At 41.0% G+C, this 288358-nt stretch overlaps 2 protein-coding genes across 2 annotated transcripts; both read left to right on the forward strand.

Moving 5' to 3' along the window:
- Positions 1–116862: 116862 nt before the first annotated feature.
- LOC129399153 (C-type lectin domain family 2 member D11-like) lies at positions 116863–118943 on the forward strand. Its single transcript, XM_055118442.1, has 3 exons — positions 116863–117015; positions 117777–117883; positions 118817–118943. The coding sequence occupies exons 1-3, from the start codon at positions 116863–116865 to the stop codon at positions 118941–118943; spliced, it is 387 nt and encodes a 128-aa protein (XP_054974417.1).
- A 98563-nt stretch (positions 118944–217506) lies between these two features.
- Positions 217507–219696, forward strand: LOC129399154 (C-type lectin domain family 2 member D11-like). The gene is made up of 3 exons (XM_055118443.1): positions 217507–217632; positions 218552–218658; positions 219560–219696. The coding sequence occupies exons 1-3, from the start codon at positions 217507–217509 to the stop codon at positions 219684–219686; spliced, it is 360 nt and encodes a 119-aa protein (XP_054974418.1). The 3' UTR covers positions 219687–219696.
- Positions 219697–288358: the final 68662 nt, after the last annotated feature.

Below are 288358 nucleotides of genomic sequence, written 5' to 3' on the forward strand. Positions count from 1 at the left end.
GTTTATTTTCTCAAAGAAGGAGCTCTTGGTTTCATTGATCTTTTGGATTGTTATTTTGGTTTCCATCTCGTTAGTTTCTGCTCTGAGTTTTATTGTTTCCTTCCTCCTGTTCGGATTGGGCTCCTTTTGTTGGTCATTCTCCAAGCTCTTCAGCTCTGAGGTTAGGCTACTTATGTGGGCTCGCTCCTCCTTCCTGAGAAATGCTTGTAGAGCTATATACTTTCCTCTTAACACAGCTTTTGCTGTGTCCCATAAGTTTTGGTAACTCGTGTCCTCATTTTCGTTCATTTCCAGGAATCTTTTGATTTCCTCTTTGGTTTCCTTTCTAAGCCACTCATTGTCCAATAATGAGCTATTTAACTTCCAGGTGTTTGATTTTGTTTTCTATTTGTGTGTGTGATTTATTTCTAATTTCAGTGCATCGTGGTCTGAGAAGATCATTGATACAATCTCTATCTTCTTAATTTTATGAAGGTATTTTTTGTGGCTCAGCATGTGATCTATCTTGGAGAATGTTCCATGCACATGTGAGAAGAATGTATATTCAGATTTTTGGGGATGAAGTGTCCTGTATATATCTACTAAGTCCCTTTCTTCCATTTCTTCCCTCAGATGTAGCATGTCCTTGCTAAGCTTGAGTCTGGTTGATCTATTAAGAGGTGATAAAGCGGTGTTGAAGTCTCCCACTAGTATTGTGTTGCTACCGATGTCTTTCTTCAAGTCTATGAGTAGTTGTTTTAAGTACTTTGTTGGTCCCTCATTAGGTACATATATGTTTAGTATTGTTAGTTCTTCCCGTGGCACAGATCCCTTTATCAATAAGAAATGACCTTCAAGGTCTCTTGTGACCTTCTTCAGTTTGAAATCAATGTGGTTTGATACTAGGTGGCTACCCCCGCTTTTTTTATGGGAGTTGTTTCCTTGTAGGATTGTTTTCCAGCCTTTGACTTTGAGCCTGTGTTTGCTTTGACTGTTGAAATGTGTTTCTTGCAGACAACAGAATGTTGGGTTCAATTTTCTAATCCATCCTGCCACTCTGTGTCTTTTAATTGGTGCGTTTAACCCATTGACGTTGAGAGAGATTATTGTTGTGGGGTTTTGTTCCATTTTTATGCTGAAATTTGGTGTATTTGAGGGTCCTGTCTTGTCTTAGAGTAGTCCATTCAGTTGTTATTGCAACCATGGTTTTGAGTCTATGAAGTTTCTGACCTGTTGTTTATCTGTGAAACTGTGTGTTTTTCCTTCTGTAATGAATGAGAGTCTAGCTGAGTAAAGTATTTTTGGTGAGGTGTTTATTTCATTGAGTTTTTTCACTATATCCCACCATTGTTTTTGGGCTGTGAGCGTTTCATCAGACAGGTCAGCTGTGAATCTTAGGGATGCTCCTTTATAGGCAATTTCTTTCTTTGATCTTGCTGCTTTCAGGATTTTGTCTCTATCTGAGGTTTTGGTCATTTTAATTAGGATGTGTCTTGGGATATTTTTATTTGGATTTTTTCTAGCTGGTACCCCTTGGGCCTCCAGAATGTGTTTGCATGTTTTCTTCAGGTCTGGAAACATCATAGCAATGATGTCTTTGACAGTTTCTTCTTCATCAGGGTTTTCTTCCTGTCCCTCAGGGACTCCAATAATTCTTATATTACTCCTCTTGGCTTCATCATGATCTTCTCTTGTCATCTGTTCCCGGATTGTCAGTCTTTTTTTCATTTTCTGTTCTCTTCTAGAGAGTCTCTGGACTTCATCTTCGAGCTCACTGATTCTGTCCTTAGCGGCTGTTACTCTGCTGCTGAGGTCATCCAGTGAGTTTTTTAATTTGCCTACCAGGGTTTTCAGGTCTGACATTTCTGTTTGTAATTTTGTTTGCATTTTCCACATTTCTGCCTTCAAATCCTCTTATATTTTATTGGCATTGCTTTCCATTGTTTCTTTTCACTCCTTAAGCATCCTCAATAGCTCCCTTCTAAATTCCTTGTCAGAGAGTTATATAGCACTTCATTGCTGTTGGAGTCTTCTGGGCTAGCCTCTTCAACAAGTAAGCTTGGTGGGGATCTGCGTTGCTTTACCATTGTGACCTATGTGGCTCAGCCCTTCACGCTCACTGTTATTATTCTGCTTTTTATTCTCCTGGAAGGAACCCTGACACGGGCTGGAACCTGGATGAGGAGGCAGAGGATGTGAGGAATGTTTCAGCTTGGGATTTGAGCTCGGTAACCCTTAATTCCTGTCCCCCACAGACCAAAGCTGAAAACCGGCTTTCCTGGAGACTGGCTAAAAACGTGTCTCTGGGAAGGAGCCCTCACCCGGGCTGGTACCGGGTGGCAGAGGATCTGGTTGTTGAAGTTTGCATCTCATGGATGTCGACTCTGTTACTTGGATATCTAGCTGTTTCACTCTATACCAGCAATGTAGGTCCTCTTGACCCCATTGCTTCCACTCTGTCATCTCTTATTTTCCCCTAAATTTATTTCCTTCTCTGTTCTTCTTTTCCCTAGACTCTGGGCCCCCTAAAAGTGTTCTAGGCATCCCCCTTTAATACATTGCATTGCATTCCCTCATTCAGTTATTCTATGTATCACATAGAAGTGAGATCACCCATTCCCCGGCTATTCTACAAATACAGAACTCCAAGCCTCTTCCTCAGGCAGCAAGCCCTTCAATTTTCCTTCAGGAGGAATCTCTGGACTCTGAAGTGGTGCACAAAGGTTTGATGTCTGCCAGTCTACAAAGAATTGCATCATCAATAGATCATGATAAGGACCAGTTCCTTTCACATCAAGCTCCTATTGTGCTTCTCAAGGTTGTCAGCAACATTCACATCTCCATTTGAAGGGGTACAGGGTTCATCCACTGGGTACAAGACCCAAAGAAGCAAACTGCTGAAGGGCAAAGTACCTCCTAGCCACAAAATGTGACTTTTAATTGTTATCTTATTTCTTCTTTTTTTTTAAATATTTCTAGTCTAGTGTGGAATTTACCAAAATGGAGGTTTAGAATGGTCTTTTAAACACTTTCAAAAGGACTCAATTTGAGACTCCTCTAGAAATCACTCTGCTCTACACTCATCATTCTCAGAGAGTCTATTCTTCCCTCTTTTCCCTCCATCTGTGACTGAACCTGGTTTAACATCAAATACAATATTTGAAGATTGGAGAGATAGTGCTGTAGGTGGGGAATTTACCTTGCTTGTCACAAGTTCAATTCCTGGCATAGCATATAATCTCCCCAGGATCACCTGGTGTGATTCCTAAGAGCTGAGGTAGGAGTGACCTTTGTGCATCACCGAGTGTGCCATCCCAACACCTCCCACTATACAATGTTGGAGAGAACATCTTTTAAGATTAGGAGGTAAGGCATGAGCCAAGGAGGATTTAATGAATACATTATGAGAAACAGGATGGCACCCCTGTGCTCATTTAGATAGTAATGACATGTTCTATGTGATTTTTCTCATCTAAAGAACAGAATGTGATGAGGACAGTGCAGCTATCATGACAAGTGTGCTCAAACCCATCGAAAGTCTCTGAACTCGGACACATCGGGAAGAGTCCGTTGAGAATGAGTCCAATTTTTATTTGGTTGGCCTCAGTTAAATATAGGAATTAGGATATGTAGATAGATGGAGCGTATGTTCCCATTAGCAAATTCACTGTGGGGAACTTAAGAAACTGGATTTTGAGCTGTAAGGGTCACTAGAAAAGCCACTTTGAGTGTGTCTACAGGAAAGAAACCCTTTAACTAAAATCCCAAAGTTGTGATAATGCCCTGAGAAAAACAGCTTATGTCATGGGGTATAGTAGGTTGCATGGGCTGGAGCAATAGTACAGCGAGTAAGGTACTTGTCTTGCACACCGCTGACCTGCATTCAATCCCCAGTATCCCGTATGGATCCCAAGCATCATCAGTAGTAATATCTGAATGCAGAGTCAGGAATAACCTCTGAGAACAGCCAGGTGTGACCCCAAAACAATAGCAAAACAAAAGAAAAATGAATATAGTGGATGCAAATGTGCACCCAGGAAAGAATAGAATAACAGGGAAGAGCAAAGTACAAAAATAGAATAAAATAGCAGGGAAGATCAATGTACAAAAAATGAACATATGAAAGCTGCAAATGTGCAGCCTGGGAATGGTAGATTAAAACAGTTTGGGGTCTTTTAGATGTAGAGTGCAATGAGGGTGGAAAATAGAATAGGAAACTCTCAGGACTTTATGGTTAATGGTTTCTGCTGATTGACTATGTGAAATACCCCACCCACCCTCTGCTCTTCATATGTATATTGAGTGTTACTATGCTTTCCAACTGTCCTTAATTTCTCTGGCAATTTAAACAGTGACCCACATGTCAGGAACCCTGGTGGGGGAGTTATATTGTATTGAAAAAAAGGTTGCTTATGAGACCACTGATGGCTGCCAGGTGACCCTAAAACCTGGGCAGTCCTTGATTGCTTATTTATCTCCTAATGCGTTTGTCTCTTTCTCTGCAACTAGCCCTGCTGGCTTGGGCTGAAGAGCCAGTTTGGCAGAATTCACATGTCAGGGGAAGGATCTGGAAGCTTGAGTTATGGCTGCTGAAAGAAGCCTGTGGGGGAAGCCAAGAGGCCCTGGAGGCAGATCCTTAACTTGGGAGAGGGGTCCCACCTAACATTCACATGGAGGGAGATGGTTTGGGGATGGTCAGTACAACAATGGATCATTGAGGAGATCTCTAGGACAATGAGGGAAATCTTCCAGGCCCACATCACAGGTTTTCAGAGGCCTGGGTTTTCACTAAGAGCCATAAAGTCTTGAATATTCAGGACAGCAGACTATTTCTCTGTACTGGTGATAAAGATATAGTTGAAGAATGAAATTGGTGGCTGAGTTCCAGTAAAGGACTATGTAACCTTGTCTCCAAGTTTATTGTTGAGTCATTTGACATCGCTTTCTTTTTTTTTTTTTGAAAGCTTCTGCATCACATTTAGTCCAGGTGTTAAGGAGTCAGTCCAGAGGGATTGGACTGTTAATCTTATAGATTGGACTTGACTTATTCCAGAGCACTTGGAATATTGCGTGTCAGAGAGCATTAACAGCCAAGATCATGCACACCTGGATACAGATTATCAATACACCAATAGGAATAAACGTTAATACTAATAATAAACCTGTTATATGATGTATACTGAAATGAGGGTTCAAAAAACAACCCTCATAGCTATAGTGATCATCAGATGTCTGGCATGGGAATACTTGTCTAAGGGATAAGAGAGGAGACTAGGAAATGGAAACATCTTTTGCTCATGGATAGGGAGAATTAACATGACAAAAATGGCAATACTCCCCAAAGCATTATACAGATTTAATGTGGTCCCTATAAAGATACCCATGACGTTCTACAAAGAAATAGACAAAACACTCCTGAAATTCATATGGAAAAATAAACTCACAGGAATAACTAAAACAATCTTTGGGAAAAAGAAGATGGGTGGTGTCACGTTCCCCAACTTCAAACTGTACTACTTAGCAGGAGTAATAAGAACAACATTGTTTTGATTATAAATAGACCCGCAGAGCAATGGAACAGAGTTGAATATTCTGTCACAGGCTCTCAAAAGTATGGTTACTTCATCTTTGATAAAGGAGTAAGAACTGTGAAGTGGAAAAAGGAAAGCCTCTTCAATAACTGGTACTGGGAAAACTGGACATCTACCTGCAAATAAATAAGTTCTAACCAGGCACAAAATTCAGGCCAGGCACAAAATTCAGGCCAATGTGGATTAAAGAATTCAATATCATACCTGAATCCATAAGGTACATGAAGGGAAATGTAGCAGAACCCTCCATGACATTGAAGCCAAAGGCATCTTTAAGGATGAAGCACCAATGACCAAGCAAGTGGAAACAAATATAAACAAATGGGACTACATTAAGCTACGAAGCATCTACATCTCAAAGGAAACAGTGACCAAAATATAGAGAGAGCCCACAGAATAGGAAAAAATATTTCCCCAATACCCATCAGATAAGGAGTTAGTATCCAGGATATACAAGACATTAGTAGAATTGTACAAGAAACAAACTTCCAACCCCATCAAAAAATGGGGAGAAGAAATGAACAGAAGCTTTCTCAAAAAAGAAATACAAATGGTCAAAAGGCATATGAAAAAATGCCTATAATGCTAATCATCAGGGAGGTGCAAATCAAAACAATGAGATATCATCTCACACCACAGATACTGGCACACACCAAAAAGAATGAGAACAACCAGTGCTGGTGCAGATGAGGGGAGAAAGGAACTCTTTCATTGTTGGTGGGAATGCTGACTAGTCCAGACTTTTTTGGAAAACAATATGGGCGTTCCTTAAAACACTAGGAATTGAGTTTCCATATGACCCTGCAATACCACTTCTGGCAATATATCCTGGGGGTGCAAAAGAGCACAGTAGAAATGATATCTGAACCTGTATGTTCATTGCAGCATTGTTCATAATAGCCAGAATCTGGAAAAACCTGAGTGCCCAAGAACAGACAACTGGTTAACAAAACCTTTGATACATCTACACAATGGAATACTATGCAGCTGTCAGGAAAGACAAAGTCATGAAATTTGCATATAAGTGGATGGTCATGGAGAGTATCATGCTAAGTGAAATGAGTCAGAAAGAGAAGGACATAAAATGATTGCACTCAGTTGTGGAATATAAAATATCATAATATAAGACTAACACCCAAGGATAGTAGAGACCAGGACCGTGAAGATTGCTCTATATTTGGAAGCCTGCCTTATGAGCTGTGGGAGAAGGCAGCTGGGATAGAGAAGGGATCACTAAGTCAATGATGATTGGAGGGATTTCTCAGGATGGGAGATGTGTGCTGAAAGTAGATGAAGGATCAAACATGATGATTTCTCATTATCTGTATTGCAAATCATAATGCCCAAGAATAGAGACAAAGGGAAATTGCCTGCCATATAGGCAGGGGGAAAGGTGGGATGGGAGGAGAGGAATACTGGGGAGATTGGTGGTGGAAAATGTGCACTGGTGGAGGGATGGTGTTCAATCATTGTATGAAATGAAGACATTTAAACTTTGTAACTGTATCTCATGGTGATTCATTAAAAACAATCCTGCCTATATGTAATAACACAGAAGTACTCAGACTAAATAACTCACTGATCTGTTTGTTCCTTGAAATGATTGATAAATTTTCATAGTAATTTATTGAAACCAGGAAGGAATGAGTAACCAGAGGCAGCAGAGACCAAAGGTCACAAATATGAGTGAGTCTCACCGTACTGCAGTAGAGCATGGCTCAACAACACAGAAGTCAGTTAATCCTCAAGAAAGCCACACACCCTATTCCGAAGTAAGTGACTTTGAACCTGCAATGGTTCTTTGTCCCCTTTGATGCACAATCAAGGGAGAGAAACTGCAGAGGGAGGGAGTAAGTGGAGTATCTCCATGAGAAACCAAGTTCAGTGAGTGGAAGGATTGGACAGTTTCTCAAAGATAAAATAATTTACCCAATGCTGGAGTAAAAGCAAGTAAGAAACATTTGTTGAGTATAGTGGAAGGAGCAATCTGTGCTGGGTAGGGATTGGGGGCCTTATATCTCCCTAGACAGGCCAATGTTGCTTGATGCTTGTGTTGTGGAAATTATCACTGAAAGCCCGGGAAAGACGGAGAGCTCACTGAGAGTTGGGAAAACTCAAGTTTATACCAGCATGAGCTGAGCTCCTGTTAGACAGACTGGGCTTGAACATGAGTGAAAATTTCATTTTATAGACTCTATGAGAGACGGGGAGAGGGCATCTGCAGGCAGCTGGAGGGAGAGCACAGAAGCAGAAATTCTCAAACATGTCATCTGGTAGGCCAGCATAAGACTATCCCACAGAAGCACATCTGGAGTACAAGGTGAGACTGACCAACTCAAGAATGTGCCAAATACATTCCAGGGTCATATCGCCCAGACTCTCCTGTGTGAGCTGTGGGTAGGGTCAGTTTTCCTTATCATTTACAGGTGGTGATGTTTATGCAGCTTGTGCTCAGAGTTGGCAGTGTTTAATATCCTGCCAACTCTGGAACAGGAACAATAATGGGAAAAGGATGTTTTTCACTAGGGTAGATGGTTTCACTCCAGGCATATTTTTCAAGAACAGAACAACTGTGGTCAGCTAGTCTTCACAATTGTGCAGAAACTATATTGCAGCCACCAGCACTCTGAATGTTTCTGAATGTTTGGATTCAAGCCATTTTTACTAGTGTGATTGCCACTTGGATTTGCATTTTTCTGATAACAAGTGATGGAAACTCTTCCTGAGATCCCCATTGGTCATCTGTATGCTTTCTCTGAAGAAGTGTCTGTTAATTTCCTCTCCACACTTTCGATGGGTTTGCTTGACATTTTTTTAATTAAGTTTTGTAAGCATTTTGTGTATTTCATTGATTATATCCTTATCAGATATGTAGTGGGAATATTTTCTCTGATTCAAAGTTATTTTTCTAATTTTTTCCTAGTTTCTTTCACCATCAAAATTGTTGTACTCTGATGTAGTTCTAATTACATATTTATAATGGAATTGATTCATTGAAGACACCATAGACTTCAATAACTTGGAGAATTTTGCAGAGCTAGGAGTAATCCCTAAGCATCCCTGGGTACAGAAAGAAAGGAAAAAAATAGAGGGATATGAAGAGAAAGGAGCAAGGGAGAGAGGAAAGGAGAGAATGATGGAGGGAAGAAAGGAGAGAGGAAGGAAGGGAGGAAAGGAGGGAAGGAAGGAAGGAAGGAAGGAAGGAAGGAAGGAAGGAAGGAAGGACGGAAGGAAGGAAGGAAGGAAGGAAGGAAGGAAGGAAGGAAAAGAAGCTTAATATGACAGTCATGATCCAGCCAAATTCTTACTTGACATTTATATAGATATTTATATAAATACATTGGAAATGTATTTCCATGCAGAGCTTGCATAAAAAAAATATTTACCTGGAATTAGTTAAGATCACAGTCAATGAGTAAATGAATAAGCATCTTGTATAGTGTTCATGTTCTCATCTACAGAATGAGGTGCATAAGGGTTTCCTTTCTTCCTAGTTGCTTATAAGGATGAAGGTCTATTGCATGTACATGCTTGCCTACTGACTCATTGCCATGGGAACACTCTCAACATCCTTCCCTTAGAGTACTCTCCCGGAAATGAAAACGACTGCCTATCTGGGAAAATAAATATATTCTGGGGAAAAAATCATGCAGGATGAGTAAAACAAATACTGATTTTGTTTTTCCTGTTACCCATATGACTCAAGGGTAAGGAAGACTGTGTAAATTTTATTTTATCTTAATTTCTTTTCTTTTAATTTCATTTTGATGGTGTCAAAGAATGAACCCAGGGACTCCCAAAGCAATTGCTCTATTGTTAGTCTTGTCCCTCACCCTGTGCATGAAATTTAGGAATAGTATGCTGTTCAAATTTTCAAGCTGGTTAAAATATTAAACTGATTTAACATTAGTCTGATGACTAACTTAATGAGTAGATCATATGAATGGCAATGACATAATGCCTATGCCCAGGCGGCATTAAGATATTTACGAGTGTCTGTTAATTAACTTTACGTGACTGATACACTAGTACCAAAATGGTGCTAGGAAGTCAATGTTGTTAAAACCCTTTCTGGCTCCAGCTACCACACTCAACTGCTACACACCTTGCAATAATTCAGTCGAAATACCTCCATTGCTATAGAAAACAAACAAACAAACAAATCAGATCAAAGAAGAGGATTTTTGTCTTAGAGTCTCGTCTCTTAAACTGTGTAACATGACTCCAAATGGAGTCTGTCCAGATGACCTCGGTAACACAAACTTGATATTTGGGTTACAGAATCTAAGAGCTGATGGATAGCATTTGATTTTCCAATCTCTCTTCCCCTCGCAAGTGACTCAGGTGCATCAATCATGAATGTAGGGGAGGTATCATGGAAAAACATTTTTCTAATTAGGTTTAAATTAAATTTCTTTATGAATGAAAAATACTAACCATGGGCCAAACAAATGGAAGTAGAGATAAACAAATGAAAATGCACCAAATTCTCTTTTTAAAAGACATTTTTTTCACTCCTGTGTTCATTGCAGCACCGTTCACAATAGCCCACAGGTGGAAACAAACCAAGTATTCAAGAATAGATGACGAGCTAAAAAAAAAATAGTGGCACATATTCACGATGCTATCAACTATAAGAAAAGGTAAAATCTTGCAATTTGTGGCTATGTGGATGGATGTGGAGAGTATCATGGTGAGTGAAGTAGTGAAGTTACTCATATAAAATGGTCTCCCTCATTTGTAGTATATAATGCAACAGTAAAGAATCAAAAATTCTCAAAGGCAACAGAAACGGAGAACTGGTCTTTGATAGGATGCATATCACTGTGGGTAGGATGGGGGTAAGACTAGGGGACACTGGGACATGTTGGAAAGAAAGTGACACTCTTTAGAGTGATGTGCTGTCAGGATGCTTTTGCATGAAACCCTGTCATTATCAATATTGTAAAACAGGGTTCCTAAAACAACTTTGTAATACAAAAATACATAAGTCAATTTAAATGTGTATAAAAAATTCCTAACCAAAGATCATTGGTTACCCCTTCAACACAAATCTAAAGAAGGTATTTCAGAAGCCGCTTGAAACTATTATACACCAGTAGAAGTATAAAGTCACAGAGAAAACAGAGTGATGGTGGTAAATCCATTTCTTGTTCTAATGTGACGAGAGTAACTTTTAAAAAAAATTATATCCATATATTTTCTCTAGCTGTAGTGCAAGTATTTAAAGATGTTTATTTCCCAGCACATTTATTGCAGACAATATATCATTCCCAAGCCTATTTCTCAGAATGACAGGTCATCCTGGTATTTTACCCACAATTTCTGGGAAAAACCAAGGAGAGCACAAACAAGGCCGTGAGAACAATGAACACAATGAATGTGTAGGAGGTGGGAGTGGAATGAACAAATCATGAGCAAGAGAATTGACACCTTTTATTTTCCTACATTCTTTTGCTTCTGTTTTCTGTTTCAACTTCCTCATCTATACTGGTCTGGTCTTCAGGTTCTACTATGCTGTTCTCCCCTCGTGAGATTCTCCAACTGTGGTTTGCTAGTGCGTTCTTTGACTCCTTCACTTCCATTTGTATGGAATCTCTCATCTTCTGAAAAAGTCTTGGAGATGGTTGAATTGCTTATCTAGTGATTGCTTAATTTCACTGGCAAGTACTTGCTTGATTTCTGATGCCAGTGTGATGAATGTTTCTTTTAGGTCCTCATTTACAGAAACATTTTGATGTCCTTGGCAGCAAGACTGAGTTTCTATTCCTATCTACGCTGACGTCCTTCATTTTCCCATTGTTCTTCAAGGTTTGTGTGTGTTCATGGATTCCCAGTTACTTGAAAACCAGTCTATTGGGTTATTTTTTTAGGGTTTTTTTTTTTTTTTTGCTTTTTGGTTCACACCTTGCGATGCACAGAGGTCACTCCTGGCTCTGCACTCAGGAATCACCCCTGGTGGTGCTCAGGGAACCATATGGGTTGCTGGGAATCAAACCTGGGTCAGCCGCGTGCAAGGCAAACGCCCTAGTCGCTGTGCTATCGCTCCAGCCCCCTCTATTGGGTTATTTTTATGCTACTTTTGCTGTTCAGAATTTTTCCTTAACATGCGGTGCTATTTGAGTCAGCTCCAAAAATTGTCTACTAGTTACTGATTAGAGGTAACTGAGATTTAAAGGTTGTATACTGTCTGGGTAAAAATATCATAACTCCCCAAATATGAAAGTTAAATGTAGGTGGCAGTGGGCATGGCCTCCAGGATGCGTGCCCAGAAAATCGACCCAGGGAACTGCAAGACAACCTGCCCATCTCAGCCAAGGTGCGCCCCCACCCCCCAGGCCACCTGAGCACCCAGTCTAGAAGGATTCTCCAACACGTTTTAGGACCACATCAGAAGTGGGACTTTATTTCTGCTCAGGCATCAACAAAGCCGACTCCCCCAAAGGTACAATAGTGGTGGTGGGCATGGCCTGGTGGTGGGCATGGCCTTTGGGGTGGCTACCACTCATAAAACTGCAGTTATTTTCCCCTTTCTCAGTGCTTTTCACTCACATCTCAACCTCCATTACCTAATTCTGAGGAATACAGCCTGGCTGTCACAAACACATTACATCAATAGTCCACTAACCTATTCCCATTTCACCCAAATGAGTGTGAACACAAGAAACTTAACAAGCCTAACATTAAAGAACACATCCTCTGAAGCTGTACTAGAGGACTCACATAAGTCACAGAAGAGCACCAAAGAGGAAGTTAGTATTCTAAAAGGGGAAAAAAGGTGACCACCATCGACCGAGCTCATCCAGACTCCTTTCTCGCAGTGAGAGGGGAACACTGATAGTGCATTGGAGGTTCCCACCTCCATCCTACCATAGCAACTCGAAGAAACAATGCAAAATCCCACCAAAAGGAGTGGATGAAGAAAAGAGCCCAGAAGCCTCAACAGGGCTTAGCCACAAATACGATCTCTCCGATAAACAATTCAGAGATGAAATGTTGAAGATATTTAATGAACTCAAAGAAATGATGGAACAGCCATCCAGTAAATTAAAGGAGGACATGAAGGAAACCGTGGAATGGACAGTCAATAAAATGCAGGAAGAAAAGAGAGCAGAAATAAAAAGCCACTAGCAGAAGTGTCACTAATAATGGATTCAGTAGGTGAAATTAAAAATGCAGTGAGCACTCTCAACAGTAGAATGACAACAGCAGAAGACAGAATCAGTGAGCTTGAAGATGAGCTTAGAAAGCATATAGGGAACAACATACAATGGGGAAAGACATCAAAATAACTCTAGGGAGAATCAGAGACCTAGGGGATGAACTCAAGAGGAACAACATACGAATCATTGGAATACAAGAAAGACAGGCAACCCCGATGAAGTAGCAACAGTTAAAGATATCATTACTGAGAAGTTCCCAGAGCTGAAAAATGAAGGCCTCCAGGTCCAAGAGTCTAAGGATGCCAGATAAAAGAGACCTAAAACAAAAACTCCAAGACATATCATAATCAGAATAACGGATATCACAGATGGAGACATAATACTGAAGCAGCAAGGTCAAAGAAGAAATTCACATACAAAGGAGCACTCTTAGATTTACAGCAGACTTATCAGAGGAAACTGTTCGAGCCCGAAGACAATGGTGGGATATAGTGAAAAAACTCAATGAAATAAAGGTCTCACCAAGAATATTCTATCTGACTAAACTCTCACTCAAACTTGAAGGAACGACATACCATTTCCTGGATAAACAACAACTCAGGAATTTCATAGACTCAAAGCCAACCTAAAAGAAGGACTAGGGGACTGGAGCAATAGCACAGCAAGTAGGGCATTTGCCTTGCATGCGGCCGACCCAAGTTTGATTCTCAGCGTCCCATATGGTTCCCTGAGCACTGCCAGGAGTAATTCCTGAGTGCAAAGCCAGGAGTAACCCCGGTGCGATGCTGGGTGTGACCCAAAAAGCAAAAAAATAAAATGACTATAGGGAATAATGTAACACAAGACCAACCCCTAAAAGCACAACAACAACAACAACAAAATAAATAAGTAAAAGCACAACAAACCTCTACAGAAAGATGGCACAAAATCCCATGACAATAATCTCTCTCAAGGGCAATGGTATAAATGCACTAATTAAGAGACACAGAGAGGCAAAATGGATTGAGAAACTAAACCCAACATTCTGCAGCCTACAAGAAACACATCTGAACAATCAGAGCAAACACAGATTCAAAACGAAAGGATGGAAAACAATCCTTCAATCGAACAACTCTCTCAAAAAGGCAGGGGTGGCCATACTAGTATCCAACAACATGTTTGTAGGAAACGTCTATTGAGGCATCTGGATTCCTTTCATTGTCCTCTCCTTGAGTTAGGGATTTGCGCTGTTTCTTCATGTTGTTGTGGTGGTGTGGAAGAGGGACCTTCAAGATCCTTATCCCTGTTGCCTCTTGTTGTGAGAAAGGATTGTGGATGGGCTCAATCAATGGTGCTTGCCTTTTTATTTTCCCCTTCTAGAACAAGGCTTCACACTCAGATGTTCCTTTAATCCGTATGTGTAGTCTTGTGTTTTATTGTCCTACTTTTTACGGATAGCTAGGATATTACTCTTGGACATGATATAGGTAATGAAGGCTGAGACAAAACAATATATTGATGGGTTTTAGGAGAATATCTGTGGCTGCCTTAGCGGCCGCCAGCCTGAAAAGGGGCCATGCCCACTTTTGCTTAGGCCACGCCACCTGACGATTAGGCCACAGCCCTATCCTCACAATAGCACACACCTGTGCCAGAAGAGACAACAGAGGGATGGCTGGGGTGCTCGGGGTCTAAGGTGAAGGCTGGGTTGCGGGTAGGGCGGGTCGAGGGACTTTACACAGCTATGCTGGAAGAGATAACAGCTGTAGCACTTGGGGCCAGCGTGTCGGCAACTAGAACAGCAGTCCGAAGTCCGGGAGCGACCGCTGGGGTGCTCAGGGTCCAAAGTGCAGGCTGGACACAGGTAGGGTGGGTCGAGGGACGTCACACACCTGTGCCGGAAGAGACAGCGGCTGTGGTGGTTGGGGCCAGCGTACTGGACACTCTAAACGAAATTCTTAAATGCAAAACTCTAAGATAAAGATTATTTTAAAAGCTTTCATGAGGGGCTGGAGCGATCGTACAGCAGGTACGTGTTTGCCTTGCATGCGGCCTACCGGGTTCAGTTCCCAGCATCCCATATGGTCCTCTGAGCACCACAAGAAGTAATTCCTCAGTGCAGAGCCAGGAGTAACCCCTCTGTGTTGCCTGTTGTGACACAAAAGGCAAAAAAAAAAAAGCTTTTATGAGCTAGAACAAATTTTAAAAGACAAATATACACATTTTATCGAGCAAAAGTGAACCTGATATTGAATGCTTTCTGGGGATTCTTGTTTGTACTTTACTTCCTTATCACTTAAACTCTGGTATAACTTACTTTTATGTTTTCCTATGTAGTCAAGATTAATTTGGATCTATTAGATTTAATATCTGCAGGTAGATTTTTATTATTTGTTTTTTATAGATGTTTATCTTATTTACTTTCTAAATAAGATTGGTTCCCTATATAATGTCAATGAGCTCCAATATTGGTAAAGCAGATCTGAGAGGTTCAATTTGACTTTCCATTTATTCTGAGGATTAAAAGGATATTTTGAGGTCCTGTGGAAAACTGTTCAATGGCTAAAGCGTATGGAATGCTCCCTGACCCCCATTTTATCCCAAAGTCACATACCACCACCCCACACTTAAAGCTCCCATCGAGTGGTCCTTGCTGAGGACCTGGTGATTCCTAGCACTGTAGATTTGAACAGCACCATACTTGCAAGGAGAAATGGTGTTTTGATAAAGATGGCAGTTATCAGATGGTTATAGTAAGAAGAGTGTCAGTTGAACTCTGCTTTTACTATTTACACATTCAGCCATGGGGTTCAGTTAACAAAAACACAGAAGATGAAGCCGGAGTTTTCTCAACATTGCTTTGGGGAGTGAATGAGATGCAGCCAAGAAGCAGTCAGAAGTCCTTTCAGGGAGGCCTGGAGCCATGAAGGGTTCCTGGAACGGCAGTCATGGCTTCAGTGCAATGAGCACTAGAAAGTTACCTTGAAAATGGAAGAAAGGCTCAGGGAATGGAGAGATCACAAATAGGGAGCCTGGTGATGGCCCAGTGAAGACAAGCTCTTTATGAGACTGTGAAAGTTCATCATGCGTCTGTTTGACACCAAAAATGAGTCTGACACTAATCCCACCCCCACACCAAACTCTAAACCTGCCTCTTTATTATTGTCTGTTCTCTCCTCTCACGCTACCTGCAGTGAGACACCAGACCAGTGCTTGACTGGGACTAATGAAATACTGAAGCAGACACCAGCCATGAGTGGAGGAAAAGGAAGCTCTGAGGACACAGCATAGAAATAGAACTTCTCTTGCTACCTGAATCTCAACTCTCTAGAACTGCATATCCACCCCCCTGAGGTACTTGTTCCATCACCAAAGACACTTTCTCTGACTATGCCACTCACACATGCATGCTCTCCATCATCCCTGGTTTTCTCTCTTCATTTGCAAAAACTGAGGCCGCTGAATTTAATGACATTTTACAAGTCAGGTTATAACAGAATAAGGATGTTCAGTTCCTAAGTTTCTTTTTTAAGTTTCTTACTATAGTGAAATTTTCCCACAACGATGAACTTGCAAATTCCATAAAATGACATAACCGGTGCAGGAAAAGCTTGTCCCTTAGTAGTTGTGAATCTGCACTTAGTTATGCTTGGATAGTTAGTATCCCATGTTTCCTGAAAGTTGTCAGAGATACTGTCTAGATGAGGAGAATTGTTTAAGGAAACAACAAACACTTTTTTTGAGAAAAGTGAAAATTTTCTTGACTTTTCTTGTCTTCCACAGCCTGAAGATTTTTGGTGATTCTAGAGAAAACAGGTGTGCTACCATTACAAACAACAAAATTATATCTGAGAACTGCGATGCAGAAATTAAGTTTATCTGCCGAAAGGAATTATATCCTGTCAGCAATAAAGTGGTCTCTAATTCTGAGCTCTGCACCCTAGACTCTACATTCAATTGGAGTTGTCACAATGTATATGGTCAACATTATGGATCTACCTTGTGGTGCTGTAGGAGAGCATTGATTTGTCCTTTCTCCCATGCCACAGGGAGCCAAGTCTTATTGGGTTACACCCATTACAGCATTCTCCAGTCACTTCCTTTCCTTTGCTTATCTACTTTGTGCTCTTATCTTTCTTTGTGCTCTGTTTGCCAACTGGTCTGTCACCTTTATCCCCTAATCAGACTGTTAACTTATAAGGACACATCCTTCTAAGGTCACTGAACTTGTATTGTCAATAAAAGGTTGCTTTTCTCCTCTTATGTCCTTTGCATAGTTTACTCTAAAGCAATGTACTTTTCATATAAACACATGAAGACAGTTAATATTATGCTTTTGTAACTTGGGAATTAAAAGATAATATTCACTCCTGGGCGTCTGCTTTCTCAACTTAAGCCTCAGTTGCCCTTAGTTCCTAGCACCCCCAAAGCAGGGTCTCAATGAAGGACTGGATGGACCCAGGTTTAGCTGTGAGTTACCCTGGCATTAAAAAAGGCCAGACCAAAGTGCCACAATACTTAACTATAAGTTAAGAGCTTGGTCATGGACAGATTCTGTCATGATCCAAAAAGTTACTACTGATTTAGGATCCTGATAGTGTTTGTAAAGACTTATCTGGTCTGAGCACCATAGTCTGAGATCTATAGCAAAATAGCCCCAGAAGAGTAATCCTATAAGCTTAATGTATCTCTTACTGTGTCCATACAAAGTGACTAATATTATGAATGTTTATATGTCTGTTGGACTGAGGAAAGGAGAAATACACATAGATGGAATTTCATTCTTGGGTGGGTTGCCTTACAGAATGAGAATCTGTCCTAGAGGCTTCCCCTGAGGGAAGCTTCTGCTGATTGCATGACCACACCTACATGAAGTTATTATTCAACCCCTCATGATTTGGGATTTAACTAATGCTGTAAGATTGGGCAGGGGTAAAGATCCCAGGGAAAATCAAGGGGAACCTGCGGAATTCGGAAGAATTGGGAGATCCCATCCAGAAGGAGGATGGAGAAGAATGAGGGGGGAAGATCCAGAGGAGAACCAGGGGAGAATGGAGATTAGATTGTAATAAACTGCTATTGATACCAACCACGTGGCCCTCGTTCGTTCGTTCCCTGCTTTGAGTATCGCTATCTGCTGCTCTGGTGTGGGGGAAGGAGCCCCACATCACCAAACGCAGGCAGCAGGAGAGAGAGTGTGAGAAAGAGGGAGAGAAAGTGAGAGAGAGTGAGCTTCCTCGGCTTCGCAATTTGTTTTTTGAATACACCTGGTGCCAAGTGGACATAGACTGAGAGTACTACAACTATGTGAATCTTGCCCAATTGCACATCTGACCTACAAATTAGTACCAGAACTCAGATACCCAGAAGAAACATGTATATCTCTCTCAACATCCAATGATGTATTCAGAGAGAATTGGACTAATTGGGAAAGGGGCTTTGCAATAAGTGTGAAGTCAGAGCTACTGACATGCAAGTTTCTCTGGAACTCTCACACAAAACTCAGAGTAACTAGTTAGAAGTAAAAAAAAAATGGTTGGTTAGTTTCACATGAAGGAAGAGAAGAACACTCATCTGCAGTGTTCAGAGAACTTTCTAGGGACAGGGAGGATGGGTGGTCAGTTAGAAAGTCTCACCCACAGACTGCAACAGAGGGAAAGGGAAGCAACATAGAACCCTATCAAGCTAAGTACATGAAAAGAGTAGTCCTGGAGACTCAATCACTACTAAATAGCTCTATAATCTTTCAGAGAAGGAACCTGCCTTCATATTAGAGATATTATGTTGAGGATGCTCCATAGATCTTAAGAAACAATGGCAGGGATACAGGACAGAATGCACTCAGAAATGAGTAAGCTACAATCAGAGGTGACAGAAATAAAGCATTTAGTAGGAGAAAGAAATACTGAATAATAGACCATGGGTGCAAAGTAACAGTAGCTCAGCAGCTGAGGGTTCAGGATAAAAGTCAGTCACACACACACACACACACACACACAAACACCCACATATACACACACAAACAAAGAGAGAGAGAGACAGAGAGAGAACTATACAAATACATCCCTGATGAATATAGGTACACATAGGTATAAACAACCTCACCAAATTGTTAGACAACTGAATCCCAATTGGGGGCAACAAGATAAGCAAACTTGGGGCAGACTGATAATCAGCAAATATGACACTTGTTGGGGAAGCCTTGTATGCAGTGATCCAGAGTTTGATCTCTGGTACCCCAAATAGTCTACCACCCCCTTCAAGGACTGATATCTTACCACAGATTCAGGAGTAGCACTGTAACACTGTCACTGTCATCCCGTTGTTCATCAACTTGCTCAAGCAGGCACCAGTAACGTCTCCATTGTGAGATTTGTTGTTACTGTCTTTGGCATATTGAGTACACCACGAGTAGCTTACCAGGCTCTCGTGTGCGGGCAGGATACAATTGGTAGCTGCCAGGCTCTCCAAGAGGGACGGAGGAATCGAACACAGGTTAGCCTTGTGCAAGGCATACACCCTACCCGCTATGCTATCACTCCAGTTGTAAAGATTCAGGATAAACCCTTAGCAATTGCTGTGTGACCCCCCAAAAAACATAAACAAAACCAAAACACAAAAAGAATACATCAAAATGATCAAAATACATCCATCATGACCAAGTATGAGCAGTAGGGCATGCGAGAATGATTGAGTGTACACAAGTCAGTCAACATACCAAACCATATCAAGAAAAGAAAAATTAAGTCATTTGGTGGTATCAAAACATTCAGAGAAAGTTTTTGACAAGATCCAACACCCGTTCATCATGAAAAATACTCAGTAAAATGGGACTTGAAGGAACTTTACTCAACATAAGTAAAGTCATTAAACAAATCATAGCAAACATCATACTCCGTGATGGAAACTGAAAGCCTTCCCTGTAGGATCAGGCACAGACAGGATAAGGTTGCCCAAACTCACCCCAGCTATTCAGTGTAGCTGTGGAATAGCAATTAGGGAGGAAAGAAATACTAAGTGCTTCCAGACTGGCAGAGAAGACAAACTCTCACTATTTGAAGACTACATAAATCTATACATGTAATTGGGAACAACTCCTCAAATGCACACAGTTATAAGAGACTTTCATATTAAAACAAGTCCCCCACCCCAAAGTTAGGTGCTGTTGTTATCATTTGCCATTGTAGTATTGGAATGCTCAAATAGACTTCTGGTTCGGTAGAATTCTGCTTAGGTCATCTTCAAAACTTAAAATATAAAGATGTAATTCTATGAGAAATACATGTTTAACCATATTCTGGGTGGATTTTAAAAATGGGTTCTAGTGGAACATTTTCTTAGAGTGTTTGAGTTTCTGCGTATTGACAATGAGCTAACTGTAAATCAGAGTCATGCCACGTGAAATTCTCACATACTGCTTCATCCCAGCTCACCATCCACATCTCCTTGTGCAGCTAAGCTCCAGAGTTTCCTCAGAATTTTCCAAACACAGGGCCTAGTGTGTGGATTTAGCTTGGGCTCTGTAACACAGATGGAATGAGGTGGTCTTGGGACTGGCTTTACTTCAAAATCTTCCTTCTTCACGTGTGTGCCCCTAGATTGTCTGCAAGCTCGGCATGGCAGCTGGTATGGTGTGGTTGTCCTCCAAATATCTTTATTTTCAGATATTAAAAGAAGTAGCATAGTATGTAAGCATTTAGGAGTGATCCAGAAGTCAATGATGAGTCACAAAGCTTCTATTCCACTGCTGCTCAAGGACCTTCAAATGAGAGTCCAAGTGACAGAGTCCAGGGAAATCAACTTACAGCAGCAAGCAGGCAGATGAAAGATGGTGGATTTACTTCCCCAGAACAACCCATTTCAACTGCAGCATCAGAGAAGAGTTTTGTTTGCTTACGTGTTTTTCATAGAAAAAAAGCAAGGAAGAAAGTTTGGATTGCAGATTAGTGGGCTCCGGAAAAAAAATATCTTTCTGGGGTCTTCTCCAGAGGCATATCTCTTTTTATCAATGATCAGATGTCCGTACCCAGACAAAGTAAGAACAAAAACGAAGAACAGTGTCCTTTCTTTAGACTTCTGGGGGGAAGAAGAGTGGGAAAATGTCCTCATCTAGAGTTCTCATTTCTTTGGACATATTTCTATTTAAAATCTGTTTTCAGGAAAATGATGGCTGGAGGACTCAGTCGGGATGGGAGATGTGTGCCAAAAGTAGATAATAGACCAAACACGATGACCTCTCAGTGTCTGTCTTGCAAATCATAATGTCCAAAAGTACAGAGAGAGTATGGGGAATATTGTCTGCCATGGAGGCAGGGAGGGTGGGAAAGGGGGGTATACCGGGGATATTGGTGGTGGGGAATGTACACTGGTGGAGGGATGGGTGTTTGATCATTGTGTGACTGTAACCCAAACATGAAAGCTTGTAACTATCTCATGATGATTCAGTAATTTTTTTTCAAATCTGTTTTCAGGGTTTAGGGAACCCATTGCATTCTTATCTCAGTTTCATCTATTAAAACACCTTCAAAATACATAAGAATAATGGGTGCTCAATATGTGTACTGGGTTTATCCTTTCCTTCTAAGACAATTTTCATTGTTCTACCTTAGGAAATAGATTACTCTGACCTGGCTTACAATTTCCAGGCAAAGGCATGCAATAGGCATTATTGAAACATGCTATTGAGATTTCAACTAAGATTTCTCTCCAACAAGGTTGTTACCTTCTCAAAGTTTAATTTCAGTGTGAAGCGTGAAAATAAACACTTTCCCACTCATGTATAATTCATTATTTGGTGCCAAAATGAAAATCAGATTATTGAATTTAATGATGAACATAGAAATGAAATATTGCTGCTATGGAGGGCGGGGTCAGAACGGAAGCTTTGCAAACAAAATCACATCTGTCTATTTCTCCATGAATGGATTCCAGAAAAATATCTGGTTTTGTAGGCACTGGTCTCTTTCTCTGTAAAATCCCTCCCTGTGATCATCAAACTAGATGGTTTCTCAGTGGGGGAAAGGGGTAGAGGGTGTAGATAAGAGTGTTCTGGAGAATTCAGAGGTTACTAGCCCAAATAAACTTATTTTTCTCACATCAATTCTTGTCCCTTGTGTACTTACCTTAAAAATTTAGCACCCCACCTTGTGTTGGTAACATTTAAGGAGAGATCTTCCATTTATTCAGATTCTGGTGCTTGGTGGATACACAGTTACTTTAAAAACTCATCAATTCTGTGATTTTCTCTACAAAAAGTACAAGGATCAGGAGTGAAAAGGAATCTTTCAATTAATAAAATCTCATTTACTTTGAGCAAATATTATTTTCTTAAGAAAGGGCTTTAGTCTTAAAATGAGAAAATAGCTTGAAATAGTCTTATAGCCATGTTAATGGTAAAACTTGGGGATTTTATACCTGGGGAAAAGCCAGACGATAATAACAGGACTTGAGACTCTGAAACTTGGAAGGGGGGCAAGTTCTAGGGGGTTCTGAACACATCTGGTTATGTTGTACTCTAAAACAAACAAACACATAAACAGAACCCCACAAAATCCAAAAACCCAAAACAAAATAAAGCAAAACAACAACAAAAACATCTTAGGGAGATCTTGAATAAGATGAATTCGCATGGTATACAAAAAATAAGGCTCACAGGATAATTTATTTACAATTAAAGGAGGTAGTCCCAGTTTATACTTGCCACTGAGAGAGGAAGCCAGTTTTCTTTGTCCAGATGCTTCAACTCCCCTCCCCCACAAGCATCACATATACTTCATCCCAAAAGTCCAATCTTACTATCCCAGCAATTCCCCAGGATGATAAAATTTTCCCCTGAAATTTGGACTCTCAGGAATCTCACAATGTCTGAGGCAATTGGCTAGAAAGACAAGCCAGTAACTTTCTTACATCCTAAGTAACATTTGTCAATTGATGAGAAATGTAAAGATCCCAATTTCCACCTAAAAGCATCTTCAGGAAGAGACTTTACCTGTAACTTCTTTGCATCCTCTGGAATATTTGTCAATTGATAAGAAATTCAGTAGATCAGCGAACCTTTAAAAGACTTAAAGGTAAACAAAAAACCCTTACTTTTAACATGGGCATATACTAAGCCACTTTTCAGTACGGGAGCTCCTTTGTTATTCTTTTCAACTTTCCAATAACCTTTTCTACATTTCAACTCTGGACTGGAGCCTCAGCACAGGGGGTAGAGTGTGTGCCTTGCACGTGGCTGAACTGAATTTGATTCTTCTGTCCTTCTTGGTTAGCCTGGCAAGCTACTCCTGGTGTATTCAATATGCCAAAATCAGTAACAAGAAGTCTCACAATGGAGACATTACTGGTGCCCACTCGGGCCAATCGATGAACAACAGGACCACAGTTCTTCAGTGCTACATTCTAACTCTGAGTCTCAGCATCTTTATTATTAAATATCTTCATTCTTGAAAATATTGATGAACCTGAGAACCACCAGCAGAGACTTGTCACTGCTCCTGCATCACCTGCACCAGAATCCGCTCTATTTCTTTTTCCCATCTGAGACTGACATGTAGTCACCCTCCTGTGTCTCAAAGCCACTGTTTCCTCATCGCTTACTGCTTTTTTGAGGTCTTTCTCTGTTCTCTTGTTTACTTATGGGTGACAGCAGAGAGGAGCTGGAAGATGAGACACCTACCCTGCCCTGCCCCCCAACCACCTGCTGCCAGCAATACTTTGGGGAGAACAGGAGGGATGGGGACAGGAATCCTATAGAAACTAACTTAGCAGAGCATGAGGCACTCATTTCTCCATACAGTTTAGGGACTCACATCGTTTCTGATTGGAATGTGAACCCTCAGTGTAATCCCCAAGTTCAGGGGTGCTCAGCTTGGCATGAGTACTCTCCACCCTGAAGTCTGTTCTCTCTTGAGCGTATAACACTCTGTCTGTCTGTCTGTCTCTGTCTCTTTGTCTCTCTGTCTCTCTTTCTGTCTCTCTGTCTCTGTCTCCTCTCTCTCTTTCTTACTCTCTCTCTCTATTCATATTTCTCAAACTTCTTCATTATTTGTTTCCTTCATAAAGTTATTTTTTTCTCGCATAGGGCAGGTGACAGACCTGAGAAAAACCTGGGCATAGGTCAGGACTGGCTTCTTTCCTTGCTGAAAAGTCCCTGATCCAGCCTGAAGTTCATGGTTCCCTGAAGAAATCAAATGGCGGGATTATTTCCTGCACCATGAAGATCAAGTAGAACCTATGTGCAGGCTGACCTCTGCTGGGTGGAGCTGGTAAGGCCCAAGTGTCTATGCCAGGTAGTTGTTTGTGACAGATCTTAGAAGTCCTGGCCCTCCCAGGCACTTTTCTGTTTGACAAAGGTGGGTGAATGCTGTTAACTTGTCTCTTGAAGCTACCGCCTCTCTTCTACCTACTTCACCTGACTCGTCTGCAACAACTGGAACCTATTCACAGCAAAACAGAGTCAATGGTATTTATTAGAGATTTATTTCTAGTGCCAATGTCCCTGAGAACCAAGGCATAATATTATACCAAGGTATAATATTAAACAGGAACCACATTCAAATTGAATCAAAATATGCCAGTGGCCCTTTAAAACATAGAAAGAAGCCCAGAGATTCCTGAGTTGAATACTGCATTTTCCATGTGAGAGCTTCTCAGGGCTGACTTGAGCCAAGTCACAGAACCAAGTGTTGATGGAACCAGTAATATGACCTTGGTTTCTCCCAAACCATCCGTGCCCACTTACTGCTCTTTCAGTGATCCTTCCACTTTCTGGCAATTCTTTCTCAATATAAAATATTCTCAACTGTAGTGTGAATTTTAGCATTAGGTTTAGATAAGGTTTTTAGCACACCTCTCCACCTAGGAAACTAAGAAAGATCCTTTATTTTCCCTGAATGCTTGTCATAGACAGATATTTACTGTACTTAAGGCATGTCAGTGTCAAGCCAGGGAGGTTCCTTATTCAATGTACTACATCTGTGGCCCCACGTATACTTTTACTTGAATTTCAAGAATAGTTTACTGCCACCTTGTGAGTACTACATACAACTGCAACTGTAGAAGTATGGTTGTCAGGCTTTAATAAGTTCCACATTTACAAAAAAAGTCCAGTAATAGTTCACTCTGACGTCTTTCCCAGGCAGCCATGAAAACTCAAAAATAATTAACTTTTTTGTTATTCGATGTACAAAAATTATACATTTTTACTTGACAGTTTTGTCAGTCCTCAAAACTGTAACAGCTATTAAATTGATTGGAGTGCTCTCACTCTATTGAAGGTTATGGGTTAATTTGTTTTCTTTTTTAATTTTTAAAAATTTTATTGAATTACTGTGAGATAGTTACAAGCTTTCATGTTTGGATTACAATCTCACAATGACAAAATACCCATCTCTCTAACAGTGCACATTCCCCACCACCAATATCCTGGGTATACCCCCCTTTCGCATCCTCCCCTTGCCTCCATGGCAGACAATAATCCCCATACTCTCTCTCTACTTTTGGGCATTATAACTTTCAACACAGACACTGAGAGATAATGTTTGGTCCATTATCTACTTTCGGCATGCATCTCCCATCACAACTGGTTCCTCCAGCCATCATTTTCTTAGTGATCCCTTCTCTATTCCATCTGCCATCTCCCCTCAGCTCATGAAGCAGTCTTCCAGCTATGGGGCAATCCCCCTAGCCCTTTTATTTACTGTCCTTGGGTGTCAGTCTCATGTGATGTCATTCTATACTCCACAAATGAGTGCAGTCCCTCTATGTCTGTCCCTCTCTTTCTGACTCATTTCACTTAGCATGATACTCTTCATGTTTATCCATTTATAAGCAAATTTAATGACTACATCTCTCCTAACAGCTTCATAGTATTCCATTGTGTAGATGTGCCAAAGTTTCTTTAACAAGTCATCTGTTTTAGGGCACTCAGGTTGTTTCCATATTTTGGCTATTGTGAACAGTGTTGCAATGAAAATATAAGTACAGATGTCATTTCTACTGTGCTCTTTTGCATCCTTGGGGTATATTCCCAGAAGTGGTATTGTGGGGTCATATGGAAGCTCAATTTCTAGTTTTTGCAGGACTGTTCATATTGTTTTCCAGAAAGGCTGGACCAGTTGGCATTCCCACCAACAGTGAAGGAGCTTCCCTTTTTCCCCACATCCACCCCAACACTCATTGCTTTTGTTCTTTTGAATGCGTGCCAGTCTCTGTGGTGTGAGATGATATCTCATTGTTGTTTTGATTTACATCTCCCTGATGACTAGGGATGTGGAGCATTTTTTCATGTGCCTTTTGGTCATTTGTATTTCTTTTTTGAGGAAACTTCTGTTCATTTCTTCTCCCCATTTTTTGATGAGGTTGGAGGATTTTTCTTTTAGAATTCTACAAGTATCTTGTATATCCTGGATATTAATTCCTTATCAGATGGGTATTGGGTAAATATTCTTTCCTATTCTGTGGGCTGTTTCTGTATTTTGGTCACTGTTTCTTTTGAAGTGCAGAAGTTTCTTAGTTTGATGTCTTCCCATTTGTTTATGTTTGCTTCCACTTTCATGGTCAGTGCTGTTTCGTCCTTGAAGATGCTTTTAGCTTCAATGTCATGGAGAGTTCTGCCTACATTTTCTTCTATGAACCTTATAGATTCATGTCTGATATTGAGGTCTTTAATCCACTTTGATCTGACTTTTGTGCCTGCATTAGACAAAGGTCAGAGTTCATTTTTTTGCAACTAGATATCCAGTTCTCCCAGCACCACTTGTTGAAGAAACTTTCCTTCTTCCACTTTGCATTTCTTGCTCCTTTGTCAAAGATTAAGTGGCTTTATATTTGGGGGTCTGTGACAAGATATTTAACTCTGTTCCATTGATCTGCATGTCTGTTTAAGCTTTTCCAGGAAATTGAAGTATCAAAAACACTTCCAAACAGTTTCTATGAAGCAAATATCACTCTGATACTAAAAACAAATATACCACAAAGAAATAGATAAAACACTCCTGAAATTTATATGGAACAATAAACCCCCACAAATAGCTAAAGCAATCCTTGGGAAAAAGAAGATGGGTGGCGTCACCTTCCCCAACTTCAATATTCCTGATGAACACAGACGCGAAGATCCTCAACAAAATATTGGCAAATAGAATCCAACGACTCATCAAAAAGATCATACACCATGACCAAGTAGGATTTATCCCGGGGATGCAAGGATGGTTTAACATTCACAAGTCAATCAAAGTAATTCACATTCCAATCAGAAATGATGTGAGTCCCTAAACTGTTTGGAGAAATGAGTGCCTCATGCTCTGCTAAGTTAGTTTCTATAGGATTCCTGTCCCCATCCCTCCTGTTCTCCCCAAAGTATTGCTGGCAGCAGGTGTGGGAGGGGAGCAGGGCAGGGTAGGTGTCTCATCTTCCAGCTCCTCTCTGCTGTCACCCATAAGTAAACAAGGAGGGCAGAGAAAGACCTCAAAAAAGCAATAAGCTGTGAGGAAACAGTGGCTTTGAGACACATGAGGGTGACTACATGTCAGTCTCAGATGTGAAAAAGAAATAGAGCGGATTCTGGTGCAGGTGATGCAGGAGCAGTGACAAGTCTCTGCTGGTGGTTCTCAGGTTCATCAATATTTTCAAGAATGAAGACATTTAATAATAAAGATGCTGAGACTCAGAGTTGGAATGTAGCACTGTAGAACTGTGGTTCTGTTGTTCATCGATTGGCCCGAGTGGGCACCAGTAATGTCTCCATTGTGAGACTTCTTGTTACTGATTTTGGCATATTGAATACACCAGGAGTAGCTTGCCAGGCTAACCAAGAAGGACAGAAGAATCAAATCCAGGTCGGCCACGTGCAAGGCAAACACTCTACCCCCTGTGCTGAGGCTCCAGTCCAGAGTTGAAATGTAGAAAAGGTTATTGGAAAGTTGAAAAGAATAACAAAGGAGCTCCCCTACTGAAAAGTGGCTTAGTATATGCCCATGTTAAAAGTAAGGGTTTTTTGTTTACCTTTAAGTCTTTTAAAGGTTCGCTGATCGACTGAATTTCTTATCAATTGACAAATATTCCAGAGGATGCAAAGAAGTTACAGGTAAAGTCTCTTCCTGAAGATGCTTTTAGGTGGAAATTGGGATCTTTACATTTCTCATCAATTGACAAATGTTACATAGGATGTCAGGAAGTTACTGGCTTGTCTTTCTAGCCAATTGCCTCAGACATTGTGAGATTACTGAGAGTCCAAATTTCAGGGGAAAATTTTATCATCCTTGGGAATTGCTGGGATAGTAAGATTGGACCTTGGGGATGAAGTATATGTTATGCTTGGGGGCGGTGGGGAGTTGAAGCATCTGGACAAAGAAAACTGGCTTCCCCTCTCAGTGGCAAGTATAAACTGGGACTGCATCCTTTGATTCTAAATAAATTATCCTGTGAGCCTTATTTTTTGTATACCATGCGAATTCATCTTATTCAAGATCTCCCTAAGATGTTTTTGTTGTTGTTTTGCTTTATTTTGTTTTGGGTTTTTGAATTTTGTGGGGTTCTGTTTATGTGTTTGTTTGTTTTAGAGTACAACATAACCAGATGTGTTCAGAACCCCCTAGAACTTGCCCCCCTTCCAAGTTTCAGAGTCTCAAGTCCTGTTATTATTGTCTGGCTTTTCCCCAGGTATAAAATCCCCAAGTTTTACCATTAACATGGCTATAAGACTATTTCAAGCTATTTTCTCATTTTAAGACTAAAGCCCTTTCTTAAGAAAATAATATTTGCTCAAACTAAATGAGATTTTATTAGTTGAAAGATTCCTTTTCACTCCTGATCCTTGTACTTTTTGTAGAGAAAATCACAGAATTGATGAGTTTTTAAAGTCACTGTGTATCCACCAAGCACCGGAATCTGAATGAATGGAAGATCTCTCCTTAAATGTTACCAACACAAGGTGGGGTGCTAAATTTTTAAGGTAAGTACACAAGGGACAAGAATTGATGTGAGAAAAATAAGTTTATTCGGGCTAGTAACCTCTGAATTCTTCAGAACACTCTTATCTACCCCCCTACCCCTTTCCCCCACTGAGAAACCATCTAGTTTGATGATCACAGGGAGGGATTTTACAGAGAAAGAGACCAGTGCCTACAAAACCAGATATTTTTCTGGAATCCATTCATGGAGAAATAGACAGATATGATTTTTATTGCAAAGCTTCTGTTCTGACCCCGCCCTCCATAGCAGCACTATTTCATTTCTATATTCATCATTAAATTCAATAATCTGATTTTCATTTTGGCACCAAATAATGAATTATACATGAGTGGGAAACTGTTTATTTTCACGCTTCACACTGAAATTAAACTTTGAAAAGGTAACAACCTTGTTGGAGAGAAATCTCAGTTGAAATCTCAATAGCATGTTTCAATAATGCCTATTGCATGCCTTTGCCTGGAAATTGTAAGCCAGGTCAGAGTAATCTATTTCCTAAGGTAGAACAATGAAAATTGTCTTAGAAAAAAAGAATAAACCCAGTACACATCTTGAGCACCCATTATTCTTATGTATTTTGAAGGTGTCTTAATAGATGAAACTGAGATAAGAATGCAATGGGTTCCCTAAACCCTGAAAACAGATTTGAAAAAAAAGTATTGAATCATCGTGATATAGTTACAAGCTTTCATGTTTGGGTTACAGTCACACAATGATCAAACACCCATCCCTCCACCAGTGCACATTCCCCACCACCAATATCCCCGGTATACCCCCCTTTCCCACCCTCCCCCTACCTCCATGGCAGACAATATTCACCATACTCTCTCTGTACTTTTGGACATTATGATTTGCAAGACAGACACTGAGAGGTCATCGTGTTTGGTCTATTATCTACTTTTGGCACACATCTCCCATCCCGACTGAGTCCTCCAGCCATCATTTTCCTGAAAACAGATTTTAAATAGAAATATGTCCAAAGAAATGAGAACTCTAGATGAGGACATTTCCCCACTCTTCTTCCCTCCAGAAGTCTAAAGAAAGGAAACTGTTCTTCGTTTTTGTTCTTACTTTGTCTGGGTACGGACATCTGATCATTGATAAAAAGAGATTTGCCTCTGGAGAAGACCCCAGAAAGATATTCTTATTTTTTTCCGGAGCCCACTAATCTGCAATCCAACCATTCTTCCTTGCTTTTTTTGCATGAAAAACATGTAAGCAAACAAAACTCTTCTCTGATGCTGCAGTTGAAATGGGTTGTTCTGGGGAAGTAAATCCACCATCTTTCATCTGCCTGCTTGCTGCTGTAAGTTGATTTCCCTGGACTCTGTCACTTGGACTCTCATTTGAAGGTCCTTGAGCAGCAGTAGAATAGAACATTTGTGACTCATCATTGACTTCTGGGTCACTTCTAAATGTTTACATACTATGCTACTTCTTTTAATATCTGAAAATAAAGATATTTGGAGGACAACCACACCATACCAGCTGCCATGCCAAGCTTCCAGGCGATCTATGGGTACACACGTGAAGAAGGAAGATTTTGAAGTAAAGCCAGTCCCAAGACCACCTCATTCCATCTGTGTTACAGAGCCCAAGCTAAATCCACCTACTAGGCCCTGTGTTTGGAAAATGCTGAAGAAACTCTGGAGCTTGGCTGCACAAGGAGATGTGGATGGTGAGCTGGGATGAAGCAGTATGTGAGAATTTCAGGTGGCATGACTCTGATTTGCAGTTAACTCATTGTCAATACACAGTAACTCAAACACTCTAAGCAAAATGTTCCATTAGAACCCATTTTTAAAATCCACCTCTGATTGTAGCTTACTCATTTCTGAGTGCATTCTGTCCTGTATCCCTGCCATTGTTTCTTAAGATCTATGGAGCATCCTCAACATATTATCTCTAATATGAAGGCAGGTTCCTTCTCTGAAAGATTATAGAGCTATTTAGTAGTGATTGAGTCTCCTGGACTACTCCTTTCATGTACTCAGCTTGATAGGGTTCTATGTTGCTTCCCTTTCCCTCTGTTGCAGTCTGTGGGTGAGACTTTCTAACTGACCACCCATCCTCCCTGTCCCTAGAAAGTTCTCTGAACACCTCAGATGAGGGTTCTTCTCTTCCCTCATGCTGAGACTAACCTTTTTTTTTTTACTTCTAACTAGTTACTCTGAGTTTTGTGTGAGAGTTCCAGAGAAACTTGCATGTCAGTAGCTCTGACTTCTCTGGCTATAATTTAGGTTTCCATGATTTCTGACTACTATGTTCATCTTTATGAGTTTTTGTGGGAATAGCTGAATGGAACTGGGACCATGTTATTATTAACATAATGTCATTGGAGGAAGTAAAGACACTCCAGTGTACTTGAGTTTACTCTTAAGTTTATTCACTGAGAGATATGAAGTAGGTGTTAAACTTGTGTTGAGCAATGCTAGAGATGATTCTGTTGCTCTGGGAAGAAGCTGGGGACAGCCTCCAATTGGCAGGTTCCTTCTTAGGAACTCCTAATACTTTGAAGAGTTTCAGGGGAGAAAAAGTGAAGGTGGCAAGGTTTTCTACTGCTTTATTTTATTAATTTCAAAAGTCATAAATAATCCTGAATCAAAATAGAAATATTATTTTGTTCATTATAATAGAAAGTTGAATAGAGATATGATTTATAGCAAATAAAAGGAGTAATTAAACATATTTTCCATTTCCTATTAAGTCTGATGTGTAATACTATTATGTATTTGATATCTATAGAAAGGTAGTATATTTTTAAGTAGTTAACATTAAAGAGAACATATCGAATAATCAATCTCATTTATTACTTGAGTTTCCTCAATTGCAGAGCTGAAGAAAGGTCACATATTATCAATTAGAATAGCAGCTTTGATTGCACATTTTCTCCTGCTTGTCCAAGACACAGGGGGAAAGACATCCAATGAAAACATTGTAGTGAGAAAATAAAAGAACAGTATGATGAGAAAGGTTGAGTCCCTTCTTAAGTCATTGTCACTGTGCTGGTACAACCCAGTTAATGATGGCATAAAATAATCATCCATTATGAGAAATGTAATAAACATCATAAATCATTTCTTCTTTACTGGAGATGAACTGGAGGCTCTAAGGTGTAGGATGACATTACTTTGCCCTTTCCCTCCTTGCCACAAGTAGCTTGTCCCGGTTTTACCCAGAGTTTAGGCTTACCCTAGTCTCACCCATCAAGGTGTTCCCGAATCTCTCCCATCCCTTTGTTTAGCTATAATCACTTCTCCCGCTCTCCTGGGTCTCTCCCCGTGGATCTGCCCCGTGGATCTGGCTCGAGAAAATATGAAAGATCTTGGGAAGGCCCAGAATCTGTCCCATCTTAGTGGGGAATTGCTGTGAGGATTCTAATCCCCAGCACACTAAAAAATCCTGTTCTCCCACTCACTTTCTGGAGTGGGGGTGCACCGAACGCTATTCTTACCTTTAGTTGGTAGTTAGGGCCCACCCAGGGACGCCAGCTGTAAAAAACTAAAGAGCGCCGAGGGGGCGCGTGCACTCGCGGGCTCTCCGGGCGGCTCTGTCTCACCGCCCGCGTCCGGTGCCCCAGAACCGCTGTGTGTGCCGTCGGTCGAGGGCAGGCGACGGAAGGAAGAAGGAAGAAGGCCAAACTGGTTGCTCGATCCGTTTATTTCATTCTCTCCCTCCGCTTCTCTCCCGCTCTCCTGGGTCTCTCCCCGTGGATCTGCCCCGTGGATCTGGCTCGTGGATCTGGCTCGTGGATCTGGTCCGTGGATCTGGCTCGTGGATCTGGCCCCCCAACCCACTCTTACAGCCTAGTTAAATCTCCACAGCATCAGGGGGTTGGGGCATACACGTAGGTGTGGTCACCATCAATAGGGTAAGGTTCCTTTCCCTTAGGGGATGCTTCTCCTAGGACTTAATTCTCTTTCAGCAGGAGGATCCACCCAAGGGCGGAGTCCCATGAATGTGTTTCTCTTCTCCTCAGCCAGCAAACATATAAGAATTCATAATATTAATTATTTTGTATGGACACAATAAGAGATGCATTAAAGCTTATAGAATTGCTCTCCTGGGGCCATCTCAATCTCAGACTACAGTGCTCAGGCCAGATCAGTCTTTCCTATCCCTGGCAGGGTCCCAGTCTCATAATTACTATTGGATCATGACAGCATTTGTCTATGATCAAGCTCTTAACTTATAGTTAAGAATTAGGCACTTTGGCCAGGCCCATCTCGATGCCAGGGTAGCACATAACTCACCGCTTGCCCTGGATCCTTCCGGTCCCACGTCGGGGACCCTACTTTGGGGTGCTAGGAACTGAGGGCAACTGAGGCTTAAGTGGAGAAAGCAGAGGCCCGGGAGGGAATATTCGAGGCCAATTAATTCCCAAGTTATAAAAACATAATATTGTCTTCTTGTGTCTATACAAAACAGTCATAGTTTTAAAGTAAATTATTCAAAAGGCACAAGAAGAAGAGAAAGGCAATATTAACTTATATAATATAAATTCAGTATCCTAGGAAGGTCTGACCTTGCAAATTAGCAGAGTCGGATTAAGGGAAAGCCTCGGATTAACTCTTTTGGGGAAGAGAGCATGGAGAAGTGATTATAGCTAAACAAAGGGATGGGAGAGATTCGGGAACAGGGATCAATGATGCTGCTGCAGATGCCACACTTACTGCAAAGCCCCTTTACAATTAATCCGATTCTCTTTGAATACATCATTGGATGTTGAGAGAGATACATGTTTCTTCTGGGTATCTGAGTTCTGGTACTAATATGTAGGTCAGATGTACAATTGGGCAAGATTCACATAGTTGTGGTACTCTCAGTCTGTGTCCATTTGGCACATGTGTATTCAAAAAAGAAATTGCGAAGCCAAGGAAGCTCTCTCTCTCCCTCTATCTCTCTCCCTCTCTCTCTCTCTCTCTCTCTCTCTCTCTCTCTCTCTCTCTCTCTCTCTCTTTCTCACTCTCTCGTGCTGCCTGCATTTGGTGATCTGGGGCCACTTCCCCCACGCCAGGGCCGCAGATGGCGATAGTCGAAGGAAGGAGGGAACCAGGGCCAGGCTGGTTGGTATCAATAGCAGTTTATTGCAATCTAATCTCCATTCTCCCCTGGTTCTCCTCTGGATCTTCCCCCCTCATTCTTCTCCATCTTCCTTCTTAATGGGATCCCCGATTCTTCCGAATTATTCTGCAGGTTCCCCTTGATTTTCCCTGGGATCTTTACCCCTGCCCACTCTTAAAGCATTAGTTAAATCCCAAATCATGGGGGGTTGAGTAATAACTTCATGTAGGTGTGCTCATACAATGAACAGAAGCTTCCCTCAGGGGAAGCCTCTAGGACAGATTCTCTTTCTGTAGGGCAACCCACCCAAGAATGAAATTCCATCTATGTGTATTTCTCCTTTCCTCAGTCCAACAGACATATAAACATTCATAATATTAGTCACTTTGTATGGACACAGTAAGAGATACATTAAGCTTATAGGATTACTCTTCTGGGGCTATTTCGCTATAGATCTCAGACTACAGTGCTCAGACCAGATCCTAAATCAGTAGTTATTTTTTGGATCATGACAGAATCTGTCCATGACCAAGCTCTTAACTTATAGTTAAGTATTGTGGCACTTCGGTCTGGCCTATTTTAATGCCAGAGTAACTCACAGCTAACCCTGGGTCCATCCAGTCCCTCATTGAGACCCTGCTTTGGGGGTGCTAGGAACTAAGGGCAACTGAGTTTTAAGTTGAGAAAGCAGATGCCCAGGACTGAATATTGTCTTTTAATTCCCAAGTTACAAAAGCATAATATTAACTGTCTTCGTGTGTTTATATGGAAAGGACATTGCTTTAGAGTAAACTATGCAAAGGACATAAGAGGAGAAAAGCAACCTTTTACTGACAATACAAGTTCAGAGTCCTTAGAAGGATCTGTCCTTACAAGTTAACAGAGTCTGATTAGGGGATAAAGGTGACAGACCAGTTGGGGAGGCAGAGCACAAAGAAAGAGGTTGTAGATAAGCAAAGGAATGGGAGTGACTGGAGAATGCTGTGATGGGTGTAACCCAATAAAACTAGGCTCCCTGTGGCATGGGAGAAAGGACAAATCAATGCTCTCCTACAGCACCACAAGGTAGATCCATAATGTTGACCATATACATTGTGACAACTCCAGTTGACTGTAGAGACTACGGTGCAGAACTAAGAATTAGAGACCATTATATTGCTGACAGGATATAATTTCTTTTGGCAGATAAACTTAATTTCTACATTGCAGTTCTCCGATATAATTTTGTTGTTTGCAATGGTAGCACACCTGTTTTCTCTAGCATCACCAAAAATCTTCAGACTGTGGAAGACAAGAAAAGTCAAGAAAAGTTTCACTTTTCCCAACAAAAGTGTTTCTTGTTTCCTTAAACAATTCTCCTCATCCGTATAATATCTCTGACAAATTTCAGAAAACATGGAATGCTAACTATCCAAGCATAACTAAGTGCAGATTCACAACTACTATGGGACAAGTTTTTCCTATACTGGTTATGTCATTTTATGGAATTTGCAAGCTCAATTTTGTGGGAAAGTTTCACTGTAGTAAGAAACTTAAAAAAGAAACTTAGGAACTGAACATCCTTATTCTGCTATAACCTGACTTGTAAAATGTCATTAAATTCAGCGGCCTCAGTTTTTGCAAATGAAAAGAGAAAACCAGGGATGATGGAGAGCATGCATGTGTGAGTGGCATAGTCAGAGAAAGTGTCTTTGGTGATGGAACAAGTACCTCAGGGGGGTGGATATGCAGTTCTAGAGAGTTGGGATTCAGCTAGCAAGAGAAGTTCTGTTTCTATGCTGTGTCCTCAGAGCTTCCTTTTCCTCCTGTCATGGTTGGTGTCTGCTTCAGTATTTCTTTAGTCCCAGTCAAGCACTGGTCTGGTGTCTCACTGCAGGTAGCGTGAGAGGAGAGAACAGACAATAATAAAGAGGCAGGTTTAGAGTTTGGTGTGGGGGTGGGATGAGTGTCAGACTCATTTATAGTGTCAAACAGACGCATGATGAACTTTCACAGTCTCATAAAGAGCTTGTCTTCACTGGGCCATCACCAGGCTCCCTATTTGTGATCTCTCCATGCCCTGAGCCTTTCTTCCATTTTCAAGGTAACTTCCTAGTGCTCACTGCACTGAAGCCATGACTGCCATTCCAGGAACCCTTCATGGCTCCAGGCCTCCCTGAAAAGGCCTCTGACTGCTTCTTGGCTGCATCTCATTCACTCCCCAAAGCAATGTTGAGAAAACTCTGTCTTCATCTTCTATGTTTTTGTTAACCGAACCCCTCGGCTCACTGCCTAAATAGTAAAAGCAGAGTTCAACTGATAGTCATCTTACTATAACCATCTGATAACTGCCATGTTTATCAAAACACCATTTCTGCCTGCAAGTATGGTGCTGTTCAAATCTACAGTGCTAGGAATCACCAGTTCCGCAGCAAGGACCACTTGATGGAAGCTTTAAGTGTGGGGTGGTGGTATGTGACTTTGGGATAAAATGGGGGTCAGAGAGCATTCCATACGCTTTAGCCATTGAACAGTTTTCCACAGGATCTCAAAATATCCTTTTAATCCTCAGAATAAATGGAAAGTCAAATTGAACCTCTCAGATCTGCTTTACCAATATTCGAGCTCATTGACACTATATAGGCAACCAATCTTATTTAGAAAGTAAATAAGATAAACATCTATAAAAACAAATGATAAAAATCTACTGCAGATATTAAATCTAATAGATCCAAATTAATCTTGACTATATAGGAAAACATAAAAGTATGTTATACCAGAGTTTAATTGATAAGGAAGTAAAGTACAAACAAGAATCCCCAGAAAGCATTCAATATCAGGTTCACTTTTGCTCGATAAAATGTGTATATTTTTCTTTTAAAATTTGTTCTAGCTCATAAAAGCTTTTTTTTTTTGCCTTTTGTGTCACAACAGGCAACACAGAGGGGTTACTCCTGGCTCTGCACTGAGGAATTACTTCTTGTGGTGCTCAGAGGACCATAAGAGATGCTGGGAACTGAACCCGGTAGGCCGCATGCAAGGCAAACATGTACCTGCTGTGCGATCGCTCCAGCCCCTCATGAAAGCTTTTAAAATAATCTTTATCTTAGAGTTTTGCATTTCAGAATTTCGTTTAGAGTGTCCAGTACGCTGGCCCCAAGCACCACAGCCGCTGTCTCTTCCGGCACAGGTGTGTGACGTCCCTCGACCCACCCTACCTGTGTCCAGCCTGCACTTTAGACCCTGAGCACCCCAGCTATCGCTCCCGGACTTCGGACTGCTGCTCTAGTTGCCGACACGCTCGCCCCAAGTGCCACAGCTGTTATCTCTTCCAGCATAGGTGTGTAAAGTCCCTCGACCCGCCCTATCCGCATCCCAGCCTTCACCTTAGACCCCGAGCACCCCAGCCATCCCTCTGTTGTCTCTTCTGGCACAGGTGTGTGCTATTGTGAGGATAGGGGTGTGGCCTAATCATCAGGTGGCGTGGCCTAAGCAAAAGTGGGCGTGGCCCTTTTTTAGGCTGGCGGCCGCTAAGGCAGCCACAGATATTCTCCTAAAACCCATCAATATATTGTTGTCTCAGCCTTCATTACCTATGTCATGTCCAAGAGTAACATCCTAGCTATCCGTAAAAAGTAGGACAATAAAACACAAGACTACACATAAGGATTAAAGGAACATCTGAGTGTGAAGCCTTGTTCTAGAAGGGGAAAATAAAAAGGCAAGCACCATTGATTGAGCCCATCCACAATCCTTCCTCACAACAAGAGGCAACAGGGATAAGGATCTTGAAGGTCCCTCTTCCACACCACCACAACAACATGAAGAAACAGCGCAAATCCCTAACTCAAGGAGAGGACAATGAAAGGAATCCAGATGCCTCAATAGACGTTTCCTACAAACATGTTGTTGGATACTAGTATGGCCACCCCTGCCTTTTTGAGAGAGTTGTTCGATTGAAGGATTGTTTTCCATCCTTTCGTTTTGAATCTGTGTTTGTTCTGATTGTTCAGATGTGTTTCTTGTAGGCTGCAGAATGTTGGGTTTAGTTTCTCAATCCATTTTGCCTCTCTGTGTCTCTTAATTAGTGCATTTAGACCATTGTCATTGAGAGAGGTTATTGTCATAGGATTTTGTGCCATCTTTCTGTAGAGGTTTGTTGTGCTTTTATTTATTTATTTTGTTGTTGTTGTTGTTGTGCTTTTAGGGGTTGGTCTTGTGTTACATTATTCCCTATAGTCATTTTATTTTTTTGCTTTTTGGGTCACACCCGGCATTGCACCGGGGTTACTCCTGGCTTTGCACTCAGGAATTACTCCTGGCAGTGCTCAGGGAACCATATGGGACGCTGGGAATCAAACTTGGGTCGGCTGCATGCAAGGCAAACGCCCTACCTGCTGTGCTATTGCTCCAGTCCCCTAGTCCTTCTTTTAAGGTTGGCTTTGAGTCTATATGAAATTCCTGAGTTGTTGTTTATCCAGGAAATGGTATGTCGTTCCTTCAAGTTTGAGTGAGAGTTTAGTCAGATAGAATATTCTTGGTGAGACCTTTATTTCATTGAGTTTTTTCACTATATCCCACCATTGTCTTCGGGCTCGAACAGTTTCCTCTGATAAGTCTGCTGTAAATCTAAGAGTGCTCCTTTGTATGTGAGTTTCTTCTTTGACCTTGCTGCTTCAGTATTATGTCTCCATCTGTGATATCCATTATTCTGATTATGATATGTCTTGGAGTTTTTGTTTTAGGTCTCTTTTATCTGGCATCCTTAGACTCCTTGGACCTGGAGGCCTTCATTTTTCAGCTCTGGGAACTTCTCAGTAATGATATCTTTAACTGTTGCTACTTCATCGGGGTTGCCTGTCTTTCTTGTATTCCAATGATTCGTATGTTGTTCCTCTTGAGTTCATCCCCTAGGTCTCTGATTCTCCCTAGAGTTTATTTTGAGGTCTTTCCCCATTGCATGTTGTTCCCCATATGCTTTCTGCAGCTCATCTTCATGCTCACTGATTCTGTCTTCTGCTGTTGTCATTCTACTGTTGAGAGTGCTCACTGCATTTTTAATTTCACCTACTGAATCCATTATTAGTGACACTTCTGCTAGTGGCTTTTTATTTCTGCTCTCTTTTCTTCCTGCATTTTATTGACTGTCCATTCCACGGTTTCCTTCATGTCCTCCTTTAATTTACTGGATGGCTGTTCCATCATTTCTTTGAGTTCATTAAATATCTTCAACATTTCATCTCTGAATTGTTTATCGGAGAGATCGTATTTGTGGCTAAGCCCTGTTGAGGCTTCTGGGCTCTTTTCTTCATCCACTCCTTTTGGTGGGATTTTGCGTTGTTTCTTCAAGTTGCTATGGTAGGATGGATGTGGGAACCTCCAGTTCACTATCAGTGTTCCCCTCTCACTGCGAGAAAGGAGTCTGGATGAGCTCGGTTGATGGTGGTCACCTTTTTTCCCCTTTTAGAATACTAACTTCCTCTTTGGTGCTCTTCTGTGACTTATGTGAGTCCTCTAGTACAGCTTCAGAGGATGTGTTCTTTAATGTTAGGCTTGTTAAGTTTCTTGTGTTCACACTCATTTGGGTGAAATGGGAATAGGCTAGTGGACTATTGACGTAATGTGTTTGTGACAGCCAGGCTGTATTCCTCAGAATTAGGTAATGGAGGTTGAGATGTGAGTGAAAAGCACTGAGAAAGGGGAAAATAACTGCAGTTTTATGAGTGGTAGCCACCCCAAAGGCCATGCCCACCACCAGGCCATGCCCACCACCACTATTGTACCTTTGGGGGAGTCGGCTCTGTTGATGCCTGAGCAGAAATAAAGTCCCACTTCTGATGTGGTCCTAAAACGTGTTGGAGAATCCTTCTAGACTGGGTGCTCAGGTGGCCTGGGGGTTGGGGGCGCACCTTGGCTGAGATGGGCAGGTTGTCTTGCAGTTCCCTGGGTCGATTTTCTGGGCACGCATCCTGGAGGCCATGCCCACTGCCACCTACACTTAACTTTCATATTTGGGGAGTTATGATATTTTTACCCAGACAGTATACAACCTTTAAATCTCAGTTACCTCTAATCAGTATATAGTAGACAATTTTTGGAGCTGACTCAAATAGCACTGCATGTTAAGGAAAAATTCTGAACAGCAAAAGTAGCATAAAAATAACCCAATAGAGGGGGCTGGAGCGATAGCACAGCTACTAAGGCGTTTGCCTTGCACGCGGCTGACCCAGGTTTGATTCCCAGCAACCCATATGGTTCCCTGAGCACCACCAGGGGTGATTCCTGAGTGCAGAGCCAGGAGTGACCTCTGTGCATCGCAAGGTGTGAACCAAAAAGCAAAAAAAACCCTAAAAAAATAACCCAATAGACTGGTTTTCAAGGAACTGGGAATCCATGAACACGCACAAACCTTGAAGAACAATGGGGAAATGAAGGATGTCAGCGTAGATAGGAATAGAAACTCAGTCTTGCTGCCAAGGACATCAAAATATTTCTGTAAATGAGGACCTAAAGTAAACATTCATCACACTGGCATCAGAAATCAAGCAAGAACTTGCCAGTGAAATTAAGCAATCACTAGATAAGCAATTCAACCAGCTCCAAGACTTTTTCAGAAGATGAGAGATTCCATACAAATGGAAGTAAAGGAGTCAAAGAACACACTAGCAAACCACAGTTGCAGAATCTCACAAGGGGAGAACAGCATAGTAGAACCTGAAGACCAGACCAGTATTGATGAGGAAGTTGAAACAGAAAACAGAAGCAAAAGAATGTAGGAAAATGTAAGGTATCAATTCTCTTGCTCATGATTTGTTTATTCCACTCCCACCTTCTTCACATTCATTGTGTTCACTGTTCTCAGGGCCTTGTTAGTGCTCTCCTTGGTTTTTCCCAGAGATTTTGGGTAAAAGTCCAGGATTACCTGTCATTCTGAGAAATAGGCTTGGGAATGATATATTGTCTTCAATAATTGTGCTGGGAAATAAACATCTTTAAGTACTTGCCCTACAGCCAGAGAATATGTATGGATATAACTTTTTTAAAAAGTTACTCTCATCACATTAGAACAAGAAATGGATTTACCAGCCTCTCTCTGATTTCTCTGTGACTTGGTACTTCTACTGGTGTATAATAGTCTCAAGCAGCTTCCAAAATTCCTTCTTTAGATGTGTGTTGAAGGGGTAACCATTGATCTTTGGTTAGGAATTTTTTATACACATTTAAATTGACTTATGTATTTTTATATTACGAAATTGTTTTAGGCACCCTGGTTTATAATATTGATAATGACAGGGTTTCATGCCACAAGCATCCCAACAGCACACCCCCCTCCAGAGTGTCACTTTCTTTCCAACATGTCCCAGTGTCCCCTAGTCTTACCCCCATCCTACCCACAGTGATATGCATCCTAGCAAAGACTAGTTCTCTGTTGTCTTTGAGCATTTTTTTATTTTTTACTGTTGCTTTATATACTACAAATGAGGGAGACCATTTTGTAGGAGTAACTTCACTACTTCATTCAGCATGATACTTTCCACATCCATCCACATAGCCACAAATTGCAAGATTTTACCTTTTCTTATAGCTGATAGCATTATGAATATGTGCCACTGTTTTTTTAGCTCATAATCTATTCTTGAACACTTGGTGTGCTTCTACATGTGGGATATTGTGAACAATGCTGCAATGAACACAGGAGCAAAAAAAATGTCTTTTATAAAGAGAATTTGATGTATTTTTATTTGTTTATCTTTACTTCCATTTGTTTGGCCAATGGTTAGGATGTTTTTTAATCATAAAGAAATTTAATTTAAACCTAATTAGAAAAATGTTTTTCCATGATATCTTCCCACATTCAGTTACTGATGCACATAAGTCACTCGTGAGGGGAAGAGGTTGGAAAACTCAGTGGTGTTCATCAGCTCTTAAGTTCTGCAACCCAAATGTCAAGTTTGTCATCCGGACAGCCTCCATTTTGAGTTATGTTGCACAGTTTAAGAGACTAGGCTATAAGATGAAAATCCTCTCCTTTGAGCTAATTTTTTTTCTATAGCAAAGGTGGAATTTCAACTGAATTATTGCAAGATGGGTAGCAGTTCAGTGTGGTTGCTGGAGCCAGAAAGGGTTTTAACAACATTGACTTCCTAATGCCATTTTGGTACTAGCATATGAGTCATCTGAACTTAATTAACAGACACAAATATCTTTTTTTTTTTTTTTTTGCTTTTTGGGTCACACCCAGCGATGCTCAGGGGTTACTCCTGGCTTTGCACTCAGGAATTACTCCTGGGGGTGCTTGGGGGACCATATGGGATGCCGGGGATCGAACCCAGGTCGGCCACGTGCAAGGCGAATGCCCTACCCGCTGCAGACACAAATATCTTAATGGTGACTTGGCATAGACATTATGTCACAGCCTTTCATATGATCTACTCATTCATCTAGTCATCAGACTAGTGTTAAATCAGTTTATTATTTTAACCAGCTTGAAAATTTGAACAGCATACCTTTTATTCCTGGGCTGGAGCGATAGTGATAGCACATGGGTAGGGCATTCGCCTTGCACACAGCCGACCCAGGTTTGATTCTTCTGCCCTTCTTGGAGAGCCCGGCAAGCTACAGAGAGTATCTTGCCCACACAGCAGAACCTGGCAAGCTACCTGTGGTGTATTCTATATGCCAAAAACAGTAACAATAATTCTCACAATGAAACATTACTTGTTCCTGCTGAAGCAAATTGATGAATAACAGGATGACCACGACTGTGACTATGACCTTCTATTCCTAAAATTCATGCACAGAGTGAGGGCAGAGATTTAACAGTAGAGCAACTGCTTTGTGAGACACTGGGTTCATTCCCTGACACCATAAAAATGAAAAGGAAAAACAAAGAAAAAAATTAAGATAAAATAAAGCTTACACAGTTTCCTTACCCTTGAATCGTATGGGTAAGACAATATGAAAAAGACAAAATCACGCCTTGGCTCGGGGCTTCTCCTGAAGCCCCTGCCTGGCACCTTTCCGCCGCCGCTGTCGGATCCTGACCAATCTCCATCCTGCAGGTAAACAGGCAATCCCTTGGAGAGCCTGCCTCAGCGCGGAGAAGCCCCCTCCCCGCCCCCTGCCCGCCTCGACTCGGGGCTTCTCCTGAAGCCCCTGCCTGGCACCTTTCCGCTGCCGCCTTCGGATACTGACCAATCCCCACTCCACTGCGTAGGGGCGTGTCCTCATCTTAGGGGGCGTGGCGTAAAAGTGGGCGTGGCCTCTTTCCAGAGCACAGGCCGCTAATGCGGCCGCAGTTATTTTTTTTTTACCATTCCATGCATTGTCCTTTGGCCACAATTGATAGAATTCATTCCTCCGAAGAACTCCCTGATCATCTTAGTTACTATATGTTAATGCTTAACTAACCCACCCTATCCTAACTTCACGAAAACTGTCAATAAACACATCAACTTGCACACAAAAGTCCTTTGTCAAAGGAGCATAGCCAAAAATCTTCAACTGAAGTTCCTCCCAAGCTAACAAGAGCTCCAGACAGTAAAGCCCATAACAACATGAAGAAACAGAGAAAATCCCCACCACCAGGAGAGAACCAAGAAAACATCTCACTAACCTCAGAAGCGACCTCCCAGAAATACATCCTCCTCTCAGATAAAGAATTCAGAGAGGAAATTGTGAGGATGGTTCACGAACTCAACACAACTATGGAACGAACATCCAATAAATTAAGGGAGGATATAGATCCAGCATTGGAACGCTCCACCAAGATAATCCAGGAAGAAATGAGAGCAGAAATTTCAAAGCTACGAACAGAAGTCACACAACTAAAAGAATCAGTAGATGAAATTAAAAACTCCGTAGGAGCCCTCAGTAGTAGAATGACTACAGCCGAAGACAGAATCAGTGAGCTTGAAGATGAGCTGCACAAAGCATATAGGCAACAACAAATAATGGCAAAAGACCTCAAAATGGCTCTAGAGCGAGTTAGAGTCCTAGGGGATGACCTCAGGAGAAACAACATAAGAATCGTGGGAGTGCCGGAACCACACGGAACCAATCCCAATGAAAAAAACAGCATTAAAGACATCATTGCTAAAAAATTCCCAGAGCTAGAGAATGTGGACATCCAGATACAAGGAGTCCGAAGGGTGCCAGCTAAAAGGGACCCAAATAGAAAATCCCCAAGGCATATCATAGTCAGAATGATGGATGCCGTGGATAGAGACACAATACTGCAAGCAGCAAGATCAAAGAAGGAGATCATATACAAAGGCGCACCCTTTAGATTCACAGCAGACCTATCAGAAGAAACCCTCCAAGCCCGAAGAAAATGGTGGGATATAGTGAAAAAACTTCATGAAATGAATGCCTCACCAAGAATACTCTACCCGGCTAAACTCTCAGTTAAACTTGAAGGAACCATACACTATTTCATGGACAAGCAACAGCTCAGGAACTTCATAGACTCAAGACCAAATTTAAAAGAAGGACTCAAAGGGCTACTATAAGACAAGGAAAAAGATCTATAAGAACAACAAACACTACAGAAAAATGACACAAAATCCCATGACAATAATTTCTCTTAATGTTAACGGGCTAAATGCACCAATCAAGAGGCACAGAGTGGCAAAATGGATTCGGAAACTAAACCCAACTTTCTGCTGCCTACAAGAAACACATCTGAATAGTCAGAACAAACACAGACTCAAAATCAAAGGATGGAAAACAATCCTGCAAGCAAACAGCCCCCTCAAAAAAAAAGGCGGGGGTGGCCATACTAGTATCTGATAGCATAGATTTCAGGCTGAAAAAGATCAGAAGGGACAGCAAAGGTCATTTTATATTCACCAAGGGATATATACAACAGGAAGAAATCACACTCCTAAACGTATACGCACCTAATGAACGACCAGCTAAATACTTAAAAGAACTCCTAACAGAATTTAAGGAGGACATAACTAGCACCACTATAGTAGTTGGAGATTTCAACACTGCCTTATCACCTCTGGATAGATCGACAAGAACAACACTCAGCAAGGAAACGATGGCCCTGAAGGAAGAAATGGAGGAGACAGCGCTAATAGACCTATACAGGGCTATATACCCCAAAAAGAAAGAATACACATTCTTTTCCAGCGCACACGGAACATTTTCCAAAATAGACCATGTTCTGGGCCACAAGTTATACCTTAATAGAATTGGGAAGATAGAAATTGTACCAACTATCTTTTCAGACCATGATGCGCTGAAGATGGAAGTTAATCATGCACAGACGCGGAGAACCAAATCAAACACTTGGAAGTTAAACAATTCACTATTGAACAATGAGTGGGTCACGGAGGAAATCAAGAAAGAAATTAAGAGATACCTCGAAACAAATGAGAATGAAGACACAAGCTATCAGAACCTATGGGACGCGGCTAAAGCTGTGCTAAGGGGAAAATTTATAGCTCTGCAAGCCTTCCTCAGAAAGGAAGAGAGGGCCTATATAGATAGCTTGACTTCGCAGCTCAAGATCTTAGAAGAGGACCAGCAAAAGGAACCCAAACCAGATCGAAGGAAAGAAATAATAAAACTTAGAGCAGAAATTAACGAGATGGAAACCCGAAAAACAATCCGTAAGATCAATGAAACAAAGAGCTGGTTTTTCGAGAAAATAAATAAGATTGATAAACCGCTAGCAAGACTCACAAAGAAAGAAAGAGAGAAAACCCTAATAAACAGAATCAGAAATGAAAAGGGGGACATCACAACAGAAGCCAAGGAGATTCAAAGGATCATCAGAGACTACTTTGAAAGTCTGTATGCCACGAAGCAAGAGAACCTAAAAGAAATGGACGAATTCCTTGACTCCTACAATCTCCCAAGACTGAGCCAAGAAGACGTGAAATACCTCAATAGGCCCATAAATATCAAGGAAATCGAAACTGTAATCAAAAGTCTCCCCAAAAACAAAAGCCCAGGTCCAGACGGATTCACTGGCGAATTCTTCCAAACATTTAAAGAAGACTTGTTGCCAGTTCTCCTCAAGCTTTTCCAGGAAATTGAAAAGACAGGAACCCTTCCGAACAGTTTCTATGAGGCACATATCTCCCTAATACCAAAAGCAAACAAAGACACCACTAACAAAGAAAACTATAGACCAATATCCTTGATGAACACCGATGCGAAGATCCTCAACAAAATACTAGCAAATAGAATCCAACAACTCATCAAAAAGATCATACACCATGACCAAGTGGGATTCATCCCGGGGATGCAAGGATGGTTTAACATTCAGAAATCAATCAACATAATCCATCACATCAACAAAAGTAAAGATAAAAACCATATGATCATATCAATAGATGCAGAGAAAGCATTTGACAAGATCCAACACCCATTCATGATAAAAACTCTCACCAAAATGGGTTTTGGAGGAACTTTTCTCAAGATAGTCAAAGCCATCTACCACGAACCTAGGGCAAGCATTATCATCAATGGAGAAAAACTAAGGGCTTTTCCTCTAAGATCGGGGACAAGACAAGGATGCCCACTCTCACCACTTCTCTTTAATATAGTATTGGAAGTATTAGCAATAGCCATCAGGCAAGAAAAAGATATTAAGGGGATTCAGATCGGAAAGGAAGAAATCAAGCTCTCACTATTCGCAGACGATATGATGCTATACCTAGAGAAACCTAAAAGCTCTAGTAAGAAACTCTTAGAAACAATTGACCTGTACAGTAAAGTCGCAGGCTATAAAATCAATACCCAAAAATCCATGGTCTTCCTATATGCAAACAATGAGACAGAGGAAAGGGACATGAAAAAAGCAATCCCATTCACAATTGTGCCCCAGAAAATCAAATATCTTGGAATCAGCTTAACTAAAGAAGTAAAGGACCTCTACAAAGAAAACTATATAACTCTATTCCATGAAATAAAAGAGGACATGATGATATGGAAACATATCCCCTGCTCATGGATAGGGAGAATAAACATTGTCAAAATGGCAATACTCCCAAAAGCATTATACAGATTTAATGCGATCCCTATAGGGATACCCATGGCATTCTTCAAAGAAGCGGAGCAAGCAATCCTGAAATTTATATGGAACAATAAACGCCCACGGATAGCTAAAACAATTCTTGGGAAAAAGATGATGGGAGGCATCACCCTCCCCAACCTTAAACTCTACTACAAAGCGGTAACAATTAAAACAGCATGGTACTGGAGCAAAGGCAGAGCTGCAGACCAATGGAACAGGGTGGAATATCCCCACACACAACCTCAAATGTATGATCATCTAATCTTTGATAAAGGAGCAAGAGATGTGAAGTGGAGCAAGGAAAGTCTCTTTAACAAATGGTGCTGGCACAACTGGACAACCACGTGCAAAAAAATGGGCTTAGAACTCGACCTGACACCATGCACAAAAGTCAGATCAAAATGGATTAAAGACCTCAACATCAGACCACAAACCATAAGGTACATTGAAGACAAGGTCGGCAAAACCCTCTACGATATTGAAGATAAAGGAAGGTATCTTCAAAGATGACACAGAACTAATCAATCTAGTAAAAATAGAAATCAATAAATGGGACTACATTAAATTAAAAAGCTTCTGCACCGCAAAAGAAACAGTGACCAGAATACAAAGACTATCTACAGAATGGGAAAGGATATTTACACAATACCCATCAGATAAGGGGTTGATATCAAGGGTATATAAAGCACTGGTTGAACCCTACAAGAAGAAAATATCCAACCCCATCAAAAAATGGGGCGAAGAAATGAACAGAAACTTTACCAAGGAAGAGATACGAATGGCCAAAAGGCACATGAAAAAGTGCTCTACATCACTAATCGTCAGAGAGATGCAGATCAAAACAACCATGAGATACCATCTCACACCACAGAGACTAGCACACATCCAAAAGAACAAAAGCAACCGCTGTTGGAGAGGATGTGGGGAGAAAGGGACCCTTCTACACTGCTGGTGGGAATGCCGGCTAGTTCAGCCCTTTTGGAAAACAGTATGGACGATTCTCAAAAAATTAGAGGTTGAGCTCCCATTTGACCCAGCAATACCACTGCTGGGAATATATCTCAGAAAAGCCAAAAAGTATAGTCGAAGTGACATATGCACTTATATGTTCACCGCAGCACTGTTTACAATAGCCAGAATCTGGAAGAAACCCGAGTGCCCTAGAACAGATGACTGGTTGAAGAAACTCTGGTACATCTATACAATGGAATACTATGCAGCTGTTAGAAAAAATGAGGTCATGACGTTTGCATATAAGTGGATCAACATGGAAAGTATCATGCTAAGTGAAATGAGTCAGAAAGAGAGAGACAGACATAGAAAGATTGCACTCATCTGTGGAATATAGAATAATAGACTATAAGACTAACGCCCAAGAATAGTAGAAATAAGTACCAGGAGATTGTTTCCATGGCTTGGAGGCTGGTCTCTCATTCTGGGTAACTCAGGGAAGGGACCACCAAGTAAAATGTGGTTGGAGGTCATGTGGGGGAAGGGTGATGCAGGCCGAATACAGACTAGAGACTGAACACAATGGCCACTCAACACCTTTATTGCAAACCACAACACCTAATCAGAGAGAGAGAACAAAAGGGAATTCCCTGCCATAGTGGCAGGGTGGGGTGGGGGGAGACGGGACTGGGGAGGGGGGGAGGGATGTTGGGTTTACTGGTGGTGGAGAATGGGCACTGGTGAAGGGATGGGTTCTCGAACTTTGTATGGGGGAAACATGAGCACAAAGATGTATGGATCAGTAACTGTACCCTCACGATGACTCTCTAATTAAAAATAAACTAATAAAAAAATTTAAAAAAAGACAAAATCAATATCTGTTCTACTAATCTTGCATGATATTTTTTTCCAGAAAATATTTGTTTTTCCAGACAAGTGGCAGTTCTCAGAATTGAGTCAACTTACATGATAATGCCACCACCGGGTATGTTGTGGCCCTGGAAGGTTCTCCGTCTCCTGAGTTAGGTAACAAGATCCAGGAGGTTACCCCAAGGGAGGGATTTTCAGAGTGTGCACACAGCAATGAATCAGAAGACTAGCTAGTGTATGCAACAGCCCTTCATTATCATAAGCAACCAGGAAGAAAGGAAACCCTTATCCACCTCATTCTGTAGATAAGATCATGAACAGGGGCTCTGAAAATTAACTTTTTTTCTTAAAATGTTTTATTCTTGGACTGTAGAGATGGATCAATGGGCTGCATGTATCCTTTGCATAGAGAACTTGGGTTCAATTCCTGGCAACCTCATGCTCCCCTGAGCACCTCCAGGAGCAATCCCTGTGCAAGTGTTGGGAGCAGTACATGAGCACTATTCAGTGCGACCCCCTGGTTAGTTTTTTAACTCGTGTTACACCACTAGAGCACATTTGATGGTACTTGTACAGGCAACATCTACTATATCTGGTACTAGGTTAAAAATGTAGTTTTCTGTGTCACTGAAAGAAATACTATTGCAACACTGACTAAAAGCCAATGCTCTAAAAAATAATATACTTTATTTTAGAATTTTTATATTTATAGGGAAAATGTGCAGAAAATACAGGGAAATATTGTTATTTCTCCCAAAAAATTTCCCTTGTAGCATTGTGAATTATTGTGACAAATTTATTACAGTTGATCACCAAATGTTGATACATTATTATTAAGTGAACCACTTTAGGATCTTTATTCATGATTAAAGTTTCAAAAGATTGTCTTCTTTACCTTAAAAAGTTACCTTGGCTTCAGGTTATTACCTGGAATTATTATTATTACCTGATAATTCAGGTTATTAGCCCCCACTACTACCTGTCTCAGCCAAGGAAACTACAGATCTTTTCAATGTCCACAGCTTGCCGTTTCCAGATTCTCAAGTAGTTGGTAATTTACGATCCCCATCTTTCCATGTTTCCTTTTATCATTTGGCAATGTGCATGGAAATTTCCATGTATGGAAATGTCTTCATTTGAATGTCATTTGCTGTGCCATGGGTCATATTCTCTTGTTTGAACACTACACAAGGTACTTATCCATTTACTCATTGACTGTAATCTCAACTACTTCCAACTTTAGATATATTTTTTATGCAAGTTTGCATGGAAATATATTTCCAATGTATTTATATAAAAGTCTATATAAATGTCAAGTAAGAATTTGGCTGGATCATATGAGTGTCATATTAAGTTCTTTTCCTTCCTTCCTTGCTTCTCTTCCTTCCTTCCTTCCTTCCTTCCTTCCTTCCTTCCTTCCTTCCTTCCTTCCTTCCTTTCCTTCCTTCCTTCCTTCCTTCCTTCCTTCCTTCCTTCCTTCCTTCCTTCCTTCCTTCCTTCCTTCCTTCCTTCCTCCCTTCCTTCCTTCCTTCCTTCCTCCCTTCCTTCCTTCTTTCCTTCCTTCTTTCCTCCCTTCCTCCCTCCCTCCCTTCCTCCATCCCTCCCTCCCTTCCTCCCTCCCTCCCTTCCTTCCTTCCTTCCTCCCTCCCACCCTCCCTCCCTCCCTTCATTCCTCCCTCCCTCCCTCCGTCGCTTCCTTCCCTCCCTCCCTCCTTTCCTTCCTCCCTCCCACCCTCCCTCCCTCCCTTCATTCCTCCCTCCCTCCCTCCGTCCCTTCCTTCCCTCCCTCCCTCCCTCCTTTCCTTCCTTCCTTCCCTACTTTCTTCCCTTTCTCACTTTATCCTTTCCTTTCTCCCTCACTTCTTTTTCTCTTAATCTCCCTCTCTTTTCTTCTCTTTCTTTCTATACCCAGGAATGCTTAGGAATTACTCCTAGCTCTGCAAAATTTTCCAAGTCATTGAAATCTGTGGTGTGTTCAATGAATCAATTCCTTGTAAATATAACAAATGCAAAGATATGTAATTCGAACTACATCAAAGTACAAGAATTGTGTATGGTGTAAGAAACTAGGGAAAAATTTAGAAAAAGAACTTTGAATGGGAAAAATATTCCCACTACATACTTGATAAGGGGATAATATATGAAATATACAAGCTTACAAAACTTGATTAAAAAAGAAAAGACAAGCAACACCATCCAAAGTGTGGGGAGGAAATTAATAGACAGTTCTTCAAAGAAATCTTATAGACAACCAATAGGGATCTAAGAAAGTATTTCCATCACTTATTATCAGGGAAATGCAAATTCAAGTGGCAATTACACTAGTGAAAATAGTCTGAATCCAAACATTCAAAAACATTTAGCGTGCTGGTGGCTGCAAAATAATATTTTCCTGCGCAATTGTGAAGACTAACTGAGCACATTGTTCTTGTTAGAACCCACTTGGCCAGAGAACTGCCATGACAGGCTTTGGGCCTCTGAGTGACTTAGGCCTCTTTTGGGAACAAGAGAAGCAGAAAAACCAGATGCTTCTGTCAAAGATTACGTCCCTGGAATGAGATTAGGTCTCCGGAATGTAACTGTCAGGAAGTGGGCCGGCTTTTGCGGGCCAAAACAACAACAACAAAAATATATGCATTCTTGCAGAGTAATGCTTACTTGGTAAAATAGAAGTATAAGAACTTGCTGAATCTAGTGCTCGGGGTCCTTGTTGAAACCCGCTGCACCGGGTGTATACTTGAACCCCAGCTAGCTGGAACAATAAACCTCACTGTGTGATTTGCATTATTGGCTCTGTTTTCTATCCAGACTCTAACAGTTCTGTGCATGAGAAATATGCCTGCGGTGAAAACCATCTACCCCAGTGAAAAACATCCTTTTCCTGTTCCTGTTCCTTCAGGACAAAATTAAACACTGCCAACTCCGAACACAAACTGCATAAACATCACCACCTACAAATGATAAGGAAAATTGACCCTACCCTTGGATCACACAGGCTCACACAGGAGAGCAGGAGCTGCCAAAGGGCAGCTGAGTCTGGGCAACATGACCCTGGAATGTATTTGGCACATCCTTGAGAAGGTCAGAATCTCACTTTGTACTCCAGATATGCTTTTGTGCCTATAGTCTTGCCCTGGCCTTGCAAATGACATGTTTGGGAATTTCTGTTTCTGTGTTCTCCCTCCAGATGTCTGCAAATGACCTCTCACAGTCTCTCATAGTGACCATAAAATGAAATTCCCGCTCTTATTGAAGCCTCGGCTGGAGCGATAGCACAGCGGTTGGGCATTAGCCTTTCACGCAGCCAACCCGAGTTCAATTCCTCTGACCCTCTCGGAGAGCCCGGCAAGCTACTGAGAGTATGGAGCCCGCACGACAGAGCCTGGTAAGCTACTTGTGCGTACTGGATATGCCAAAAACAGTAACAATAAGTCTCTCAATGAGAGACATTACTGGTGCCCGCTTGAACAAATTGATGAGCAACGGGATGACCGTGATCTACAGCGATTGAAGCCCAGTCTGTCTAGCAGAAGCTCAGTTCATACTGGTATCATAAGCCTGAGTTTTCCGAACTCCCAGTGAGCTCTTAGTTTTTCACTGTCTCCCAATGTAATTTCCACAACAACACAAACATCAAGCTACATTGGTCTGTATAGAGAAGTCTAACGTCCCCAGTTCCTACCCAGCACAGATTGCTCTCTTCCACTATACTCAACAAATGTTTTGTACTTGCTTTTGCTCCAGCATTGGGTAAATTATTTTATCTTTGAGAAACTGTCCAAACCCTCCACTCATTGAATTTAGTGTTTCTCATGGGGATATGACTCTTTCTCCCTCTCTCTGTCCTCCATTGTGCATCACAGGAGTCAAAGAATCACTGCCGGTTCAAACTTCAGTTTGAACTTCAGGATAGGGTGTGGGACTTTCTTGAGCTTTGGCTGACTTCCTTTATGTAGAGCAGTTCTACAGCAGTGTAATGAGACTCACCAACATTTGTTGTCTGTGCTGACTCTGTTTACTCATTCCTTCCTGGTGGTTTAATTATATCAATATGGGAGTTTAAGTCATTCCAAGCAACCAGCAGATCAGCCTTGGTCTTTCTGTGTTATGATACATGGACAAGTACTCTTGAGCTTTTATCATCATACTCAGATGAGTACAACAATCCTGTTGGTTTTGCTGACTAACTGGATCCTTGTGTGCATGATCCTGGGTGTTAATGCTCAGACACGTGATATTCAGATACTCTGGAACAAAACAACTCCAATCACTAAAATTATCAGTCCTATCTCTCTGAATTGATTCCTTAATAACTGGACTAAATTTGATACCTACGCAGTCAAATACAGCAATGCCAAATGACCCCAGTAAAAAAAATGGGGACAAGGTTACATACATAATGCTTTACTGGAACTCTGGCCACCAGTTTCATTCTCTAACTTTATCACCAGCAGAAGGAAAGTAGTCTGAGGTCTTGAATATTCAACACTTTATGGCTCAGTGAAAACCCAGACCTTTGTAAACCTGTGATGGGGGCCTGGATAATTTCCCTCATTATACTAGAGATCTTCTCAAAGATCCTTTATTCTACCAATACCATTCCAAACCATCTCTCTCCACCTGAATATTAGGTGGGATCCCTCTTCCAATTTAAGGATCTGCCTCCAGGCCCGCTCAGCTTCCCCCACAGTCCTCATTCAGCAGCCATAACTCAAACTTCCAGATACTTCTCCTGACATATGAATTCTGCCAAACTGACTCTACAACTTAGGCCAGCAGGGCAAGTTACAAAGAAAGAGACAAACACATTAGGAGACAAATAAGCAACCAGGGACTTCCCAGGTTTCAGGGTCACCTGGCAGCCACCAGTGATCTTATAAACAACCATTCTTTCAATACAATATCGCTTTACTACCGGATTTAAACATGTGAGTCACTGCTTAATGTGACAGACATTAAGAACAGTTGGTAAACATAGTAACATTCAGTATACATATGAAGAGCAGAGGGTGGCTGGGGTATTTCACATAGTCAATCAGAAGGAGCCATTAACCATAAAGTCCTGAGAGTTTCTTACTCTGTTTTTACCCACATTGCTCTCTACATCTAAAAGGCCCTAAACTGTTTTAATCTACATGCTCTCAGGCTTTTACATTTGCAGCTTTCATCATCATCATATACTTTGCTCTTTTCTATTATTCTATTCTTTCCTGGGTGCACATTTGCATGCACTATATTCTTTTTTTGTTTTGTTTTGCTATTGTTTTGAGTCACACCTGACAGTGCTCAGGAATTATTCCTGACTCTGCATTAAGAAATTACTACTAATGGTGCTTGTAAACCATATGGGACACCATATAGGACAAAGAACAAATGAGATAACAATTAGAAAGGGATTCAATCCAGATCAGCTGTGTTCAAGACAAGTGCCCTACCCACTATACTATTGCTCCAGCCCATGCAACCCACTACATTCTATGACATAAACTGTATTTCTCAGGGCACTAACTACTTGACTTAGGCTTCAGTTTCTGTAGTTCCTAACACCTCAAAAGGGAGGCCCAACCATGGGACTGGGATGGACCCAGGGTGAGTGACAAAACTACCCGGCATCGAAATGGGGCATTCTAGAAAGCATAAATGCGTGGTCTTGATGCAAACTGTTATAACCTAAGAGACAGGACCCCCATGGGGAAGGACTAGCTGAACTGTCCTGAGGACTTTGTCTGGGATTTATGGTAAAAGCCTTGCTTGCTCTCAGTCCAGAGAACTAAGTATTGGGATCTTTTTCTCTTACTGTGTTTATCCAAACAAATGCAAGTATTGATAATTAATACAACTAGAGGGAAAGATAAAAGCAATGTAGATGTCCCTGGGAGACAAAGTGTCTTCTTGAGTTCATCTCTCCAAGAGAATTTCCTTAGCCAAATGTTTATCCATGGAAATGACCAATCAACCTGGCCTTTCATCAAGACCCTTCAGATGTTCTATAAGTAACCTGCAGCTCTGCATTAAATGGGTCATTTTCACCATCAGACTGTGTTCCCCAGATTCCCTGTCTCCCTGTCTCTCTGTATCTCAGTTGGGGAGCCCTGGGGAGGCAGGGAGGCAGCTCAGGGCCACCAAACCCACATACGTGTCCAGCAGCAAGAGCGGCCCCGAGGATTACTTTGTGAATTTACTCTCTAACATTGTAGAGTGGGAGGGGTTGGGAGTGGGCACACTTGGTGATACACAAGGGAGACTCCTAGCTCGGCTCTCAGGAATCACTTCAGATGGTGCTGGGGGGACTATATGGGATCTTCAGCTGAAATCTCATTGTCCAAAGAAAACACAAGAAAATCTAATTAAAATAAGCAGAACCTTATAGAGATAAGACCCTGTCTACCTTATCAGACCCCTAAGTCAGAGATCCTTCAGCTGAACTCCCCCAATTCTTCTGAAAATGGATCAATTTTCTGACCTGATTTTCTGGCCCAGTTCCAGCAATGTCTCCCCACTCCCACCTCACCCCTCCTCTCAGTTTCCTTTTCTGGGAAGTGAAGCGTTTCTGAGAGCAACTGGAAAGGGAAAGATCTGCTGTCCTAGTTAGAGGGATTCAGTTTTCTGTTCTGAGAAATGAATCTCATCAGGCAAGCAGGAAGCAAGTCTGAGTAGTGAGTTGGCCTGTCAGGCTGGAGGGTGGATGGACTTTGCACCCTTCACCTAGACAGAAGTCTAGGCACTGGGCCAGCTGGGTGAGGGCAGGAACAGTTGCAAAATGCTGTGGTGTCTCTACAGGCTGCCTGGTGGGTGGTGGCAGGGGAAAGGCTGAGGGTCCTGCAGCCCTGAGACCTGCTGTCTGGACCCTTCCTGCTCATCAGAGCAGCTAGTAATTGTGAAAGAGGAACCGGCAAACCAAGAAAGGGAAAATTCTTGTCAGGTTCACCCAGAGGGTTACTCCCTGCCCAAGATCTTCCAGCTCGTGTCTGACCGCACTCCACTCCATTCCCTTAATCTGACAATATGTCCACAGACTCTGGACTTGGAATTTTCCCTGACCATGGTTTTCTGCTTGTTTTCCTGATGAGTACGTGGTTGGAAGGATCTCAGAAAGGGAAAGTTCAGGACTCATGGTACTTGCCTCGTACATGCCACTCATAGACTCCCAAGAAAGAACTAGGAGCAGCCCTAGAGGGAAGGGAGTGTGGCTTCCTTCCCTCAACCCTCACACACACACACACACACACACACACACACAGAAAAAAACCCAAATGCCGATTTCTCCATGCCCGCACCCCCAGAATGACTGACGAAGAGGAGGAAGCTGCTTGGGACACCAGCAGCCCACCAGCAACCTGCAGTATGTGACTTGAGAGTTTCCGCCAGGTCCCCCGAGTGGGGGACCGGCGTTTCTCTTTTTTTTTTTCTTTAATCTCTCTCTCTTTCCCTCAACTTCTGGGCACAGCACAGCATCTACCCCACTTCTCTGAGCACAAAATGGAGAGACGCACCCAAACGCGCGGCGCGGCTGGTGGGGGATCGAGGGCGGGGAAGTACCGGTCTCCGCCCACATCGGACACTTAAAGAGAGTGCAGCCACGTGGGCTTTCCCATTTCTCCGCGCCCGCACCCCCAGAATGACTGACGAAGAGGAGGAAGCTGCTTGGGACACCAGCAGCCCACCAGCAACCTGCAGTATGTGACTTGAGAGTTTCCGCCAGGTCCCCCGTGCGGAAATCTCTCTCTCTCTCCTTCAACTTTTTCCCTGGACTTTAGACAGAAACCCAAAACCGCGCGGCCGCTGCCGCGGCCGCACGACCTAATGTCATCTTAGTATTAGCATTATGTAATGGTTCCTTCTTAATGGGTCGGACTTTTGTGGGTGATCCTAACAAGAATAGTAAGTATTTTGTTGAAATATTGAAGGCAATCAAAATAGTAGCCATCTCTCTAGACTGAACTAAGCTATATCCCCACGCCGGCTGAGAAAAAATATCCTTCTTTCTCGGGAAGAAACGTGGTGTGGTGTCAAACATAGTGTGATGTCCATTAAGCAAACAGACCTGGTGGCGTGGGAATGGGAAATAAGGGGAAAAATTAGGTACATGGACCAGCGGGACGCTGGTGGTATCTCGAGCCGGAGCCGATATCAGCGCAAGACCTTTGGTTCCAGAAACTGCTTGCAGACACTCTACTAGACTATCAACTAAGCCAGAGCCCCTCGCCGGCTGATGACGGGAAATAACCATCCTCTTCGGTTTTTTCCCTTTGTCAGACAGCGTGGCGATTACTAAACAGGCGTGAACTCGGTGGCGCGGGGCAAGGGGGAAAAAGAAAAGTTATGTAACAAACAGCAGGACTTAATATCTCTATATTCTTAGTAATGGAGAACTATCAAATGCCTCATTGGCAATAGGACTGTCTTTTTCTTTTTGGGGGGAAACCCCAGCAACGGTAGACCTTGAGCATGGCTGTAGCTAGGTTCTGGTGGTATTCGGTCACCGGGAGCTCTGCTCGGGGTGGGGAGGGAAGCTGGAGCCCATCCCCCCTGAAGGGCCCCGGGGAAGACAGCCAGGCGTGCGGGCAAGGGATTCTCTTATAATTAAAAAGATATAAATTATACAATGCCATTTTCTACTTAAAACCCATTGGTGATTTACTGTATCATAGAATGAAAATCTTATGTCCCATGGCAGTCTAGAGTATCATATTTTTCTTAATCCCTATCATTCTGTGCCTGTCATCTCAGCTCTCAATATTCTGCTTTTCACTTGTACAGTCCTGCCACGAGGAAACAGCTCTGCTTCCAACTGACTAGGGATACTCTCTTTATAAGCAGAACCTTTGGACTTGGAATTACCACTACCTGTAATCATCTTTTGCCTTGGCTTTCCTGGACATAGTTTTGATTTCACTTGTTTGCTTTCTGAATGTGTGTATCTCCCCATCATAATATAAATTTCATGAAGGCAAAATAAATAAATAAATAAATAAAAGGTACCTCATGGTCAGGCTTGAGGGCTGGGTGTAAGTGGAAAGTAGGGTGGGGCCCGTTTATTAGCTGTACATTCCTAGATCAGGTTATTCATAGGTGGGACCATTTGTAGGTGGGGCCACTCCAAGGTAGGTTTCTTATGTTGTTCTTAGGATACAGGCACCTCTTAATCGTCTGAAACAGGGAAGGAACAGCAGAGAGACAGTCCTTAGCGGTTTCTAGAAGAAAAGAAGTTTTTCTTACCTGTGGTGTTCCACTCTATTAGAGAAAGTGGGGATCACAGTTTAGAGAAGCCGGTTAGACCTTTCATCTGCCTTAAGAACTGCCAAGTGGAGCTTGCGACCTTCTAAAAGGTAGGTGGATGCCTGTTTTTTTTTTTTTTTTTCTGATAGGGCTTTAGGACTAGGGGTATGAAAACAAAGAAACAGGTAAGAAGAGACCTGTTTCTGGCAACACCTCCTGCTCTTGTGCTGTGTGTATTATCCCAGAGCCCCCAAATGCTGCAGGAGTGGGGACAGCGGGTCTCCGTGCTGGTCCACGGTTCCCAGGTTCTTCAATATTTTCAAGAATGAAATAAAATGCTCAGACTCAGAATTAGAAAGTAGAAAAGTTTATTGGAAAGTAGAACAGAGAGGAAAAGTAACTCCCCATAGGGGAGGATCTTTTATAGGACTAAGTTAACTGTGACTCTTTTCATGGGGGCTTGTCTGTGTTACAGAGAATGTAGGGAAGTTAAAGATAAGGGTTTGTTGTGAAGGCCTTTTTTTTTAATCCATATCAATATCTTATTTATTTATTTATTTTTAATTTTTTATTATTTTTTTGTAGTGAGTCACAGTGAGGGTACAGTTACAGATTCACACCTTTTCGTGCTTGTTTTTCCCTCATGCAATGTTAGAGAGCCCATCCCTCCACCAGTGTCCATTCTCAACCACCAATGAACCCAGTATCCCTCCCACTCCCCCATCCCCCCGCCCCACCCCACCTCTGTGGCGGAGCATTCCAATTTGTTCTCTCTCTCTCCTTTTGGGTGTTGTGGTTTACAGTAGGAACACTGAGTGGCCATCGTGTTCAGTCTCTAGTCTACTTTCAACACGCATCTCCCTCCCCGCTCAGGATCTCCAATCACATTTTACTTGTTGTTCCCTTCTTTATCTGGGATGACTTTCCCCCAGCGTGTGAGGCCAGCCAGCTTCCAAGCTATGGAGCCAACCTCCTGGTATTATATACTACTATTCTTGGGTATTAGTCTCCTATTCTGTTGTTTTACATTCCACAGATGGAAATTGGGCTGAAAATTGGGCTCTCTGCATTTTTTATCAGTGGATAAGAATGCTAGAGAGAATGCAAGGATCCAGTAGATCCTTACCTGGCCTTTGCCTTGGGTATTGCCCTTCATCTTAGCCTCCAGGTCAGCCTAACTCTGGAGCATTATTTTATATTTTACAATTGTTAACTCCCTGTTTATCAGAAAAAGGCCAGACGTTTGCAGGAAGTCAAATATGTAGGATGGGGCAATCAAAACTGGGACTGCGGGTAGGGCATTTGCCTTGCATGTGGCTGACCCGGGTTTGATTCCCAGCATCCCATATGGTCCCCTGAGCACCGACAGGGGTGATTCCTGAGTGCAGAGCCAGGAGTAACCCTTATGCATCGCAAGGTGTGACTTAAAAAGAAAAAAAAAATGGGACTGCTTCCAGCAACTGACAAGGGTAAACTGAGGCTTCCTCTCTCATTAGAAGGGGATGACTTCCTCTGGGTAGTCTTCATTCTTTAAGGTTGTGTCACAGTTTCTCCTGAAGCCCATAATGTCTCTATCATCTTCAGCTCCAGCTACCTAGTGACATGGAAAATTGGAGAAGGCCTGAACTGGGCATTTTCCAGGAGGCTGATGTAGAAAGTGTCTGCTTTACCTCTGAGCTAAACTTTATAACTTTTAGAATTCCCTTGGCTTCTCCCTTTTAAGTTGTGTACAAAACTCGAGGGATAGTGAATAGGGCCCATTCTTATTACACACCTGCTCACAAGGAATTACTGCTCCTTGCACTGCACAGTGCCCAAGATCTTTAAAAGCATTTTTTAATACATTTTTTAATGTGTGTGTGTGTTTGTGTTTAGTTGATTCAGAAAGGAAAGTAAATATTGTCTCTCTTTTCCATTCTGACAAGGGACAGTAAACTGAGGACTTGGTCTTGGTCTTTATAACATAAAAGCACTTTACATTTTAAAACTATTAAATGTTCATCAGCTTTATTTTGTTTCCAAACTGCCTGCTTAATTTGGTACTATCATCCCTTTCTTTTCTGGGTCTGAATATATATATATATACACACATATATATATGCAGTGATATATACATATATATATCACTGTATCACTATATCACTGCCATCCCATTTCTCATCGATTTGCTCAAGCGGGGACCAGTAACATCTCCACTGTGAGACTTGTTGCTACTGTTTTTGCCATATTGAATACGCCACGGGCAGCTTGCCAGGCTCTGCCATGCGGAAGAGATACTCTCGGTAGCTTGCAGGGCTCTCTGAGAGGGGCAGAGGAATCAAACCTGGGCCCGCTAAGTGCAAGGCAAACACCCTACCTGCTGTGCTGTCGCTCTGGCCCTTCAAATATAATCACGATCACGATCACGAAATCCCGTTGATGGTCGAGTGACTCGAGCAGTCTCAGTAACCTCTACATTCGTCCTATCCCCGTGATTTTAGAAGCCTCTCTTTTCTCAACCTTCCCAATGATGCCAAATTGGAGGTTCTTTCAAGGTCAGGGGAATGAGATTCAGCTGGTTATTGGCTTTGGCATATAGATACACCATGGAAAGCTTGGGAGGCTGTCCCATGTGGGTAGGAAGCTCTCAGTAGCTTTTGAGTTACTCCCAGAGGGAAAAGTAGGTTATAAGATATTACTTCTGGGATCTAGCTTTTAAGTCTCTGGATGTTGGCCGTTGATGGGATTATACACACCTGTGTTTCTCTGTGGTACCTTCATGTGTGAGGCCTATCTGAATGTGTGGAGAGGGACCTTGAGCATGGCTGTGGCTAGGTTCAAATATAATAGAAACAGAAATTTAATAGAAACAGAAATTTAATAGAAACAAATTTAATAGAAACAGAAATTTAGTGGTAAATTCCTAAAACCATTCTGCTCGTTCTCCATGTCATAACATAGATTAATGTTAAATGCTCAATAAAAACCTAGGGTTGCCACATCAAAACTCACACAGTATCCCCTCCCTGTGAGAATTTGAACTATTTTCATGACCCCAGTAGATGAGCAATTGCTAAGCACTGAAAGAAGGCCAAGGAAAGATCTCTTTAAACTTCTGACTTTTTGGAGCCAGAGAGATAGTACAGCAGGTAAGGCACTTGCATTGCACGCGTCTGACCTGGGTATGCTTGGTAGCCCAGACAGACCCCTAGCCAGGAGTGATCGCTGAATGCTAAGCTAGGAGTAAGCACCCCCTCCAATTTTTTTTTTTCATTTCAGGCTTTTTATGATATCTGCCAAGTATCTTTTTGAGTAAAACTCACCAACTGCTTACTTTCAAGTAGCAGAGGACCAGAGCAGGTAGGTGCATGTACTGCCTACTGAGCTTCATCCCAGCACTAAGTAAAGTCCCTCAGTCCCAGCAGGAATAAGCAAAGTGTGATCCCAAAACAGAAGCAAAGTATCCCTGATTTTTAAAGAACAATTTCACTTACCCTGGTACCTCAGCAGAATAAAAGGCCTTTTAGGAAATTAATCAGCAGACTGTACTCCATGAATTTTTCATCAAGGTACCCCATGAACCAAGAAAAAAGCTAATACCTGATTTTCATCCCCAAAAGTTTATGAAATTTCAAAAAATGACTACAAGATAGTAATTGCCATATAGAACATTTAATGGACAAAGACATTTCACAATTCAATAATTTTACCAAGTCTGATTAAGTGCAAACTGCCAAGGGTGTTTTGAAACTCTCTTGTTCAAAATTAAGAGGCAAATTCCAGGAGCTCGACTCATTGTAAAAATGAAGTACGTAAGTATCTAAGGACCTATAAATGTGTGCGTATACATGTAGGTATATTCATAAGGGTTATGTATACACATATATGTGTACAGACTTATAACTCTCAGATGCCAATAAGATTGTACCCACAATTTCTTTATCAGAACAACTTGCATAGGAACATTTGCTAGAAGCCAGGAAGTCAGACAAGTTATCTCTCTTACACAGGTGACTTAGTTTAATCTTGAATTTTTTTTCCCTCTAAATTTTAAATATAATCCATAAAAGAAGATTTGAACAGGTCCTGTTCAAATCCTCAAAAACACCAAATCCTAAAAGACTGCAAAAATTCTTCTTAGTCTTAGACTATTTGTTCTAAACAACAGGAACTAAGTTAGTGACCATCTCTATTTCAGAGTAAGCTTCAGAGACTCTCAACAGGGTTACAATGTACTGCAAGATACTCATTTGAAAAAAATGATACAAAGAAAACTGAAAGGGGGGGGGGGATGACATCTAAATTACCCTGAGTAAGGGCCTATGAAGTCAACAATTTTCTCTTAGGATTGGATGCCCCCTAGTCAGTTCCAAGGCCACCAGAAACTACAACAAACATATGTTCCTCTTTTGTCATTATGTGCATAACCTTATATGTGTGTGTTCTTTTTACTGGAAATTTCAGCCAAAGCATTTAAACGTACTTGAGAACAAATTGCAGATCTCTGGGTGGGCAAGGAGAGAATCCAGTGTGATGGTCCTCGCCCCATCCTAGATTCCTGCCCGCCCGCCGGAAGCTCCCGGAGCTCGCCTCCCCGCGCGGGACCCCTAGCCCCGCGCCCGGCTCCAGCCTCCTGGTGCCCGGGGGGGAGGGAAGCAGCCAGGCGAGAGCGCCCACCCCGCAGCCCGGGAAGTTGAACAGCTGCGGCAAAGCCAAGAAGGGAGAGCAAGGCGAGGGAGGCCAGCCTACAGGAGGAGGAGGTGAGTGCCCGCCCCCCCCCCCCCGCCCCAGCTTTGTTTCTGCCCGAGGAGGCCCGGTGACCCCAGATTAGCTGGACCCCTTTGATTACCGGCTTTCTTCGTTTATTTATTTCCCAAATGTTCTCGTGTTTGCAGCTGGGAGTTGTGGGGTGCGTTTGCGCGGTTCCAAGAGGAAACTCGGGGAAAGTTCTCTTAAAAGACACCTTCTGTTCCCCGCCGCCGCCCCCCCCTCCCCCCCCCCCCCGTGGGGCAGCAGCGTCGGGATTTTAAACTCTGAGATTCACCAAAAGATAGGCGAGGCTGCCTTAATAGTGCTTCGACTTCTGAGCCTAAGTTTTATTTGGTGCCTCCGTAATAACGATAAAAATGATGCAGCTGCGAAGCGTTCCCTTGATAGAAACAAGAAACAATCCAGTAAGTACATGGAAGAGAAAACTCCTGAACAGACGTTCCGGAATGGTGTAGTGAGGATATTTGTGCTATCCTCTTCCTTCAGGTACATTATTTGCAGTCCAAGAAACAATTTTCTCCGCCTACTTTGTAAGGCCCGCGCATAGCTGACCAGAGCTTAATTATTATAAAAAGTTTAGAGGGTGTACGTAGGTGCAAGACGATTACACATCTGGATAGGTCCTTTATGCATGGCTAATGTCTCCTGGAATATAAGGTGAATACATACGGTAAACCGATTTCTAAAGCAATAGGATGCTGATTTTTTTACGGTGTTGTGTGCAAACTAATATTCAGATTGTAGAAGATTTAATTAATACACATAAGCCCTCAGGACATTGTTCACTTGGGAAATGGGACCCATTTGCCAGGAGGAGAGTAAGGACCTAAAAACAATGCAAAATAACTACAAGATTTTACTCTTGGCATAGTTGTTGGTTAACCAAGGAAGGGTATGGCCACTAAGATAGCAGTAAGCTTAAGTTGCTTTCTCATCTGAGAAGGAAATTGCCTATTTCAACACAAGCTACTTTGAAAAGTGTTTATATGCTTGTTTCTGAGCCATTGAAGGGATTCTAGTAACACTTTCAAAGAATTGGAAATTTGAATGGCAAGAGCCACTTTTTCCTTGAAACTGGCTGACTGCTTTGCTGTCTTTCTTAGCACAGAAATAAAAATTTACAAGTGACAAGTTTGCTTTTTAAGAACTGGCTGTGTTTAACTAGCGCACCTAACTCACCAAGAAAATAATAGCTTGGGAAGTCTTACATTGGCAGTCTGTTTACTTCTAAGGTTAAAGATTTTACTGTATGTAACCATCTTTCTCCACTTACCCAATTGAGAGAAGTTGTAGTGGGAAAAGCTAATCTAGGAAATTAAAGATTCACTTTTATTGACTTCTGCTTTGCTTTTGTAGAAGAAAAAAGTTCAGTGTTCCCAGTCTAAAACCTAGCTCAAATTAGAATCCCAGTTTTCCATCTCCAGTGCCCTGCCTCCCTGTCTGACCTGTTGCCTGCCTTGTTCCTGGACACTTGCCTTATTGTTTGAGGTTTTGTGTACAGCATAAATCTCAGGCCGCTATTGCCTCTTACCTCTCCCGTTGTCCCAACAGTGTTCTTTTGCAAATTGCAATGGTGTGTGACTCTAAGAAGTTTCAGTGGGTTTTGCAAAACCCTGTTTCAAAAAGAAAGGGACAAGTAGGAAGCTTGCAGAACTTGAGCTGTATGAAAGGAAGGTACACAGCAGACACCCTGAAGGTTTAAAATGTAAGAAAAGAAAACAAGATGGCCTGAAAGATTCAGGGAATTTTGCCCTCATGATGTTTTGGATTTTTTATTTTGGGAGAGGTGTGGGGAGTCAAATTTTTTGTTTTGTTTTTGGGTCACAGTCGGTGGAGCTCAGGGTTTGTTTACTCCTGGCTCTGCCCTCGGGGGTTATTCCTGGCTGGCTCCGGGAAACCATGTGGGCTGCCAGGAATGGGGTCCTGGCAAGGGCCTAACCCAGTGTACTACCTTTCCGGCCCCATAGTCAAACTTTCTAACCCTGTGAGCCCCAAGTGAAATAAATATGGGATTTGGTGAGTCCTATTAATGCACATGACATTATATATATATATATATATATATATTTGACATTGTATATATATTTATATATGTATGTATATATATTTTTCAGGCAAAGCTCAGAAAGAATTAATAATCTAATATTATTCTAGTTTCCAGGGAGTACAAAACAGAATTCCACTTAAAATAAAAATAGACTGTCTTAGGGCCAGAGTGATAGTGTACAGTGGGTTGGGAATTGGTCTTGTAGGTAGCTGACTCTAGTTCAATCCCTGGCATCTCATATGGTCCCCTGAGCACCTCCAGTACTAATTCCTGAGTGAAGAGCCAAGATAACCCCTGATTATTGCCAATGTGACCCAAAAACCAAAAGAAAGAGAGAGAGATAGAGACAGAGAGAGACAGAGAGAGAGACAGAGAGAGAAAGAGGAAGAGAATGAAAAAGAAAATAAACTTTTATTTTTATATAAATGCCTGGGTAGTATAAAGCAAAACTTAACTTTATTTCAGGGCAGCATAAAAGCAAAACTTCCCTTGACCTCAGACTCAGCCAATGAACAGCTGCTGCATCTACTGCCAGTTTCTCCCCCAGTTTATAAAGAACTTGCTGCAGCCCTCGGGGTACCCTGTTCCTCCCAGATTTAGTCCATTTTCTTCAGGATGGTTGGAATTTTAGTCTCCAGATCTCCTTTTAGCAAGTCTATTCTTTTTCTTTAAAACAGATGCCTGTACAGGGACTGCAGCCTCATTTGAAACAGAACCTGACCTCCAACCCCTGCATTCAAGTTCCAGCCTCTCATAATGCAGCTTCTGTCAACAAAGAGGAGACAATGGCCCTGGGCTCAGAGAAAGAAATGCTGGGAGAGACTTACATCCCGGAACATCATAGATCCTTGAAGTTGTTGCGGAGAGCAAAAATTTGGGGTGGGTGTGGAGAGGACAAGGAGAGAGAGGGAGAGGGAGAGAGAGAGAGAGAGAGAGAGAGAGAGAGAGAGAGAGAGAGAGAGAGAGAGAGAAATGTTAGCTTCACAGAAGAGGAGCCTTTGAGAGCATGGGAAAGAGAGAGAACAGATGTGTATTTGTTCATCAATACTTGCAGTACTGCCTATGTGACCTAAGGATTTCTGGGGCAGGGGAAATAAAGAGTAAATTCCATTGCAATCTGACAGGGGATGCAAATTTATTTATTTATTTATTTATTTTGCTTTTGGGGCCACACCTGGCGATGCACAGGGGTTACTCTTGGCTCTGCAATCAGGAATTTCTGCATCCTGCCAGTGCTTGGGGGACCATATGGGACACTGGGAATCAAACCTGGGTTGGCCACATGCACGGCAAACGCCCTACCCTCTGTGCTATTGCTCCAGCTCCTCTTTGCCTTTATATTGTCAATCCTCCAAATTGAGAAACAGATACAAGGCCCACACTCTACTACTGAGCTACTTATTTACTTATCACTCTACTCTACTACCCCTTATCTGTTTAGGGTTCGAACAAATTTGACTTGAAAGATGAAGAACATAATGATGTGTGCTTATTTTTCAGTCTGAAAGGAAGGGTATCTTTTACTGAAATTCTAGCAGTTGAAAAACACATTTTTTCTTTATTCCTTCTCCCCTCTCACTAAGTTTTATTTTTTCTTCGAAATGATATGCCATTGTATTCCCACAAAATAAAGTTTGTATTTAATAACAACTTAATAAAGAATGCTAAATATTTATGAACCAAGATAAGGTTTCACTAACTAAAGCTATTTGACAAATCAGGATGTCATACTTGTTCAACTAAACTGGCCAGGAAGAATGTTTCACATAAAAAAACAAACTTTGAGGTGGTTTTGGATTATGAAACTAAAGTTTATGTTAGAAAAACTTCTGGTTCATTTCTTTGTTCTTTTGAGAAGTAGTGACTGATGCCATATTCCCAACTAGAAATCCAGTGGTTATGGTGGCAGAGTGCAATATAGGTGGCATGTGGCTTTGAAGGAGATTGGGAGAGGACAGTCCAGGTGGGAGAAGAGAAATAAGAGAGGAATGGAGCATGATGCTAGGGAGGACAGTAGATTCAGGGAAATAAAGGGGAAAAGAAAGGGAGTTTGGGGGACACTAGTAAGAGTGGCAGATAGATTTTGAAGGGATCAAAGGGAAATTTACTTTTTACTCTTTTCACAGTCAAAAATTATGAAATACACTGAATTTTTAGGACACATATATATTTTTTGATGCAGGACCTGAAAGGATGAGAGATGAGATTTTTGTCTGAAGACATCTCCCAAAATGTCACCAGTAATGATTTTAGGCCATCTATTCCACATTTCTTCTTCTCTGGCTACACAGAAGTCAAAACTTCTGTGATACTGGGAAACACTTGTGAAATGTAGTAGTTGAAGGAAAGTGAGCAGGAACTTTATTTTAAGTATGATTTTAATTTCACTACTGTGACTTGGAATCACAAAGAGAAGAGAGCATGAGGGGACCCTAGGGGGGTTATTCCAGCAACAAACTACTTTTTGCTGATCCTCAAAATGAGCTATTAAAGGCAGATATGCTCAGTAGCAGTGCTTTAATGCTCTTTGAAACTTGGGGATAACCCAGGGTTTAGGGGTCTGTAGGGAAGAGAGAAGGCTGATTGTTGTCCTTGGTCAGGCTAAAGTCCAATAAGGAACAAACAGTTGTGACAAAGAGTTCATTCTTTCTTTTCTTGGTGTACGGAGATATTTTCTTTTTTATCCACCAGAATTTAGACTGTTGCCAGACTTTAGTGCTAAAGAATAAAGGTGTTATGTTTCTATGCAGATTTTTGAGTAAAGTTAAGCTTTATTTCTCCTGTATAAATACCAAACATAGGGTTGTTTTGGATATCAAAATATGATACCGTGCTAAAGTTAGCACATGCAAGTTTGTATTTACTGCACCAAACTGCAAAGCTGCCTTTACAGAGTGGCTGTGCCATCTTATATTTCAAACATCAGTGCATGAGAATTTCAATTCTCCACTTGGTTCTTAATTTTGTTTTACTTTACACTATCCTGCCCGCACGGCAGAGCCTGGCAAGCTACTATGGCATATTCGAGATGCCAAAAACAGTAAAAACAAATCTCAGAATGGAGATGTTACAAGTGCCCACTCTAGCAAATCGATAAATGATGGGAAGACAGTGCTACTTTACACTCTCAATAGGCAGAGAGAGGAAAATAATTTTTATTAGTATTCCTTTTATTAGCATTTTATTAGTATTTCTTTAATTCAGACTATCTTGAGTACATTTTTATGTGCTAATTTATTATCTATGTATCTTCTTTAGTCAATATTATATTAATTCAGCAATTTTACATTAAGATATGCAAACTGAGTGGTTCAAAACACATTTTCAAATCGTGTATATCTTATATCTCTTATTTTGAGTTTTAAGGTTTTAATATAGTCTAGATAGAGGTTTTCACCACATCTTTATCAACAGTGTGCTTCTTCTGCAGACTAGCAGCTCTAAACCATGTGAGGTGACACCTGCTTGTGACTTTTGATTTGAACCTTCCTGTTAATGAGTGACAGGAAGCATTTCATGTACCTACTGCCCATCTGCATGTCTTTGAGACTCTGGTCTGTTACATGGGAGGCCTCAGCAGTATGCCTCACACCTGACCTCTCTACCTTTTGCTATTTTTTTTATTTTCTGAACTCCTTTGCTTATAGCTGCAGGATTTCCTATGGCTGGAGATTCTATTATATTTCTTTTATTTCAGACCCTCTTTGACCCATGATAATAGCTTATAGGTCATGTCCTTTTGTGAAAGGGATTGGAAATAGGGCAATTGTGATACAGCCAATCTAGGAAGTAGATTTTTGTGATAAAATTGTTTTTCCATAAAGCTTTCAGAAAAATGAGACTATGATATTTTACTTTAAAGGTGCACATAACCAAGAAAAGTATAGAACAACTCGACCTTCTGAAACTCTTCACAGACATGCTTTCTGTCTTGTCACCATTTTCATCATGGTTATATCTATGATTATGCATTCTGTTATGTTGACAGGTAAGTTACTTGTTTTACAAACTCTATAATTTCCTCCATATATTTTTATGATCAAAAGTATCCCTTTGAGTCCTTTTTTATGCAGAAACTGTGCAAAGTGACTGAGGCATATTGGTGAATGGAACATAGAAATTCCTTCTTCCCGTATTCCATAAGGAGTGTAGCTGTCATAATAGATTAAGATAGGGGGTTGGGAAACAAGCTGCAATGCACATAGCAGTGACACATACTCTTCAGTGAGAATCTCTTCCTTTCAGCAAACTTTTTTTTTCATCTGTACTTTATTGATCTAATAAAATTACATTAAGAATTGAAATGAATTATACATTATTGTGCTCATGTTTCCCCCATACAAAGTTCGAGAATCCATCCCTTCACCAGTGCCCATTCTCTACCACCAGTAAACCCAGCATCTCTCCCACCCTCCCCAGTCCCGTCTCCCCCCCCACCCCACACTGCCACTATGGCAGGGAATTCCCTTTTGTTCTCTCTCACTGATTAGGTGTTGTGGTTTGCAATAAAGGTGTTGAGTGGCCACTGTGCTCAGTCTCTAGTCTACATTCAACACACATCATTCTTCCCCCGCATGACCTCTGACCACATTTTACTTGGTGTTCCCTTCTCTGAGTTGCCCAGAATGAGAGACCAGCCTCCAAGCCATGGAGTCAAACTCCTGGTACTTATTTCTACTATTTTTGGGTGTTAGTCTCCTAGTCTATTATTCTATATTCCACAGATGAGTGCAATCTTTCTATGTCTGTCTCTCTCTTTCTGACTCATTTCACTTAGCATGATACTTTCCATGCTGATCCACTTATATGCAAATTTCATGACCTCATTTTTTCTAACAGCTGCATAGTATTCCATTGTATAGATGTACCAAAGTTTCTTCAACCAGTCATCTGTTCTAGGGCACTCAGGTCTTTTCCAGATTCTGGCTATTGTAAACAGTGCTGCGATGAACATATAAGTGCAGATGTCATTTCGACTATACTTTTTTGCTTCTCTGGGATATATTCCCAGCAGTTGTATTGCTGGGTCAAATGGGAGTTCAACCTCTAGTTTATTGAGAATCGTCCATATTGTTTTCCAAAAGGGCTGAACTAGTTGGCATTCCCACCAGCAGTGTAGAAGGGTCCCTTTCTCCCCACATCCTCTTCAACAGTGGTTGCTTTTGTTCTTTTGGATGTGTGCTAGTTAGTCTCTGTGGTGTGAGGTGGTATCTCATGGTTGTTTTGATCTGCATCTCCCTGATGATTAGTGATGTAGAGCACTTTTTCATGTGCCTTATCTCTTCCTTGGGAAAGTTTCTGTTCATTTCTTCGCCCCATTTTTTGATGGGGTTGGATGTTTTCTTCTTGTAGAGTTCAACCAGTGCTTTATATACCATTGATATCAACCCCTTATCTGATGGGTATTGTGTAAATATCCTTTCCCATTCTGTAGATAGTCTTTGTATTCTGGTCTTTTGCCGTGCAGAAGCTTTTTAGTTTATTGTAGTCCCATTTGTTGATCTCTGTTTTTACTAGATTGCTTAGTTCTGTGTCATCTTTGAAGATACCTTTATCTTCAATATCGTGGAGGGTTTTGCCGACCTTGTCTTCAATGTACCTTATGGTTTGTGGTCTGATGTTGAGGTCTTTAATCCATTTTGATCTGACTTTTGTGCATGGTGTCAAGTCGAAGTCTAAGCCCATTCTTTTGCATGTGGTTGTCCAGTTGTGCCAGCACCATTTGTTAAACAGGCTTTCCTTGCTCCACTTCACATCTCTTGCTCCCTTATCAAAGATTAGATGATCATACATTTGAGGTTGTGTGTAGGGATATTCCACCCTGTTCCATTGGTCTTCGGCTCTGCCTTTGTGCCAGTACCATGCTGTTTTAATTGTTACCGCTTTGTAGTAGAGTTTAAGGTTAGGGAGGGTGATGCCTCCCATCATTTTTTTCCCCAAGAATTGTTTTAGCTATCCGTGGGCATTTATTGCACCATATAAATTTCAGGATTGCTTGATCCGTTTCTTTGAAGAATGACATGGGTATCCTTATAGGGATCACGTTGAATCTGTATAATGCTTTGGGGAGTATTGCCATTTTGACAATGTTTATTCTCCCTATCCATGAGCAGGGGATATGTTTCCATTTCCTCATGTCCTCTTTTATTTCATGGAGTTACGTTTTATAGTTTTCTTTGTAAAGGTCCCTTACTTCTTTAGTTAAGCTGATTCCAAGGTATTTGATTTTCTGGGGCACGATTGTGAACGAGATTGCTTTTTTCATGTCCCTTTACTCTGTCTCATTGTTTGCATATAGGAATGCCATGGATTTTGGGTATTGATTTTATAGCCTGCGACTTTACTGTACAGGCCAATTATTTCTAAGAGTTTCTTACTAGAGCTTTTAGGCTTCTCTAGGTATAGTCTGCAAATAGTGAGAGCTTGACTTCTTCCTTTCCAATCTAAATCCCCTTAATATCTTTTTCTTGCCTGATGGCTATTGCTAATACTTCCAGTACTATATTAAAGAGAAGTGGTGAGAGTGGGCATCCTTGTCTTGTCCCCAATCTTAGAGGAAAGGCCCCTAGTTTTTCTCCAGTGATGATAATGCTTGCCATAGGTTCGTGGTAGATGGCTTTGACTATCTTGAGGAAAGTTCCTCCAAAAACAATTTTGGTGAGAGTTTTTATCATGAATGGGTGTTGGATCTTGTCAAATGCTTTCTCTGCATCTATTGATATGATCATATGGTTTTTATCTTTACTTTTGTTGATATGATGGATTATGTTGATTGATTTCCGAATGTTAAACCATCCTTGCATCCCCGGGATGAATCCCACTTGGTCATGGTGTATGATCTTTTTGATGAGATGTTGGATTGTATTTGCTAGTATTTTGTTGAGGATCTTCGCATCGGTGTTCATCAAGGATATTGGTCTATAGTTTTCTTTGTTAGTGGTGTCTTTGTTTACTTTTGGTATTAGGGAGATATGTGCCTCATAGAAACTGTTCGGAAGGGTTCCTGTCTTTTCAATTTCCTGGAAAAGCTTGAGGAGAACTGGCAACAAGTTTTCTTTGAATGTTTGGAAGAATTCGCCAGTGAATCCGTCTGGACCTGGGCTTTTGTTTTTGGGGAGACTTTTGATTACAGTTTCGATTTCCTTGATATTTATGGGCCTATTCAGGTAATTCAAGTCTTCTTGGTTCAGTCTTGGGAGATTGTAGGAATCAAGGAATTCATCCATTTCTTTTAGGTTCTCTTGTTTCGTGGCATACAGACTTTCAAAGTAGTCTCTGATGATATTTTGAATCTCCTTGGTTTCTGTTGTGATGTCCCCCTTTTCATTCCTGATTCGGTTTATTAGGGTTTTCTCTCTTTCTTTCTTTCTGAGTCTTGCTAGCGGTTTATCAATCTTATTTATTTTCTCAAAGAACCAGCTCTTTGTCTCATTGATCTTTTGGATTGTTTTTCAGGTTTCCATCTCGTTAATTTCTGCTCTAAGTTTTATTATTTCTTTCCTTTGATCTGGTTTGGGTTCCTTTTGCTGGTCCTCTTCTAAGATCTTGAGCTGCGAAGTCAAGCTATCTATATAGGCCCTTTCTTCCTTTCTGAGGAAAGCTTGCAGAGCTATAAATTTTCCCCTTAATACAGCTTTAGCTGTGTCCCATAGGTTCTGGTAGCTTGTGTCTTCATTCTCATTTGTTTCAAGGTATTTTTTGATTTCTTCCTTGATTTCCTTCATGACCCACTCATTGTTCAATAGTGAGTTGTTTAATTTCCAAGTGTTTGATTTGGTTCTCCGCATCTGTGCGTGATTAATTTCCATCTTAAGTGCATCATGGTCTGAGAAGATAGTTGATACAATTTCTCTCTTCCCGATTCTATTAAGGTATAATTTGTGACCCAGAACATGGTCTATTTTGGAGAATGACCCATGTGCGCTAGAAAAGAATGTGTATTCTTTCTTTTTGAGGTATATAGCCCTGTATAGGTCTGTTCCAATGCTGCATCCATATCCTTCCTTAATTTATTGGATGTTCGCTCCATAGTTGCTTTGAGTTCTTCAACCATCTTCACGATTTCATCTCTGAATTCTTTATCAGAGAGGAAACTGTATTTCTGGGGAGTCATTGCTGGGGTTGCAGAGATCCTCCCTTCCATCTCTGCTGGTGGTGGGGATTTTCACTGTTTCTTCATGTTGATATGGGTTTTACTATTAGGCGCTCTCCTTAGCTTGAGAGGGGTCTCAAGAGAAAGCGTGGGGCTATGATCTTTTTACAAAGGACTCTATGTGCGGCTCGATGAGTTCATTAACAGCTTTTGTGAAATGAGGATAGGCTAGGTCAGTTGACTCTTAACATATAGTGACTAAGATGACCTGGGTATTCTTCAGAGGGATAGATTCTATCGATTATGGCCAGAGCACAATGCATTGAGTGGGAAAAATATCTTTGGCCTCATAAGCGGCTGCCGCTCCAGAAGGAGGCCACGCCCCCTTTGAGGCCACGCCCCCTTTGAGGTCATGCCCCTTACAACCTGATAGAGATGGGAGGGGTCGGGCCCGCCGCAGGGAGACTGAGAGGCGCGAGTCGGTCGGGTCTGGGGTCTCCAGGGTCCCAGGGCGTGGCCGCGGGAGATCCTAGTGCTCTTCTACAGGGGGCAGCGTCCGACAGGGAGAGTGCCAATTGCCTGGAAGAGATGGGAGGGGTCAGGCCCGCCACAGGGAGACTGAAAGGTGAGAGAGGAACGGGTCTGGGGTCTCTGGGGCCCCAGGCCGTGGCCGCACCTTTCAGCAAACTTTTGAAGGAGATGAAGGGAGCATGCTGATGCTTGGATAAAACTCTTCAGGCACAGAACATAATAGAGTAAATTCCCAAAGAAGGAATATCCCTAGTGCTCTGAATAAGAGCAAGGAGATTGCTGGGGCTAGAACAAGGTGAGACCAAGGAAGAATCATAGGATGGATCCAAGAGGCAATACCCTTGGGAGTGACTTCAAGATTTTGGGTTAATCTTTGATTAGAGCAGAGACGGTCAGGAAAAGGAGAGTTGTAAATAAGAATGTCATGGCTCCGAGACATGCATTGGAAAACGATCATTTTTGCTATTGAGAAGTAATTGTTACAAGAGAAGGGGAGAATCAAGGAGACCTACTCGGGTGATCTTGTAGAAATCTAGGTGAGACATGGTGACAGCTTAGACCTGATGAGTGCAGTGGGGGTGTGGTAGAGTAGACGGTTTGGATACTTTGAATGTTGGAGTCACAGTATTTTATAACAGATTGCCTATGAAGATTTGCAAAAAGAGACTCCTATGAAACTCTAAGGATTTTCTACTGAGCAAGAAATGAGTTGTCACCCTGATAAGAGAAAGCCTTATCATGGGATTTTATCTTTGGATCTGTTTCTTGCACGGAGAATGTTCAAAAGTACAATAGTGTATGCCTTAGCCAAAAATTCTTTGTATGTGGAATTGGTCAGAAATTAAAGACATCAGTATTAATGAGTAATTATTTCATCTGTTCTGATTTTATTATTTCTAATAAGGTCTTTTCCCAACAACTTCTAATGTAACTCAGACTTTCTTTTTTAATTTTTTATTTTGCCTGGGGTGAGGAACAAGGGAAGGGGAGATGCATGCTGGGGATTGAAGTGGGTGTCTCTATAGACAAGGCATGTACTGAGCCCATCTTGAAGCATTTCTGAAATCTAATAACAACTAACAATTTTTACTGAAGATTAAATTGTTGTATATTATATAGTTCCCAGAACATTTGTAAATGTCATTTAAAATGGTCTTATAATATCATTCTTTTTTAAATTTCTCTATTAGAATCTACCCATGGTGTATTCGATATGCCAAAACCAGTAACAAGTCTCATGATGGAGATGTTACTGGTGCCCGATTGAGCAAATCAATGAGCAACAGGATGACAGTGACAGTGACAGATTAGAATCTGAATTCTCTTTATATCTACCACTGTTCATTTGAAATAAAACAAGCACAAGATGTGTATATATATATATACATAACTATGTATATATATATATATATTTATATATCGGTTTTTGGTTCACACCTGGTGATGCTGGGGTTACTCCGGGCTCTGCACTCAGAAATCACTCCTGCGGTGCTCAGGGGACCATATGGGATGCTGGGAATCGAACCCGAGTCAGCTGCGTGCTAGGCAAATGTCCTACCTGCTGTGGTATCGCTCTAGCCCCCTTAATTTTATATTTCTACTTGAGTTTTATCACAGTGTAATATGTAAAATCTCCAATCCCAGGTTTACCAATGTGTATTATTCAGCCTAAGTATCAAATGGTTCTCCCTAATAACTTAGGGGGATATGTTTTGTTTGGGGGCGGCACATCTGGTTGTGGCTAGGGTGTAGTCCTGGCTCTTTGCACATGGGTACCTCTTGATTGGGCTTGTGGACTTTTTGAGGTTCCAGAGAACTCTGGTTTGTGTATGTAAAGTAAGCACCTTATCCACTATACTATTGCTCCAGGGCCCTTGATTAATTCTTTTCAAAGAAACAGTGATACTAATCTTGACACACATGTGCTCTCTGCTCTCCAATCTAAACTCTCTAGGAATAAAGATTGAGAGAAATGTGAAGGATTGTTTTTCTTTAAAAGTGAGGAAATTAAAACCATCTTTGGTGTTCAGTATTTTGATACTATTTTTTTCTTTCACTGGCCCTTAAAGAACAACATTGTCTTAGCATCTAAAGGAGAGCAAAAAATTTAGACAAAATGTGAAATGAGAATAGTTGATTCTTCCTACACCTTATTCCAAAATATTGATTATTTCAGAACATTTAAGAAGAGCCAAAAATGTTTCCTTCATTTTTTTTAAAAAAGTACATATAAAACAAAAATGTGAAAATTAGAAAGCCCTACATTGCATTTTTGTTACAAGAATAATAATAAAAAATACATTGTATTTTTGTTACAATAATAATATTTGTTTTGTCCAGAGAAAGTTTTTATAGTTCTTGAGTATGTACCATAGTAAAATTCAAGATATTAAAGATGTCAAGAGGAAGAGGAGGTTATATTAAGGGAAATATAGGAAAGGAAAATCATATGATATACTAGGGACATCTTGTACTTACTCTTTGCAGAAATTAGCATTATCTATAAGAAGTACCATGGACTTTATGCTTTATAAATTTATTGTCCCTAAAGCCATTAATGCCCATGTACCCCATGTAAAATGAGATGCACAAGTACCCCCGACCAGGAGATTGTTGACTACTGTACTTAGGATGTCATTCTGATGAGTTAGGAAATTAACAATTACCAGTCTATAGCTTTAGCGTGACCTTAGGATGGTAAGTGGGAAAATAGATGAAAAGAATAAGGAAATATATTTATTATGTTTTATTGTGATTATCCAAATTTTAGTAAGAAAGGAAAGAGCAGTCTCAGAGGAAATAGCAGTCTCAGAAGTGCATGTGCAACCCGCCTGCCCACCACCGTGGATTGTATTTGGAAACAAGTGCTTTTATTTCTCTGAAGACACGGGGAACTGGACATTCAGCCAGAATTTCTGTGACTCACTAGATGCTCATCTCGTTCAGATTGACACCTCAGAGGAACTGGTAAGAATTAATCTAGGGCACCAGGGAGAGAGTACAAGTGTGAGAGAACGTGTCCGTCACATGCAGGCACTGAGTTTGGCCACCAACACCGCATGTCCAGCTCCCCAGGGCCACGTGTCACCCTGCTTGCCCTGGCAGTACCTGTGCACACTGGGCTGAGCTTTGCAGGGAGTGGCCCCGCCCAATTTCTCCCAATGCCCCAGGGTCTGGTCCATATTTTTAAAAGAAGAACTATTTGGGGAGCATATTTTCTGTTGCACAAGGAGCTCCCCCAAAGAGGGTTGGGCGTGCACATGGCTAACGCTGAAAGAGAATGATGGTGTCAGTCTGGTAGCACAGGGCACAGACAAGCTTCTGACATGTGTTGAATTCTCTGCCTAGAACCCAGTGAGACATGTCAGATAATCCCTTGTAATCCTCATAGTCAACCTAGAAGATTAGATATACTGTTCCCTGTGTGCAGAGAATTATTGTATTCACATAATTTTTTATTTAAATTGTGGGAGTGACAGTGTTCACAGTATACTAAAATAGTAGGCACAGAGTGAGACTTTGCTAGTCACACCGGGAAATATGATTCTTTTAAACAAAGAGGTTTAGGAGCAGAGACTGAGAATAATGACTCAGGATTAGAAATGGGGTAGAGAATAACTTTTTCATTTATACCCTACTGTCATCCCCAGTATAAGACTGTAGGAAAGATCAACTTGGGAGTGGTAAGTGAGAAAGATGCATGTTTTCACTTTTTGTTCTTTATAATAGATATTTCTAAAAAGGTACAAAGGCCCCTATGACCATTGGATAGGCCTTAGCAGAGAATCGCCAAGTCACTCTTGGAAATGGACAAATTATACTGGAGGCAAAATTGAGTATGTATTGCCACTTATTTTCCTTTTGCTATGATGACTTAGGATGTTTATAAGATAATAACTTTAGTATAGAAAACCTATAGCATTGTATAAGAAACAAATTCTTTCTATGCCTTTCCATTTACTAGCCAGTTCCTTGAAAATTCAATTCATTGTAATTTTAGTTGAAATATTTAATATGATATAGATATATGTATACATTCTTATACTTTGATACCATGATTCATATGTTTTTCTGATGGAATATTGATTTAGAACGTAGAAAGAATTACTGGTATGCAGGGAGAAAGGGGTGGGGGGAGTTTTCTAAAATCTTAGAAAGTCACTGATGATTTGATCCCCACATAACCTTTAAAAATCCATTTTCAGCTGCTACATCTATTGACCAAAGTAAGGAATAATGGTTCAAAGAGAACCTGTGGTAATCTCTCTGAGAGATTTAGCAGCAGAAACCGTAGCTCCCTGTGTTGTGGACAGTTCAATAAGGTCATTAGAAATGTATCAAATATAAAGGCCCAATCACTTTCATTAAAATAAAGCTCTTTAGCACATTGCTAATAAGTATTTTTATTTCATGTGTTTATGAAGCAGTTCGTGAGAGGACTGAGAATGATTTTCACAGATACAACTTATGGCAAAATATATAAAGTATATAAAGACTAGATCAACAATATAACTAGATTTTAATTGGATGAATGATACTGTTGGTGGTGTTCAAGTATGTGTCTTGAAATTGTAAAAAGAGCTAAATATAAAAACGGTGTTTATTACTAAGAAGTCACATAAGCGACAGACTTTTTTTTTACTTTTTTTGAAAAAAGTGGAACAGTGGTATTACAGATTACATCAGAGGAATGAATGCAAGATGTCAGTGTATGAATAATTGTTTTGTTTTGGTTTAGATTTCAGGTCAGAGGAACTGGGGAATGTGCCTACTTGAACGATGAAGGCGTGAGCAGTGCCAGAATTTCTTCAGGCAAAAAATGGATTTGTAGCAAACCCAATGTCTGCACTTATCAAATTACTTGAAACTCATGAGCAGAAGAGCTGCATTGTGCTTGTTATCTACAGTTGCTGAATGCTTTTTCTCAAAGTTTTGACCTAAAAATGTGCAATATCAGTTGACAGCAAAGATGAAAACTGAGTCAGAAAGAATCGCAGGGAGACATCCCCCACCAAAATGAAACAGAGATTTGGGATAACATGATTCTAAATTAAATAAACCTTTAGGTAGCAGTTAGTATTTTCAACTTGAACCCAGAGAAAAATTCAGTATCACGAACTCCACTTCTATATTAGAAATAAAACTTTCCCTGCATAGACTGCTATTTTCCTTACAACACTGGGCATAAAAATGACTATTTTCAAAACAGAAAAAATCTTTTGAACAGCTCATAAGAAAAACCTAAGTGATTTTATAATTTAAAATATGTTGATTCCCTGAGAATTCTTTTGCTGTCTGTTACACATGTAGGGATATACTGTTAAAGTAATTTTGTTTTTTTGCTTTTTCGGTCATGCCTGACAATGTTCAGGGATTACTCCTGGCTAAGCTCTCAAGAAATACTCCCGGAGGTGCTCAGGGGACTATATAGGATGCTGGGAATAGAACCTGGGTCAGTCACGTGCAAGGCAAACATTCTACCCGCTGTGCTATCACTCCTACCCCTAAAGTATTATTCTTAAGCAATTTTCTTTTTCTCTGCATTTTAAAGAATTCTACTTACTAACAAAGTAATTTTTATACTTTAGAGTTTTCACTTTGAGAAACATACAGAGGATCACCATTCTTGGGCTGAAGAGCTGCTTGGAGCAGTAGAGCACATGCCTAGAATGCTGGAGGCCCTGAGTTTGATGCTCTCCCTCCCCCTTGGCCACCCACAGCTCAGCCCTGGTAGACCTCAGTGCAGCTCATGATCCCTTGGCTCAGCCTAGCACCAAATTGTGAGACCCAAATTCAAGACTGAGAGTAACTTGGAGTGTCTATATAATATATTATGTTATATTTATATAGTATATAAATATAATATATTTGTATGTTATGTATAGTATATATAAATACATGATTAAAATATTAGGAAATAAAAAATCTAGCATGTTTGATTTAAACTCCCATTTTAATGACAGATTGAAGTGGTGAGAGTCTTTTAGGCAATTGGTATCCAAGCAGTCATGTTTATATGCTTTTGGGTTTATAAACAATAATGCTTTGGATAATGGGTTCTTCAGATACACTGTACTGATGAGTCCCAAATAGCATAAAATAAAATATACAATGTGTCCTGTATCTAAGCATGTACAAAAAATGAAAAATCAAAAAATGAAATCTAAATTATTTATAAGTATTATTGCCTATTTTTAAAATATAAAACCATTATTTTTAGTTTTTGTGCATATAGATGTATTAAATAAAATAATTAAATATTATCAGTAATGACCTTATTTATTTAGGGTGGGTCATCTGGGTTTGATCCTTGGGGTGGAGCGCTGGAGATTGTAGGAGTTTCTGGGTCCCATTGAGCCTGGAGTACAAGGTCTCAAAGCTCTGCTTTACCTGGTACTGTGGGCTTCACTCATGCGTGAGGTTGACCCAACTGACCCTCGAAAGCGTCCTGAAGCCTGGTGGTGGCTGGATAGTGGAGGCCCACCCTACCTGAGCCAGATAAATACCTCGCTGGCAGACCTATACTACCTCCACTAGCACAGGACACTTAATACCCATTTTCATAATTTTGCACGATATTTGATGAGCTTCAAATATGGTCGGAACCATGGGAACACCAGTAAGGGTAATTGGAGGCCACCCCAAAAGCCTCCATTCCTCTCTGAGAGCCCTGCAAGCTATTGAGAATACCCCGCCCGCATTGCAGAGCCTTGCAAGCTACCCGTGGCATATTTGATATGCCAAAAACAGTAACAACAATGGGCCTCATTTGCCTGACACTGAAAGAGTGCCCAATACTGCAGCGTTAAGAAGGATGAGCAGGGGCTGGAGAGATAGCACAGCGGGTAGGGCATTTGCCTTGCACGCGGCCGACCCGGGTTCAAATCCCAGCATCCCATATGGTCCCCTGAGCACCGCCAGAGATAATTCCTGAGTGCAGAGCCAGGAGTAACCCCTGTGCATCGCCAGGTGTGACCCAAAAAGCAAAAAAAAAAAAAAAAAAAAAAAAAAAGAAGGATGAGCAAAGAGAGGCTGATAAAATCTCAGGGAGAACTAGACTGCCCAAGAAGAAAGACTAAAATGACTGTCTGTGCTTTCAATGCACGTACGCTGGCAACAGAAGCATCCATCAAGGACCTGATGACACAAGCTCAGAAGATCATTGGTCTGACCAAAACTAGAAGGCATCAATCACATCATGCCATTTTTGACACTAGAGAAGAACTGTTCCTCGGAACATGCGACAACAGAGGAGTTGGTGGCATCGGTGTCCTTGTCAACACAAACTTGGACATGAACATTGATTCATTCGAATGCCTAACAACACGAATTGGACAATTATGCTTGAATATGTGTGGCTCACTGCTGGCAGATTTTATCTTCGTCGTCTACACACCAACATCCAACTACGATGAAGAAGAAATCAAGAAGTTCTATATGGAGCTGGAGAAGTTCTATAAAGAAGACCACCCCTTCTACAAGATCATTGTTGGTGATTTTAATGCCAAGATAAGACCGAGAAGGTCGCCCAAAGAACTCCACATTGGGTCCCATGGGCTAAACTGGAACAAACAGGGTGAGAGACTGTCTGAGTTCATCATGTCAACAAAGAGCATCCATAGTAACTCACAGTTCCAGAAGGCCGAATCTAAACTTTGGACATGGGAGTCTCCCGGTGGACAGTTCCACAACAAAATTGACCACATAATATTCAATCAAAGGTTTTCCCTGACTGATGTGGAACACTGTTGTCCCAAAATTCCAAATGGGATCGGACCACCATGTCCTTTGTGCAAAATTCTACTTCACAGAGAAGGGAGAAAGGACTGCAAAGTTTAAATTTAAGAAGAGAACTCTCAGAGTGACCACCAACTAGGAGCTCTTTGGCACTATTGTGTCAATGTGGGAAGATGCCATCATTGACAATATTCATGAGTGGTTCAGCACCTCTACGCTTGCACAAAAAATGTTGATGTGGGAAAGCCACAAACAGACTCGTGTCTTCGGAAACTCTCGAGGTCATTCACCAACGTGATTTGGCGTGAGCCTCAGGCAACCACAAGCTAATAACTGAACTCACAAAGCTGTGCAGAGAAGTGATAAAGGAAGACCTCAAAGAGAGAAGTGAAGCAGTGTTGGCTGATGTGGCAGAAGCCGGGAAAAGTGTTTACAATGCTTGCCTGTCCTTTGCCAACTACAAGACCAAGATGACTGCCCTCCTATGTCCCGATGGATCTATCACATCTTCCAGAAGGGCAATGGAGAGGATTATTCACGACTTCTACTCGAATCTCTTCGACAGCCACATCCACCTACCCACATACCAAATTCTGCAGGATGGGTATGTCCTTCCCAACATCCTCCCTTCTGAAATCTGACAGCCATTTCATTGGTAAAGATTCATACAGCACCCAGTCCAGACAAGGTCAGACCCGAACACCTGAAGAATCTGCTGCCAGTACTGGACAATACACTGGCTCGGCTCTTCACATGCTACCTGTCCAAATGCAAGGTTCTGTCCCAATGAAAACCCAGCAGGACCGTTCTGTTGTACAAGAAGAGAGACATCCACGACATCGGCAACTATCGTCCAATCTGCCTGTTAACCGTCGTCTACAAGTTGTTCACTCAAATCATCCTGAATAGAATAGGCAGAACACTAGAAGAAGGACAACCATGCAAGCAAGCCGGGTTCCAAAAAGGATTCAGCATGATCGACCATAACCACACGGTGACCAAACTCATGGAAGTGTCATGAGAATTCAAGATGCCGCTCTGTCTAACGTTCATCAATTTAAAGAAGGCCTTCGATTCTGTTGAGACTGAAGCTGTCATTGAAGCCCTAGCCAAACAGGGTGTTCAAACTCAGTACATCAAGATCCTCCAAGAGTTGTATTATGGATTCACCACCAGGATCTCACCATTCTACAAGGAAGTGATCATTGATGTAAAGAGAGGGGTGCGGCAGGGTGATACCATTTCACCAAAAATCTTCAGTGCCACTCTGGAGAACATCATGAGACAAGTGGAATGGGAAGGAATGGGAGTGCAGATAGACAGTCGGCAACTACACCACTTCCGCTTTGCTGACGGCATCATTCTAATAACAACCAACATTAGCCAAGTGGCACAAATGCTGGCCGACTTCGACCACAAGTGTGGAAAGGTCGGACTGCAGGTGAATCTCACCAAAACAATGCTCATGAAAAACAAACTAGTCCCTGAGGTTCCATTTTCTCTCAATGGAATGAACATCTGCGAATGCAGCAGCTATGTGTACCTGGGTCGAGAACTCAACATGAGGAATGATTTGGCGCCAGAACTGCACAGGAGGAAGAGAGCAGCGTGGAATGCTTTCAAGGGGGTCATAGTTAAGAGAAAAAGAACCTCTGGCTCTGGACACATATTTTCGAATCCACCGTTCTTTCTGCACTAGCATATGGTTCAGAGACCTGGGCCCTACGAAAACAGGATGAGAATGCTATTTTGGTATCCCAAAGAGGAATGGAAAGAGCTACTTTTGGAGTATCAGGTTTCACTCAAGAGAGAGAAGGAATCCAGAGTTCAGACCTCCGTTGAAGATCAAGAATCAGGGACGCTGTCTCATTTGCCAAGGCATCAAAAATTAGATGGGCTAGACATGTAATGTGATTCAGAGAGGACCACTGGACTAGAGCTGTCACCGACTAGATTCCACAGGACATCAAAAGACCATGTGGCCGCCCACCAACAAGATGGTCAGACTTCTTCATCAAAACCCTGAATGAACAATTTGAGGCTCTTCCTGTTCCTGGAGCGAGCGGATATCATTAGGCTTCACTAGCATGAGACAGGGACAAATGGAGATGTTACTGGCACCCGCTTAAGCTAATCGAGCATCAATGGGATGACAAGTGATACAAGTGATAACATTATTTACTCCAACCTCTTTGGGCTGGAGAGACAGCACAGCAGCAGGGCATTTCCCTTGCATGCAGCCAACCCGGGTTCAATTCCTCCTCCCCTTTCAAATAGCCCAGCAAGCTACTGAGAGTATCTCGCCTGCATGTCAGAGCCTGGCACACTACCCAGGGCATATTTGATATGCCAAAAACAGTAATAAGTCTCACAATGGAGACGTTACTGGTGCTCACTGGAGCAAATTGATGAGCAACGGGATGACAGTGACCGTGACAGTGATACTCCTATCTCTTTATAATATTTTTGCATTATCATCCATATTACCTCAGAATTTCTAAGAGGGGGAGCATCTGCTTTACAGTGTGTCGCAAGAAAGATTAAGTATGTCTTAAACACGGGCATGAAGCTGATGGCCCAGAAAACCAGAGGGAAAAGCTGTCCTTGTTCTTCAGAGCAGATAGAGGCAGGAACAAAACCTGAAATCTACCTTTCCTCGATCTCGTCCCTCCTTAAATACCCCACAGCTCAGTCATCCCCTTGACTCAGGTCTGGCAACAAGTTGTGAGACCCAAAGTCAGGGCTGAGAGTAACTAGCAGGGTCCAGTGACCGGAAGGGACTGTTTGGAGGCAGGAAGATTTTCAGGGATGGGAGTTATATGATATAATGCCCAAAAGTAGAGAGAGAGAGAGTATGGGGAATATTGTCTGCCATGGAGGCAGAAGGAGGATGGGAAAGGGAGGTATGCCCGGGATATTCATGGTGGGGAATGTGCACTGGTGGAAGGATGGGTGTTTTGTCATTGTGAGATTGTAACCCAAACAAAGATTGAACGCTTGTAACAATCTCATAGTGATTCAATAAAATTTAAAAAATTTTTTAAAAACCAAATTAACCCATCACCTTCAACAGAGTGAGAGCACTCCAATCAATTTAACAGCTGTTACAGTTTTGAGGACTAACAAAACTATCAAGTAAAAATGTATTATTTTTGTACATCGAATAACAAAAAAATTTAATTATTTTTGAGTTTTCATGGCTGCCTGGGAAAGATGTCAGAGTGAACTATTACTGGACTTTTTTTTGTAAATGCAGAACTTACTGAAACCTGACAATACTTCTACAGTTGCAGTTGTATGTAGTACTCACAAGGTGGCAGTAAACTATTCTTGAAATTCAAGTAAAAGTAAGTATCTTGACACTGACATGCCATAAGTACAATAAATATCTGTCTATGACAAAGAAAGCAAAGGATAAAATAAAAAATAAAGGATATTTCTTAGTTTCCTAGGTGGAGAGGTGTGCTAAAAACCTTGGAAGGCACATACTAAAATTCACACTACAATTTAGAATATTTTATATTGAGAAAGAATTGCTGGAAAGTGAAGGATCACTGAAAGAGCAATAAGTGGGCACGGAAGGTTTTGGAGAAACCAACTTCATATTACTGGTTCCATCAATACTTGATTCTGTGACTTGGCTCAAGTCAGCCCTGAGAAGCTCTCACATGGAAAATGCGTATTCAACTCAGGAATCTCTGGGCTTCTTTCTATTTTTAAAGGGCCACTGCCATGTTTTGATTCAATTTGAATGTGGTACCTGTTTAATATTAGACCTCTTGAGTCTTGGTCCTAAGGGACATTGACACGAGAAATAAATCTCTAATAAATACCATTGATTTTATTTTGCTGTGAATAGGTTCCAGTTGTTGCAGATGAGTCGGGTGAAGTAGGTAGAAGAGAGGCAGTAGCTTCAAGAGACAAGTTAACAGCATTCACCCACCTTTGTCAAACAGAAAAGTGCCTGGGAGGGCCAGGACTTCTAAGATCTGTCACAAGCAACTATATGGCATAGACACGTGGGTCTCACTAGCCGCACCCAGCAGGGTGCATGTAGGTTCCACTTGATCTTCATGGTGCAGGAAATAATCCCACCATTTGATTTCTTGGGGGAACCATGAACTTCAGGCTGGATCAGGGAATTTTCAGCAAGGAAAGAAGCCAGTCCTGACCTATGCCCAGGTTTTTCTCAGGTCTGTCACCTGCCCTATGCAAGAAAAAACTAACTTTATGAAGGAAACAAATAATGAAGAAGTTTGAGAAATATGAATAGAGAGAGAGAGTAAGAAAGAGAGAGAGGAGACAGAGAGACAGAAAGAGAGACAGAGAGACAAAGAGACAGAGACAGACAGACAGAGTGTTGTATGCTCAAGAGAGAACAGACTTCAGGGTGGAGAGTACTCATGCCAAGCTGAGCACCCCTGAACTTGGGGATTACACTGAGGGTTCACATTCCAATCAGAAACGATGTGAGTCCCTAAACTGTATGGAGAAATGAGTGCCTCGTGCTCTGCTAAGTTAGTTTCTATAGGATTCCTGTCCCCATCCCTCCTGTTCTCCCCAAAGTATTGCTGGCAGCAGGTGGTTGGGGGGGCAGGGCAGGGTAGGTGTCTCATCTTCCAGCTCCTCTCTGCTGTCACCCATAAGGAAACAAGAGAACAGAGAAAGACCTCAAAAAAGCAGTAAGCGATGAGGAAACAGTGGCTTTGAGACACAGGAGGGTGACTACATGTCAGTCTCAGATGGGAAAAAGAAATAGAGCGGATTCTGGTGCAGGTGATGCAGGAGCAGTGACAACAGTCTCTGCTGGTGGTTCTCAGGTTCATCAATATTTTCAAGAATGAAGACATTTAATAATAAAGATGCTGAGACTCAGAGTTGGAATGTAGCACTGTAGAACTGTGGTCCTGTTGTTCATCGATTGGCCCGAGTGGGCACCAGTAATGTCTCCATTGTGAGACTTCTTGTTACTGATTTTGGCATATTGAATACACCAGGAGTAGCTTGCCAGGCTAAGCAAGGACAGAAGAATCAAATCCAGGTCGGCCACGTGCAAGGCAAACACTCTACCCCCTGTGCTGAGGCTCCAGTCAGAGTTGAAATGTAGAAAAGATTATTGGAAAGTTGAAAAGAATAACAAAGGAGCTCCCCTACTGAAAAGTGGCTTAGTATATGCCCATGTTAAAAGTAAGGGTTTTTTGTTTACCTTTAAGTCTTTTAAAGGTTCGCTGATCAACTGAATTTCTTATCAATTGACAAATATTCCAGAGGATGCAAAGAAGTTAAAGGTAAAGTCTCTTCCTGAAGATGCTTTTAGGTGGAAATTGGGATCTTTACATTTCTCATCAATTGACAAATGTTACTTAGGATGTAAGAAAGTTACTGGCTTGTCTTTCTAGCCAATTGCCTCAGACATTGTGAGATTCATGAGAGTCCAAATTTCAGGGAAAAATTTTATCATCCTTGGGAATTGCTGGGATAGTAAGATTGGACCTTTGGGATGAAGTATATGTGATGCTTGTGGGGGAGGGGAGTTGAAGCATCTGGACAAAGAAAACTGGCTTCCTCTCTCAGTGGCAAGTATAAACTGGGACTACCTCCTTTAATTCTAAATAAATTATCCTGTGAGCCTTATTTTTTGTATTCCATGCGAATTCATCTTATTCAAGATCTCCCTAAGATGTTTTTGTTGTTGTTTTGCTTTATTTTGTTTTGGGTTTTTGGATTTTGTGGGGTTTTGTTTATGTGTTTGTTTTAGAGTACAACATAACCATATGTGTTCAGAACCCCTAGAACTTTCCCCCCTTCCAAGTTTCAGAGTCTCAAGTCCTGTTATTGTCGTCTTGTTTTTCCCCAGGTGTAAAATCCCCAAGTTTCACCATTAGCATGGCTATAAGACTATTTAAAGTTATTTTCTCATTTTAAGACTAAAACCCTTTCTTAAGAAAAAAATATTTGCTCAAACTAAATGAGATTTTATTAATCGAAAGGTTCCTTTTCCCTCCTGATCCTTGTACTTTTTGTAGAGAAAATCACAGAATCGATGAGTTTTTAAAGTAACTGTGTATCCACCAAGCACCAGAATCTGAATGAATGGAAGATCTCTCCTTAAATGTTACCAACACAAGGTGGGGTGCTAAATTTTTAAGGTAAGTACTCAAGGGACAAGAGTTGATGTGAGAAAAATAAGTTTATTCGGGCTAGTAACCTCTGAATTCTCCAGAACACTCTTATCTACACCCCCTACCCCTTTCCCCCACTGAGAAACCATCTACTTTGATGATCACAGAAAGGGATTTTATAGAGAAAGAGACCAGTGCGTACAAAACCAGATATTTTTCTGGAATCCATTCATGGAGAAACAGACAGATGTGATTTTTATTGCAAAGCTTCCGTTCTGACCCCGCCCTCCATAGCAGCACTATTTCATTTCTATATTCATCATTAAATTCAATAATTTGATTTTCATTTTGGCACCAAATAATGAATTATACATGAGTGGGAAACTGTTTATTTTCATGCTTCACACTGAAATTAAACTTTGAGAAGGTAACAACCTTGTTGGAGAGAAATCTTAGTTGAAATCTCAATAGCATGTTTCAGTAATGCCTATTGCATGCCTTTGCCTGGAAACTGTAAGCCAGGTCAGAGTAATCTATTTCCTAAGGTAGAACAATGAAAATTGTCTTAGAAGGAAAGGATAAACCCAGTACACATCTTGAGCACCCATTATACTTATGTATTTTGAAGGTGTCTTAATAGATGAAACTGAGATAAGAATGCAATGGGTTCCCTAAACCCTGAAAAAAGATTTGAAAAAAAATTATTGAATCATTGTGAGATAGTTACAAGCTTTCATGTTTGGGTTACAGTCACACAATGATCAAACACCCATCCCTCCACCAGTGCACATTCCCCACCACCAATATCCCCGGTATACCCCCCCTTTCCCACCCTCCCCCTGCCTCCATGGCAGACAATATTCCCCATACTCTCTCTGTACTTTTGGACATTATGATTTGCAAGACAGACACTGAGAGGTCATCGTGTTTGGTCTATTATCTACTTTCGACACACATCTCCCATCCCGACTGAGTCCTCCAGCCATCATTTTCCTGAAAACAGATTTTAAATAGAAATAAGTCCAAAGAAATGAGAACTCTAGATGAGGACACTGATCCTTTTCCTACTCTTCTTCCCCCCAGAAGTCTAAAGAAAGGACACTGTTCTTCATTTTTGTTCTTACTTTGTCTGGGTAAGGACATCTGATCATTGATAAGAAAGAGATATGCCTCTGCAGAAGACCCCAGAAAGATATTCTTATTTTTTTCCGGAGCCCACTAATCTGCAATTCAACCTTTCTTCCTTGCTTTTTTTCTATGAAAAACACGTAAGCAAACAAAACTCTTCTCTGATGCTGCAGTTGAAATGGGTTGTTCTGGGGAAGTAAATCCACCATCTTTCATCTGCCTGCTTGCTGCTATAAGTTGATTTCCCTGGACTCTGTCACTTGGACTCTCATTTGAAGGTCCTTGAGCAGCAGTAGAATAGAACCTTTGTGACTCATCATTGACTTCTGGGTCACTCCTAAATGCTTACATACTATGCTACTTCTTTTAATATCTGAAAATAAAGATATTTGGAGGACAACCAGCTGCCATGCCAAGCTTCCAGGCAATCTACAGGCACACATGTGAAGAAGGAAGATTTTGAAGTAAAGCCAGTCCCAAGACCACCTCATTCCATCTGTGTTACAGAGCCCAAGCTAAATCCACCTACTAGGCCCTGTGTTTGGAAAATGCTGAGGAAACTCTGGAGCTTGGCTGCACAAGGAGATGTGGATGGTGAGCTGGGATGAAGCAGTATGTGAGAATTTCAGGTGGCATGACTTTGATTTGCAGTTAACTCATTGTCAATACACAGAAACTCAAACACTCTAAGCAAAATGTTCCATTAGAACCCATTTTTAAAATCCACCTCTGATTGTAGCTTACTCATTTCTGAGTGCATTCTGTCCTGTATCCCTGCCATTGTTTCTTAAGATCTATGGAGCATCCTCAACATATTTTCTCTAATATGAAGGCAGGTTCCTGCTCTGAAAGATTATAGAGATATTTAGTAGTGATTGAGTCTCCAGGACTACTCCTTTCATGTACTCGGCTTGATAGGGTTCTATGTTGTTTCCCTTTCCCTCTGTTGCAGTCTGTGGGTGAGACTTTCTAACTGACCACCCACCCTCCCTGTCCCTAGAAAGTTCTCTGAACACCTCAGATGAGGGTTCTTCTCTTCCCTCATGCTGAGACTAACCATTTTTTTTTTACTTCTATCTAGTTACTCTGAGTTTTGTGTGAGAGTTCCAGAGAAACTTGCATGTCAGTAGCTCTGACTTCTCTGGCTATAATTTAGGTTTCCATGATTTCTGACTACTATGTTCATCTTTGTGAGTTTTTGTGGGAATAGCTTAATGGAACTGGGACCATGTTATTATTAACATAATGTCATTGGAGGAAGTAAAGACACTCCAGTGTACTTGAGTTTACTCTTAAGTTTATTCACTGAGAGTTATGAAGTAGGTGTTAAACTTGTGTCTGAGCAATGCTAGAGATGATTCTGTTGCTCTGGGAAGAAGCTGGGGACAGCCTCCAATTGGCAGGTTCCTTCTTAGGAACTCCTAATACTTTGAAGAGTTTCAGGGGAGAAAAAAATGAAGGTGGCAAGGTTTTCTACTGCTTTATTTTATTAATTTCAAAAGTCATAAATAATCCTGAATCAAAATAGAAATATTATTTTGTTCATTATAATAGAAAGTTGAATAGAGATATGATTTATAGCAAATAAAAGGAGTAATTAAACATATTTTCCATTTCCTATTAAGTCTGATGTGTAATACTATTATGCATTTGATATCTATAGAAAGGTAGTATATTTTTAAGTAGTTAACATTAAAGACAACATATCGAATAATCAATCTCATTTATTACTTGAGTTTCCTCAATTGCAGAGCTGAAGAAAGGTCACATATTATCAATTAGAATAGCAGCTTTGATTGCACATTTTCTCCTGCTTGTCCAAGACACAGGGGGAAAGACATCCAATGAAAACATTGTAGTGAGAAAATAAAAGAACAGTATGATGAGAAAGGTTGAGTCCCTTCTTAAGTCATTGTCACTGTGCTGGTACAACCCAGTTAATGATGGCATAAAAAATCACCCCATTATGAGAAATGTAATAAACATAATAAATCATTTCTTCTTTACTGGAGATGAACTGGAGGCTCTAAGGGATCAATGATGCTGCTGCAGATGTCACACTTACTGCAAAGCCCCTTTCCCAGTTAGTCCGATTCTCTTTGAATACATCATTCTCTTTGAATACATCATTGGATGTTGAGAGAGATACATGTTTCTTCTGGGTATCTGAGTTCTGGTACTAATATGTAGGTCAGATGTGCAATTGGGCAAGATTCACATAGTTGTGGTACTCTCAGTCTGTGTCCATTTGGCACCATTTGTATTCAAAAAACAAATTGCGAAGCCGAGGAAGCTCACTCTCTCTCACTTTCTCTCTCTCTCTCTCTCTCTCTCTCTCTCTCTCTCTCTCTCTCTCTCTCTCTCTCTCTCTCTCTCTCTCTCTCTCTCTCTCTCTCTCTCTCTCTCTCTCTCTCTCTCTCTCCTCTCTCTCTCTCTCTCTCTCTCTCTCTCTCTCTCTCTCTCTCTCTCTCTCTCTCTCTCTCTCCTGCCTACATTTGGTGATCTGGGGACGCTTCCCCCACGCCAGGACAGCAGATGGCGATAGTCAAACGAAGGAGGGAACCAGGGCCAGGCTGGTTGGTATCAATAGCAGTTTATTACAATCTAATCTCCATTCTCCCCTGGTTCTCCTCTGGATCTTCCCCCCTCATTCTTCTCCATCCTCCTTCTGGATCGGATCCCCCAATTCTTCCAAATTCCACAGGTTCCCCTTGATTTTCCCTGGGATCTTTACCCCTGCCCTATCTTACAGCATTAGTTAAATCCCAAATCATGAGGGGTTGAATAATAACTTCATGTAGGTGTGGTCATGCAATCAACAGAAACTTCCCTCAGTGGAAGCCTCTAGGACAGATTCTCTTTCTGTAGGGCAACCCACCCAAGAATGAAATTCCATCTATGTGTATTTCTCCTTTCCTCAGTCCAACAGACATATAAACATTCATAATATTAGTCACTTTGTATGGACACAGTAAGAGATACATTAAGCTTATAGGATTGCTCTTCTGGGGCTATTTTTCTATAGATCTCTGACTACAGTGCTCAGACCAGATTAGTCTTTCCTAACACTAAGAGGATCCTAATTCAGTAGTTATTTTTTGGATCATTACAGAATTTGTCCATGACCAAGCTCATAACTTATAGTTAAGTATTGTGGCGCTTTGGTCTGGCCCATTTTGATGCCAGGGTAACTCACAGCTTGCCCTGGGTCTATCCAGTCCCTCATTGGGACCCTGCTTTGCGGGTGCTAGGAACTTAGGGCAATTGAGGCTTAAGTTGAGAAAGCAGATGCCCAAGAGTGAATATTATTTTTTAATTCCCAAGTTACAAAAGCATAATATTAACTGTCTTCATGTGTTTATATGAAAAGTACATTGCTTTAGAGTAAACTATGCAAAGGACATAAGAGCAGAAAAGCAACCTTTTATTGACAATACAAGTTCAGTGACGTTAGAAGGATCTGTCCTTACAAGTTAACAGTCTGATTAGGGGATGAAGGTGACAGACCAGTTGGCAAGCAGAGCACAAAGAAAGATAAGAGCACAAAGTAGATAAGCAAAGGAAAGGGAGTGACTGGAGAATGCTGTGATGGGTGTAACCCAATAAAACTTGGCTCCCTGTGGCATGGGAGAAAGGACAAATCATTGCTCTCCTACAGCACCACAAGGTAGATCCATAATGTTGACCATATACATTGTGACAACTCCAATTGACTGTAGAGTCTAGGGTGCAGAGCTCAGAATTAGAGACCACTTTATTGCTGACAGGATATAATTCCTTTCGGCAGATAAACTTAATTTCTGCATCGCAGTTCTCAGATATAATTTTGTTGTTTGTAATGGAAGCACACCTGTTTTCTCTAGAATCACCAAAAATCTTCAGGCTGTGGAAGACAAGAAAAGTCAAGAAAATTTTTACTTTTCTCAAAAAAAAGTGTTTGTTTTTTCCTTAAACAATTCTCCTCATCTAGACAGTATCTCTGACAAATTTCAGAAAACATGGAATGCTAACTATCCAAGCATAACTAAGTGCAGATTCACAACTACTAAGGGACAAGTTTTTCCTATACTGGTTATGTCATTTTATGGAATTTGCAAGTTCATCTTTGTGGGAAAGTTTCACTATAGTAAGAAACTTAAAAAAGAAACTTAGGAACTGAACATCCTTATTCTGCTATAACCTGACTTGTAAAATGTCATTAAATTCAGCGGCCTCAGTTTTTGCAAATGAAAAGAGAAAACCAGGGATGATGGAGAGCATGCATGTGTGAGTGGCATAGTCAGAGAAAGTGTCTTTGGTGATGGAGCAAGTACCTCAGGGGGTGGATATGCAGTTCTAGAGAGTTGGGATTCAGCTAGCAAGAGAAGTTCTGTTTCTATGCTGTGTCCTCAGAACTTCCTTTTCCACCAACTCATGGTTGGTGTCTGCTTCAGTATTTCATTAGTCCCAGTCAAGCACTGGTCTGGTGTTTTACTGCAGGCAGTGTGAGAGGAGAGGACAGACAATAATTAAGAGGCAGGTTTAGAGTTTATTGTGGGGATGGGATGAGTGTCAGACTCATTTATAGTGTCAAACAGATGCATGATGAACTGTCACAGTCTCATAAAGAGCTTGTCTTCACTGAGCCATCACCAGGCTCCCTATTTGTGATCTCTCCACGCCCTGAGCCTTTCTTCCATTTTTTTTAGTTTATTTTTAATTAGAGAGTCATCGTGAGGGTACAGTTGCAGATCCATACATCTTTGTGCTCATGTTTCCCCCATACAAAGTTTGATAACCCATCCCTTTACCAGTGCCCATTCTCCACCAATAGTAAACCCAACATCCCTCCCCCCCTCCCCAGTCCCGTCTCCCCCCACCCCACCCTGCCACTATGGCAGGGAATTCCCTTTTGTTCTCTCTCTCTGATTAGGTGTTGTGGTTTGCAATAAAGGTGTTGAGTGGCCATTGTGTTCAGTCTCTAGTCTGTATTCAGCCCGCATCACCCTTCCCCCACATGACCTCCAACCACATTTTACTTGGTGGTCCCTTCCCTGAGTTACCCAGAATGAGAGACCAGCCTCCAAGCCATGGAAACAATCTCCTGGTACTTATTTCTACTATTCTTGGGCGTTAGTCTTATAGTCTATTATTCTATATTCCACAGATGAGTGCAATCTTTCTATGTCTGTCTCTCTCTTTCTGACTCATTTCACTTAGCATGATACTTTCCATGTTGATCCACTTATATGCAAACGTCATGACCTCATTTTTTCTAACAGCTGCATAGTATTCCATTGTATAGATATACCAGAGTTTAGTTTCTTGTGTTCACACTCATTTTGGTGAAATGGGAATAGGCTAGTGGACTATTGACGTAATGTGTTTGTGACAGCCAGGCCGTATTCCTCAGAATTAGGTAATGGAGGTTGAGATGTGAGTGAAAAGCACTGAGAAAGGGGAAAATAACTGTAGTTTTATGAGTGGTAGCCACCCCAAAGGCCATGCCCACCACCAGGCCATGCCCACCAACACTATTGTACCTTTAGGGGAGTCGGCTCTGTTGATGCCTGAGCAGAAATAAAGTCCCACTTCTGATGTGGTCCTAAAACGTGTTGGAGAATCCTTCTAGACTGGGTACTCAGGTGGCTTGGGGGAGGGGGGGGCGCACCTTGGCTGAGATGGGCAGGTTGTCTTGCAGTTCCCTGGGTCGATTTTCTGGGCACACATCCTGGAGGCCATGCCCACTGCCCCCTACAATTAACTTTCATATTTGGGGAGTTATGATATTTTTACCCAGACAGTATACAACCTTTAAATCTGTTACCTCTAATCAGTAACTAGTAGACAATTTTTGGAGCTGACTCAAATAGCACTGCATGTTAAGGAAAAATTCTGAACAGCAAAAGTAGCATAAAAATAACCCAATAGAGGGGGCTGGAGCGATAGCACAGCGACTAGGGCGTTTGCCTTGCACGCGGCTGACCCAGGTTCGATTCCCCGCAACCCATATGGTTCCCTGAGCACCACCAGGGGTGATTCCTGAGTGCAGAGCCAGGAGTGACCTCTGTGCATCGCAAGGTGTGAACCAAAAAGCAAAAACAAAACCCTAAAAAAATAACCCAATAGACTGGTTTTCAAGTAACTGGGAATCCATGAACACGCACAAACCTTGAAGAACAATGGGGAAATGAAGGACGTCAGCATAGATAGGAATAGAAACTCAGTCTTGCTGCCAAGGACATCAAAATGTTTCTGTAAATGAGGACCTAAAAGAAACATTCATCACACTGGGATCAGAAATCAAGCAAGAACTTGCCAGTGAAATTAAGCAATCACTAGATAAGCAATTCAACCAGCTCCAAGACTTTTTCAGAAGATGAGAGATTCCATACAAATGGAAGTGAAGGAGTCAAAGAACATACTAGCAAACCACAGTTGCAGAATCTCACAAGGGGAGAACAGCATAGTAGAACCTGAAGACCAGACCAGTATAGATGAGGAAGTTGAAACAGAAAACAGAAGCAAAAGAATGTAGGAAAATAAAAGGTGTCAATTCTCTTGCTCATGATTTGCTCATTCCACTCCCACCTCCTTCACATTCATTGTATTCATTGTTCTCAGGGCCTTGTTTGTGCTCTCCTTGGTTTTTCCCAGAAATTGTGGGTAAAAGACCAGGATGACCTGTCATTCTGAGAAATAGGCTTGGGAATGATATATTGTCTGCAATAAATGTGCTGGGAAATAAACATCTTTAAATACTTGCCCTACAGCCAGAGAATATGTATGGATATAACTTTTTTAAAAAGTTACTCTCGTCACATTAGAACAAGAAATGGATTTACCACCATCACTCTGTTTTCTCTGTGACTTTATACTTCTACTGGTGTATAATAGTTTCAAGCGGCTTCTGAAATACCTTCTTTAGATTTGTGTTGAAGGGGTAACCGATGATCTTTGGTTAGGAATTTTTTATACACATTTAAATTGACTTATGTATTTTTGTATTACAAAGTTGTTTTAGGAACCCTGTTTTACAATATTGATAATGACAGGGTTTCATGCAAAAGCATCCTGACAGCACATCACTCTAAAGAGTGTCACTTTCTTTCCAACATGTCCCAGTGTCCCCTAGTCTTACCCCCATCCTACCCACAGTGATATGCATCCTATCAAAGACCAGTTCTCCGTTTCTGTTGCCTTTGAGAATTTTTGATTCTTTACTGTTGCATTATATACTACAAATGAGGGAGACCATTTTGTAGGAGTAACTTCACTACTTCACTCACCATGATACTCTCCACATCCATCCACATAGCCACAAATTGCAAGATTTTACCTTTTCTTATAGTTGATAGCATCGTGAATATGTGCCACTATTTTTTTTTTAGCTCGTCATCTATTCTTGAGTACTTGGTTTGTTTCCACCTGTGGGCTATTGTGAACGGTGCTGCAATGAACACAGGAGTGAAAAAATGTCTTTTTAAAAGAGAATTTGGTGCATTTTCATTTGTTTATCTCTACTTCCATTTGTTTGGCCCATGGTTAGTATTTTTCATTCATAAAGAAATTTAATTTAAACCTAATTAGAAAAATGTTTTTCCATGATACCTCCCCTACATTCATGATTGATGCACCTGAGTCACTTGCGAGGGGAAGAGAGATTGGAAAATCAAATGCTATTCATCAGCTCTTAGATTCTGTAACCCAAATATCAAGTTTGTGTTACCGAGGTCATCTGGACAGACTCCATTTGGAGTCATGTTACACAGTTTAAGAGACGAGGCTCTAAGACAAACATCCTCTTCTTTGATCTGATTTGTTTGTTTGTTTGTTTTCTATAGCAATGGAGGTATTTCGACTGAATTATTGCAAGGTGGGTAGCAGTTGAGTGTGGTAGCTGGAGCCAGAAAGGGTTTTAACAACATTGACTTCCTAGCACCATTTTGGTACTAGTGTATCAGTCACGTAAAGTTAATTAATAGACACTCGTAAATATCTTAATGCCGCCTGGGCATAGGCATTATGTCATTGCCATTCATATGATCTACTCATTAAGTTAGTCATCAGACTAATGTTAATCAGTTTAATATTTTAACCAGCTTGAAAATTTGAACAGCATACTATTCCTAAAATTCATGCACAGGGTGAGGGACAAGACTAACAATAGATAGAGCAATTGCTTTGGGAGTCCCTGGGTTCATTCTTTGACACCATAAAAATGAAATTAAAAGAAAAGAAATTAAGATAAAATAAAATTTACACAGTCTTCCTTACCCTTGAGTCATATGGGTAACAGGAAAAACAAAATCAGTATTTGTTTTACTCATCCTGCATGATTTTTTCCCCAGAATATATTTATTTTCCCAGATAGGCAGTCGTTTTCATAATTAAGTCAACTTACATGGGAACAGAAGAGGTTCCCTGGAAAGTTCTCCATCTTCTGACTTAGGTAACATGATCCGGGAGAGTACTCTAAGGGAAGGATGTTGAGAGTGTTCCCATGGCAATGAGTCAGTAGGCAAGCATGTACATGCAATAGACCTTCATCCTTATAAGCAACTAGGAAGAAAGGAAACCCTTATCCACCTCATTCTGTAGATGAGAACATGAACACTATACAAGATGCTTATTCATTTACTCATTGACTGTGATCTTAACTAATTCCAGGTTTGGGTAAATATTTTTTATGCAAGCTCTGCATGGGAATACATTTCCAATGTATTTATATAAATGTCTATTTAAAAGTCAAGTAAGAATTTGGCTGGATCATATGACTGTCATATTAAGCTTCTTTTCCTTCCTTCCTTCCTTCCTTCCTTCCTTCCTTCCTTCCTTCCTTCCTTCCTTCCTTCCTTCCTTCCTTCCTTCCTTCCTTCCTTCCTTCCTTCCTTCCTTCCTTGCTTACTTCCCCTCTCCCTCTCTGTCTTCTTCCCTCCTTCCTTCCCTCGGTCCTTCCTTCCCTTCTTTCCTCCCTTCCTTCCTCTCTCCTTTCTTCCCTCCCTTATTCTCTCCTTTCCTCCCTCCCTCGCTCCTTTCTCTTCATCTCCCTCTATTTTTTTTCCCTTTCTTTCTGTACCCAGGGATGCTTAGGGATTACTCCTAGCTCTGCAAAATTCTCCAAGTTATTGAAGTCTATGGTGTCTTTAATGAATCAATTCTATTATAAATATGTAATTAGAACTACATCAGAGTACAACAATTTTGATTGTGAAAGAAACTAGGAAAAAATTTAGAAAAATAACTTTGAATCGGAGAAAATATTCCCACTACATATCTGATAAGGATATAATAAATGAAATACACAGAATGCTTACAAAATTTGATTTAAAAAAGTCAAGCAACCCCATCCAAAGTGTGGAGAGGAAATTAACAGACACTTCTTCAAAGAAAGCATACAGATGACCAATGGGGATCTCAGGAAGAGTTTCCATCACTTGTTATCAGGGAAATGCAAATCCAAGTGGCAATCACACTAGTGAAAATGGCTTGAATCCAAACATTCAGAAACATTCAGAGTGCTGGTGGCTGCAAAATAGTTTCTGCACAATTGTGAAGACTAGCTGACCACAGTTGTTCTGTTCTTGAAAAATATGCCTGGAGTGAAACCATCTACCCTAGTGAAAAACATCCTTTTCCCATTATTGTTTCTGTTCCAGAGTTGGCAGAAAATTAAACACTGCCAACTCTGAACACAAGCTGCATAAACATCACCACCTGCAAATGATAAGGAAAAATGACCCGACCCACAGCTCATATAGGAGAGTCTGGGCGATATGACCCTGGAATGCATTTGGCACATCCTTGAGATGGTCAGTCTCACTTTGTACTCTAGATGTGATCCTGTGCGTGGGGTAGTCTCACTCTGGCCTTGCTGATGACATGTTTGAGAATTTCTGCTTCTGTGCTCTCCCTCCAGCTGCCTGCAGATGCCCTCTCCCTCTCTCTCATAGAGACTATAAAATTAAATTCTCACTCTTGTTCAAGCCCAGTTTGTGTAGCAGGAGCTCAGCTCATGCTGGTATAAACCTAAGTTTTTCCAACTCTCAGTGAGCTCTCCGTCTTTCCCGGGCTTCCAGTGATAATTTCCACAACACAAGCATCAAACGACATTGGCCTGTCTAGGGAGATATAAGGCCCCCAATTCCTACCCAGCTCAGATTGTTCCTTCCACTATACTCAACAAATGTTTCATACTTGCTTTTACTCCAGCATTGGGTAAATTATTTTATCTTTGAGAGACTGTCCAAACCTCCCACCCACTGAACTTGGTTTCTCATGGAGATACTCCACCTACTCCTTCCCTCTGCAGTTTCTCTCCCTTGATTGTGCATCAAAGGAGACAAAGAACCATTGCAGATTCAAAGTCAGTTACTCCGGAATAGCTTGCGTGGCTTTCTTGAGGATTAACTGACTTCTGTGTTGTTGAACCAGGCTCTACTTCAGTACGGTGAGACTCACTCATATTTATGACTTTTGGTCTCTGCTGCCTCTTGTTACTCATTCCTTCCTGGTTTCAATAGATCAATATGAAAGTTGATCAATCATTTCAAGGAACCAACAGATCAGTGAGTTATTTAGTCTGAGTACTTCTGTGTCATTACATATAGGCAGGATTTTTTTTAATGAATCACGATGAGATACAGTTACAAAGTTTAAATGTCTTCATTTCATACAATTATTGAACACCCAACCCTCCACCAGTGCACATTTTCCACCACCAATGTCCCCAGTATTCCTCTACCCCCATCCCACCGCTCCCCTGCTTATATGGCAGGCAATTTCCCTCTTTCTCTCTATTCTTGGGCATTATGATTTGCAATACAGATAATGAGAAATCATAATGTTTGGTCCTTCATCTACTTTCAGCACACATTTCCCATCCCCAGCAATCCCTCCAATCATCATTGACTTAGTGATCCCTTCTCTATCCCAGCTGCCTTCTCCCAGAGTTCATAAGGCAGGCTTCCAAATATGGAGCAATCTTCACGGCCCTGGTCTCTACTGTCCTTGGGTGTTAGTTTCATATTATGATATTTTATATTCCATAAGTGAGTACAATAATTTTATGACTCTCCCTTTCTGACTCATTTCACTTAGCATGATACTCTCCATCACCATCTACTTATATGCAAATTTCATGACTTAGTTTTTCCTAACAGCTGCATAGTATTCCACTGTGTATATGTACCAAAGTTTTTTTAACCAATTGTCTGTTCTTGGGTACTCAGGTTTTTCCAGATTCTGGCTATTATGAACAATGCTGCAATGAACATCAGGTGCAGATGTCATCTCTACTGTGCTCTTTTGCACCCTCAGGATATATTGCCAGAAGTGGTATTGCAGGGTCATATGGAAACTCAATTCCTAGTGTTTTAAGGAACGCCCATGCTGTTCTCCAAAAGAGTCGGACTAGTCAGCATTCCCACCAACAATGAAAGAGTCCCTTTCTCCTCTCATCTGCACCAGCACTGGTTGTTCTCATTCTTTTTGGTGTGTGCCAGTATCTGTGGTGTGAGATAATATGTCATTGTTTTGATTTGCACCTCCCTGATGATTAGCATTGTAGGCATTTTTTCATGTGCCTTTTGACCATTTGTATTTCTTTTTTGAGAAAGCTTCTGTTCATTTCTTCTCCCCATTTTTTGATGGGGCTGGAGGAGTCTCAAATTGAGTCCTTTTGAAAGTGTTTTTAAACCATTCTAAACCTCCATTTTGGTAAGTTCTATACGAGACTTAGAAATAAGAAAAAAAGGAAGAAATAAGATAACAATTAAAAGTCACATTTTTTGGATAGGAGGTACTTTGCCTTCAGCAGTTTGCTTCTTTGGGTCTTGTACCCAGTGGGTGAACCCTGTACCCCTTCAACTGGAGATATGAGTGTTGCTGACACTGGAGAAGCACAATAAGAGCTCGATGTGAAATGAATTGGTCCTTATCATGTGCTATTGTTAATGCAATTCTTTGTAGACTGGCAGGCATCAAACCATGTGTGCATCACTTCAGAGTCCAGAGATCCCTCCTGAAGGAAAATTGAAGGGCTTGCTGCCTAAGGAAGAGACTTGGAGTTCTGTATTTGTAGAATAGCTGGGGAATGGGTGATCTCACTTCTATATCATAGAATAACTGAATAAGGGAATGCAATGCAACGTATTAAAGGGGGATGACTAGAACACTCTTAGGGACACAGAGTCTAGGGAGGAGAAGAACAGAGAAGGAAAGAAATTTAGGGTAAAATAAGAGAAGACAGATAGGAAACAATGGTGGAGAGGGGTCAAGAGGACATACATTGCTGGTATAGAAAAGTGAAACAGCTAAATATCCAAACAACAGAGTCGACACACATGAGATCCAAACTTCAACAACCAAACTTAAAAATGTGCTTGCTGAGGAGGCCAAGTGGGGTGGTAGGGTGGGAAGGAATCTGGAAACACTGATAGAAGAAGTTTACACTGGTGGTGGGATTGGGGCTGGAATATGTGTCTAAAATTCAAGTGTGAATAGTTTTGTAATACATTGTTACTTATGTATTTGACTTTACTTAAACGCCACAGTTTTCAAGGCTGTTTATATCTCAACTTTTTCCAGCATTCAATGTTTCAACATCAATTCCACGACCAATGGGATCTTCCCTCCACCATTCCCAGTTTTCCATCCAAACCCTCAGCAGGCACAAAATGGTTTGTTTTTATATTGCTTGTTACAACAAAATGGTCAAGTGAAATGATAAAAAATGTCTCAGTTAAGGAAAACATCACACAATGGAGTCATTTATGACCCCCATGTTTTGTTGAACCTAGGAAAAGATCAGTCTCAATTAAAGAATTGAAAATGAAGAAGCTGTCTCATGGATCCATCTTCAGTGGAACTTACTATGAAGAAATAATGAAATACTATAAGCATACAATTGCTCATAAAATGCCACAGACATAGGTCAATGTTTACTGGCATCTTAATAATTCCTTTTCTCTTAACCCTGCACATGAAACAAGATCTTGGACTAGCTGCCTACAACTATTCACCATCATAAATCATGATTTACCAGATGTAAATGAATATTTCTTTTGGGTAGGCTTTATTTCCTTGGAGGCAAGTAGAAATGCATCTATACGTAGTTAGGAATTTGTCTGAAACCCATTCACTTACTATTACTGAAATTGCCATGTCTCTTGTTAACCTACAGAAATCCTTAGACTCACTAGCTCAAGTAGTCCTGGTTAACAGATGGCCTTAGAATTGATCTTACAAAACAAGGAGGGGTTTGTGTAACTAGTAACTCCTCATTCTGTCCCAATATAAACAGTTCCATATACACAGTTGCTCTTAGTCTGAAGCCAATGTCAATATGTTAATCAGGTTAGTTAATAAGCCAGATAGTTGCAATGAATCATGCTTGAACACCACCTCTTAGGGCAGGACTTCCATGGACGAGTCCAAAGACAATGAAAACTGCATATTTTCCACTCAGGCCTCTGCTATCTGCTTGCTCCAAGAGGAATGTGCGGGCTCCTGAGCTACCACAATATAAGGGTGTAATCTAAACAGATAGCCTTTCTGGCTCGGGCTCAGCCCTCGGACCCATGTAGGCGCTTATGCAATTGTGGCCTGTAAATCTATAGGCTGGACAAGCAGATGGGCCTAATGGGATTGGAGGAAGAGGCATGTCGAATTATGAACTTAATGGTTAGGGAATGCGCGGGCTTTCGCCGTAACGGCCGACATGGACCTAGATAAGTAACCCCTGCACCTTGAGTCGGGGCCTTGCCTCGCACATTGGACCTGCATGTCACTGTGTGCATGTGCACGACCTGGCTAGCTAGCGTAATAAACTACCTACTTGCTGATTGCATTCCTGCGTGGTTCTTGTTGGAGGTCAGAGATCCAGAACTGTGCTCTAACACACCCTTGTCAGATGGAGAGGGCAGGTTATCAAACTTAACATCCTGGATACCAGCTGGGGCTGGATTCACACTAGAAAACATTTTGAATTGAGCTTCTCCCTTTTGATAGTGGGGACCTTAACATATCTAGTTTTCTGAGTGGGTCTAGTCTCATATTTGCAAAGAATAAAGTATGAAAGACAATGAAATCTCCTGGAAAAGAGCTTCCCCTTCTGCAGGATTCCCCACAGGAAGGTGCAAGTTCTTTCTCCCACCATGTTAACTTCTTCCACTCCAAGTTCCCACGCTGACCCTGTCCAGCAAGAAGCAGCCTGACTGAATTTCACACCCCAATTTCCATAGCAAAGAAAGGAGATATGACAGTGGGGAGCTGTAAGTGCACAAGCACTAAAGACTTTGTCCTCTTCCACACAAATAAAATGGAAATTTTTTGTTTGCCTTTTTGGTTGTACTTTTCAGTGCCTGGGGCTTACTCCTGGCTCTGTACTCAGTAATCACTCCTGGCTGTGCTTGGGGTTGTTGGGGGTTGAATCTGGGTTGGCTTTATGAACCTGAGTGGGAAAGCGACCTGACCACTGAACAAATGTTGTGAGAGCCCACACATTTGTGAACACACACAGCACGATTTACAAGAGCCAGGATATGGAAACAACTCAAATGCCCAACAACAGATGAATGGATGAAGAATTTTCAGCACCTATCCACAATGGAATATTATGGGCTATAGAAAAAACATGAACTTTTGCCTTTTGATACAACTGGTTGGAGCTAGAACAGGTCACATTAAGCAAAGCATCCAGAAGTAGAAGATAAACACCAGATGGTCTTATTTATATGCAACATGGAAAGAAACAAATGGAAGTGATAGACACTACAAAAAGACAACAACCCTTTGAACTTTTCATTTAGAATGGGGTAGGGCCTAGGGAGAGGAGGAAGAGGAGGACTAAAAATGGCATTAGGCCATGAGGAAGGTCCAGGGAACTGGTGGTGCTGGAGCAGAGATAATTCTGTACACCACCAGTGTGATTTAAATACCATGGCGCCTCAACTAAAAACGAAACACTAAAAAAACATTTTATTGTCTTCTAAAATGTCATCTGCTTTGCATTATCACCATCTCTTAAAATTTTTCCAGAGGTTAAAAGAATCCACCAACACACCCTGCACCCCAATCCCGAAGTCCACTGATCTGAGACCAATGTCTGTAGCTCCTGTGTTGATGATATATACTAAAGCTGAATTCTATGCCTAGTAGACAAATGTCTTTGTAAGCAGATCTTCAGCTGAAATCCCATTGTCCAAAGAAAACACAAGAAAATCTCATAGAAATAAGCAGACCCCTATAGAGATAAGACTGTCTACCTTATCAGACCAGAGATCCTTCAGCTGAACTCCCCCTATTCTTCTGTAAATGGATCAATTCTCTGACCTGATTTTCTGGCCCAGTTCCAGCAATATCTCCCCACCCCCACCCCAACCTCAAGCCTCCTCTCAGTTTCCCCTTATGGGAGGCAAAGCATTTCTGAGAGCAACTGGAAAGGGAAAGATCTGCTGTCCTAGTTAGAGGGATTCAGTTTTCTGTTCTGAGAAATGAAGTCTCAGAAGGCACACAGGAGATAAACTCTGAGTAGTGAGTTGGCCTGTCAGCCTAGAGGATGGATGGATGTTGCACCCTCCACCTAGACAGAAGTCTATGCACTGGGCCAGCAGGGGAAGGGCAGGCACAGTTGCAAAATGCTGTGGTGTTTCTGCTGCCTGGAGGGCGGTGGCAGGTGAAAGGCTGAGAGTCCTGCAGTGCTGAGCACTGCTTCTGGACCCCTCCTGTTCATCAGAGCAGCTAGTAATTGTGAAAGAGGAACTGGAAAACCAGGAAGGGGAAAATTGTCAGGTTCACGCAGAAGGTTAAGCCCTACCCAAGACCTTCAAGCTCATATATGACTCCAGCCCATTCCCTTAATCTGACAATATGTCCACAGACTCTGGACTTGGATTTTGCCCTGACCATAGGTTTCTGCTTGTTTTCCTGAGAGTAAGTGGTTGGAAGGACCTCAGAGAGGAAAAGTTCAGGACTCAAGATACTTGCCTTGCACATTCCACTCATAGACTTCCTTAGTGATGCCCAAGAAAAAACTAGGAGCAGCCCCAGAGTCAAGGGCACCTGGAGTGTGGCTTCCTTCCCGCAATACACGCGCGCGCACACACACACACACACACACACACACACACACACACAGGATAACATGAGGTTTGTCCTTTTAGAATTGCCTCAGGGAACTTAGCTTACCTTAGAGCAATGGCCTTTCTGTATGGACACAGGAAGACAGTTAATAATATGCTTTGTAACATGGAAGCTGATTGACTCCAATAATATTTACTCCCAGGCATCTGCTTTCTCAACTCATTTGCCCTTAGTTCCTAGCACCCCAAGAGCAGGGTCATTACAAGGGACGGAATGGACCCAGGGCAAGCTGTGAGCTCCCCTGGCATCAAAATGGGCCAGGCCAAGGCGCCACAATACTCAACTATAAGTTGAGAGCATGGTCATAGACAAATGCTGTCATGATCCAAAGGTAAGGACGAGACTAGGACCCTGCTGAGGTTAGGACGATTAACCTGGCCTGAGGACTGTGGTCTGGAATGTACAGTAAGATGTCCTCAGGAAGAACCAAACTTTATATCTCTTACTGTGCTCACACAGAATGACATTGCTAGAAATATGAGAAGTAGATTTACTATAACTATAAAAGAAGATTACTAGCTCACACCCTGACACACCCTTGTTTGGAATCACACCCTTGAGTGGATCTCCTTAGATGAGATTTCCTTAGGTGAGATTTTGTTAATCTCCTCAAGAAATGGTCTTGGGGCTGGAGTGATAGCACAGTGGGTAGGGCATTTGCCTTGCACGTGACCAACCCGGGTTCGAATCCCACCATCCCATATGGTCCCCTGAGCACCGCCAGGAGTAATTCCTGAGTGCATGAGCCAGGAGTGACCCCTGTGCACTGTGCATCACCAGGTGTGACCCAAAAAGCAAAAAAAAAAAATGGTCTTACCCTTCTTTGTTGATTTGTTGATGTTAAACCCACCTTTGTGCTACTGCCCTATGTAATTTGCTATATAAACTAAGACTGTGGGGCAGAGAGGAAGAGAGAAGAAGAAGACAGGAGAGACAGAAGAAGATAGAAAAAGATCCAGAGAGAGATCCAGAACCGGGAGAGAAGCAGAGAGAGAGAACAAAATAAACTAATTTAGCAATCAGTTTGGCCTTCTCCTTCTCTTGCCTGCCCTTGACCAACAGCCATACACAGAGCACCGAATGCAAGCATGAGACAGAGCCGCCCGGAGAGCCCATGAGTGCACCCTCGGCATGCTTTAGTTTTTTACACACACACACACACACACACACACACACACACACACACACACACACACACACACACACAGAAGAAACTCCCAAACAGGTAAAGAGGCCATCTCAGAGAACAGGACTCTGCTCTTTTAAAACACCATTGTCTCCCTGTCTTCTCACCCCTGTGCCCCCCCCTCAAACCATTGGCCTTCCCTGTGGGATGGGAATCTATGATCTCCATAAAGCTCTAAACAGCATTTCCCAAAACTTGCAGGGTACAGTTGGAGCAGGTGTTCTGTGTTTGTTCAGTTAAGGAAGACAGATTTTTCAGGGGCCAGAGAGATATTACAGTGAGATAAAACTTTTGTATCAAGCTGGCACAGGTTTGATATCACATAGGATCCCAAGGCCCACCAGGAATTATCGCTGAGCATAGCCAGGTGTTCACAGAAACAAAAACAAAAATTCTCTGTGAGATCAGAACCATTTGGTGGTCTGAATGATAGTAAGTGATAGTATAGCAAGTAAGACACCTCTTACTTGCAGGGGTGTGACCGTGGCAACTCATATGGCTCTTAAATCTGCCAGGAGTGAACCTTGTTTCACTCCTGGAGTGAAAATAAGAGTGCATAGAACCTGGAGTAAGCCCTGAGCATAGTTGGTTATGGAGGAAGGAAGGAAGGAAGGAAGGAAGGAAGGAAGGAAGGAAGGAAGGAAGGAAGGAAGGAAGGAAGGAAGGAAGGAAGGAAGGAAGGAAGGAAGGAAGGAAGGAAGGAAGGAATGCTTTGAAAAGAAGATCTGTGAGTGGCCTCAGGAGAGAGAAGGAGATTAAGTTGGCTGAAGAAGAGTGACCTAGAGCTGAGAGTGACTTGGAGGTTGGATCACTCTCTTACTAGCCGCAGAATCTGCAGTTCTCGTGATAACCCACCCAGTCTGATATGGCAGCTTGCCTGGGTACTGGCTGCCCTGCTCATGGCTCGGGGAGTCAATAGGACTAATGCAGGCGGAGATGAAAGGCCCAGGAGAACCTGCCTTTCGCCTGTCTTCCATGGTTCAATTCAAAAGAAAGTGTCATTGCATGTAGACTGCGGATGAGTAGCCAAGGAGAAGAAAGGGCGTCTTTTAAAAGATATCTCAGGAGAAGGGATCACCAAGTAGAGGATGTTGGGAGGAACCATGCGTGCTGAATATAGACTATAGACGGAACATGATGGCCACTAATACCTCTATTGCAAACTACAACACCCAAAAGGAAAGAGAACAAAAGGGAATTCCCTGCCACAGAGGCAGGGTGGGGTGGTCGGGGATGGAGTGGGGCTGGTGGGAGGGATACTCGGAACATTGGTGGAGGAGAATGGGCATTGGTGGAGGGATGGGCAAACGATCACTGTATGACTGAAATGCAAACACGAAAGCTAATAAGTTTGTAAATCTACCTCATGGTGATTCACTGATAAAAACATTTTTTTAAAAGATATAAATTGTATAATACCACTTTCTACTTAAAACCCATTGGTGATTTACTGTATCATAGAATGAAAATCTTATGTCTCACAGTGATCTACAGTATCATATTTTTCTTAATCCCTATAATTCTGTGCCTGTCCTCTCACTCTTAACATTCTGCTTTTCACTTGTATAGTCCTGCCACAAGGAAACAGCTTTGCCTTCAACTGACTAGGGATACTCTCTTTATATGCAGAATTTTTGGACTTGGCATTGCCACTATCTGTAATCATCTTTTGCCTTGGCCCTCCTGGATATAGTTTTGATTTCACTTGTTTGCTTTCTGAATGTGTATATTTCCCCATCATAATATAAATTTCATGAAGGCAAAAATAAAAAATAAAATAAATAAAAGATATCTCAGAGTCTAGGCTTGAGGGCTGGGTGCTTGCCAATAAATAGGGTGGGGCCTTTTTACTAATTGTACACTCCTAGGTGAGTCATTCATAGGTGGAGCCATTTGTAGGTGGGGCCACTCCAAGGTAGGATTCTTATGTTGTCCTTTGGATACAGGCACCTCTTAACCTTCTGGAAGAGGGAAGCAACAGCAGAGAGGCAGCCCTTAGGGGTTGCTAGAAGAAAAGAAATCTTTCTTAACTGTGATCTTCCACTGTGAAGTGGGGATCACAGTTAAGAGAGGCCAGCTAGACCTTTCATCTGCCTTAAGAACTACCATGTGAAGCTTGCCACTTTCTAAATGGTAGGTGGATGCCTGCTTTTTTCTGATAGGGCTATAGAACTCGAGTCTGAAAACAAAAAAACAGGTAAGAAGAGACCCCGAGTCTCGCAACACCTACTGCTCTTGTGCTGTGTGTATTACCTTAGGGCCCCCAAATGCTGCAGGAGTGGGGTCGGCGGGTCTTTGTGCTGGTCCATGCTTCTCTGGATCTTAAATATTTCATGAATGAAAATATTGAGTAATAAAATGCTCATACTCAGAATTAGAGATTAGGAGAGAGAGGAAAAGTAATGCCCCATGGGGGGAGGATCTTAGTACAGGACTAAGTTAACTGTGGCTCTTTTTGTGGGAGATTGCTTTACAGAGAATGCAGGGAAATTAAAGATAAGGGTTTGTTGTGAAGGCCTTTTTAATAGAAATGGGCTCAATAAAAATTGGGATCTCTGCATTTCCTATCAATAGATAAGAATGCTAGAGAGAATGCAAGGATCCAGCAGATCCTTACCTGGCCTTTGCCCTGCATGTTGCCCATCATCTTCCCCTCCAGGTGAGCCTAAGATCAGGGGCATTATTTTATGTTTTACAGTTGTTAACTGCATGTTTATCAGAAAAAGGCCAGGAATTTGCAGGAAGTCAAAAATGTAGGATGGGGAGATCAAAAATGGGACTGCTCATAGCAACTGACAAGGGTAAACTGAGGCTTCCTCTCTCATTAGAAGGGGATGGCTTCCTCTGGGTAGTCTTCATTCTCTAAGGTTGTGTTGCAGTTTTCCCTGAAGCCTATAATGTCTATCATCTTCAGCTCTAGCTAATTAGTGACATGGAAATTTGGAGAAGTCCTGTACTGGGCATTTCCAGGAGGCTGATGTCGCAAGTGTCTGCTTTATCTCTAAGCTGGATCTTTACAACTCCTAGAATTCCCTTGGCTTCTTTCTTTTACGTTGTATACAAAACTCGAGGGATAGTGAATAGGGCCCATTCCTGTTACACACCTGCTCACAAGGAATCACTGCCCCTTGCACTGCACAAGATCTTTAAAAGGATTTTTTAAGCACATTTTTTAATGTGTGTGTGTGTGTGTGTGTGTGTGTGTGTGTGTTTGTGTTTAGTTGATTCAGACAGGAAAGTAAATATTGTCTCTCTTTTCCATTCTGTCAAGGAAAGTAAACTGAGAACTTGGTCTCTTTAACGTAAAAACACTTTAGTTTTAAAACTATTAAATGTTCATCAGCTCTATTTTGCTTCCAGACTGCCTGCTTAATTTGGTACTATCATCCCTTTCTCTTCTGGGTCTGAATACATATGTATTCATATGTATTCGTATGTGTATATACACATATGTATATACACACACATATATAAATATACATATATATATAACTTGTATCACTTGCTCTCCCGTTGGTCTTCGATTTGCTCAAGCGGGTGCCAATAATGTCGCCATTTGTCCCTGTTGCATGCTAGTGTAGCCCAATGATATCTGCTCACTCCAGGAACAGGAAGAGCCTCAAACCATTCATTCAGGGTTTTGACAAAGAAGTCTGACCATCTTGGTGGGTGTCCACGTGGTCTTTTAACGTCCCGTGGAATCCAGTCGGTAACTGCTCTAGTCTAGTGGTTGTCTCTGAATTGCATTACATGTCCGGCCCATCTGATTTTTGATATCTTGGAAAACAAGACAGCATTCCTGATTCTTGACCATCAACGGAGGTCAGAACGCCGGATTCCTTCTCTCACTTGAGTGAGACGTGATACTCCTAGCATAGCTTTTTGATTCCTCTTTGGGATACACGAATAGCGTTCTCATCCTGTTTGCATAGGGCCCAGGTCTCTGGGGCGTACGTTAGTGCAGGAAGAATGGTGGAAACGAAAAGATGTGCTCAGATCCGGAGGTCCTTCATCTTCTTAACCACTTCTTTGATGCTCTTGAAGGTGTTCCACGATGTTCTCTTCCTCCTGTGCAGTTCTGGCACCAAGTATTTCCTCATGTTGAGTTCTCGACCCATGTACACATAGATGCTGCATTCGGAGGTGTTTGTTCCATTGAGAGCAAATAGAGTTGTTTACTCATGTCATCCTGAATAGAATAGGTAGAACACTAGATGAAGGACAACCATGCGAACAAGCCGGGTTCCAAAAAGGATTCGGCACGATTGACCATATCCACAGTGTGACCAAAATCATTGAAGTTTCGCGAGAGTTCAAGATTCTGTCTAACGTTCATCAACTTAAAGAAGGCCAGTTTCTCTCCCTGTTTGTAAAGAACTTGCTGCAGCCCTCAGGGGGGTACCTTGTTCTTCCCAGACTAGTCAATTTTCTTCAGGAAAATTGGAATTGTAGTCTCCAGATCTCGTTTCAGCAAGTCTATTCTTTTTCTTTAAAACAGATGCCTGTACAGGGTCTACAGCCTCATTTGACACAGAACCTGACATTCAACCCCTGCATTCAAGTTCCAGCCCTGAATAACGCAGCTTCTGTCAACAAAGAGGAGACAATGGCCCTGGGCTCAGAGAAAGAAATGCTGGGAGAGACTTACTTCCTGGAACATCACAGATCCTTGCCTTTCAGTGCAAAGAAAGAATTTGGTAATATAAAGTTCTTGTAAAGAGCAAAAGTGTGGGGTGGGGGTGGAGCTGACAGAGAGAAAGGGAGAGAGAGTGAGAGAGAGAGAGGAGAGATAGATAGGTATGTATCTATATCTATATCTATCTATCTATCTATCTATCTATCTATCTATCTATCTATATATATATATATAGAGAGAGAGAGAGAGAGAGAAACTGCCTCTCAGAAATGTTAGCTTCACAGAAGAGGAGCCTTTGAGAGCATGGGAAAGAGAGAGAACAGATATGTATTTGTGCATAAATATTTGCAGTACTGCCTATGTGACCAAAGGATTTCTGGGGCAGGGTAAATAATCAGTAAATTCCATTGTAATCTGACAAGGGATGCAAGTTCTTTGCCTTTATTTATTTATTTATTTATTTATTTATTTATTTATTTTGCTTTCTGGGTCACACCTGGCGATGCACAGGGGTTACTCTTGGCTCTGCAATCAGGAATTACTCCTGCATCCTGCCGGTGCGTGGGGGACCATATGGGACACTGGGAATCAAACCTGGGTTGGCAACAAGCAAGGCAAATGCCCTACCCGCTGTGCTATTGCTCCAGCCCCTCTTTGCCTTTATATTGTCAATCCTCCAAATTGAGAAACAGATACAAGGCCCACACTCTACTACTGAGCTATGTTCTCCTTAACTGTTTAGGGTTAGAGTAAATTTGACTTGAAAGATACAGAACATCTTGATGTGTGCTTGTTTTTCAGTTTGAAAGAAAGGGTATCTTTTTCTGAAATTCTAGCTCTTGAAAAACACATTTCTTTCCTTTTCCTTTCTCCCCTATCCCTGAATTTTATTTTTCCTTTGGGATGATATGCCATTGTATTCCCAAAAAATCACTGTATCACAGTATCACTGTCATCCCATTGTTCGTCGATTTACTCGAGCGGGCACCGGTAACCTCTCTATTCCTCTCAGCACTGAGATTTTAGCTGCCTTTCCTTACTTGTCTTTCCCAATGATTGGAGGCTCTTTTCAGTAATGAGACCTATCATTACTGCATTTGGCATATTGAATACGCCACGGGTAGCTTGTCAGGCTCTGCCCATGCAGGTCCCATAAAATAGAGTTTGTATTTAATAAAAAACTTAATAAAGGATGCTAATATTTGTGAACCAAGGTAAGGTTTCATTAACTAAAGCTACTTGACCAATCAGGATGTCATACTTGTTACACTAAACTGGCCAGGAAGAATGTTTCACATGAAAAAAGCAAATTTTGAACTGTTTTTGGATTATGAAACTAACATTTATATTAGAAGAAAATCTGGTTCGTTTCTTTATTCTTTTTCCCAAGTAGAAATCCAGTGGTTATTGCATCAGAGTGCAATATAGGTGGCATATGGCTTTGAAGGAGATTGGGAGAGGACAGTCCTGGTGGAAGAAGAGAAATAAGAGAGGAATGGAGCATGATGCTGGGGGAAGACATTAGATTCAGGGAAATAAAGGAGAAAAGAAAGGGAGGTCTGGGGACACCAGTAAGAGTGGCAAATAAATTTGGGGGGGGATTGGAGGGAAATTTACTTCTTACCCTTGTCACAGTCAAAAATTATAAAATACACTAATTTTAAGGATATATATGTATATATATGTATATATACATATATATATATATATATATATATATATATATATATATTTGATGCAGGACCAGAAAGAAAGAATGAGAGATGAGTTTTTTTGTTTTTTTTTTGTTTTTTTTTGTTTTTTTTTTTTTTTGCTTTTTAGGTCATACCCGGCGATGCACAGGGGTCACTCCTGGCTCTGCACTCAGGAATTACCCCTCGTGGTGCTCAGGGGACCATATGGAATGCTGGGAATCAAACCCAGCTTCGTGCAAGGCAAACGCCTTACCTGCTGTGCTATCACTCCAGTCCGAGATGAGATTTTTGTCTGAAGACATCTCCCAAAATGTCACCAATGATGGTTTTAGGCCATCTATTCCACGTTTCTTCTTCTCTGGCTACAACTTAGGTCAAAAGTTCTGTGATACTGGGAGACCCATGCGAAATGCAGTAGTTAAAGGAGAGTGAGTAGGAAATTTATTTTAAGTATGATTTTAATTTCACTACTGTGACTTGGAATCACAAAGAGGAGAGAGCATGAAGGGGTCCTATAGAGGTTATTCCAGCAACAAACTACTTTTTGCTGATTCTAAAAAATGAGCTATTAAAAGCAGATATGCCCGGTATCTGTGCTTTAATGAGTTTTGAAATTTGGGGGTAGCACAGAGTTCAGGGGTCTGTAGGGAAGAGAGAAGGCTGATTGTTGACCTTGGTCAGGCCAAAGTCCAATAAGGAACAAACAATTGTGACCAAGAGTTCATTCTTTCTTTTTCTTGGTTCAGGGAGGTATTTTCTTTTCCCCCCACCAGAATTTAGACTGTTGCCACACTTTAGTGCTAAAGAATAAAGGTGTTCGTTTCTAAGCAGATTTTTGAGTAAAGTTAAGCTTTATTTCTCCTGTATAAATACCAAACATAGGGTTGTTTTTGATATCAAAATATGATACCGTGCTAAAGTTAGTACGTGCAAGTTTGTATTTACTGCACCAAACTGCAAAGCTGCCTCTACAGAGTGACTGTACCATCTTATATTTCCAACATCAGTGCATGAAAATTTCAATTCTCCACTTGGTTCTTAATTTTGTTTTACTTTACACAAGCCCACCCTCACAGCATAGCCTGGCAAGCTTCCATGGCATATTTGAGATGCCAAAAACAGTAACAACAAGTCTCACAATGGAGACGTTACTGGTGCCCGCTCTAGCAAATCAACGAACAACAGGAAGACAGTGCTACTTTATACTCTCAATAGGCAGAGAGAGGTAACTACTTTTTCTTAGTATTTCTTTTATTGGAATTTCTTTAGTTAAGACTATCTTGAGTACATTTTTAAGTGCTAATTTAACATCTATGTATTTTCTTCAGTCAATATTATATTAATTCAGCAATTTTATATTAAGATCTGCAAACTGGGTGGTTCAAAATACATTTTCAAATTGTGTGTTTCTCTTATTTTGAGTTTTAAGGTTTTAATATAGTCTAGATATAGGTTTTTACCACATCTTTATCAACAGTTTGCTTCTTCTCCAGACTAGCAGCTCTAAAACCTGTGAGGTGACACTTGCTTGTGACTTTTGATGTGAATCTTCCTGTTAATGAGTGACAGGAAGCATTTCATGTACTTTTTGACCATCAGCATGTCTTTGAGACTCTGACCTGACACAGGGGAGGCATATGCCTCACTGCTAATGCTCACACCTGACCTTTCTACCTTTTACTATTTATTTCCATTTTCTGAACTCCTTTGCCTATAGCTGTAGAATGTCCTGTGGCTGGAGATTCTATTATATTTCTTTTATTTCAGACCCTCTTTGACTCATGATATAGCTTATAGGTCATGACCTTTTGTGAAAGGGATTGGAAATAGGGAAATTGTGATACAGCCAATCTAGGAAGTAGATTTTTGTGATAAAATTGTTTTTCCATAAAAGTTTCAGAAAAATGAGACTATGATATTTTACTTTAAAGGTGCACATAACCAAGAAAAGTATAGAACAACTCGGCCTTCTGAAACTCTTCACAGACATGCTTTCTGTCTTGTCACCATTTTACTCATGGTTACATCTATGGTTATTCTTTCTGTTATGTTGACAGGTAAGTTAGTTGTTTTACAAACCCTATGGTTTCCTCCATATATTTTTATCATCATAAATATCCCTTTGAGTCCTTTTTTTATGCCAGAAACTGTGCAAAGTGCCTGAGGTGTATTGTATTGGTGAATGGAACAAAAAAATTCCTTCTTCCAATATTCTAGAAGGAAGTGTAGCTCTCATAATAGATTAAGATAGGGGGTAGGGAAACAAGCTGCAATGCACATAGCAGTGACATATATTCTTCAGTGGGAATCGCTCCCTCTTTGTTAACTTTTGAAGGAGATGAAGGGAGCATGCTGATGCTTGGGGAAAATTCTTCAGGCACAGAAAACAATAGAGCAAATTCTCAAAGTAGGAATATCCCTCGTGGTTTGAATAAAAGCAAGGAGATTCCTGGGACTAGAACAAGGTGAGACCAAGGAAAAATCATGGGATAAATCCAGGAGGCAATAACCCTGGGAGTGACTTCAAGACTTTGGTTTAAACTTTGATTAGAGCAGGGAAGGTCAGGACAAGGAGAGTTGTCAAGAAGAATGTCATAGCTCTGAGAATTGTATTGGAAAATGATTATTTTTGCTATTAAGAAGTAACTGTTACAAGAGAAGGGGAGAATCAAGGAGGCCTACTCGGTGATCTTGTAGAAATCTAGGTGAGAGATGGTGATAGCTTAGAACTGATGAGTGCAGTGGGAGTGTGGTAGGGAGGTCAGTTCTGGATACTTTGAATGTTGGAGCCACAGTATTTTATAACAGATTGCCTATGAAGATTTGCAAAAAGAGACTCCTATGTAACTCTAAGGATTTTCTGCTGAGCCATGGCAAGAAATAAGTTATCATCCTTTTAAGAGAGAGCCTTATCGTGGGGTTTTATCTTTGGATCTGTTTCTTGCACAGAGAATGTTCAAAAGTACAATCCTATATGCCTTACAAAAATTTTTTGTATGTTGAATTGGTTAGAAATAAAAGATGTATCAGTATTAATGAGTAATTATTTCATCTATACTGATTTTATTATTTCTAATAAGGTCTTTTTCCAACAACCCCTAATGTAACCCTCATAATTTTTAAATTTTTTTGGCTGTGGTGAGGAGCAAGGGAAGGGGAGAGGCATGCTGGGGATTCAAGTGAAGGTCTCATATAGACAAGGCATATACTGAGTCTATCTTGAAGCATTTCTGAAATCTAATAACAACTGACAATTTTTACAGAAGTTTAAATTGTTACAAATAATATAGTTCCTAGAACATTTGTAAATGTCATTTAAAAATGGTCTTATTGGGGCTGGAGCAATAGCACAGCGGGTAGGGCGCTTGCCTTGCACGCGGCCAAGCCAGGCTGATCCAGGTTCGATTCCCAGCATCCCATATGGTCCCCTAAGCACCACCAGGGGTAATTCCTGAGTGTAGAAGCAGGAGTAACCCCTGTGCATCGCCAGATGTGACCCAAGAAGCAAAAAATAAAAAAAATAAAAATAAATAAAAATGGTCTTATTATACCGCTCTTTTAAAATTTCTATATTAGAATCTGAATTCTCTTGATAACAACCACTGTTCATTTGAGATAACACAAGCACAAAATGTCTTTAATTTTATATTTCTTTTTGTTTATTTATTTTTTGCTTTTGGGGTCACACCTGGTGATTCTCAGGGGTTACTCCTGGCTCTGCACTCAGGAATCACTCCTGGAAGTGCTCAGGGGACCATCTGGGATGCTGGGAATCACCCTACCGGCTGTGCTATCACTCCAGCCCCTTTAATTTTATATTTCTACTTGAGTTTTATCACAGTCTAATATGTAAAATCCCCAATTCTAGGTTTACCAATGTGTATTATTCAGCCTAATTTAAAGTATCAAGTGGTTCTCCCTAATAATTTAGGGGGGTATATTTTGTATGGGGGTGCAGCACACAGGGTTGTGGCTAGGGCTTACTCCTTGCTCTTTGCACACGGGAACCTCTTGGTTGGGCTTGTGGACCTTATGAGGTTCCAGAGACCGAGCCCTGATCTGTGTATGTAAAGTCAGCACCTTACCCATCCACTCTGCTATTGCTCCAGGGCCCTTGATGCACTTTTGTTAAAGAAACAGTGATACTGATCTCGACACACATGTGCTCTCTGCTCTCCAATCTAAACTTTCTAGGGATAAAGATTGAGAAAAATGTGAAGGATTCTTTTTCTTTAAATGTGAGGAAATTAAAACTATCGTTGGTGTTCAGTATTTTGATACTATTTTTTTTTATTTCACTGATCCTTAATGAACAACGTTGTCTTAGCTTCTAAAAGAGAGCAAAGAATTCGGACAAAGTGTGAAATGAGAATAGTTAATTCTTCCTACACCTTACTCCAAAATATTGATTATTTCAGAATATTTAAGAAGAGCCAAAAATATTTTATTCATTTTTTAAAAGTACATATAAACAAAAACGTAAAAATGTAGAAAACCCTACATTGTATTTTTGTTACCAGAGTAATATTTGGATTGTTATATTTTGTCCAGAGAAAGTTTTTACAGCTCCTGAGTATGTGCCATAGTAAAATTCAGGATATGAAAGATGCCAAGAGGAAGAGGAGCTTATATTAAGAGAAATATAGGAAAGGGGAATCTATATGATATACTAGGAATATCTTGTACTTACTCTTTGCAGAAATTACCATTATCTATAAGAATTACCATGGACTTGATGCTTTATAAATTTATCCTAAGTCATTAATGCCCATGTACCCCCATGTAAAATGAGTGCACTGGTACCCTCGACCAGGGAATTGTTGACTATTGTACTTAGAATAAGACATTCTGATGAGTTAAAAAATGAACAATTACCAGTCTATAGCATTAGCAGTGACCTTAGAATGATAAGTGGGAAAATAGATTAAAAGAATAAGAAAATATATTTATTATGTTTTGTGGTGATTATCCAAATTTTAGTAAGAAAGGAAAGAGCGGTCTCAGAGGACATACCAGTCTCAAAAATGCATGAGCATTTCGCCTGCCCACACATGTGGATTGGATTTGGAAACAAGTGCTTTTATTTTTCTGAAGACACAAGGAACTGGACATTCAGCCAGGTTTTTTGTGAATCAAGAGAAGCTCATCTCGTTCAGATTGACACCTCAGAGGAACTGGTGAGAATTGTTCTAGGGCACCAGGGAGACAGTACAAGTGTGAGAGAACATGTCCGTCACATGCAGGACCTGAGTTCAGCCACCAACACCGCATGTCCAGCTCCCCAGGGCCACGTGTCACCCTGCTTGCCCTGGAACTGCCTGTGCACACCGGGCTGAGCTTTGCAGGGAGTGGCCCTGTCCAATTTCTCCCAATGCCACAGAGTCTGGTCCATATTTTTAAAAGAAGAACTATCTGGGGAGCATATTTTCTGTTGCATAAGGAGCTCCCCCAAAGAGGGTTGGGCACTGTGCAGGGCTAACGCTGAAAGAGAACGATGGAGTCAGTCTGGACGCACGGGGCACAGACAAGCTTCTGACATGTGTTGAATTCTCTGCCTAGAACCCAGTGAGACATGTGACATAATCCCTTGTAATCCTCATAGTCAACCTAGAAGCTTAGATGGACTGTTCCCTGTGTGCAGAGAGTTATTGTATTCACATAATTTTTTATTCAAATTGTGGGAGTAATGGTGTTCGAAGTATACTAACACAGTAGGCACAAAGTGAGACTTTGCTAGTCATACTGGGAAATATGATTCTTTTAAACAAAGAGGTTTAGGAGCAGAGACTGAGAATAATAACAGGATTAGAAATGAGTTAGAGAATAACTTTTTCATTTATATCCTGCTGTCATGTCCAATATAAGACTGTAGGAAAGATCAACTTGGGAGTGGTAAGTGAGAAGGATGCATGTTTTCACTTTTTGTTCTTTATAATAGACATTTCTAAAAAGGTACAAAGGCCCCTACGACCATTGGATAGGCCTTAGCAGAGAATCGCCAAGTCACTCTTGGAAATGGACAAATAACACTGGAGACAACATTGTGTATGTACTGCTACTTATTTTCCCTTTTGCTATGATGACTTAGGGTGTTTATAAAACAATAACTTTAATATAGAAAGCCTTATAGCACTGTATAAGAAACAGAAATTCTTTCTATGCCTTTCCATTTACTAGCCAGTTCCTTGAAAATTCAATTCATTGTAATATTAGTTGAAATTTTTAATATAATGATGACATATGTCTACGTTCTTGTACTTTGATACCATGATTCACATGTTTTTCTGATGGACTATTGATTTAGAAGGTAGAAAGAACTTCTGGTATGCAGTGAGAAAGGGGTGGGGGGAGTGTTCTAAAATCCTAGAAAGTCACTGATGATTTGATCCCCACATACTTAAAAATCCATTTTCCAGCTGCTACATCTTTTCACAAAGTAAGGAATAACGGTTCAAAGAAGACCTGTGGAAATCTCTCAGAGATTTACTGGAAGAAACTGTGGCTCCTTGTGTTGTAGACAGTTCAATGAGGTCATTGGAGATGTATCAAATATAAGGGCCTGATCACTTTATCAAAATAAAGTTCATTAGCACATTGCTAATGACTATTTTTATTTCAAGAATTTATGAAGTAGTTTGTGAGAGGACTGAGTGATTTTCACTGATACAACTTACGGCAAAATATAGATCAACAACAGAACTAGATTTGGATTGGATGAATGATACAGTGGCGGTGTTCAAGCATGTGTCTTGAAATTGTAAAAAGAGCTAAATATAAAAATGGTGTTTATTATTAAGAAGTCACAAAAGCAACAGATTTTTTTACATCTATTGAAAAAAGAGGCTTGAGCAAATCGATCATCAACAGGATGACAGTGATACAGTGATTAAAAAAAGTGGAGTAGAAATATTACAGATGACATCAGAGGAATGAATGGAAGATGCTCAGTGTATGAATAACTGTTTTGTTTTGTTTTAGGTTTCCGGTCAGAGGAACTGGGGAATGTGCCTACTTAAATGACAATGGCGTGAGCAGTGCCAGGATTTACTCAGACAAAAAATGGATTTGTAGCAAACCCAATGTCTCCACCTGTCAAATTGCTTGAAACTCATCAGCAGAAAAGTTGCATTGTTATTTACAGTTGCTGAATACTTTTCTAAAAGTATTGACCTAAACATGTGTAATACCAGTTGGCAGCAAAGATAAAAACTAAGTCCGAGAGAATCACAGGGAGTCTTCCCCCACCAAAATGAAACAAAGATTTGGAATAACATGAGTCTAAATCAAATAAACCTTTAGGTAGCAGTTAATACTTGTAACTTCGACCCAGAGAAAAATTTAGTATCAAGAACTCCACTTGTATATTATACATAAAACTTTCCCTGCATACAGTGTTATTTTCCTTACAAACACTGGACATTATAAAACTATTTGCAAAACAGAAAAAAATCTTTTTAACAGCTCATAAGAAAAACCTAAGTAATTTTGTAATTTAAAATATGTTGATTCACCAAGAGTTCTTTTGCTGTCTATTACACATGTAGGGATATACTTTAATAATAATATTCTTTTATATATATATATTTTTTGGGGACATGCCTGGCAATGTTCAGGAGTTACTCCTGGCTTTACACTCAGAAATCACTCCTGGCAGTGCCTTGGGGACCGTACAGGATGCTGGGAATAGAACCCAGGTCTGCCACGTGCAAGGCAAATGCTCTGCCTACTGTGCTATCGCTCCTGGCCCTAAAATAATATTCTTAGGCAATACTCTAATTCTCTGCATTGTAGAGAATTCTATTTACTAATAATGTAATTTTTACACTTTAGCATTCTCACTTTGAGAGGCCTACAAAGTATCACCATTCTTGGGCTGAAGAGCTGCTTGGAGCAGTAGAGCACATGCCTAGAATGCTGGAGACCCTGGGTTTGATGCCCTCCCTCCCCCATGGACACCCACAGCTCAGCCCTGGTAGACCTCAGTACAGCTGATGATCCCTTGGCTCAGCGTAGCACCAAACTATGAGACCCAAATTCAGGGCTGAGTGTAACTGGGAGTGTCTACCTCACATCAAAAGAACTTCTGGAGGGGGCTGGAGTGATAGCACAGCGGGTAGGGCATTTGCCTTGCATGCGGCCGACCCGGGTTCGAATCCCAGCGTCCCATCTGGTCCCCTGAGCACCGCCAGGGGTGATTCCTGAGTGCATGAACCAGGACTGACCCCTGTGCATCGCCGGGTGTGACCCAAAAAACAAACAAACAAAAAGAACTTCTGGAATATAATATAATTATAATATATAATTATATATACTATAATTATAATATATAATTATATATCATATAAATATATTATACATAAGGTGCATTAAGTATAAATATATTTATATGCTATGAATAGTAACATATAAATAAATGATTAAAATGTTAGGAAATAAAAAATCTAGCATGTTTCATTTAAGCTCCCACTTTAAAGACAGATTGGAGTGGTGAGATTCTTTTAGGCAATTGGCATCCAAGGAGACATGTTTATGTGGTTAGTGAACAATAATGCTTTGGATTATGGGTTCTTCAGCTACACTGTACTGACGAGTCCCAAATAGGACGAAATGACAATGTACAATGTGTCCTGACTCCTATTCGTGTACAAAAATTGAAAAATAAAAAAATGAAATTTGTAAATTGTTTATAAATATAATTGTCTATATATTTTAAATATAACACCATTATTTTTAGTTTTTGTGAATATAGATGTATTAAATAAAATAATTAAATATTATCAGTAATAATCTTATTTACTCCTACCTCTTTGCAATATTTTTGCCTTACAATCAATATTATCTCAGGTTTTCTAAGAGGCGGAGCACCTGCTTTACAGTGTGTCTCAAGAAAGATTAAGTGTGTCTTAACAGGGGCATGAAGCCGATGGCCCAGAAAACCAGAGGGAAAAGCTGTCCTTGTTCTTCAGAGCAGATAGAGGCAGGAACAAAAACTGAAATCTACCTTTCCTCTATCTCCTCCCCCTTAAATACCCCACAGCTCAGCCCTGGTGGTCCTCACCACAGCTGATGATCCCCTTGACTCAGGTCTGGCAACAAGTTGTGAGACCCAAAGTCAGGGCTGAGAGTAACTGGCAGGGCCCAGTGACCGGAAGGGACTGAATGGAGAGAAGAAGAGTTTCAGGCATTGGGAGTTACCCAGTTGGTTTGACTGGTTAAAGGAAAAGAAAAGATAAAGCCCAGACTGCACTTGTACAATTTCTGTGGTCAGTATGCAGTCTCAGGGATGAAGGGTGATGTTGGATATCATTGGTTTGTCCTGCTCCCCTTGCCACTAGAAGCTTAGGTATATCAGTCACGCCCATCAAAGTGCTCCCGAATCACTCCCATTCCTTTGTTTATCTGTAACCACTTCTACCAGTTTATCTGCTCTTCCTCTAATCAAACTGTTAATTTGTAAGGTCAGCCCTTGTTAAGACAGTGAACTTGTATTGTAAGTTAATATTGTCTTTCTCCTCTCTTATGTCTTTTGAATAGTTTACCTTAAAACAATATCCTTTTTGTATGGACAAAGAAAGACATTTATTAATATGCTTTGGTAACATGGGATTTAATTGGCTTCAAATATTATTCATTCCTGGGCATCTGCTTTCTCGACTTAAGCCTCAGCTGCCTTTGCTCCCTAGCACCCTCAAAAGCAGGGTCCCAACGAGGGACAGAATGGACCCAGGGCAAGCGGTGAGTTATGTGCTACCCTGGCATCAAGATGGGCCTGGCCAAAGCACCTAATGCTTAACTATATGTTAAGAGCTTGGTCATGGGCTTGTCATGTCATGATCCAAAAGCAATGATGAGAATAGGCCCTGCTAGGGCTAGGAAAGACTAATCTGGACTGAGGGCTGTAGTCTGAGATCAAGGTGACCCCTAGAGAACAATTCTATAAGCTTAATGCGTCTCTTGCTATGTCAATACAAAATGATTTATAATAAGAACACTTATACATTAGTTGGACAAAGAGAGGAGAAACACACCCATGGAATTCCACTCTTGGGCATATGTCCTGCTGAAAGAGATTCTGTCCTAGTGAAAGCACCCCCTAAGGGATGGAACTTTACCCCCTATTGACTGTAACCACACCTATTGTGTAAGTCCCGCCCCGGAGGTGGAGGGATTTAATGAGGCTGATGAGGGGGCTGGGGGCGAGTTCCAGTGGAAGCAGAGAGAGAGAATGAAGTAGCATGGGGGAGGAAGAAGCAGGAGGAGAATCAGAGGAGAATAGAGAAAGGAGTTTGGAATAAACTGCGGTGAGACCAACCATCTTGGTTCTGTTCCTTCCTTCATCTGCCTCATCATCGCCTTCAACCTCCCTGGTGTGGCGCCCCTTTCTTTTCTTTTTTTGTGTTTTTACACAGGGTCAGAGAGTGGAGGGTGGGGGATCAGAGGGTGGAGGGGAAGGGAGGTTTTTAGCTCTCGATGTCGGAAAGTCAAATAACCTTGTTTTCTTCTCTGTGTGGGTGGCAGCTTGAAAAGAAAGCACATCTTGTTCCTTTGAGTGTGTGTTGAGTGGAGGAGCGGGGGTTTAGGTACCCTTTCTGGGGTAGGGGATGTGGCTTGCATTGAAGAATGATCATTTTTATTTTGCTATTAAGAGGTGATTGTTGGAAGAGAAGGAAAGAGTCAAAGAGATCTACTCGGGTGATCTTGTAGAAATCTAGGTGAGAGATGGTGATAGCTTAGACCTGATGAGCGCAGTCGGGGTGTGGTAGGTGGTCAAGTTATGGATACTTTGAACGTTGGAGCCACAGTACTTTATAACAGATTGCATATGAAGATTTGCAAAAAGAGACTCCTATATAACTCTAAGGATTTTCTGCTGAGCCATGGAAAGAAATCGGTTATCATTCTTGATAAGGGAGAGCCTTATCAAGGGATTTTATCATTGGATCTGTTTCTTGCACAGAGAATGTTCGAAAATACAATACTATATGCCTTATCAAAAATTTTTCTGTATATATAATTGGTCAGAAATGAATGACTTGCCAGAATTAATAAATAATTATTTTATCTATTCTGATTTTATTATTGTCTGTCTACCCAGGCCTTTTCTCAAACAACTACTAATGTGACCCAGTTGTTTTTTTTATTTTTTACTTTGGCTGGGTGAGGAGCAAGGAAAGGGGAGATGCAAGCTGGGGATTCAAGTGAGGGTCTCATGTAGACAAGGCATGTACTGACCCCTCTTGAAGCATTTCTGAAATCTAATAACAACTAACAATTTTTACTGAAGATTAAATTGCTGCAAATTATATAGTTCCTACAATACTGTAAATTTCATTTTAAAATGGTATTGTGTGGTGGGATGACTAAAATCATATCATCACTATCAACCCGTTGTTCACTGATTGCTCAAGCGGGCACCAGTAAACTCTTTGTTCGTCCCTGTCATGTGCCAGTGCAGCCCAGCAGCATCTGCTCGCTCCAGGAGCACAAAGAGCATGTTATTGTTACTGTTACTATTTTTGGCATATTCAATACGTCACGGTTAGTTTGCCAGGCTCTGCCATGCAGGTGATAAATCCTGGGTAGCATGCCAATCACTCTGAGAGGGACGGAGGCTTTCAGGGCAGCCTCTAATCGACTGTATGGGTGTTCCCAGTCTGCCAAAAGCAGGCTTTTGGTTGGGTGGGATCCACACCCTGACAAACACGCACTGCTTGCATCTCTGGGCAGCACCTGGGACATTTGCTGCCTTGATTGATCTCCTTGAGATTGATGGAGTACCCCAAGGACATCTGCATTCTCAGGTTGATCTCCGTGAGACTGAAGGAATACACCAGAGGTTGTTGAACAGCTGGCAGAGCAGAACCCCGTGGCGGAGGGTCTGTGCCAGGTCAAACACCCAGGTCCAGAGGTCAACCAGAGGCCAGTGGACTTTACACCTCCCACCCCCCCAAAAAATAAACATTCTTTTCCAGTGTACATGGAGCATTTTCCAGAATAAACCACGTGCTAGGCCAAAGAACAAGCTCAGCAGAGTCAGGAAGACAAAAATTGAATCAACTATCTTTTCATATCATGATGCACTGAAGATAGAAGTTAATCATGCACAGACGCAAAGAATCATATCAAACACCTGGAAATTAAACAACTTAATGTTGAACAAAGAGTGGGTCATGGAGGAAACCAAGGAAGAAATCGACAGATACCTGGAAACAAATGAGAATGTAGATATGAGCTACCAGAACCTGTGGAATGCAACTAACGCCGTGTTTAGGGGAAACTTTATAGCTCTGCAAGCATTTCTCAAGGAAGGAAGAAAGGGACCACATAAATAACTTGACTTCACAGTTCAAGATATTTGAAAAGGACCAACAAAAGGAATCCAAACCAGGCAGAAAGAAAGAAATAATGAATCTTAGAGCAGAAATCAATGACATGGAAAACTGAATACAATTCCAAATATAGTGAAATCAAGAGCTGGTTCTTTGAGAAAATAAACAAGATTGATAAACCTCTAGCAAGACTCACAAAGAAAGAGAGAAAACCTAATAAACCAAATCAGAAATGAAAAGGGGGCTATCACAACAGAAACCAAAGAAATTCAAAACATCATCAGAGACTACTTTGAAAGTCTGTATGCCATGAAACAAGAAAACCTAGAAGAAATGAACAAATTTTTGGATTAACATAATCTCCCAAGATTGAACCAAGAAGATCTGGAATGCCTGAATAGATCTATTACTATCAAGGAAATTGAAACAGTAATCAAAAGTCTTCCCCCAAACAAAAGCTCAGGTCCAGATGGATTGACTAGCAAATTCTTTCAAACAATACGCAGCAATACCATTTCTGGGAATATATCCTGGAGATGCAAAATAATATAGTAGAAATGACGCCTGCACTTGCATGTTCATTGCAGCACTCTTTACAATAGTCAGTATCTGGAAAAATTCCCAAGTGCCCAAGAACAGATGACTGGTTAAAGAAACTTTGGTACGGCTACACAATGGAATACTATGCAGCTGTTAGAAAAGATGATGTCATGAAATTTGCATATAAGTGAATCGACATGGAAAATATCATGTTAACTGAAATGAGTCAGAAAGAGAGGGACAGACATAGGAAGAGTGCACTCATTTGTGGAATATAAAGTAACAGAATGGGAGACTAACACTCAAGAATAGTAGAAATAAGTACCAGGAGGTTGGCCCCACAGCTTGGAAATTGGCTTCACATACCAGGGGGAAAGGCAGCTCAGATAGAGAAGGGACCACGAAGTAACGGGTGTTTGGAGGGCCCACTTGGGATGGGAGATGTGTGCCAAATATAGATTGTAGACTACACATGATGGCCACCCAATACTTGCATTGCATATCACAACATCTTAAAGGAGAGAGAGAGTTAAAGGGAATGTGCCTGCCATAGAGGCATAGTGGGAGTGTGTAGGGGTAGGGGCATGAGAGGATGGGAGAGATAATGGGAAATTTGGTGGTGGAGAATGGGCACTGGTGGAGGGATAGGTACTCAATCATTGAATGACTGAAATGTAAGCACGATAGTTTGTACCTCATGATGATTCATTAAAAAAATAAATAAATAAAATAAAATGATATTGTGATATTGTTATTTTTAAATTTATTTATTAGAAACTAAATTCTCTTCATACCTACCACTGTTAAATTTCTTAGGATTTTCTTTTTATTTTATAAAGTAGTACAGGTAGGGCGTGTCCTATGAAGTAAAGCAGTCCAAATAAATGTTCACTTGTGGGTGAGGCTCGCCCAAGTGTGTGGAGAGCAGCTGTGAGCAGGGCAGCAATTCTGTTCTGGAGGTGTCTGACTGCAGGGGCTGGGTCTCTTGCAGCAGGGAGGGGTCTCACCCGCCCCTGTCTGTGGTGCTCAGAGTGAAACAGCCTGATGCAGGGTCCTGCGGCATGGTTATGCGAGCGCCATGCCGCCCCCTTCTGGGAAACAAGGCTATGTGACCTGGGTGGTGGCCAATAATGAAATTAGATGATGAGATTATCTGGCGCCACCTAGGGGTTGCTTATGGCATGACTGCTGAGTTGGCAGACACAGGGGCGGGATATCTCTTGACATCTTTCTTTTGTATCCCGGATTTTACTATGGTACATACTCAGGAGTTTTAAAACCTTTCTGTGGACAAAATATAGCAACCCAAATATTATTCTGGTAACAAAATTACAATATATTGCTTTTTACATTTTTACATTTTTGTTTTATGTGTACTTCTTTTAAAAATAAATTAAACATTGTTGACTCTTCTTAAATGTTCTGAAATATCCAATATTTTGGAGTAAGGTGTAGGAAGAATCAGATATTCTCATTTCACATTTTGTCTAATTTTATTTTATTTTATTTTTTTGCTGTCCTTTAGATACTAAGCCTACATTATTCTTTAGGGACCAGTGGAATTTATTACCAAAACAACACATGGGAAACATTTGTTCATATTAACAAGCCTGCAGGAGCTTTATTTTGTATTTATATTTGTAAATTTATAACAGGAAAACATCTGCATAATTTTGGAAATACTCTTGTCTTAAATTGATTCTGGTTCATTTTTAATGATGCCATCAGACAGATCATTCTAGTGAAAATATGAACAGATCACTCTTTTGCATTTAATCTTCTAAATAACCCTTCTGTACTGTCTAATTATGTAACTCTAAGTCCTTTAGGTCTTTCAGGGTGCACAATATAATTATTTTGGTTTCCTCTCCATCTTCTCTCACTCATTCTCTTCTGAACACCGAGGGGAAAAATTGACAGCACCCTCCCCCGCCTCACACACACACATACACACCACCACCACCACCAAATAAACAAACATTTCTTGCTAGTCTACAGCATTTTAGCTTGTAGGAAGTTTCTACAACTTCTTAAGCCACAGCTAACAGAGAACTCCACAGTGATGTAGGCAAGTAGACAGGGAAGGGCCCACCTAGTCAAAGGCCATCATGGCCCGCCTTGTGAGCACAGGAACTAAGGCCTGATAAGACTTTCATCTGGCACCAGTAACAGACACAGAAGACACAGGGCAGGCTGGACCGCCTCTGAAAGAAGCTCCAGCAGAAACAAAGGTGCAAAAATGGAATTTCAAAGAAGACCATAGACCACTTCCAAATTTACCCCTTTTGCAATCTACCTAGCAATGGATATTTACCTAGAAAGAAGCCTCATGTGGCTGCCAGAGCCCACATGCTGCTTGAGCCAACATGGCCAAGCACAGGTGTGTCCTACCTCTCCCCACTTGAGCTGTGTACTTTTGTACTTCCATATCTGTCACTGTATCACTGTCATCACTGTCATCCTGTTGCTCATCAATTTGCTTGAGCGGGCACCAGTAACGTCTCCATTGTGAGACTTGTTGTTACTGTTTTTGATATATCAAATACACCACTGGTAGCTTGCCAGGTTCTGCCAGGCGGGAGGGAATACTCTCAGTAGCTTGCCAGGCTCTCCGAGAGGGGCAGAAGAATCAAAGCCGGGTCGGCCATGTGCAAGGCAAACTCTCTACCCGCTGTGCTGTATGTAATGGCTCTCTCCACCTTTGGAGAAGCCCGCATTCTCTCCTAAACATGCTACTCGCTCTTACGTTCTCTCCCTTCTTTCATTTCCTAAAAACCTCCAAATAAAATCTGTTTTACTTCATTGCTAGCCTGCTCCTAAAGTCTGTAAAGTGAGGCGAGACAAGAACCTGGTAACCCTGTGTCCTGTGATGCGGGCAGAGGTGGATTGGGAAAAAGTGACTGTCTCCCTCCGCCCCATCTCACATCAGTCACCCGTGGGGCCCCCTGACTTCAATACTTCTCATGTCTATTGGTCATACATTGCTTTGTTAGCAATTCAAAAAGTTATCAGGGTGTAGCCATCGGAGTAATTGGCATCATGAGCACCTAGACAGTAACAGTTCCAAAGTCCTCAAGTCCTTGCAGAGAGGCTGAAGACTGGTGACGCTGATCAGTGTTGGGTGCAGAGAATAAGCATAGAGAGTTTCAGTGGACAGCACCTCTGAGTCTGACACCATGCAGAGAGAGGGGAGGGGAGGAGATGGGAGGAGACGAAAGAGGAGGGGAGGAGAGGGCTTCTATTTCCATAGAAGATAGTCCAGGTTGTCTCTGTTAATTGGACTGAAGGCTTCCTACTGGTAATACCAGTTGAGTGCAGCAGCATCAGCAAAGGAGATTCATTGGGACCCTAGCTGAGCTGAGAGGCATAGGAAACATCCTGCTGGACCTGGGCTCTCTCCCACCCATGATGTCATACAACAGTGAGGCCTTTACCATCAGCACACATGCCAGCCAGCTTCTACCCCTCTGTGGCTGGAGACTCCCTACTTCACTTAGATGTGCCAAGGAGAGTAGCTCAGGAAACTGCATTCTGCTCCCATTCCACCAGCACCAGCAAGAATGAGGGGGGCTCAGGCTGAGACACATGAACCAGGAAGACCAGAATAAGCATGCAAGGCTTTGAAATCAGTGTTTGGAACCAGAGATGGCAGAAGTAGTCCAAAAGATACTCACCAATATAAACAGGTGTTTTTCAGGGAAAATTCTGAAGAAAATACCAAAATGAGGTACACTCTATAGGGCATTTTAAATTTTCTGGTACAAGAGAGTAAAAACTACAAAGACAGACTCATGCATGGAGATTATTGGCTACTTCTATATCTAGTTTGAGAGAAATTGTCATAATAAGATCATGTTTCTCATGTGTAAGATGACATTAGTTTGTCCTTTCTCCATTGACACAGGGAGTTTAGGATTATTGGGTTACACCCATCACAGTGCTCCCAGGGCACTTCCATTCCTCTGTGTTTATCTTTAACTTCTCCCCCTATCTGTTTTAATCACCTAAATCCCCAAATTAGACCAGTGACTTGTAAGATAAGATCCTTCTAAGGACTCTTGATTTTTTATTTATAAGTGAAATATTGCTTACTCTTTCTTTTATGTCTTCTGCATAGTCTACTTTAGAGCACTTTTCTTTTTGCATAGATGTTTTATACTTTCATAACTTGAGAGTTAATTGACTCCAAATAATATTTACTCCTGGGCATCTGTCATATTTACTCAACTTAAGCCTCAGTTGCCCTGAGTTCCTAGCACCCCAAAGGCAGGGTGCCTAAGAGGGGACTGGATGGACCCAGGGAAAGCTATAAGCCACCTGGGTATTGAAACAGGACAGGTCAAGTGTCATAAAACTTAAAATAAATAAAGGGCATTGTTGTGGACAAATTCTGTCATAACCCAAAGAGAAGTGACTGGACAAGGACCCTGCTAGGGTTAGGAAGCACTACTATGACCTGAGCACTGTAGTCTAGGATCTATAGCAAGATGTCCCCAGGAGAGCCACCCTATAAGCTTAATGTATTTTTTACTGTGTCCATAGAAAATGACTAGAAAGGTAATTAAGAAGTAAATCTAAGATGATAGTTTGTGGACTAAGGAAAAGAGAAGTAAAAGAAAAGTATGTCCTTAGATGAAATTCCTCTCTTGAGTGGATTTCCTAGCAGGAGGAGATCTTTGTCTTAGAAGAGCTTCCCTGGAAGGAAGGGCTTTACATATGTTTATTATTCTGTCTGACCTAGGAGTAGCTGCTACCCCCAATGCTTGGTGTTTGTGCTCTGACTAAGGCAGTGAGACTGGGTGTGGGGAGAGTAGCAGGGGGAAAGTAGGAGATGGGAATAAGGAGCAGAGTGAGAGTGGAATGGGGCACTTCAGTGAGATTGGAACAGGTGTGTGGGGAGAATGGATTAAACAACAGGAGGGAGATCAGAATAAACAGCAACTGATCGATCACCAACCAGCTTGTTGGCCCTCTTCCCTCCCTCATATGTCTGTTGGTGGTAGGGGTGTGGTAGTGGTCACTGAATGCACGTGGTGAGAAAAGGAGCACACACAGTTATTTTGAAAACACATCATGAACCTCCCAGTGTATTCTCTCTCTCTCTCACACACACACACACACACACACACACACATACACACACATATTTCTACTGCAATAGCCATATTTAGCAAAAGCAGGTGAAGACTAAAAGGAATAATCTCAACAAGCAAAAACAACGACCATCCATGTTCTCTTATAACACTCACATTGAATAATTGGACTCATGTTTGTGGCCTCCAATTAAAAACCCACAAAAACTGTTTCAAAATCAGAAGTTTTTAATATGGGTGTGTTATTGGTAGGAGGTGTTGCAGGAAGGATTGTGTGAATATAGACATGATAAAGTCTTCCTTAATGAGTTGGTATGAATTGAATGCAAGAAGAAACATCTATCACTTAGTGGTTCAGAGACATTTTTCTTCAAATTATCAAAATATAAATCTAACTTCTGCATTGAGTTTAGATATATTTAAGTGGCTTTAGATGGCCTGTCAAATTTTGATAAGTGTCTTGCTGTACATTTTGAACACTGGTTAAAAAATCCTAAATGGGGTAATTAAACAGTTCCCAGAATGTCTAAACAAAAGAGCGAAAACAATCTAGTTAGAAAAAAAATCACCCATAAAAGGCATCTATAAAAACATACAGATAACTTTATACTTAAGGATGAAACACCAAAGGATTTCTTTTCTGTATTTAGGGAAAAATATCATCATGTTCTTCCTCACTACCAGTGTTTAAAACATCGTAAAAGAATATCACTGCCGTGTATTACGAAACTGGTAAAACATCGTAAAAGAATATCACTGCTGTGTATTACAAAACTGGAAAATTAGAAAGGAGGAAATGAAAGTACATATATTTGTAGGTCACAGGATTGTCTATTTAAATACACATAAAGCAAAACAAAATCTTTCTTATACTATATGTCACACTTATCAATTAGTGAAACAAATGAAAATCACAGTCATGTATAATTATTCAAAAAGAGTGAAATAATCACGTATAAAATTAAAGAACATTCAGGACTCGAATGTAGAAATTATAAAACGCTAATAAGAATGAAAGAAAGTGAAGATTCTGTTGTTCCTCTAAATCAATTTTTACACGATGAACTGAGATTCATTGCAAATTCTATCAAAATTTCATCAGGTTCCTTTGCATTCTCTGTGCCCTTCTTCCCTCCACCTGGGACCAGACCACTTGATCTGTGGCACACGTGGAGTCTGCGCCTTCATGCTTGCTCCTTTGAGCACTGCAGCTATTTCCCTGCTGCCTGCCTCCTGACCCCTGACCGGGAAGAAATACAGTTTTTTTCTTTGACTTTGCCTGTATCCCTGTTGATTCTTACCTTGCGTTTCCCAGAACCACAGGGTCGATAATGTGGTTACCTACCTCACAGCTGACTGGGTACACACTTATGACTCCTGGAGCTAGTTAATAATGTTCTATTATTGGTTTCATTCACTTATCTCACATTAAGACTTCCAAAAAGGTAGAGGTGGTAGAAAGAAAGTATAAAACCCTTAATTACAGACTGGAGAGGCAAGGCCAATGACGTTGAAAATTACACTGGAACCCTCACGCTGAACTCAAAGAAACAACAAAATCTTTTTGGGATATCTTTTTGGCAGGAAAGGAAGACAGCAACACTCATCTGAATCTCTCAGAGATCTCCCTGGGAGTGTGGGTTTTATATACAAATTCATCTTAGTAACAGACTCAAGAGAGAAGAAGTTAGACACATACAAAGTTTAGTGAGTATAGACAGTATTGCAGAGAACTCAAACAGTTCTAACAGCTCTAAATCTCTCAGAGAAGGGCGTTAGATGTTGCAGTTTAATGATCTCAAAGAAACAATGGCACCAATACAAGAAAACCTGAGGTTGGAAATGAGAGAGCTACAATCAGAAGTAACAAGTGAAGAGTATAATAAATGAGTTAAAAAAAATTTAGTTGAGGGCTGAAGCAATACTATGTCTGGCATAGTGGTTGTTTTGCATGAGGCCAGAGTTCACTCCCTCTCACCCATATAATCCCCTGAGCCCACCAGTATTGCTGCCTGTACATGGTGCCTGGAGTAATCTCTGAGAAGAACCAGATGTGGCCCCACAAATCAAAGCAACAACAAAAAGTCAATAGTAGGCTTTGGCAGCAGAGTAAGAGCTGCTGTGGATAAAAATCAATGAGCTCCTAGATAAAATTTTGAAAGTCTCTAGAAAATAGCCAAAGATGGGGAAATATTTCAATATAAATGAACAACACCAAAGAGATCTACAGAATGAGGTCATGAGAGAAAACATAAGAATCATCAGAGTAATGGAGGAAAACGAAGGAGAATTGCATGAAGAATTGCGTGACAATTGCATTAGTCAGAAATCATAGTTCAGTTGTTCTCAGAGTTGATGACTATGTGCATTGAGATTCTAGAGGTTTGAGCATCTGGAGGCTCAGACACCAGTGTTCTGTCAGCCTCATGAGGCAGCTGTCAAGCCAAAGTTCTCTTGTTGTGCACCAAATGGGAGTTGGATCACTCCCTGAGTTCATGTGGATTCATGGACTCAGGCTAGAACAAGGGATTGCTCTTTGTGGCAAAGGAAAGTCATTCAGTCCTCAACTGGACATAGGCATCCACCCATGGTCCATCACTTGGCTTCACAGAATAGAATTTCAGGAGAATAGAAAATAGTGGAGCAAACAAAATTTTGATTGAAGTCGAGACAGAGAAAGGAGAGAGAGAGAGAGAGAGAGAGAGAGAGAATGCGAACTTCTCCCGAGTGGGAAGAACAGAGATAAGCTTTGGGGAGAAGGTTAAAGAAAATCTCTCCCAATTGTCTTTTTTCCCTTTATTTTTATTGAATCACCATGATATATAGTTACAAAACTTTTATGATTGAATTTCAATCATACAATTGATGGAGAACCCATCCCTCCACCAGTGCGCATTTTCCACCAACAAATATTCCCAGTATCCTTCCCTCTCCCAATTGTCTTGGACCGGAGTTCTCTGCATGTATAGGTGTTCATTTGCCTGCTGTCACAGGGAAAGCCTTGAACTCCTGATGGTTCTTTCATTATTTTTTTGGTTCACTTTGGGGTTTCACCCAAAGGTACTCAGGTTTTACTATGAGATCATTCCTGGAGGTGTTTGGGGGATCTTGTATGGGGACAGGGTCCAGCTCCGTGTGCCCTGCCCACTGAAGCATCTCTACAGTCTCCCTTTCACATTCTTGTCATTTCTTTTAGAGTCTCCTGCAGCTTCTCCTTTTCTGAGGGAATCCATCTTTCTCTGGCTACTTCAATTTCTTTTTTTTTATTAGTTTATTTTTAATTAGAGAGTCATCGTGAGGGTACAGTTACAGATCCATACATCTTTGTGCTCATGTTTCCCCCATACAAAGTTCGATAACCCATCCCTTCACCAGTGCCCATTCTCCACCACCAGTAAACACAACATCCCTCCCCCCTCCCCAGTCCCGTCTCCCCCCACCCCACCCTGCCACTATGGCAGGGTATTCCCTTTTGTTCTCTCTCTGATTAGGTGTTGTGGTTTGCAATAAAGGTGTTGAGTGGCCATTGTGTTCAGTCTCTAGTCTGTATTTGGCCCACATCACCCTTCCCCCACATGTCTCTCATTCTGGCTACTTCAATTTCTTTTTCTCTGAAGAGTTCCGTGTTTGCATATCGAATGGTAGTGTTTCTCAGGCCTTTGGGCTACTTCAGGACTGGGAAATTATTTCTTTTCTTTTTTGTTTTATTTTTGGGCCATACCAGCCTGTTCTCGGGTGGTTACTCCTGGCTCTACACTCAGAAATCACTCTTGCAGTACTCAGGGGTCCATATGAGATGCTGGGGATTGAACCCAGTTGGCTGTGTGCAAGACAAATGCCCTCTTCACTACTATTACTCTGACCCCAGAATTTATTTCTTAAGCTTTACTATCTCTCACTAGCTCACTACCAGAGCCCCGCTATCTGCCTGCAATATTGATTTTCCTCTGCTCCCTTCCTCTTCAGTTCCCTATCCTCCCTCCCACCCTCCTCTGCTGTCTTCTCCTCTGCTCCTCTCTTCTCCCTTCCTTTTTCTTTCGGGCTACACTTGTAGTGCTCAGATGCCACCCCTGACTTCAATCACAGGTATTGCTCCAGGAGATGTCCTGGAGATGAATGAAAACAAAAGCCAGACCAAGCCAAAAGAAAACAAAATCAAAACAACTAAAACAAAAATGAAATACAGACAAACCAAAAAAAATCAACCAACCAAACAAAACCCCACAAGATTCTACCCCTCATGGAGATTACATAATAACTTAAAAAAAAGAGATAAATCATTTTTTTTTTTAGTTCTATCTTATTTCCCCCATGAAAATCAATTTCTGTTCTCAGACACATGACAAAACAAAAGCTATATTGAAAACAGTGTCCCCAAATTGAAGAGAAGAGACACAGGTTAAGGAAAAGAACACCAACATGCTGGAGCAGAATACGAGCAGAAAATACTATAGAAGCCAGTTTGGTGTCCCCTCTAGTTATATATCTTTTATCATTTTTTTATTTTATAAATAAGTTCACAATGTTTAATTACACTTGATAGTCAAACACCAATCTCACCACCATTCACCTTCCCACCAGCAAATTTGGGATGTTTCCATCGAGGCCCCAAACCCTGTCCCAAAGCACAACTGAAATCATATATTTTGTATAGTCTGTTATGAAAAACCACTGGAAATGATGCATGAAAAGCATCTATAGAGGGAACATTGTGAAGATTGTTCTATTTTGGCAGGAGTCATTAAGACATTTAGGATATCACTAACATGTTGTTAAAGGTTGAGTAATGACTGGGAACATTGGTTGTGGAGAATGGACACTGGTGGAGGGATGGGTCCTCAGTCATTGTATGACTGAAATGTGAGTACAAAAGTTTGAAAGTCTGTAACTGTACCTCACGGTGATTCATTAAAAAATTATAAGAAAAAGTGTTGAGTGATATAAGTTTTTGTATATATATCTGAAATTAAGTATATATGCATATATATGTGTATATATGTATATTTCCCTGTATTATTTGTTGCCTACTATTTGAACCCCATCAATTGTGGTGTTATACTTATGGAGAAAGTGTAGGGAGTGTCTTATGATGTGCCACGTGGCCGATAATGCTGCTGCGTGGTCCAGCAGCCTTGAGCATGGCGGTGGTTAGGTTCTGGAGGTTTTCAGCTGCCAGGGCTGGGTCCCTTGGGGTGGGGAGGGTTCTCACCCGCCCCCGCTCTGGGGCACCTGGAGTGAAACAGCCTAGCACGGAGTCCAGTGGCATGGCTATGATGGGTGTCGTGTTGCTCCCTCCTGGGAGAAAAAGCCCTGTGATCTGGATGGTGGCCGATGTCGTGATTATCTGGAGCTGGCAGGAGGTGGTTTATGGCTGTGACCTGTGGATCACCAGGAGACTGGGGAAAATGGGCAGAGGATCTCCACTCCTGGTCCCGTTGAGCCCAGAGTTCAAGGTCACAAAGTTCTGCATTACCTGGGTTTTGTTGGATTCTACTCATGCGTGAGGCTCCGCCCGAGTGTGTGGAGAGTAGCTTTGCTCTAGGTATATATCTTATCTGGGCTTTTGTTCTGACACTAATTGTAGTTCACATCAGATGACATAGATTAAAGAAGAGAGTCCCAGTCAGTCTGCCCTTGCTTTAGACCCCAGTTATAAGTGAGACACTCGTGCTTCCCACACTGTAGCAGGCAGAGCAGACATTTGAGGCCTCCCCCAGTGGGCCTGCTGTCACTAGAGTGACTCACAGAACTCTTTCAGAGCACTACACATGTTTGCACTTATTAACAAGGATAAAACTGAAGAAGTGCCAAATCAGAGAGACATATTGGGCAAGTCAGTGGGAATTTGAGGGGTGAGAACACAAGACTCCACGTGCTCCCCTGGAGAATCCAGACGCATCACAAACCCAACACAGGAATCTCTTCAGTGGCACTCAGGAGTCTGTGTTAGGAGCTTTCATCCATGATTATTACATAGGCCAGATCAACTAAATTATCCATGCACATGATTCAACTAAAAATTCAGCCTCACTCTTTCCCTGGAGTTCACAGGTCAGGTGGTTGTAATTCTCTAAGTATAGGATGGTCTGTTTTTTCCATAATTGTACGTGATCCAGGAACTCTGTAGCATTTTTCTTTAATAATAAGACTCTCCTGTCACTGGGAACTGCAGAGATATTAAAGGTCCTTGCCAGGTCTTCCTTAGGAAAGAGACTGGACATACTGGGGTTACGGGGAAATAACTCAAGAGGTAGAGCACATGCCTAGCAGTAGGAAGCCCTGTGTTTTACTCCTAGCACTTCCAGACCCCACAAATACTGCTGGATGTGGTTCTGGTGATCCCTAACCCCACTGAGTATTGATTCTAGTGTCCTCAAGGACTTCTGGGCTCAAGCCCCAGAGAGTTAGATGCATACTAATTTCTCAACTCATACTGCCTAGCAGGGCATTTCTGGAAATTTAAAACTTAAAAAAAATGAATTTAATGAAGAAAGTCAATTTACAGTGGTAAACATCTATGAAAATTTTGCTGCATGAAAATTTAGAGGGAGAGTAATTAAAAAAAAAAAACCTGTTGGATAAGATTGAACCTTGAATTCAAGAAATGAGTTAGAAGAGAGTTCCAAGAAAAATATTTTTAAGAGATTTCAGATCATGTCTGATGTTCTGAGGTACAATACAAATGTAGGACATTGTTTGAAATAAATATACAACATCGTTTTATTTTAACACGAATGGCCTCTCTAACTGCACTTGTTCGAGAAGAAGCTTGCTACTCAGTTTGGAAGCCTTTTATGGTCTACCATTAGCTAAGTTCTTTCCTCCCAAGTGGAGTCATTGACTTGACATTCATATCTTATTAACACATCTAATAATAATTAACATTGTTTACTTAACAGTTAACACTAAACTTTTTTTGTTCTTATTTTTTCTTTAACACTGCCCTTTGAATAAAGATTTGTCCAGGTCACTTTTCAAAATTTATTTTAAAGAATTAAGATAATTTCTTTTAAAGAATCAAGATAACTTAATCTGTGCAATTTCCAAGAGTTTGGCTATGTCTATTGATTTTATTCTTGACATGACTCTCTCATATTTCTAACGGGACCGGGAGGTTTAGTCAGGCATTTATTTCTTTTCAGAGGGAGAGTTTCAAGGCCACTTCCTGTGTGTTCAAAATGAATTTGAAGTTCTCTGATCAATAAACTTTAAGAGACGAAAACTGTGACTTCGTAAAATTACATGCAAATTACCCCCTCTAGTGGATAAGAAACTAGCAGAAGAAAACTATCAGAAGAAACTATATGATGGTTACTATTTCTAGTGTTCTGGTATCTCTATTCAGTGCAAAAAAGACTTCAATAGTTGTTCCAAGGGATGTGACTTCAAAGAGTCATTCTCATATAGTTATCCTGAATACACTCGTGGTTTTACTCATAATCACGTATTTGACAATCATACTGTGCATTGATAATTGTTAGGTAAGTGAGTGATATGCAAACTTTGTTCATCTAGAGAATTCCATTTTCCAAAGGCGACTTTTTATTTGACAGGTATTCTTCTTTTTTTTTTTTTTCTTTTTAGGTCACACCCAGCGATGCACAGGGGTCACTCCTGGCTCATGCACTCAGGAATTACCCTTGGTGCTAGGGGACCATATGGAATGCTGGGACTTGAACCTGGGTTGGCCGCGTGCAAGGCAAACTCCCTACCCGCTGTGCTATCTCTCCAGCCCCATGACAGGTATTATTCTTTAGATTTTTGTAGTCTGATTTTTTTAAATAATGAATTTCTGTACGATAAATATGGATACAAACATCATTCTTGTTAATATATGCTTAATACCCTATTATAAGAGTGTTCCAAAAAAAAAAGTTCTTGAAAATATTCTGGTCATTACAGGTTTGGATGTTATTTCATATATTTTTAGTTTCTTTCACAATGGAAATAAGCCATTAATTTGTATAAAACAGTGGTCATATTACTACAGAAATTTATGGCATGATCACTCTGTAGAAGAGAGAAAAGAATAGCTTGCATGGGTTTTAATTTACATGATTGCTAGTCTTTCAGCATGTGGTTTAACTATATATATTTTTTCTCTCATAGTAATTATAGTCTCAATTAATATGTTTAAAAGACAATTTTTTTAGTTCCTGCTGAGAACTGCGTAGTGTATGAAACAAACCTCAGTATCATATTTAGTATTTCACAGGACTGTTGGGGAATGTGTTAGAAAGTATTTGTACTATATGCAAGCAAAAATTTTTTTTCTTTTTTTTTTACGAACAAGACTTAAATTCCATCAAAGTTCAGGCATAGAAATTGCCCAACTTCCCAACTATTCTCAAAAAGAATGCCAAGATGCTGAATCTCCCAAGTAGATTGTCAGGCTGAGAACTCTGTGGACTTTTTGGAATGAGGAAGGGCAGATTCTTCCCCACACCTACCTGCCAAAGTCCCAACCGTCACCCCCCACTCAATAGTTTTCAGCATAGAAATGGCCCAGTTCCATGACTGAACACCATTAAGCAACACGTCCAAATTTTGTAGTACTAAGAGTCTGGTGGGAATAGGGCAAGTTTGCTGGAAAAGTTGCCTAGAACACTGTTGGAAAGCATTGGTTTATCTTTTCTCCTTCTGCAGGGAGTTTAGTTTTATTGAGTTGCACCCATCACATTGCTTTGGAGACATGCCCAATTTCATCAGGCACTCCTAATCCTGCATTGCTTTTCTCTTTCATTCATGTCCTTTGCATGGTTTAACAATGTCTTTTTTGTATAGACACAGGAAGACAGTTGGTGATATGCTTTTGTAACATGGGAGTTAATTGACTCCAATTAATACTTAGTCCTGGGCATACGTCAAATTTACTTGTGTTAAGCTCAGCGGCCCTTACTTCCTAATTCCCCCAAAAGGAGAGTCCCAGCAAAGGACTTGGATTGACCCAGGGCAAGCTGTATGCTACCTAGGCATCTAAAAGGGACAGGCTAAGCACCATTAGAAGTGTAAGTGAAGAGCACAGTCATGGAACAAACTCTGTCATCATAATTATCATTATCCTGTTGATCATCCAATTTCTCAAACAGTCTCAGTAACGTCTCCATTCGTCCTAATCCTGAGATTTTAGAAACCTCCCTTTACTCGTCCTTCCTGATGATGCCACATTGGAGGCTTTTTCAGGATCAGGGGAATGAGACCCAGCAGTGTTACTGGTTTTGGCATATGAATACACCATGGGAGTTTTCGAGGCTCTCCCATGTGGGCAGGAAACTCTCGGTAGCTTGTCAGGTTCAACCAGAAGGAGTAGTAGGCTCTAAGATGTTCCATGGACTCAGAGGAGCTGCACACTTCTGGGAGCTTGGTTTTAAGTCTTTGGATGTTGGCCGTTGGTGGGATTATATGGTGCCGGGGGCAGTTTCTGGGTGTGACCACCTAGCTACTGAGAAATGGGAAATCTGGGCAAAAGAGACCCAGTGCTGATCCAAGCAGGCTTGGGAGTCTCAGCCCAACTCAACCTGAACTCTAAGACTCAACCCTTCAAGTCTCAGCCCCGGGTCCCACACACCTGGGTTCCTCTGCTGGTTCCTTCATGTGTGAGGCTCATCCGAACGTGTGGAGAGGGGCCCTGAACATAGCTGTGGCTAGGCTCCAGAGGTCTTCGGCCACGGGAGCTCTGCTTGGGACAGGGAGGGAAGCTGGAGCTCACCTCCTCTGAGGGGTCATGGGGAAGACAGCCATATGCGCAAGCAACAAACTCTGACATTAACAAAAAAAAAAAGAAATTGAATAAGGATCCTGCTGGGGTTAGGGAAGACTAAGGTAGGCTGAAGACTCTAATGTCCCTGGGAAGTCAACATTTAAGCTTAATATATCTCTTACTGTGTTCCTACAAAATGACAAGAAATAAATATATTACTAACTAAGGAAAGGAGAAAGCAATATAACCTCAGATGGAATCTCAGCATTCAGCGAATCTCCTAGTAACTTAGATGCTTGGAAATAGAAATTAAGAAAGCACTGGGGACAGTGCAGTTAAGCAATCATGCGGTGAGAAATTTGACCTATTTAGAGAACTGATTGAGAGGATGACAGATTCCACATGAAATGAAGCGAAGGAACCAAAGAATAGAATGGCAAGCCAGAGCAGCAGAATTATACAGGGAGAGAACGATGTAGACCATCTTGAAGATAAAATGCAAGCTAACACTGATATGGAAGAGAGCAAAGAAAAGAGAAATATTAGAGTGTAAGAGAATGTAAGATAACAGCAAGAGAAATAATCTGTGAATTATAGGAATACTGAAGGAGAAGAAAATGGAAATGGAAGAACAAGTAATTGGAGAGATTATAGCTGAGAACTTCCTCTGATTATAGCTGAAAACAGCTTCTGCAGGGAGGCTGATGTACAGTTTCAAGAGGTCCAAAGAGTACCAAGCAAAATAGATCCAAACAAAACAATGCCAAGACACATCGTACAGTAATTAAAACGACAAAATCCAGAGAGAGAGACAGGGAAAGACAGAGAGAGACAGAGAGCCAAAGTCAGAGGGAGAGATAGAGACAGAGAAACAGAGAGGCAGAGAGAAACTTCTTGAAGCATCAATGGAGAAGAAAAACCTAAAGATAAGGGAAATAACAGAAGAATCACAACAGATCTGTCATGAAATGGTACAGAAGAGAAAAAAGTGGAATGCATATTCAAATTATGCACCCCCAAACACTGTCAACCTAGAATTCACTACCTTGAAAATCTCTCATTTAGATGCAAGGATCAAAAATTCTCAGACAAACAAGAGCTGACAACATTTGCTATAACTAAACCAGGCCTGAATGGAATACTGAGAGACCATTTATATAAACCTAACAGGCAACTGTAAAAGTACTGGATCCTGACCAGAGTCACGAGGAAGTTCCTGGAATGCTGCCTTGCAAATAAGACTGTGTCAGAGCTGCAAACAGCCAGGAACTGTGACTGAATTGGGTGGCGGTCAGCATACTTCTACAGCTGCAGTTGTATGTAGTAGTCACAAGGTGGCAGTAAACTATTCTTGAAATTCAAGTAAAACTAAGTATTTATGTTGGACCACAGATGTAGTACATTGAATAAAGAGCTTCCCTGGCTTGACACTGACATGCCTTAAGTACAATAAATATGTGTTTATGACAAGCATTCAGGAAAAATAAAGAATCTTTCTTAGTTTCCTAGGTGGAGAGGTGTGCTAAAAACCTTATCTAAACCTAATGCTAAAATTCACATTATAATTGAGAGTATTTTATATTAAGAAAGAATTGCCGGAAAGTGGAAGGATCACTGAAAGAGCAAGAAGTGAGCACGGATGGTTTGGGAGAAACCAACTTCATATTCCTGGTTCCATCAACACTTGGTTCTGTGACTTGGCTCAAGTCAGCCCTGAGAAGCTCTCACATGGAAAATGCAGTATTCAACTCCGGAATCTCTGGGCTTCTTTCTATTTTTAAAGGGCCACTGCCATATTTTGATTCAATTTGAATGTGGTGCCTGTTTACTATTATACCTCTTCAGCCTTGGTTCTCAGGGACATTGACACTAGAAATAAATCTCTAATAAATACCATTGACTCTGTTTTGCTGTGAATAGGTTCCAGTTGTTGCAGATGAGTCGGGTGAAGTAGGTAGAAGAGAGGCAGTAGCTTCAAGAGACAAGTTAACAGCATTCACCCACCTTTGTCAAACAGAAAAGTGCCTGGGAGGGCCAGGACTTCTAAGATCTGTCACAAACAACTACGTGGCATAGACACTTGGGCCTCACCAGATCCACCCAGCAGGGGTCAGCCTGCACATAGGTTCTACTTGATCTTATGGTGCAGGAAATAATCCCACCATTTGATTTCTTCAGGGAACCATGAACTTCAGGCTGGATCAGGGACTTTTCAGCAAGGAAAGAAGCCAGTCCTGACCTATGCCCAGGTTTTTCTCAGGTCTGTCACCTGCCCTCTGCAAGAAAAAATAACTTTATGAAAGAGACAAATAATAAAGAAGTTTGAGAAATATGAATAGAGAGAGAGTAAGAGAGAGGAGACAGAGACAGAAAGAGAGACAGAAAGACAAAGAGACAGAGACAGACAGACAGACAGACAGACAGAGTGTTATATGATCAAGAGAGAACAGACTTCAGGGTGGAGAGTACTCATGCCAAGCTGAGCACCCCTGAACTTGGGGATTACACTGAGGGTTCACATTCCAATCAGAAACGATGTGAGTCCCTAAACTGTATGGAGAAATGAGTGCCTCGTGCTCTGCTAAGTTAGTTTCTATAGGATTCCTGTCCCCATCCCTCCTGTTCTCCCCAAAGTATTGCTGGCAGCAGGTGGTTGGGGGGCAGGGCAGGGTAGGTGTCTCATCTTCCAGCTCCTCTCTGCTGTCACCCCTAAGTAAACAAAGAGGGCAGAGAAAGACCCCAAAAAAGCAGTAAGCGATGAGGAAACAGTGGCTTTGAGACACATGAGGGTGACTACATGTCAGTCTCAGATGGGAAAAAGAAATAGAGCGGGTTCTGGTGCAGGTGATGCAGGAGCAGTGACAACAAGTCTCTGCTGGTGGTTCTCAGGTTCATCAATATTTTCAAGAATGAAGACATTTAATAATAAAGATGCTGAGACTCAGAGTTGGAATGTAGCACTGTAGCACTGTGGTCCTGTTGTTCATCGATTGGCCCGAGTGGGCACCAGTAATGTCTCCATTGTGAGACTTCTTGTTACTGATTTTGGCATATTGAATACACCAGGAGTAGCTTGCCAGGCTAAGCAAGGACAGAAGAATCAAATCCAGGTCGGCCACGTGCAAGGCAAACACTCTACCCCCTGTGCTGAGGCTCCAGTCCAGAGTTGAAATGTAGAAAAGGTTATTGGAAAGTTGAAAAGAATAACAAAGGAGCTCCCCTACTGAAAAGTGGCTTAGTATATGCCCATGTTAAAAGTAAGGGTTTTTTGTTTACCTTTAAGTCTTTTAAAGGTTCGCTGATCTACTGAATTTCTTATCAATTGACAAATATTCCAGAGGATGCAAAGAAGTTAAAGGTAAAGTCTCTTCCTGAAGATGCTTTTAGGTGGAAATTGGGATCTTTACATTTCTCATCAATTGGCAAATGTTACTTAGGATGTAAGAAAGTTACTGGCTTGTCTTTCTAGCCATTTGCCTCAGACATTGTGAGATTCCTGAGAATCCAAATTTCAGGGAAAAATTTTATCATCCTTGGGAATTGCTGGGATAGTAAGATTGGACCTTGGGGATGAAGTATATGTTATGCTTGTGGGGGAGGGGAGTTGAAGCATCTGGACAAAGAAAACTGGCTTCCTCTCTCAGTGGCAAGTATAAACTGGGACTACCTCCTTTAATTCTAAATAAATTGTCCTGTGAGCCTTATTTTTTGTGTTCCATGCGAATTCATCTTATTCAAGATCTCCCTAAGATGTTTTTGTTGTTGTTTTGCTTTATTTTGTTTTGGGTTTTTGGATTTTGTGGGGTTCTGTTTATGTGTTTGTTTGTTTTAGAGTACAACATAACCAGATGTGTTCAGAACCCCCTAGAACTTGCCCCCCTTCCAAGTTTCATAGTCTCAAGTCCTGTTATTATCGTCTGGCTTTTCCCCAGGTATAAAATCCCCAAGTTTTACCATTAACATGGCTAGAAAACTATGTAAAGCTATTTTCTCATTTTAAGACTAAAGCCCTTTCTTAAGAAAATAATATTTGCTCAAACTAAATGAGATTTTATTAGTTGAAAGATTCCTTTTCACTCCTGATCCTTTACTTTTTGTAGAGAAAATCACAGAATTGATGAGTTTTTAAAGTAACTGTGTATCCACCAAGCACCAGAATCTGAATGAATGGAAGATCTCTCCTTAAATGTTACCAACACAAGGTGGGGTGCTAAATTTTTAAGGTAAGTACACAAGGGACAAGAATTGATGTGAGAAAAATAAGTTTATTCGGGCTAGTAACCTCTGAATTCTCCAGAACACTCTTATCTACACCCCCTACCCCTTTCCCCCACTGAGAAACCATCTAGTTTGATGATCACAGGGAGGGATTTTACAGAGAAAGAGACCAGTGCCTATAAAACCAGATATTTTTCTGGAATCCATTCATGGAGAAATAGACAGATATGACTTTGATTGCAAAGCTTCCGTTCTGACCCCGCCCTCCATAGCAGCAGTATTTCATTTCTATATTCATCATTAAATTCAATAATCTGATTTTCATTTTGGCACCAAATAATGAATTATACATGAGTGGGAAACTGTTTATTTTCACGCTTCACACTGAAATTAAACTTTGAGAAGGTAACAACCTTGTTGGAGAGAAATCTTAGTTGAAATCTCAATAGCATGTTTCAATAATGCCTATTGCATGCCTTTGCCTGGAAATTGTAAGCCAGGTCAGAGTAATCTATTTCCTAAGGTAGAACAATGAAAATTACCTAAGAAGGAAAGGATAAACCCAGTACACATCTTGAGCACCCATTATTCTTATGTATTTTGAAGGTGTTTTAATAGATGAAACTGAGATAAGAATGCAATGGGTTTCCTAAACCCTGAAAACAGATTTTAAAAAAAAGTATTGAATCATCATGAGATAGTTACAAGCTTTCATGTTTGGGTTACAGTCACACAATGATCAAACACCCATCCCTCCACCAGTGCACATTCCCCACCACCAATATCCCCGATATACCCCCCTTTCCCACCCTCCCCCTGCCTCCATGGCAAACAATATTCCCCATACTCTCTCTGTACTTTTGGACATTATGATTTGCAAGACAGACACTGAGAGGTCATCGTGTTTGGTCTATTATCTACTTTTGGCACACATCTCCCATCCCGACTGAGTCTTCCAGCCATCATTTTCCTGAAAACAGATTTTAAATAGAAATAAGTCCAAAGAAATGAGAACTCTATATGAGGATATTTTCCCACTCTTCTTCCCCCCAGAAGTCTAAAGTAAGGACACTGTTCTTCGTTTTTGTTCTTACTTTGTCTGGGTACGGACATCTGATCATTGATAAGAAAGAGATATGCCTCTGGAGAAGACCCCAGAAAGATATTCTTATTTTTTTCCGGAGCCCACTAATCTGCAATCCAACCTTTCTTCCTTGCTTTTTTTCTGTGAAAAACACATAAGCAAACAAAACTCTTCTCTGATGCTGCAGTTGAAATGGGTTGTTCTGGGGAAGTAAATCCACCATCTTTCATCTGCCTGCTTGCTGCTGTAAGTTGATTTCCCTGGACTCTGTCACTTGGACTCTCATTTGAATGTCCTTGAGTAGCAGTAGAATAGAACCTTTGTGACTCATCATTGACTTCTGGGTCACTCCTAAATGCTTACATACTATGCTACTTCTTTTAATATCTGAAAATAAAGATATTTGGAGGACAACCAGACCATACCAGCTGCCATGCCGAGCTGCCAGACAATCTAGGGGCACACACGTGAAGAAGGAAGATTTTGAAGTAAAGCCAGTCCCAAGATCACCTCATTCCATCTGTGTTACAGAGCCCAAGCTAAATCTACCTACTAGGCCCTGTGTTTGGAAAACGCTGAGGAAACTCTGGAGCTTAGCTGCACAAGGAGATGTGGATGGTGAGCTGGGATGAAGCAGCATGTGAGAATTTCAGGTGGCATGACTCTGATTTGCAGTTAGCTCATTGTCAATACACAGTAACTCAAACACTCTAAGCAAAGTGTTCCATTAGAACCCAATTTTAAAATCCACCCAGAATATGGTTAAACATGTATTTCTCATAGAATTACATCTTTGTATTTTAAGTTTTGAAGATGACCTAAGCAGAATTCTACCGAACCAGAAGTTTATCTGAGCATTCCAATACTACAATGGCAAATGATAACAACAGCACCTAGCTTTGGGGTGGGGGACTTGTTTTATTATGAAAGTCTCTTATAACTGTGTGCATTTGAGGAGCTGTTCCCGATTACATGTATAGTTTTATGTAGTCTTCAAATAGTGAGAGTTTGTCTTCTCTGCCATTCTGGAAGCACTTAGTATTTCTTTCCTCCCTAATTGCTATTCCACAGCTACACTGAATAGCTGGGGTGAGTTTGGGCAACCTTATCCTGTCTGTGCCTGATCCTACAGGGAAGGCTTTCAGTTTCCATCACGGAGTATGATGTTTGCTATGATTGTGTTTGATGACTTTACTTATGTTGAGTAAAGTTCCTTCAAGTCCCATTTTACTGAGTATTTTTCATCATGAACGGGTGTTGGATCTTGTCAAAAACTTTCTCTGAATGTTTTGATACCACCAAATGACTTAATTTTTCTTTTCTTGATATGGTTTGGTATGTTGACTGACTTGTGTACACTCAATCATTCTCGCATGCCCTACTGCTCATACTTGGTCATGATGGATGTATTTTGATCATTTTGATGTATTCTTTTTGTGTTTTGGTTTTGTTTATGTTTTTTGGGGGGTCACACAGCAATTGCTAAGGGTTTATCCTGAATCTTTACAACTGGAGTGATAGCATAGCAGGTAGGGTGTATGCCTTGCACAAGGCTAACCTGTGTTCGATTCCTCCGTCCCTCTTGGAGAGCCTGGCAGCTACCGATTGTATCCTGCCCGCACACGAGAGCCTGGTAAGCTACTCGTGGTGTACTCAATATGCCAAAGACAGTAACAACAAATCTCACAATGGAGACGTTACTGGTGCCTGCTTGAGCAAGTTGATGAACAACGGGATGACAGTGACAGTGTTACAGTGCTACTCCTGAATCTGTGGTAAGATATCAGTCCTTGAAGGGGGTGGTAGACTATTTGGGGTACCAGAGATCAAACTCTGGATCACTGCATACAAGGCTTCCCCAACAAGTGTCATATTTGCTGATTATCAGGCTGCCCCAAGTTTGCTTATCTTGTTGCCCCCAATTGGGATTCAGTTGTCTAACAATTTGGTGAGGTTGTTTATACCTATGTGTACCTATATTCATCAGGGATGTATTTGTATAGTTCTCTCTCTGTCTCTCTCTCTTTGTTTGTGTGTGTATATGTGGGTGTTTGTGTGTGTGTGTGTGACTGACTTTTATCCTGAACCCTCAGCTGCTGAGCTACTGTTACTTTGCACCCATGGTCTATTATTCAGTATTTCTTTCTCCTACTAAATGCTTTATTTCTGTCACCTCTGATTGTAGCTTACTCATTTCTGAGTGCATTCTGTCCTGTATCCCTGCCATTGTTTCTTAAGATCTATGGAGCATCCTCAACATAATATCTCTAATATGAAGGCAGGTTCCTTCTCTGAAAGATTATAGAGCTATTTAGTAGTGATTGAGTCTCCAGGACTACTCTTTTCATGTACTCGGCTTGATAGGGTTCTATGTTGCTTCCCTTTCCCTCTGTTGCAGTCTGTGGGTGAGACTTTCAAACTGACCACCCATCCTCCCTGTCCCTAGAAAGTTCTCTGAACACTGCAGATGAGGGTTCTTCTCTTCCTTCATGTGAAACTAACCAACCATTTTTTTTTTTACTTCTAACTAGTTGCTCTGGGTTTTGTGTGAGAGTTCCAGAGAAACTTGCATGTCAGTAGCTCTGACTTCACACTTATTGCAAAGCCCCTTTCCCAATTAGTCCAATTCTCTTTGAATACATCATTGGATGTTGAGAGAGATATACATGTTTCTTCTGGGTATCTGAGTTCTGGTACTAATTTGTAGGTCAGATGTGCAATTGGGCAAGATTCACATAGTTGTAGTACTCTCAGTCTATGTCCACTTGGCACCAGGTGTATTCAAAAAACAAATTGCGAAGCCGAGGAAGCTCTCTCTCTCTCACTTTCTCTCCCTCTTTCTCACACTCTCTCTCCTGCTGCCTGCGTTTGGTGATGTGGGGCCGCTTCCCCCACACCAGGGCAGCAGATAGCGATACTCAAAACAGGGAACGAACGAACGAGGGCCACGTGGTTGGTATCAATAGCAGTTTATTACAATCTAATCTCCATTCTCCCCTGGTTCTCCTCTGGATCTTCCCCCCTCATTCTTCTCCATCCTCCTTCTGGATTGGATCTCCCAATTCTTCCGAATTCCGCAGGTTCCCCTTGATTTTCCCTGGGATCTTTACCCCTGCCCAATCTTACAGCATTAGTTAAATCCCAAATCATGAGGGGTTGAATAATAACTTCATGTAGGTGTGGTCATGCAATCAACAGAAGCTTCCCTCAGGGGAAGCCTCTAGGACAGATTCTCATTCTGTAAGGCAACCCACCCAAGAATGAAATTCCATCTATGTGTATTTCTCCTTTCCTCAGTCCAACAGACATATAAACATTCATAATATTAGTCACTTTGTATGGACACAGTAAGAGATACATTAAGCTTATAGGATTACTCTTCTGGGGCTATTTTGCTATAGATCTCAGACTATGATGCTCAGACCAGATTAGTCTTTACAAACACTATCAGGATCCTAAATCAGTAGTTACTTTTTGGATCATGACAGAATCTGTCCATGACCAAGCTCTTAACTTATAGTTAAGTATTGTGGCACTTTGGTCTGGCCTTTTTTAATGCCAGGGTAACTCACAGCTAAACCTGGGTCCATCCAGTCCCTCATTGAGACCCTGCTTTGGGGGTGCTAGGAACTAAGGGCTATTGAGGCTTAAGTTGAGAAAGCAGATGCCCAAGAGTGAATATTATTTTTTAATTCCCAAGTTACAAAAGCATAATATTAACTGTCTTCGTGTGTTTATATGGAAAGGACATTGCTTTAGAGTAAACTATGCAAAGGACATAAGAGGAGAAAAACAACCCTTTACTGACAATACAAGTTCAGTGACCTTAGAAGGATGTGTCCTTCTAAGTTAACAGTCTGATTAGGGGATAAAGGTGACAGACCAGTTGGCAAGCAGAGCACAAAGAAAGATAAGAGCACAAAGTAGATCAGCAAAGGAAAGGAAGTGACTGGAGAATGCTGTGATGGGTGTAACCCAATAAAACGTGGCTCCCTGTGGCATGGGAGAAAGGACAAATCATTGCTCTCCTACAGCACCACAAGGTAGATCCATAATGTTGACCATATACATTGTGACAACTCCAATTGAATGTAGAGACTACGGTGCAGAGCTCAGAATTAGAGACCACTTTATTGCTGACAGGATATAATTTCTTTCAGCAGATTAACTTAATTTCTGCATCGCAGTTCTCAGATATAATTTTGTTGTTTGTAATGGTAGCACACCTGTTTTCTCTAGAATCACCAAAAATCTTCAAGCTGTGGAAGACAAGAAAAGTCAATAAAAGTTTCACTTTTCTCAAAAAAAGTGTTTGTTGTTTCCTTAAACAATTCTCCTCATCTAGACAGTATCTCTGACAACTTTCAGTAAACATGGGATGCTAACTATTCAAGCATAACTAAGCGCAGATTCACAACTACAAAGGGACAAGTTTTTCCTGCACCGGTTATGTCATTTTATGGAATTTGCAAGTTCATCTTTGTGGGAAAATTTCACTATAGTAAGAAACTTAAAAAAGAAACTTAGGAACTGAACATCCTTATTCTGTTATAACCTGACTTGTAAAATGTCATTAAATTCAGCGGCCTCAGTTTTTGCAAATGAAGAGAGAAAACCAGGGATGATGGAGAGCATGCATGTGTGAGTGGCATAGTCAGAGAAAGTGTCTTTGGTGATGGAACAAGTACCTCAGGGGGTGGATATGCAGTTCTAGAGAGTTGAGATTCAGGTAGCAAGAGAAGTTCTGTTTCTATGCTGTGTCCTCAGAGCTTCCTTTTCTTCCTCTCATGGTTGGTGTCTGCTTTGGTATTTCATTAGTCCCAGTCAAGCACTGGTCTGGTGTCTCACTGCAGGTAGCGTGAGAGGAGAGAACAGACAATAATAAAGAGGCAGGTTTAGAGTTTGGTGTGGGGGTGGGATTAGTGTCAGACTCATTTTTGGTGTCAAACAGACGCATGATGAACTTTCACAGTCTCATAAAGAGCTTGTCTTCACTGGGCCATCACCAGGCTCCCTATTTGTGATCTCTCCACGCCCTGAGCCTTTCTTCCATTTTCAAGGTAACTTCCTAGTGCTCACTGCACTGAAGCCATGACTACCGTTCCAGGAACCCTTCATGGCTCCAGACCTCCCTGAAAGGACTTCTGACTGCTTCTTGGCTGCATCTCATTCACTCCCCAAAGCAATGTTGAGAAAACTCTGGCTTTATCTTCTGTGTTTTTGTTAACTGAACCCCATGGCTGAATGTGTAAATAGTAAAAGCAGAGTTCAATGATACTCTTCTTACTATAACCAACTGATAACTGCCTTCTTTATCAAAACACCATTTCTCCTTGCAAGTATGGTGCTGTTCAAATCTACAGTGCTAGGAATCACCAGTTCCGCAGCAAGGACCACTCGATGGAAGTTTTAAGTGTGGGGTGGCAGGTATGTGACTTTGGGATAAAATGGGGGTCAGAGAGCATTCCATACACTTTAGCCATTGAACAGTTTTCCACAGGAACTCAAAATATTCTTTTAATCCTCAGAATAAATGGAACGTCAAATTGAACCTCTCAGATCTGCTTTACCAATATTGGAGCTCATTGACACTATATTGGCAACCAATTTTATTTGGAAAGTAAATAAGATAAAATCTATAAAAAACAAATAATAAAAATCTACGTGCAGATAATAAATCTAATAGATCCAAATTAATCTTAACTATATAGGAAAACATAAAAGTAAGTTATAATAGAGTTTAATTGGTAAGAAAATAAAGTACAGGGGCCGGAGCGATAGCACAGCGGGTAGGGCGTTTGCCTTGCACGCGGCCGACCCAGGTTCGATCCCCGGCATCCCATATGGTCCCACAAGCACCGCCAGGAGTAATTCCTGAGTGCAAAGCCAGGAGTAACCCCTGAGCATCGCTGGGTGTGACCCAAAAAGCAAAAATAAATAAATAAATAAAAAAATAAAAAATAAAGTACAAACAAGAATCCCCAGAAAGCATTCAATATCAGGTTCACTTTTGCTTGATAAAATGTGTATATTTGTCTTTTAAAATAAATTTGTTCTTGCTCATAAAAGCTTTTTTTTTTTGCCTTTTGTGTCACAACAGGCAACACAGAGGGGTTACTCCTGGCTCTGCACTGAGGAATTACTTCTTGTGGTGCTCAGAGGACCATATGGGATGCTGGGAATTAAACCCGGGTAGGCCGCATGCAAGGCAAACACCTACCTAAAAAGCTTTTAAAATAATATTTATCTTAGAGTTTTGCATTTAAGAATTTCGTTTAGAGTGCCCAGTACGCTGGCCCCAAGCACCGCAGCCACTGTCTCTTCCGGCACAGGTGTGTGACGTCCCTCGACCCACCCTACCTGTGTCCAGCCTGCACCTTGGACCCCAAACACCCCAGCCGTCCCTCCCCCACCCCAGACTGCAGCTCTAGTGGCCGGCACGCTGGCCCCAAGTGCCACAGCTGTTATCTCTTCCAGCATAGGTGTGTGAAGTCCCTCGACCCGCCCTACCCACATCCCAGCCTGCACCTTGGACCCTGAGCCCCCCAGCCATCCCTCCCCACCCCAGACTGCCTCTCTCGTGGCCGGCATGCCAGCCCCAAGTGCCGCAGCTACTGACTCTTCTGGCACAGGTGTGTGAGGTCCCTCGACCCACCCTACCTGCGTCCCAGCTTGCACCTTGGACCCCGAGCACCTCAGCCCTCCCTCTATTGTCTCTTCTGGCACAGGTGTGTGCTATTGTGAGGATAGGGGTGTGGCCTAATCGCCAGGTGGCGTGGCCTAAGCAAAAGTGGGCATGGCCTCTTTCAGGCCGGCGGTCGCTAATGCAGCCACAGATATTCTCCTAAAACCCATCAATATATTGTTTCATCCAGCCTTCATTACCTATGTCATGTCCAAGAGTAACATCCTAGCTATCCGTAAAAAGTAGGACAATAAAACACAAGACTACACATAAGGATTAAAGGAACATCTGAGTGCGAAGCCTTGTTCTAGAAGGAGAAAATAAAAAGGCAAGCACCATTGATTGAGCCCATCCACATTCCTTTCTCACAACAAGAGGCAACAGGGATAAGGATCTTGAAGGTCCCTCTTCCACACCACCACAACAACATGAAGAAACAGCGCAAATCCCTAACTCAAGGAGAGGATGACAAAAGGAGTCCAGATGCCTCAATAGATGTTTCCTACAAACTTGAGCTCTTCGAAAAAGAATTCAGAGGTGAAATCCTGAAGCTGTTCAGTGAACTCAATGGAAAGTTTGACAAGTTAAAGGAGGATCTGACAGAAACGATACAACAGACAGCTGAGAAATTACAGGAAGAAATGAGAGCAAAAATAAAAAAACCTACAAAAGTAAATGTCACAAATAAAGGACTCAGTAGATGAATTAAAAAACTCAGTAGGTTCCCTCAACAATAGAATGACTACAGCAGAAAACAGAATCAGTGAGCTTGAAGATGAGCTGCAGGCAGCCTACAGGCAACAAAAATCAATGGGGAGAGACCTCAAAATAGCTCTAGGGAGAATTAGAGTCCTAGGGGATGATTTCAAGATGAACAACATTAGAATCATCGGAGTACCAGATGGACAGGGAACCAACCCCAATGAAAAAGCCACAGTCAAAAAAATCATTGCTGAAAAGTTCCCAGAGCTGGACAATGCAGACATCCAGATTCAAGGAACCAGAAGGGTGCCAGCTAAAAGAGACCCTAACAGAAAAACTCCAAGACATATCATAGTTAGGATGATGGACGTAATGGATAGAGACACAATACTGCAAACAGCAAGGTCAAGGAAGGAAATCACATACAAAGGAGCACCCCTTAGATTCACAGCAGACACATCAGAGGAAACCTTTCAAGCCCAAAGGCAGTGGTGGGATATAGTGAAAAAACTCAATGAAATGAATGCTTCACCAAGAATACTTTATCCAGCCAAACTCTCATTCAAACTCGAAGGAACGATACACTATTTTGTAGATAAACAACAACTCAGGAACTTCATAGACTCTAAACCAAACCTAAAAGAAGGACTAAAGGGGCTACTGTAAGACAAGACAAATCTTTAGAAGCACAACAAACACAACAAAACCCTTACAGAAAGATGGCACAAAACCCCATGACAATAATCTCTCTTAATGTCAATGGTCTAAATTCACCAATTAAGAGACACAGACTGGCAAAATGGATTCAGAGACTCAACCCAACATTCTACTGCCTGAAAGAAACACATCTGCATAGCCAGAACAAACACAAACTCAAAGTCAAAGGATGGAAAACAATCCTGCAAGCAAACAACTCTCTCAAAAAGGCTGGGGTGGCTTGACTAGTATCGGACAACATAGACTTCAGGTTGAAAAAGATTAGAAGGGATAGTGAAGGCCATTTTTTATTAATCAAGGGATATGTACATCAGAAAGAAATAACACTCCTAAAAATGCATGCACCCAATGTGGGACCAGCTAAATACCTACAACAGCTGCTAGCAGACTTAAAGAAGGACATTGTGAGCAACACAATAGTAGTTGGAGACTTCAACACTTCCCTATCACCTCTGGACAGATCAAGAAGATTAAAACTCACCAAGGAAATACTAGCGTTGTAGGAAGAAATGGAAGAGAGAGGGTTAATAGATCTATACAGGGCTTTATATCCCAAGGTAAAAGAATACACATTCTTTTCCAGTGCACATGGAACATTTTCCAGAATAGACCATGTGCTGAGCCACACAACATACCTCAATAGAATAAAAAAGATAGACATTGTACCAGCTATCTTTTCAGACCATGATGCACCGAAGATAGAAGTTAACCATGGACAGATGCAGAAAACCCAATCAAACACCTGGAAATTAAATGGCTTGATGTTGAACAATGAGTGGGTCAGGAAGGAAATCAAGCAAGAAATCAAAAGGTATCTGGAAACAAATGAGAATGAAGGCACGAGCTACCAGAACCTGTGGGACACAGCTAAAGGGAAAATTTATAGCTCTGCAAGCATATCTCAGGAAGGAAGAAAGGGCCCATATAAATAACTTGACTTCACAGCTCAAGACCTTAGAAAATGACCAATAAAAGGAGCCCAAATCAGGCATAGGGAAAGAGATAATAAAACTTAGAGCAGAAATTAATGACATGAAAACCCAAACGGCAATCTGAAAGATCAATGAAACCAAGAGCTGGTTCTTCGAGAAAATAAACAAGATTGATAAACCAGTAGCAAGACTCACAAAGAAAGAGAGAGAGAGAACCCTTATATGCCGAATCAGAAATGAAAAGGGGGACATCACAACAGAAACCAAAGAAATTCAAAAGATCATCAGAGACTATTGTGAAAAGCTGTATGCCACGAAACAAGAGAACTTAGAAGAAATGGATAAATTCCTGGATTCCTATAATCTCCCAAGTCTGAACCAAGAAGATCTGGAGTTCCTGAATAGTCCTATTAATATCAAGGAAATTGAAACGGTAATCAAAAGTTTTCCCAAAAACAAAAGCCCAGGTCCAGACGGATTCACTAGCGATTTCTTCCAAACATTTAAAGAAGATCTATTGCCAGTTCTTCTCAAGCTTTTCCAGAAAATTGAAGAAACAGAAAGCCTCCCAAACAGTTTCTATGAGGCTCATATCTCCCTAATACCAAACGCAAACAAAGACACCAAAAAAAAGAAAACTACAGGCCAATATCCCTGATTTACGCAGATGCAAAGATTCTCCACAAACTATTAGCAAATAGAATTCAACAACTCATCAAAAAGATCATACACCACGACCAAGTGGGATTCATTCCGGGCATGCAAGGATGGTTCAACATCCGAAATCAATCAACATAATCCATCATACCAACAAAAGAAAAGATAAAAATCATATAATCATATCAATAGATGCAGAGAAAGCATTTGACAAGATCCAGCACCCGTTTATGATGAAAACGCTCACCAAAATCGGTATAGAAGGGGCCTTCCTCAATATAGTCAAAGCCGTTTATCACAAGCCTACAGCGAACATCATCCTCAATGGGGAAAAACTAAGAGCCTTCCCTCTGAGAACAGGGACGAGACAAGGATGCCCACTCTCTCCACTTCTGTTCAATATAGTACTGGAAGTACTTGCAATAGCGATTAGGCAAGAAAAAGATATTAAGGGCATTCTGGTAGGAAAGGAAGAAATCAAGATCTCACTATTCGCTGATAATATGATATTATACTTAGAGAACCCTAAAATCTCTACCAAGAAACTCCTAGAAACAATAGACTTGTATAGTAAAGTTGCAGGCTATAAAATCAATACCCAAAGAGTCCATGGATTTCCTATATGCAAATAATGAGAGAGAAGAAAGCGACATGACCAAAGCAATCCTGTTCACAACTGTGCCTCAAAAAATCAAGTACCTCAGAATCAGCCTAACTAAGGAGGTAAAGGACTTGTATAATGAAAACTACAAAACGCTACCTCAGGAAATAAAAGAAGACACGAGGAAATGGAAAGACATCCCATGCTCATGGATTGGAAGAATTAATATTGTCAAAATGGCAATACTCCCCAAAACATTATACAAATTCAATGCGATCCCTATAAGGATACCCTTGACATTCTTCCAAGAAATGGAGCAAGTGCTCCTGAAATTCATATGGAACAATAAGCCCCCACGAATAGCTAAAGCAATTCTTGGGAAAAAGAAAATGGGAAGAATCAACCTCCCCAACTTCAAACTCTACTACAAAGCAGTAGTAATTAAAACAGCATGGTACTGGAATAAAGGCAGAGCTGCAGACCAATGGAACAGGGTTGAATACTCTGACATGCACCCCCAAATATATAATCATCTAATCTTTGATAAGGGAGCAAGAAATGTGAAGTGGTACAAGGAAAGCATGTTTAACAAACTGTGCTGGCAAAACTGGACAGCTACATGCAAAACAATGGGCTTAGACCTCCACCTATCACCATGTACAAAAGTCAGATCAAAATGGATTAAAGACCGCAACATTAGACCAGAATCCCTAAGGTACTTTGAAGACAAGGTCGGCAAAATCCTCCATGAAATTGAAGCCAATGGTATCTTCAAAGCTGACACGCCACTGGCCAACCAAGTGAAAACAGAGGTAAATAAATGGGACTATCTCAAACTAAGAAGCTTCTGCACCTCAAAAGAAACAGTGACCAAAATACAAAGCGAATATACAGAATGGGAAAGGATATTTACGCAATACCCATCTGATAAAGGGTTGATATCAAGGATATACAATGCACTGGTTGAACTCCACAAGAAAAAAACTGCCAACCTAATCAAAAAATGAGGTGATGAAATGAACAGAAACTTTCCCAAAGAAGAAATCTGAATGGCTTAGAGGCACATGAGAAAATGTTTAACATCACTAATCATCAGGGAGATGCAGATCAAAACAACAATGAGATATCATCTCACACCAGAGACTGGACTACATCCCCAAAAACAAAAGCGACCGGTGTTGGCGTGGATGTGGGGAGAAAGGGACTCTTCTTCACTGCTGGTGGGAATGCTGACTGGTTCAGCCCTTTTGGAAAACAATATGGATGATTCTCAAAAGATTAGAAATTGAGCTTCCATTTGACTCCACAATACCACTCCTGGGAATATATCCTGAAGAGGCAAAAAGGTATAGTAGAAATGACATCTGCATTTCTATGTTCATTGCAGCACTGTTAACAATAGCCACAATCTGGAAAAAAACAGAGTGCCCCAAAACAGATGACTGGTTAAAGTAACTCTGGTACATCTACACAATGGAATACTATGTAGCTGTCAGAAAACATGAAGTCATGAAATTTGCATATAAGTGGATCAACATGGAGACTGTCATTTTGAGTGAAATGAGTCAGAAAGAAAGAGACAGACATAGAAAGGTTGCACTCATATGTGGAATATAAAGTAGCTAAGAGGTACAAGCTTGCAATGATGCAATTTCTGGCAAATATTTCTCTAGACTTAATTATTAAAATACTAAAATACAGAAATCCAAAACCGCACGGATGCTAGTGTGGCCGCTTGACCTCATATCTCTTCATTCTCAGCAATGGAAAACAAATTATCAAATGCTTCCTTTTCAGCAGGTTCGACTTTAGGGGGGAGAAACTCCAAATAATAATAGTGAATTTTTATTTTGTTGAAATATTGAATGTAATCAAAGTAAAAAAATCAAAGAAGCTGCTATTTGGAGAGTTAACGTCCTGAGGTCTGGAGACACACTGAGTCTCCAACTACTTCTCAATGGGGGAAGCTATTGATTGAGTTCCAAATGGTGCCTAGAAAGTGCTGGAAAAGTTATGGTGCTTGTCTTGCATTTGGCCAATTCTATTTTGATCCTTGGCACTACATTTGGTATCCCAAGGACAGTCAGGAGTGCTACCTGAATGTAGAGAGCAAGGAGTAGGTCCTGAACACATCTGGGTATGGCCCACATTCACACAAAAATTACCAGATGCTATGTAGCAAGCTGGAGAGTGAGAAAAGGGCTACTGATCACTTGGCTTATTTTCCATAGAGACTCTATATAGAGAGAATTCCTTTCTATTCTCTTTCTGCTTGCCCAGTTCAATACCCACAACGCATTGAATGAAAATAGACCCTTAAGGTGCTAGGAGGGCCCGTTCAGGATGGGAGATGAGGGCTGAAAGTAGACTGTAGACCGAACATGATGGCCAGTTAATACCTCTACTACAAACCACAGCACCCAAAAGGAGAGAGAGAGCAAAAGGGAATGCCCTGCCACAGAGGCGGGGTGGGGTGGGGGGAGGACGGGGTGGGGTCATGGGAGGGATGCTGGGACCATTGGTGGGGGAAAATGGGCACTGGTGGTGGAGCGATGGGCACTCACCACTGTTAAACTGAAATGCAAGCACGAAAGTTTGTAAGTCTATAACTGTACCTCACGGTGATTCACTAATAAAAATTTTTAAAAAAAGAAATTAGTTTAGTATAAGATTCAAAGAATGTCAGAGAAAATAGTATATTGTACAAATATGTCAGAACTGACTCATTAACTCAACATTTATTTCTATATTTAATACTTTTCAATATTTCATATGTTGGTGCATGCTACATAAATTTGAATATGCTCCTGAGATTTTCTTTCTTTTCATTTTTCTTTTATTATTATTTTTTAAAATTTTTGTATTGAATCAGTGTATGATAGACCCTTACAAATATGTCCATGATTGGGTTTCAGTCATACAGTATTCCAACACCCGTCCCTCCACCAGTGTACATTTCCCAGCACCAGTGTCCTCAGGTTCCCTCCTATCACCCGCCCAGCCTCTCTCTATGGCAGGCAATTTCTTCCTGTTTCTCTCTCTTTTGGTCTTGCTCTTGCCCTCCTGATATTTAATTTTTGAACTTTTATTGTTAACGTGTTTAAAACTTATAAACATTTATATACTATTATATAAACTGTAATTTATATTATTATATTAAATCATTCATATATGTCAATGCTTTACCATCAACTTTTAACCCTGGCTTTCCAATGCTGGTGATAATCAATAAAAACCATGATTGATGGTTTAAAAAATGTTACTGAAGAAATTCTAAGTAGAATTTTTTAGAATTTTTTAAATAGAATGTATTTTCTTCTTTTCAAAGAAATTAGATTATCTCTTTAAACAACACTGTAAACATAAATAAATTTCTGCAAATATAAATAAATGCTATTACAATGGGAAAATAGTTTAATTGGTGGAACATGAGTACAGTGTGTTCAAAGGCCCCGAGTTTGATCCCTGGCACTGCACGCCCTCCCACAGCCCAGCACTGCCAGGTGTCACCCAGTGGTCAGGGCTCTGCAGTGTCCATCACTGGGCCTGAGCATGACACCCTTAGGGCTGCACCACTGGGCCAAGCAGAGCTGGGAGTAGTCCCAGGTCCCCAGTGCTACTGGGTTTGGATCCTCTAAATAGTTAAAACAAACACATGTGGAGAGAGAGAGAGAGAGAGAGAGAGAGAGAGAGAGAGAGAGAGAGAGAGAGAAAGAGAGAGAGAGAGGGAGGGAGGGAGGGAGGGAGGGAGGGAGGGAGGGAGGGAGGGAGGGAGAAAGATACGCAGACAGACAAACAGACAGACAAAAAGTGCCTGCTATAGAGGCAGGCAGGGTATGGGGGTTAATGGATGGAACTTGGGGACACTGGTGCTGGGAAATGTCACTGGTAGAGGGACGGGTATTGTAACACTGTATGACTAACACCCAGTCATGAACAGCTTTGTAAGTGTCTATCTCACAGTGATTCAATTAAAATAAAGAGTCTGGCAAGCTATTATGGCGTATTCGATATGCCAAAAACCGTAACAACAAGTCTCACAATGGAGACATTACTGGTGCCTGCTCGAGCAAATTGATGAACAATAGGAAATATATAAATAAAACAAATGAAAGAGTATTGTTATAAAGGACTTATTTTTTCCATATGAAATATTTAATGAACACAAGAAACATTCATCTGCTCAGTCTATTCTAAACCTCTAGAAAATTTCTAAGCTTAATTCATTAAAAAACTCAACCTTCAATAACAATGTTGCCATCTTTCCATGTAAAGCTGTTCTAAGTGGAATATTTGTATAGCTCCTCTAGTACTCACCCAGTAGGTTTTAAAAAAGAATCATTAATCCATTTCTACTTCTTCTCTGGTGATGAAAATGTTAATCCAATTCAAAATTCTTTTTTTGTCTTATTTATAGTCATTTGTATCTCATTCTAAATTAAGTAAGAGATTTAGAACTATTGAATCTTTCTACCTATTTATAGTGTGCATATCTGCTTAATTACCTGAAAACTCATCCAGACATCTCTTCTCTATAAAACCTTTCTAAGGTCACCATAAGAATTATTTCTCCTTTGTGAAATTTCTTTATCTTTCTGTATCTTGATGTTTATATTCATAAAATTACATCATTATTTGCTTACTCCTTTATTTAGTATCTTAGAGTGAGGAATTCATGACCTCAAAGTCCCACTGTCTTTAGGCAAGGTCTGAAGGTGTTGATGTAGTTAGGAGAAAGAACTAATTCTAGGGGCCGGAACAATAGCACAGTGGAGATGGCATTTGCCTTGCATGCCGGAGGTGACCCAAAAAGCAACAAAACAAAACAAAACCCCAAGAACTAATTCTATTCCAGTCTTTCATTTTATTATTTACAAGTTCCTTCTTGTCCTGAATAAGCAGTAGCGTGGATCCCTTTCTGGAACAGTGGGATTCACTGGCATTCCAAGAGTCTGGTGTGGATGAAAAAGTCAAGCATTTCTGTCCTAGTTATTTCCACGGTTCTTTGCAAGTTAACAGAGTGGGCCTCTCTTAAATTAGAGAAGAAATAAATATACTAAGAGTATGTTACACTTGTATTCTGTCTCTTCCACCATAATTAATCAGACATGCACAGGTTTGTTTTGATTATTTTTCTTCCAGCCAGGAATAAAACTCAGGACCTCAGACCAGAGTGATAGTGCCATGGTTAGGGCACTTGCCTTGCATGCAACCCACCTGGATTCCATCCCTGGCATCCCAAACTATCCCTCGAGCCTGCAAGGAGTGATCCTTGAGCACACAGTTAGGAGTAAGTTCTCAAGCACTGCTGAGTGTGACCCTAAAGCAAACTAACAAACAAAGAAACAAAAGTCAATTCAGAACCTCGTATATGCAAGGTCTAGCTCGCTAAGCAAGTCCTGTCTGCAGGCCCTGTGCAGCCACTAGTGACACGCCACACTCAGTTTTCACCTTGGACATTTCTTAGAAAACTAAGAACTTATCATAATTTTTAGGGTTTGAGATCTACTCTTAATTTGTATCAAAGTTATAAATTACTGGTCATTTACATAGAACATAATTGAAACTGTAGGATATCAGAATAAGAAAGATGAGAGAGAAGCGGCAGGCATTCTGGTGAGCAACGCGGCCCGGACAATGCTCCGGACCCGAATCGGGGCCAGCAACACCGGGGGGGCCGGAGGGAGGAGGTGCCGCCAGCACACCTTCTCCAGATGGAACCCTGGCGACACTGAGCAGCAACTAACACGGCTCCAGGATTCGGGACTGAGACACATCCGAGCCGCGCGGCCGCTAATGCGGCAGCGCCACGTTTTCTAAAACTTGAAAACATACAATCTTTTAATGAAAACTAATTATCAAATGCCTCCTTATTAGGGTTATCTTGTTTGGGGATATAACTCCCACAACAATAGTGAGTTTTGTGTTGAAATATGGAACGTAATCAAGGTGAAGAGAAAATAAAGTGAAATTCATCAGTTATACAGTTGGGTTGGGGGGCGGGGAGTATACCCGGGATTTTGGTGGTGGAGTATGGGCACTGGTGAAGGGATGGTGTTTGAATACGGTATAACTGAGACATAAACCTGAGAACTCTGTAACTTTCCACATGGTGATAAAATTTTTTAAAAAATAAAAATTTAAAAAATAAAAATAAAAAAAAGAATAAGAAAGATGAACAGTAATGGGAGCAGCCACATCTTCCATTGAAGACGCCGACAGAGCAGAGGGTTGGTTCTGGTGGGGGGAGTCACACCTGCCGTGTTTCCTTAAACTCACCGATCACACTCCTATGATGTGGGCATCTGCAGGAAAACCACTCAAAAATGTTCAGTTAGAACATCTGCTGAAGCCGAGGCAGTGTGGGAATCCACCTCAGGGAGCAAGAAGGACTGGCTGGGGCTAACCAGGAGCAACCCAGCGGCAGTTGGTGGTTTCACCTTCCCGACAGAGAGCCAGCTGCTGGGACAGACTCAGTGAGGAGATCCCCGAGCCTGTTTCTCCTCTCTCCTCATTAATCTCCAGATATGGGTGAACTCACGTATTGCCCCTCCGTGGATGCATAATTACATGCTAATGATGCATGCAACACATGAAAAAGCATGTAGCCTTTACATAAATTTGAAACTTTAGCACCTCCCCAGTCATGCTTCTCTTGGTTAACTGCGTTTGCATATTCTTCTCCTTAGCTCACTCCTTAAAACTTCTTGACCCCCAAATCTGGTAACTCCTCCTTGAGTGCCTCCATCCTCACATCAGTTGTGTGCTATCTCTTTAATAAATCTCTCTCCTATTACTTACACTGTCTTGTCCTTGAGTTCCTTCTGCAAGAAAGACAAAAAGCTGAGGACTAACCCTACATCCACTTTTCAAAGTACCATTATTTTTTGTTTTGTGTTAGTTTGGGGGCACACATGGCAATGCTTAGGGGGCATTTCTAGCTTTAAACTTGGGAATTATGGTTATTCGCCTGCTCCATGAGCTGGAAGCTCATGTGGGAGAAGGCAGCTGGGACAGAGAAGGGGGTCACAAAGTCAATGATGGTTGGAGGGATCCCTCTGGAAGGGAGATGTGTGCAGAAAGGAGACTCAGGACCAAACATGATGGCCTCTCAGTATCTGTATTGTAAACTCTAGTGATCCAAAGTAAAGAGAAAGTATACAGGAAATTGTCTGCCATAGAGGCAGGGGAAGTTGTGGGATGTATGTGTGGGGGGGACACTGGGGACATTGGCGGTGGAAAATGTGCACTGGTGGAGGGATGGGTGTTGGATCTTTGTATGACTGAAACTCAAACATGAAAGCTTCGTAACTGTATCTCATGATGATTCAATAAAAAATTAAATAAAAGAAAATACAGCGACAATAAAAACATTGGTAATTATTCTTGTTTGTGATTGGAGAAACATATATGGTGCACTGGATTGCACATGGTTGGCCACATGCAAGGTAAGTGCTCTACCTGCTGTGCAGTCTCTCCAGCCCCAAAGATACCACTCTTTAGTGAAGCAAGAACCTCAGATTGCAACTTTTCCTCCTCACTGAATCTTCCCTCCAAGAACACAACAAACCTGTTTCTTTCAGCAGAGGCAACTTTAACATCTTTTTCTAGATCCAGCAGAATTTTATTTGTTCATTCTAAAACCAAGAGTTCCCCTGCATTCATAACGACGGGCTAACACAGACACTGGGCAGATCAATTGGGATTAGGATGTTGTCCTGCTGGTGGCCGCTGTGGCCAACCTGTAAGGGAACTTTCCACTCCAAGCAAGAACTCAGTGGATCCTTCCTTGTTTTCCTTGAGGTTCAGAGATGAGCTGGTACCCAGGACCTCCTCTACTTCTATGAACAAACTGAGTCAGCTCTCTGCTAACACATTCAAAATGAAAAACAACTCAACCATGGATGACTTTGTTATTGTATGACTAAATAAAATAAATTAAACTGAATGAAAAATGAAACTAAATGTAAAAATAATATGGTACTAAAATAAAATGATCGTATTAACTGTTATAAAAAGCAAACTAAAAAATAAAAACATTTCATTTCCTTAAATTAATGATATATATCATGGAGGGAAAATATAATAAATACTCCAATTGTCCTATTATACCATATATATTTATTTTTATGTGATCTATTGGACAATCTTTTCTTTTTTGTAATTTTTGTTTTTATGTATGTATGTATATATGTATGCATATATGTGTGTGTGTGTATGAGAGAGATGTATGTGTCTGTATGTGAGATGTGTGTGTGTTTGTGTGTGTAACATTTCCTGAAAGGTTTTCTAGGTTTATTAAAATTTTTCCTCAGTAATAATGAGCACACAAATGATACATTCTCATAGAGTCATTCAACATAGTGTCTATACAAACAGACACTGCTGGCTGGGACAAAATTAATGTCTCAACAATGTGCAATCAGATTACAGAATTAATTTTGTTTGACTTCTATTCATTAATCCAGACAAACTTTAACTATATTCATGATGTTTATTAAAATCATCAAGTATCCCAATTTATACCTAATTTATTTTTCAACTAGATTCTTGAATTCATATTAGCTATTGAATATGCTGGCAGCTGCTTCTCATTCGATATCAAACAATGCTGGTTAAGATCACAGGTTCATTGAGTTTCAGGCCAAGTATTGCTGAATCTTTCCCTCAAGCTCTGTAAGCACTACCTGGAAGTGTCCCCTTGACCCCACACCACCCTTTTGACCAAAAAATATCATAGACTGTGGAGTCACACAGTTTATGTACAATTCACAGTTTCACTATTGTACTTACAAAAACCCATGAAATGTCATACATGCTTTGCATGTCCCAGTTTTATCAAACAGGAAATCACAGATTTGGTACCATTTTAACTATGTACTTTTATGACCCTAATTTAAAGAAGTACATGATATGCACCAAGTGCCAGTTGCTTTTCTTAAGATACACAAGTCACAGAATTAACTGTTGTGTTGTTCCTGCTCTTTGGAACATGTTTTTCTGTTGATGATTTTTGTCTTAGTGTGACTAAGAAAAAAGGAAAAATGATTATGATTAAATTCTGGGTGAAATGAATATATGCTATATTTATTATTTAAGGAAAATAAGTGATCTTAAGCTTGAATATGAAGAAAAATAACAGTAATAGCACCGTAGTTAAGAAGATCTAGTTAGAAGATAGCATAAAGAACAAGAAAAAATCATGGGCCAATGAACTCATGCAGACATAGAATTCTTCATATTCCCAATATTCTGCTTAATAAAAGAAATTTGAATCATCAGTTACACTTTTAAACTGCTTATAGTAGTTTAACATGTGAGACTATATATAATGCCTAACCCACCCACAGGAAAGATTTCTTGGTGCAGTTTGGAACTAAAAATATTTTTAAAACCTGTACACATGGAACTGTTTTTTTTTCTTTCTTTTTTTTTTTTGAGTTTTTGTCCTGCTTTTCTTGTGGGATAGGAGTGGGGATGTGGGAAACATCCCTAGTGGGGCTTAGGGTTACTCCTGGTTCTGCACACAGAGGTCACTCCTAAAGGGCTGAAAGGGCCTTATGTGGTGTCAGGGATCAAACGTGAGTTGGCTGTGCTCAAGTCAAGCCCCCTGACTATTGTACTAACTCCATAGTGATGTTGTAAGTCCTTGGAATATATGTGAACTATGAAGAACATCAAAACTATCAGGAAGAAAAATGAAAGACTGAAGTTTGCAAACTGATGGGCTCTCAGTATCACTAATTCATCATCTTCTAGCTTTATCTCATTGATCATTCACTAAGTTTAAAGTGACCAAATTATATTCTGACTCAGTTTGTGACAAAGGTAGAGTAAATATTCTTTAAAAAAAAATGAGAGGGGCTGGAGCGATAGCATAGTGGGTAGGGCTCATTTGCCTTGCACGCAGCCTACCCGGGTTTGACTCCCAGCATCCCATATGGTCCCCTGAGCACCGCCAGGGGTGATTCCTGAGTGCAGAGCCAGGAGTAACCCCTGTGCATTGCTGGGTGTGACCCAAAAAGCAAAAAACAAACAAACAAAAAAAGAGAACCTTGAATCACTTACCTGGTAAACTAAACCTGACTGCAGACAGGGTAATAAAAATAGTAATCAAACCAAAGCCAAAAGTCCATGGAAACTGGTGCTTGCACAAACCTTGGCAGATATCTGAGAAGTTAAGAAAATGTCATTGGTTAACTCACTTGTGTTCATCTGGTTCAAAAAGAGGATTGTTTGGATTACAATAAACAACTGGTCACAGTCTACATTTATCAGTCTCCTTTTGTGGCTCATGAGATGATTTTTAGACCTAATGAAAACTTTCTCCATGATTTAATCAAATATTCATGCTTTTTATGCATGAACAACTGATCCAAGAACAAGTAGCATAGAAAGAAGGTATTTTTAAGTTGTACACAGAAATGAAGCACATGAATTTTTGTAGGAAATAAGTCAAAGAAAATTCTCTTAAAAATGAAGGCCTTTAGAAGCGGGAAGGACAGTACAGGGATTAAGGTGTCTGTCTAGCTCCCGTCCTTGGTGCTGTCCATATACTATAGGGTTTCCAGAGCAAGGCTAGCTCTGGAATCTCCTTGAACACTGCCAGGGTTACCCACAGCATCACAGGGTTGCCCGCAACATCACAGGGCCCAGAGGTACTACCCTCTTGGTGCCTTTTTATTGAATAGCAGCCTTTCGAGCTGAGAATCTTGAAAGAGTGGGGCCCTGGATCTCCTGAAAAAACCCTCACCTCAAAAGCAAGATCTTTCTTCATTCTAGATATGCTTTTGAAGTTTTATTCTTTGCCAAGAATTACTTTATGTTTTTGTGATCTATATAATTCTATTCTTCAACATGAATTCTTCTGTTTTATTGTCTTCTAGAACCATCATTTCCAACGCGAACCAAAACTATGAAAGATCTGGAAGAGTGTTTCTTATGTGGTCATGGGGAGACAGCTCAAAAGATTAAAGCATTTTGGAGATCAATCCTGAAAGTCACTTGTTTCCTCAAAAACAGCTGAGTGTTATCTCTGAGCACAGCCTGATGTGAATCAAAAGTCAGGTCAAAAACAAAGATTTTTATTATATATGTATGTAATTTTCAGTAGTTCAGTGAGCAATATAATCTCTGAACTAATGAATGCAATGAAGAACTATCTAAAAATTGAAATACTTTTGCTTTTCTCAGAAATTATATAGCAAACAGTACAGCCTATATTCACGAAGAGACTATATTAATAATATAAGAGGGGCTGGAGAGATAGCACAGCGGGTAGGGCGTTTGCCTTGCACGCGGCCGACCCGGGTTCAAATCCCAGCATCCCATATGGTCCCCTGAGCACAGCCAGGGGTAATTCCTGAGTGCAGAGCCAGGAGTAACCCCTGTGCATCGCCAGGTGTGACCCAAAAAGCAAAAAAAATATATATATATAAGATCATTGATGAAATGATTAAATAATATACTTAAAATGAGTATATTAATGAAAATAAATAAATCACATGTATGATTATTTTATGAATTTATCAATCAATATTTTGATTCTTTGCTTCTAGATATCTTTTAAAACCTGAATTTTAGAGAGGAAATAAAAAAAGAGAAGATATTAATAAAATTTTTGAATAACAGTGGACCACAATTTCCAAAGCTACATTAGCACTGATGGGAATTATTCTGATAAAGTACACTTCCATTTTTCTACTTGAGGTTGTGCTTGACTAGCTCCTGTACCTATCATATAAAACTAATGCCCCCTGTGTTCCCATTTGGTTTATAGTATGTTGTATCTATTATAATTATCATTTTAAAACTATTATTAGTGTCAAAGCTGTTTATAAGCAGAAGTTCTCTATTGTCAGATTACTTATATGTAACACATAAGTATTTTGTTGATAGTATTTTTCTTTCTATATTTTTCTAGTTTTTCTCAAAATAAATGATCACTTGCTTTTAATCACTGGTTAAATTTTTAGTATCAGGCATCAAAGTGTTGTCCTTGATTTTCTTCCTTGCTCCAGAACGTTTTTCTATTGCCTCCAGTAGTTCAGAGTGCAGCCCAGCTTATAACAGCCGCTAGTGGTCTCTTCCATTAGTATATTCAGGTAAAAATTTTCATTTTCCAAAATTATTCTATAGAGATGTAATTTAGGATAGCTAAGTGGGAATAAAACTTATGGCAAAGAAACAGATCATCCATTAGTTTCACGGTCATGACATTCAGACAGTCACTGGGAGGTGGGAGATAGAAAAAGATACCCACAGGAGAGTCCAACGCCTATGTGAAAAACAAACTATTAGAAGACGCTTATTATTATAGAAAGGTACCATTTTTCCCTAAAAGTTATGTCTAAAGCATTACTCTTTTCATGCATATAAAATATTTTTTTCACGATATTCTATCCAGGGTTCATCAATAGAAGCGGTTTACTTTCAACAGTGATACCAATACAAAACCTATCTGAAAGTTCTTTTATGCACATTTTATCTAGAGACATTTATTTGCTAGACTTACATAATATTAATATAAGGCTGCTGATCATCTTTATTTCTATTTATTATTTTGGAGCCATACCACATTCAGCTGAGTCATACTATATATATGTGAGCAATATTATTTTAAATCTCTTGTCTGATTTTTTGTGCTAGTGCTCAAATATGTATGATAGAAACTTTATTTTATATTGTTTTATTAATTTTGGGCCAAAAGCACTTGGGCTACAACTGTGCTTGGCTTTGAAAGGGTATAATCAGGGTTGAATGCACACAAGGTCACAAACTGCCTCTAATATTATCTCTCTAGCCCTTATAATTGTTGAAAAATTTGTCATTAGATGATTAGGCTTTTGAGTGTTTCCATGACTTGGTTGTTGTGAACTTGTTTCCGGGGAACAGGGAGGACCAGGCATCTCTCTTGAAAAGAGTCATTTTGACTCAATTCTTCATTTTATTCACTGATTGTTTTCAAGTCAGAATATTCATTTGGTTCCTTTTTTTATGCTTTATTTATTATTTTTGGTTTGGGGGTCACACCTAGTGGTGCTCAGGGCTTACTTCTTTGATGCTCAGGGATCATCTTGGCAGGCTCAGGAGACATATGGGCTGCCAAGGATTGAACCCAGGTCGGTTACGTGCAAGGTAAGCACCCTACCCATCCTATCACGCAGGCCTCACCACTGGGTTACTTAAATGATTTTTATAGAACACAAATAAATGTAGTCAGCGAGATGCATATCAAAACAATGAGATATACTGCCACAGGTAACCGACCTGGGTTCAATCCTTGGTAGCCCATAGGATTGGTGCACCAACATTCCAGGCCAGAGACACAGCAGCAGTGAGTCCTGGAGGGCACCACAGCACCGGAGATTTCTCCAGGCCTCATACTCACGACAATTTCACTGGGGCACACCAGATGGAGCAGGTAGTCTCCCCGCCTTCTCCAGATGGAATCCTGGCGAGCATGAGTTTACACAAGCAAGGCCCACGTATGTGGGTTTCAAAACTAAGTCTCCAAACCCTATGGTGGCAGCAGAGCTGGGTAGTCTCACCCCAGCTCCCTGTCTGCTCCTGATGCTGTATGTCATGCCCACAACCCGCCTCTGGGAGCCATCTTGGCGCACCAACAGGCCATTCCCAGAAACTGTCGATTGAATCCCAAAACGGATTATCTCCCTACAGAGATGTTTCTGTAACTCAATCATTTCCAATCTTAGAATTTCAGTATCATGCATCTTCGTAAGCTGCAGTGCAACCTTATCATGGTATGCAAATTGAGCAATAGAAAATAAATGATCTAGCATCTGCCCCGGAAGGCAGGCTTGAATGGTGGTGGGAAAATTCAAGCAAAATATAATGTCCAAAAGTAGAGAGAGAGTATCTGAGAGATTCTCTGCCATGGAGGCAGGGTGAGGACTAGTATAGGGTGGAGGTGGGAAGATAATGGTGGTAGAAAGTTTGCACTGGTGGAGGGATGGGTGTTCAATCATTGTATGGCTCAATCTCAAACATGAAAACTTTGCTACTGTATCACACAGTGGTTCAATAAAAATAAATAAATAAGTGAAACAAAATTTAAAGAGATAGCAAATGGAATTATAAGAAAATAAATAAATGAAATTTAAAAAAAATACCAATGAGATATCTCACACCACAGAGACTGGAACACATCCAAAAGATCAAAAGCAATGAGTGTTGGCATGAATGTGGAGAGAAAGGGAATGCAATTGTTGGTGGGAATGCAAGTGGTCCAGCCTTTTTGGGAAACAATATGACCACTACTCAAAAAACTAAAATTGAATTCCCATTTGACCCAGCAATACCACTTCTGGGAATATATCCTGGGACCCAAAAACACACAGCAGAAACACCATCTGCACTCCTATGTTCATTGCACCTCTTCACCATAGCCAGAATCTGGAATCTGCAAAAATATTTTTTCACTATTATTTTGATTCCAGATATTAGCACAGAATTAAACTGAATCACTGCATCACCATTGTCATCCCATTGTTCATTGATTTACTCAAGCAGGCATTAGTAACGCCTCCATTTGTTCCAGTCCTGAGATTTTAGCAGCCTATCCTTACTCTGAATAACTAGGCAGAAAAAGAATATTTCCTCTTTCATTTGAGTCTTCTCTTTGTTTCATTATCTTATTATAGTTGAGTTAATTTTGCTGTAATAGTGTTAGTTCTTATTAGTATCCTTGTACATGGTTATATCATTTCCACTGTCACCAAGGTGCCCAAGATCCTCTACCTGGTCCCAGTGTCACTTTCAGTTCACACATCAGACACTCCAGCCCACCTACTCCCTCTGCCTGGTGTGCTTCCTCCTATAATTCATGACCTAGGGTTTAGTAATATTTACACTGTCTGGTCCTTCCTTGTAGTTCTCCATGTAGGACAGATGAGTTCACGTGGTTGCCCTTTGAAAGCGTCTAACCAGGCTTGGTTGCATACAAGGCCACAATCTGCCTCTTTATTATCACTCGAGCCTTCATAATGTTGAAAAATTTGCCATTGGATGATTAGGCTTTTGAGTGTTTCCATGTCTTGGTTGTTGTGAATTTATTTGCAGGGGTTGAGGAGGAACAGGCACCTCTCTTGAAAAGAGTCATTTTGACTGAATTCTTCATTTTTTTCACCAATTTTTTTGAACTCAGAATATTTGTTTGGTTCCTTTTTTGATTATTTTCTATTTATTTATTTATTTATTTGGGTCACACCTGGCGATGCACAGGGGTCACTCCTGGCTCATGTACTCAGGAATTACCCCTGGCGGTGCTCAGGGGACCATATGGGATGCTCAGATTCAAACCCGGCTGGCCGAGTGCAAGGCAAACTCTCTACCCGCTGTGCTATCGCTCCAGCCCCCGTTTATTTCTTAATTTTGATTTTGGAGTCACGCCTGGTGGTGCTCAGGGTTGCTTCTTTGATGCTCTAGGATCTTTGTTGGCAGGTGCAGGAGACCATATGGGCTGCCAAGGATTCAACCCTGACTGGTTGTGTGAAAGGCAAGAACCCTACCCATCCTATCACTCTGGCCCCGTCATTGAGTTCCTTTTAAATGGTTTTCATTCTTTGTTAAATTTCTTGTTGTGTAGGCCTTGCACGTGGCCGATTTGGGTTCATTTCCTATGTCCCTCTCAGAGAGTCCGGCAAGCTACCGAGAGTATCCCTGTCCCCAGAGCAAAGCCTGGCAAGCTACCCGTGGCATATTCGATATGTCAAAAAACAGTAACAAGTTTCACAATGGAGATGTTACTGGTGCCCGCTGGAGCAAATCGATGAACAACAGGAAAACAGTGCTACAGAGCTACAGTTTGACAATTCAGCTGCTGCTTTTCTGCTGAAATTGATTTGTCTGTTTCTCTGTGAAAGTCTCTTCAGAACAGCAGTTTTGCCTTTTCAGGGAACTTACAGAATTTTATGATGGGGATTGGGTGTTGGAGGATTACTATGGTCTTTGACTACTGCCATAGTGCCTTGATTCCTCTGGATTCCTCGTGAATCCTGAAGCTCCTTGCAACTGTTTTCACCCTTGACACCCAGCCACTCCGTCAATGAGCTGCCTCAGAGTGAGCCCAGCTCATGCTGGCCCTGGAGGGTTCAGGGCCTTTCTCTGCTCATATTCACTTCACCGCTGCTTCTTTCCACTTCAGACAGAATTCCTAGCCTGTGTATCTCCACCTCTGACCCCGCACTGGGCTGCTTTGGCAAACAGGTCAGTCCACAAAGCTGTTCAATAGCCCCTTTGTGGTTTCTCTCTCCTCCCCAGTCCTTGGCTTGTTTTCTTCTCACAAGCTCTCTCGGTTCACACCTACTTTTGTTGCCACGCCCTGCAAATGCACACAAAGAGCCGGTCACAGAGAGGCGGAAAATGTGGGTTTGGTGCTTGAGGCATTGGCAATGTCTGTGGAGACAGGTGGAAGAAATTGCTTTAGGTGACATGTTTCTCAGAAGCACTTGGGTGCACTTCCTGCTGGAGCTGGGACACGGTCAGCAGGCCTGCACCCCTTTAATGCCCTGGGGTTGCCTCTGCCTGTCTCTGGAACTCTCCCTCTCTGAACCAAGGCTCTGACGCTTCACCTGATGAGGTGGGACTGAGAATGGCTTCTTCAGCAGCATCCTGCAGTTGGGAAGGTAGATGTTCACTCACTGACTCCCCTTTCTCCACACAGCAGATAACCTGGTCCTCACGTGCCTAAACTCTGTCACTTCGAGGGAGGAGGGTGCTCCGCACTTGCCTCTGCTTCATGTGGCCTGACTTATATCTATTAGTTGGATATGGCGGCAGTGGGCAGTGGTGCTCTGGAACTCCCTAAAAACAAGAACTAATGTAAAAAATTTTTTGTTTGAGGTACCTGGCCAAGTCCACATCATTTGGGTTCCAAGGCCAACAGCAACTCACAACTCCTGAGAATTTCCTAGGTCTGTCTGCATCAAATGGACTGATTCTCAGAGAACTCTTCAGGGCCCCAGGAACATGGTGTTGGATACCACAGCTCCTGTGATATGGATAGAAACTGAAATTTAGGTGAAAATTTGGGTTAATCCCAGATCATGATTTTATTCAGAAAGAACCTATCAGGAAATTCTGCTCAATGGTAAATATGTAATCTCACAGTTTTGTTACCTGAGTCACACAACCTCTTCATCAAGTGAGATTACACTCATCAGCTGAGTTTATGTGTCAATGTTGTTAAGAGGATTTTGGAAATGTGGACCATGGCAGGCCCAGAGTATGTGGCTTAACTGTCAATACTAGGTCATTATGAATTTTATAAACAAAGCATGCAAAGTACACATAAGGTTCTATGTGTCATCTGCCGTTATTGCGTACCCGGTGGTGTTCTGGAGCTCCACCCACCTCTGTGCATGACTGTCTTCCAGCAATGCTCAGGGCACGCCCACTGAGGCTGGGACAGAATCTGGAACTCCTTCCTGCAATGCAGGTGCCCTGATCTGTTGAAGAGCGTTCCTGGTTCCTCTTTAACTAATAAAAAAAGTGTTACTGCAGGGAATCAGCTCAAGAAGCAGACACATACCTTGCATGACACAACCATGCAGGTGCCTGGCCCTGCATGGCCCTGAGCACCATGGCTGTGGCTGATAATTAATGCCAGCAATGCAGGCAGAGCACCTATTTTTCAAAAAGATAATCGAGAATGTTTTGTTATTTTACATAACATATGAAGTAGTGAGGAAAACCACTATTCATGTGTGAGAGTTTTTTACTTACTTGTGCTTTATTTTAAATGAACACTAAACTTCACAGGATATAAAGCCTGAACTACACAGCCAACACCTAAAGTAGTAATGTTGAGCTTTTTATTGTTAGGGCACAGTTCTGGATCTCCGACCACAGACAAGAACCACACAGGAATGCAATCAGCAAGTATGTAGTTTATTAAGCTGGCTAGCCAGGGTTTTACACATGCACACAGAGACATGCAGGTCCTGTGTGAGAGGCAAGACCTCAACCCAGGGTACAGGGGTTACTTATATAGGCCCATGTCGGCCATTACGGCAAAAAGCCCGCACATTCCACAGCCAATAAGTTCATAATTCGACATACTTCTCCCTCCTATCTCACTAGACTCATCTGCTGGTCCAGCCTATCGATTTAGAGGTCACAATGGTCACAATTTACGTAAGTGCCTGCAACTGGCTTCAAGTGATATCTGGGTCTGAGGGCTGAGTCCGGACCTGGGATAGCCATTTGTTTCCTTAGTCAACCACAAGGTCATTTGTGAAGTTAGATTATACCCTTATATGGTCATAGCTCAGGGGCCCATACATTCCTCCTGGAACAAGTAGAGAGTAGAGGCCTGAGTGAAAAATTTACTATCTTCACTGTTTTTGGTCCAGTCCGAGGCTGTCCTGTCCTAACAGTTATAACTTCCCCATTTACTCCTTCCCCATTCCCCTGGTCAAGAAGATCTAAAATATGTAGAACTCTCTGGAGTTAGACAAAGCTGAAACAGACTAGCCTGAGCCTTACAGTGTAGGGACGTTTCTCTCTGGACCTATTGCATTCTATTGCCCTGACTGGACCAAAGCAGAGCTATAGAACGCTTTGCCTGATAGGATTCAAGACCTCCAGTGGAGTCTCCACAGCTAAGACCTTCTTGAGCTCTCATTTTCTTCATCTACATTATCCCATTGAAACACACAACACCACAATGTTCTCTGCTATAATCTGTACATGAAATGTTTGAAGTTTTCCTCAACTGCATGTGCTCACTGGTCTCACAAGTTAAAATATATGTTTCCTGAAAAGCTTCAGAATATCTCTAAAAAGTCATGTCACTTCATTAAACCAGAACTGCTACTCCTTCTCTTTGACCCTAAACTCCACCTGGTGCTGGTGTATATCTCCCCCCTCCACCCCCCAACCCCCAAGTGAATGTACTACCAATAAAGCTCCTCTTTTCAATTCAGTTATCCCTGTGCTTTCCCACCAAGACCACGTTAGGGGTGGCTTGTGGGCTACAGTGGCTTGCGGGAATGATGAGTCATAAAATCAATATACCAGCTGAAAGGAATTCCTACTTCCAGCCTTCAGATCCAGACTGAAGACTCCAGTCCCAACTCAAAGAAGTGTTTATCCTTCAGGAGAGGATTCAGTGGAATATAAAGACTGAATGGAGACCTCAGTGTCTTTTTCTTAATAATATCTTTGCTAAAATGCAGTGTCACCCAAACCCTGCATCACAGCAGCTCGGAAATGCCTGTGTAATCATTCTGCAATAACAGCCCCTGCACACAACTTTCCAGATGGCCACACTCTTCTTAACTTCAGTTTCCAGGACTCATCTCTTCCTACATACCCTAAAGAAAGCTATTGACTTCACTCTTTGTCGTCTCCTGAAATTCCTTTTGTCCTGGAGAACTGTCAATGAACCAAAAACCCTGGGTGGATAGCAGGACTCACTCATTTTCTTGGAAAAAAAAATCAATAACCTCTCCCCATCCTGAGAACTGTGCTCCCCCAAACTCAGGGGTAGCGAATAGCTCTGGTGTCGTGCAGATCAAGCAGATCAAGCAGGTCTTAGGTCCAAATCTTCAGTCAGCCTGGGAAGACTTTAATGTCTACACATACAGAAGCTTGTTCAGAAAACCATCACTCTTCACCTGATTCTTTTTTCTAAAAAACAAAACAAAAACAAAATCAAGAACATGCTTGACCTGTCAAGATCAGGAAGTCTGTTTGGTCACTTTCAGAGTTGCTCTGGTGCTTCTTCTGCCTATTTCCAATTCTAAGCACAGAATAATTGGGCTTTTAGGGTGCATTGTCCTTTGAGTTTGGAAGAATTTTGAGTAATTTTTCTGTTAGAGGTGAATGGTCCACATCCTTTCCTGTCCCTGCATTCCTCAACTAGGTGAAGGCTGGCATGGGGGGAAGGTATGTGTTCCGGAGGATGAAAAATGGGGGGTGGGGACAACACAAGAAAATATGCTGCAGAGCAGGTTCTTTATTAATATCCCCATTCTCACCCAAAACAAATCTCCCCACCCCCACTTTTGGGCCAGGACCCCTGAGGGATTGTGGGATCTGTCCCTTTCACTACCCTGCAGGCATAGCAGCTGGAAGCTGCCAAAAACTCTACCACCAGCAACCTGCCTGGGACTTGTTAGAAATGCAGAACTTCTAGAAATAGCCCAGACCCAGTGATTTCAAATCAAGTGTCATAAGATGTAATGCACAACTTCTAGAAACAGCCCAGACCCAGTGAATCAAATTGTCACAGAATGTCTAGGCAACTGTGACATTTGCCTAGACAAAAATAAAAGCTTTCCAGGGGGCTGGAGCCATAGCACAGTGGGTAGGGCCTTTGCCTTGCACGCGGCCGACCTGGGTTCGATTCCCAGCATCCTATATGGTCCCCTGAGTACCGCCAGAAGTAATTCCTGAATGCAGAGCCAGGACTGACCCTTGTGCATTGCCAGGTGTGACCCAAAAGGCAAAAAACAAACAAATAAATAAATAAATAAATAAATAAATAAATAAATAAATAAATAAAAAATAAAAGCTTTTCAATTGCAATCATGAGAGTCCGACTCCATGGTTGGACAAGGCACACAGGTGGTAGAGAGAACAGAATTTTTGTTTTGTTTTATTTTGGGGTCACACCCAGCTATGCTCAGGACTCATTCCCGTCTCAGCACTCAAGGATCATTGCTGGTGCTCGAAGGTCCATAGGGTGCCAGGAGTCTAACTCAGGTTCCAGGCATCAAACCCAGGTTTGTAGAGTTCAAGGTGAGAACTACCTGCTGTGCTATTCCTCAGATCCTAAAAAAGTACTTTCCTGGCAACACTCCAGGATTTAGAAACTGAAAAACTATGTCCTCAAGCAAATTGGCTTGTCTGCAGAATCCCAAGAAAGGGTTTTCAAAAAAAAAAATGTGTTTTGAACTTGAACAGCGGGACACTTGGGAAGTCGCGGGCTGGGGCTGGCACCGGCTCCGGCCCGCGCTCCGCTAGGATTCGAACCGGGTGGCCATGCGTTCGCACGGCCGCTCTGCTGCTGTACGCCCAACATCCGGAGCCAGATGGATGACTTCTGAACCCAGCAAGTGCTCCCAACCATGTCCCCAGAACAGCAATGCACTGGGACTGTGAGCTGGGCTATGCAATTTCTGGCAGAATTTCCCCTGGACTTTATACAGAAATCCAAAACATTTAACATTTATAATTGTCAGCAATGTGAAATGGTTCCTTTTGAACAGATCTGACTTGGGGGGGGAAACTCCAAATAATAACAGTAAGTTTTTGTTGAAATATTGAAGGTTTTTAATGTAGCAGCCACCTCTCTGGACTGTGAACTAAGCAAAAGCCCCATGCTGGCCGACGCAGCGTGGCATACACCATACTATGAGGCGCGGGAAGGGGGATGATGGGAAAAACAAAAAAAGGGAAAAGGAAAAAGAAAAAAAAAAGAAGAGTTATGTACTTGTAGCAGTGGGGCTACATATTTCTTCATTTCCAGCAATGGAAAACTAATTATCAAATGCTTCCTTGGTAGTAGGTCTGTCTCATTTGGGTGGAAACTCCAACAACTATAGTGAGTTTTGTAGTGAAATATGGAATGTAATCAAAGTAAAGAGAAAATGAAGTGAAATTCATTAGTAATATAGTAGGGGGTAGGGGGTGGGGCGGGAGGTATAGTGGGGTTTTGGTGGTGGAATATGGGCACTGGTGAAGGGATGGGTGTTTGAATATTGTATAACTGAGACATAAACCTGAGAACTTTGTAACTTTCCACATGGTGATTTAATAAAAGGTTAAATTAAAAAAAAAAACAAAATGAAAATGAGAACAGGTAGAGTGCTGACCTGGGATGGGCACAATCTTATCTGAAAATGTATACAAAGTAATAGAATAAAGATTAGATTAGGGGATGGGGTGGAGTGGGGAAGGGAACTATCTTTACCTTTAGACTTTGCATTAAATTAATCTATCTTATCTATTGTTGTGTGCTTGCCATGTGCACTAGGTCATCAGGCCCATCAAAGAGAGAGCTGTGTTTGCACAGAAAAGAATGGAGTGGGGAGACTTACAGAGAAACATCTTTTCTAGCTGCTCCCAAAACCCATGAGATGTTTAAAAATCCATCCAAGGGGATTTCCTAACATTTCCTAACAGAGGGTGCTTTAATGTTCTTTTATTCTGTTCTAGTAACTTCTACATATAAAAGTCAGAAAGTTCAAGTTTTCAGTGAAATGCTTGAACCAATGGGTTTTTCACTTGTTGTACCAATACTTATGTTATCCAGAGCTACCATTTTAAATAATATACATATTTAAAATGAGAAAAAAAAATATGTGCTTTGAACTTGAAACAGCCGCGGGATACAGGGCCAGCCGCAGCCGGGGCCGGTGCTCGGCTCCGGCCGGTCGGGTTTTCGGCCCGGGTGCCCATGCCTCTGCAGAGCCGGTGGATGTGGAATGAGCGGGAACCAGAGACAGCTTTAGGAATTGGGGTTCCAGCAAGTGCTTGCACCCATGTATGGAGACTGTGAACTAACTTTGGCTACATGCTGTTCCAGGAAGGGAAATGATTCATTTTCAAACTTAAATCTTCGCGGACTTAATTACTATAATACAGAAATTGTAAACCGACATTTTATCTCTTCATTCTCATCAGTGGAAAACTTATTATCAAATATTTCCCTGTTAATAGAGCTGTATTCTTAGGGGATAAATTCCAACAAAAATAGTGAGTCTGTTTTGAAACTCTAACAACAATAGTGAGTTATGTGTTGAAATCTGGAATGTAATCAAGGTAAAGAGAAAAGGAAGTGAAATTATCACTCACGTACGGGGTGGGTTGGGGGGGTGAGGGGTGGGATGTATACTGTTTTCTTTTTTTGTTTGTTTGTTTGTTCTGTTTTTGCTTTTGTTTTTGTTTTTATTGGTGGTGGAATATGGGCACTGGTGAAGGGATGAGTGTTTGAACATTGTGTAACTGAGATATAAGCCAGAGAACTTTGTAACTTTCCACTTGGTGATTCAATAAAATAAATAAAAAATGGTAGCTCTGCTACTAATTAAGTAGTTTGGTTATATTCAAATGAACTAAAACTGTAGGATAACATAGCCCCAGGTAGTTTAGTGTTAGGGTTGAGCAGATCTCTGCCCAGGGGAGGCGTGGAGGAACAAAACCGAGAGTGCTCTTTCTGCAACTGCAAGGGGATTTATTCAGGCCAGCATGCTGGGGCTCTCACTTGGATCTCACTCCTACACAGAGGAGGGTTAGAGATAGAGAAAGAGAGCCCCGTGTACACAGTCCAGGTCCTTTTTATACACCTTAGTAAACAAAGTTACTTTGATCAACATTCTTATTTTTCGTGATTAAGGAGGGTCAGTGACATTCTGTTTTGCTAGAATAAATTTCACCAGATGTCCATGCGTTTCCTGGAACATTACCAGATGTCCGGGCAGTTTCATTTCTTGAAACAGGTCTTTGTTGTGTAGCTTAGGTACAGAAAGCAACTAAGCAAGTTAGAAAAACATTAACCCTATATTTTGTTGCTACACGGCCCAAACCGCTTATTAGGTTTATTGGGTTACTCCTGTCACAGTGCTCCCATTCCTCTGTGTTTATTTGTAGCTTCTTTCTTAGTGTTCTGTTGACTTGTGAATAATGTTTTTCTCTTCTCCTTGAGTCCTTTGCATAGTTTATTCAGAGCAATGTCCTTTTTGTATAAACACAGGAAGACTTAGCAAGTGCTATGCTTTTGTAACCTGGGAGTCATTTGAATCTACATGATACTTTCCTCCTGGGCATCTGTTCTCTCAGCTAAGCCTCAGGTGCCCTTACTTCCTAGCACCCCCAAAAGCAGGGTCCCTATGAGGGAGGGGACAGACCCAGGGCAAGAGGTGAGTTGTGTGCTACTCTGGCATCGAGATGGGCCTGGCCAAAGTGCCTAATGCTTAACTATAAGTTAAGAGCTTGATCATGGACAAATGCTGTCATGATCCAAACAGTGATAACTAGATTCAGACCCTGCTAGGGTTATGAATGACTAATCTGGTCTGAGTGCTGTAGTCTGAGTGTGGCAAGATGTTCCCAGGAGAGCTTCCTTACAAGCCTCAACATATCTCTTGCTATGTCCATACAAAAATAACTAGTATTCAGATGTGAATAAGTTCTTGGACTAAGGAAAGGAGAAAAACCTTAAGAGGTATTTTGCCTGCTGGCAGTCAGGAAGGGCCTTGGAATGCCCAGCCCTCAGGAAGGGCTTTCTTATGTTGATTTTGCTACCTGGCTGTGTGTAGCCAAGAGGGCAAGGTGAAGAGAGACAAGGAGGGGGAGAGATGAGTGAAGGAGAATCCACACTGCAGTAGATCCAGAGAGAGGATGGAGCCAGGAGTGCGGAAGGATGGAGGATTGAATAAACGGTAACTAATCAGCAACCAGCTTGGCCTTCTTTCTTCCTCCGTCGCCTGCCCTTGAGCAACAGCCACACACAGCTGTTCCAGAGCACTGAATGCGGGCGATGAGACAGAGCCTCCCAGAGAGCCCGTGAGTGCACATGGCCGTTGGCGTGCCTTAGTTTTTTACATAAAACAATATTAACTCAGTTGCTTTATGAAGTCTTTTAATTCACTTGTATCACTTGTAGTCCCGTTGATCTTCGATTTGCTCGATTGGGTGCCAGTAACATCTCCATTTGTCCCTGTTGCGTGCTAGTGCAGCCCAATGATATCTGCTTGCTCCAGGAACAGGAAGACCCTCAAATCGTTCATTCAGGGATTTGACAAAGAAATCTGACCATCTAGTTGGTGGGCAGCCACGAGGTCTTCTGACGTCTCATGGAATCCAGCTCTAGTCCAGCGGTCGTCTCTGAATCGCATTACATGACCGGCCCATCTGATTTTTGATGCCTTGGCAAACGAGACAGCATCCCTGATTTTTGACCATCAACAGAGGTCAGAACTTGGGATTCCTTCTCTCACTTGAGTGAGACATGATATTCCTTTTAATTACTTGGGCACAAAATGAAATCCTTACTATTTAGACTTTGCAATTAAATATAGCTGCTCCCCACTCCCACCATCCCTCCAAATTTCACATAAAATTGGTAGTAATTAAAACAGCATGGTACTGGAACAAAGGCAGAGCTGCAGACCAATGGAACAGGGTTGAATACTCTGACCCCCCCCCCCCCCCAAATACATGATCATCTAATCTTTGATAAGAGAGCAAGAAATGTGAAGTGGAGCAAGGAAAGCATGTTTAACAAATTGTGCTGGCAAAACTGGACAGCTATATGCAAAAAAAAATGGGCTTAGATATCCACCTATCACCATGTACAAAAGTCAGATCAAAATGGATTAAAGACCTCAACATCAGACCAGAATCCCTAAGGTACATTGAAGACAAGGTTTGAAAAACCCTCCACGACATTGAAGTCAACGGTATCTTCAAAGATGACATGCCACTGACCAAGCAAGTGAAAACAGAGATAAATAAATGGGACTATCTCAAACTAAGAAGCTTCTGCACCTCAAAAGAAACAGTGACCAAAATGCAAAGACAATCTACAGAATGGGAAAGGATATTTACGCAGTACCCATCTGATAAAGGGTTGATATCAAGAATATACAATGCACTGGTTGAACTCCACAAGAAGAAAACTGCCAACCCGATCAAAAAATGGGGTGATGAAATGAACAGAAACTTCCCCAAAGAAGAAATCCGAATGGCTGAGAGGCACATGAGAAAATGCTCTACATCACTAATCATTAGGGAGATGTAGATCAAAACAACAATGAGATACCATCTCACTCCACAGACACCGGCCCACATCCCAAAAAACAAAAGAAACCGGTGTTGCATGGATGTGGGGAGAAAGGGACTCTCCTTCACTGCTGGTGGGAATGCCAATTGGTTCAGCCCTTTTGGAAAACTATATGGACGATTCTCAAAAAATTAGAAATTGAACTTCCATTTGACCCAGCAACACCACTCCTGGGAATATATCCCGGAGAGGCAAAAAGGTATAGTAGAAATGACATCTGCATTTCTATGTTCATTGCAGCACTGTTTATAATAGCCAAAATCTGGAAAAAACAAGAGTGCCCAAAACCAGATGACTGGTTAAAGAAATTTTGGTACATCTACAATGGAATAGTATGTAGCTGTCAGAAAAGATGAAGTCATGAAATTTGCATATAAGTGGATCAACATGGAAAGTATCATGTTGAGTGAAATGAGTCAGAAAGAAAGAGACAGACATAGAAAGATTGAACTCATATGTGGAATATAAAGTAGCAGAGAGGTACAAGCTTGCAATGATGCAATTTCTGGCAGAAATTCCTCTGGACTTAGTTACTAAAATACTAGAATACAGAAATCCAAAACCGTGCAGTCACTATTGCGGCCGCTCAACCTATATCTCTTCTTTCTCAGCAATGGAAAACAAATTATCAAATGCTTCCTTTTCAGCAGGTCTGACTTTGGGGGGAGAAATTCCAAACAATAATAGTGAGTTTTTTGTTGAAATATTGAATGTAATAAAAGTAAAGTGAAAGTAAAGTGAAATTTATCAGCTACACAGGTGGGGTGGGGGGCTGGGGAGGTGTGGGGGGTTGGGGGGAGGTATACTGTGATTCTTGGTGGTGGAATAGGTGCACTGGTGAAGGGATGGGTGTTCAAGCATTGTATAACTGAGACTTAAACCTGAAAGTTTTGTAACTTTCCACATGGTGATTCAATTAAAAAAAAATTTTAAAAAAAGCCTCTCTAATGAGTCCAGACAGACTTTTTCCAAGATGCACTTCTTTGTAAAGCACAGGCTGTCTCATACTGGTAACTGGATTGTGTAGAAAACCACAATCCTTTCATTTTCTGTTTTGCAGAAACTCCTGAAATATCATTATGTAGTTCCTTCTTGCCTATTTATCTTCCAAATAGTTAAGAAGACATGTTACAACTTACGTTTCACGGAGAATTGCACAGAATATTCAGCATATTCTGTGAAGCTGAGGGACGGGGAGGTAGACTGGAGCTTTAGTTCTACCTCCTGGGTGCTCTGGACTGCAAAGCAAATCAAAAGCTCAAAGGACAGTGTCTGGGTCTGTGAGGTACATGGGAACATCTCCTCCTTCAATTTTAAAGTCTGAGCTAATGAGAGTCTCAGATATTCAAGAGAATCTATTGGTATGGCTTTCACTGCCTGGGAGAATGAAGATTTCTAAGTCTTAAAGTCTGCACAGAGCAGAAACATGCCAGGAACACCAGGGACCCAATCCTCTCTGTCCTGTTCTATAGGAGGATACCCGTATGCCAGGAATTGGTCCCACCTGATGTCAGTTTGTCCTTGAAACCCTAAACCACAAGGACACACTAGCATCAGTGTGAAGACATTACTACGTTCATATCTATTTTTTAATTTTTTAAATTCTTTAATGAATTACCAGGATATACAGTTACAGACTTACAAACTTTTATAAGTCACAAAATGAGTCACAAAATGAGTATCCATCACTCCAGCAGTGCCCATTCTCCACCACCAATGTTCCTAGTCTCCCTCCTGCTACCACCAAACTATCCCCTTTCCACCTGCCTTTGTGGCATGCACATTTCCTTTTACTCTCTCTCTCTCTCTCTCTCTCTCTCTCTCTCTCTCTCTCTCTCTCTCTCTCTCTCTCCCCTTTTGGGTGCTATGGTTGGCAATGCAGGGTGTAAGTGGCCATCATGTTTGGTCATAGTCTACTTTCAGGAGGCATCTCCCATCCCGGGTGAGCCCTCCAAGCATCATTCACTTAGTGGTCTCTTCTCTATCCAGGCTGCCTTTTCTCTCAGCATGTGAGGCCAGCTTCCAAGCCATGGAGCAATCCCTCTGAGTCATATCTTTATTATCCTTGGGTGTTAGTCTCCCTTGATATTACTTTATATTTCACAAATGAGTGCAGTCATTCTATGTCTGTCTCTTTCTCTCTATGATTCATTTCACTTGGCATGATATTCTCCATGTTGATCCACTTGCACGCAAATTTCATGACTTCAACTTTTCTAACAGCTGCATAGTATTCCATTGTGTATATGTGCCAAAATTTCTTTAACCAGTCATCTGTTCTGCGGCACTTGGTTTTTTTCCCAGATTTTCACTATTGTCAAAGTGCTGCAATGAACATACAAGTGCAGATGTCATTTCTACTGTACTTTTTTGCATCTCCAGGATATATTCTCAGAAGTGATATTGCTAGGTCAAATGGGAGCTCAATTTCTAGTTTTTTGAGAAAAGTCCAAATTGTTTTCCAAAAAGGCTGAACCAGTCGGCATTCCCACCAGCAGTGAGGGAGAATCCCCTTTTCCCCACATCCATGGCAAACCACTGATTTGTTCTTTTTAGTACCAGTCTCTGTGGTGTGAGATGATATCTCATTGTTTTGATCTGCATCTCACTGATGATTAGTGATGAAGAGCATTTTATCATGTGCCTTTTGGTCATTCAGATTTTTTCTTTGAGAAAGTTTCTGTTCATTTCATCACCCATTTTTGATGAGGTTAGATGTTTTCTTCTTGTAGAGTTTAACCACTGCCTTGTATATCCTTGATATTAACCCCTTATCAGATGGGTATTGAGTGAATATCCTTTCCCATTCTGGAGACTGCCTTTGTATACTGGTCACTGTTTCTTTTGAGGTACAGAAACTTCTTAGTCAAAGATAGTTCCATTTGTTTATCTCTGTTTCCACTGGTCAGTGACGTTTTGGCTTTGAAGATATCTTTAGCTTCAACGTCGTGGAGGGTTTTGCCGACCTTTTCTTCAGTGCACTTTATGGATTCTGGCCTTATGTGGAGGTCTTTATTCAATTTTGATCTGACTTTTGTGCATGGAGTTAGGTAGAGGTCTGAGCCCACTTTTTTAAACATAGCTGTCCAGTTTTGCCAGCACCAGCACCATTTGTTAAAGAGGATTTCCTTGCTCCACTTTATATTTCTTGCTCCCTTATCAAGGATTAGATGATTAAGTATTTGAGGGTCTGTGTTAGGATATTCAATCCATTGGTCTGTCGATCTGTCTTTTTTCCAATACCATGCATTATTAATTATTACTGCTTTGTAGTACAGTTTGAGGTTGGGGAAGGTGATGCCCTCTTTTTTTGCCCAAGAATTGCTTTAGCTCTTCGTGGGAGTTTGTTGTTCCATCTGAATTTTAGGAGTGTTCGATCCATTTCTTTGAAGAACGTCATGGGTACCCTAATAGATATCACATTGAATCTGCATAATGCTTTGGGGAGTATGGCCATTTTGCAAGGTTAGTTCTCCCAATCCATGAGTAGGGGATGTATTTCCACTTCCTCGTGTCCTCTTTAATTTCCTGAAGTAACATTTTGTAGTTTTTTTGGTACAGGCGCTTAACCTCTTAAGTTAAGCTGATTCCAACGTACTTGATTTTCTGAGGCATGATTGTGAACAGGATTGAATTTTCATATCTCTTTCTTCTCTCTCATTATTTGCATATAGAAAAGTAATGGACTTTTGGATATTGAGTTTTCAGCCTGCAACTTTACTATACAAGTCTATTTCTTGGAGCTTCTTGGTAGAATCTTTAGGGTTCTCTAAGTGTATTATTATGTCATCTGCAAATGAGAGCTTTATTTCTTCCTTTACTATCTGGGTGCCCTTAATATATCTTTTTCTTGCCTAACTGCTATGGCAAGTACTTCCAGTACTATATTGAATAGAAGTGGTCATCCTTGTCTTGACCCTGATCTTAGGGGAAGGCTTTTAGTTTTTTTCCCCATTGCTAGCCTTGGGCTTGTGATACATGGCTTTGACTATATTGAGTAAAGTTACTTCAATACCCATTTTGGTGAGAGTTGTCATCATAAAAGGGTATTGGAAATTGGCAGATGCTTTATCTGCATCCATTGATATGATCCTATGGGTTTTATCTGTTTTTATTGATCACGAAATCCCTGTTAATCGTCGATTTCTCGAGCGGGTTCAGTAACCTCACCATTCGTCCTTTCCCAGAGATCCTAGAAGTTTCTCTTGGCTTGGCCCTCCCAATGATGTCGCACTGGAGGCTCTTTCAGGGTCAGGGGAATGAGATCCAGCTTGTTACTAGATTTAGCATATGAATACACTATGGGAAGCTTGCAAGGCTGTCCCTGTGGGCAGAAAACTCTTAGAAGATTGCCAGTTTCTCCCAGAGGGAGAAGTAGGCTACAAGATATCAAGCTTCTGAGAGCTTGCTTTTAAGTCTCTGGATGTTGGGATTACACACACCTGGGTTCCTCTGCCAGTACCTTCATGTGTGAGGCCTGTCCGAAAGTGTGGAGAGGGACCGCAAGCATGGCTGTGGCTAAGTTCTTGTAGTCTTCGGCCACCGGTAGCTCTGCTCGGGGCTGGGATGGAAGCTGGAGCCCATCCCCTCCAAGGGGCCCTGGGGAAGACAGCCAGGCATGTGGGCAAGAGACTCTCTGCCACTTTATTGATATGATGGATTATGTTGATTGATTTGAGAATAATAAACCATCCTTGCATCCCTGGCATGAATCCCACTTGGGCATGGTATATGATCCTTTTGATGAGTTGTTAGATTCTATTTTCTAATATTTTGTTCAGGATCTTCACATTCACATTCATCAGGGATATCGGCCTGTAATTTTCTTTTTTTGTGGTGTCTCTATTTGCTTTTGATATTAGGGTGATATATGCTCATAGAAACTGTTTGAGAGTGTTTTGGTTTCAATTTCCTGGAAAACCTTCAGAAGTACTGGCAAAAGTATTTCCAAACACTTCTTTAAGTGTTTGGAAGAATTCGCTAGTGAATCCATTTGGATGTGGGCTTTTGTTTTGGGGAAGACTTTTGATTACTGTTTCAACTTGATAGTGATTGGTCAATTCAGGTATTCCAAACCTTCTTGACTCAGCCTTGGTTGTTTATAGGAATCTTGTAATTTATCCATTTCTTCTAGGTTCTCTTTTTACATGGCATATGTAATTTCAAAGTAGTCTCTGATGATCTTTTAAATTTCTTTGGTTTCTGCAGTGATGTCCCATTTTTCATTTCTGATTCAGTTTATTAGGGTTCTCTCTATTTTCCTTTTATAAGTCTTGCTAGTGGTTTATCAATCTTGTTTATTTTTTCAAAGAACCAGCTCTTCGTTTCATTGATCTTTTGGATTTTTTTGGGTTTCCGTGTCATTAATTTCTGCTCTAAGTTGTATTATTTCTTTCCTCCTGCCTGGTTTGGGCTCCTTTTGTTGGTCCTTTTCTAAGATTTTGAGCTGTAAGTTCAAGTTATTTATGTGGGCCCTTTCTTCCTTCCTGATAAATGCTAGCACAACTATAAATTTTCCCCATAACACAGCTTTAGCTGTGTTTCACAAGTTCTGTTAGCTCGTATCTTCATTCTTTATTTGTTTCCAGGTATCTTTTGATTTCTTCCTTGATTTCCTTCATGACCCACTTTTTGTTCAACATTGAGTTGTTTAATTTCCAGTTGTTTGTTTAATTTCCATGCATCTGTGCATGATTGACTTCTATCTTCAGTGCATCGTGATCTGAGAAGACAGTTGATACAATTTTTATCTTCCTGACTCTGTTGAGGTATGTTTTGTGGCCTAGCATGTGGTTTATTCTGGAAAATGTTCCATGTGCACTGGAAAAGAATGCGTATTCTGTTTTTTTGGGGGGATGTACAGCCCTGTATACATCTATCTCTTCCATTTCTTCCTTCAAAGCCAGTACCTCTTTGTTGAGTTTTAATCTTCTTGATATATCCAGAGGTGGTAAGGCGGTGTTGAAGTCTCCAACTACCACTGTGTTGCTACCAATGTCCTCTTTGAAATCTATTAGAAGTTATCTTTAGTATTTTGCTGGTCCCTCATTGGGTGAATATATGCTTAGGAGTGTGATTTCTTCCTGAGGTACATATCCCATGATTATTAAAAAATGCCCTCCTGTCCCTTCTAATCTTTTTCATCCTGAAATCCATGTTGTTGGATACTAGTATGGCCACCCCTGCCTTTTTGAGAGAGTTGTTTGATTGAAGGATTGTTTTCCATCCTTTCTCTTTGAGTCTGTGTTTGCTCTGATTGTTCAGACGTGTTTCTCGTAGGCAGCAGAATGTTGGGTTTAGTTTCTCAATCCATTTTGCCTCTCTGTGTCTCTTAATTAGTGCATTTATACCATTGCCCTTGAGAGAGATTATTGTCATGGGATTTTGTGCCATCTTTCTGTAGAGGCTTGTTGTGCTTGTAGGTGTCAGTCTTGTGTAACAGTAGCCCCTTTAGTCCTTCTTTTAAGGTTGGCTTTGAGTCTATGAAATTCCTGAGCTATTGTTTATCCATGAAATGGTGTGTCATTCCTTCACGTTTGAGTGAGAGTTTAGCCAGATAGAGTATTCTTGGTGAGACCTTCATTTCATTGAGTTTTTTCACTACATCCCACCATTGTCTTCGGGCTCGAAGGGTTTCTTCTGATAAGTCTGTAAATCTAAGGGGTGCTCCTTTGTATGTGAATTTCTTCTTTGATCTTGCTGCTTGCAGTATTATGTCTCTATCTGTGGTATCTGTCATTCTGATTATGATATGTCTTGGAGTATTTGTATTCGGGTTTCTTTTATCTGGTACCCTTCAGTCTCCTTGGACCTGGAGGCCTGCATTTTCCAGCTCTGGGAACTTCTCAGTAATGATATCTTTAACTGTTGCTACTTCATCAGGGTTACCTGTCTTCCTGGTATTCCAATGATTCGTATGTTGTTCCTCTTGAGTTCATCCCCTATGTCTCTGATTCCCCCTACAGTTATTTTGAGGTCTTTTCCCATTGTTTGTTGTTCCCTATATGCTTTCTAAGCTCATCTTCAAGCTCACTGATTCTGTCTTCTGCTGTTGTCATTCTACTGTTGAGGGTGCTCACTGCATTTTTTTTTTATTTTTTTTTTTAAATTTATTTATTTTTAATTAGAGAATCACCGTGAGGGTACAGTTACAGATTTATACACTTTTGTGCTTATACTTCCCTCATACAAAGTTTGGAACCCATCCCTTCACCAGTGCCCATTCTCCACCACCCGTAAACCCAGTGTCCCTCCCACCCTCCCCAATCCCATCTCCCCCCCACCCCACCCTGCCACTGTGGCAAGGCATTCCCTTCTGTTTTCTCTCTCTAATTAGCTGTTGTGGTTTGCAATAAAGGTGTTGAGTGGCCGCTGTGCTCAGTCTCTAGCCCTCATTCAGCCCGCAACTCCCTTCCCCCACATGGCCTTCGACTACAATGTAGTTGGTGATCGCTTCTCTGAGTTGACCTTTCCCCGGAACGTGAGGCCAGCCTCGAAGCCATGGAGTCAACCTCCTGGTACTTATTTCTACAGTTCTTGAGTGTTAGTCTCCCACTCTGTTATTCTATATACCATAGATGAGTGCAATCTTTCTATGTCTGTCTCTCTCTTTCTGACTCATTTCACTCAGCATGAAACTTTTCATGCCCATCCACTTGACTACAAAATTCTTGACCTCCTTTTTTCTAACAGCTGCATAGTATTCCATTGTATAGATGTACCAAAGTTTCCTCAACCAGTCATCCGTTCTGGGGCATTCGGGTTTTTTCCAGATTCTGGCTATTGTAAACAGTGCTGCGATGAACATACATGTGCAGATGTTGTTTCGATTGTACTTTTTTGCCTCTCTGGGATATATTCCCAGCAGTGGTATTGCTGGGTCAAATGGGAATTCAATATCTAATTTTTTGAGAGTCGTCCAAATTGTTTTCCAGAAGGGCTGAACCAGTCGGCATTCCCACCAGCAGTGAAGAAGGGTCCCTTTCTCCCCACATCCTCTCCAACAGCGGTTGCTTTTGTTCTTTTGGATGTGTGCTAGTCTCTGTGGTGTGAGGTGGTATCTCAAAGTTGTTTTGATCTGCATCTCTCTGATGATTAGTGATGCAGAGCACTTTTTCATGTGCCTTTTGGCCATTCGTATTTCTTCCTTGGTAAAGTTTCTGTTCATTTCTTCGCCCCATTTTTTGATGGGGTTGGATGTTTTCTTCTTGTAGAGCTCAACCAGTGCTTTATATACCATTGATATCAACCCCTTATCTGATGGGTATTGTGTAAATATCCTTTCCCATTCTGTGGATAGTCTTTGTATTCTGGTCACTGTATCTCTTGCGGTGCAGAAGCTTTTTAGTTTAATGTAGTCCCATTTGTTGATCTCTGTTTTTACTAGATTGCTTAGTTCCGTGTCACGTTTGAAGATACCTTTATCTTCAATATCGTGGAGGGTTTCGCCGACCTTGTCTTCAATGTACCTTATGGTTTGTGCTCACTGCATTTTTAATTTCATCTACTGAATCCGTTATTAGTGACACTTCTTTTAGTGGCTTTTTTTTTATTTCTGATGTCTTTTCTTCCTGCATTTTATTGACTGTCCATTCCACTGTTTCTTTCATGTCCTCCTTAGTTTACTGGATGGTTGTTCCAACATTTATTTGAGTTCATTAAATATCTTCAACATTTCATCTCTGAATTGTTTATCAGAGAAATCGTATTTGTGGCTAAGCCCTGTTGAGGCTTCTGGACTCTTTTCTTCATACACTCCTTGTGGTGGGAATTTGCTCCGTTTCTTCATGTTGCTGTGGTAGTATGGAGGTGGGACCCTCCAGTTCACTATCAGTGTCCCCCTCTCACTGCAAGAAAGTATTCTCGATGAGCTTGGTCGATGGTAGTCACATTTTTTCCCCTTTTAGAATGTAAACTTCCTCTTTGGTGCTCTTCTGTGACCTATGTGAGTCCTCTAGTACAGCTTCAGAGGATGTGTTCTTTAATGTTAGGCTAGTTCAATTTCTTGTGTTCACACTCATTTTATGAGATTGAAATAGGGTAGTGCACTATTAACGTAATGTGTTTGTGACAGCCAGGCTGTCTTCCTCAAAATTAGGTAATGGAGGTTGAGATGTGAGTCCAAAGCACTGAGAAAGGGGAAAATGACTGTAGCTGCATGAGGGGCCTCCACCCCAGAGGCCATTCGCACCAGCAATTATGCCCACCCCTGCTGCTGTACCTGTGGAGTGAGTTGGCTGTGTTGGTGCCTGAGCAGGAATAAAGTCCCACTTCTGATGTGGTCCTAAAACTTGCACAACTAGATTTGGCCCAACTCCTCCCTGAAGAAGAATTGATTTAAAACATTCATATAGATAAAACCCCCAAATCTAGTTAGTATTACTTCAATTGTATGCCAGATATTTATATAATTGATTATTATGTGCTATATGTAAAAGAATTCTAGACATTCTATAAATTATATAATGAAATGTTAGTTGAAATGAGTCAGAAAGAGAGAGACAGACATAGAAAGATTGCACTCATCTGTGGAATATCAAGTATCAGAATGGGAGACTAACACCCAAGAATAGTAGAGATAAGGACCAGGAGGTTTACTTCACGGCTTGGAAGTAAATGCTGGAGGGAAAGGCAGCTCAGATAGAGAAGGGAACACTAAGTGAAAGATGTTTGGAGGACCCGTGCGGAATGTAGACTATAGATCAAACACAATGGCCACTCTATTGGAAACTACAACACCCAAAAGGAAAGAAAGAACAAAAGGAAATGCCCTGCCGCAGAGGTGGGGTGGGGAGGGGTGAATGGAGTGGGGGTGGTAGGAGGGATACTGGGATTATTGGTGGTGGGAAATGGGCACTAGTGGAGGGATGGGTACTCGATCATTGTATAACTACAACGCAAGCATGAAAGTTTGTAAGTATGTAACTGTACCCCACGGTGATTCACTAACCATATATATATATGTATATATATATATTTATGTATAAATATATAATGACAAATGGCCCAGTAGAAATATAATATATCAAATTTGTGAAAGTTATTCATGCTTTTTCCATGAAAGGATACTGCATTTTAGCTATATAATTTACTGTAGCATATTGTGTGTATAACCATATAAAATATAGTAATTGTGATCTGGGGCATATTTTTCATTATTTAACTTTAACATTTAGGAAGAAAGTTTCTACAAAAGTTATTGAAAATAAAATCTCTCACAAAAATATTGATAATAGAGAATCTACAAAGAGTATTGAAAATAAAGATACAGAAACAAACTTACAATCAAAACTGCAGTCATTTTCCTTAAGAGAAAGCAAAGGTAATAACACTGGTTGAATTTGGTTAATTGTGGCTTCTAATTCAGTCATTCTCCATGACCTTCAGGGTATCAAGAACTGTATATACCTGAAGCCAATTGTGGAAATGATAACCTTTTAAGAATTTGTGGACCAGGTGATTTGACATACAGCCAGTCACGAGATCCATGGGGTACATATTATATACAATAATGAGAATAGGGAATTATGGATAATGCTTCTGGACTGGTGCTCAGGTGGGGTAGGGGGTGGGGGAGACCTTGGCTGAGGTGGGCAGGTGCTCTTGCAGTTCCCTGGGTTGGTTTTCTGGGCACAGAAAACTGACAGGTCATGCCCACTGCAGACCATGCCCACTGCCACCTACATTTATCTTTCATATTTAGGGAGTTATGGTATTTTTGCCCAGACATTATACAACATTTAAATCTCAGTTACCTCTAGTAGACAATTTTTGGATCTGACTCAAATAGCACTGCATGTGAAGGAAAACTTCTGAACAGCAAAAGTAGCATAAAAATAACCCAACAGAGCAGTTCTCAAGTAACTGGGAATCCATGAACACGCACAAACCTTGAAGAACAATGGGGAAATGAAGGAACTCAGCTTAGATAGGAATAGAAACTCAGTCTTGCTGCCAAGGACATCAAAATGTTTCTGTAAATGAGGACCTAAAAGAAACATTCATCACACTGGCATCAGAAATCAAGCAAGTACTTGCCAGTGAAATTAAGCAGTCACTAGATAAGCAATTCAACCAGCTCTGAGACTTTTTCAGAAGATGAGAGATTCTATACAAATGGAAGTGAAGGAGCCAAAGAACACACTAGCAAATCACAGTTGTAGAATCTCACAAGGGGAGAAGAGCATAGATGAACCTGAAGACCAGACCAGTATTGATGAGGAAGTTGAAACAGAAAACAGAAGCAAAAGAATGTAGGAAAATGTAAGGTATCAATTCTCTTGCTCATGATTTGTTTATTCCACTCCCACCTTCTTCACATTCATTGTGTTTACTGTTCTCAGGGCCTTGTTAGTGCTCTCCTTGGTTTTTCCCAGAGATTGTGGGTAAAAGTCCAGGATTACCTGTCATTCTGAGAAATAGGCTTGGGAATGATATATTGTCTGCAATAAATGTGCTGGGAAATAAACATCTTTAAATACTTGCCCTACAGCCAGAGAATATGTATGGATATAACTTTTTTAAAAAGTTACTCTCATCACATTAGAACAAGAAATGGATTTACCAGCCTCTCTCTGATTTCTCTGTGACTTGGTACTTCTACTGGTGTATAATAGTCTCAAGCAGCTTCCAAAATTCCTTCTTTAGATGTGTGTTGAAGGGGTAACCATTGATCTTTGGTTAGGAATTTTTTATACACATTTAAATTGACTTATGTATTTTTATATTACGAAATTGTTTTAGGCACCCTGGTTTATAATATTGATAATGACAGGGTTTCATGCCACAAGCATCCCAACAGCACACCCCCCTCCAGAGTGTCACTTTCTTTCCAACATGTCCCAGTGTCCCCTAGTCTTACCCCCATCCTACCCACAGTGATATGCATCCTAGCAAAGACTAGTTCTCTGTTGCCTTTGAGCATTTTTTTATTTTTTACTGTTGCTTTATATACTACAAATGAGGGAGACCATTTTGTAGGAGTAACTTCACTACTTCATTCAGCATGATACTTTCCACATCCATCCACATAGCCACAAATTGCAAGATTTTACCTTTTCTTATAGCTGATAGCATTATGAATATGTGCCACTGTTTTTTTAGCTCACAATCTATTCTTGAACACTTGGTGTGCTTCTACATGTGGGATATTGTGAACAATGCTGTGATGAACACAGGAGCAAAAAAAATGTCTTTTATAAAGAGAATTTGATGTATTTTCATTTGTTTATCTTTACTTCCATTTGTTTGTCCAATGGTTAGGATGTTTTTTAATCATAAAGAAATTTAATTTAAACCTAATTAGAAAAATGTTTTTCCATGATATCTTCCCACATTCAGTTACTGATGCACATAAGTCACTCATGAGGGGAAGAGGTAGGAAAACTCAGTGGTGTTCATCAGCTCTTAAGTTCTGCAACCCAAATGTCAAGTTTGTCATCCGGACAGCCTCCATTTTGAGTTATGTTGCACAGTTTAAGAGACTAGGCTATAAGATGAAAATCCTCTCCTTTGAGCTAATTTTTTTTTCTATAGCAAAGGTGGAATTTCAACTGAGTTATTGCAAGATGGGTAGCAGTTCAGTGTGGTTGCTGGAGCCAGAAAGGGTTTTAACAACATTGACTTCCTAATGCCATTTTGGTACTAGCATATGAGTCATCTGAACTTAATTAACAGACACAAATATCTTTTTTTTTTTTTGCTTTTTGGGTCACACCCAGCGATGCTCAGGGGTTACTCCTGGCTTTGCACTCAGGAATTACTCCTGGCGGTGCTTGGGGGACCATATGGGATGCCGGGGATCAAACCCAGGTCGGCCACGTGCAAGGCGAACGCCCTACCCGATGCAGACACAAATATCTTAATGGTGACTTGGCATAGACATTATGTCACAGCCTTTCATATGATCTACTCATTCATCTAGTCATCAGACTAGTGTTAAATCAGTTTATTATTTTAACCAGCTTGAAAATTTGAACAGCATACCTTTTATTCCTGGGCTGGAGCGATAGTGATAGCACATGGGTAGGGAATTCGCCTTGCACACAGCCGACCCAGGTTCGATTCTTCTGCCCTTCTTGGAGAGTCCGGCAAGCTACAGAGAGTATCTTGCCCACACAGCAGAACCTGGCAAGCTACCCGTGGTGTATTCTATATGCCAAAAACAGTAACAATAATTCTCACAATGAAACATTACTTGTTCCTGCTGAAGCAAATCGATGAATAACAGCATGACCACGACTGTGACTATGACCTTCTATTTCTAAAATTCATGCACAGAGTGAGGGCAGAGACTTAACAGTAGAGCAACTGCTTTGTGAGACACTGGGTTCATTCCCTGACACCAGAAAAATGAAAAGGAAAAACAAAGAAAAAAATTAAGATAAAATAAAATTTCCACAGTTTCCTTACCCTTGAATCGTATGGGTAAGACAATATGAAAAAGACAAAATCAATATCTGCTCTACTAATCTTGCATGATATTTTTTCCAGAAAATATTTGTTTTTCCAGACAAGTGGCAGTTCTCAGAATTGAGTCAACTTACATGATAATGCCACCACCGGGTGTGTTGTGGCCCTGGAAGGTTCTCCGTCTCCTGAGTTAGGTAACAAGATCCAGGAGGTTACCCCAAGGGAAGGATTTTCAGAGTGTGCGCACAGCAATGAGTCAGTAGACTAGCTAGTGTATGCAACAGCCCTTCATCGTCATAAGCAACCAGGAAGAAAGGAAACCCTTATCCACCTCATTCTGTAGATAAGATCATGAACAGGGGCTCTGAAAATTAACTTTTTTCTTAAAATGTTTTATTCTTGGACTGTAGAGACGGATCAATGGGCTGCATGTATCCTTTGCATAGAGAACTTGGGTTCAATTCCTGGCAACCTCATGCTCCCCTGAGCACCTCCAGGAGCAATCCCTGTGCAAGTGTTGGGGGCAGTACATGAACACTGTTCAGTGCGACCCCCTGGTTAGTTTTTTAACTCGTGTTACACCACTAGAGCACATTTGATGGTACTTGTACAGGCAACATCTACTATATCTGGTACTAGGTTAAAAATGTAGTTTTCTGTGTCACTGAAAGAAATACTATTGCAACACTGACTAAAAGCCAATGCTCTAAAAAATAATATACTTTATTTTAGAATTTTTATATTTATAGGGAAAATGTGCAGAAAATACAGGGAAATATTGTTATTTCTCCCAAAAAATTTCCCTTGTAGCATTGTGAATTATTGTGACAAATTTATTACAGTTGATCACCAAATGTTGATACATTATTATTAAGTGAACCACTTTAGGATCTTTATTCATGATTAAAGTTTCAAAAGATTGTCTTCTTTACCTTAAAAAGTTACCTTGGCTTCAGGTTATTACCTGGAATTATTATTATTACCTGATAATTCAGGTTATTACCCCCCACTCCTACCTGTCTCAGCCAAGGAAACTACAGATCTTTTCAATGTCCACAGCTTGCCGTTTCCAGATTCTCAAGTAGTTGGTAATTTACGATACCCATCTTTTCATGTTTTCTTTTATCATTTGGCAACGTGCATGGAAATTTCCGTGTATGGAAATGTCTTCATTTGAATGTCATTTGCTGTGCCATGGGTCATATTCTCTTGTTTGAACACTACACAAGGTACGTATTCATTTACTCATTGACTGTGATCTCAACTATTTCCAACTTTAGGTACATATTTTTTTATGCAAGTTTGCATGAAAATATATTTCCAATGTATTTATATAAAAGTCTATATAAATGTCAAGTAAGAATTTGGCTGGATCATATGAGTATCATATTAAGCTTCTTTTCCTTCCTTCCTTGCTTCTTTTCCTTCCTTCCTTCCTTCCTTCCTTCCTTCCTTCCTTCCTTCCTTCCTTCCTTCCTTCCTTCCTTCCTTCCTTCCTTCCTTCCTTCCTTCCCTACTTTCTTCCCTTTCTCACTTTATCCTTTCCTCTCTCCCTCACTTCTTTTTCCCTTAATCTCCCTCTCTTTTCTTCTATTTCTTTCTATACCCAGGAATGCTTAGAAATTACTCCGAGCTCTGCAAAATTTTCCAAGTTATTGAAATCTGTGGTGTGTTCAATGAATCAATTCCTTGTAAATATAACAAATGCAAAGATATGTAATTCGAACTACATCAAAGTACAAGAATTGTGTATGGTGCAAGAAACTAGGGCAAAATTTAGAAAAAGAACTTTGAATGGGAAAATTATTCCCACTACATACTTGATAAGGGGATAATATATGAAATATGCAAGTCTTACAAAACTTGATTAAAAAAGAAAAGACAAGCAACCCCATCCAAAGTGTGGGGAGGAAATTAACAGACAGTTCTTCAAAGAAATCTTATAGACCACCAATAGGGATCTAAGAGAGAGTTTCCATCACTTATTATCAGGAAAATGCAAATTCAAGTAGCAATTACACTAGTGAAAATAGTCTGAATCCAAACATTCAAAAACATTTAGCGTGCTGGTGGCTGCAAAATAATATTTTCCTGCGCAATTGTGAAGACTAACTGAGCACATTGTTCTTGTTAGAACCCACTTGGCCAGAGAACTGCCGTGACAGGCTTTGGGCCTCTGAGTGACTTAGGCCTCTTTTGGGAACAAGAGAAGCAGAAAAACCAGATGCTTCTGTCAAAGATTACGTCCCTGGAATGAGATTAGGTCTCCGGAATGTAACTGTCAGGAAGTGGGCCGGCTTTTGCGGGCCAAAACAACAACAACAAAAATATATTCATTCTTGCAGAGTAATGCTTACTTGGTAAAATAGAAGTATAAGAACTTGCTGAATCTAGTGCTCGGGGTCCTTGTTGAAACCCGCTGCACCGGGTGTATACTTGAACCCCAGCTAGCTGGAACAATAAACGTCACTGTGTGATTTGCATTATTGGCTCTGTTTTCTATCCTTGAGGGGTGGTCGACTCCAGACTCTAACAGTTCTGTGCATGAGAAATATGCCTGCGGTGAAAACCATCTACCCCAGTGAAAAACATCCTTTTCCTGTTCCTGTTCCTTCAGGACAAAATTAAACACTGCCAACTCCGAACACAAACTGCATAAACATCACCACCTACAAATGATAAGGAAAATTGACCCTACCCTTGGATCACACAGGCTCACACAGGAGAGCAGGAGCTGCCAAAGGGCAGCTGAGTCTGGGCAACATGACCCTGGAATGTATTTGGCACATCCTTGAGAAGGTCAGAATCTCACTTTGTACTCCAGATATGCTTTTGTGCCTATAGTCTTGCCCTGGCCTTGCAAATGACATGTTTGGGAATTTCTGCTTCTGTGTTCTCCCTCCAGATGTCTGCAAATGACCTCTCACAGTCTCTCATAGTGACCATAAAATGAAATTCCCACTCTTATTGAAGCCTCGGCTGAAGCGATAGCACAGAGGTTGGGCATTCATCTTTCACTTGGCCAACCCGAGTTCAATTCCTCCGACCCTCTCGGAGAGCCCGGCAAGCTACTGAGAGTATGGAGCCCGCACGGCAGAGCCTGGCAAGCTACTCGTGCGTACTGGATATGCCAAAAACAGTAACAATAAGTCTCTCAATGAGAGACGTTACTGGTGCCCGCTTGAACAAATTGATGAGCAACGGGATGACCGTGATCTACAGCGATTGAAGCCCAGTCTGTCTAGCAGAAGCTCAGTTCATACTGGTATCATAAGCCTGAGTTTTCCGAACTCCCAGTGAGCTCTTAGTTTTTCATTGTCTCCCAATGTAATTTCCACAACAACCCAAGCATCAAGCTACACTGTCCCGTATAGGGAGATCTAACGTCCCCAGTTCCTACCCAGCACAGATTGCTCTCTTCCACTATACTCAACAAATGTTTTGTACTTGCTTTTGCTCCAGCATTGGGTAAATTATTTTATCTTTGAGAAACTGTCCAAACCCTCCACTCATTTAATTTGGTGTTTCTCTTGGGGATATGACTCTTTCTCCCCCTCTCTGTCCTCCACTGTGCATCACAGGAGTCAAAGAACCATTGCCGGTTCAAACTTCAGTCTCTTCAGGATAGGCTGTGGGACTTACTTGAGGGTTAACTGACCTCCTTTATGTAGAGCAGCTCTACAGCAGTGTAATGAGACTCCCCAACATTAGTTATCTGTGCTGCCTCTGTTTACTCATTCCTCCCTGGTGTTTTCATTAGATCAACATGGGAGTTTGAATAATTCCAAGAAATCAGCAGATCAGTGAGTTCTTCAGCCTGGGCATTTCTCTGTTATGACACATGGACAAGTGCTCTTGAGCTTTTATCACTATACTCAGATGAGTGCAACGATCCAATTGGTGTGTTGACTAACTGGATCCTTGTGTGCATGATCCTGGGTGTTAATGCTCAGACATGTGATATGCAGGTATTCTGGAACAATAAAACTCCAATCACTAAGATTGTCAGTTGAATCTGAATTGATTCCTTAAAAACTAGACTAAATTTGATGCCTAAGCACTCAAATAAAGCAATGTCAAATGACCCAAATTAAAAATTGGGGACAAGGTTGCATAATGCTTTACTGGAACTCTGGCCACCAGTTTCATTCTCCAACTTTATCACCAGTAGAAGGAAAGTAGTCTGAGGTCTTGAATATTCAAGACTTTATGGCTCTTAGTAAAAACCCAGACCTCTGTAAACCTGTGATGCGGGCCTAGAAAATTTCCCTCATTATCCTAGAGATCTCCTCAAAGATCCTTTATTCTACAGATACCATTCCAAACCATCTCTCTCCACCTGAATATTAGGTGGGATCCCTCTTCCAATTTAAGGATCTGCCTCCAGGCCCGTTCAGCTTCCCCCACAGTCCTCTTTCAGCAGCCATAACTCAAACTTCCAGATACTTCCCCTGACATGTGAATTCTGCCAATCTGACTCTACAGCCCAAACCAGCAGGGCTAGTTACAGAGAAAAAGACAAACACATTAGGAGACAAATAAGGAACCAGAGACTTCCCAGACTTCAGGGTCACCTGGCAGTCATCAGTGATCTGGTAAGCAATCATTATTGTCAATATAATATTGCTATCCCACCCAATATAAACATATGAGTCACCACTTAATTTGACAGACATTAAGGACAGTTGGTAAACATAGTAACATTCAGTATACATATGAAGAGCAGAGGTTGGCTGGGGTATTTCACATAGACAATCAGAAGGAGCCATTAACCATAAAGTCCTGAGAGTTTCTTACTCTATTTTTACCCACATTGCTCTCTACATCTAAAAGACCCTAAATTGTCTTAATCTACATGTTTTCAGGCTGTGCATTTGCAGCTTTCATCTATTCATCACATACTATGCTCTTTCCTGCTATTCTATTTTTTCCTGGGTGCACATTTGCATGCACTATATTCTTTCTTTGTTTTGTTTTGCTATTGTTTTGGATCACCTCTGGCAGTGTGCAGGTTATTCCTGACTCTGCGTTGAGAAATTACTACTAATGGTGCTTGGAGACCATATTGGACACCATATGGGACAAAGAAGAAATGAGATAACAATTAAAAAGGGATTCAATCCAGGTCAGCTGTGTTCAAGAAAAGTGCCCTACCCACCGTACTATTGCTCCAGCCCATGCAACTCACTACATTCTATGACATAAACTGTATTTCTCAGGGCACTATAGCAGCTTTGGGGTTTTACTTAGAGGGTTCTTTTCCTGTAGACACACTCAAAGTGGCTTTTCTAGTGACCCTTACAATTCAAAGCCCAGTTTTTTAACTTCCCCACAGTGAATTTGATAGTAGGAACATACGCTCCATCTATCTGCATGTCCTAATTCCTACATTTTACTGAGCCAAACCAAATAAAAATTGGACTCATTCTCAGAGGACTCTTCCCAATGTGTCAGAGTTCAGAGACTTTTGGTGGGTTTTGAGCACTCTTGGCAGGACAGCTATACTGTCCTCATCATATTCTGTTTTTTAGATGAGAAAAATCACATAGAACATGTCATTACCATGTAAATGAGCACAGGGGTGCCATCCTGTTTCTCACAAATATATTCATTAAATCCCCCTTGGCTCCTGCTTTGCCTCCTAATCTTAATAGATGTTCTCTCTAATGTTGGATATCAACCCTATGTGTTTTAGGCTTCAAGGGTAAATTGCCTCTTTTCACCTCCCAGAGAAGTTTACCATGCCCTTGCTAACATCTCTAATTTGGTTAAAATCTATCTTCTACCTTTCCTTTGTGTTGGATATTAACCCTAAGTGCTTTAGGCTTCACCAGTCAATTGCCCCCTTTCTTCCTCCCTGAGAAGTTTAACATGCCCTTCCTAGCATCTCTAACTTAGTTAAAGTTTATCTTTAACCTCTCCCTTGTATTTTACCTCTCATTGTCACAGTTCCCCAAGTCAGTCTTGATTACTTGTAAGCCAAAACTTTCTGGTAATTCTGAGCTTGTATTTTTACTGCTTTGTATTTGAAGGGTTGTATGTTTGTATCTGCTTTTCTATTTCCCCCATAGCCTTTTTATATTTTACTATAGAGCAACGTTCTTTGGTTAAACACAGAAAGACCATTAATGCTATACTCCTAATATTTGGGAGTTGATTGAGGCTGAAATATATCTACTCTTGGGCATAATTATTTGGTCATAACTACTTGACTCTGGCTTCAGTGTCTGTAGTTCCTAACACCCCAAAAGGGAGGTCCCACCATGGGACTGGGATGGACCCGGGGCGAGTGGCAAAACTACCCGGCATCGAAATGGGGCATTCTAGAAAGCATAAATGCATGGTCTTAATGAAAACTGTTACAACCTAAGAGACAGGACCCCCATGGGGAAGGACAAACTGAACTGGCCTGAGGACTTAGTCTGGGATTTGCGGTAAAAGATTTGCTTGCTCTCAGCCCAGAGAACTAAGTGTTGGGATCTTTGTCTCTTTTTTTTTCTTTTTGGGTCACATCCGGCGATGTACAGGGGTCACTCCTGGCTCATGCACTCAGGAATCACCCCTGGCGGTGCTCAGGGGACCATATGGGATGCTGGGATTCGAACCTGGGTCGGCCGCGTGCAAGGCAAACGCCCTACCCGCTGTGCTATCGCTCCAGCCCCGGGATCTTTGTCTCTTACTATGTTTATCCAAACAACTGCAAGTATTGATAATTAATACAACTAGAAGGAAATATAAAAGCAATGTAGATGTCCCTGGGAGACAAAGTGTCTTCTTGAGTTGATCTCCCCAAGAGAATTTCCTCAGCCAAATGTTTATCCATGTAAATGACCAATCAACCTGGCCTTACCTCAACCCCCCTTCAGATGTTCTGCAAGTATGCTGCCAGCTCTGCATTAAATGGGCCATTTTCACCATCAGACTGGGTCCCCAGCTTCCCTGTCTCCCTGTCTCTCTGTGTCTCTGTTGGGGAGTCCTGGGGAGGTGAGAAGGAGGGGAGGCAGGGAGGCGGCCCAGGGCCACCAAACACACACACACACACACACACACACACACACACACACACACACACGTGTCCAGCAACAGCAGCTGCCCCTGAGGATTACTTTGTGAATTTACACTCTAACATTGTAGAGTGGGAGGGGTTGGGAGGGGCACAGTTGGTGATACACAAGGGATACTCCTAGCTCGGGTCTCAGGAATCACTCCAGATGGTGCTGGGGGTCCATATGTGATGTCAGGGATTGAATTTGCGATGAGCGAGGTAAATTCCCTACCTACAGCGCTATCTCTCCAGTCGTCCAACATTGTATATGATGTCAAACCAGGTTCAGTCACAGATGGAGGAAAAAGAGTGAATAATAGACTATTCATGTAGAACAGAGTGGTTTCTAGAGGAGCCTAAAACTGAGTTCTTTTGAAAGTGTTTTGAAGACCATTCTAAACCTCCATTTTGAAAAATTCCAAACTAGACTTAAGAAATTAAAAAAAAAAGAAAAAATGAGATAACAATTAAAAGTCACATTTTGTGGATAGCAGGTACTTTGCTCTTTATTAATTTGCTCCCTTGGGTCTTGTACCCAGTGGATGAAGCCTGTATCCCTTCAAACGGAGATATGAATGTTGCCGACAACCTGGAGAGGAACAATAGGAGCTCGATGCAAAATGAACTGGTCCTTATCAAGATCTTTTGATAATGCAATTATTTGTAGACTGGCAGGCAACAAACCATGTATACTCCACTTCAGACTCCAGAGGTCCCTCCTGAAAGGAAATTGAAGGCCTCACTATCCAAGGAAGAGACTTGGAGTTCTCTATTTGCAGAATGACTGAGGAATGGGTGATCTCACTTATATGTGATACATAGAATAACTGAATGAAGGAATGCAATGCAATGTATTAAAGGGGGATGCCTAAAACACTTTTGGCCCCAGAGTCTAGGGAGGAGAACAGAGAAGGAAAGAAATTTAGGGGGAAAAAGAGAAGACTTAAAGGAAACAAAGGTGGATAGGGATCAAGAGGACCTATATTGCTGATATGGAGGAAAGAAATAGCTAAATATCCAAGTAACAGAGTCGACACACATGAGATTTGAACTTCAACAACCAAACTTGTTGACTGTGCTTGCTGAGGAGGCTAAGTTGGGGTGGTAGGGTGGGAAGGAATCTGGAAACACTGATGGAGGAAAATTGACACTGGTGGTGGGATTGTTGTTGGAATATGTATCTAAAGTTCAACTGTGAATAGTTTTGTAATACATTGTTATTTATGTATTTGACTTTATTTAAACACCGCAGTTTTCAAGGCTGTTCATAACACAACTTTTTCATCATTCAATATTTCAATATCAATCCCACGACCAATGGGACCTTCCCTCCACCTTTATTCCCAGTTTTTCACCCACATCCCTAATCTGATCCCTCAGCAGGCACAAAATAGTTGGTTTTTATATTTCTTGTTACAACCAAATGTCCAAATGAAATGATAAAAAATATCTCAGTTAAAGAAAATTTGTGAAATCTCACAATGGACTCATTAGTCATTAACATATGAATCTCCATGTTTCGTTGAACCTAGTAAAGGTCAGTATCAATTGAAAAATTAAAAATGAAAAAGCTGTCTCATGGATCCATCTTCAGTGGAAACACATTATTGCTTGCTATAAAGCATTAACGAAATATTATGAGCATACAATTGCTCATAAAATGCCACAGACATAGGACAATGTTTATTGACATCTTAATAATTTCTTTCCTCTTTACCCCGCACATGAAACAAGATTCTGGACTAGCTGTCTACTATTATTCACCATCATAAATCATGATTTACCAGATGGAAATGAATTTTTTGGGGGGTAGACTTCATTTCCTTGGAGGCAAGTAGAAGTCCACCTATATGCATTTAGGGATTTGTCTGAAACCTTTATACTTACTACTAGTGACATGGCCATGTCTCTCGTTAACCTACAGAAATCTTTAGACTCACTAGCTCAAGTAGTCCTGGCTAACAGATGTCCTTATACTTGATCATAGAGAACAAGGAGGGGTTCATGTAACTACTAATTCCTCCTGCTGTCCCAATATAAACAGTTCCATATACACAGTTGCTCTTAGTCGGAAACCAATGGCATTAAGGTTAGTTAAAAAGCAGATAGTTGCAATGAACCCTGGATCAACACCACCACTCTTGTCAGATGGAGAGGGCAGGTTCTCAAACATAGCATCCTGGATACCAGCTGGGGCTGGGTACACACTAGAAAATATTTTTATTTTCCCCACTTTTGATCCTGGGGACCTTAAGATGTCTAGTTTCCTGACTGGATCTAGTCTCATATTTTCAGGGAATAAAGTATGAAAGACAATGAAATCTCCTGGAAAATAGCTTCCCCTTCTGCAGGCTTCCCCACAGAAAGGTACAAGTTCTTTCTCCCACCATGTTAACTTCTTCCACTCCAAGTTCCCTCACTGATCCTGTCCAGCAAAAAGCAGCCTGACTGAATTTCACACCACAATTTCCATAGAAAATGAAGGAGATATGACAGTGGGGAGCTTAAGTGAGCAAGCACTAAAGACTTTGTCCTCTTCCACAAAAATAAAATGCAAATTTTTTGTTTGCATTTTTGGCTGTACTTTGCAGTGCCTGGGGCTTACTCCTGGCTCTGCACTCAGGAATCACTCCTGGTTGTGCTTGAGGAACCATATTGGATGTCGGGGATTGAACCTGGGTTGGCAGTGTGAACCTGAATGGGAACATGACCTGATCACTGAACGAATGTGGTGAGGGCCCACACATTTGTGAGCACACACAGCACAATTTACAAGAGCCAGGATATGGAAGCAACCCAAATGTCCAACCACAAATGAGTGGATAAAGAATTTGTAGTACCTATCCTCAATGGAATATTATGGGTTATAAGAGAAACTGAACTCTTGCCTTTTAATACAATTGGATGGATGGAGCTAGAACAGGTCATTTTAAGCAAAACAGCCAGAGGTAGGAGACAAACACCTAGTGGTCTTATTTATATGCAACAGGGAAAGAAACAAATGGAAGTGATAGACAGTACATAAAGACAACAACCCTTTGAACTTTTAATTTAGAATGGGGTCGGGCCCAGGGAGAGGAGGACCAGGAGGACTACAAATGGCTTTAGGCCATGTGGAAAGTCCAGGGAACTCTGGTGGATCTGGAGCAGAGGCAATTCTGCACATCACTAGTGTGATTTAAATACCATGATGCCTCAACTAAAAATAAAACACAAGTTATTGTCTTCTAAAATGTCATCTACTCTACATTATCACTATCTGTAGGAACACTTTTTTCCAGATGTTAAAAGAATCCACCAACACCCCCTGCACCCCAATCCTCAAACCTACTGATCTGAGACCAATGTTTGTGGTTCCTGTGTTGATGATACATACTAAAGCTGCATGCTATGCCCACTAGACAAACGCCATTGTAAGAAGATCTTCAGCTGAAATCCCATTGTCCAAAGAAAACACAAGAAAATCTCAGAAATAAGCAGAGCCCTATAGTGATAAGACCTGTCTACCTTATCAGACCAGGTCGCCCCCAAAGCCAGAGATCCTTCAGATGAACTCCCCCTATTCTTCTGGAAATGGATCAATTCTCTGACCTGATTTTCTGGCCCAGTTCCAGCAATGTTCCCCACCCCCACAACAACCCTCCTCTCAGTTTCCCCTTCTGGGAAGTGAAGCTTTCTGAGAGCAACTGGAAAGGGAAAGATCTGCTGTCCTAGTTAGAGGGATTCAGTTTTCTGTTCTGAGAAATGAAGTCTCACAGGGAAGCAGGAGAAAAACTCTGAGTACAGTGTTTATGTGTCTGACTAAAGGCTGGATGGACTTTTCATCCTCCACCGACAGAAGTCTATGCACTGAGCCAGCAGGGTGAGGGCAGGGCACAGTTGCCAAATGCAATGGCCCAGCAGGGCGAGGGCAGGAGCAGTTGCCAAATGCTGTGGTGTCTCTGCAGGCTGCCTGGAGGGTGTTGACAGGGGAACAGCTGAGGGTCCAGCAGTGCTGAGCCCTGCTGTCTGGACCCCTCCTGTTCACCAGAGCAGCTAGTAATTGTGCAAGAGGAACCGGTAAACCAGGAAGAGGAAGATCCTTTGTCAGGATCACCAGAAGGGTAAGCTCCGCCCACGACCTTCCACCTAGTGTTTAAACCCAGCCCATTCTCTTAATCTGACGATATGTCCACAGACTCTGGACCTGGATTTTGCCCTGACCATGGGTCCCTGCTTCTTTTCCTGGCAAATACGTGATTGGAAGGATCTCAGAGAGGGAAAGTTCAGGACTCAAGGTACTTGCCTCGCACATGCCGCTCATAGACCCCCTTAGTGATGCCCAAGAAAGAACTAGGAGCCCCAGAGTCAAGAGCACTGGGAGTGTGGCTTCCTTCCTGCAAACCCTCCCCCACACACGCACACACACACATACACACACACACACACACACACACACACACACGAAGAAACCCCCAAACAGGAAAAGACCATCCCTGAGAACAGGGCTCTGCCCTTTTAAAGCACCATCCTCTCCCCACCTCCCCACTCCTATTCCCCCACTCAAACCGTTGACCTTCCCTGGGGTGGGAATCTATGATCTCCAAAAATCTCTAAATAGCATTTCCCCAAACTGGCAGGGGATAGTTGGAGCAGGTGTTCTGTGTTTGTTCAGTTAAGGAAGACAGATTTCCAGGGGCCAGAGAGATATTACAGTGAGGTAAAACTTGTATCAAGCTGGCACAGGTTCGATATCACATATGGTCCCAAGGCCCACCAAGAATTATCCCAGAGCATAGCCAGGTGTTCACAGAAACAAAATCAAAAATTCTCTGTGAGATCAGAACCATTTGGTGGTCTGAGTGATAGTAAATGATAGTATAGCAAGTAAGATACCTCTGCTGGCACGTTCCTTGAATGTGCCGGCAGGGTTGTGATCCAGGCAACTCATATGGCTCCTAAATCTGCCAGGAGTGAACCTTGTGCATAGAGCCTGGAGTAAGCCCTGAGCATAGTTGGTTATGGAGGAAGGAAGGAAGGAAGGAAGGAAGGAAGGAAGGAAGGAAGGAAGGAAGGAAGGAAGGAAGGAAGGAAGGAAGGAAGGAAGGAAAGAAGGAAGGAAGGAAGGAAGGAAGGAAGGAAAGAAGGAAGGAAGGAAGGAAGGAAGGAAGGAAGGAAGGAAGGAAGGAAGGAAGGAAGGAAGGAAGGAAGGGAGGGAGGGAGGGAGGGAGGGAGGGAGGGAGGAAGGAAGGAAGGAAGGAAGGAAGGAAGGAAGGAAGGAAGAGGGGGAAGGAGGAAGGGAGGGGGAGGGAGGGAGGGAGAAATGCTCTGAAAGAAGATTGTGAGTGGCCTCAGGAGAGAAGGAGATTAAGTTGTCTGGAGAAGAGTGACCTAGAGCTGAGAGTGACTTGGGGGTTGGATCACTCTCTCAGTAGCCCCAGAACCTGCAGTCCTCGTGATGACCCACCCAGTCTGATATGGCAGCTCGCTGCTGCCTGGGTACTGGCTGCCCTGCTCAGGGCTCAAGGAGTCAATATGGCCAGTGCAGGCTATGCTGAGACAAGGCCCAGGAGAACCTGCCTTTTGCCTGTCTCCAATGGTTGAGTTCTAAAGAAAGTGTCACTGCAGACTGCGGATGAGTAGAAAAGGAGAAGAAAGGGCATCTTTTAAAAGATATCTCAGGAGAAGGGATTACCAAGTAGAGGATGTTGAGAGGAACCATTCAGGTTGAAAGATGTGTGATGAAAATAGACTATAGATCAACCATGATGGCCATTCAATACCTCTATTGCAAACTACAACACCCAAAAGGAGAGGGAACAAAAGGGAATTCCCTGCCACAGAGGTGGGGTGGTGTTGTGGGGGATAGGGTGGTGGTGGTGGGAGGGATACTGGGAATATTTGTGGATGAGAATGGGCATTGGTGGAGGGATGGCAAATGATCACTGTATGACTAAAATGCAAACACGAAAGCTCATAAGTTTGTAAATGTACCTCACGGTGATTCACTAAAAAAAAATATTTTTTAAAAAGATATGTTTTATAATACCACGTTCTACTTAAAACCCACTGGTTATTGACTGTATCATAGAATGAAAATCTTATGTCTCACAGTGATCTACAGTATCATATTTTTCTTAATCCCTATCATTCCATGCGTGCCTGTCATCTCACTCTCAACATTCTGCTTTTCACTAGTATAATCCTGCCATGAGGAAACAGTTTTGCCTCCCACTGACTAGGGATGTTCTCTGTATAAGCAGAACCTTTGGACTTGGAATTACCATTACCTGTAATCATCTTTTGCCTTGACCCTTCTGGACATAGTTTTGATTTCACTTGTTTGCTTTCTGAATGTGTGTATCTCCCCATCATAATATAAGTGTCATGAAGGCAAAATAAATAAATAGATAAAAGGTACCTCCAGGTCAGGCTTGAGGGCTGGGTGTAAACTGGTTAATAGGGTGGGGCCCGTTTATTAGCTGTACATTCCTAGGTGACGTCATTCATAGGTGGGACCATTTGTAGGTGGGACTACTCCAAGGTAGGGTTCTTATGCTGTCCTTAGGATACAGGCACCTCAGTTCTCTGGGACAGGGAAGGAGCAGCAGAGAGCCTGCCCTTCAGGATTGCTAGAAGAAAATGGAAAACATTTTCTTAACTGTGATGTTCCACTCTTGAGAGAAAGTGGGGAATCACAGTTAAGAGACGCCAGCTAGACCTTTCATCTGCCTTAAGAACTGCCAAGTGGAGCTTTCGACCTTCAAAATGGTAGGTGGACGCCTGTTTTTTCCTGATAGGGCTATAGGACTAGGAGTGTGAGAACAAAGAAACAGATAAGAAGAGACTCCGAGTCTGGCAACACCTACTGCTCTTGTGCTGTGTGTATTATCTCAGGGTCCCCATATGCTGCAGGAGTGGGGACAGCGGGTCTCTGTGCTGGTCCATGGTTCCCAGGTTCTTCAATATTTTCAAGAATGAAATGAAATGCTCAGACTCAGAATTAGAAAGTAGAAAAGTGTATTGGAAAGTAGGAGAGGAAACGTAACTCCCCTTAGGGGTAGGATCTTAGTACAGGACTAAGTCAACTGTGGCTTTTTTCATGGGGGCTTGTCTGTGTTACAGAGAATGCAGGGAAGTTAAAGATAAGGGTTTGTTGTGAAGGTCTTTTTAATGGAAATTGGGCTGAAAATTGGGCTCTCTGCATTCCCTATCAATGGACGAGAATGCTAGAGAGAATGCAAGGATCCAGCAGATCCTTACCTGGGTATTGCCCAATATCTTCCCTTCCAGGTGAGCCTAAGCTCTGGAGCATTATTTTATATTTACAGTTGTTAACTGCCTATTTATCAGAAAAAGGCCATACATTTTGCAGGAAGTCAAAAATGTAGGATGGGGTGATCAAAAATAGGACTGCTTCCAGCAACTGACAAGGGTAAACTGAGGCTTCCTCTCTCATTAGAAGGGGATGACTTCCCCTGGGTAGTCTTCATTCCTTAAGGTTGTGTTGCAGTTTCTCCTGAAGCCCATAATGTCTCTTCAGCTTCAGCTACCTAGTGACATGGAAAACTGGAGAAGGCCTGTACTGGGCATTTTCCAGGAGCCTGATGTTGAAAGTGTCTGCTTTGTCTCTAAGCTGGAACTTTACAACTCTTAGAATTCCCTTGGCTTCTCCCTTTTAAACTGTATACAAAACTCGAGGGATAGTGAATAGGGCCCATTCCTGTTACACACCTGCTCACAAGGAATCACTGCCCCTTGCACTGCACAGTGCCCAAGATCTTTAAAAGGATTTTTTAACACATTTTTTACCCACGTGTGTGTGTGTGTGTGTGTGTGTGTGTGTGTGTGTGTGTGTGTAGTGTTAATTCAGAAAGGAAAGTAAATATTGATAAGGGAAATTAAACTGAGAACTTGGTCTTTTTTTTTTTTTTTTTTTTTTGCTTTTTGGGTCACACCTGGCGATGCTCAGGGGTTACTCCTGGCTCATGCACTCAGGAATCACTCCTGGCCGTGCTCAGGGGACCATATGGGATGCTGGGAATCGAACCCCGGTCGACTGATTGCAAGGCAGATGCCCTACCCACTGTGCTATCGCTCCAGCCCCAGAACTTGGTCTTTTTAACATAAAAGCACTTTACATTTTAAAACTATTAAATGTTCATCAGCTTAATTTTGTTTCCAGATGCCTGCTTAACTTGGTACTATCACCCCTTTCTTTTCTTTTCTGGGTCTGTATAAATATATATAAATATGTATATATATGTATATAAATATGTATATATACATATGCATATTTAGTGTCGAAGACCTCAGGAGGCTAGCCATGCTCAAGACGTCTCTCCACACATTCAGACGAGCTTCACACATGAAGATACCAGCAGAGGAAACCAGGTGTGTGGAACCAGGGGCTGAGACCTCCAAGCCTGCTCTGATGGGGCTGGGCCTCCACTGTCCGGATCTCCCATTTTCCTGTAGCTAGGCGGTCACACCCAGGTACTGCCCCTGGCACTGTTAATCCTACCAACGGCTAACATCAAGAGACTTAAAACCAACCTCTGGAAGCATCATCTTAATAGCCCAATTCTCCCGATGGGAGAATCTGGCAAGCTACAAATAGTTTCCTGTCCACATGGGAGAGTCTCGAAAACTCTTTATGGTGTATTCATATGCCAAAACTAGTAACAATGCTTGGTCTCATTCTTCTGACCCTGAGAGTGCCTCCAATGCAGCATTGTTGGGAAGGACGAGTAAAGAGAGGCTTCTAAAATCTCAGGACTAGGACGAATGGAGATGTTACTGAGACCGCTTGAGAAATTCGATGATCGACGGGATGGGGATTGATGATGATGATGATGATGATGATGATGATGATATATATTTTTTTCAGGAAAGGCTTGGAAAGTATTAATAATCTAACATTATTCTATTTTCTAGAAAGTACATGAACAGAGTTCCACTTAAAATAAAATTAGACTGTTTTAGGGCCAGTGTGATATTACAACGGGTTTCAAATTTACCTTGCAAGTAGCTGACTCGGGTTCAATCCCTAGCATCCCATATGGTCCCCTGAGCACCTCCCGGACTAATTCCTGAGTGAAGAGCCAGGATAACCCCTGAGTATTGCCAGTGTGACCCAAAAACCAAAAGAGAGAGAAAGAGAGAGAGAGAGAGAGATACAGACAGACAGAAAGAGACAGAGAGAGAGAAAGAAAGAAAAAGAAAAAGAAAGAAAAAGAAAACAGACTTTTATTTTCCTATAAATGCCTGGGTAGTATCAAGCAAAACTTAACTTTATTTCAGGGCAGCAGAAAAGCAAAACTTCACTTGACCTCAGACTCAGCCAATGAACAGCTGCTGCATCTACTGCCAGTTTCTCCCCCAGTTTATAAAGAACTTGCTGCAGCCCTCAGGGGGGTACCCTGTTCCTCCCAGACTAGTCAATTTTATTCAGGATGGTTGGGATTTTAGTCTCCAGATCTCGTTTTAGCAAGTCTTTTCTTTTTCTTTAAAACAGATGCTTGTACAGGGGTTACAGCCTCATTTGACACAGAACCTGACCTCCAACCCCTCCATTCAAGATCCAGCCCTGCATAACGTAGCTTCTGTCAACAAAGATGAGACAATGGCCCAGGGCTCAGAGGAAGAAATGCTGGGAGAGACTTACTTCCTGGAACATCATAGATGCTGGCCTTTCAGTGGAAAGAAACAGTTTGGTAATATAAAGTTGTTGCAAAAATCAAAAGTGTGTGTGGGGGGAGAGAGAGACAGAGAGACAGAGAGAGAGAGAGAGAGAGAGAGAGAGAGAGAGAGAGAGAGAGAGAGAGAGAGAGAGAATGAGAATGAGAGAGAGAGAGAGAGAGAGAGAGAGAGAGAGAGAAATGAAATGTTAGCTTCACAGAAGAGGAGCCATTGAGAGCATGGGAGAGTGAGAACAGATGTGTATTTGCATTATTTGCAACATTGCCTATGTGACCTAAAGATTTCTGGGGCAGGGGAAATGAAAAAGAAATTCCATTGCAATCTGACAAGGGATGCAAGTTCTTTGCTTTTATTTATTTATTTACTTATTTATTTATTTTTCTTTTGGGGTCACACCTGGTGATGCACAGGGATCTTGGATCTGCAATCAGGAATTACTCCTGGATCCTGCCAGTGACTGGGGGACCATATTGGACACGGGGAATCAAATCTGGGTTGGCCACATGCAGAGTCAAATGCCTTCCCTGCCCACTGCACTATTGCTCTAGCTCCTCTTTGTCTTTATATTGTAAACCCTCCAAATTGAGAAACAGATACAAGGCCCACACTCTACTACTGAGCTATATTCCCCTTATCTGTTTAGGGTTCGAGTAAATTTGACTTGAAAGATGAAGAACATAATGATGTGTGCTTATTTTTCAGTCTGAAAGAAAGGGTACCTTTTACTGAAATTTTAGCTGTTGAAAAACACATTTCTTTCTTTTTTCTTTCTCCCTCTCACTGAATTTTATTTTTTCTTTGGGATGATATGCCATTGTATTCCCATAAAATAGTTTGTATTTAATAACAACTTAATAAAGAATGCTAATATTTATGAACCAAGATAAGGTTTCACTAATTAAAGCTATTTGACCAATCAGGCTGTAATACTTGTTAAACTAAACTGACCAGGAAGAATGTTTCACATAATAAAGCAAATTTTGAGGTGTTTTTGGATTATGAAACTGAAGTTTATATTAGAAAAACTTCTGGTTTATTTCTTTGTTCTTTTGAGAGGTAGTGACTGATGCCATATTCCCAACTAGAAATCCAGTGGTTATGGTGGCAGAGTGCAATATAGGTGGCATGTGACTTTGAAGGAGATTGGGAGAGGACAGTCCAGGTGGGAGAAGAGAAATGAGAGAGGAATGGAGCATGATGCTAGGGAGGACATTAGATTCAGGGAAATAAAGGAGAAAAGAAAGGGAGTTTGGGGGACACTAGTAAGAGTGGCAAATAGGTTTAGGGGGGATTGAAGGGAAATTTACTTCTCACCCTTGTCATAATCAAAAATTATGAAATACACTGAATTTTTAGAATATAAATGCAGGGCCAGAAAGAATGAGAGATGAGATTTTTGTCTGAAGACATCTCCCAAAATATCACCGATAATGGTTTTAGGCCATCTATTCCACTTTATTCTTCTCTGGCTACAACTTAGGTCAAAACTTCTGTAATACTGGGAGATCCCTATGAAATGTCGTAGTTGAAGGAAAGTGAGCAGGACTTTATTTTAAGTATGATTTTAATTTCACTACTGTGACTTGGAATCACAAAGGGAAGAGAGCATGAGGGGGCCCTATGGGGGTTATTCCAGCAACAAACTATTTCTTGCTGATTCTCAAAATGACATATTAAAGGCAGATATGCCTGGTATCAGTACTTTAATGCTTTTTGAAACTTGGGGGTAACCCAGGGTTTACAGGTCTGTGTGGAAGAGAGAAGGCTGATTGTTGACTTTGGTCAGGACAAAGTCCAATAAGGAACAAACAGTTGTGACCAAGAGTTCATTCTTCCTTTTCTTGGAGCAGGGAGATATTTTCTTTTTCACCCACCAGAATTTAGACTGTTGCCAGACTTTAGTGCTACAGAATAAAGGTGTTATGTTTCTATGCATATTTTTGAGTAAAGTTAAGCTTTATTTCTACTGTATAAATAACAAACATTGGGGTTCTTTTTGATATCAAACCATGATACCATGCTAAAGTTAGCACAGGGAAGTTTGTATTTACTGCACCACACTGCAAAGCTGCCTTTACAGAGTGGCTGTACCATCTTATATTTCCAACATCAGTGCAGGAGAATTTCAATACTCCACTTGGTTCTTTATTTTGTTTTACGAATCCCGCTCACATGGCAGAGCCTGCAGGGCAAGCTACCGTAGCATATTTGAGATGCCAAAAACAGTAACAACAAGTCTCACAACGGAGACGTTACTGCTGCCCGCTCGAGCAAACCTATGAATGATGCGATGACAGTGCTAATTTACATTCTCAATAGGCAGAGAGATGTAACTAATTTTTATTAGTATTTCTTTTATTAGTATTTCATTAATATTTCTTTAATTCAGACCATCTTGAGTACATTTTATGTGCTAATTTATCATCTATGTATCTTCTTCAGTCAATATTATATTAATTCAGCAATTTTATATTAAGATACACAAACTGGGTGGTTCAAAACACATTTTCAAATTGTGTATTTCTCTTATTTTGAGCTTTAAGGTTTTAATATAGTCTAGATATAGGTTTTCACCACATCTTTATCAACAGTGTGCTTCTTCTCCAGACTAGCAGCTCTAAACCCTGTGAGGTGACACTTGCTTGTGACTTTTGATGTAAACCTTCCTGTTAATGAGTGACAGGAAGCGTTTCATGCACCTACTGCCCATCAGCATGTCTTTGAGACTCTGACCTGACATAGGGGAGACCTATGACTCACTGCTGATCCTCACACCTGACCTTTCTACCTTTTGCTAGTTCTTTCGATTTTCTGAACTCCTTTGCCTATAGCTGTAGGATTTCCTATGTCTGGAGATTCTATTATATTTGTTTTATTTCAGACCCTCTGTGACCCATGACAATAGCTTATGGGTCATGACCTTTTGTGAAAGGGATTGGAAATAGGGAAATTGTGATACAGCCGATCTAGGAAGTAGATTTTTGTGGTAAAATTGGTTTTCTCATAAAGTTTTTAGAAAAATTGCATTATGATATTTTACTTTAAAGGTGCTCATAACCAAGAAAAGTATAGAACAACTGGACATTCTGAAACTCTTCACAGACATGCTTTCTGTCTTGTCACCATTTTAGGCATGGTTACATCTATGGTTATGCTTTCTGTTATGTTGACAGGTAAGTTACTTGTTTTACAAACTCTATGATTTACTCCATATATTTTTATAATCATAAGTATCCCTTTGAGTTCTTTTTTATGTCAGAAACTGTGCAAAGTGCCTGAGGCATATTGGTGAATGGAACATAAAAATTCCTTCTTACAAATATTCCAGAAGGAAGCGTAGTTGTCTTAATAAACTAAGATAAGGGGTAGGGAATCAAGCTGCAATGCACATAGGACTGACACATACTCTTAAGTGAGACTCTCTCCCTTTCAGCAACCTTTTGAAGGAGATGAAGGGAGCATGCTGATGCTTGGGGAAAACTCTTCAGGCACAGAAAACAATAGAGCAAATTCCCAAAGAAGGAATATCCCTCGTGGTTTGAATAAGAGCAAGGAGATTGCTGTGGCTAGAACAAGGTGAGACCAAGGAAGAATCATGGGATGGATCCAGGAGGCAATAACCTTGGGAGTAACTTAAAGAATTGGTTTTGAACTTTGATTAGAGCAGGGAGGGTCAGGAAAAGGAGAGTTGTAAAGAAGAATGTCATGGCTCTGTGACTTGCATTGGAAAAAAACCATTTTTGTTATTAGGAAGTTATTGTAACAAGAGAAGGGGAGAATCAAGGAGACATACTCATGTGATCTTGTAGTAATCTAGGTGAGAGATAGTGATAGCTTAGACCAGATGAGAACAGTGGGGGTGTGGTAGGTTGTCAGTTCTGGATACTTTGAATGTTGGAGTCACAGTATTTTATAACAGATTTCCTATAAAGTTTTGCAAAAAGAGACTCCTATGAAACTCTGAGAATTTTCTGCTGAGCCATGGCAAGAAATGAGTTATCACTCTGATAATTGAAAACCTTATCAAGGGGTTTTATCTTTGACTCTGTTTCTTGCACAGAGAATGTTCAAAATACTACATGCCTTATAAAAAATTTCTCTGTATATATAATTGGTCAGAAATGAATGACTTGCCACAATTCATATATAATTATTTCATCTATTCTGATTTTATTATTTCTAATAAGGTCTTTTTCCAACAACTCCTAATTTTTTTTATTTTTTATTTTGGCTGGGTGAGGAGCAAGGGAAGGGGAGATGCATGCTGGGGATTCAAGTGAGGGTCTCATATAGACAAGGCATGTATTGACCCCTCTTGAAGCATTTCTGAAATCTAATAACAACTAACAATTTTTACTGAAGTTTAAATTGTTTCAAATTATACAGTTCCTAGAACAATTGTAAATGTCATTTAAAAATGGTCTTGTGATACCATTCTTTTAAAATTTTCCTATTACTTATTCTCTTGATAACTACCCCTGTTCATTTGAGATAGTACAAGCACAAAATGTCCTTAATTTTATTTTTCTATTTGAGTCTTATCACAGTGTAATATGTAAAATCCCCAATCCCATGCTTACCAATGTGTATTATTCAGCATAATTTAAAGTATCAAGTGGTTCTCCCTAATAATTTAGGGAGGTATTTTATGTTTGAGTCTCTTGCCCGAATGCCTGGCTGTCTTCCCCGGGGCCCCTCAGAGGGGATGGGCTCCAGCTTCCCTCCCCACCCCAAGCAGAGCTCCCAGCAGCCAAAGACCACCGGAATCTAGCTACAGCCAAGTTTGAGGCCCCTCTCCACACGTTCGGACAGGCCTCACGCATGAAGATGCCAGCAGAGGAACCCAGGTGTGTGTAATCCCATCAACAGCCTACATCCAGAGACTTAAAAGCAAGCTCCCAGAAGTGTGATATGTTGTAGCCTACTTTCCCTCTAGGAGAAACTGGCAAGCTTCTGAGAGTTTCCTGCCCACCATGGGACAGCCTTGCAAGCTTCCCATGGTGTATTTATATGCTAAATCCAGTAACAAGCTGGATCTCATTCCCCTGACCCTTTAAGAGCCTCCAGTGCGACATCTTTGGGAGGGCCGAGTCGAGAGAGACTTCTAAGATCTCAGGGAAAGGACGAATGGAGAGGTTACTGAGCCCGCTGGAGAAATCGACGATTATCGTGATCATGATGTTTTGTTTGGGGGCAGCACACTTGGTTGTGACTAGAGCTTACTCCGGCTCTTTGCACATGGGTACCTCTTGGTTGAGCTTGTGAACCTAATGAGGCTCTAGAGATCGAGCCCTGGTCTGTGTATGTAAAGTCAGCACTTGATTCATTAATCAAGTGACATTGAATGGTGACATTGATCTGGACACACATGCGCTCTCTGCTCTCTAATCTAAACTCTCTAGGGAGAAAGATTGAGAAAAAAAGTAAGGGATAGTTTTTCTTTAAATATGAGGAAATTAAAACCATCATTGGTGTTCAGTATTTTGATACTATTTTTTTCTTTCACTGGCCGTTAAAGAACAACATTGTATTAGCATCTAAAGGAGAGCAAAAAATTCGACCAAAATGTGAAATGAGAATAGTTGATTCTTCCTACACCTTACTCCAAAATATTGATTATTTCAGAATATGTAAGAAGAGCCAAAAATGTTTTATTCATTTTTTAAAATAGTACATATAAAACAAACACGTAAAAATATAGAAAGCCCTACATTGTATTTTTGTTATCAGAATAATATTTGGATTGTTATATTTTGTCCAGAGGAATTTTTTATAGCTCCTTAGTATGTACCATAGTAAAATTCAGGATATGAAAGATGCCAAGAGGAAGAGAAGCTTTTTTAATTAATTAATTAATTAATTAATTATTTTTTTTTGCTTTTTGGGTCACACCTGGCAATGCACAGGGGTTACTCCTGGCTTTGCACTCAGGAATTACTCCTGGTGGTGCTCAGGGGACCATATGGGATGCTGGGAATTGAACCCGAGCCTGCCGCATGCAAGGCAAATGCCCTACCCGCTGTACTATCACTCTAGCCCCAGAAGAGGAGCTTATATTAAGGGAAATATAGGAATGGGGAATCTCTATGATATACTAGGAATATCTTGTACTTACTCTTTGCAGAAATTAGCATTATCTATAAGAATTACCATGGACTTTATGCTTTATAAATTTATTATCACTAAGTCATTAATGCCCATGTACCCTACGTAAAATGAAATGCACAGGTACGCTGGACCAGGGGAATGTTGACTACTGTACATTCTGATGAGATTCTGATGAGTTAGGAAATTAACAATTACCAGTCTATAGCATTAGCAGTGACTTTAGAATGTTAAGTGGGAAAATAGATGAAAAGAATAAGAAGATATATTTATTATGTTTTGTTGTGATTATCCAAATTTTAGTAAGAAAGGAAAGAGCAGTCTCAATAATGCATGTGCATCCCACTTGCCCACCAATGTGGATTGGATTTGGAAACAAGTGCTTTTATTTCTCTGAAGAATTAGGGAACTGGACATTCAGCCGGAATTTCTGTGACTCACTAGACACTCATCTTGTTCAGATTGACACCTCAGAGGAACTGGTAAGGATTGTTTTGGGGCACCAGGGAGACAGTACAAATGTGAGAGCACGTGCCCATCACCTGCAGGGCCCTGAGTTCAGACTCCAGCACCACATGCCCACCACCCCAGGGCCACGTGTCACCCTGCTTGCCCTGGCGCTGCCTGTGCACACCGGGCTGAGCTTTGCAGGAAGTGGCCCCGTCCAATTTCTCCCAATGCCCCGGGGTATTTGGGGAGCATATTTTCTGTTGAATAAGGAGCTCTCCCAAAGAGGGTTGGACGCTGCACAGGGCTAACGCTGAAAGAGAAAGATGGAGTCAATCTGGAAGCACGGGGCACAGACAAGCTTCTGACATGTGTTGAATTCTCTGCCTAGAACCCAGTGAGACATGTCAGATATGTTCTCCCTTGTAATCCTCATAGTTGACCTAGAAGCTTAGATGTACTCTTTTGTGTGTGCAGAGAATTATTGTATTCACGTAATTTTTTATTCAAATTGTGGGAGTGACAGTGTTCACAGTATACAAAAAAAGTTGGCACAAAGTGAGACTTTGCTAGTCACACTGGGGAATATTTTTTTTTTTGCTTGTTGGGTCACACCTGGCAATGCACAGAGGTCACTCCTGGCTCTGAACTCAGGAATTTCCCCTGGTGGTGCTCAGGGGACCATATGGGATTCTGGAAATCGGACCCAGGTCAGCCACATGCAAGGTAAGCCCCCTACCTGCTGTACTATTGCTCCAGCTCCCTGGAAATATGATTCTTTTAAACAAAGAGATTTAGAAGAGACAGAGAATGACTCAGGATTAGAAATGGGGTAGAGAGTAATTTTTTCATTTATACGTTGCTGTCATCCCCAGTATTAGACTAAAGGAAAGATCAACTTGTGAGTGGTAAGTGAGAAATATGCATGTTCTCACTTTTTGTTCTTTATAATAGAAATTTCTAAAAAGATACAAAGACTCCTATGACCATTGGATAGGCCTTAGCAGAGAATCACCAATTCACTCTTGGAAATGGACAAATAACAATGGAGGCAACATTGTGTATGTATTGTCACTTATTTTCCTTTTGCTATGTATTGTCACTTATTTTCCTTTTGCTATGATGACTTAGGGTGTTTGTAAGACAATAACTTTAATATAGAAATATAAGAAATATAAGAAACAGAAATTATTTCTATGACTTTCCATTTACTAGCCAGTTCCTTGAAAATTCAATTCATTTTAATTTTATTTGAAATATTTAATATGGTGATGTTTTTGTACTTTAATACCATGATTCAGATGCTTTTCTGATGGAATATTGATTTAGAAGTTAGAAAGAACGCTGGTATGCAGTGGGAAAGGAGTGGGGGGAGTGTTCTAAAATCCTAGAAAGTCACTGATGATTTGATTCCCCACATAAGCTTTAAAAATCCATTTTCTAGATGCTACATCTATTGACCAAAGTAAGGAATAATGGTTCAAAGAGAACCTGTGGAAATCTCTCTGAGAGATATAGCAGCAGAAACTGTAGCTCCCTGTGTTGTGGACAGTTCAGTGAGGTCATTGAAGATATATCAAATAAGGGCCTGATCACTTTCATCAAAATAAAGCTCTTTAGCACATTGCTAATGACTTTTATTTCATGCATTTATGAAGCAGTTAATGAGAGGACTGAGAATGATTTTCACTGATACAACTTATGGCAAAATATTTAAAGTGACTAAATCAACAATATAACTAGATTTGGATTGTATGAATAATACAGTGGTGGTATTCAAGCATGTGTCTTGAAATTGTAAATAGAGCTAAATACAAAAATGGTGTTTATTATTAAGAAGTCACATAAGAGACAGATATTTTTTTACTTCGATTGAAAAAAGTAAAACAGGTATTACAGATTACATCAGAGGAATGAATGCAAGATGCTCAGTGTATGAATAATTGTTTTGTTTTGTTTTAGGTTTCAGGTCAGCGGGACTGGGGAATGTGCCTACTTGAATGACAAAGGCGTGAGCAGTGCCAGGATTTACTCTGACAAAAAATGGATTTGTAGCAAACCCAGTGTCTCCACCTGTCAATGTGCTTGAAACTCATGAGCAGAAAACCTGCATTGTGCTTATTATCTACAGTTGCTGAATGCTTTTCTAAAAGTGTTGACCTAAAAATGTGCAATATCACTTGACAGCAAAGATGAAAACTGAGTCAGAGAGAATCTCAGGGAGCCTTCCCCCACCAAAATGAAACAGAGATTTGGGATAACATGATTCTAAATTAGATAAACCTTTAGGTAGGAGTTAATACTTGTAACTTGATCCCATAGAAAAATTCAGCATCACGAACTCCACTTCTATATTATACATAAAACTTTCCCTGCATAGACTGTTACTGGGCATTAAATGACTATTTGCAAAACAGAAAAAAAACTTTTTAACAGCTCATAAGAAAAAACTAGGTAATTTTTTTTGTTTTTTAAAATTTTTTAATTAAATTTATTTATTTTTAACTAGTGAAAATTTTTTGTTTTTTAAAATTTTTTAATTAAATTTATTTTTAATTAGTGAAAATTTTTTTGTTTTTTTACATTTTTTAATTAAATTTATTTATTTTTAATTAGTGAATTAGAGGGTACAGTTACAGATTTATACATTTTTGTGCTCATGTTTTCCTCAAGTTTGAGAACCCATCCCTTCACTAGTGCCCATTCTCCACCACCAGTAAACCCAGCATCCCTCCTACCCTCCCCAATCCCATCTCCCCCCACCCCACCCTGCCACTGTGGCAGGGTATTCCCTTTTGTTCTCTCTCTCTAATTAGGTGTTGTGGTTTGCAATAAAGGTGTTGAGTGGCAACTGTGTTCAGTCTCTAGTCTGCATTCGGCCCACATCACCCTTCCCCCGAATGGCCTTCGACCACATTATACTTGGTGATCCCTTCTCTTCCTTGCCCTCTCTTCAGAATGTGAGGCAGCCTCCACACCATGGAGTCAACCTCCTGATACTTATTTCTACTATTCTTAGGTGTTAGTTTCCTTCTCTGTTATTCTATTTTCCACAGATGAGTGCAATCTTTCTATGTCTGTCTCTCTCTTTCTGACTCATTTCACTTAGCATGATACTTTCCATGCCGATCCACTTATATGCAAAATTCATGACCTCCTTTTTTCTAACAGCTGCATAGTATTCCATTGTGTAGATGTACCAAAGTTTCTTCAACCAGTCATCTGTTCTAGGGCACTCGGGTTTTTTCCAGATTCTGGCTATTGTAAACAGTGCTGCGATGAACATATGAGTGCAGATGTCATTTCTACTATACTTTTTTGCTTCTCTGGGATATATTCCCAGCAGTGGTATTGCTGGGTCAAATGGGAGCTCAATTTCTAATTTTTTGGGAATCGTCCATATTGTTTTCCAAAGGGGCTGAACCAGTTGGCATTCCCACCAGAAAGTGTCCCTTTCTCCCCACATCCTCTCCAACAGCGGTTGCTTTCGTTCTTTTGAATGTGTGCTAGTCTCTGTGGTGTGAGGTGGTATCCCATGGTTGTTTTGATCTGCATCTCCCTGATGATTAGTGATGTAGAGCACTTTTTCATGTGCCTTTTGGCCATTCGTATCTCTTCCTTGGGAAAGTTTCTGTTCATTTCTTCGCCCCATTTTCTGATGGGGTTGGATGTTTTCTTCTTGTAGAGTTCAACCAGTGCTTTATATACCATTGATATCAACCCCTTATCTGATGGGTATTGTGTAAATATCCTTTCCCATTCTGTAGATAGTCTTTGTATTCTGGTCACTGTATCTTTTGCGGTGCAGAAGCTTTTTAGTTTAATGTAGTCCCATTTGTTGATTTCTGTTTCCACTTGGTTGGCCAGTTGCATGCCATCTTTAAGATACCTTTATCTTCAGTATCGTGGAGGGTTTTGCCGACCTTGTCTTCAATGTACCTTATGGTTTGTGGTCTGATGTTGAGGTCTTTAATCTATTTTCATCTGACTTTTGTGCATGGTGTCAGGTCGGGGTCTAAGCCCATTCTTTTGCATGTGGTTGTCCAGTTGTGCCAGCACCATTTGTTAAAGAGACTTTCCTTGCTCCACTTCACATCTCTTGCTCCCTTATCAAAGATTAGATAATCATACACTTGGGGTTGTGGGTAGGGATATTCCACCCCGTTCCATTGATCTGAGGCTCTAACTTTGTTCCAGTACCATGCTGTTTTAATTGTTACCGCTTTGTAGTAAAGTTTAAGGTTGGGGAGGGTGATGCCTCCCATCGTCTTTTTCCCAAGAATTATTTTAGCTATCCGTGGGCGTTTGTTGTTCCATATGAATTTTAGGATTGCTTGATCTGTTTCTTTGAAGAATGTCATGGGTATCATTATAGGGATCGCATTGAATCTGTATAATGCTTTGGGGACTATTGCCATTTTGACAATAGTGATTCTCCCTATCCACGAGCAGAGTATATGTTTCCATTTCCTCATGCACTCTTTTATTTCATGGAGTAGCGTTTTATAGTTTTCTTTGTAGAGGTCTATTAGTTCCTTGATTAAGTTGATTCCTAGGTACTTGATTTTCTGGGGCACAATTGTGAATGGGATTGCTTTTTTCATGTCCCTTTCCTCTGCCTCATTGTTTGTGTATAGGAAGGCCATGGATTTTTTTTAATTTTTTTAATAAATTTATTTATTTTTAATTAATGAATCATCATGAGGGTACAGTTACGGATTTATACACATCTGTGCTTATGCTTCCCCCATACAAAGTTCGGGAACCCATCCCTTCACCAGTGCCCATACTCCACCACCAGTAAATCCAGCATCCCTCCCATCCTCCCCGGAAGGCCATGGATTTTTGGGTATTGATTTTGTAGCCTGCAACTTTACTGTATAAGTCTATTGTTTCTAAGAGTTTCTTAGTAGAGGCTTTAGGCTTCTCTATATATAATATCATATCGTCTGCAAATAGTGAGAGTTTGATTTCTTCCTTTCCTATCTGGACGCCCTTAATCTCTTTTTCTTGTCTAATAGCTATTGCAAGTACTTCCAGGACTATATTGAAGAGAAGTGGTGAGAGTGGGAATCCTTGTCTTGTCCCTGATCTTAGAGGGGAGGCCCTTAGTTTTTCCCCATTGATGATAATGCTTGCTGTAGGCTTGTATTAGATGGCTTCGACTATCTTGAGGAAAGTTCCTCTAAAACCCATTTTGGTGAGGGTTTTCATCATGAACGGATGTTGGATCTTGTCAAATGCTTTCTCTGCATCTATTGATATGATCATATGGTTTTTATCTTTATTTTTGTTGATATGATGGATTATGTTGATTGATTTCCGAATGTTAAACCATCCTTGCATTCCCGTGATGAATCCCACTTGGTCATGATGTATGATCTTTTTGATGAGTTGTTGGATCCTATTTGCTAATATTTTGTTGAGGATCTTCACATCGGTATTCATCAGGGATATTGGTCTATAATTTTCTTTCTTAGTGGTGTCTTTGTTTGCTTTTGGTATTAGGGAGATGTATGCTTCATAGAAACTGTTTGGGAGAGTTCCTATTTTTTCAATTTCCTGGAAAAGCTTGAGGAGAACTGGCAACAGGCCTTCTTTAAATGTTTGGAAGAATTCACCAGTGAATCCATCTGGGCCTGGGCTTTTGTTTTGGGAGATATTTTTGATTACAGTTTCAATTTCCTTAACATTGATGGGTCTATTCAGGTATTCCAAGTATTCTTTGCTCAGTCTTGGGAGATTGTAGGAATCAAGGAATTCATTCATTTCTTTTAGGTTCTCCTGTTTTGTCACGCTTAGACCTTCAAAGTAGTCTCTAATGATCTTTTGAATCTCTGAAAGAGCCTCCAATGCAGCATCTTTGGGAAGGACGAGTAGATAGCGGCTTCTAGAATCTCAGGGCTAGCACGAATGGAGACATTACTGAGACTGCTCGAGAAATTTGAGGATCAACGGGATGATGATGATGATGATGATAATGATGATGATGATGATGATGATGATGATGATGATGATAATGATGAGTATTTTCAGTTTGTGAAACATACTTGGGCTGAAGTGCTACTTGGAGCAGTAGAGCACTTGCCTAGAATGCTGGAAGCCCTGGGTTTGATGCTCTCCCTCCCCCTTGGACACCCACAGCTCAGCCCTGGTAGACCTCAGTACAGCTGGTAATCCCATTGACTCAGCCTAGCATCAAGTTGGGAGACCCAAATACAGGGCTGAGAGTAACTGGGAGTGTCTGCCCCACATACCAAGAACTTCTGGGATGTAATATAATTATAAGAATATATTATATGATGAATCACGAAATCCCATTAATCATCAATTTTTCGAGCGTGCTCAGTAACCTCTCAATTTGTCCTTTCCCTGAGATCTTAGAAGTCTCTCTCGACTTGGCCCTTCCAATGATGTCGCACTGGAGGCTTTTTCAGGGTCAGGGGAATGAGATCCAGCTTGTTACTGGATTTAGCATATAAATATACCATGAGAAGCTTGCAAGGCTGTCCCATGTGGGCAGGAAACTCTCAGAAGCTTGCCAGTTTCTCCCAGAGGGAGAATTAGGCTATAAGATATTGTAGCCTACTGGAACGATACCTTGTAATCTTCCAAACGCTTCTGGAAGCATGCTTTTAAGTCTCTGGATGTTGGCTGTTGATGGAATTACACACACCTGGGTTCCTCTGCCGGTGCCTTCATGTGTGAGGTCTGTCCAAACGTGTGGAGAGGGGCAAGCATGGCTGTAGCTAGGTTCCGGTGGTCTTCAGCCACTGGGAGATCTGCTTGGGGTGGGGAGGGAAGCTGGATCCCATCCTCTCTGAGGGGCCCCGGGGAAGACAGCCACATAATATATGAATATATATATGAATATAATATATTTGTATGTTATATATAGTAATATATGAATAAATAATTAAAATATTAGGAAATAAAAAATCTAGCATGTTTGATTTAAACTCCCACTTTAATGACAGATTGAAGTGGTGAGAGTCTTTTAGGCAATTGGCATCCAAGCAGACATGTTTATATGCTTTTTGGTTTAAAACAATAGTGCTTTGGATTATGGGTTCTTCAGCTATACTGTACCGACGAATCCCAAATAGGATGAAATAACAATGTACAATGTGTCCTCTCTCCTAAGCATGTAAAAAAAAAGAAAAATCAAAAAATGAAAATTTTAAATTCTTTATAAATATGATCGTCTATATTTTTTAAAATATAAAACCATTGTTTTTAGTTTTTGTGCATGCAGATATATTAAATAAAATAATTAAATATTATCAGCAATAGCCTTATTTACTCCTACCTTTTGGGCTAGAGAGATAGCACAGGGGCAGAGCATTTGCCTTGCATGCAGCTGACCTGGGTTTGATTCCTCCACCCCTCTCGGAGAGCCTGGCAAGCTACTGAGAGTATTTCGTCTGCATGGAAGAGCCTGGCAAGCTACCATTGGTGTATTTGATATGCCAAAATCAGTAACAACAAGTCTCACAATGGAGACGTTACTGGTGCCCGCTCGAGCAAACCAATGAGCAATGGGGATGACAGTGACAGTGACAGTGATACTCCTACCTCTTTATAATATTTTGCCTTATCATCCATATTATCTCAGGTTTTTCTAAGAGGCAGAGTGTCTGTTTTAAACTGTGTCTTAAGAAAGATTAAGTATGTCTTAAACACGGCCATGAAGCTGATGGCCCAGAAAACCAGAGGAAAAAGCTGTTCTTGTTTAGAGAAAATCAGGCAGCAAGAAAATCTGAAATCTACCTTTCCTCAATCTCCTCCCCTCTTAAATACTCTACAGCTCAACCCTGGTGGTCCTCACCATAGCTGATGATCCCCTTGGCTCAGGTCTGGCAATAAGTTGTGAGACCCAAAGTCAGGGCTGAGAGTAAGTAGCAGGGCCCAGTGACCGGAAGGGACTGTTTGGAGAGAGGAACAGTTTCAGGCATTGGAATTTACCCAATCTGGTTTGACTGGTTCAAGGAAAAGAAAAGATAAAGCCCAGACTGCACTTGTGCAAATTCTGTGGCTAAGTATGCAGTCTGAGGAGTGAAGGGTGGGAGATTGGGGGGCAGGGGGTTAGAGAGTTTAGGGGAAGGGAGGTTCCTAACTCTTGATATCAGAAAGTCAGATAACCTTGTTTTCTTCTCTGTGTGGGTAACAGCTTGAAAAGAAAGCACATCTTGTTCCTTTGAGTGTGTTGAGTGGAGGAGCGGGGGTTTAGATACCCTTTCTGGGGAAGGGGATGTGGCTTGCATTGGAGAATGATCATTTTTACTTTGCTATTAAGACGTGATTGTTAGAAGAGAAGGAGAGAGTCAAGGAGACCTACTCAGGTGATCTGTAGAAATCTAGGTGAGAGATGGTGATAACTTAGACTTGATGAGCGCAGTGGGGGTGTGGTAGGTGGTCAAATTCTGGATACATTGAACATTGGAGCCACAGTATTTTATAACAGATTGCATATGAAAATTTGCAAAAAGAAACTCCTACGTAACTCTAAGGATTTTCTGCTGAGCCATGGCAAGAAATGAGTGAATGGCAAGAAAAGAGAAAGACTTATCAAGCGTTTTATCTTTGGATCTGTTTTTCGCACAGAGAATGTTCAAAAGTACAGAACTCTATGTCTTAACAAAAATTTCTCTGTATATATAATTGTTCAGAAATAAATGACTTGCCAGAATTAATAAATAATTATTTCATCTATTCTGATTTTATTATTGTCTGTCTACCCAGACCTTATTCCAACAACTCCTAATGTAACCCAGAGATATTTTTTATTTTTTTGGCTGGGGTGAGGAGCAAGGGAAGGGGAGATGCATGCTGGGGATTCAAGTGAGGGTCTCAAATAGACAAGGCGTGTACTGAGCCCATCTTGAAGCATTTCTGAAATCTAATAACAACTAACAATTTTTACTGAAGTTTAAATTGTTGCAAATTATATAGTTCCTAGAATATTATAAAATTCATTTTAAAATGGCATTGTGTGGTGTGATCACTAAAATCACTATCATTACTATTATCCTGTTCATCAATTGCTCAAGCAGGCACCAGTAATGTCTTCGTTCGTCCCTGTCATGTGCCATTGTAGCCCAGTGGCATATCCTCGCTCCAGGAACACAAAGAGAACGTTTTGTTACTGTTACTGTTTTTGGCATATCCAATACGTCATGGTTAGTTTGCCAGGCTCTGCCATGCAGGCGATATATCCTCAGTATATATACTCAGTAGATTGCTAGGATCTCCATAAGGGACAGAGGCTTTTGGGGTGGCCTCTAATTGCCTTTATGGGTGTTCCCAGTCTACCCAAAACAGGGTTTTGGTGGGCTGGCATTCACACACTGACAAACATGCACTGCATGCTTCTTTGGGCAGCACCTGGGACATCTGTGTTCTCAGGTTAATCTCCTTGAGATTGAAGGAATACACCCAGAGGTTGTTGAACAGCTGGCAAAGCAGAACTCTCGGAGGGTCTGTGCCAGGTCAAACACCCACGCCGAGACCAAGTCACCTAGAGGCCAGCAGGCAGCACCCCGGGTGGAAGAACTGCAGTGCGCACCACTGCTGCTGCTCCATGCCTGATGGCGCCAAGACTCGTTCTGGCCATGGTCCCTCCATGTCCCGCCGATGCTACTCCATCTGAATCTTTTAAGACAGCCAGAAGTGTCCAGCAGGGGTCACATGCAAAGTGCCCTGCTTGGCTTGTTGAGCTGTACGCCATTCAAGATGAGATGGTGAGCTGGATTCAGGAGAGAATGAGGGGTTCGGGTGGTGGCAGTGCCATCTTGGATCTTTTGTGTGGTGGGATATAGTGAAAAAACTCAATGAAATAAAGGCCTCACGAAGAATACTTTATCTGGCTAAATTCTCACTCAAATTTGAAGGAGTAAAACACTATTTTATGGATAACCAACAGCTCAGGATGTTCATACACTCAAAACCAAACTTCAAAGAAGGACTAAAGGGTCTACTGTAGGACAGAGAAAACCTCTACAAGCATAACAAACCCGGACAGAAAGACGGCACAAAACCAGATGACAATAATCTCTCTCAATGTCAATGGTCTAAATGCACCAATTAAGAGACACAGAAAAACAAAACGGATTCAGAAACTGAACCTAACATTCTGTTGCCTACAAGAAACACATCTGAACAGTCAGAGCAAACATAGACTCAAAGTCAAAGGATAGAAAACAATCCTGCAAGCCAACAGCTTCCTCAAAAAAGAGAGAGAGAGAGAGAGAGAGAGAGAGAGAGAGAGAGAGAGAGAGAGAGAGAGAGAGAGAGAAACAGGATGGCCTCACTAGTATCTGACAATATAGATTTCAGGCTGAAAAAGATTAAAAAAAACAGCGAAGGCCATTTGTATTAATCAAGGGATTTGTACAACGGGAAGAAATCACACTCCTAAACATATACGCAACCAATGAGGAACCAGCTAAATACTTAAAACAACTACTAACAGATTTAAAGGAGGACATTGCTAGCAGCACAATTGTAGTTGGTGACTTCAACACCACCTTATCACCCCTGGATAGCTAACAAGTTTAAAACTCAACAAATAAACACTGAATTTGAAGGAGGAAAGAGATAGAAGAGAGAGGGGTTAATAGATCTATACAGGGCATCCCCCAAAAAGAATACACATTCTTTTCCAGTGCACATGGAACACTTTCCAGAATAAACCATGTGTTAGGCCAAAGAACATACCTGAACAGAGTCAGAAAGATAAAAATTGTATCAACTATCTTTTCAGATCATGATGTACTGAAGATAGAAGTTAATCATGCACAGATGCAGAGAACCAAATCAAACACCTGGAAATTAAACAACTTAATGTTGAACAAAAAGTGAGTCATGAAGGAAATTAAAGAAGAAATCAAAAGATACCTGGAAACAAATGAGAATGTAGATACAAGCTACTAGAACCTGTGGGATGCAGCTAAAGCCATGTTTAGGGGAAAATTTATAGCTCTGCAACCATTTCTTAGGAAGAAAGAAGGGGCCCACATAGATAACTTGACTTCACAGCTCAAGATCTTAGAAAAGGACCAACAAAAGGAGCCCAAACCAGGCAGAAACAAAGAAATAATAAATCTTAGAGTAGAAATCAATAACATGGAAACCCGAACACAATTACAAACATCAGTGAAACCAAGAGCTGGTGCTTTGAGAAAATAAAGATTGATAAACCACTAGCAAGACTCACAAAGAAAGAGAGAGAGAACCCTAATAAAACGAATCAGAAATGAAAAGGGGACATCATAACAGAAACCAAAGAATTTCAAAAGATCTCAGAGACTACTTTGAAAGTCTGTATGGGAAAATATTAGTAGACTTCCCTCTAAGGTCAGGGACAATACAAGGATGCCCACTATCACCACTTCTGTTCAATAGAGTACTTGAAGTACTTGCAATAGCAGTTAGGTAAAAAAAAAAAAAGATATATTAAGGGCATCAAGATAGAAAGGAAGAAATCAACCTCTCCCTATTCGCAGATGATCACTTTAACACTTGTCATCCTTTTGCTAATTGATTTGCAGGTGCCAGTAACATCTCCATTCGTCCCTGTTGCGTGCTAGTGTAGCCCAATGGTGTCTCCTCTCTCCAGGAATTTGAAGATCCTCAAACTGTTTGTTCAGGGTCTTGACGAAGAAGTCTGACTATCTCTTAGGTGGGTGGTCATGTGTTCTTTTGACATCCCATGTAATCCAGTCTGTAACAGCTCTAGTACAACAGTCATCTCTAAATCGCAATACATGTCTGGCCCATCTGATTTTTGATGCCTTGGCAAACGAGACTGCATCCCTGAATCTTGATTGTCGGCAGAGGTCGGAATTCCAGATTCCTTCTCTCATTTGAGTAAAGCATGATTCTTCAAGCATAGCTCTTTCGATTCCTCTTGGGGAGACCCGAATAGCATTCTCATTCTGTTATTGTAGGGCCCAGGTCTCTGATGTGTATGTGATGCCGGAAGAAAGGTGGAGTAGAAAAGAAGTGCCCAGAGCCAGAGGTTCTTCGTCCTCTTAACAACTACTTTGATGCTCTTGAAGGGGTTACATGCCGCTCTCTTCCTCTTGCACAGCTCAGGTGCCAGGTCTTTCATCATATTGAGAAGGTTGCCTAAAGAACTCCACATCGAGACACACAGCCTAGAATGGAACAAACAGAGAGACTGTTTGAGTTCATCATGTTGACCAAGACTATCCATGGTAACTCACAGTTCCAGAAGGCCGAATCTAAATATTGGACATAGGAGTCTCCCAGTAGACAGTTCCACAACAAAATGACCACATCATATTCAATTGATGGTTTTGTGTCAATTGATGTTACTGTGTCCCAAAATTCCAAACGGGATCAGACCACCATCTCCTTCTTGTGAAATTCTACTTCACAGAGTGGGGAGAAAGGGCTGCAAAGTTTAAGAAGAGAACTCCAAGAACGACCACCAACTGGGTACTCTTTGGCACTATTGTGGCAATATGGGAAGATGCCGTCATTTTTGGGGGTCTCAGTAGCCGGCCTGAGACTTTGACAAAACCCCCTGCCCCTGAAAGCAAGAGCCGGCCCTGTTTACAAGGGCCCAGGGGCCCTGCATTCCATACACTCCTGCATTCCACACACAAACACTCTGGTTGAGGAGACAATGGGATGAGGGGTGTGACAGTTAACATTTACCTGAGCTAGTTAGCCTGGCCCTGAGATTGGGGAATACAAATCATTAACTGGCATCTGTACTGAGCTCAACGAGATAAGCATAATACATCCATGGAATGCCCTCCACCCCAGATTGTGTGCATAAAAACCCCTGCATAAGAATCAATAAACAGAGTCTGCTTGACCACCAGCCTCCCCTGCTCTGCTCAGTGACCTTTCTCGGTCGGTTTCTTTCTCAGCAGTAAGAATCCTGCCCCGAGCAGAGGGCAGGGCAGAGGCTTTTCCCCTCCCACTCCCTCTCTTATAGGGTGTAAGTCCGGTGACTCCTGGGATCATACTCCAGTTGGGGTTGACTGGCCAGGACTCCAACAGTCTTTGACAACATCTCAAAAGAAACAGTGACCAGAATACAAAGACAATCCACAGAATGGAAAAGAATATTCACCCAATACCCATCTGATAAGGGGTTGATATCAAGGGTATACAATGCACTGGTTTGACTCTACAAGAAGAAAACACCCAGCCCCATAGGAAAATGGGGTGATGAAATGAATAGAAACTTTCTCAAAAAAGAACTCTAAATGGCCAAATGACACATGAAAAAATGCGCTTCATCACTAATCATCAGGGAGATACAAATAAAAAGAACAGTGAAATATTTCATACCACAAAGACTGGCCCACATCCAAAAGTACAAAAGCAACCAGTGTTGGCATGGATGTAAGGAGAAAAGGACTCTCCTTCACTGCAGGTGGGAATGCTGAGTGGTTCAGTCCTGTTGGAAAACAGTATGGATGTTTCTCAAAAAATTAGAAATTAAGCCTCTATTTGACCCAGCAATACTACTTCTGGGAATATATCCCGGAGGTGCAAAAAATATAGTAGAAATGATATCAGCACTTGTATGTTCATTGCAGCACTGTTTACAATAGCCAGTATCTGGAAAAAACCCAAGTGCCTGAGAACAGATGACTGGTTAAAGAAACTTTGGTACATCTACACAATGGGATACTATGCAGCTGTTAGAAAAGATGAAGTCATGAAATTTGCATATAAGTGAATCAACATGGAAAGTATCATGTTAAGTGAGATGAGTCAGAAAGAGAGGGACAGATACAGGAAGATTGCACTCGTTTATGAAATATAAAGTAACAGAATGGGAGACTAACACCTAAGAATAGTAGAAATAAGTACCAGGAGGTTGGCCCCACAGCTTGGAAGTTGGCCTCACATAGCAGGGGAAAAGGCAGCTCAGCTAGAGAAGGGACTACGAAGTAAAGGGTGTTTGGTGGGCCCACTTGGGATGGGAGATGTGTGCCAAATGTAGACTGTAGACTGCACATGATGGCGACCCAATACTTGCATTGCATACCACAACATCCTAAAGGAGAGAGAGAGTAAAATGGAATGTGCCTGCCATGGAGGCATGGGTAGGGGCATGGGGGGTGGGAGAGATAGTGGGAACTTTGGTGGTGGAGGACAGGCCTGGTGGAGGGATAGGTACTCAATCACTGTATAACTGAAATATAAGCACTAAACTTGTAAGTCTGTAACTGTACCTCATGGAGATTCATTAAAAAATAAAAACATGAATAAAATTAAAAAATAAAATAATCTGATATTGTGATATTGTTCTTCTTAAATTTATTTATTTGAATCTAAATTCTCCTCATACCTACAAGTATTAAATTTCTTAAGATATTTTTTATTTTATGAAGTAGTACAGGTAGGGTGTGTCCTATGAAGTAAAGCAGTCCAAAAAAAGGTTCACTTGTGGGTTAGTCTTGCCCAAGTGTGTAGAGAGCAGCTGTGAGCAGGGCAGCAATTGTGTTCTGGAGGTGTCTGACTGCAGGGGCTGGGTCCCTTGCAGCAGGGAGGGGTCTCACCCGCCCCTGTCTGTGGTGCCCAGAGTGAAACAGCCTGATGCAGGGTCCTGCAGCGTGGTTATGTGAGTGTCAAGTTGCTCCCTTCTGGGATAGAAGGCTATGTGATCTGGGTGGTGGCCAATAATGAAATTTGATGATGAGATTATCTGGCGCCAGGTAGAGGTTGCTTATGTTCATGACTGCTGAGTTGCCAAAGACAGGGCGGGATATCTCTTGACATCTTTTGTTTTCTGGATTTTACTATGGTACATACTCAGGCACTTTAAAACCTTTCTGTGAACAAAATATAACAACCCAATTATTACTCTGGTAACAAAAATATAATATATTGCTTTTTACATTTTTATGTTTTTGTTTTATGTGTACTTCTTTTAAAAATAAATAAAACACTTTTGGCTCTTCTTAAATGTTCCGAAATATCTAATATTTTGGAGTAAGGTATAGGAAGAATCAGATATTATCATTCACATTTTGTCTAATTTTATTTTATTTTATTTTTTTACTAATTTTTACTAAGCCTATATTATTCTTTAGAGACCAATAGAATTTATTACCAAAACAACACATGGGAAACATTTGTTCATATTTACAAGTCTGCAAACGTTTTAATTTATATTTAAATTATTTTAAATTTATAACAGAGAAATATCTGCATAATTTTTAAATACTCTTTCACCTTAAATTGATTCTGGTTCATTTTTAATGATGCCATCAGACAGATAATTCTAGTGAAAATATGAACAGATCACTCTTTTGCATTGAATCTTCTAAATGACCCTTCTTTGCTGTAGAATTATGTAACTCTAAGTCCTTTAGGTCTTGCAGGGTGCACAATATAATTATTTTGGTTTCCTTTCCATCTTCTCTCACTCATTCTCTCCTGAACACCAAGGGGAAAAATGACACTCCCACACACACCACCACCACCACCAAATAAACCAAAATTTCCTACTAGCCTACAGCATTTTAAATTGTAGAAAGTTCCCAGAAATCACAACTTCTTAAGCCATTGATAACAGAGGAACTCCACAGTGATGTAGGCAAGTAGACAGGGAATAGCCCATGGCAATTGAATTCTTGGGATGAAATAAAAGTGCCTAGTCAAAGGCCATCAGGGCCCGCCTTGTGAGCACAGGAACTGAGGCCTGATAAGACTTTCATCTGGCACCAGTAACAGACACAGAAGACACAGGGCAGGCTGGACCCCCTCTGAAAGAAGCTCCAGCAGAGACAAAGGTGCAGAAATGGAATTTCAAAGAAGACCATAGGCCACTTCCAAATCTACCCCTTTTGCAACCTACCTAGCAATGGACATTTACCTAGAAAGAAGCCTCACGTGGCTGCCCCACATGCTGCTTGAGACAATGTGATCAAGCACAGGTATGGCCTAGATCTCCCCACTTGAACTGTGTACTTTCATGCTTCCATATCTAATGCTGGCATATGTGTGTGCATGGCTCTCTCCACCTTTGGAGAAACCCGTTTTCTTCCTAAACATGTTACTTGCTCTTAGTTTCTTTTTTTTAATTTTATTTATTTTATTGAATCACTATGTGGAAAGTTACAAAGTTCTCAGGCTTATGTCTCAGTTATACAATGCTCAAACACCTTTCCCTTTACCAGTACCCATATTCCATCACCAAAAACCCCAGTATACCTCCCACCCCCCTGCTCCCCACCCCCACCTGTGTAGCTGATAAATTTCACTTCATTTTCTCTTTACCTTGATTACATTCATATTTCAACACAAAATTCACTATTATTGTTGGAGTTTACTCCAAAAAACAGCCCTACTGACAAGGAAGCATTTGATAATTAGTTTTCCATTGCTGAGAATGAAGAGATATGAAGTCGCAGCCGCGCGGTTTAGGATTTCTGTATTTTAGTATTTTGGTAATTAAGTCCAGGGAGATTTATGTTAGAAATTGCATCATTTCCCTTCTTAGGGCAGCATGGGGAAATGGCTTAATTCACAGTCTAGAGACATGGCTGTAAGCAGTTACTGGGACCAAAAGTAGTCTAGGTAGGTGGCCTCCAGATCATGGTTGATCAGCAGCAGAGTGGCCGCAGAAACGTGTCTTGGCGAAGCGTGTCCCAGTATCGCCCCCAGCCTGAGACTGCTCCTCACTCTTACGTTCGCTCCCTCCTTTCACCTCCTAAAAACCTCCAAATAAGATCTGTTTTACTTCACTGTAGCCTGCATTTAAATTCTTTTAAGCAAGGCGAGACAAAAACCTCGTAACCCTAGGCCACTTCCAACTTCCATGTCCTGTGACGTGGGCAGAGGTGGTTTGGGAGAAAGTGACTGTCTCCCTCCTCCCCACCTCACATTAGTCAACCATGGGGCCCACTCAATACTTCTTATGTCTATTGGTCATACATTGCTTTTTTAGCAATTCAAAAAAATATAAAAGTGTAGCCATAGGAGTAATTGGGATCATAACCACCTAGGCAGTAACAGTTCCAAAGTCCTCAAATCCTTGCAGAGAGGCTGAAGACTGGTAATACTGATCAGAGTTGGGTGCAGAGAATAAGCATAGCAAATTTCAATGGACAGCACCACTGAGTGTGACTCCATGCAGACAGAGAGTGGGGAGGGGAGGAGAGGGAATGGGAGGGGAGGGAGAATGAAGACTACAAAGATCTGATGTTTCCATAAAAGAGAGTCCAGGTTGTCTCTGTTAATTGGACTGAGGGCTTCCTACTGGCAATACAAGTTGAGTACAGCAGCATCAGCAAAGGAGATTCATTGGGACCCTAGCTGAGCTGACAGGATTGGAAACATTCTGCTGGACCTGGGCTCTCTCCCACCCATGACATCATACAACAGTGAGTTCCTTACCATAAGCACACATTCCAGGCAGCATCCTTCCCTCTGTGGTTGGAGACTCCCTAGTCTACTTAGAATTACCAAGGAGAGTAACTTGGGAAACTGCATTCTGCTCCACTTCCAACAGAACCAGCAAGAATAAGGGGGGCTTAGGCTGAGACACATGAACCAGGAAGACCAGAATAAACATGCAAAAGCTTTGAAATCAGTGTTTAGAACCAGGGATGCTAAAAGTAGTCCAAAAGATACTCACCAAATATAAATGGGTGTTTTTCAGGGAAAAGTCTGAAGAAAATACCAAATCTGAGGTCGACTATATAGGGCATTTTACACTTTTCCAAAGTGATAATTTGAACTCTAAAGTCTATTTTTCAGTATTTGATTTACTTTTAAATTTTATTTGAGGCGATGCATCTGCAGTACTTGGAAGTTGGCTACTCGCAGCTCTTTATTTGGAAATCAGTCTGGGTTGTGCTCAGAATACCGTATGGCACTGGGGACTGAACCCAGGCCTCCAGCATGCAAAACATGCTATTTGTCCATGACCTCAGGAGTCTAACTGAGCACTTGCATCATCCAAGGGAGAACCAGAGCCAGAGGCTGGTTAGTTTCAGTTAATCTCAGTGAATTTCAATCTTCCCACTGAATAGTGGCTATCATCTCCTTAAACCCCATCCTGGCTGGGTAAAACTGTCCATGGCCCAAATATTGTTTGCTGGAGAAAGAAGAGTCAGTCAAGAACCTTGTTCTCCAGATAATTGAGCTATCATTGTTGTTTTCTATGGCTGATTTTCATTGTTGAGAGAGAAGCACAGCAATGAAAAACAGGCAAAAAAAGCAAGTTTCTGTTTTCTATTTAATCCTCACCAAAGGAAGTGACTGTCAGAGAACTTAAAGAAACGGTACATGTTTTTCCCTCTTTCAAGAGTCAGGCTTTTAAGGAAATCTTTTTGCGTGTAACAGACTATGGAGATAGAAAAAATTATATTCATGAGACAATAATTATAAATGTATGCAAATGGGAACATTATATAAATATGCAATCGATGCCACTATTATTGAGTGTTGGAGATTACTGGGAGAGAAACCAAATTTATACTGTAAACTATATTGTTAGTAAGTTTATTTGGTGTAATCCCTGCGATAACCTCTAATCAAGTTACTAAAATAATACAGAAAATGAGCAAAGTGGTACATTCCCACACCAACCAATTAAACGCAAGAGATAAACTGAAGCATACAAATATATAACGCACAAAATAGAAAAGTAACAAGTAAAGTCTTTATTAATAAGCATATGAAATATTAGATTGACACTTAAGTGATGAAGATTGTTGGATAGATTAAAAAGCACGACCCATGTGTATATATGTTCTTCACATGAAATTAAGATTTAAAAAATAAAAATCAAAAGAAAAGAAGGAATAGAAAAGAACCCTCAAATAATTTCTCAGGACCAGAGTGACAAGACAGAGATCGAAGTGTTTGTCTTGTGCAGCTGATCCAGGCTTGATCTGTAGCATTGCACAAGGCCCGTGACCACAACCAAGATTGATCCCTGAGCTCAGAAACAGGAGTGAACCCAGAGCACAGCCAGGCATGCAGCGCCTCCCCACTCACCCCTCTGCCTAATTCTCATGCATTTGTCTCCTATCTGAACAAACTTAAGGAATAAAACATAAATTTTTATGTTTAATCAATGGCATTGAGTGTTTACATAAACACTGGGAGACTCATAGATTTCTGCATTTAGTTGAAAACATGTACTAGAGTAAATAACTTGTATAGGGTCTGCTTGAGATGACAAAGTTCTTTTTTTAAGGAGAATCATAGTTGGTTACAATGAGTCACCATTAGTCTGACCCAACTCATGGTATGAAGTTGAAGATGGAGGAGGAGTAGAAGTGTTCTGTTGCAGTTAAACAAATTAACCCATCACCTTCAACAGACTGAGAGCACTCCAATTAATTTAATAGCTGTTACAGTATTGAGGAATGGCAAAACTGTCAAGTAAAAAGAAATATTTCTGAACATTGAATAACAAAAAAAAATAAATTATTTTTGAGTTTTCATGGCTGCCTGGGAAAGAAGTCAGAGTGAATTATTACTGGACTTTTTTTGTAACTGTGGAACTTACTGAAACCTGACAACCATACTTCTACAGTTGCAGTTGTATGTAATAGTCAGAAGGTGGCAGTACACTATCCTTGAAATTCAAGTAAAAGTAAGTATGTGGGGCCACAGATGTAGTACATTGAATAAGGAGCTTCGCTGGAATGCCACTGTCATGCATTAAGTATAATAAATATCTGTGTATAAAAAGCATTCAGAAAAAGTAAAGCGTATTTTTTAGTTTCCTAGGTGTAGAGGTGTGCCAAAAACCTTGGAAGGCACCTGCCAAACTTTACACTACGATTGAGAACATTTTATATTCAGAAAGAATTGTTGGAATGTGGAAGGATCACTGAAAGAGCAATAAGTGGACACAGATGGTTTGGGAGAAACCAAGTTCATATTACTGGTTCCATTAATACTAGATTCTGTGACTTGGCTCAAGTCAGCCCTGAGAAGCTCTCACATGGAAAATGCAGTATTCAACTCAGGAATCTCTGGGCTTCTTTCTATTTTTAAAGGGCCACTGCCATATTTTGATTCAATTTGAATGTGGTGCCTATCTAATATTACACGTCTTGAGTCTTGGTCCTCAGGGACAACGACACTAGAAATAAATCTCTGATAAATACCATTGACCTTCTCATCTGTGAATAGGTTCCAGTTGTTGCAGATGAGTCAGGTGAAGTAGGCAGAAGAGTTTCAAGAGGTGAGTCAACTGCCCCCAGCTTCACCCACCTTGATCACACAGGAAAGTGTCTTGGAGGGTCTGGACTTCTAAAGCCGGTCACAAGTCCCTACATGGCATAGACGCTTGGGTCTCACCGGGTCCACCCGGCAGAGGTCAGCCTGCATGTAGGTGATCTTGAAATTCATGGTGCAGAAATTAATCTGACTTCTTGGGGGAACCATGGAATTCAGGCTGGATCAGGGAATTTTCAGCAAAGAAAGAAACCAGTTCTGACCTATGCCCAGGTTCTTCTCAGGCCTGTCACCTGACCTCTGGCAAGAAAAGATAACTTTACAAAGGAAACAAATTATGAAGAAGTTTGAGAAATATGAGTGGAGAGAAAGAGAGAGAGAGAGAGACAGAGACAGAGACAGGGAGACATTGAAAAAGACAGAGAAAGAGAAACAGAGAGACAAAGAGACAGAAACAGACAGAGAGACAGAGAGAGAGAGACAGACAGACAGACAAGTGTTATTTGCTCAGGAGAGAACAGACTTCTTCAAAGTAGAGAGAGCCGAGTACACATGCTTAGCTGAGCATCCCTGAACACGGGAATTACACTGAGGGTTCACATTCCAATCAGAAACATGGTGAGTCCCTAAGCTGAGTGGGGAAATGTATGCTTCATGCTCTGCAAAGTTGGTTTGTATAAGATTCCTACCCTCTCCCCCCTCCTGTTCTCCCCAAAGTGTTGCTGGGGGCAGGAGATGGGGAGGGAGGGATACTGTGCTTGGAATTGAGGTCTTCTTTGATATTCTGATGCAGGACTTTGTTTCTTCAGAAGCCTCTCCTCCCTGGGACTTTTTCTGATCACATTGCAGGGATGCCTGCCTGGCCCACTACGGAGACAGAGCAGATTTATTCTTGAAAAAATGCACACCTTCAATGATAGGTACCATATAATGTCTCGCTCTCTGCTGAGCACAGGTAGGTGTCTCGTCTTCTGGCTCCTCTTTGCTGCCACCCATAAGTAAACAAGGAGGGCAGACAAAGACCCCAAAGCAATAAGCCATGAGGAAACAGTGGCTTTGGGACACATGAGGGATGACTAAATAATGTCTGACTTAGATGGGAAAAAGAAACAGAGCTGATACTGGTGCAGGTGATGCAGGAGCAGTGGTGGCAGGTCTCTGTTCGTAGTTCTCAGGTTCATCAATATTCTCAAGAATGAAGATATTGAATGATAAAGATGCTGAGGCTCAGAGTTGGAATGTAGAAAAGTTTATTAGAGAGTAGAAAAAAAAGGAGCTCCCCAAGTGGGGAGGAATTTAGGACAGGCCTAAGTTAAAAGTACAGGGTTTTTCCATGCGGCTGCTAGTGCGGCCTCTCAACCTCATATCTCGTCATTCTCAGCAATAGAAAACAAATTATTAAATGCTTTCTTTTCAGCAGGTTGACTTTAGGGGCGAGAAACTCCAAATCAATAATAGTGAGTTTTTGTTGCAATATTGAATGTAATCAAAGTAAAGTGAAAGTAAAGTGAAATTTACCAGTTACACATGCGGGGTGGGGGGCTGGGGAAGTGGGGGGATGGGGGGAGGTATACTGTGATTCTTGGTGGTGGAATATGTGCACTGGTGAAGGGATGGGTGTTTGAGCATTGTATAACTGAGACTTAAACCTGAAAGCTTTGTAACTTTCCATATGGTGATTCAATTAAAGAATAAATTTAAAAAAAAGGAAACATAACAAATCTCAGAAATGTTCTGAGTCAGGAAATAAAACTTAACTGGCCCATGGGGAAAAAAATGTAGAGGGTTATTGTGTAAGTCTTTTAAAGGCTCTCTGATCAACTGAATATCTTCTCAGTTGACAAGTGCTACTGAGGATGCAAGGTAGTGGCAGGTAAAGGCTCTTCCTGAAGATGTTTTTAGGTGGAAATTGGGATCTTTACATTTCTCATCAATTGACAAATGTTACAGAGAATGTAAGGAAGTTACTGGTTTGTCTTTCTAGCAATTTGCTTCACACACTGTGGGCTCCCTGAGAGCCCAAATTTCAGGGAAAAATGTTACCATTCTGGGAAATTCCTGAGATGATAAGACAGGACCTTGGGGAAGAAGTATATATTAGGCTCATGGAGGGGAGTTGAAGCATCTGGCAAGAGGAAACTGGCTTCCTCTCTCACTGGCAAGTAGAAACTAAGACTGCATCCTTCGATTCAGTGAGCCATGTTTCTTGCATACCATGGGGATTCATCTTATTCAAGATCTCCCTAAGATGTTTTTTGTTGTTGTTTTGCTTTATTTTTATTTGTGTTTTTTGTGTGTGATTTTTTTTTACCTTGTGTGACCTGTGTGTCCTTGTGTAATCCGAGGCTGTTACCCTACAGATGTATATATGTATATATGTGTATATATGTATATTTATATGCACATATATACATCTATATATGTGTATAGATGTATATATGTGTATATATGTACATATATACACATGCATATATCTGTTGCCTTTGTGTGCATGTCTGTGTTTCTGTGTCTTCTGTGTATATGTCTGTGTGCATGTCTCTGTGTCTATGTATGTGTGCATCTCTGTGTGTTTCTGTATGACTATGTGTTCCCATGTGTGTGTCTGTTTGTATATGTCTGTGTATCTCTGTATGTGACCATGCATGTGTTTCTGTGTATACATCTATGTGTTTGTCGCTGTATTTGTCTGTGTGTCTGTGTGAATGTTTGTATGTCTGTGTTTGAATGTGTATACACCTCTGTATGTGTTTGTGTATATGTATGTATGTCTGTGTGTACATGTGTGGGCCTGTGAGTCTCTCTGTTTATGTTTGTGTGTGCATGTGTCTGTGTATATGTCTATATTAGTGCAAGGTCATACACATGCACACACAGACACAGAGACATACAGACATATACACAGACTCATAGATTTATACAGAGACACACAGACATACACAAACAGATACAAAATACATACATACGGAAACATGCAAGGCACATACAGAGACACACCAACATGCATAGACACGGCTACATGCACACACGGACAACAGACAATACAGAGACACATGCTCACAACATACAGATACTCAGGGACATAGATATATACATAGACATACAATCACACTGACATACAGACATATTCACACAGATACACACATGCTCACACAGACACACAGATATACAACAGATGCACTCACAGACACAGACACTCACAGATATATACAGGCACACACACAAACAGATACATACACATACACAGACACACAGAAGTATACTGAGACACACATAGAGGTACACAGAGATACACATAGACACACCCATATACACAGATACACACACATGCACACATGGACATAACTCACATATACAGAGACACACATGTTCACAGACATATAATGAGACAGATATATGCATAGACGCAAGGACTCAATCACACATATATGGACCTATATTCAGACGTACAGATGCACATAGACGTATAAATTCACAGATACCCACCGATATATACATACATTATCACACACACAACCTAGCCATGTTAGGGTCGAGCAGACCTCTACCTGGGGGAGGTGCAGAGGAATGAGACCGAGACAACTCTTTCTGCAAACACACAGGGTTTATTCAAGCCAACATACTAGGACCCTGCAGGTGCCTGAGAGCAGGCAGGACTGAGAGCCCTGGACTCAAAAAGCAAGCAGTTTTTGTACCGTTTTGGAAAAAAGGGGATCACACATATTGGATCAAAGGGGATCACACAAAGGTCACTTAATTTGCTAATCTCAACATTTGTTAACTGTTAACTGTTTCCGTGCAAATGTTTGCTTACAGTTCCTAGAGCAGTTTGTTGGCCCATTTGGTGACCATTTCCTGCCCAGTGGTAGGTCACGAAAACATCTTTCTAAGCAGCCAAGCAGTTACAAAGGCAAATTCAGCGGTTAGCAGAAGCGAGTTTTTAACCCTTAACCTGCCCTCCTCTTCAGCCATATACACAGACACAGGAATATACACAGACGTGGACACACATACACACATAAGACAAAACACGTATACAGAGATACATCATGTACACAGAGATACAAAGACATATACTCACAAACACCCCAGCATATACACATACAGTCACAAAGACACAAATACAGACATATACAGAAATACACAAATACACCTGTACACACAGGACACAGACATAGACACAGATACACACATATCGACCAACACACACTTGCACAAACAAAATCACACACCTTCACACAAATATTTACAGATGGATACATACACAGAGAGACATGTACAGACATATGTGCATATAGAGATACACACAGACAAACACACATAGACACAAACAGAAAAATACTCAGATACACTCTTGCACACTTTACAAACATATATATTCACTATATATATATACACAGAGACACACACACAAGAGACACACAGACATACATATGGAAAAACACATGCATATACAGACACACAGTAAGTTATAGATAGACACACAAACAGATAAGGACACACACAGACATATGCACAGACAGAACCATATGGACAGAAACACACATTTACAGACATATAAATAGACATATATACAGAAACCAATATGCACTCACACGGGAAATACACAGAAACACAGACACACAGACACATCACAATACAGGCATATATACACACAAAGAGACATATGCACAGACACAAACATGCACCACAGAGACACCCAGACATATATACAGATAAACATGCATGTACGCACAAATACACATGCACATACATAACACAGGCATATACAAGATACACAAAGGCATACATTCAGAAATATACACTGCAGACACAGACAGACATATACAGGAAAACATACAAATACACATACCACACACAACATAGACATATACACACACAGAAAGACACATAGTGTCCACAGAGATACACAGACATATAGAGAGAGACACACACAGAGACATACACATATACTAAACACATGAATACATAAGTCTCTGGATGTTGGCTGTTGATGGGATTACACACACCTGGGTTCCTCTGCCAGTACCTTCATGTGTGAGGCTTGTCCAAACATGTGGAGAGGAGCCTTGAGCATGGTTGTTGCTAGCTGCCCTGTGTAATGTGATTTTGCACCTGCTTCCATCAAGAGACTCTGCCTGTATGCCTTAAAAGCAATATCTTATAACCTACTTTTCCCTCTGGGAGAAACTAGTAGGCTACTGAGACTTTCCTGCCCCCATGGGAGAGCCTCACAAGCTTCCCATGATGTATTCATATGCTAAAGCCAGTAACAAGCTGGATTTCATTCCTCTGACCCTGATAGAGCCTCCAATGTGGCATCGTTGGGAAGGCTGAGTAGAGAGAGACTTCTAAAATCTCAGGGATAGGACAAATGGAGACGTTACTGAGACCACTCAAGAAACTCGACAATCAACAGGATTACGTGATTCGTGATTTGTGATTTTTTTTTTAGAGCATGATATACCCGGATGTGATCAGGACCCCCTTAACGTTTTTGACTTTCTAAGTTTCAGCAATACAAGTCCTGCTATTGTCATCTGGCTTTTCCAAGGTGTAAAATCCCCATGTTTTATCATTAACATGGTTACAAGACTATTTAAAACTATTTTCTCATTTTAAGACTAAAGTCCTTTCTTATAAAAAAAATATTTGCTCAAAGTAATTGAGATTTTACTAATCAAAGGTCCCTTTTCTCCCCTCACCCTTGTACTTTTTGTAGGGTAAATCACAGAATTGATGAGTTCTCAAAGTAACTTTGTGTCCACCAAGTACCAGAATCTCAATAAATGGAATATCTCCCTTTAAGTGTTACCAACACAAGTTGGGTTGCTCAATGTTTGAAGGTCAGTACTCAAGAGACAAGAGTAAATTCGAGAAAAATAAGTTTATTCAGAGCCTACTAACCTCAGAATTCTCCAGCACACTCTTTCTATTTTTTATTTTTTGAATCATCATGAGATAGTTATAAGTTTTCATGTTTGAGTTACAATTACACAATGATCAAACACCCATCCTTCCACCAGTGCACATTCCCACCACCAACATCCCCGGTATTACCACCCCCCACCCCAAATTTCCTACCCTCCCACTGCCTCCATGGCAGACAATATTCCCCATATTGTCTCTCTACTTTTGGGCATCATGGTTTGCAATACAGATACTCAGAGTTTATCATGTTTGGTCCATTATCTACTTTCAGCACACATCTCTCATCCTGAGCGATTCCTCCATCCATCATATTCTTAGTGATTCCTTCACTATTCCAGCTGCCTTCTCCCCTCCACTCATGAGAGCACACTCTTATCTCCACCTCCCACCTCTCCCACCCCCACTAAAAAAAATCTAGTTTGATGATCACAGGAAGAGAGTTTACAGAGAAAGTGACAAGGAAGCATATTTTTAGGCAGAGCAGGTATAGATGGTAGGCTCCAAAGTCATCTGTAAATTGACTCAGGGGCTGGTACTTGGAGGCACGCTTACCTTGTGACTCCAATAAATCTATTTAAGTTTTTCTCTTTGGTGGATTGGGGACTGGGCCACGCCTGATGGTGCTCAGGACTGGCCCTTGGCTCAGGAATCACTCCTGCTAGTGCTTACTGGACTGTAAGCAGTGTAAGACTGCACACAAGGCAACTCCCTTATCCCTGCATTATTTCTCAGTCCTTTATCCTTTTACCCTTTAGGAAAAGATAAGATGACATTTCAAACCTCCCTAAACACACATGCTTTCTGGCTTCAGGCATTGAATTCACCTTCCTGTTTCTTTGGTCCAGCTTCATAAATACTATGAGGAGCATGATATAACTAGAAAAAAATTGTACAGAAATAGCAACTTGAATTTAGAGAAGGTCAGTGCCAATGTTGCAACTGCAGCCCCCTTAAACCAATGCCCTGTGTAATGTGACTCTGCACCTGCTCCCGTCAAGACCAGGGGTCTCTTCCCTTCAGTCCTGGAATGCGGATGGGTCTCTGCACTTGTGATGGTGTCCTTTCCTGGCTACTGAAGATGTACACATCCTGGGCATATTGCCTGCTTTCAGTTAAAGTTCCTTATGGAGGAGCTGGTACAGAAAGGAACTATCACATTCCTTTGTCCTTGAGTGTCAAGGATCGAGTCCCATGAGAAATACTGGTACTTTCCAATTTGTAAACTTTCTTTTTTCAGTTTTTTCCTCTACTTTAAACCTAGAAGGACTAGGTTAGGAGGGTCTAAGAGATTGGCCTCGAGCTTATAGTTTGGAGGATGTGACAGTCTCTGCCTGGAGTGTCATAGTTGATTTATTGACCTTCATTAAACCAAAGCAGAATTTTTTTATCATTATTATTTTTAAAATATTTTATTAGAGAATCACTGTGATGAACAGTTACAAACTTATGAACTTTTGTGTTTGCATTTCACTCATACAGTGATCATTTACCCATCCCTCCACCAGTGCCCATTCACCTCCAATAATGATCCCAGTATCCCTCTCACCACCACCACCCCATACCCCAACACCCCACCCTGCCTCTGCGGCAGTGCATTGCCTTATGTTATCTCTCCTTTTGGGTGTTGTAGTTTGCAATAGAGATATTGAGTGGGCATCATGTTTGGTCTATAATCTACTTTTAGTTCACATCTTGCAATCTGAATGGGTTCTCCCAACATCCTCTACTTGGTGTTCCCTTCTTTATCTGAGCTGCCTTTTCCCCAACATGTGAGGCCAGTTTCCAAGCTGTGGGGCAGACTTCCTGATCCTTATCTCTACAACTCTTGTGTGTTATTCTCCCACTCTATTATTTTATATTCCACAGATGAGTGCAATCTTTCTATGTTTATCTCTGTCTTTCTGACTCATTTCACTTAACATTATACTTTCCATGTTGATCCACTTGTATGCAAATTTCATGACTTGATCTTTTCTAACAGTTGCATAGTATTCCATTGTGTAGATGTACCAAAGTTTCTTTAATCAGTCATCTGTTTTTGGGCACTCTGTTTTTTTCCAGATTTTGGCTATTGTAAACAGTGCTGCAATGAACATACAGATGCAGATGTCATTTCTACGATCCTTTTTGCCTCTCCGGGATATATTCCCAGGAGTGGTATTGCTGGGTCAAATGGAAGCTCAATTTCTAATATTTTGAGAATCATCCATATTGTTTTCCAAAAGGGCTGAACCAGTCGGCATTCCCACCAGCAGTAAAGGAGAATCCCTTTCTCCGCACATCCATTCAAAACAAAGCATAATTTTAACACTTCTTCAGTGGAAAGGACTCTTGGGTACAGAGAACTGGCCAATGAATACTGTACAAAAGAGCCTATATTGACTGAACACCTTCTTCTTCATTATCATACTAAAAAATAAATCCTTAATGGTGTTCCTCAGCATTTTCAGTATTTGTGATGTGTGTTCATTGTATGTTGTACCACCTCACCATTCTCCATCTTGAATATGTATGTGTTTCCTGAAAAACTACCAGAATATGTATGAGCTGTGACATCATTCTTTCTCTGCTAGGCATAAAACCAGAGCCCTCCTCCCTCCCTTTGAAGCTGTTCTCCAGTCTGTGTGGGTGAACATCCTCCCAAACTTAAGTTGTCTCGCTGCCAATAAATCACCTCTTTTCTAGGCAGCTGTTCCTGCTATTTTTTCCTAGGATGACATGAAGGAAGAGTAGGAGGCATCCTGACACCAAAGATAGCAGACTCAGTGATGAAAGAATCTATGTAAAAAAACATTACAATCTATAAGTCTGAGCATTTTATTCCAAAAGGGAGCAACATCAAATGTCCATTTCCCTTTATCCCATGACTATGGAGCCTCCACACCAAGGAAAAATATTCATATGACTTTTCCCCCTACCAATCAGTCTTATGTCAATAAAATTATTGGATAAATAAAATAACTTAGGAGAGGGAATTTTTTTCTTCCCTTCCCTTCATTTGTCTAATAGAATGTGGACAGAGTTTATTAACTGACCTAGGCCCTTTGCCAGAGAATAACCTGAAGTAACCTAGTGAATCAGTGAAATAACCTAGTGAATCAGGTTATTCACTAGGTTATTTCAGGTTATTCTGACTAGTGAGGATCCAGTAGTCATCTGTCTAGTGAGTGAATACACCCGGTGACCATGGCCATGGTCATACCAGAGAGGTCAGTCCTTATCTGCTCACTGGTGCAGGGGTGCAATCTTCCATACAGACAAAATCAACAGATTAGACCATATCAGTGGAAACTTCCAACTAGTCTGCAGTCTCATGACTAAAATTAATCTACCATTTTTGAAGCCTCTGAGTTTGGGGTGATTTGTCACATAGCAAAAGTTAGCATGGCTCCAAGACACCCCCTCCCCGCCACCAGCACCCTGCCCTCTGTCTCCAGGCCTCTCCCATCGCTCCCTAATGCTTCACCTGCCATTCAGGTATCTCGGACCACTCTGAGCCCCGACTACCTGGCCTGAAACAGCTCTCCCACAGGCCCTGCCAGGCAGAGGGTTCCCAAAGCCAGGCTGTCCAGCACCACCCTGGTTGCCGCCAGCTTAGCCAATATTCTATTTCAGGGGCGTGGCCTCAAAGGGGTGTGACCTCTTGTGGGGCAGGCGGCTAACGTGGCCAGTTATTACTCCCCTTTTCCTGCACTGCACACTTAGGTTACAATCTGTATAACCTATTTCTTTGAAGAATACCCCAGCTATCTCAATCTCTATATGGCAATAGTCCAATAGATTATCCTAATTTCACAAAAAATGTCAGTGGACACAAGAAGTTGCACAAAACCCTTTATAAAGAGATAAGAGCCTCAAATTCTCATTAGAGGCCCTACATAAACTAGGAAGAGTGCCTGAGTTTGAGGAACTATTCTGGAAGAGGAAAATGGCTACCATCATTGACATAGCTCATCCAGAACCACCTCTTGCAGCAAGAGGGAATAGGGAAAGAGAACTGGAAGGTTCCACATCTATAATCCCATGATAACATTAAAAAAAGCAAAAATCCCCACCATCAGGAGAGAATGAAGAAAAGATATCAGAAGCCTCAACAGAAATTACCCGCAAATTAGACCTCCTCTCAGATAAAGAATTCAGAGAGGAAATTGTGAGGATGACCAACGAACTCAAAGCAACCACGGAACAGACATCCAATAAATTAAGGGAGGATACAGCACTGGAATGGACCACCAAGAAAATACAGGAAGAAATGAGAACAGAAATTTCAAAGCTACAAACAGAAGTGACACAAATAAAGGAATCAGTAGATGAAATAAAAAACTCAGTAGGAGCCCTCAACAGTAGAATGGGTATAGCCAAAGACAGAATCAGTAATCTAGATGATGAGCTACAGAAAGCTTACAGGGAACAACAAATAATGGCAAAAGAACTCAAAACAGCTTTAGGGTGAATCAGAGTCCTAGGGGATGACCTCAAGAGAACAACATAAGAATCATTGGAGTACCAGAAACACAGAGAACTAATCCCAGTGAAAAAACCACAGTTAAAGACATTGCTAAGAAGTTTCCAGAGCTGGAGAATGCAGGCATCCAGATCCAAGGAGCCTGAAGGGTGCCAGCTAAAAGGGGCCCCAATAAAAAATGTTTAAGGCATATCATAGTCAGAATGATGAATGCTGCAGATAGAGACACAATACTGCAAGCAGCAAGGTCAAAGAAGGAAATCACATACAAAGGAGCACCTCTGAAATTTGCAGCAGACCTATCAGAGGAAACCCTCCAAGCCCAATGACAATGGAGGGATAGAGTGAAAAAACTCAAGGAAATGAACGCCTCACTGAGAATACTTTATCCAGCTAAACTCTCACTCAAACTCAAAGGAAACATACACTATTTCATGGATGAACAACACCTCAGGAACTTCATAGACTCAAAACCAAATGTAAAAGTAGGACTAAAGGGGCTTCTGTAAGACAAGGAAAAACCCTACAAGAACAACAAACCCTACAGAAAGATGGCACAAAATCCCATGACAATAATCTCTCTCAATGTCAATGGTCTAAATGCACCTATCAAGAGACACAGAGTGGCAAAATGGATTCGGAAACTAAACCCAACTTTCTTCTGCCTACAAGAAGCACACATGGACAGTCAGAGCAAATACTGTCTCAAAGTCAAAGGATGGAAAACAATCCAGCAAGCAAACATCTCCCTCAAAAAAGCAAGGGTGACCATACTAGTATCCAATAACATAGATTTCAGGTTGAAAATGATTAGAAGGAACAGTGAAGGTCATTTTCTAATATTCAAGGGTTATGTACAACAGGAAGAAATCACTCTTAAATGTATATGCACCTAATGAGCAACCAGCTAAATACTTAAAACAACTCCTAACAGACTTTAAGGAGGACATCACTAGCACCACAATAGTAATTGGAGACTTTAACACCACCTTATCACCTCAAGATAGATCAACAAGAACAAAACTCAGCAAGGAAACAATGGCTCTGAAGGAAGAAATGTAAGAGAGAGGGCTGATAGACCTATACAGGGCCTTATACACCCAAAAGAAAGAAAACACATTCCTTTCCAGTGCACACGGAACATTTTCCAAAATAGACCACGTTCTGGGTCACAAAACATACCTCAATAGAATTGGGAAGATAGAAATTCTATCAACTTTCTTTTTAGACCACTATGTGCTGAAGATAGAAGCCAATCACACACAGATTCGGAGCACCAAATCAAACATCTGGAAATTAAACAACTCATTGTTGAACAATGAGTGGGTCAGGAAGGAAATCAAGGAAGAAATCAAAAGATACCTCAAAACAAATGAGAATGAAGACACAGACACAAGCTACCAGAACCTATGGGACACAGATAAAGCTGTAATAAGTAAAAAATTAATAGCTCTGCAAGTATTCCTCAGGAAGGAAGAAAGGGACTACATAGATAGCTTGACTTCAAAGTTCAAGATCTTAGAAAGTGACCAGCCAAAGGAGCCCAAACTAGATCAAAGGAAAGAAATGATAAAACTTAGAGCAGAAATTAATGACATGGAAACCAAAAAACAATCCAAAAGATCAATGAAACAAAAAGCTGGTTCTTTGAGAAAATAAACAAGATTGATAATCCGTGAGCAAGACTCACAAAGAAAGAGAGAGAGAACCCTAATAAACCGAATCAGAAATGAAAAGGGGGACATCACAACAGAAACCAATGAAATTCAAAACATCATCAGAGACTACTCTGCAAGTCTGTATGCCACGAAACAGGAGAACTTAAAAGAAATGGATAAAGCTAATATCCCTGATGAACATGGATGCGAAGATCCTCTACAAAATATTAGCAAATTGAATCCAACAACTCATCAAAAAGATCATACCTGAATAGACCCATTAATATCAAGGAAATTGATACTGCAATCAAAAGTCTTCCCAAAAACAAAAGCCCAAGGCCAGATGGATTCACTAGCAAATTCTTCCAAACATTTAAAGAGGACCTGTTTCCAGTTCTCCTCAAGATTTTCCAGGAAATTGAAGAAACAGAACCTCTCCCAAACAGTCTCTATGAGGCACATAACTCCTAATACAAAATCAAATAAAGACATCACTTACAAGGAAAACTACAAGCTAATATCCCTGATGAACATGGATGTGAAGATCCTCTACAAAATATTAGCAAATAGAATCCAACAACTCATCAAAAAGATCATACACCATGACCAAGTGGGATTTATCCTGGGGATACAAGGATGGTTTAACATTAGGAAATCAATCAACATAATCCATCATACCAAGAAAAGTAAAGATAAAAGCCATATGATCATTTCAATAGATACAGAGAAAGCATTCGACAAGATCCAACACCCATTTATTATGAAAACTTTCACCAAAATGGGTTTAGAAGGAACTTTTCTCAAGATAGCCAAAGCCATCTACCAAAAATCCCTGGCAAACATTATCCTCAATGGAGATAAACTAAGGGCCTTCCCTCTAAGATCAGGGACAACACAAGGATGCCCACTCTCACCACTTCTGTTCAACATAATACTGGAACTACTTGCAATCGCAATTAGGAAAAAAAAACAACCCATTAAGGGCATCCAGATAGTAAATGAAGAAATCAAGCTCTCACTATTTGCAGATGTTATGATTCTATACCAAGAGAATCCTCTAAGTAAAACCTCTACTAAGAAAGTCCTAGAAACAATAGACTTGTACAGTAAAGTCGCAGGCTATAAAATCAATATCCCCAAATCCATGGCCTTCCTATATGCAAATAGCGAGACAGAGGAAAATAGTTAGAGAAAAAAAAACAATCCCATTTACAACAGTGCCCCAGAAAATCAAGTACCTCGGAATCAGCCTAACTAAGGATGTAAAGGCTACAGAGAAAACTACAAAAGGCTACACCATGAAATAAAAGAGGACACAGGAAATGGAAACATATCCCCTGCTTATGGATAGGAAGAATTAACATTGTCAAAATGGCAAAACTCCCCAAAGCACTATACAGATTCAACTCGATCCCTATAAGGATACCCATGAAATTCTTCAAAGAAATGGATCAAACGCTCCTGAAATTCATATGGAACAATAAACGCCCACAAATAGCTTAAGGAATTCTTGGGAAAAAGATGATGGGAGGTATCACCCTCCACAACCTCAAACTCTACTACAAAGCAGTAACAATTAAAACAACATGGTACTGGAACAAGGCAGAGCCACAGACCAATGGAACAGGGTGGAATATCCCTACACACAACCCCAAATATATGATCATCTAATCTTTGATAACAGAGCAAGAAATGTGAAGTGGAGCAAGGAAAGCCTCTTTAACAAATGGTGCTGGTATAATGGGACAACCACATGCAAAAGAATGGGCCTAGACCTTGATCTAACATCATGCACAAAAGTCAGATAAAAATGGATTAAAGACCTCAACATTAAAGACCACAATCCATAAGGTACATTGAAGACAAGGTCAACAAAACCCTCCATGATATTGAAGCTAAAGGTATCTTCAAAGATGACATGCAACTGACCAACCAAATGGAAACAGATAAACAAATGGGACTACCTGGGTTTGACCCCCGGCACCCTATGAACCTTTGAGCACCAGCAATGATCCTTGAGTGCTAAGTCGAGAGTGAGTCCTTAACATTGCCAGGTGTGACCCCAAAATAAAACAAAATAAAAATTCTCTTCTCTCTACCACCTAGGTGCCTTGTCCAGCCATTGAGTCTGTCCTTCATGATTGCAGTTGGAAAGCTTTTATTTTTTATTTATTTATTTATTTATTTATTTATTTATTTATTTATTTATTTATTTCCTTTTGCAGGTCATTTTTGGCTTTGCACTCAGAAATTAATCCTGGCGGTGCTCAGGGGACCATATGGGATACTGGGAATCAAATCTGATGGCTGCATGCAAGGCAAAAGCCCTACCCACTGTGCTATCCTTCCAGCCCCCTGGAAAGCTTTTATATCTCACAAATTGCCTAGACATCTTGTGACACTGTAGATTTGAATTCACTGGGTCTGGGCTGTTTTTAGAAGCTCTGCATTTCATCTTGTGACACTGTAGATTTGAATTCACTGGGTCTGGGCTATTTTTAGAAGCTCTGCATTTCATCTTGTGACACTGTAGATTTGAAATCACTCGGTTTGGGCTGTTTTGAGAAGTTCTGCATTTCTAACAGCATCCCAGGAGGTTGCTGGTGATAGAGTTTTTGGCAGCTTCCAGCTATTCTGCCTGCCCTAGAAGTGAAAGGGGCAGATCAGACAACCCTTCAGGGGTTCTGACCCAAAAGTGGGGGTGGGAAGATTTGTTTTGGGTGCGAATGGGGATATTAATAAAAAAAAACCCTGCTCTGCAGCATATTTTCTTGTGTTGCCCCCATCCCCATTTTTCATCCTTCTGAATGCATACCTTCCCCCCATGCCAGCCTTCACCTAACTGAGGAATTGCAGGGACAGGAAAGTATGTGGACCATTCACCTCTAACAGAAAAATTACTCAAAATTTTTTCAAACTCAAAGAACGGTGCACCCTAAAAGCCTAATTATTCTGAGCCTAGAATTGGATAAAGGCAGAAGAAGCACCAGAGCAACACTGAAAGTGATCAATAGGCAGGGGTTTGACTTCCTGATCTTGAAAGTTCAAGCATGTTTTTGGTTTTGTTTTTTTTTTAGAAAAAAAGAGTTAGACAAATGGTGCTGACACAACTGGACATTCACATGCAAAAAAATGGGCTTAGACCTTGACCTGACACCATGCACAAAAGTCAGATTAAAATGGTTTAAGGACCTCAGCATCAAACCACAAACCATAAGGTACATTAAGACAAGGTCGGCAAAACCCTCCATGATATTGAAGCTAAAGGTATCTTCAAAGATGAAATGCAACTGACCAACCGAGCGGAAACAGAGATAAATAAATGGGACTACATTAATCTAAAAAGCTTCTGCACCACAAAAGATACAGTAAACAGAATACAAAAGCAATCTACAGAATGGGAAAGGATATTCACCCAATACCCATAAGATAAGGGTATATAAGGGCATATATCAAGGGTATATAAGGCACTGGTAGAACTCTACAAGAAGAAAACATCCAACCCCATCAGAAAATGGGGCGAAGAAATGAACAGAAACTTTCCCAAGGAAGAAATACGAATGGCCAAAAGGCACATGAAAAAGTGCTCTACATCACTAACCATCAGGGAGATGCAGATCAAAACAACCATGAGATAACACCTCACACCACAGGGACTGGCACACATCCAAAAGAACAAAAACAACCACTGTTGGAGAGGATATGGGGAGAAAGGGACCCTTCTACACTGCTGGTGGGAGTGCCGACTGGTTCAGCCCTTTTGGAAAACAATATAGACGCTTCTCAAAAAATTAGAAATTGAGCTCCCATTTGCCCCAGCAATACCACTGCTGGGAATATACCCCTGAGAGGAAAAAAAGTATAATCAAAATGACATCTGCATTTGTATGTTCATCGCAGGGCTATTTACAATAGCCAGAATTTGGAAAAACACAGAGTGTCCTAGAACAGATGACTAGTTCAAGAAACTTGGTACATCTACACAATGGAATACTATGCAGCTTTCAGAAAAGATGAGGCCATGAAATTTGCATATAAGTGGATCAGCATGCACAGTATCATGCTAAGCAAAATGAGTCAGAAAGTAATAGACAGACATACAAAGATTGTAGTCATCTGCGGAATATAAAACAACAGAATGGTATACTAACACCCAAGAATGGTAGAAATAAGTACCAGGAGGTTTGCTCCATGGCTTCGAAGCCAGCATCACATGCTGAGGGAAAAAGCAACTCAGATAAAGAAGGAAACACCAACTAAAGTGTGGTTGGAGGACCCTCTCGGAATGGGAGAGGTGTGATGAAAGCAGACTATAGATTGAACAGGATGGCCACCCAATTCCTCCATTGCAAATCACAACACCTAAAAGGAGAGAAAGAACAAAATCATATGACCTGGCACAGAGTTGGGGTGAGATGGGGGGTGATGGGAGGGAGGTGGGAAAGATGCTGGAGTCATCGGTGGAGGAGAGTGGGCACTGATGGAGGGATGGGTGCTCAAACATTGTATGACTGAAATACAAGTAAATGTATATTTGTGCCTGCACGGTGATTCATTAATAAAAAAATAATTTAAAAAATTAGCATGTATGGTAGCACTTATGATTACTTTATTAAAGTATTTTTTTAGATTATATAATTCCTCAATTAGTCTCATTCACCTGTCACCGAAAGAGCCCCCAATATGGCAGCATTAAGAAAGATGAGCAAAAAGAGGGTGAAAAAAATCTTGGGGACGAAATAGACTACCAAAAAGAAGAAAGACTAAGATGATTGTACTATCAACGCACAGTCACTGGCATCAGAAGCATCCATCGAGGACCTGATGGTGCAAGCGCAGAAGATCAAGTACGACATCATTGGTCTGACCGAAATGAGGAGACATCAATCCCATCACGCCATTTTCGACACTGGAGAAGAATTGTTTCTTGGAACTTGCGACAACAGAGGCATTGGTGGTGTTGGTGTCTCTGTCAAAACGAACTTGGTCATGAGCATCGATTCATATGAAGTCCTAACAACCCAAATTGGATGATTATGCTTGAATAGATGTGGCTCACTGCCTGCAGTTTCTATCTTCATCGTCTACGCACCAACTTCCAACTACGATGAAGAAGAAATTGAGAGGTTCTACATGGAACTGGAGAAGTTCTATAAAGAAGACCACACCTTCTACAAGATCATTGTTGGTGATTTTAATGCCAAGATAGGTCCGAGAAGGTCGCCCAAAGAACTCCACATTGGGACACATGGCCTAGAATGGAACGATCAGGGTGAGAGACTGCCTGAATTCATCATGTTGACCAGGACCATCCATGGTAACTCACAGTTCCAGTAGGCCGAATCTAAACGCTGGACATGGGAGTCTCCCAGTGGACAGTTCCACAATGAAATTGACCACATCATATTCAATCAAAGGTTTTGCCTGACGGATGTTGCTGTTGTCCCAAAATTCCAAACGGGATCAAACCACCGTCTCCTTCATGCGAAATTCTACTTCACAGAGCGAAGAGAAAAGTCTGCAAAGTTTAAGTCTAAGAAGACAACTCCCAGAATGACCGCCAACTGGGAGCTCTTTGGCTCTATTGCAGCAACGTGGGAAGATGCCGTCCTTGACAACATTGACGAGGAATACGATTGACTGGTTCAGCACCTCCATGTCTGTGTGAAGAATGCCGAGAGTGAGAAAGTCACAAATGGACACCTGTCTTCGGCAACTCTTGAGCTCATTCGTCAATGTTTTTTTGGCGCGAGCCTCAGGCAACCACAAGCTAACGTCCGAGCTCACAAAGCTGTGCAGAGATGCGATAAAGGAAGACCTCAAAGAGAGAAGAGCAGCAGTGTTGGCCAGTGCAGCAGAAGCCAGGAAAAGTATTCGCAATGCTCGCCTGTCCTTCGCCAACTACAAGACCAAGATGACTGCCCTCTGATGTCCCGGTGGATCTATCACATCCTCGAGAAAGGCAATGGAGAAAATTATTCACAACTTCTACTTGGATCTCTTTGACAGCCATGTCCACCTGCCCACATTCCAAATTCCGCAGGATGGATATGTTGTTCCCAATGTTCTCACTTCTGAAATCTGACATGCCATTTCGCTGGTAAAGATGCGAACAGCACCTGGTCCAGACAAGGTCAGACCCGAACACCTGAAGAATCTGCCGCCAGTACTCATCAATACACTGGCCCGACTCATCACTCTTCACATCTTCCATTTGTTACCTGTCTGAATGCAAGGTTCTGTCCCAGTGGAAAACCAGTAGGACCGTTCTGTTATACAAGTGTATAAGAAGGGAGACATCCACAACATTGGCAACTATCGCCCAATCTGCCTGTTGTCTGTCATCTACAAATTGTTCACTCGTGTCATCCTGAATAGAATAGGCAGAACACTAGACGAAGGACAACCATGCAAGCAAGCCGGGTTCCAAAGAGGACTCAGCACGATAGACCATATCCACACAGTGACCAAACTCATTGAAGTTTCGCAGTTTCGAGAGAATTCAAGATGCCGCTCTGTCTAACATTCATCGACTTAAAGAAGGCCTTCGGTTCTGTTGAGACTGAGGCAGTCATTGAAGCCTTGGTCAAACAGGGCGTTCAAACTCAATATATCAAAATCCTCCGCGAGCTATATTGTGGATTCACCACCAGGATCTCACCATTCCTCAAGGAAGTGATCATTGATATAAAGAGAGGGGTGCGGCAAGGTGATACCATTTCACCGAAACTCTTCAATGCCACCGTTGAGAATATCATGTGGCAACTGGAATGGGAAGGAATAGGAGTGGAGATAGATGGTCGGCAATTACACCACCTCCGCTTCCCTGATGACATCGTTCTCATAACGCCAAACATTAGCCAAGAGGCACAAATGCTGGCCGACTCCGACCACGAGTGTGGAAAGGTCGGACTGCAGCTGAATCTCAACAAGATGATGTTCATGAAAAATGAACTGGTCCCTGAAGCTCCATTTGCTCTCAATGGAATGAACATCTCTGAATGCAGCAGCTATGTATACCTGGGTCATGAAATCAACATGAGAAATGACTTGGTGCCAGAACTGCGCAGGAGGAAGAGAGCAGCGTGGATTGCCTTCAAGAGCATCAAAGAGGTGGTTAAAAGAACAAAGAAACTCTGACTCTGGGCACATCTTTTCAATTCCACCATTCTTCCTGCACTAAAATATGCCTCAGAGACTTGGTCCCTACGCAAGCAGGATGAGAATGCTATTAGGGTATCCCAAAGAGGAGTCGAAAGAACTATGCTGGGAATATTATGTCTCACTCAAGTGAGAGAAGGAATGTGGAGTTCTGACCTCCGTGGACGGTCAAAAATCAGGGATGTTGTCTAGTTTGCCAAGGCATCAAAAATCAGATGGGCCGGTCATGTAATGCAACTCAGAGACGACCGTTGGACTAGAGCTGTTACAGACTGGATTCCACGGGACGTCAGAAGACCTCGGGGCTACCCACCAACTAGATGGTCAGATTTCTTTGTCAAATCTCTGAGTGAACGATTTGAGGCTCTTTCTTTTCCTGGAGTGAACAGGTATCATTGGGCTACACTAGCTTGCGACAGGGACAAACGGAGATGTTATTGGCGCCTGCTCGAGCAAATCGAAGATCAACGGGACTACAAGTGATACAAGTGACAAGTGATATATAATTCCAGGGATGGAGCGATAGCACTGGAACTGGGACCATGTTATTATGAACATAATATCATTGGAGAAAGTCAAGACATTCCAGTGTACTTGAGTTTACTCTAAATTTATTCACTGAGAGGTATGAAGGAGGTGTTAGGTTTGTGTCTGAGCAATGCTAGTGATGATTCTGTTGCTCTGGGAAGAAGCAGGGGACAACCTCCAGTTGGCAGGTTCCTTCTTAGGAACTCCTAATACTTTGAAGAATTTCAGGGGAGAAAAACTTAAGGTTAGAAAATAGAAATATTTTGTTCATTGTAATAGAAACTTGAATAGAGATATAATTGATTGTGAATAAAGGGAGTAAATAAACATATTTTCCAATTTCCTATTATAAGTCTGAAGTGTGATATTATCATGCATTTGATATCCATAGAAAGGTAGTTTATTGTTTAACTAGTTGACATTAAAGAGAACATATAGAATAATTAATCTTTTATTAATTGAGTTTCCTCAATTGCAGAGCTGAAAAAAGGTCACATATTGCCATTTAGAATAACAGCTTTGATTGCACATTTTCTATAGCTTGTTTAAGACACAGTGGAAAAGATATCCAATGAAAATATTGTAGTGAGAAAATAAAAGAACAGGATGATGGGAAAGGTGGAGTCCCTTCTTAAGTCATTGTCTCTGTGCTGATACAACCCAGTTAATCATGGCATAAAAAAATCACTCATTATGGGAAGTGTAATAAACATCATATATCATTTCTTCTTTACTGGAGATGAACTGGAGGCTGCAAGAGATCAGTGATGCCACTGTAAATGCCACACTTAATAAAAAACCCCTTTTCCAATTAGTCTGATTCTCTTTAAATACATAATTGGATGTTGAGAGAGATACATGTCTCTTCTGTGTATCTGAGTTCTGGTACTAATAGGTAGGTCAGATGTGCAATTGGGCAAGATCCACATAGTTGTGGTACTCTCAGTGTGTGTCCGTTGGCACCATGTGTATTCAAAAAAGAAATTATGAAGTCGAAGAAGCTCTCTCTCTCTCTCTTTCTCGCTGACTGCGTTTGGTGGTCTCGGGTCTTTTCCCCCAAGCCAGGGCAGCAGATGGTGATGGTCAGAGAAAGGAGGGAATGAGGGCCAGATTGGTTGGTATAAATAGCAGTTTATTGCAATCTCATCTCCATTCTGCTCTCATTCTCATCTGGATCTTCCCCCCTTATTCTTCTCCATCCTCCTTCAGGATTGGATCCCCCCAATTCTCCCAAATTTCCCAGGTTCCCCTTGATTTTCCCTGGGATCTTTACCCCTGCCCACTCTTAGAGCCTTAGTTAAATCCTAAATCATGAGGGGTTGAGTAATAACTTCATGTATGTGTGCTCCTGCAATGAACAGAAGCTTCCCTCAGGGGAAGATTCTAGGACAGATTCTCTTTCTGTAGGGCAACCCACCCAAGAATGAAATTCCATCTATGTGTATTTCTCCTTTTATTAGTCCAACAAATATATAAACATTCACAATATTAGTAATTTTGTATGGGCACAGAAAGAGATACATTAAGCTTATAGGATTGCTCTTCTGGGGCTATTTTGCTATTGGTCTCAGACTACAGTGCTCAGGCCAGTTTAGTCTTCCCTAACACTAACAAGATCTTAATTCAGTAGTTATTTTTTGGATCATGACAGAATTTGTCTATGACCAAGCTCTTAACTTATAGTTAACTATTGTGGCACTTTGGTCTGGCCCATATTGATGCCAGGGTAGCTCACAGCTTGCCCTGGGTCCATCTAGTCACTCATTGGGACCCTGCATCTGGGGTGTTAGGAACTAAGGGCAACTGAGGCTTAAGTTGAGAAAGCAGATGCCCAGCAGTGAATATTATCTGGAGTCAATTAATTCCCAAGTTACAAAAGCATAATATTAACCAACTTCCTGTGTTTACATGAAAAGGACATTGCTTTAGAGTAAACTATGCAAAGGACATAAGAGGAGAAAAGTAATATTTAACTGACGATATAAGTTCAGTGTCCTTAGAAGGATCTGATCTTATGAATTAACAGAATCTAAGTAGGGGATAAATGTGATAGAGCAGTTGGGGAGGCAGAGCACAAAGAAAGAGGTTGTAGATAAGCAAAGGAATGGGAGTGACTGGAGAGCACTGTTATGGGTGTAACCCAATAAATCTAGGCTCCCTGAAGCAAGGCAGAAAGGACAAATCAATGCTATCCTACAGCACCACAACGTAGATCCATACTGTTCACCATATATGTTGCGACAACTCCAATAGAATGTAGAGACTAAGGTGCAGAACTAAGAATTAGAGACCACTTTATTGCTCACAGGATGCAATTCCTTTTGGCAGATGAACTTAATTTCTGCATCGCAGTTCTCAGATAGAATTTTGTTGTTTGTTATGGTAGCACAGCTATTTTCTCTACTATCACCAGTAATCTTCAGGCTGTGGAAGATAAGAAAAGTTTCACTTTTCTCAAAAAAAGAGTTTGTTGATTCCTTAAACAATTCTCCTCATCCAGACAGTATATCTGACAACTTTCAGAAAACATGGGATGCTAACTATCCAAGCATAACTAAGTGCAGATTCACAGCTACTATGGGACAAGTTTTTCCTGTACTGGTTATGACATTTTATGGACTTTGCATGTTCATCTTTGTGGGAAAGTATCACTGTAGTAAGAAACTTAAAAAAGAAACTTAGGAACTGAACCTCCTTATTCTCCTATAACCTGACTTGTAAAAAGTCATTAAATTCAGTGGCCTCAGTTTTTGCAAATGAAAAGAGAAAACCAAGGATGATGGAGAGCATGCATGTGTGAGTGGCATAGTCAGAGAAAGTGTCTTTGGTGATGGAACAAGTACATCGGGGGGTGGTTATGCAGTTCTAGAGAGTTGGGATTCAGCAAGAGAAGTTCTCTTTCTATCTTGTGTCTTCAGAGCTTCCTTTTCCTCCACTCATGAGGCAGATGGCTGGTGTCTGCTTCAGTCTTTTATTAGTCCCAGTCAAGCACGGGTGTGATGTCTCACTGCAGGCAGCAGTGAGAGGAGAGGACAGACAATAGTAAAAAGGGAGGTTTAGAGTTTGGTGTGGGGATGGGATGAGTGTGAGACTCATTTTTAGTGTCAAACAGAAACGTGATGAACTTTCACAGTTTCATAAAGAGCTTATTTTCATTGGGCCATCGCCAAGCTCCCCATTTTTGATCTTCCATTTTCAAGGTAACTTTCTAGTGCTCACATGACTGAGGCCATGACTGCCGTTCCAGGAACCCTATGGCTCCAGGACTCCATGAAAAGACTTCTGACTGCTTCTTTGACTGCATCTCATTCAGTCCCCAAAGCAATGTAGAGAAAACTCTGGCTTCATCTTCTGTGTTTTTGTTAATTGAATACCCAGGGCTGAATACGTAAATAGTAAAAACAGAGTTCAACTGATTATCTTCTTACTATACCCATCTGATAAGTGCCATCTTTATCAAAACACCATTTCCTTTTGCAAGTGTGGTGCTGTTTCTATAGTGCTAAGAATCACCAAGTCCGAAGCAAGGGCCACTCATTGGGAGCTTTGAGTGTGGGGTGGTGAGTATGTGACTTTGGGATAAAATGGGGTTCAGAGAGCATTCCACATACTTTAGCCATTGAACAGTTTTCCACAGGACCTCAAAATGTCATTTCAATCCTCAGAATAAATGGAATGGCAAATTGAACCTCTCAGATCTGCTTTACCAAAATTGGAGCTCATTGACATTGTATTGGCATCCAATTTTATTTGGAAAGTAAATAAGTTGAGCATCTTTTAAAAAACAGATAATAAAAATCTACCTGCAGATAATAAATTTAATAGATCCAAATTAATCTTGACTATATAGGAAAACATAAAAGTAAGTTATACCAGAGTTTAATTGATAAGGAAGTAAAGTACAAACAAGAATCCCCAGAAAGTATTCAATATCAGGTTCACTTTTTTTTTGATAAAATGTGTATATTTGTCTCCTAGAATTTGTTCTAGCTCAAAAAAGCTTTATTTATTTATTTTTAAAGGTTTTTTTTTACCACTTTCTTTTAATTTAATTTAATTTTTTGCTTTTTGGGTCACACCCAGCAATGGTCAGGGGTTACTTCTGGTTTTGGACTCAGGAATTACTCCTGGCGGTGCTCGGGGAGTATGCTGAGAATCAAACTGGGGTAGGCCATGTGCAAGGCAAACGCCCTACCCGTTGTGCTATCGCTCCAACCCTCATAAAAGCTTTTAAAATAAACTTTATCTTATAGTTTTGCACTTAAGAAATTACTTTAGCATAAGATTCAAACAATGTCAGAGAAAATAGTATAATGCTCAAATATGTCAGAACTGACTCATTAACTCAACATTTATTTCTATATTTCATACTTTTCAATATTTTATATGTTGGTGTATGTTATATAATTTTGAATATGTTCCTGAGATTTTCTCTTTCTTTTCATTTTTCTTTTATTATTGTTTTTAAAAAATTTTTGTATTGAATCAGTGTATGGTAGACCCTTACAAAGCTGTCCATGATTGGGTTCAGTCATCCAGTGTTGCAACACCCGTCCCTCCACCAGTGTACATTTCCCAGCACCAGTGTCCCCTGGTTCCCTCCCATCACCTCCCAGCCTCTCTCTATGGCAGGCAATTCCTTCTCTGTTTCTCTCTTTGGGTCTTGCTCTTGCCCTAATGATATTTAAATTTTGAACTTTCATTGTTAAAATGTTTGAAATTTGTAAACATTAATATACTATTATATAAACTGTAATTTATATTATTATGTTAAATCATTCATGTAAGTCAATGCTTTACCATCAACTTTTAACCCTGGCTTTCCAATGCTGGTGATAATCACTAAAGTCCATGCTTCATAGTTTTAAAACTGCTTCTGAAGGGGCTGGAGAGATAGTACAGCGGGTAGGGCATTTGCCTTGTACACAGCCAACCCGGTTTGATTTCCAGCATCCTATGTGGTCCCCTGAGCACCACCAGGAGTAATTCCTGACTGCAGAGCCAGGAGTAACCCTTGTGCATCACCAGGTGTGACCCCCCCAAAAAAAACCTAAAAAAATGCTACTGAAGAAATTCTAAGTAGTTTATAATTAGAAGTTTTTATATAGAATGCATTATCTTCCTTTCAAAGAAATTAGATTTATTATCTCTTTCAATAACTTTGTAAATAAAAATAAATGCTTGCAAATATAAATACATGCTATTAGAATGGGAAAATAGTTGAATTGGTGGAACACGAGTACAGAGTGTTCAAGGCCCCGAGTTTGATCCCTGGCACTGCACGCCCTCCCACAGCCCAGCACTGCCAGGTGTCACCCAGTGGTCAGGGCTCTGCAGTGTCCATCACTGGGCCTGAGCATGACACCCTTAGGGCTGCTCCACTGGGCCAAGCAGAGCTGGGAGTAGCCACAGGTCCCCAGTGCTACTGGGTTTGGATCCTGTAAATAATTAAAATAAACAAATGCGGAGAGAGAGAGAGAGAAAGAGAGAGAGAGGGAGGGAGAGAGAGGGAGAAATACAGATAGACAGACAGTCAGAAGAAAAGCCCCTGCCATAGAGTTGATGGAAGGGGGTTGGTGGAAGGGAACTTGGGGAAACTAGTGCTGAGGAATATATACTGGTAGAGGGATGAGTATATTGGAATACTGTATGACTAAAACCCAGTCATGAACAGATTTATAAGGGTCTATCTCAGAGTGATTCAATTAAAATAAATAGAGCCTGGCAAGCTATCATGGTGTATTCGATATACCAAAAACAATAACAACAAGTCTCACAATGGAGACGTTACTGGTGCCCACTCGAGGAAATCGATGAACAATGGGAAATGAGTAAATAAAAAAATGAAAGAGTATTGTTATAAAGGACTTATTTTTATCATATGAAATATTTAATGAACACAAGAAACATTGATCTGCTCAGTCTATTCTAAACCTCTTGAAAATTTCTAAGCTTAATTAAAATTAAAAAACTCAATCTTCAATAACAATGTTGCCATCTTTCTATGTAAAGCTGTTCTAAGTGGAATATTTGCATAACTCCTCAGTACTCACCCAGTAGGTTTAAAAAAAGAATCATTAATCCATTTCCACTTCTTCTCTGGTGCTGAAAATGATAATCCAATCCAAAATTCTTTTCGTGTCTCATTTATAGCCATTTGTATCTTTTTCTAAATTAAATAAGAGATTTATAACTATTGAATCTTCATATCTATTTATAGTGTGCATATCTGCTTATTACTTGAAAACTCATTCAGACATCTCTTCTCTATAAAGCCTCTCTAAGTTCGTCACCAGGATTATTTCTCCTTTGTGAAATTACTTTTTCTTTCTTTATTTTAACGTTTATATTCATAAAATTGCATTATTATTTGCTTACTTCTCTATTTAGTATCATAGAGTGAGGAATTCTTGGCCTCAAAGTCCCACTGTCTTTAAGCAAGGTCTGAAGGTGTTGATGCAGTTAGGAGAAATAGCTAATTCTAGGGGCCGGAACAATAGCACAGAAGAGATGCCATTTGCCTTGCATGCTGGATGTGACCCCAAAAGCAAAAAAAAAAAAACCCAAGTACTAATTCTATTCCAGTCGTTCATTTTATTATTTACCAGTTCCTTCTCATCTTGAATAAGCAGTAACGTGGATCCCTTTCCAGAACAGTGGGATTCACTGGCATTCCAAGAGTCTGTTGTGGATGAAAAAGTCAAGCATTTCTGTCCTAGCTGTTTCCATGGTTCTGTGCAAGCTAACAGAGGGGGCCGCTCTTAAATTAGAAAAGAAATAAATACAATAAATATGTGTTACACTTGTATCCTGTCCCTTCTACCATAATCAATCAGACATGCACAGGTTTGTTTTGGTTTTTTTTTCTGCCAGCCTGGAATAAAACTCAGGACCTAAGGTCAGCGTGATAGCAAGTGTTTAGGGCACTTGCCTTGCATACAACCTACCTGGGTTCCATCCCTGGCATCCCAAACGATCCCTTGAGCCTGTGAGGAGTAATCCCTGAGCACAGTCAGGAGTAAGTCCCTGAGCACTGCAGAGAGTGACCTTAAAGAAAACTAACAAAGAAACAAAAGCGAACTCAGGACCTCGTCTATGCAAGGCCTGAGCTCACTAAGCAAGTCCTGTCTGCAGGCCCTGTGTAGTCATTAGTGACACGCCACAGTCAGTTTTCACCTTGGAGATTTATTATAAAACTCAAGAATTTATTGTAATATCTAGGGTTTTGAGAACTACTTTTAACTTGTATGAAACTTATAAATTGCTGGTCATATATATAGAGCATCATTGAACTGTAGGACATTAGAATAAGAAAGATGATCACTAAAGGGAGCAGCAACGTCTTCCGTTGAAGACACCAACAGAGCAGAGTGTTGGATCTGGTGGGGGAAGTCAAACCTCCAGCCAAGTTCCCTTAAACTCATCGCTCACACTCTTATGATGTGGGCATCCGTAGGAAAATCACTTAGAAATGTTCAGTTAGAAGACCCGCCGAGGCAGTGTGGGAATCCACCTCAGGGAGCAAGAAGGACTGGCTGGGGCTAACCAGGAGCAACCCAGCGGCAGTTGGTGGTTTCACCTTCCCAACAGAGAGCCAGCTGCTGGGACAGGCTCAGGGAGGAGATCCCTGAGCCTGTTTCTCCTCTCTCATTAATCTCCAGATATGGGTGAACTTACATGATGCCCCTCCCTGGACACATAATTACATGCTAATGATGCAACACATGAATAAGCATGTAGTCTTTACATAAATGTGAAACTTTAACCCCACCCTAATCATGCTTCTCATGCTTACCTGTATTTGCATATTCTTCTCCTTATCTCACTTTTTAAAACTTCTTGACCCCCAAACCTGGTAACTCCCCTTTGAGTGCCTCTATTCCCACATCAGGTGTGTGCTATCTCTTTAATAAATCTCTATTACTTACACTGTCTTGTCCTTGAGTTCTTTCTGCAAGAAAGACAAAAAGCTGAGGACTAACCCTATATCCACCTTTCCAGGTACCATTGTTTTTTGTTTTGTTTTAGTTTGGGGGCATACATGGCAATGCTTAAGGGGAATTTCTAGCCTCAAACTTGGGAATTATGGTTATTTGCCTGCCCCATGAGCTGGCAGCTCATGTGGAAGAAGGCAACAGTCTCTCCAGCCCCAAAGGTACCCCCCTTCAGTGCAGTGAGAACCTCAGATTGCAACTTTTCCTCCTCACTGAATCTTTCCTCCAAGAACACAGCACACCTGTTTCTTCCAGCAGAAGCAACTTTAGCATCTTTTTCTAGATCCAGGAGAATTTTATTTGTTCATTCTAAAGCCAAAAGTTCCCTGCATTCATAAAGATGGGCTAACATAGAGACTGGGCAGATCAATTGGGACTAGCATGTTGTCCTGCTGTTGGCCGCTGTGGCCAACCTGTAAGGGAATTTCCCACTCCAATCAAGAACTCAGTGGATCCTTCCTTGTTTTCCTTAAGGTTCAAAGATGAGCTGGTACCCAGGACCTCCTCCACTTCTATGAACAAACTGAGTCAGCTCTCTGATAACACATTCAAAAAAAAAAAAAACAACCCAACCATGGATGATTTTGTCATTTTTGACTAAATAAAAAAATTGAACTGAATGAAAAAATGAAATTAATTTTAAAATAATATGGTACTACTATTATAAAAAACAAACTGAAAAACAAACACATTTCATTTCCCTAAATTAAGGATATGTATCATGGAGAAAAAATTTTAAATACTCCAATTGTCCTATTATATCATATATATTTATTTTTATGTGATCTATTGAACAATTTTTTTCTTCTTTGTAATTTTTGGCTTTATGTATGTATGCATATATATATGTACACATATATATATGTGTGTGTGTGTGTGTGTGTGTGTGTGTGTGTGTGTGTGTGTGTGTGTGTAGCATTTCCTGAAGGGTTTTCTAGGTATCTTAAAATTTCTCCTCAGTAATACTGAGCACACAAATGATACATTTTCATAGAGTCATTCAACATAGTGTCTATACAAACAGACACTGCTTGCTGGGACAAAATAATGCCTCAACAATGTGCAGTCAGATTAGAGAATTAATTTTGTTTGAGTTCTATTTTTTACTAATCCAGACAAACTTTAACTATATTCATGATATTTATTAAAATCATCAAGTATCCCAATATATACCTAATTATTTTTTAACTAGATTCTTGAATATTATCTATTGAATATGCTGGCAGCTACTTCTCATGAGATACCAAACACTGCTGGTTAAGATCACAGGTTCTGTGAGTTTTAGGAGACAGTTCAGGATCCAGGGGTACATGTACAAGGCCCTGAACTCAGTGTCTGGAACCACATGTTCTCTGAACACCAGGCGATATGGTCCTGGAGGTCTCTATGCATCTCCAGATGGGATGATTCGTGACCCTCATGTCCAGACCCTAGCATTGAACCATCCATCCAACTCAGTTGGCCAAGTATTGCTAAATCTTGCCTTCAAGCTCTGTAAGCACTACTTGGAAATGCCTCGTCCAGCCCATACCACCCTTTTAACCAAAAAATATTATATACTCTGGAGTCACACAGTTTATGTACAATTCACAGTTTCACTATTGTACTTATAAAAACTCATGAAATGTAATACATGCTTTGCATGTCCCAGTTTTATCAAACAGGAAATAACAGATTTGGTACCATCTTAAATATGTACTTATATGACCCTAAATTAAAGAAGTACATATATGCACCAAGTGCCAATTGCTCCTCTTAAGATACACAAGTCACAGAATTACCTGTTGTGTTCATCCTGCTCTCTGGGGGTTTTTCTGTTGATGATTTTTGTCTTAACTTGACTAGGAACAAAAGAAAAATGATTATGATTAAATGCTGGGTGAAATTAATATGTTATATTTATTAGTTTAGAAAAATAAGTGATCCTAAGCTTGAATATGAAGAAAAGTAACAGTAATGGTACTGTAGTCAAAAAGATCTAGTTAGAAGACAGGATAAAGAACAAGAAAAATCATGGGCCAGTGAACTCATGCAGACATAGACTTCTTCATATTCCCTATCTTCTGCTTAATAAAAGAAATTTGAATCATCAGTTACACTTTTAAACTGCGTATAGTAGTTTACCATGTGAGACTATATATCATGCCTAACCCATCCACAGGAGTGATTTCTTGGTGCAGTTTGGAACTAAAAATATTTTTAAAACTGTACATAATGGAATGGGTTTTTTTTTAGTTTTTGTCCTGCTTTTCTTGTATGATGGGGGTGGAGATGTGGGAAACATACTTAGTGGTTCTTAGGGTTACTCCTGGTTCTGCACACAGATATCACTCCTAAAGGGCTGAAAGGGCCTTATGTGGTGTCAGGGATCAAACCCGAGTTGACTGTGTTCAAGTCAAGCACCCTGCCTATTGTACTAACACCCTAGTGATGTTTTAAGCTCTTGGAATACATGTGAATCATGAAGAAAATCAGAAAAATCAGGAATAAAAATGAAAGACTGAAGTTTGTAAACTGATGGGCTCTCAGTATCACTAAATCATCATCCTCTAGCTTTATCTCATTGATCATTCACTAAGTTTAAGGTGACCAAATTATATTTGATACTCAGTTTCTGACAAAGGTAGAGTAAATATTCTTAAGAAAAAGAGAATCTTGAATCACTTACCTGATAAACTAAACCTGACTGCAGACAGGATAATAAAAATAGTAATCAAAGCAAAGCCAAATGCCCGTGGAAACTGGTGCTTGCACAAACCTTGGCAGATATCTGAGAAGTTAAGAAATGTCATTGGTTAACTCATTTGTGTTCATCTGGTTCAAAAAGAGGATTGTTTGGATTATAGTAAATAATTGGTCACAGTCTACAACATTTATCAGTCTTCTTTTGAGACTCATAAGATGATTTTTAGATCTAATTGAAAACTTTCTCCATGATTGAATAAAATATTCATGCGTTTTATGCATGAACAGTTGATCCAAGAATCAAGTAACATAGAAGGTATTTTTAAGTTGTACACAGAAATTAAGCACATGAGTTTTTGTAGGAAATAAGTCAAAGAAAATTGTCTAAAAATTAAAAGGGCTTTAGAAGCCGGAAGAACAGTCAGGGATTAAGTCACCTGTCTAGCTCCTGTCCTTGGTTCTGTCCCTAGACTATAGGGTTCCCAGAGCAGGGCTAGCTCTGGAAACTCCCTGAGCACTGCTGGGGTTACCCAGAAAATCCCAGCATCACAGGGCCCAGAGGCACTACCCTCTGGTGCCTTTTTATTGAATAGCTGCTTTTCGAGCTGAGAATCACTAGTGGGACCCTGGATCTCCTGAGCACTGTTTGAAAAAATCCTCACCTCAAAAGAAAGATCTTTCTCCGTTCTAGATATGGTTTTGAGGTTTTATTCTTTGCCAAGAATTACTTTTTTGTGATCTATATGATTCTATACTTCAACATGAATTCTTCTGTTTTATTTTTTTTTGTAGGACCATTATTTTCAACTTTGACCAAAACTATGATAGACTTGGAAGAGTATTTCTTGTGTGGTTGTGGGGAGACAGCTCAAAAGACTAAAGCACTTTGGAGATCAATCCTGAAAATCACTTGTTTCCTCAATAACAGCTGATTATAATCTCTGAGCATGGCCTGATGCAAATCAAAAGTCATATCAAAAACAAAGAATTTTCTTATATATGTATATTTTTTAAGTAGTTCAGTGAGCAATATAAACTCTGAACTAATGAATGCAATGCAGAACTGTCTAAACAAGATATACTTTTGCTTTTCTCAGTAATTATATAACAAATGGTACAGCTCATATTCACAAGGATAGGGTATATTAATAAAATAATATCATGAATGAAATGATTAAATAATACTTAATAAAATGAGTATATTAATGAAAATAAATAAATCACATTTATGATCATTTATCAATTTATCAACCAATATTTTGATTCTTTGCTTCTAGATATCTTTTAAAACCTGAATTTTAGAGAGGAAATAAAAAAAGGGAAGATATTGATGAAAGTCTTGAATAACAGTGGTCCACAATTTCCAAAGCTACATTAGCTCTGATGGGAATTATTCTGGTGAGTACACTTCCATTTTTCTACTTGAGGTTGTGCTTGACTAGCTCCTGTACCTATCATATAATACTAATGCTCCGTGTTCCCATTTGGTTTATAATATCTTATATCTATTATAATTATAATTTTTAAACTATTATTAGTGTCAAAGCTGTTAATAAGCAAAAGTTCTCTAATGTCAGATTACTTATATATAACACATCAATAATTTGTGGATATTATTTTTCTTTCTATATTTTCCTAGTATTTCTCAAAATAAATGATCACTTGCTTTTAATCACTTGTTAAATTTTTGTTATCAGACATCAAAATGTTGTTCTTTATTTTCTTCTATGATCCAGAACATTTTTCTATTGTCTCCAGCAATTAAGAGTGCAGCCCAGTGGGGCTGGAGCGATAGCACAGCGGGTAGGGCGTCCCAGCATCCCCTATGGTCCCCTGAGCACCACCAGGAGTAATTATTGAGTGCAGAGCCAGGAATAACCTCTGTGTGTCGACAGGTGTGACCCAAAAAAACAAAAAAAATCAAAAGAGTGCAGCCCAGTTCATAACAGCTACTAGTGGTCTCTTGCATTAAAACATTCAATTAAGAGTTTCCATTTCCAAAATTATTCTATAGAGAGGTAATTTAGGATAGCTAAATGAGACTAAAAGTTATGGCAAAAAACAGATCATCCATTAGTTTCAAGGTCATGACATTCAGATAGTTATTGGGAGGTTGGAGATAGGAAAAGATACCCAGAGGAGAGTCCAACGCCTATGAGAAAAACAATTAAAAGACGCTTATTATTATAGAAAAGGACCATGTTACCCTAAAAGTTATATCTAAAGTATTCCTCTGTTCATGCATACAAAACATTTTTACAGTATTCTATGCATAGTTCATCAACAGAAGCGCTTTACTTTCAACAGTGATATCAACACATAAATAAAAATCTGAAAGTTGTGTTCTTTTCTGCACATTTTATCTAGAGACATTTATGCTAGACTTACAGAATATTAATATAAGGCTGCTGATCATCTTTATTTTTATTTTTTATTTTGGAGCCATACCACATTCACCTGTGGTATGAGCTTACTCCTGCCTCTTTGCTCAGGGATCACTCCTGGTAAACTTGGGGAACTATGTGGGATGTTGGACATCAAACCCTGATAGGCTTCATGCAAAGTTAGATCCCTACCCACTGTAGTACACTGTAGTATTGCTCCAGCCCCTACTACTCACCTCTGAAACAATGGTTTAAGCTCAAAAATTTAGGAGAGCAAACCTAACCCTGAGAGATGTACTAAGAGCAAAGAAAAATTAATACACTTACTCGGACGAGATGGAGATGAACTTTCAAGGCCAAAATTCCTGCGTAGGTTTGAATTAATATATGTTACCTGATCCATCACAAACAGAAGAACATAGCAGTAAACTTGCTTAGAAGGACACACTTCAGTTCTCTGACTCATTATCTGTGAAAGGAAGTGCCCAGTCTGAAACTCTTTGTTCTCACTTGGTATCCCCTCCCACCTGAACATTACCTCTGTGTTTTGTCCATAAGTTAATGATATAAACTGCTTGAGCGTCCACTAAGTCTAGGTACTGCTTAATGAACTGGTGTGTTGTTTGACAAAATTCTGGTGGGGCTTATTTGTTGTTTGTCTGTCTACCCGTCACTGTCACTTTGAGTTCCTTTATTGGGGCCAGGAAAAGGCAAAATGTGCCAATTTATTGGGTCTCTCAAAGATCAGAAGCCAAGATAAGGAATACTTAAGAAAAGTCTTTAAATCACCTGAAATATATTGAGAGGTCACTTTGTTTCTTACTATAATATTCTTCTATCATAAGGGAGTATTATTATGAAATCTTACTATATTCTCATGAGTAGTAACCTCATGAGAATTCACAAGTAAGGAAGTTTTAAAAATATATGAATGAATTTATTTGATCACCTTTTTACTGAGAGGTTATTTTAGAAAAAAATATTAGAAATTAGGATTATACTTCATGTCTATATTCAGGGAAATTAAATGCACATATAATATATGATATTAACATTTTCAGAAGTGAGGGCAAGAAAAAGAATACAACAGATTAGTCATTTGCCTTGCATGACACTAACCTGGGTTTAATCCCTGACCATATAATGTCTCTTGAGTACCTTCAGGAGTGATCTCTAAACATAAAGACATGCGTAAACCCAGAGCAAAGACAAGTATAACCAAACACCAAAGCATTTTATTTTGACATTAACTTACCTGCCTTACTGAAAGTAGTTCAGATAAATAGGAAAGCACAAATTTGCTTTTGAATGCAAAGAACAATCACAGCCAGGATATGACTAGTACATGGAGATAACCATATTTGGCCATAACTTGTTGCTGATCTTGTAGCACTGTGGCACTGTCAGCACTGTCGTCCCATTATTCATCGATTTGCTCAAGTGGGCACCAGTAACATCTTCGTTGTGAGATTTGTTATTACTGTTTGTGGCATGTCGAATACGCCATGTGCCAGGCTCTGCCATGTGGAGGGATACTATCAGTAGATTGTAGGCCTCTCTGAGAAGAAAGGCCTACAAGAAGAAAGAGAGAAATCGAACCAAGGTTGGCCATGTGCAAGGCAAATACTATACCCACTGTGCTATTAAATTATCACTTGCATCACTTGTCATCCCATTGATCTTTGATTTGCTTGAGCGGGTGCCAGTAATGTCTTAATTCGTCCCTGTCGCATGCTAGTGTAGCCCAATGGTATCTGTTTGCTCCAGGAACAGGAAGAGTCTGAAACCGTTCATTCAGGGTTTTGACAAAGAAGTCTGACCGTCTCATTGGTGAATGTCCACATGGTCTTTTGACGTCCCTTGGAATCCAGCCAGTAGCAGCTCTAGTCCAAAGTTTTCTCTGAATCCCATTACGTGTCCCGTCCATCTGATTTTTGATGCCTTGGCAAACGAGACAGCAACCCTGATTCTTGGTCATTGGCGGGGGTCAGAATCTGGATTCCTTTTCTCACTTGAGTGAAACGTGATATTCCAAGCATAGCTCTTTTGTTTCCTCTTTGGGATACCTGAATAGCTTTCTCATCCTGTTTTCGTAGGGCCCAGACTCTGAGGTGTCTGTTAGTGCTATGAAATTATATTTTTCAAAAAGTGTATTGAGACAATTTAGAGAGTCTTTTTTAAAAAAAATTGTAATACATGAGGTGATGATCATGCAGTGATACAACGTAAAACGGAGATAAGAAAATCATTTTGTACAAGATAAAAACATAAGAAGCTTGATAACCTGGAACAAGAGAATATTCTGGGCTTAAAACAGAAGAGAAAATGTGATGTAAGCAAGATAACAGATAGATAGGAAATGACCTGTCCTCTTTCTTCTACAGTAACAATGGTTGACAGCGACATATGAAAAAACTGTGCCCAGTAAGAAGTAATGATCTCCAGGCCATTGTGAAAGGAAGATGGGATTCCAACACAAGGCAGGATAATCTCGGCATGGGGCTCATCAATTAGCGCTTCTTCTGCCCAGGAGTGTTTCTCTGTCCTACACATCTCAGAGAGGAAGCCCTGGAAAGCAAGAGTCCTTTTTTAAATGGAAAGAAAAGTGTGAACGGTGTGGCCATCTTGGCAGATTGTTTACTTTTTTAATTAATCAACCTAGAGCCAAAGCATATTTATTAATACACACTCTATCCCAGCATTCTAATTTGTGGAATTCTTTTTTTATTTTCATTATTATTATTATTATTATTATTATTATTATTATTATTATTGAATCACTATGTGAAAAGTTACAAAGCTTTCAGGCTTAAGTCTCAGTTATACAATGCTCGAACACCCATCCCTTCAGTGCACATATTCAGTGCACAGAATCTGGATGTCTGCATTCTCCAGCTCTGGGAACTTTTCAGCAATGATTTCTTTGACTGTGGCTTTTTCATTGGGGCTGGTTCCCTGTCCTTCTGGAACTCAGATGATTCTAATGTTGTTCCTCTTGAAATCATCCTCTAGGACTCTGATTCTCCCTAGAGCTATTTTGAGGTCTCTCCCCATCGTTTGTTGTTGCCTGTAGGCTTCCTGCAGTTCATCTTCAAGCTCATTGATTCTTTCTTCGGCTGTATCCATTCTATTGTTTCTTTATTTGTGACATTTTCTTTTGTACCTTTTTTTAATTTCTGCTCTCATTTCTTCCGTAATTTCTCGGCTGTCTGTTGTATCGTTTCTGTCAGGTCTTCCTTTAACTTGTCAATCTTTCCATTGAGTTCATTAAACATCTTCAGGATTTCAATTCTGAATTCTTTATCCGAGAGCTCAAGTTCGTAGGAATCATCTGTTGAGGCTTCTGGACTCCTTTCATCGTCCTCTCCTTGTGGCAGGGATTTGTGCTGTTTCTTCATATTGTTGTGGTGGAATGGAAGAGGGACCTTCAAGTTCACTATCACTGTTCCCTCTGGTTGCGAAAAAGTATTCTGAATGGGCTTGGTAGTTGTGGTCAACTTCTTCTGTACCCCCTCTAGAACATGTCCCTCTCTGATGTTCCTCTATTCTTTAGGTGAGGGCTCAGGTGATGCTTTTTGAGAATGTGCTCCTTTACCTTTGGCTTGAAGAGCTGCTTATATTCTTTCATACTTTTGAGAAATTGGAATAAGGTAGCAACCTACTGGCGAACTATTTTTGGGATAGCTAGGTTGATACTCAGGGACATTGGTGATGAACACTGAGATGTAACAACAAATTTCTTGGTATTCGTAAAATATCTGTGCCAGGTGAGCGACTTCCGGCTCAAAAGGAGGCCATACCCACTTTTGTTGAGGCCACGCCCACTACTGCGATGTGGCTGGGTGCCCGGAAGGAAGGAGCAAACTGGCACTGCGGGGTTGGAGGGCAGCGAAGGGTAGATGGGTAGTGCTCAGGCAAGGTGGGAGTCAGGATCCAAAGAGGAGACGACTCGGGGTGGCGGGAGGCGGAGAAGGGGGGGAGGTGCAGGCGCAGATGAGATTGTGGCCCATTTAGGTTCACTGACCTGTAGGAGGGAGCCCATCTTGGTAGATTGTTTGAGTCTTCTTGAGGAGCTGGTTAGTTTCTATTTTGCCTAATAAGGACCAGCCCAAATCTGGAAACCACTGAAAACTAAGATGAGTAGCACACAGTGCTGCAGTTCTTTGGGTAGACATGGAAGGAGCCAAAGCAAAGCAAGCTTTGAGAAGTGCTAGAATCCCCTGCCATGTCAACACAGAATGCAATATCAACACACAGGAAATCAACCTGATTTTCACTGCATTGTACTAATAATACACAATCTGTAAAGACATGAAAATAGTTCATTGTATAATAATTAGGTGATAAAGAATAAAATGCTCAGGACTGTACCCCACCCCAAACCAGTGGCAAGCTTTCTACTGAAGAACAGACATCCTGCTCTTCATTTCTATTGCCATTGGGCATTTGATATTCCCCTATGAAGTTTCTTTTTATCCCACTCTGAGAGAGATCATTCTGAGTCTGTTCATGTCCTTCTGACTGATTTCACTCAACATGTCATACTCCACGTAATAGTAAATTGCATAATTTCATATTTTCTTAAGACCAAGTAGTACTCCATTGTACTGCCAAGTACAATAGCTTCTTTATCCAGTCATGTGTTCTTGGACATTTGGGTGGCTTACCTATTTTGAATATTGTGGATAGTGCTGTAGTGACCATAAGAGTGCGGATGTCTTCTCTGCATTGTGTTTTTGGGCCCTTGGGGTATATGCCCAGGATTCACTGGGTCATATGGAAGCACAATACCTAGTTTTATTTGAGGAATGTCAGTATTGTCTTCTAAAATGTCTGGACCAATTGACATTCCCACCAGTGATGACTGAGAGAATCCCTTTTGCCCACATCCTCATCAACACTGGTTATTGTTCTTTTAGATGAGAGTCAGTTATTCTGCTATGGGGTGGTGTTTTGATAGGGATTTTTTTTAACAGTGATATTGGGATTTTTTTTGTCCTTCAGCCATTTGCATTTCTTCATTGACAATGTTTCTGTTGATTTCTTCTCCCATTTATTGATGGGCTTAGATTATTTTTTTTGGTAAGGTTCTATCAATGCTTTATACATCTTAGATTTTAACACTTTATCAGATGATAAATCTCACTGGGCAAATATTTCCTCCCAATCTGTGGTGTATCTTTGTATTTTGGTCATTGCTTCTGTAAGGTGCAGAATATTAATTTAATGTAACTGCATCTGTCTATCATCACTTCTGTTTGAAAACCAAACTAGAGGGTCAGAGCCATAGTACAGTGGTTTGGGCATGTGCCTCACTTACAGCCAACCAGAATTCAATCCCTGGCACCAAATATGGTTCCCTGAGCCCCCCAGGCATGATCCCTGAGCACAGAACTAGGAGATATCCCTGAAAACCCCTGGGAAGAGGGTGTCAAAAAGATAAACCAAATCAAAAACCATATTCAGGTGTTGGGTGTGGTACAGAGAAATGATTCTAATTATTGAAGAACTCCTATTTCACAATTTCTGCTGTCTATTTTCTATTCTCTTCACATTTTAGCTACATTACTTAAGTATTCAATTATGTGTTAGTGTCTCAGTATCTAAGGCTTTTATAAAGAATGCACCATAATTTTACCTCTAGGTTCTTGGCAGTTTTACAGTCTAAACATACATTATTTTTATGTGTTGTTATCACTCTGTTTCATTATTAAATAAAAACTTCCCTTTGAATCACAACTACTTTTGTAATGCCAGAAAATAAATTGTATGGATATATATTGAGAACAAAAGCTACTGTGTGATAGGCAACTCTTATTATTCAATGATTCCTACTGGCACTCTAGAAAAGATATGGCAAAGTCCACTATCTAATTACTAGGGCTTCCATACAAGTGCTGAAGACTTAAAACCTACTTACTTTCCAATAATGCGGTGGCTAAAAATCAATAATAGATGTCATCATGTTCATTTAGTCTGAGACATATCTCCTTGGGTTCCATTTGCTATCTTTTTCCATAGTGTTATACCATCTTCCATGTGCGTATCTCAGTGCTAATATCCTCTGTTTATAAGCACACCAGACATTGAATTAGGGCCATTTTGATGCCTCATTTGAACTTCGTTGCCTTAATAAAGATTCTGTCTCCAAATAGTTTTTGGAGCAGTAGGGGAAGGATTGGAATATATGAATATTTGAGGGACAGGGGTAGTGATAGATGAAAGTAAGAATCAGACCGTGAGAAATCCTAATGAATTTCCACATTTACTTCAGACTAGTGGATTTATATGGTTGAAAAATATGACTGTGTGTGTATGTTGTGTGTGTGTGATAGAGAGAGAGAGATTGAGTATTTAAGATGATTTTCTGCTTAGTAATACAAGCAATTCATAACATAAAACAAATTCTAATTGAGAGCTGACCCTTCTAACATTAGAACAAATACAAACTCTCTGTGTAGTAAATTAATTTTCTATACTACTTTCACAATAGATTGTACCAATATTCATAGCATTTTCAACATTATGATGATAAAAAGATATTTCACAGATATGTTTTGTGTGGAAGAAGCAAAAATTTCCACTACCTATATATTTAGGTCAGTCTCTTTCACACACAGGAAATACTGATCACCAAATCTTTTGGAGAAACTTAAATATAGCTATGGTCAGTGTGACCACTTCCTGTGACTCAATTAGATCTTGCCTAACTTTAAACACAAAAGTGAGGGAGGGGTAAAAACTGCTAAAAATCATCTATAACCTTAAAACTGTTTGTCTGTAGAGCAATACTTATCTACTAGGGTGTTAATGTTTGAAATACACAGAACATAAAGTAGCTGCTAAACATTAATTTCTCTAAGACTTTTGTTTGTAAAAGAAAGCGATCAGGGGCTGGAGTGATAGCACAGTGGGTAGGGCGTTTGCCTTGCACGTGGCCGACCTGGGTTCAAATCCCAGCATCCCATATGGTCCCCTGAGCACCGCCAGGGGTGATTCCTGAGTGCATGAGCCAGGAGTGACCCCTGTGCATTGCTGGGTGTGACCCAAAAGCAAAAAAAAAAAAAAAAAAAAAGAAAGCGATCATTTTATCATGAGATTCTTCAAAATATATATTTATAGAGTATGTACTACTGTACAATCCATATTGTACAATCTAGTGGGAGATCATGAAATGAAAATATAAAATACCAATACACACTACAAACTGATCATCAAAAATTATATAATGTACAATGAGGACTGGGTTGTGGTTCAGAGGTAGAACACTTGCCTTGATTGTGTGATGTTCTGGACTTCTTCCCCAATACCACAAACAAAGGGTAAAAGGGTGTGAAGTATGATATAGGTCTTCAGGAAATATAAATATTGGGGTGAGTCTCCATTTGATACTATGTGAGTGTGTCGATGATGATTAAAACCATGGAATTTATCTGAAACAAAAAGGAAGTCTTAAAACAAGAAATTCAAAGACTCGGTTTTACCAGCACAGAGGTAAAAAAAATAGAGAGACTAGTTTACTGCCTTTTATCAGTATATATTCATAGTAAATGTATAGAAAGCATGCTTATAAATTATCAGCACCATCCTCAGATTAGTTGAGCTGTTCCCTTGGGATGGAGGAAATAATTTTAGTCATACCTATAAATTTGAAGATTATCTTAAACTTGATATGAAGGGAAAATAGACAAGTATTGAGTTATACTATATCTGTGTGAGCAATATTATTTTAAATCTCTTAGTTATCTAATATTTTTGTGCTAGTGCTCAAATATGTATGGCAGAAATTTTATTTTATATTGTTTTATTAATTTTGGGCCAAAAGAACTTGGGCCACAACTGTGCTTGGCTTACTCCTGACTCTGTGCAGAAATAATGACATCTGTAAGGTTATCTTTCAGAGTGCTACCAAACTCAAGTTCATATGGTTGCCCTTTGAAAGTGTCTAATCAGGGTTGGTTGCACACAAGGCCAGAAACTACCTCTTTGTTATCTCTCTAGTCTTCATAATGTTGAAATATTTGTCATTGGATGATTAGGCTTTTGAGTGTTTCCATGTTTTGGTTGTTGTGAATTTGTTTGTTGGGTTTGGGAGGAATAGTCAACTCTCTTGAAAAGAGTGATTTTGACTGAATTCTTCATTTTTTGTCACTATTTTTTTCAACTCAGAATATTCTTTTGGTTCCTTTTTGCTTATTTTTTTATTTCTTAATTTTGATTTTGGGGTCACACCTGGTGGTGCTCAGGGCCTGCTTCTTTGACGCGCAGGGATCTTTGTTGGCAGCCTCAGGAGACCATATGGGCTGCCAAGGATTCAACCTGGGTTGGTTGTGTGCAAGGCAAGAACCCAACTCACCCTATCACTCTGGCCCCATCATTGAGTTCCTTTTAAATGATTTTCATTCTTTGTTAAATTTCTTGTTGTGTAGGCCTTGCACGTGGTCAACCTGGATTCAATTCCTCCATCCCTCTCAGAGAGCTCGGCAAGCTACCAAGATTATCCCTTCTCGAATGGCAGAGCCTGGCAAGCTACCTGTGGCATATTCGATATGCCAAAAAACAGTAACAATAAGTTTTACATCGGAGATGTTACTGGTGCCTGCTTGAGCAAATCGATGAACAACAGGACGACAGTGCTACAGTGCTACAATTTAGCTGCTGCTTTTCTGCTTAAATTGATTTGTCTGTTTCTCTGTGAAAGTCACTTCAGAACAGCAGTTTTGCCTTTTCAGAGAACTTACAGAATTTCATGATGGGGATTGGGTGTTGGAGATTTACTGTGATCTTTGACTACTGCCATAATGCCATGATTCCTCTGGATTCCTGGTGAATCCTGAAGCTCCTTGCAACTGTTTTCACCCTTGACACCCAGCCACTCCCTCAATGAGCTGCCTCAGAGTGAGCCCAGCTCATGCTGGCCCTGGAGGGTTCAGGGTCTTTCTCTGCTCATATTCACTTCACCGCTGCTTCTTTCCACTTCAGACAGAATTCCTAGCCTGTGTATCTCCACCTCTGACCCCGCAGTGGGCTGCTTTGGCAAACGGGTCAGTCCACAAAGCTGTTCAGTAGCTCCTTTGTGGTTTCTCTCTCCTCCCTAGTCCTTGGCTTGTTTTCTTCTCACAAGCTCTCTCGGTTCACACCTACTTTTGTTGCCACCCTCTGCAAATGCACACAAAGAGCTGGTCACAGAGAGGCTGAAAATGTGGGTTTGGCACTTGAGGCATTGGCAATGTCTGTGGAGACAGGTGGAAGAAATTGCTTTAGGTGACATGTTTCTCAGAAGCACTTGGGTGAGCTTCCTGCTGGAGCTGGGACACGGTCAGCAGGCCTGCACCCCTTTAATGTCCTGGGGTTGCCTCTGCCTGTCACTGGAATTCTCCCTCTCTAAACCAAGGCTCTGACGCTTCACCTGATGAGGTGGGACTGAGAATGGCTCCTTCAGCAGCATCCTAGAGTTGGGAAGGTAGATGCTCACTCACTGACTCCCCTTTCTCCACACAGCAGATAACCTGGTCCCTCACATGCCTAAACTCTGTTACTTCGAGGGAGGAGGGTGCTCCGCACTTGCCTCTGCTTCATGTGGCCTGACTTATATCTATTAGTTGGATATGGCGGCAGTGGGCAGTGGTGCTCTGGAACTCCCTAAAAACAAGAACTAATGTAAAAAAATTTTTGTTTGAGGTATCTGGCCAAGTCCGCATCATTTGGGTTCCAAGGCCAACAGCAACTCACAACTCCTGAGAATTTCCTAGGTCTGTCTGCATCAAATGGACTGATTCTCAGAGAACTCTTCAGGGCCCCAGGAACATGGTCTTAGATACCACAGCTCCTGTGATATGGATAGAAACTGAAATTTAGGTGAAAATTTGGGTTAATCCCAGATCATGATTTTATTCAGAAAGAACCTATCAGGAAATTCTGCTCAATGATAAATATGTAATCTCACAGTTTTGTTACCTGAGTCACACAACCTCTTCATCAAGTGAGATTACACTCATCAGCTGAGTTAATGTGTCAATGTTGTTAAGAGGATTTTGGAAATGTGGACCATGGCAGGCCCAGAGTATGTGGCTTAACTGTCAATACTAGGTCATTATGAATTTTATAAACAAAGCATGCAAAGTACACATAAGGTTCTATGTGTCATCTGCCGTTATTGCGTACCCGGTGGTGTTCTGGAGCTCCACCCACCTCTGTGCATCACTGTCTTCCAGCAATGCTCAGGGCACGCCCACTGAGGCTGGGACAGAATCTGGGACTCCTTCATGCAATGCAGGTGCCCTGACCTGTTGAAGAGCGTTCCTGGTTCCTCTTTAACTAATAAAAAAAGTGTTACTGCAGGGAATCAACTCAAGAAGCAGACACATACCTTGCATGACACAACCTGGATCAGTGCCTGGCCCTGCATGGCCCTGAGCACCATGGCTGTGGCTGGTAATTAATGCCAGCAAATCAGGCAGAGCACCTATTTTTTAAAAAGATAATCGAGAATGTTTTGTTACTTTGCATAACATATGAAGTAGTGAGGAAAACCACTATTCATGTGTGAGAGTTTTTTACTTACTTGTGCTTTATTTTAAATGAACACTAAACTTCACAGGATATAAAGCCTGAACTACACAGCCAACACCTAAAGTAGTAATGTTGAGCTTTTTATTGTTAGGGCTCGGTTCTGTATCTCCGACCATAGACAAGGACCACACAGGGATGCAATCAGCCAATGGTAGTTTATTAAGCTGGCTAGTCATGCACATGCACACAGAGACACGCAGGTCCTCTGTGAGAGGCAAGACCTCAACCCAGGGTACAGGGGTTACTTATATAGGCCCGTGTCAGCCATTACGGCAAAAAGCCCGCACATTCCACAGTCAATAAGTTCATAATTCGACATTCTTCTCCCTCCAATCCCACTAGACTCATCTGCTGGTCCAGCCTATCGATTTAGAGGTCACAATTGTCACAATTTACATAAGTGCCCACACCTGGCTTCAAGTGATATCTGGGTCTGAGGGCTGAGTCCGGACCTGGGATAGCCATTTGTTTCCTTAGTCAACCACAAGGTCATTTGTGAAATTAGACTATACCCTTATATGGTCATAGCTCAGGGGCCCGTACAATCCTCCTGGAACAAGCAGAGAGTAGAGGCCTGAGTGGAAAATTTACTATCTTCACTGTTCTTGGTCCAGTCCGAGGCTGTCCTGTCCTAACATTTATAACTTCCCCATTTTCTCCTTCCCTATTCCCCTGATTAAGAAGATCTAAAATATGTAGAACTCTCTGGAGTTAGACAAAGCTGAAACAGACTAGCCTGAGGTTTACAGTGTAGGGACGTTTCTCTCTGGACCTTTTGCATTCTATTGCCCTGACTGGACCAAAGCAGAGCTATAGAACATTTTGCCTGATAGGATCCAAGACCTCCAGTGGAGTCGCCACAGCTAAGACCTTCTTGAGCTCTCATTTTCTTCATCTACATTGTCCCATTGAAACACACAACACCATAATGTTCTCTGCTATAATCTGTATATGAAATGTTTGAAGTTTTCCTCAACTGCATGTGCTCACTGGTCTCACACGTGAAAATATGTTTCCTGAAAAGCTTCAGAATATCTCTAAAGTCATGTCTTTTAGGGCACGGTTCTGGATCTCCAACTGCAGACAAGGACCACCCAGGAATGCAATCAGCAAGAGGGTAGTTTATTAAGCTGGCTAGCCAGGGTCGTACACACACACAGCAACACGCAGGTCTCGTGTGTGAGGCAAGACCCGAGCTTCTTCAAAGGAGATGTTATATAGGCCTTCTCCGGCCATTACAGCAGATTTCTTGCATTTCATAGCCAATAGATTTGTAATGATACATATTTCCCTAACCAATCCATTTAGAAGGACATCAATCCTTAGCCTATGTTTTAGAGATCAGCATTTGTGTCAATGTTCAGGAATGTCCGGGTTTTAGGGCAGTCATGGGTCTAGTGGCATGGGTTTGTAGGAGCCATCTAAGAGGCATCTGGTTTTCTGGTCTGACTTGCAACCTGGAGTGCCTGTATCCAAGTTCCTTGCTCAGGGGCAGAAAAACAAGTTATTCTGCAATGCAGGTTCCTGTAAAAAGAAACTTGAGAAAGCTAAATTAATTCCTAAGGTCTGTTCTGGGCCAATTCCTCACAATGTCACTTCATTAAACCAGAACTCCTACTCCTTCTCTTTGACCTTATTCTCCACCACCCACCCACCCACCCACCCCCCAACCCTTAAGTGAATGCACTGCCAATAAAGCTGCTCTTTCCAATTCAGTTATCCCTGTGCTTTCCCAAGACTTAACCAAGACCACGTTAAAGTGGGGGAAGGGGTGGCTTGTGGGCTACAGTGGCTTGTGGGATCAGTCATAAAATCAATATACCAGTGTAAAAAACTAGGCACGCCGAGGGGCATGTGCACTCATGGGCTCTCCAAGCAGCTCTGTCTCACCGCCCATGTTTGGTGCTCTGGAACTGCTGTGTATGGGCTGGATCGAGATGGCTGTTGGCCAAGGGCAGGCGAAGGAAGGAAGAAGGCCAAACTGGTTGCTTAATCAGTGTATTTCATTCTCTCTTTCTGCTTCTCTCCCGGCTCTCAATCTCTCCTCCTCTGGATCTCGATCTCTCCCCCAAACCACTCTTACAGCCTAGTTAAATCCCCCCAGCATGAAGGGGTTGGAGCTTACACATAGATGTGGTCACAGTCAACAGGGTTGAAGTTCTTTCCCTCAGGGGATGCTGCTTTTAGGAAAGGGCGGAGTCCCATGAGTGTGTTTCTTCTCTCCTCGTCCAGCAAACATATAGCATTCATAATATCAATTATTTTGTACGGACACAATAAGAAATGCATTAAGGTTATAGATTTGCTCTCCTGGGGCCATCTTGATCTCAGACTACAGTGCTCAGGCCAAATTAATCTTTCCTATCCCTAGCAGGGTCCTAGTCTCGTTATTGCTTTTGGATCATGACAGCATTTGTCCATGATCAAGCTATTAACTTATAGTTAAGCAATAGGCACTTTGGTCAGGCCCATCTTGATGCCAAGGTAGCACATAACTCACCACTTGCCCTGAGTCCATCTCGTCCCTTGTTGGGACCCTGCTTCTGGGGTGCTAGGAACTGACGGCAACTGAGGCTTAAGTTGAGAAAGCAGATGCCCAGGAATGAATAACATTCGAAGCCAATTAAATCCCAAATTACAAAAGCATAATATTGTCTTCTTGTGTCTATACCAAAGGGACATTGCTTTAAAGTAAACTATTCAAAAGACACAAGGAGAGGAGAAAGGCAATATTAACTTATGATATAATTTCAGTGTCCTAGAAAGGCCTAACCTTACAAATCAACAGTTTGATTAGGGGGAAAGGCTGATTAACTGTTTGGGGAAGAGAGCATAGAGAAGTGGTTACAGATAAACAAAGAAATGGGAGTGACTCAGGAGCACCTTGATAGGTGTGACCGGGATAAACCTAAGCTCCTTGTGGTAAGGGGGGAAAGGACAAAGCAATATCATCCTATATACCAGCTGAAAGGAATTCCTACTTCCAGCCTTCAGCTCCAGACTGAAGACTCCAGTCCAAACTCAAAGAAGTGTTTATCCTTCAGGAGAGGGTTCAGTGGAACATAAGGACTGAATGGAGACCCCAGTGACTTTTTCTTAATAATACCTTTGCTAAAATATAATGTCACCCAAACCCTGCATCACAGCAGTTCAGAAAAGGCCTGTGTAACCAGTTCTGCAACAGCCCCTGCACACAACTTTCCAGATGGCCACGCTCTTCTTAACTTCAGTTTCCAGGACTCGCCTCTTCCCACATGCCCTAAAGAAAACTATTGACTTCACTCTTTGCCTTCTCCTGAAATTCCCTTTGTCCTGGAAAACTGTCAATGAACTAAAAACCCTGGGTGGATAGCAGGACTCACTCATTTTCTTGTAAAAAATAAATAAATAACCTGCCCCCATCCTGAGAACTGTGCTCCCCTAACTCAGGGGAAAGGAGCAGCTCCTGTGTCATGCAGATCAAGCAGATCAAGCAGGTCTTAGGTTCAAACCTTCAGTCACCTTGGGAGGACTTTAATGTCTACACATACAGAAGCTTGTTCAGAAAACCATCACTCTTCACCTAACTTTTTTCTTTTTTAAAAAATTTATTTATTTTTTAATTAGTGAATTACCATGAGGGTACATTTACAGATTTATACATTTCCGTGCTCGTATTTCCCTCATACAATGTTTGAGAACCCATCCCTTCACCAGTGCCCATTCTCCACCACCAATAAACCCAGTATCCCTCCCAGCCCCCAATCCTATCTCCCCCCACCCCACCCTGCCTCTCTGGCAGGGTACTCCATTTTGTTCTCTCTCTCCAATTGGGTGTTGTAGTTTGCAATAGGGGTATTGAGTGGCCATTGTGTTCAGTCTCTAGTCTACTTTCAGCACGCATCTCCCTTCCCGCGCGGGATCTCCAACCACATTTTACTTGGTGTTCCCTTCTCTATCTGAGCTCCTTTTCCCCAGAATGTGAGGCCAGTTTCCAAGCCATGGAGTCAACCTCCTGGTACTTATTTCTGCTATTCTTGGGTGCTAGACTCCTACTCTGTTATTTTATATTCCACAGATGAGCGCAATCTTTCTATGTCTGTCGCTCTCTTTCTGACTCATTTCATTTAGCATGATACTTTCCATGCTGATCCACTTATATTCATGACTTCTTTTCTAACAGCTTCATAGCATTCCATTGTACAGATGTACCAACATTGTATAGATGTTTCTTTAAACAGTCATCTGTTCTGGGGCACTCGGGTTTTTTCCAGATTCTGGCTATTGTAAACAGTGCTGCGATGAACATATAAGTGCAGATGTCATTTCAACTATACTTTTTTGCTTCTTCGGGATATATTCCCAGCAGTGGTATTGCTGGGTCAAATGGGAGCTCAATTTCTAATTTTTGAGAAGCGTCCATATTGTTTTCCAAAAGGGCTGAACCAGTCGGCATTCCCACCAGCAGTGGAGAAGGGTCCCCTTCTCCCCACATCCTCTCCAACAGCGGGTGCTTTTGTTCTTTTGGATGTGTGCTAGCCTCTGTGGTGTGAGGTGGTATCTCATGGTTGTTTTGATCTGCATCTCCCTGATTATTAGTGATGTAGAGCACTTTTTCATGTGCCCTTTGGCCATTCATATCTCTTCCTTAGAAAAGTTTCTGTTCAGTTCTTCGCCCCATTTTCTGATGAGGTTGAATGTTTTCTTCCTGTAGAGTTCAATTAGTGCCTTATATGCCCTTGATATCAACCCCTTATCTGATGGGTATTGGGTTAATATCCTTTCCCATTCTGTAGATTGTCTTTATACTCTGGTCACTGAATCTTTTGCAGTGCAGAAGGTTTTTAGTTTAATGTAGTCCCATTTGTTTATCTCTGTTTCCACTTGGTTGGTCAGTTGCACGTCATAGTTGAAGATACCTTTAGCTTCAGTATTGTGGAGGGTTTAGCTGACCTTGTCTTCTATGTACCGTATGGTTTTTGGTCTGATGTTGAGGTCCTTAATCCATTTTGACTTGACTTTTGTGCATGGTGTCAGGTCAAGGTCTAAGCCCATTCTTTTGCATGTGGATGTCCAGTTGTGCCAGCACTATTTGTCTAACTCTTTTTTTCTAAAACCAAAACCAAAACCAAAAATATGCTTGAACTTTCAAGATCAGGAAGTCAAACCCCTGCCTGTCTAGTCACTTTCAGTGTTGCTCTAGTGCTTCTTCTGCCTTTATCCAATTCTAGGCTCAGAATAATTAGGCTTTTAGGGTGCACCGTTCTTTGAGTTTGAAAGAATTTTGAGTAATTTTTCTGTTAGAGATGAATGGTCCACGTCTTTTTCTGTCCCTGCATTCCTCTGTTAGGTGAAGGCTGGCATGGACGGAGGGTATGTGTTCAGTAGGATGAAAAGTGGGGGATGGGGACAACACAAGAAAATATGCTGCAGAGCAGGTTCTTTATTAATATCCTCATTATCACCCAAAACAAATCTCCCCACCCCCACTTCTGGGCCAGGACCCCTGAGAGATTGTGGGATCTGCCCCTTTCACTCCCAGGGCAGGCATAATAGTTGGAAGCTGCCAAAAACTCTACCACCAGCAACCTGCCTGGGTCTTGTTAGAAATGCAGAACTTCTAGAAACAGCCCAAATCCAGTGATTTCAAATCGGGTGTCACAAGATGTAATGCAGAACTTCTAGAAACAGCCCAGGCCCAGTGAATCAAATCTACAGTGTCACAAGATGTCTAGGCAATTTGTGATAAATGAAAGCTTTCGAGGGGGCTGGAGCAATAGCACAGCGGGTTGGCGTTTGCCTTGCAAGCGGCCGTCCCAGATCTGATTCCCAACATCCCATATGGTCCCCTCAGCACCACCAGGGGTAATTCCTGAATGCAGAGCCAGGAGTGACCCTTGTGCATTGCCAGGTGTGACCCAAAAGGCAAAAAACAAATAAATAAATAAAAAATAAAAGCTTTTCAACTGCAATCCTGAGGGTCAGACTCCATGGCTGGACAAGCACATAGGTGGTAAAAAGAAGAGAATTTTTGTTTTGTTTTATTTTGGGGTCACACCCAGCTATGCTCAGGACTCACTCTCGACTCAGCACTCAAGGATCATTGCTGGTGCTCAAAGGTCCATAGGGTGCCAGGAGCCAAACAGGGCTTCCAGGCATCAAACCCAGGTTTGTAGAGTTCAAGGTGAGAACTACCTGCTGTGCTATTCCTCAGATCCTAAGAAAGAACATTCCTGGCAACACTCCAGGATTTAGAAACTGGGAGACTATGTCCTCAAGAAAATTTGCTTGTCTGCAGAATCCCAAGAAAGGGTTTTAAAAGTGAAAATGAGAAGGGATAAAGTGCTAACCTGGGGGCCAGAGCGATAGCACAGCGGGTAGGGCGTTTGCCTTGCACGCGGCCGACCTGGGTTCGATCCTCGGCATCCCATATGGTCCTCCAAGCACCGCCAGGAGTAATTCCTGAGTGCAAAGCCAGGAGTAACCCCTGAGCATCGCTGGGTGTGACCCAAAAAAAAGCAAAAAAAAAAAGTGCTAACCTGGGGGTGGGGCACAATCTTATCTGAAAATGTATACAAAGTAATGGATTAAATGGATTAGGGGATACTGTAAACTTTGACCAGGTGTTATGACTGGGCTTACTCATTTTTATAGTTGTGTGCCTGGCATGTGCACTAGGTCATTAGGCGGATCAAAGAGAGAGCTGTTATGCACAGATAAGAATGGTGTGGGGAGACTTACAGAGAATCATCTTTTCTAGCTGTTCCAAAACCCCATGAGATGTTTAAAAATCCATCCAAGGGAATTTCCCAACATTTCCTAACAGAGGGTGCTTTAGTGTTCTTTTTTTCTGTTCTAGTAATTACTACATATAAAAGTCAGAAAGTTCAAGTTTTCAGCAGTGAAATGCTTGATCCTATAGGTTTTTCATTTCTTGTACCAATACATATGTTATCCAGTGACTTTTTTTCTAAATTTTCCAGGTAAATAAAGCATAAGACAGCATTTCTGTTTCCTAGCTTCAAAGCTTCATTTTGCTTTCAGCCCACAGCACCATATTACGAATACCATATGGAGAAATAAAACAAATTTACATGCCTTATTCTTCTGATCAAGGATACATATGTTATTTAAAATGGTAGCTCTGCTACTACTTAAGTAGTCTGGTTATATTCAAATGAACTAAAGCAATATTAACTCAGTTGTTTTACAAA

This window comes from Sorex araneus, chromosome 10 (assembly GCF_027595985.1).
Source record: "Sorex araneus isolate mSorAra2 chromosome 10, mSorAra2.pri, whole genome shotgun sequence".
Taxonomy (NCBI): Eukaryota; Metazoa; Chordata; class Mammalia; order Eulipotyphla; family Soricidae; genus Sorex; species Sorex araneus.

Excerpts from the sequence above, each read along its gene's own strand:
- LOC129399154 (XM_055118443.1), top strand. The coding sequence starts at position 217,507 with ATGTGGATTGGATTTGGAAACAAGTGCTTTTATTTCTCTGAAGAATTA. Across the intron at positions 217,633-218,551 it reads TTGACACCTCAGAGGAACTG|AAATTTCTAAAAAGATACAA; the intron begins GTAAGGATTGTT and ends TCTTTATAATAG. Across the intron at positions 218,659-219,559 it reads AACAATGGAGGCAACATTGT|GTTTCAGGTCAGCGGGACTG; the intron begins GTATGTATTGTC and ends GTTTTGTTTTAG.
- LOC129399153 (XM_055118442.1), top strand. The coding sequence starts at position 116,863 with ATGCATGAGCATTTCGCCTGCCCACACATGTGGATTGGATTTGGAAAC. Across the intron at positions 117,016-117,776 it reads TTGACACCTCAGAGGAACTG|ACATTTCTAAAAAGGTACAA; the intron begins GTGAGAATTGTT and ends TCTTTATAATAG. Across the intron at positions 117,884-118,816 it reads AACACTGGAGACAACATTGT|GTTTCCGGTCAGAGGAACTG; the intron begins GTATGTACTGCT and ends GTTTTGTTTTAG.